Source organism: Salvelinus fontinalis, chromosome 28 (assembly GCF_029448725.1).
Source record: "Salvelinus fontinalis isolate EN_2023a chromosome 28, ASM2944872v1, whole genome shotgun sequence".
In the NCBI taxonomy this organism is placed as follows: Eukaryota; Metazoa; Chordata; class Actinopteri; order Salmoniformes; family Salmonidae; genus Salvelinus; species Salvelinus fontinalis.
The window spans coordinates 9,425,678-9,690,646 of NC_074692.1; the positions used below are offsets into that span (position 1 = coordinate 9,425,678).

General features: G+C 41.9%; 13 protein-coding genes, 2 long non-coding RNA genes and 3 pseudogenes across 31 annotated transcripts in view; 13 read left to right on the plus strand and 5 right to left on the minus strand.

The window, feature by feature from the left end:
* Positions 1-10,158, minus strand: part of LOC129826069 (cAMP-specific 3',5'-cyclic phosphodiesterase 4D-like) — a 375,111-nt gene extending 364,953 nt beyond the window's left edge. Inside the window, exon 1 of the mRNA XM_055886372.1 lies at positions 10,003-10,158. The gene's annotated coding sequence lies outside the window, so the exon portion shown is untranslated. The remainder of the gene's footprint in view (positions 1-10,002) is intronic.
* Positions 10,159-22,261: 12,103 nt separating this feature from the next.
* LOC129826071 (RING finger and CHY zinc finger domain-containing protein 1-like) lies at positions 22,262-27,675 on the plus strand. 3 transcript variants are annotated; one of them, XM_055886381.1, is made up of 10 exons: positions 22,335-22,370; positions 22,864-22,956; positions 23,224-23,343; positions 23,456-23,571; positions 25,341-25,419; positions 25,519-25,578; positions 25,759-25,817; positions 26,002-26,031; positions 26,187-26,307; positions 26,571-27,675. In XM_055886381.1, the coding sequence occupies exons 2-10, from the start codon at positions 22,945-22,947 to the stop codon at positions 26,745-26,747; spliced, it is 774 nt and encodes a 257-aa protein (XP_055742356.1). In that variant the 5' UTR covers positions 22,335-22,370; positions 22,864-22,944; the 3' UTR covers positions 26,748-27,675. The 3 variants fall into 3 exon arrangements, with proteins under 3 accessions (XP_055742354.1, XP_055742355.1, XP_055742356.1); XM_055886379.1 differs by lacking the exon at positions 22,864-22,956 and having other exon boundaries at positions 22,262-22,370; XM_055886380.1 differs by lacking the exon at positions 22,864-22,956 and having other exon boundaries at positions 22,262-22,370; positions 25,534-25,578.
* Positions 27,676-32,419: 4,744 nt separating this feature from the next.
* LOC129826072 (uncharacterized) lies at positions 32,420-37,097 on the plus strand. 2 transcript variants are annotated; one of them, XR_008754991.1, is made up of 6 exons: positions 32,421-32,562; positions 33,066-33,158; positions 33,390-33,574; positions 33,762-33,849; positions 33,963-34,037; positions 34,179-37,097. It is a non-coding gene; the product is annotated as an uncharacterized LOC129826072 (long non-coding RNA). The 2 variants fall into 2 exon arrangements; XR_008754990.1 differs by having other exon boundaries at positions 32,420-32,562; positions 33,390-33,849.
* Positions 37,098-37,491: 394 nt separating this feature from the next.
* LOC129826073 (low-density lipoprotein receptor-related protein 1B-like) lies at positions 37,492-46,233 on the minus strand. Its single transcript, XM_055886382.1, has 23 exons — positions 46,178-46,233; positions 45,541-45,699; positions 45,167-45,382; positions 44,792-45,022; positions 44,123-44,338; positions 43,773-44,009; positions 43,268-43,483; positions 42,903-43,132; positions 42,493-42,622; positions 42,146-42,336; positions 41,862-42,045; positions 41,484-41,696; positions 41,188-41,374; positions 40,720-40,921; positions 40,424-40,588; positions 40,071-40,271; positions 39,276-39,816; positions 39,072-39,191; positions 38,806-38,913; positions 38,487-38,720; positions 37,886-38,246; positions 37,646-37,748; positions 37,492-37,566 (listed from the first exon to the last, which is right to left on the minus strand). The coding sequence occupies exons 1-23, from the start codon at positions 46,221-46,223 to the stop codon at positions 37,543-37,545; spliced, it is 4,515 nt and encodes a 1,504-aa protein (XP_055742357.1). The 5' UTR covers positions 46,224-46,233; the 3' UTR covers positions 37,492-37,542.
* Positions 46,234-50,470: 4,237 nt separating this feature from the next.
* On the plus strand, positions 50,471-72,484 carry LOC129826075 (mothers against decapentaplegic homolog 2-like). 3 transcript variants are annotated; one of them, XM_055886383.1, is made up of 11 exons: positions 50,471-50,655; positions 60,121-60,529; positions 66,287-66,376; positions 66,660-66,853; positions 67,051-67,185; positions 67,282-67,356; positions 67,512-67,565; positions 67,755-67,967; positions 69,456-69,593; positions 69,818-69,962; positions 70,313-72,484. In XM_055886383.1, exons 2-11 carry the CDS (start codon positions 60,294-60,296, stop codon positions 70,434-70,436), a joined length of 1,404 nt encoding a protein of 467 aa, XP_055742358.1. In that variant the 5' UTR covers positions 50,471-50,655; positions 60,121-60,293; the 3' UTR covers positions 70,437-72,484. The 3 variants fall into 3 exon arrangements, with proteins under 3 accessions (XP_055742358.1, XP_055742359.1, XP_055742360.1); XM_055886384.1 differs by having other exon boundaries at positions 67,282-67,344; XM_055886385.1 differs by lacking the exon at positions 66,287-66,376.
* Positions 72,485-72,851: 367 nt separating this feature from the next.
* On the plus strand, positions 72,852-77,730 carry LOC129826076 (immediate early response 3-interacting protein 1-like). Its single transcript, XM_055886386.1, has 3 exons — positions 72,852-73,032; positions 73,193-73,294; positions 77,037-77,730. The coding sequence occupies exons 1-3, from the start codon at positions 72,942-72,944 to the stop codon at positions 77,090-77,092; spliced, it is 249 nt and encodes an 82-aa protein (XP_055742361.1). The 5' UTR covers positions 72,852-72,941; the 3' UTR covers positions 77,093-77,730.
* Positions 77,731-94,189: 16,459 nt separating this feature from the next.
* Positions 94,190-98,452, plus strand: LOC129826077 (paralemmin-2-like). Its single transcript, XM_055886388.1, has 3 exons — positions 94,190-94,461; positions 95,704-95,761; positions 95,857-98,452. The coding sequence occupies exons 2-3, from the start codon at positions 95,725-95,727 to the stop codon at positions 96,591-96,593; spliced, it is 774 nt and encodes a 257-aa protein (XP_055742363.1). The 5' UTR covers positions 94,190-94,461; positions 95,704-95,724; the 3' UTR covers positions 96,594-98,452.
* A 336-nt stretch (positions 98,453-98,788) lies between these two features.
* LOC129825808 (uncharacterized) lies at positions 98,789-103,195 on the plus strand. Of its 3 annotated transcripts, none has more exons than XR_008754947.1 (7): positions 98,789-98,869; positions 101,290-101,454; positions 101,576-101,669; positions 101,803-102,031; positions 102,341-102,767; positions 102,854-102,925; positions 103,035-103,195. It is a non-coding gene; the product is annotated as an uncharacterized LOC129825808 (long non-coding RNA). The 3 variants fall into 3 exon arrangements; XR_008754946.1 differs by having other exon boundaries at positions 102,341-102,567; positions 102,728-102,767; positions 102,854-103,195; XR_008754945.1 differs by having other exon boundaries at positions 102,854-103,195.
* A 398-nt stretch (positions 103,196-103,593) lies between these two features.
* Positions 103,594-128,054, plus strand: LOC129825884 (protein shortage in chiasmata 1 ortholog-like). Its single transcript, XM_055886007.1, has 31 exons — positions 103,594-103,622; positions 103,845-103,868; positions 108,798-108,876; positions 109,210-109,339; positions 109,562-109,652; positions 109,818-110,020; positions 110,279-110,441; positions 110,652-110,757; positions 111,620-111,761; positions 111,859-111,975; positions 112,244-112,373; positions 112,872-112,966; positions 113,176-113,439; positions 113,564-113,593; positions 113,753-114,280; positions 114,434-114,610; positions 115,111-115,287; positions 115,561-115,653; positions 115,781-115,962; positions 116,148-116,220; positions 116,469-116,538; positions 116,635-116,813; positions 117,097-117,202; positions 117,308-117,419; positions 117,740-117,855; positions 117,950-118,037; positions 118,123-118,254; positions 121,445-121,594; positions 121,853-122,672; positions 122,875-122,950; positions 127,991-128,054. The coding sequence occupies exons 1-31, from the start codon at positions 103,594-103,596 to the stop codon at positions 128,052-128,054; spliced, it is 4,746 nt and encodes a 1,581-aa protein (XP_055741982.1).
* Positions 128,055-128,152: 98 nt separating this feature from the next.
* LOC129826078 (T-cell acute lymphocytic leukemia protein 2-like) lies at positions 128,153-132,350 on the plus strand. 2 transcript variants are annotated; one of them, XM_055886390.1, is made up of 2 exons: positions 128,153-128,286; positions 129,075-132,350. In XM_055886390.1, the coding sequence occupies exon 2, from the start codon at positions 129,087-129,089 to the stop codon at positions 129,423-129,425; it is 339 nt and encodes a 112-aa protein (XP_055742365.1). In that variant the 5' UTR covers positions 128,153-128,286; positions 129,075-129,086; the 3' UTR covers positions 129,426-132,350. The 2 variants fall into 2 exon arrangements, with proteins under 2 accessions (XP_055742365.1, XP_055742364.1); XM_055886389.1 differs by having other exon boundaries at positions 128,154-128,339.
* A 4,905-nt stretch (positions 132,351-137,255) lies between these two features.
* Positions 137,256-139,960, plus strand: LOC129825885 (UDP-glucuronosyltransferase 2A3-like; annotated as a pseudogene).
* A 7,862-nt stretch (positions 139,961-147,822) lies between these two features.
* Positions 147,823-155,766, minus strand: LOC129825886 (uncharacterized; annotated as a pseudogene).
* A 612-nt stretch (positions 155,767-156,378) lies between these two features.
* On the plus strand, positions 156,379-160,311 carry LOC129825887 (DNA polymerase iota-like; annotated as a pseudogene).
* LOC129826079 (ras-related protein Rab-27B-like) lies at positions 159,910-165,236 on the plus strand. 2 transcript variants are annotated; one of them, XM_055886392.1, is made up of 6 exons: positions 159,910-160,401; positions 162,291-162,492; positions 162,708-162,793; positions 163,008-163,111; positions 163,365-163,488; positions 164,775-165,236. In XM_055886392.1, the coding sequence occupies exons 2-6, from the start codon at positions 162,337-162,339 to the stop codon at positions 164,959-164,961; spliced, it is 657 nt and encodes a 218-aa protein (XP_055742367.1). In that variant the 5' UTR covers positions 159,910-160,401; positions 162,291-162,336; the 3' UTR covers positions 164,962-165,236. The 2 variants fall into 2 exon arrangements, with proteins under 2 accessions (XP_055742367.1, XP_055742366.1); XM_055886391.1 differs by having other exon boundaries at positions 162,312-162,492.
* A 171-nt stretch (positions 165,237-165,407) lies between these two features.
* LOC129826080 (sia-alpha-2,3-Gal-beta-1,4-GlcNAc-R:alpha 2,8-sialyltransferase-like) lies at positions 165,408-172,970 on the minus strand. Its single transcript, XM_055886393.1, has 4 exons — positions 172,344-172,970; positions 171,631-171,753; positions 170,867-171,424; positions 165,408-168,941 (listed from the first exon to the last, which is right to left on the minus strand). Exons 1-4 carry the CDS (start codon positions 172,502-172,504, stop codon positions 168,659-168,661), a joined length of 1,125 nt encoding a protein of 374 aa, XP_055742368.1. The 5' UTR covers positions 172,505-172,970; the 3' UTR covers positions 165,408-168,658.
* A 2,154-nt stretch (positions 172,971-175,124) lies between these two features.
* LOC129826083 (cyclin-G2-like) lies at positions 175,125-183,445 on the minus strand. The gene is made up of 8 exons (XM_055886401.1): positions 183,237-183,445; positions 178,451-178,580; positions 178,203-178,340; positions 177,732-177,982; positions 177,513-177,591; positions 177,323-177,421; positions 176,854-177,056; positions 175,125-176,627 (listed from the first exon to the last, which is right to left on the minus strand). The coding sequence occupies exons 1-8, from the start codon at positions 183,272-183,274 to the stop codon at positions 176,513-176,515; spliced, it is 1,053 nt and encodes a 350-aa protein (XP_055742376.1). The 5' UTR covers positions 183,275-183,445; the 3' UTR covers positions 175,125-176,512.
* Positions 183,446-183,546: 101 nt separating this feature from the next.
* LOC129826081 (coiled-coil domain-containing protein 158-like) lies at positions 183,547-195,947 on the plus strand. 7 transcript variants are annotated; one of them, XM_055886398.1, is made up of 24 exons: positions 183,547-184,000; positions 184,540-184,594; positions 184,942-185,084; positions 185,289-185,485; positions 185,651-185,760; positions 185,897-186,203; positions 186,310-186,386; positions 186,555-186,665; positions 186,851-186,965; positions 187,290-187,409; positions 187,643-187,837; positions 187,951-188,403; positions 188,667-188,835; positions 189,304-189,447; positions 190,789-190,901; positions 191,118-191,294; positions 191,397-191,489; positions 191,611-191,730; positions 192,070-192,218; positions 192,445-192,504; positions 192,653-192,723; positions 192,932-193,102; positions 193,302-193,406; positions 195,810-195,947. In XM_055886398.1, the coding sequence occupies exons 1-24, from the start codon at positions 183,991-183,993 to the stop codon at positions 195,893-195,895; spliced, it is 3,351 nt and encodes a 1,116-aa protein (XP_055742373.1). In that variant the 5' UTR covers positions 183,547-183,990; the 3' UTR covers positions 195,896-195,947. The 7 variants fall into 7 exon arrangements, 6 of the variants coding, with proteins under 6 accessions (XP_055742373.1, XP_055742369.1, XP_055742374.1 ...); XM_055886394.1 differs by having other exon boundaries at positions 183,938-184,390; XM_055886395.1 differs by having other exon boundaries at positions 183,939-184,390; positions 191,614-191,730.
* A 21,968-nt stretch (positions 195,948-217,915) lies between these two features.
* Positions 217,916-241,748, plus strand: LOC129826084 (lysosome membrane protein 2-like). 2 transcript variants are annotated; one of them, XM_055886402.1, is made up of 13 exons: positions 217,917-218,995; positions 225,525-225,682; positions 226,042-226,189; positions 227,175-227,369; positions 228,638-228,729; positions 229,076-229,195; positions 229,489-229,667; positions 230,880-230,998; positions 233,475-233,548; positions 233,672-233,723; positions 233,943-234,095; positions 234,927-234,974; positions 237,710-241,748. In XM_055886402.1, the coding sequence occupies exons 1-13, from the start codon at positions 218,873-218,875 to the stop codon at positions 237,845-237,847; spliced, it is 1,599 nt and encodes a 532-aa protein (XP_055742377.1). In that variant the 5' UTR covers positions 217,917-218,872; the 3' UTR covers positions 237,848-241,748. The 2 variants fall into 2 exon arrangements, with proteins under 2 accessions (XP_055742378.1, XP_055742377.1); XM_055886403.1 differs by lacking the exon at positions 234,927-234,974 and having other exon boundaries at positions 217,916-218,995.
* The last annotated feature ends 23,221 nt before the right edge of the window (positions 241,749-264,969 follow it).

A 264,969-nucleotide genomic window follows, 5' to 3' on the forward strand; every position in this document is an offset into this window, starting at 1 on the left:
TTGAACATCTTGGCATAGTTCTGTTATAATCTCCACCCGGCACAGCCAGAAGAGGACTGGCCACCCCTCATAGCCTGGTTCCTCTCTAGGTTTCTTCCTAGGTTTTGGCCTTTCTAGGGAGTTTTTCCTAGCCACCGTGCTTCTACACCTGCATTCTAGCTGTTTGGGGTTTTAGGCTGGGTCTCTGTACAGCACTTCGAGACATTAGCTGATGTACGAAGGGCTATATAAAATAAACTTGATTGATTGATTGAAGTACTCATCTCAGAGTCAGTTGTTCTGATCTTCCGCTCTTTGCAGGCTCCAATGAAGTATGTGCCACTATCCGAGCAGAGTTGCTTTGCAGGTCTTCGGATAGAGAAGAATCTTCTCAAAGCATTCATGAATCTAGGGGTAGACATAGACTCTATCACTTTGATGTGTCCTGCTCTTGTACTCATGCAGGAGAACAGGACGACCCAGCATTTACTTTCAGCGCTGCCTCCTCTTGTTCGGGGAGAGGTAATGCTCCAGGGTCCAAAGATATCCAGTCCAACATGAGTGAATGGAGGATCAGAGGCAAGTCTGTCTGCAGGTAAGTCTGACATATTTTGCTCTTCCAGTTTTCTGCAGATCACACACTTATGGATTATGCTGGATACCAATCTTTTACTTCCAGTGATGCACAATCCAGCTGACCGGACTGCGCCTTCAGTGAAGTGTCAACCCTGATGTGCAACTTGCTTATGGTATTGCCTCACTAATAGTGGCGACATGGTGGTTCTTGGGCATGATGAGAGGGTGTTTCTCTTCCCATGAAATATCAGCTGCCATTGTGCGATCTCCTATTCTTATCAACCCGTCCTTATCAATGATAGAGTCCAGCTTCTTTAGAGGACTGTGTTTTGTGACCTCTTCTCTTTTGTTGAGGCATCTAATGGTGGTGGTTTTGGCTTGTTTAAGGTGGCTGCCCTTATCACTGTCTGAAGCCCTGAAGAATTGTTCACCTAACACGTTTTTTGCGCTATTGGTTAAAGCCTGTAAGTAAGCATTTCACTGTAAGGGCTACACCTGTTGTATTCGGCGCACGTGACAAATAAACTTTGATTTTTTATTTGGAGAAGGATTTGGCTATGTGGATTAGTTTTGCGATTGCTCAGGTGAGCGACTTCCAGCTGGAGAATCGTTCGAACCTTTGTGAGCCAAGTTGGTCTTCAGTAGCTTCGGTAGTGAATGTTGTGACTTGCGGCCCGGATCTCTGTGTAAGTATCTGATCCCACAAGTTCAAAGGTTTCTGACTGACTAGTCTCTTCTTTATCTATCTTTGTCAGGAAGAGGGGGCCTGAGAACCAGGTGGTGTATTTGAGGATGCTTGCTAGCACAGGCCTAGATCCATGATCTGCTGGATTTTTTACTTACTGACTTGGTGACACTGGTCTAGCTGTGTGGACTTCCTTATGTGTATCACTCTGTTTGACACATAGACATAGAATCTTCTTGAGGTGTTGTGAATATATCCTAGCACAATCTTGCTCTCTGTGTAGAACCTCACTGCATGAATCTAAATGTCCATCTCATCAATGATCAGGTCTGCCATCTCAACTGCTAAGACAGCGGCACAAAGCTCTAGGCGTGGAACAGTGTGAGCAGGACGTGGAGACAGTTTGTACTTTCCCATGATGAACCCAACATGACCTCTTCCTTCGACATCGACCACTCTGAGGTAGGCTACAGCTGATATGGCCATAGTAGATGCATCTGAGAAGACACACAGTTCTCTTTGCTGCGTGGAAGACAAGGAGACAGGGACATAATGCCTTCGAATAGTGAGCTGTTTGAGTTCCATCAGTGAGTCTTTCCACAGTTTCCACTGCATCTCTTTCTCTTCTGGTAGAGGGGTGCCCCATTCACATTGTTCATGTTCAGTAGAGATTTCTCTCATTAGAGCCTTGCTTTGCATAGTGATAGGTGCTACAACCCCAAGGGGGTCGAATAGGCTGTTCTTGTAAATGGTTTCTCTTCTAGGGATACACGAAAGGTGAAGCTGTCTGTTTCCAGATTCCAACTGATGCCTAGGCTTTGCTGACGAGGATCCAGATCTTTGAGATCTTTTGAGCAATCCTCTGGAAGAAATACATCCATGACTTGCTGCTGTTGGAGCCTAACTTGTGCAGCCACAGCTGGAGAGAGGCTGTTGTCGAACACATGTACTTTCATCCTGTATTCTGTGATATATTTGCTAAGGTTGTTATCACAGGAACCTCAGGTAATCTCGGTGGTCTGCTCTGACGAAGAAGCAGTAGAATATCTGTTGCACATCAGCTGTGACTGTAATACGTTCTTTTCGGAATCAGTTGAGGACTCAGAGGAGTGTGTTATTCACGTCTGGTCCACTGAGGAGGACATAGTTGAGGGAGACACCTTCATGCTTAGCACTGGAGTCAAACACTATTCATATCTGAACTGGTTTTGGGTATGATACACACCAGAGATGAGTGAGTCCCTACATTCTTATTTTCCCTTCAACAGTGGAGCTTTTTCAGCTTGGTCTTTGTCGAAGATCTTCTGCATGAAATCATGAAAGTGTTCTTTCATGTCCGGCTTTCTCTTCAGAGTACGTCGCAGAGAAGTGAGTCGTTTTAGTGCCTGTTCTGTGTTGTTAGGGAGTTGACGCCAGGATGAACGGAAAAGTAGAGGAGCTACCCAGCTTTTAGACTTGTCCACGAAGACTTCTCTGTCCATGAGCTCAAGGAAGATACTATCTTCAATTGTTGGGGCTGGCTTGTGTTCTTTCAAACTCTTTGCATTCGAAGTCATTCGTATCTCGTGCCGCGAAAATGCCCAACCCCCAGCCCGGTTCCGAAAGAGATACACAGAGAGCCAAGACCTTTTCACATAAATACATTCATGATTTCTTACACCAAGTGGGCGGCGGTTCATGTGCAAAGTATAGGAGAACTGTAAGTGAGAGTAGTTTCTAAATGTACTGTACCAACGTTAAGTGTCTCTGTCCCTCTCACCCTCTTCATGTCTTTTGTAACAAGCAGCCATATTGTTGTCAGTCCGCTAGGGACATGTTTTTAACGCATTAAGTGTATATGTTTATCCTGTGTTACAATTAAATTAGCTAGTAAATAAATAATTAAACCAATTTGTGTAGTACTGAATCATAAGTAAGGCTCGGGTTTTTGCAGATGCAAGGTTTCCACTTTTCAAAATGATGATATGATATGAGTTTATGATTAATAAGTTGACTGTTTATAGATGTGATGGGTAAAGACCTTTTAGAGTTTAATTCAGGAGATGGTAACTCTTTAACCTCTACAGAGTACCTAACCCGGATCCGGGAGCACCCCCCACACCCCCCACACTGATTAGCATCGCTAGCATAGCATCACAATTAAATAGTAGCATCTAAATATCATTAAATCACAAGTCCAAGACACCCAATGAAAGACACAGATCTTGTGAATAAAACCACCATTTCAGATTTTTTAAATGTTTTACAGGGAAGACACAATATGTAAATCTATTAGCTAAACACGTTAGCAAAATGACACCATTTTCTTACTCCAACAGTTTCTTACTCCATCAGGTGCTATCACCAATTCGGCTAAACTAAGATATTGATAGCCACTAACCAACAAAAAAATTCTTAAGATGACAGTCTGATAACATATTTATGGTATAGCATAGTTTTTTTTTTTTAAATGTGCATTTTTCAGGTATAAATCACAGTTCTACATTGCAGCTGCAATCTGATATAGTGCTGATGCAGCTAGAACAATTACAGAGACCAACGTTATATAACTAATTACTTGTCTTAAAACATTTCAGAAAAAATACACAGCGTACAGACATTGAAAGCCCAACATCTGGTGAATCCAAACAATATTTCAGATTTTTTAAATGTTTTATAGCGAAAACAAAATGTAGCGCTAAATTAGCATAACCAGGCCAGCCAGAACCAGCTGGACGCGCGCGACCAGTTCACATGCACGACAGATATATGAAATAACATCGTAAATTGGGTCTTACTATTGCTGGTCTTTCATCAGAATGTTGATCAAGGTGTCCTTAGTCCTGATGAGTCGTTCAATCCATTCACAATGGCAACTTCCCCTCTTCATTTAGCCTGGGTACTGGTCGACTAGCACGGCTCTGTCCAAAGTTAAAAAACTCAAAGAACGGAACACGGCAAAACTCCCGAAAAAATTCTAATAATCTGATTAAACTATATTGAAAAAACATACATTACGGTGATATGGTCACATGTATCAAACAAACTTTGACACGGAGATAGTTTTCATCCGTAACGTCAGCATAACAAAAGTCAATGGCTTCTCTAAACGCGCATCTCAGGAAACCGGAAGTTGTCGGTCACGCTAAAGAAATAGGTCTTATTTCACGTCAGTACAAGATAAACAAAAAATTTCTCCTCTGACGTCTTCCAGACACCCAGAGGAAGAAGAAGGAAGTGTGTTTCGGGTCATAGGTCGCGTGACCATATATAGGCAGAGCTTTGAAGCGAGCATACACATCTTGCAATCTTTTTCTGGCTCAGGGAAAGTGCTGTGAAATGACCTGTGTTTGACTCAGAGACAAAATTGGAACGGTTTTAGAAACCATAGCTTGTTTTCTATCCAATGGCATATGGTTATATGCATATAGTAACAGCAATAATTGAATAAGAGGCAGTTTTATCTGTAGAGGCAATTATGCTAATGTGAAAACAGCACCCCCTGTATTCTCAAGAAGTTAAAGAACCGCTCTCGTGGTGCCCCAAAGATCCACTTGCAGCCCAAGTTTCAGCCTCCTGGCAGATGCAACCAGGTTTTTGGCTAAAATGTCCTGGTACTGGGTAAAGTTCATGATGCCATTGACCTTAACCGAGACCAATGGAAGCAAAATAGCCTCATAACATCAGATCAACCACCATATTTTACAGTAGGAGTATGAGGCTATTTTCTCCTCATGCATTCTCATTCACCACCAGTGGTGTGAGTTGGCAAAGAGTTCTATTTTCATAATCTTATTCTTTTTTTTCTTTTTTAAAAACTTTTGATTAGAATCCCAGAAAATACCTACTCCTCCGCCCTCCTCCAAGAGTGCACTCATCTGACTTGCATGCAGTGGCCACTGGCTGCTGGCACCGGGCAGGTGACTTGAATACTGGTAGGAGGCAACTTTTGAGTTGAGTCTCACTGTTCGTGACAAAGAATGGGGCAATTCGACTGTTTGTTATTTAAGAGGCAGATGTCAGCAGCAGAACAAAACAAAAAAGTTTTAAATTAGTATGTTTCACTCTTTTCCAATGTCAATAATCTCTCGTTTTCTCTAGGCCTAGGAGTCACTAGCTTGCAAACAATTTATGATAAGTGAGTGTGTTGTTGCAGTAATGAAATAGGCATGTATATTGACCTATAAATGTTTATTACGAAATAGAAATGCTAATATATATAAAAAGGCCTATAAATGTTATGAATTATGAAAGTCACCTTTTGGGAGGAGGGGGAGCTTTGTTATTGGGCACAGAGGGTTAGTTTTAGGTGCTTCAGTACAGTCAGGGAGAGATAGTAACATGTTACTAGAGAGCATCAAGTCGTAGTATGAATAACTTTGTCCCAGAGCTAGCTATTGTTTTTAAGAACAACCTACTGTGACCCAGTGTAAACATAGAACATGTCAACAATTGTTTACGGAAAGTTTCTACAGTTCAAGAAAACAAAGTGCATTGTGTTTATTCAACAGAGAGAACAAGGCTAGGGAGGGAAATAGGGGATGACCAGAGAATGCCATACAGCACTCTCAAGACATCACAGATACAAGCAACACTCTGATCCTTTGTATTGAAGCTACAGGACACTTGACAGGACTTCCACTGTGGAGGAAAGGGAAGTGAAGCACCAGCTGTGTTTCTCATGTCCCTCAGAGGTCATTCTTCCTGCCTGACATCATGGCAGCTCCTCTCACACTGTCATCACACAGATGCTCCTTTAACCAATTGACTCTCAACAACCAATATGTTATTAATTATCAATAAAGCATAACATCCCAGTTTATTTCTTCATACTAAACAATTAAAGGTGTAGTCAATAGCATCCATGTTGCTTTATTGTAATAATATGTAATAAGTTGTTCCCATGATAGTGTTAATCTGTGCTGAAGGTCACAGTGTGTTAAAGGATCGGACCCCTTTCCCCCCAATTTTTGCCTAAAATGACATACCCAAATCTAACTGCCTGTAGCTCAGGCCCTGAAGCAAGGATATGCATTTTCTTGGTACCATTTGAAAGGAAACACTTTGAAGTTTGTGGAAATGTGAAAGGAATGTTGGAGAATATAACACATTAGATCTGGTAAAAGATAATACAAAGAAAAAACTAACATTTTTTTGTATTTTTTTGTACCATCATCTTTGAAATGCAATAGAAAGGCGATAATGTATCATTCCAGCCAAGGTGGAATTTAGATATTGGCCACTAGATGGCAGCAGTGTATGTGCATATTGTTAGTCTGATCCAATGAACCATTGCATTTCTGTTCAAAATGTTGTATCAAGACTGCCCTAATGTGCCTAATTTGTTTATTAATAACTTTTCATGTTCAAAACTGTGCACTCTCCTCAAACAATAGCATGGTATTATTTCACTATGATAGCTACTGTAAATTGGACAGTGCAGTTATATTAACAAGAATTTGAGGAATGTTCTTCTCAGTACAGAACGGGTCTTTGAAGTCCTATGCATTTCCACTGCATCCGGCCTGCGGCATGTGTGTGTTTGTGGATGTTATGTGTCATCATGGGATAGTTTACCCTTTAGGGGAAGTGCTCCTCAACAACAGCCTTTTATGGATGCAGAAAGACAAATAGGTCCCCATGCAGCTTCAGAAGTCACATCTGTCTGATCAACTCCAACAGGAAAGCTATGTTCTTCAGGGTGGGACACTTCCTACAAAGGGCTTTATGTATGAATTGCATAACATCCTCAGAAATGACTACCCTTACGTCAACCAGTACTGGTTGACGTGGCTTTTTAGTGACCCTACCTGCTCAGACTAAACCTGCTACAACGATAATAACTTATCAGTAAGTCAACAACCAATGTTTAGTGATTCGTCCTTTTGTTATAGCTGTAGCTAAGTCACCCTCTGCTCTTTCCCTCTGAGCTCTAGTGTTATTAATCCTCCCAGTGGATCTGTATTTGTCCAATTAACAGACTGATAAAACATCAGCTGAGAAAGGCTACACTGAGAGATGAATACTAGTTAAATAATACACTACACCTAGGAGAATAACAGGGTTTTACCTCCATGCCTAAGAAGTTCTTGAAGTTTTCCGGATTGACTGACTTTCATGTCTTAAAGTAATTATGGACTGTTGTTTATCTTTGCTTATTTGAGCTGCTCTTGCCATAATATGGACTTGGTATTTTACCAAATAGGGCTATCTTCTGTATACCACCCTTAACCTGTCACAACACAACTGATTGGCTGAAACGCATTAAGGAAATAAATTCCACAAATTTACTTTTAACAAGGCACACCTGTTAATTGAGATGCATTCCAGGTGACTACCTCATGAAGCTGGTTGAGAGAATGTCCAGAGTGTGCAAAGCTGTCATCAAGGCAAAGGGTGACTACTTGAAGAATCTCAAATGTTACATATATTTTGATTTGTTTAACACTTTTTGGTTACTACATGATTCCATATGTGTTATTTCATATTTGGGATGTCTTTATTTTTTCTATTTTCTACAATGTAGAATAATAGTAAAGAAATCCTGGAATGAGTAGGTGTGACCAAACTTTAGACTGGTACTGTATATTTTGAATCAATGGTTGTGTCGTGAGAGACGTTTACAATCCAAATGAATGCATAGCAGTTTGTATAGCACTTTGTGACATTGGCTGATGTAAAAAGGGCTTTATAAATACATTTCATTAATTGATTGATTGCACATTGACAGGTTTTTAATTAAAAAAAATGCATTACAAGTCTGACCAGTTTGGAGTTTTGTACAGAGAGTTGTGAAAATGTACCACATACTTGTGAAAATAGTCAACACAGACATTCATTATGTATGCTATCTGGCTTGCTTTGCTGTCATAGCATTAGGTTTCAGTGTGTATTAAAAATACTACCAGTGCGTCATAAGATGTGTTAACCAGTAAAACAGGGGAGAAAGGACATCCCTATTCAAGGGAAAAGGACAGAACGTGATATGTGGAGTAATGGGTAAGTCTTGATTCTGTCGACCCTGTGAGTTGGTCCTCCGGTGAGACAAACTCTGTGTGCTCTCACCTGCCATGTGTGTAATGTGAGTGGGTTCTAGAAGGCTGGGGGACATTTGCATGCTAGAGGTCAGTACCACACCAGACTGTCTGTGTTCCACACAACAATGGGGTCGGAGAGCGTATGACAGGTGGATATTAAAAATGATACCGGGCCAGGATTGATTCAATTCATGGTCAATGTCATTAGACCTGGACTTGCTAGACCCTAGGACTACAGGGCATGAACGATGATACACAATCTCCAGTACAATCAATCATATTGAAGAGGTAGACGTATGGAAAATCCTCTCGTCTCTAACCTACTGAATTCAACCCTTCAATTGGAGTCATAATCTGTGCTGTGGCCCATATGCCCAGACAACCCAATAGACAGAGGAACCGAGGGGATAGAGAGGGACAGAAAGGGACAGAGAGGGGAGAGAACCACAGATGGGTCCACATTCTTCAAACTTTCCGAAGGCTTGTGCAGTAATATCTTCACCGCTGTGGGTCTATGTCAGTTGATATACTATTTTATAGACTGTGCAAGAAAGGAAGGGACCGGATAACGGCTGAAGGAAACATGGAATCATTCCATCACTGAAGTGACTGCACAGTAAAAAACTCCTCCATGGATTCTACATCTATAGATAGACTGCCAATTCATACAAAGTCTCTTTCTGTTCTTTTTGGATAATATGACTTCTAAAGCAAACAATGCTTTTCCATGTTAACAAACTGCTCTCACCAACAGTAAAACCAATGCAAGACAAGCAAGGCAATGATTGATTACGTAATCATAATCAATTCTATAAGCATGACTATGGAAATCCAGGGAGTAATTCCAGAACAGAGCTGCTGAGCTGTTGTCCCTGCGATGGAGGGAGGGTGGGTTCTGGGCATTGCTCTGCTCCACATTGCTGAGTTTAATATGGAAAACTCTGACACACAAACATACACACTGAGGAAACATTACAGCACACCAGCTCTTTCCTAAAACCCCTATAAGTCTGTGACCTGAAGTTAACACAGGAATGAAGACCAAAGTCATTAATAGACCAAAAGCTTTATTTATTTTTAACGTACTGTAAATGGTGGTAATGTTTGCTTTAAAGAAATTCCATCTCTGGAAGAGATCAGTGTTTTGGGGATAAAAGTATGACTGCAGCACACTTGGAGCAGGCCTATTAATAGCCTATTAATACCCTGATGAAGACAGCTTGTCTGTCGAAACATTGGTAATGAAATTATTGCATCTGAGCTCCTAGAGTGTGAGGCTCTCCTTTTCTTTTTCGAGTGTTCTACTCCACTAGCCATCGCCTCAGCTAAAAAGGTGTGTGTTTTTTTCTCCTCCCTATTAATAGCGTGTGCCACCCTGCAGCCTGAAAGTCACACCAGGAGATTTTGGGAGGGAGACCTTGAGCTACTCCGTCAATGAGATTTGATGCAGTGACAAGTTCGCTGATGAGCTTGGTCATTGTAAAGTCGCAGTGCGCCTTTCCCTCATAAATGCAATCTATATGTCCTCTCTACACACCTACACATGCATATGCAAACACATACACGTACAACCTCACACACAATCACAGATGCCACGTCAATATTGATAGGAAGTGCACATGATTGTGTAGGGTTTCCAAATCACTAGCTCTCCCTCACAGCATGTGCCACATGTAACTTTACACACATCCAGCGTCTTTGTGGGGAGGAGGAATAGGAAAGTAAAAAGGCAAAATAGCAACTTACTTTTTTCCTTTGGAGAGGAAGAGAGAGGTTGCAGCACAGTGTTTTTTCCTCACTGTGAAATTGCCAATCTAAAAACCCAAAACAAACAGAAAAGTATCCGCTCTCTGTGTATCGGTTATCTAGAGCAGTCCCACACTGCTGATGCTCCCTGGGACAAGGATGGAACTCAACTCAGAGTTCTCAGGCTCTAAGGCAAGGAGCTGAGAGAGGTCCCCGCCTCTCAGCCAATCCCACAGCTCCTCCAGTCCACTCCATTCCACCAGCCCCGCCTCCCTCTTGAAGTTCCCATGGTGGTGGACAGGGAAGGAACAGATGATGAGATAAGAGGAGGATGTCACAGTGACAAAAGAGAGAGTAGGATAGGACAGGGAAGGGAAGAGAGTGGGATAGAGGTGTAAGCTGAGAGAATGGAAAGTATTTCTGTAGAATATACAGGATAAAAAAAAGGAGAGGAGGAGAAGAGAGGGTATATTGCACTGTAGGACTCTATCTCTCTCTCTTTATTTTGTAAACTCCCTAGAAAGGCCAGAACCTAGGAAGAAACCTAAAGAGGAACCAGGCTTGAGGGGTGGCCAGTCCTCTTCTGGCTGTGCCGGGTGGAGATTATAACAGTACATGGCCAAGATGTTAAAACGTTCATAGATGACCAGCAGGGTCAGATAATAATAATCACAGGGTTGTAGAGGGTGCAACAGGTCAGCACCTCAGGAGTAAATGTCAGTTTGTTTTTCATAGCTGATCATTCAGAGTTAGAGACAGCAGGTGCGGTAGAGAGAGAGTCCAAAACAGCATGTCTGGGACAAGGTAGCACGTCCGGTGAACAGGTCAGGGTTCCATAGCCGCAGGCAGAACAGTTAAAACCGGAGCAGCAGCATGACCAGACTGGGGACATCAGGCCAGGTAGTCCTGAGGCATGGTCCTAGGGCTTAGGTCCTCTGAGAGAAAGAGAGAAAGAAGGAGAAAGAGAGAGAATTAGAGGGAGCAAACTTAAATTAACACAGGACACCAGATAAGGAGAAATACTCCAGATATAACAGACTGACCTTAGCCCCCCGACACAAACTATTGCAGCATAAATACTGGAGACTGAGACAGGAGGGGTTGGGAGACACTGTGGCCCCGTCCAACGATACCCCCGGACAGGGCCAAGCAGGTGACAGTAACAGGTGTTCACTGTTTTTCATACCAGGTTCAGTAAATCAGATGAACAACTGTCTTTATATTTCACCTCAGTTGGCTTTAGTGTACAAGGGTCCACACATACACAATGTTTCATGGATCAGAAAACATATAGCAAGAGTGAACCGTGTACATATAGTCTTGGGTTGTGCGTTTACTTTAGTAACACTGAGTTGAATTCTGCTACATCCCTCTGACACACAAACACACATATATGCACACACACACAACCATATAATCAGCAAGACAACTAACTCTCCCATTCGAATAACTTCTGTATCTTCAGCTGCTGTCGTGAATTTAGACCATCCACATAGCACATATACATGAACTAAATAACAAGGCCATTCATGCTGATTTTTCTATTCTCATCATTATACAATAAGATGAAGGCAGGAGTGACATACTCAGCATGTTCTGCAGTGCCACGGAGACAGCCACAGAGTTGCTTCATTTGCATAATGCTGAGGCATTGCCTGTCATCTTCACTCAGGCTTTCTGTGTCCTAGCGAGTGCACTCGGGCTGACCGCAATTAGTCGACTAGTCGATTGTTTGGTCGTTAGGTTGTTGTTCGTAACAAATATATATATATATATATACACTGCTCAAAAAAATAAAGGGAACACTTAAACAACACAATGTAACTCCAAGTCAATCACACTTCTGTGAAATCAAACTGTCCACTTAGGAAGCAACACTGATTGACAATAAATTTCACATGCTGTTGTGCAAATGGAATAGACAAAAGGTGGAAATTATAGGCAATTAGCAAGACACCCCCCAAAACAGAAGTGATTCTGCAGGTGGTGACCACAGACCACTTCTCAGTTCCTATGCTTCCTGGCTGATGTTTTGGTCACTTTTGAATGCTGGCGGTGCTCTCACTCTAGTGGTAGCATGAGACGGAGTCTACAACCCACACAAGTGGCTCAGGTAGTGCAGTTCATCCAGGATGGCACATCAATGCGAACTGTGGCAAAAAGGTTTCCTGTGTCTGTCAGCGTAGTGTCCAGAGCATGCAATCGCTACCAGGAGACAGGCCAGTACATCAGGAGACGTGGAGGAGGCCGTAGGAGGGCAACAACCCAGCAGCAGGACCGCTACCTCCGCCTTTGTGCAAGGAGGTGCACTGCCAGCGCCCTGCAAAATGACCTCCAGCAGGCCACTAATGTGCATGTGTCTGCTCAAACGGTCAGAAACAGACTCCATGAGGGTGGTATGAGGGCCCGACGTCCACAGGTGGGGGTTGTGCTTACAGCCCAACACCGTGCAGGACGTTTGGCATTTGCCAGAGAACACCAAGATTGGCAAATTCACCACTGGCGCCCTGTGCTCTTCACAAATGAAAGCAGGTTCACACTGAGCACATGAGCACATGTGACAGACGTGACAGAGTCTGGAGACGCCGTGGAGAACGTTCTGCTGCCTGCAACATCCTCCAGCATGACTGGTTTGGCGATGGGTCAGTCATGGTGTGGGGTGGCATTTCTTTGTGGGGCCGCACAGCCCTCCATGTGCTCGCCAGAGGTAGCCTGACTGCCATTAGGTACTGAGATGAGATCCTCAGACCCCTTGTGAGACCATATGCTGACACATGCACATTTGTGGCCTGCTGGAGGTCATTTTGCAGGGCGCTGGCAGTGCACCTCCTTGCACAAAGGCGGAGGTAGCGGTCCTGCTGCTGGGTTGTTGCCCTCCTACGGCCTCCTCCACGTCTCCTGATGTACTGGCCTGTCTCCTGGTAGCGATTGCATGCTCTGGACACTACGCTGACAGACACAGGAAACCTTTTTGCCACAGTTCGCATTGATGTGCCATCCTGGATGAACTGCACTACCTGAGCCACTTGTGTGGGTTGTAGACTCCGTCTCATGCTACCACTAGAGTGAGAGCACCGCCAGCATTCAAAAGTGACCAAAACATCAGCCAGGAAGCATAGGAACTGAGAAGTGGTCTGTGGTCACCACCTGCAGAATCACTTCTGTTTTGGGGGGTGTCTTGCTAATTGCCTATAATTTCCACCTTTTGTCTATTCCATTTGCACAACAGCATGTGAAATTTATTGTCAATCAGTGTTGCTTCCTAAGTGGACAGTTTGATTTCACAGAAGTGTGATTGACTTGGAGTTACATTGTGTTGTTTAAGTGTTCCCTTTATTTTTTTGAGCAGTGTATATGCGCCCATCTGACTGAACTAATCCATTGTGGAGGCCTAGACTTAAAGTCCATTTATGCTTGATTAGAAAATATGGTAGGAGGCTCCATATGGAGGGTGTGAGGCATGTAAATTGAGCTCTGTACTGCATCATCATGCACCTTCCAAATGTTGTAACAATGTGGAGGGCTCTGTATAGCTCCACATTGACATGATTGGTTGACGATAGGTGGGGGTACATTCTGTATTATCACAAAGTCACGTCATTGACAACAGCTCTGCACTGCTCTGCGAAGCGTAAAAAGTAAGAATGCCCTGACTTCTGATGAGGCCATTCTTGCCCTGACTTCTGCTGAGGCCATTTCACTGTAAATGCTGCATGGCCAATGCAGACATAGGATTGACCATGTGCCCAGATGCACAATGCACTTCTCTCTCCAGAATGCGTTCTCCCGCCAATTTGTGCCCATTCATTGTTTCATAACTTCCTTGTGTGAATTGTTTGTGTTTGATTGTTAGTGTACTACAATGTTTGTTACTTTGGTTACGGTCATTTATTTTAATGCATTCAATATTATTATTCCGTCTTCCTGTTCTCATTTTCGGAGTGCACAACCTATGCTACACTTGTGAGAAACACGTTTTGGTTTATTTAATTCCATTTATGAGTCCTGTCAATTTAGTCATTGTCTTTTGCTAGGAGCTGTCACAGTCGTGTGTATAGGTGGCAGGGAAGTCAGGCGCAGTAGAATCAAAACTTGGTGGAAGGGAGTAGTTTAATAACTTAAAACACATAACTCCAAAACCATAAAAATACAATGAAACAAAATGGGTACGAGGACCCGTCACGCACCAAATAAAAACCACGAATACTGAACATAAAACAATCTCTGACAAAGACATGAGGGGGAAACAGAGGGTTAAATACACAACAGGTAATGAATGGGATTGAAACCAGGTGTGTAGGAAGACAAGACAAAACCAATGGAAAATGAAAAATGGATCAATGATGGCTAGAAGACCGGTGACGTTGACCTCCGAGCACCGCCGGAACAAGGAGAGGCTTCAATTTAGGCAGAAGTCGTGACAGGAGCGCTCATGCCAATGTTGAGTAAGGATGCGCACACATAGAAGTAGGCTTATGGGCTACCTGGCCTGCGTGCAAATGTAGGCATATAAATGTGCCCATTTGGGGATCTGATAGTATTTCTGATTGGTTTAACGCACTAGTCAACAATGGGGGAGTGGTTGCTTCCAACAAGAACACAAAATGTGTGCATTTTTCTAGCCATCTTTGAAAAGCAAATAAAATTTTATTTGTCACGTGTCGAATACAACAGGTCTCAGCCTCCTGTCAGCTTCCTCAGCCTCCTGAACCGTGAAATGTTTACAAGCCCTCGTTGGTTGCCCTCAATGCAGTTCAAGAAATAGAGTTAAGAAAATATTTACTAAATAAACTAAAGTAAAAAAATAAATAACATTACCGAGGCTAAATACAGGGTGTACCAGTACTGAGTCAATGTGCAGGGATACAGGTTAGTCGAGGTAATCTGTACATATAGTTAAGGGTAAAGTGATTATGCATAGATAACAAACAGCAAGCAGCTGCACTGTTAATTCAAAAAGGGGGGTGGGGGTGTCAATGTAAATAGTTTGGGTGGTCATTTGATTAAATCAGGTGTTGTCAGGTAAAGAGATTTTGTTATGTCTTAAAGGGGCAGTGTTGTATTTTGAGACATCTTGATTAAGCTAAGTAGCCAATAGGCAGAGCGTAGGATAATATGTCTGATTCTCTGTAATAATGGTATGGGAATAATAATGGATTTTATTTTGTAAAGTGGTTTCTTGCGTCAATCACAACATTTTCAGTCACCTCCTTGTCTGAAAGACAAATGGATAAAGAGGTTAATGTCAAGCCCTGTATGTTTTTTCTTCTTCAAAAGTCTCTTGGAATGTAGGCCTACATTGAACACCACACATTGGCTGCTAATGTAGGCTGAATGGAACAACTATTTCCATGTTAAAATGTTATGGGATGCATTTTCTCCATTTTCTGCCACTCTGGTAGGCCTACATTATGATCCAATAGCCACAGTAACCTACTGACTTAAAGCGGGTACAGCCTCAGTGTTCACAGTTAACACGCACTGGAAGTTGCACCGAATTTTCACAATGTTCATGTTTGCGCTCAGCAGACCTGAAATTTGCTCAGTGCTCAAAAAATGAGAGGGAACATTGACTGGGGCCCTTTCCATCCACAACATGAAAACACTAAGCTAATAGCAAGGGAGGGGAAATCCGGCTGTAAGTAACAAAATGTGGAAACAGTCAAGGGGTTTGATTACTTTCCGAATGCACTGTACATAAGAATTGATATTAGTCTGTGGCTTTTTGAGTCTGAGCACAAAGGCAGGTACAGTTATTGATCTGGCACCTCTCAAATTTGACTTTCTTTGTTCCGCCACCTATTTTCCTGGATCCGGTATCTCTTGCAACATGATTTATTTAAAAAAAATCCCTGCTTGCACTGTAAACATTCTAATAAAAGCGATCAGAGTTAAATCAAGTTGCCTCCTCACTATTTCTCACTCCCCCTAGAAAAACCAATCACATAAAAGCGTGGTGATACTTCTGCGTAATCATCCTATCCACACTGAATTCAGACCTGATGTCTTATTTGTACATACAGGTTAAGGGACGGCCCGGCGGGGTAAGTAACTGTTCTTAAAACAGGTCTTACTGGTGGTCAGCTAGTGAAGAGGTCTGACAATTACATTCACTACAACAGTGAATGATGATGTTGATGTGTACAGTTGAAGTCGGAAGTTGACATACACCTTAGCCAAATACATTTAAAATCAGTTTTTCACATTTCCTGACATTTAATTCTAGTAAAAATTCCCTGTCTTAAGTCAGTTAGGATCACCACTTTACTTTAAGAATGTGAAATGTCAGAATAATAGGAAAGAATGTTTTATTTCAGCTTTTATTTCTTTCGTCACATTCCCAATGGGTCAGAAGTTTACATACACTCAATTAGTATTTGGTAGCATTGCCTTTAAATTGTTTAACTTGGGTCAATCGGTCCGGGTAGCCTTCCACAAGCTTCCCACAATAAGTTGGGCAATTCTTTCTTGCTGAGCAGCCTTTCAGGTTATGTCGATATAGGACTCGTTTTACTGTGGATAAAGATGCTTTTGTACCTGTTTCGTCTACTGTCCTTTACTGTCCTTTACTGTCCTTAATCTACACACAATACCTCATAATGACAAATCAAAAACTGTTTTTTAGACATTTTTGCAAATGCATTAAATATAAAAACTGAAGTATCACATTTACATAAGTATTCAGTCCCTTTACTCAGTACTTTGTTGAAGCACCTTTGGCAGCGATTACAGCCTCGAGTATGACGCTACAAGCTTGGCACACCTGTATTTGGGGAGTTTCTTCCATTCTTCTCTGCAGATCCTCTCAAGCTCTGTCAGGTTGGATGGGGAGCGTTGCTGCACAGCTATTTTCAGGTCTCTCCAGAGATGTTTGATCGGGAACAAGTCCAGGCTTTGTCTGGGCCACTCAAGGACATTCAGAGACTGGTCCCGAAGCCACTCCTGCATTGTCTTGGCTGTGTGCTTAGAGTTGTTGTCCTGTTGGAATGTGAACCTTCGCCCCTAGTCTGATGTAATGAGAGTTCTGGAGCAGGTTTTCATCAAGGATCTCTATGTACTTTGCTCCGTTCATCTTTACCTCGATCCTGACTAGTCTCCCTGAAAAACATCCCCACAGCATGATGTTTCCACCACCATGCTTCACAGTAGGGATGGTTCCAGGTTTCCTCCAGACATGGTGCTTGGCATTCAGGCCAAAGAGTTGAATCTTGGTTTCAGCAGACCAGAGAATCTTGTTTTTCATGGTCAGAGAGTCTTTAGGTGCCTTTTGGCAAACTCCAAGAGGGCTGTCATGTGCCTTTTACTGAGGAGTGGCTTCTGTCTGGCCACTCTAACATAAAGGTCTGATTGGCGGACTGCTGCAGAGATGGTTGTCCTTCTGGAACGTTCTCCCATCTTAACAGAGGAACTCTGGAGCTCTGTCAGAGTGACCATTGGGTTCTTGGTCACCTCCCTGACCAAGGCCCTTCTCCTCCGATTGCTCAGTTTGGCCGGGTGGCCAGCTCTAGGAAGAGTCTTGGTGTTTCCAAACTTTTTCCATTCCAAAAATGATTGAGGCCACCGTGTTCTTGGGGACCTTCGATGCTGCAAAAATATTTTCCTACTCTTCTCCAGATCTGTGCCTCGACACAATCCTGTCTCTGAGCTCTACGGACAATTCCTTCAAACTCATGGCTTGGTTTTTGCTCTGACATGCACTGTAAACTGTAGGACCTTATATTGACAGGTGTGTACCTTTCCAAATCATGTCCAATCAATTTAATTTACCACAGGTGGACTCCAATTAAGTTGTAGAAACAGCTCAAGTATGATAAATAGAAACAGGATGAACCTGAGCTCAATTTCGAGTCTCATAGTATGTAAATAAGTTATATACTGTAAACCTGTTTTCGCTTTGTCATTTTGGGGTATTGTTTGTAGATTGCTAAGGATTTGTATTTATTTAATCCATTTTAGTATAAGGCTGTAACGCAACAAATGTGGAAAAATCAAAGGGTCCAAAGGCACTGTATGTGATTTCATGTGCATGTGGTATGTAATGTTTTCCACACTTTTTTCACAAAAGAGGTAGGCCTACATAAAAAGGCACCTGATTTTCAGGATGATTAAGTGTATGTATGACTAATAAACGTCACACATTCTTGACATCCGTAGCACACTGAATGTAGCAGATAGACATTTCATGTCATTAGAGTTAAAGGACTGTAATACATTCTGTGCTCCAACAGCCTTGGCTCTGCCCAACTCCTGGCTTGTTCTGCCCACTATGCTTCATTTGCTCCCATTGAAAATGACACAGATGAACAATCAGGGTTAGTTATAAATACTGTATATTTGGTAAATCATTGGTTGCGTGCCGCTAGTTGCATCATGGGTGCCCCTCCAGGACACTAGGTGGCAGTAATGTGCTCACAAGCTACTCACAAGACAAATGAAGAAGACATAGTCCTGCTCTCCTGATTGCAGAAGGAGGGGTGACGTTTTTGAGGTTTGAAAGATGGTGGAAGCGGAAACACTGTTTGATTTGGATGGAGCGTTGCGTAAAGTTAATGGAAATGAGTGGAAAAATGGAGCATTGACGAATGGAGCAAAACGGGCTAAAGTTGTTAATGAAGATAGGCCTCGGTCTAACAATGCAACATTCCTTGTTGAAGTGTTTTTGGGAGATCCAGTTGCTGTCAAAGAGATAGTGGAGGTCACACTGGGAAAGGTGGAGTCAATCAAAGTGACCAGGAGTGGTATAGTACTGATTTATTGTACACTGAAAAATATAAACGCAACATACAACAATTTCAAAGATTTGACTTAGTTACAGTTCATATATGGAAATCAGTCAATTTAAATAAATTCAGTAGGACCTAATCTATGGATTCCACATAGCTGGGAATAATATACCTTGGTCACACCTACCTTAAAAAAAGGTAGGGGAATGGTTCAGAAAACTAGTCAGTATCTGGTGTGACCACCATTTGCCTCATGCAGCGCGACACATCTCCTTCTCATAGAGTTGATCAGTCTGTTGATTGTGGCCTGTGGAATGTTGTCTCACTCCTCTTCAATGGCTATGCGAAGTTGCTGGATAATGGCGGAAACTGGAACAGGCTGTTGTACACGTCAATCCAGGGCATCCCAAACATGATCAATTGATGACATGTTTGGTGAGTATGCAGGCCATGGAAGAACTGGGACATTTTCAACTTCCAGGAATTTTGTACAGATCCTTGCACCATGGGGCCGTGCATCATCATACTAAAACATGAGGTGATGGCTACAGATAAATGGCATGACAATAGATCTCAGGATCGATAAAAATCGAATTATGTTTATTGTCCGTAGCTTATGCCTGCCCATACCATAACCCCATCGCCAACATGGGGAACTCTGGTCACAATGTTGACATCAGCAAACCGCTCACCCACACGATGTCATACATGCTGTCTGCCATCTGCCCGGTACAGTTGAAACTGGGATTCATCCGTGAAGAGCACACTTCTCCAGCATGCCAGTGGCTATCGAAGGTGAGCATTTGCCCACTGAAGTTGGTTACGACGCCGAACTGCAGTCAGGTCAAGATTCTGGTGAGGATGACGAGCACGCAGGTGAGCTTCCTGAAAGCTGAAAGTTTGTGCAGAAATTATTTGGTTGTGCAAACCGACAGTTTCATCAGCTGTCTGGGTGGCTGGTCTCAGACGATCCCGCAGGTGAATAAGCCTGATCTGGAGGTCCTGGGCTGGCGTGGTCACACGTGGTCCACATTTGTGAGGCCGGTTGGACATACTGCCAAGTCATCTAATACGACGTTGGAGGGCGGCGTATGGTAGAATAATTAACTTTCAGTTCTATGGAAACAGGACTGGTGGACATTCCTGCAGTCAGCATGGTAATTGCATGCTCCCTGAAAACTTGAGACATCTGTGGCATTGTGTTATGTGACAAAACTGCACATTTTAGAGTGACCTTGTATTGTTCCCAGTACAAGGTGCACCTGTGTAATGATAATTCTGTTTAATTAACTTCTTGACACACCTGTCAGGTGGATGGACTATCTTGGCAAAGGAGAAATGCTCACTAACAGGGATGTAAACAAATTTGTGCACAAAATTTTAGGTAAATGAGGTTTCTGTGGCTATGGTACATTTCTTGGATCTTTATTTCAGCTCATGAAACATTTGACCAACACTTTACATGTTGCGTTCAGATTTTTGTTCAGATTTTATTTGAAGAACAAAAAGAAAGTGCATTGTGTCTCTGGGTATTAAAGGAGTATGAAGAAATCTTTGATTTTCTGAACAGGGCACCAGTGAAAGGTGTCATCTCTGGCGACATGGTGGAATTTGAGACGGAAAATCTAAAGCACCAAGTACCAGGAGTAGGGGATGCACGTCGATTGAACCGTATGGTGAATGGAAGGAAAGAGGAAAGGCTATCGGTGCTATTGCTATTTGATCAAGCTGGGGTAAATGAGATACGCGGTGAGAGCTTATGTGAACAGACTGTTGCAGTGTCTTAAATGTAAAATGTTTGGCCACATGGCAAGTGCGTGCAGAAGGAATAAATATGTTGTGGAAGAGTCAGTGGACACAATGCTGCTAATGTGGTGGGAACCGCGTTCTCGAGTTTCAGGAATGCCCTATAATGGTGAAGGAGGTCAAAGTAGCAAGAATCCGGGCCGTCCATCAGGTCTCCTATGCAGAGGCAGTGCAAATAGCGGAAGGAATGGTAAGGGATGTCTCACAACCTGCAGAAAGTGTTGTTCATCAGTTGAGGGATTCTGCAGTACTGATCGTGAAGAATGTGGATTTTGGTGATAAATTGTACAAGTCAAACTAACAAGAAATTGAAGAAACTTGGCATAATTGTGAATGCAGCGAAAAGGTTTTTGGATCTCCAGGTGCCTCGTTTATCAATTATGCACAAATCTGTGTGTAAACCATGCGTGGAATCATTTCAGTGCAATGTGTGAGATTTATCAATATGAACGTTTGCTTGTGTTCATAAATTTATGCACAGCCATAACCGATGTGTACACACAATGCCAACTGTCAGAATAAGGAACTGCTTGCCAATCATAGAATGGGGAAAATGTGTGAAATTGTGAGTAAAAATTACATTATTTTTCAATTTCATTGTATTTCCATTGTGAATTCATGAAATATATATTGCCAGGCTAACTATACTGTATCATAATTTGACCACCAGTGCATTTGTTACGATAATAATCCATAAAAAGCACAGTCATTTGTTAAATTAGATGCATGTTTGTCAAATCATGACACCAGTGATCTTCAGGTCGGAAAAGTCGGAGCTCTAGAAAGAGGCCCGAGTTCCTGAGTTGGAATTCCGTGTTGGATGACCATTCAAACCGATTTTTCCAAGTTTGAGCTTCCAAGTTAAGCGAGTTCCAAGTTGTCTTGAACGCACTAAAGTCGGAAGTCGGAGATTTTCGAGTTCCGAGCTCCGAGTTGTCGTGAACGCAATATTATCAAACAATCTTACGAGCATCATACACACACCGGTAGGAGATAACCATTGATAAATACCAATTGTTCTTAGCCTGAGAGCTTGTGCACGACCTTGTTTATTTGCATTTCAAAACGCCCCAAAATCATCCCTTTAAACCCTGTGAAGAATATACAATGCTGTAGCATGAAATAAAATGGCACAACCAAAAAAAGCTAAGAAAACTAAATATTTTCCAAGACTGAAATAAAGGATGCTAGTGTCAGAGATTGAGTACAACAAAAAGGTTTTATTTGGCTCGCTCAGTTGTGGCTACAAAAAATTGTAATTACTTGCTACTATGGCCTATTTATTGCCTTACCTCCTTACTCCATTTGCACACACTGTATATAGATTTTCTTTTTTTTCTATTGTGTTATTGACTGTAAGCTTGTTTATTCCATGTGTAACTCTGTGTTGTTGTTTCTGTCGCACTGCTTTGCTTTATCTTGGCCAGGTCGCAGTTGTAAATGACAACTTGTTCTCAACTGGCTTACCTGGTTAAATAAAGGTGAAATTAAAAAAAATAAAAGGTACTACTCAAGTCGTTTTTTAGGGTATCTGTTCTTTACCTAAAAAAATGTTTGGCTACTTTTACTTTTACTTCACTACATTCCTAAAGAATGGGGGGGGGGGGGGGGGGGGGGGTAATATCAGTACCTTTTAACTTTTTTTTTTTTTTTTTTGACGTTGTCTCTATTTTTCCGTTTTCTTCTGCCTGAAGTTCCCAAGTTTTCACCCCACACAGTAGGGACCGACATGCAACTTTAACGTATGTTTGCGGACCGCCAAAATACCATAGAAGAAGACGAAGAAGAATGGCTTCTCTGGTTGGATGCGAACACTACGTGCGCAGCTGTTTGTTGAAAGTGAGAAATAGTTTTTATGAGCATGTGTTAATTCTACCAGATTTTAGGACACATATGTTATTGATTGACTTATTTATGTTCACGTATGCTGCTTTGTGTAGCTAACTTGTTTTGCTCATAAAATACCTGTTATTAATTTAGCCAACTAATGCGTTAGCTTGCTGGCAATCTTAATTTACAATCTGAACGGGAGATGGATTTTCATATGTCAGGTCAAATGAAAAACCTTGTTTGGCACCCATCAGGAAATGTATTTAACCAAGAAATTGGTGTAGTTGGAAATGTTGTATCTATATTTTACATTAATGTAGGAGTGGTTTGCTTTTTGTCATTCCTATATTATACTAGCTAGCTATCGCGGCTTGTCACCGGCGTTTTATTGTTTGTCAGCTAAAGTTAGCTACCTAAATTCATATTGAATATATATTTTACATTCATCTAGCAGTTGTTCGCTTGGTGTCATTCGTATATTAATCCATTGATATCTGAGTAGCAATCGGCTTGTCACCGTCGAAAATGGTTGTCAGCTAGCTAGCGAGCTAAGGAAGTTCATGTCAGACTTCATTCTTTCATCATGAATAGAGAGGTAAGCCCAAGCCTGGTTACCCTTGCAAAGTTATTAAGGTTCTTAGAATAAAAAAACATGAACTGGCGCACACCCAGAAAAAATATTGTGTGTGGAGGTGCTGACTAACGGCGAAGAAACTATAAAAATAGAGTCGTAAACTCCCAGTTATTTATTTGGTAAATTGCCGTTTTGTCATCACTGTGCCTTCCATCAAGGTTCTTGACACCAACAAATGAATGTGTTTTGTTTAATTAAGTCCGTTCCAAACTTGGTTATATCCCCCAGGCTCCGTGTTGTGGTAAAGCATATGTTTGTCGCCTGTGCCATGACGCTGAAGAGGACCATCAAATGGACCGCTTCCTGGTCAAAGAAGTGCAGTGCTCAGTCTGCACAACAGTACAACAGGTAATTATGTTAAAGGGGAACCGTTGTCTGTCACTGAGTCCCATCTATACTGTTCATTCAATATATCAATATGGTCCCATTATTTGTTTATTTTATCTGTTTTGTCTTTCAGGCACAACAAACTTGCGTGGAGTGTAATGTGACCTTTGGGGAATATTACTGTGATATCTGTCACCTGTTTGATAAAGACAAGAAGCAGTATCACTGTCAGCCCTGTGGAATTTGCAGGTGAGTAACTCTGCCCTGTTTGACTTTGTGTTACAACTAACATTCTCATATATAGCTCACCCATATTCATCAGCTGATATGTTTGACCAGCTGCTGGCCACCAGCATGTTTTAGATGTTAATTTTATTTGCATATTGGTGTCTTAAAACACTTCAATAGCGTAGCCACTATGTACAGTCGTGGCCAAAAGTTTTGAGAATGACACAAATATACATTTTCACAAAGGTTACTGCCTCAGTTTGTATGATGGCAATTTCATTATACTCCAGAATGTTATGAAGAGTGATAAGATGAATTGCAATTAATTGCAAAGTCCCTCTTAGCCATGCAAATGAACTGAATCCTCAAAAACCATTTCCACTGCATTTCGGCCCTGCCACAAAAGGCCCAGCTGACATCATGTCAGTGAATCTCTCGTTAACACAGGTGTGAGTGTTTGACGAGGACATGGCTGGAGATCACTCTGTCATGCTGATTGAGTTAGAATAACAGACTGGAAGCTTCAAAAGGAGGGTGGTGCTTGGAATCATTGTTCTTCCTCTGTCAAACATGGTTACCTGCAAGGAAACACGTGCCGTCATCATTGCTTTGCACAAAAAGGGCTTCACAGGCAAGGATATTGCTGCCAGTAAGATTGCACCTAAATCAACCATTTATCGGATCACCAAGAATTTCAAGGAGAGCGGTTCAATTGTTGTGAAGAAGGCTTCAGGGCGCCCAAAAAAGTCCAGCAAGCGCCAGGACCATCTCCTAAAGTTGATTCAGCTGCGGGATCGGGGCAGCACCAGTACAGAGCTTGCTCAGGAATGGCAGCAGGCAGGTGTGAGGGCATCTGCACGCACAGTGAGGCGAAGACTTTTGGAGGATGGCCTGGTGTCAAGAAGGGCAGCAAAGAAGCCACTTCTCTCCAGGAAAAACATCAGGGACAGAATGATATTCTGCAAAAGGTACAGGGATTGGACTGCTGAGGACTGGGGTAAAGTCATTTTCTCTGATGAATCCCCTTTCCGATTGTTTGGGGTATCCGGAAAAAAAGCTTGTCCGGAGAAGACAAGGTGAGTGCTACCATCAGTCCTGTGTCATGCCAACAGTAAAGCATCATGAGACCATTCATGTGTGGGGTTGCTTCTCAGCCAAGGGAGTGGGCTCACTCACAATTTTGCCTAAAAACACAGCCATGAATAAAGAATGGTATCAACACATCCTCCGAGAGCAACTTCTCCCATCCATCCAGGAACAGTTTGGTGACGAACAATGCCTTTTCCAGCATGATGGAGCACCTTGCCATAAGGCAAAAGGGATAACTACGTGGCTCGGGGAACAAAACAGTGATATTTTGGGTCCATGGCCAGGAAACTCCCCAGACCTTAATCCCATTGAGAACTTGTGGTCAATCCTCAAGAGGTGGGTGGACAAACAAAACCCCACAAATTCTAACAAACTCCAAGCATTGATTATGCAAGAATGGGCTGCCATCAGTCAGGATGTGGCACGGAAGTTAATTGACAGCATGCCAGGGGAGATTGCAGAGATCTTGAAAAAGAAGGGTCAACACTGAAAATATTGACTCTTTGCATCAACTTCATGTAATTGTCAATAAAAGCCTTTGACACTTATGAAATGCTTGTAATTATACTTCAGTATTCCATAGTAACATCTGACAAAAATATCTAAAGACACTGAGGCAGCAGACTTTGTGGAAATTAATATTTGTGTCATTCTGAAAACTTTTGGCCACGACTGTACAGTTATGTTTTGTACTCCTGCAGGATCGGACCAAGGGAGAAATACTTCCACTGTGAGAAGTGCAATCTCTGTTTAGCCGGAGATCTAAGAGGAAATCACAAGGTGATTGGCCCTTATTATATCTGTTGCTTGTGTGTGAATTGTCAATGCAATACTGCTAATCCCATGGCTCTTGTCTTTTACTTGATTTATCGGTAATAGACTGTTTTGTTTCAGTGTGTTGAAAATGTTTCAAGACAGAACTGCCCAGTGTGTATGGAGGTAAGTTAGTGAATAGTAAGATCAGTAACACAATTGCTGTGCATTTCACTTTGTTAATGTAATTTAGTATACAATTGTGTAATATAGAAATTCACACAGCCTGTATTTGACAATTTCACCAGTACTTCTCCTTTAATGGTTTCATAGATATATAATGTTTGTGTCTTCTCTCTAACTAAGGATATCCACACATCCAGAATAGGAGCCCAAATTCTTCCATGTGGCCATCTTCTACACAAGTATGACCTTTTCCTTATGATAAATACTCTCACAACCTTTGTAGGTCTTATAGGCTAATGACAAGTTTGTATTGATGCCACTGTTAATCTGATGGATGATACAGAAGGTGCAATACTGGAGTCTTACTCTTGTCTTCTGGTAGAAGAAACCATTTTTAGAATGTTCACTGGTTTTGTTTTTCAGAACATGCTTTGATGACATGGTCCAAACTGGGTAAGGTCCATTGTCCTTTTTTCAAATATTGTGCTAGTTATGATATATTTATCCTAATTACTGTCATTAACTTATCTATCATATCATCTGCATGACATTCATATAAGCAATGACGATCTGCGTGACCAGGAATATGTCCTCTATGTCCCCTTCAGTGCGTATCGATGCCCACTCTGTATGCACTCTGCTTGGAATATGGAGCACAACTGGGAGCAGATGGACAAGGAGATAACTCAGTCACCCATGCCCACTGAATACCAGGATGCCACTGTGAAGGTATGACACAAATGTATTCACTTTGCATGTGAAATGGAACTTTAAAAAGCAAAACACGATGACCTTAATTCGTGTGATCCCTTGCGTTTTGGGGTAGTGTATTTACACTGATCTGGTATAGATTTACTTTGGCTTTATTTTATGACTCACTTCAGGCTTATATGTTCAAGGCATATTTAAACTTATTTTGAAGTTTCAGTATTGAGCACTACTTCTGCCTCACGACATGGTTTGGTCGGTCTTTCCTTCTCCCTGACCTGTAGATCATATGTAATGACTGCCAAACCCACTGTACGGTGCCTTTCCATGTTCTGGGAATGAAGTGCACTGGCTGTGGGTCCTACAACACAGCACAGAATGGTGGGCTGATACGGCAGTCCCAGGAACCACAGCCCCAGGAGCCAGAGCAGCAGCCCCAGTCTCCAGTGCCAGAACCATAGAATTAGAATATGTATCATTTTAATTCCATTGGGACTCCACCCCCTAGTTCTCTATGCTCCACATTACTTCCCCAGTCTACGCAAGACTTAACTACACTATCCACCTCTTTCCCAACATTGATCTGCCAAGAGTACAGGTAGTCATGCCTGGGTTCCAGAACCTGGTGCCAGGACCTCAGGGCACCAAACTTGGATCCCTCTCCTAGTGTGTTGTACAGCAATTTTGGGATTGAATTTCTGTTATTACATGGCTATTGATCCATTTGTTTCTCAGATAAAAGCCAGCATAAGAGAATTGTGAATGAGGAATTAAATATAGTCAGCCACACATCATTTATTTCCCATTTTGTCCCAAGTTGGAATGGATTCATGTGTGTCAGTAATGCTTTCACCAAATTATTTAGATTTTTGTTGGGGTGAAGAATGCTGTTATGTGAGGAGTTTGTAAAGCACTACAATGTTTGACTGGCTTTGCGTTTCTATAAACCTATGTAAATGCTTCAGACTGACATTTTTACAATGGTAATGTATTCCAATGTCTTTGCAAAACTCAGGTATTTGAAATAGTTTAGATACAGTTCAACATCAAATTGTGTTCATTCCATGTTTGAGTTATATGAATTTCTGATTAGATGAGTGAATTATCTTGAGTAACACGTATGTAAATTATTGAATAATTACTACAGTTAGTCAATGGCTGTTGGCAACTATCTCACTCCATGCTTAGCTCATATTGTCAGTATTGTCGCTCAAACATGAGAGAAATAGAGTGAAAATATTGCATCTGTATTGCCTTTGGTGTCATTCATTGATGCAGGTTTTGGGATTTGGTGACATTTACTGTAACGACTAATACATACCATGATTGTGCTGAATGTTATTTAAGATTTGCATCACAGTAATTCCGAAATAAATATATAAAATAATAGTAGCTGTATAGTGTTCTTTACAAAAACTGCAATGAACAGTCTGAAAAATATACAGTTGAAGTCAGAAGTTTACATACACTCAATTAGTATTTGGTAGCATTGCCTTAAACATTTGACCCAAGTTTAAATTGTTTTGGGTAGCCTTCCACAAGCTTACCACAATAAGTTGGGTGAATTTTGGCCCATTCCTCCTGACAGAGCTGGTGTAACTGAGTCAGGTTTGTAGGCCTCCTTGCTCGCACAAGCTTTTTCAGTTCTGCCCACAAATTTTCCATAGGATTGAGGTCAGGGGCTTTGTGATGGCCATTCCAATACCTTGACTTTGTTGTCCTTAAGCCATTTTGCCACAATTTTGGAAGTATGCTTGGGGTCATTGTCCATTTGGAAGACCCATTTGCGACCAAGCTTTAACTTCCTGACTGATGTCTTGAGCTGTTGCTTCAATATATCGACATAATTTTCCTCCCTCATGATGCAATCTATTTTGTGAAGTGCACCAGTCCCTCCTGCAGCAAATCACCCCCACAACATGATGCTGCCACTCCGTGCTTCACGGTTGGGATGGTGTTCTTCGGCTTGCAAGCATCCCCCTTTTTCCTCCTAACATAACTATGGTCATTATGGCCAAACAGTTCTATTTTTGTTTCATCAGACCAGAGGACATTTCTCAAAAAAGTACGATATTTGTCCTCATGTGCAGTTGCAAACCGTAGTCTGGCTTTTTTATGGTGGTTTTGGAGCAGTGGCTTCTTCCTTGCTGAGCGGCCTTTCAGGTTATGTCGATATAGAACTCATTCTACTGTGGATATAGATACTTTTGTACCCGTTTCCTCCAGCATCTCCACAAGGTCCTTTGCTGCTGTTCTGGGATTGATTTGCACTTTTCACACAAGTATGTTCATCTGTAGGAGACAGAACGCATCTCCTTCCTGAGCGGTATGATGGCTGCTTGGTCCCATGGTGTAAATACTTGCGTACTATTGTTTGTACAGATGAATGTGGTACCTTCAGGCGTTTGGAAATTGCTCCCAAGTAAGAACCAGACTTGTTGTTTTTTCTTTTTCTGAGGTCTTGGCTGATTTCTTTTGATTTTCCCATGATGTCAAACAAAGATGCACTGAGTTTTAAGGCAGGCCTTTAAATACATCCACAGGTACACTGCCAATTGATTCAAATGACATGACTTGAATTTGAGAATGATGAATAGAAATTATCTAGCCAGGTTTTGTAACGTTTTATCACTCATTTTGTGGCACAGAAGACAGTAGCCTCGCCCTAGCAAAAACGTGCAACAGATTGGCTAGTGAAACGCACTCTTTCCTCTGATTGGACCAACAAACTGTCTATCAACACGTCGGGTGAGCTATTCAACAGATTGCTGATTTAATGTACAGACAGTGTTGATTCGTCATTCAGAGCCCCACCTGTTTAGCTATAAATAAAACTTTAAGTGTTTAACCTGATTTGCATGTTATTTTGGCATTTGTTTCGCACATCAGTTTGCAAACAATGTAAAAAAAGTTAATAAAGCCGCATACAAACATGGTCTCTCTTTTTCTTAAGGCAGCTCCAAAATGCAGGCGTTCCGGCCTACCTCAATGCTTTCTGCAGAAAATACATAGCGTAGGGGTAGGTAATGTTCTCTAGTTGTGCCGTGATTGGCTCAGTGTCCTGTCACTCATAGGGACACTACGTCACTGCAAAATCTACGGGTAGAGCTCGAAAATGAAAGCCCCTTGGGTGCTGCAATAGAGTTACATTAGAAGTGCCCATCCAAGAAGGCTCAAGGTCATTGGCCACAGATAAAAGATACTATTCAGTGGAGTGTGTGTGTGTGGTCCAAGTCTGCGTTTAAGGGTCTCTTTTCCGAGCTTAAAAGGTTAAACACATAGGCCATGCTATAAATCCAGCATGACTTCTGCTGTGTTCAAAACAACTGGAAACTTGTAACTGGGAAATCTCAGACTTCAGTGAGTTCAAGACAACTGGGAACTCTGGGGGGGACGGTCATCCAAATCTGAATTCTAAGTCGGGAACTCGGGCCTCTTTCTAGTCCTCCAACTTTCTGATTTGCAGATCACTGACGCATTGATTTGACCAAATTTTTTCCCTGAGATCCCAGTTGTCTTGAAAGCGCCATGTGTCCTGTCCCTGTCATTCTGGTTGTGCATAATAAGACGTCGGCCGCCCCCCAGTGCGCATAGAAATACGGTCGTGGCCAAAAGTTGAGAATGACACATTAATTAACAAAGTCTGCTGCCTCAGTGTCATTAGATATTTTTGTCAGATGTTACTATGGAATACTGAAGTATAATTACAAGCATTTCATAAGTGTCAAAGGATTTTATTGACAATTACATGAAGTTGATGCAAAGAGTCAATATTTTCAGTGTTGACCCTTCTTTTTCAAGACCTCTGCAATCTCCCCTGGCATGCTGTCAATTAACTTCTGGGCCACATCCTAACTGATGGCAGCCCGTTCTTGCATAATCAATGCTTGGAGTTTGTCAGAATTTGTGGGTTTTTGTTTGTCCACCCGCCTCTTGAGGATTGATCACAAGTTGTCAATGGTATTAAGGTCTGGGGAGTTTCCTGGCCATGGACCCAAAATATCACTGTTTTGTTCCCCGAGGCACTTAGTTATCACTTTTGCCTTATGGCAAGGTGCTCCATCATGCTGGAAAAGGCATTGTTTGTCACCAAACTGTTCCTGGATGGTTGGGAGAAGTTCCTCTCGGAGGATGTGTTGGTACCATTTCTTTATTCATGTCTGTTCTTAGGCAAAATTGTGAGTGAGCCCACTTCCTTGGCTGAGAAGCAACCCCACACATGAATGATCTCAGGATGCTTTACTGTTGGCATGACACAGGACTGATGGTAGCGCTCACGGTCTTCTCTAGACAAGCTTTTTTCCGGATGCCCCAAACAATCGGAAAGGGGATTCATCAGAGAAAATTACTTTACCCCAGTCCTCAGCCGTTCAATCCCTGTACCTTTTGCAGAATATCCATCTGTCCCTAACGTTTTTCCTGGAGAGAAGTGGCTTCTTTGCTGCCCTTCTTGACACCAGGCCATCCTCCAAAAGTCTTCGCCTCACTGTGCGTGCAGATGCACTCACACCTGCCTGCTGCCATTCCTGAGCAAGCACTGTACTGGTGGTGCCCTGATCCTGCAGCTGAATCAACTTTAGGAGACAGTCCTGGCGCTTGCTGGAATTTCTTGGGCGCCCTGAAGCCTTCTTCACAACAATTGAACCGCTCTCCTTGAAGTTCTTGGTGATCTGAGAAATGGTTGATTTAGGTGCAATCTTACTGGCAACAATATCCTTGCCTGTGAAGCCCTTTTTGTGCAAAGCAATGATGATGGGATGTGTTTCCTTGCAGGTAAGCATGTTTGACAGAGGAAGAACAATGATTCCAAGCACCACCCTCCTTTTGAAGCTTCCAGTCTGTTATTCTAACTCAATCAGCATGACAGAGTGATCTCCAGCCTTGTCCTCGTCAACACTCACACCTGTGTTAACGAGAGAATCACTGACATGATGTCAGCTGGGCCTTTTGTGGCAGGGCCGAAATGCAGCGGATTTTTTTTGGGGGGGGGATTCAGTTCATTTGCACGGCTAAGAGGGACTTTGCAATAAATTGCAATTCATCTGATCACTCTTCATAACATTCTGGTGTATATGCAAATTGCCATCATACAAACTAAGGCAGCAGACTGAAAATATATAGTTGTGTCATTCTCAAAACTTTTGGCCACAAATGTAGGCTACATGGCCTGTAAGAGAAAATTATTGCTCAATGTATTAAGAGTGGTGGAAAAAGTACTCAATTGTCATATTTGAGTAAAAGATACCTTAAAAGAAAATGACTCAAGTGAAAGTTACCCAATAAAATACTACTTGAGTAAAAGTCTAAAAGTATCTAGTTTTAAATGTAGTGGTTAAAGTACAAAGTAACAAATCAAATTACTTATATTAAGCAAACCAGATGGAACGATTTGACCACACTCAGACATAATTTACAAACACAGTAGTTGTGTTTCGTGAGTCCGCCAGATCAGAGGTAGTAGGGGTTACGTTATATTGATAGGTGCCATAATTCTGTCCTGCCTGAGCATTCTAGATGTAATGAGTACTTTCAGGTGTCAGGGAAAATGCATGCAGTAAAAATAACATTTTATTATTTAGGAATGTAGTGGAGTAAAAGTAAAAGTTGTCAAAAATATAAAGTACATATACCCCAAAAAACGACTTAAGTAAAAATACTTTTAAGTACTACTTAAGTAATTTACACCACTGTGTATTAATGTTGATGAAATATTAATAATCATTAAGTCTTATTAAGAAAAATCTACCAATGTAGGGGGGGGGGGGGGGGATATCAGAATTAGTCTACCTGTGTACGCAGCTTTAGACAGAAACGATTTCTCAACGGGGGGGAGGCTGTGCAGTTTTGCTCTCTACCTGTGTCCCTCAGATAGAACAGGTTAAGCCAGATGCAATGTCTTTTGGGCTATTTCCCATGCATATTTGGTCAATCTTCTTGGATGATATGGCACTTTCACCATTGGACATCCAAGACTTGTAAATAAATCTACACTCTAAAAATAAAAGGTTCGCTGCAGGATCCTTCAGGTTAATTTAAGCACCTTTCAGGTTAATTTAAGCACCTATACTCTGCCATCAGTTCGTTTCTGAACCTTTGTCGATTTAAGGGGTGCTTTGAAGAACACTTTTCAGAAGAGAAGTTCGTTTTGGAACCAGCAGTGGACTCGTGCATATAATTAAAATTGAGAACGTTGCTCAAAAGAGGAAGCCTGAAGCGCGCGGTTGGTTGGAGAGACCGGACAGATAAAATATGACTTGCAACAGATCGACGTGAAAGGTGGGTGAACCTTATAAGATAATAATTAATCAAACTACTATCAAATAATTAAAAGCAATACATGTAATATTTATTTTCATCAGCTAGCCAAGCTACATTGCCTGTAATGTTAGCTGGTAATTGTAGAACGTCAAGTGTTGGTACGTTTTAGCTAACGTTAGCTAGCTAGATTCAATATTGACAAATGTTAGTCCTCATTTAAACCCATGATACTCTCACCATCTCATCATTGTGTGTGTGAGAGCCTGAGCCTGTCTCCATACTCTCCTTCTCAATGTGTGCAAAGCTCTTATTCAAAAGTACCCCTTGTTGAGAGGGCTATGTAAGGTCTATGTAAGAATTCTTCAGTGTTCTTACTTATTAATTTACACTAATAACCTTTTACCACCATTGTGCCTACCCAGACCATAATGTGCTAGCTTGAATTTTTTTCTTCTCACTGCTCCTCTGACCTCGGTCCCAATAATGTCATGACATTTCTTCTCTCTACATTTTATTTTAAGGAGGCAAGGCATGATAGAGAATAAATACAAAAAAGAACGTCAGCCGCTTGCTCACGTTGCAAAAGTACAGGAAATGCAGAAGAGGTTTGGGAGGTAAGGGGGAAAAAATAAGCCCAGATGAAACTGAAAATGAAGTCCCAAGGAATTGCATATAAATAATTGCCAATATTTAGTGTGTCAAAGTCGAACTGCTGATCCCAGATCAGTTTTTAAGAGCATAAATAAGATTGTATGAACAGGTGGAGACATGATATGGGACATTTAGCCTTTTTCTATAGACTTTGTTTGATGCTGTATGTATCAATATTTATATTTGATTTTCAGATTGAGACTGGTGAGGATTCATTCAGTCAGAAGTTACATGTTGAAAAGATGCAGGTGGAGTGCCAAAAGAGACCTAAGTTCCCTTCAAGGCAAAAATGAAAAGGACTGAAAAATATACATTTTTCTGAAACAAGGCACCAAGGATTTCTTAAAACAGTAACCCGTACTCTATTTTTTTAGCCATTGTAAGTAGCCAAAAAGTCTTGACAGAAATAAATGGTCAAAACTAATGTAACATAGCCAAGTACTGTCATCTGAATCCAAGATATGATGCATTATAAACAAATTGACTTAAGATTCTCAGATGAGAATCAAACCCGGTATGGATGTGGACTGAAAGATTATGTTTGGATTCTGCACAATGGCTGACAGAATCATTGCAGAAACTGAAAAGAGGGGTGTGGCTATGGAGTTGCTGAATCTCTACAAGAAGACACTTCTCACACGGAGGCTCACAATGGTAATTTTTTTAAATCAATGTTACTGCATGTAAAAAGTACCCTTAACAGTATGCAGCCGTTTATTTCTATTGATTGTAATCCAGCCTTTTTATTACACACCCTCTAATTTAAGGTTTGAAGTTCACTGCAGCCATTTTGTGCCTCTTACCTCTTCAAAGAAGATCCAAGTGGCTGTACGTCAGACAGGGTATGTATTTCCCAGCAGACAAATAAATGCAAAGTTAGTGCTGTGCTCAATTAAGTTACTGTTTGAAATATGACTTGAGTAACCTTTGACTTTTTATTTTTACTTCTTGCAATTAATGTAAAATGTCCTATCACTTACCAGAACAATAGAGGGGAATCCCTGTTCAGATGAAAGCCACATCAAGCTCTTCAAGATGGAGAAAGGCCAGAGGACATCTCCATGGGATTGGGAGTGGCAATGGGGGTCATTTCCTTCATATTGAGTATGCAGCATCAGTAAAAAGCATTAAGCTGTTAATTCAGAAATGTGTTCTGGGAATTGATGAGGGGTTAAATTACCAACAATTGTTGTATGAATGGCAAACTTTTTGCTGTAGAAGGATAAGGGAAATCTGAGATCTCTGCAAGTGAATGTGACTTTAGTCAAAATTAATTGATTAAGTTTGCCACTCAATGTAATTTGTATTTTGTTACAATTCATAATAGATTACATTAGGTTCCTACAGGAACCTTAACACCCTAAAAAGGTGCTTTGAGGAAACTTTAAAAGGTTCCTCTGTGAAAAGGTTCCTGGAAGCACCATAAGTGGATCTGCTGGTATTGCAATCTGAGGAACCTTTTTTTTTTAGAATGTACACTAAGCACATCAACCTGCCTTCTGATTTCATGCCCTATTTTACATCAGTGTTGTAGACCAAATATTGAAAAGAGCGGTCTGGTTGCCTCAGACATTTGTAGTTGAACAAGTCATTACAATTCTTTTACTTGAATTGACTTGTGCTTAGAATAGCCGACTTGCTTGTGACTGTCCCACCTTCGCACGGCTGTAACAAGACTCAGAATGTATTGGTCGGATTTGAGGGTGAGGTATTCCAGATCGGGAGAAAAGGACTCGTTCCTGTATGTTGCGACAATCACACCATGAGTTATAATGAAACACCCCTCACATTTTCCTAGAGTTATTTCTTCCTACCCGTACGATGGATGAGAACCCTGGCGGGTGGGTTGGCTAGACAAATTGAACCACATTTCTGTACATATTGTCGCAGTTCCTTATGTCCCTCTTAAAAAAGGTCCTCGCACACCTTATTTTAGAGAATTTACATTAGCAAGTAATAGAAGCAGAACGCCTTAGTCCTTTAAAATCACGGACACCTGTGCTAATGTCATGCATGGTCACTGACACTAACAAATAATGGCCATTCCCATGGATGCGTTACATATCTTTTGTACCCGATATTCTATAATTTATTGATGTCTGTTTCTGCTGTGTTGTGAATTGTTCTATTGGCTTATGTCCCTATCCTTCTGGGATGTGATTGCCATGTCACTGGTCCGGCCATCAAATAAATACAAATGTTTATCCAGGCGAGCAGATTTAAGGTTAAACAAAACTAAGATCTCACATAAAAACAAAAAAAAAGCTCCAGTGCAGCTGTTTATTTCAATTGAGCATGTTACTGTGAATAATGGTCAATGAAAAACAATTGCTTCTTAGCAAAGTGCCATTTTTCAAACAGAATTAGTTAAGACTGAGGGGTCTAATTGGAGGTATATGTCACCGGAAAACCAGCTGTTATTGGCAGAAGTCATTGGTCTAGTGATGTCAACTGGCTGTCCAAAAACCCCACCCAGCCAGACAAGCTGAAATTTCAGTGGATCTTTAAGCAGCTTACACTAAAGTGCATTCAGAATTTTAGTATGAAAATCAGGAATACCCTGCCCCTTTAAATTTAGCTTAACTGTTTACTCATGGGATTTGGCAAAATTGAAATGTTCCTTAAACAGTTCACCTGCCAGGCCAAACATTACATTCTCTACTTTGTATTTGTTACTGAATGTATCGTATTAAAAAAGTGGGTTAGGTACAAGAAACAAAAATTACACGTGTGTGAGAGACTATAGTCAGTGGCACCACAACGCCAAAGTGTGCCGCGTTAATGTCAATGCTCTTTGACAACTATAACCACATTACTCTAACTGGATGGAATAGTCCATTTAACAGGAAGTGTCTTTATAAAAGCCAACTGAACGTCGTTTTGACATGGTGGGATCTTTGTAAATGGCAGTGGAAACACGTGAGAAGGTTGTTTCATGAACTGAAATAAAACTTCCCAGAAATGGCCATATGCACAAAAAGCATCTCAAATTGTGCATACATGTTAGTGAGAATTTTGTCCTTTGCCAAGATAATCAGCAATCTGACATGTGGCATAGCAAAGAAGCTGAATAAACCAGTGCACCTTGTCAAAACAATGTCACAGGTGTCTCAAGTTTAGGGAGTGCGCAATAGGCATGCTGATTACTGGAATGTTCACCATGCCACCTCCAGTTTGAGAATTTGGCAGTATATCCAAATCGGCCTCAACTGCAAACCTATGTCATGTGGGTGAGTGGAATGCTGATGTCAAAGTTAATTGCCCCATGGGGTTGTTACGGGCAGGTAAAAGCTATTGACAAAAATGGCATTTTGTCAATAGCAATTTGAATGCACAGAAATACCATGAGCCTGAGACCCATTTGAAATCTTATTCCTAGTCATGTGAATTCTAGATTATGGCCTAATGAAAAACCTTAAAATCCTTAGTGTCATCTTTCAAGTCCTTAATTTACAGCATTACCCTTAGGCAGATTTTTTTTTTTGCCCCATCCCTCCTGCTAATTGGGCAACTTGTCAAGTTCAGAACAGCTGTCAGTCAAAATCAATACAGCGCAGAGCCCTGAAGTCATAGCACACTGCGTTCCAATTTAGGGACTGGTCAGTGCCTGAATCTGCCATTTTCAACCTGTATATGGTAGGAGTACAAAGGGCTACATATCAAATGTAGCAACCCGTGGTGTAAAGTACTAAGGACAAACTTACAATTTTACCCATTACATTCCTAAAGACAGTCATTTTTACATCATACATTTTCCCTGACACCCAAAAGTACTCGTTACATTGACAAGACGATGGGCCTAGACAGCTGTCATCCCTACTGTCTCCGATTTGGCGGACTCACTAAACACAAATGCTTAATTTGTAAATTCTGAGTGTTGGTGCCCCTTGCTGTGAACAAAATTGTGCCATCTGGTTTGCTTAATAAAAACTATGAAATTAATGTACATTTGATTAAGTGCATTTCCATTTTTTGCTAATGTATATTTAAAACCAAACACTTCCTCAAGTAGAATTTTACTGGGTGACTTTCTATTAAGGCATCTTTACTTTTACTCAAGTATGAAAATTGGAGTACTTTCCACCACTGCATATAACTTGAGAATCTTAAAAGCTTTTGTTTTATCATTTAAATACTGTTCAAGGGCAAAGTCATTATAAAATGTGGTCAGAACCAAATTAGTTATTTTCATTGCCTAAAGGTCAAAAATCAAGTCCACTGTTTACTTGTGTAGAGCTACTCAAAAGGCAATCCCTATGGACCAAAATTGGAAATGTGTATAAAAACAAGCCCATAGAAAATGCAACATCCTTTATTGATTAGGCATAAAATATGCAGTTTAATTAGTTACGCCACAGATGACACCACTTCCTGTGAAATACAAAAAAATTGTTTGGCAAAACTTATAACTTATTTGCTTTTAAATACAATTTAAAACAGCCTACTGTACCTCTGAAAAGTTAGTTTCGTCAGGTGAAGGTTGTGTAGAGGGAGAATCTCCAAGTTTCTCCAAGTCAGTCATACTGGTCTGCTTTACCACAGGGCCAGCTCGCCTAGGAATGGAAAAGGAGAATAGATTCAATCTGTTGCCAAACAGCTCACATTAGAAAGCATTCTAAACGCAAGAAACCTAGTAGATTGATATGTTCAACTAAATGGCAAAGCCATACAAGCAGTTGGGATGGCTTACCTTGTGTTTGCAATCTTCCTCCTGACCACAGCAACAAGGACACTGATAACTACAATCCCAGCACAGAGACCAACAGCCCCATAGATTAGTGGGCCTTGCATGGTATTGGCGAGCTGGTCTTGGCAGGAGTCTCCACTGTAGCCTAGACCACAGGCACAGGAGGTGCCCCCATTGGTCTCCACACACTCCCCATTCCCATTACAGCGCTTCTCGCTACACTGCTGCTTGACATCCAGGTTTCTCACCAGCCCACTGTTGTCCAGAGTGGTAGAGCCAGGATCTGCAGACATGGGAATGCTGGGGCTTGGCAGCAGGGTTGGAGCTTTAGACTGGACTTCAGACTGCCCTTTGAGATGGACACCTGGTGAAGAATATCAGACTAGTTTTGTATTCAATAGAGGTTAGGTTATGACAGCGAATCATGGTCCTGGGAACCCTAAGAGCTGCATATTTGTTTGCCTTACTACACAACTGAATTAAATAAAAGCTTGTGTTAACCACTTGAGGTGTGTAGCGCTAAGGATCCTCTAGGACCAGGTGTGGGAAATGCTGAGTTACAGCTAAGATTGTTAATTTCAGGCATTGCTAATAGAAATCTCACAATTCTCATCCGAGGTGTCGTGGCAGTCAGGATGCCCATCACAGAACTTCTCCAGGGGGAGGCATGTGTGCCCGTCCAGACAGGGTCTACTACCAGCTGGGCAGTGCTGGTCTAGGGCACAGTGTGTGGCATTGACTGGTCGATGGCCATGGGCACACGTACATGTCCTACCACCAGGGACAGCCAGACACAAGTGACTGCAGTCTCCATTCCCATCTGAGCAGAAGTTGAAACCTAGAAATAGATGTGTATGAGGAAGAGTAAAATGTGAATAGTCTCAGTAAATAGAGTTGTGTGCAAATGTTGTGGCCTTTCTTACCCATCTGGCTGGACTTGCTGTAGGCCTTCAAACTGACAACTTCAGTGTTGACCTCAAACCAAAGTGTCTTGATCAGTTGGTCATCTCTATACCAAACTTGGGTCGTGTCTGAAACATTTGATATGTTAACCAGCAATGATAATCCAAAACCATGGTGAAAGAACCATTATCCTTAGTAATACTTTCATTAATGTCACAGCCATCTGGCTACAGTAATGTGGCACTGAGTACTGGTAGCTGTGTTAATAAAGAATAATCTACATTACCATGGTCTGTCACCCAGAGGAGCATGCCGTTGCTGAGCGCAAATGCAGTAAGGCCATCCCCAGTTGTAAACTCATTGTATCCAGAACCATCAACTTTGACAGAGCCGATCACCCCAGCACCTGGAACATAAAATAAAGTATTCCATCACCACCTATAGATTGACTTAAAGTGAGGGTTTGTATTGTATAACAATGGTTCCTCACCGATGTCAGCCCAGTAAATCTCCCCGCCATCATTGGTGAAAGTCAGGGAGGTGGGCTGCACAGCATCCTTCCAAACCGGAACTCGCTTCCCCCCGTCCATGTGAGCACACTCCACATGAGCACCTTCCCCCTGCTTGGCCAGGTTGGTAAAACAGAGTCTTCCACTAAGTGGGTGAAGAGCTATGGACGCCAGACTTCCCATATCATGAATTAACACAGCAGTGTGTTCCCCATTGGAAGAGGTGACCTGCAGGCGTGGCTGTTTGGTGCTACTCCAGTATACGTTGAGGGTTATCCAGTCTAGAGCCAGGGCTGTGACAGTGTCCCCTTTAAGTTGCAGGAACAGACCGCGAGGCACCAAGCTGGTCTCCTTCAGCTTGAAAAGGCCTACAGAAGACTGGTCAGAGTCAGCCAGGTACAGGATCTTGTCTCGTAGGGTGTAATCCAACATGGCTGCCTCATTGACATTGGCAAGAGGTAGGGAGAGGTGCTCAGGCCAGGTCTTCAGGCCCACAGCACTGAGCATGGTCTGCAGGTATATCTAGAGACATATACATACATCTAAGTGCATGGTGGTGGAGAAGTTTGTCGTTTACTCCTGAATAACTGCACACAAGTAGCACGCAAAGCCAATCGGGCTTCCAGACTCAAAGTACAGGTTACTACTGAGAGCTTACATGTTACCAGGCATTCCTAAGAGCTTTTCATTTGAGAGGACAGGGACTATAATTCATTAATAGTCAATGTAGCATTGAATATAGTGCAGTGGGTAAACCTGAGTGGGCAGAGTCCTACCTGTGTCACAACAGTTGGAGACAACACCAAGAGGAAGGCAGAGTTGACCAGGTTGGAGCAGTTGAGGCCATCATCCGCTAGGAGCAGACCAGAGGGACACTTGCAAACCCCTTTGGGGCCAGGGGCCAACACACACAGGTGAGAGCAACGAAGTTTCTCACAGGGACTATCGGTGCTTGTTTGCAGCAGTGGATGAATGACCTGCACCCCCAGATACATGCAAATCATTAAGCACACTTGAATACAAACATGTTCTTTGTGCAATTACAGCAAACCCATGAGATTGCCATCTTATTTAGGTGAAAAGAAATTGCTTACAATTCACACATTGAAATTGGGGAAAAGATACTTGCTTTGAGTCCAAAGGGTTGTGCAGGTCGTTTTAGTATAACTTGGCGGTTCTTTCCAGTGATTTTATTAGCCCCTTGAATAGTTCCCCTCTTGGTGTCTGACCAGTAGAGCAGGTCATTGAAAACTGTGACCGAGAACGGGTTGGTGGTCTCCGTCAACTGCAGAATCTTCAGGAGGGAAAGGAACAGATAGCCATATTTCAATGTCCGCTATCCAACTCAGGTAGGATTTCATTTTAAGCACCATTACACTACAAGTCTGATCAAGTCCTATGCAAACAACCATCCATTTGTAGTACCTTGATGTCCCCGCCATCCAGGGTGGCTGAGCCAATGCACCCAAGCTTCTTGTCTGTCCAGTAGAGCCGCTCCCCTATTGGGTCCACAGCCAGACTGCCTGGCCAGCTGAGGCTGTGACTGACCACCACTCTCCTCTCAGACCCATCCATTCCTGCCCGCTCAATCTTTGCCTCGTTACTAAACTCTGACCAGAACATGAGCCTGCAATTAAATCCAAATCAATGTTTTTTGTTGATTACCGAAAAGGTCTGTCTCCTGAAAACACAATACATATTTATTAAATAACATGAGCCTACAATAGGACAGCGGTTAGGTTGACACCAATTCAATAAGACCCTGTCCCTGATCAAGATTGTTACGCAGCATGTATTAATTTAGTCAAAATCACCCTTCTCCAAACAAATACAAAAGCACTAGAATGTTTGGGTGGGTGCTATTCATCAGTCACAACTACAAAATATACTTGCCCCTTCTGTGGCAGGAGTGCCAGAGAGAGAGGTTGTTCAAAGTCCTTGTCAAGAATGACCGTGAGATCCAGAGCCCTCGTAATGGTTGAGTTTAATCCAATAGCAATAATCCGACCACCTCCAATGCCATCAATCCAGTACAGGTTTCTCCCTACCCAGTCAACAGCAATGCAGTCAGATTTGATGCCTGTAGAGATCAAAATGTGTAACAATAAGTAAGCAAATAACTTCACCCTGTTGTTTTCAGTGGCATTTACAGCCTCAATTGTTATGCTTAATTTAACCATAATACTAACCTTTGAAAAGGGTTCCTCGTTTTTTTTGGTCTAGAGAGGACCACTTTATGCTCTCTGAATCCAGGCTGACCCAGAACACCCTCTGATCCCTCCAGTCATAGTCCACAGACAGGATGGCTTTCTTAGCAGAGGACACCAGGACATCCAGACTACTGCTTCTCAGCCCAACAAGGAACAGGTCTGTCTGCACAGAGGCCAGAAGATACGGCTCACCTGTGGGAAAGAATGTGGGTTGGTATAGACCGACTGTGACGTTGGCTGAAGTAAACATACCCTGCACTCCAAAAGTCAGTTCACTGTCTACACATTCACCCCCAATTTTTTTTTTTTTAATCAAGCAGAGGGAATTTCCATTGTCACTAAGCCTTGATATTTTACCCATGATCTTGCAGCGGCGGCCATCAGATTCCAGCAGGTAACCAGGGTTGCAGTGACAGTGGAAGGAGCCCTGAGTGTTTACGCATGAGTGGCTGCAAACTTGTCTACCACCTTCACACTCATCAATATCACCACAGGACACTGCATCCTTGTCGAGCTGGTAACCAGCCTTACACCCACACCTCTTTATGGGAGAGAAACAGAATGGGTAGAGGTGGTCAAAGACAATGCAGATAAATAAAAACAAAGCGGTCTCAAGTTGAGACCATTTCCCCATTACTCACTGTTCCCTGTGGTGTGCTGTAGCAGTTTTGGACACATAGGGCTTTGTCTGGACACTTGGTTTCGCAGTCGCCACCCTCATCAGAACCATCAGCACAGTTTCTGACCAAGTTACACACCAGGGCTGTGTCCAAACACTCCGACATACTAGCACACTGGAACTGGTGAGAGGGGCATGTTTCCACCTGACCACCTATTAACAGATGTACAAAAAACCCAAACTTAGTCGATTTTTACTAATGTCTGAATAATTGAAAGGCTTATTAATTTACTATTACAAATTCAGTTTCAACATAACAATCAAATAATTAACAAATCATCCATAGCTAGAATAAGTATCTTTACGTACATCCTGCCTCGTCACTTTCGTCAGCACAGTCCTTTGTTCCATCACATCTCCATGCTTTGGGAACACATTGGCTCTTTGATGTACAGGCCCACTGGAACTCCCCACACTTCAATTGGAACATCTTGCAATCCTGAAAGAATTCAATATACTGTATTCTATCCAAGTTGAACTACTAGCCTCGTCAATACCACAGCGCTATCGTATAGCGAACAGCCGTGCAAGCTCGTGAGATCAGGTGGCTTGAGGATATACTAAATCAATTAAGAGTAATAAATGAGGCTGTAACCCATTGAACTCAATTCTACAAATCTCTAACATTACCCATCCTGCCTGCCAGTTTCTGCCCCCTTGACAACTCCTTATGGAATTGTCATGTGAAACAGACTTGCACCCAGGCCAAATGTTCCCACCTTTTCATCAGAGCCATCTTTACAGTCCTGCTCCCCATCACAGACCCACTCCTCCAGCAGACACTCCTGGCTGTGTGGGCAGCGGTGGTTGGTGGTGCACTGGGGGGGCTTGGTGCAGCTCTCCTCGTCAGAGTGGTCCCAACAGTCAGGATGCCCGTCGCAGCGCATGCTTATAGATGTACACTGACCACTGGTGCAACGGAACTCCCCACTGCTGCAGCTCTCATCAGCTATGGGTAAAGGGGACCAAACGACAATTTCTTAAATTGAACTTCCTCTAAAATCGAGCAGTTTGGACAAGATTTGACAGTTTCAACATGGCCCCAGTTCTGCTTAAGTTGTGGTTCCTTGGAAATGAAACTAACCGCAGTTGGCCTCGTCGGTGCCGTCCAGGCAGTCCCTCTCGCCATCACAGAGGAAGGTGTCAGGGAGGCAGCGGGTCTTGTCGTCACAGTGGTGACCACAGCCCTCCATGGGCTTCAGGCAGTGCATCTCATCAGAACGGTCCTGACACTGGGCCACCCCGTCACACACCTGCCTCTGGTCAATGCACTTCATCCCATGGGCACACTGAAACTGGCCTGAACATACAATACAGTTTAAGAACAGTCAATGACAATGGTGACCTGTGAGGAATATTTTCTAAGACGGAACTCTAAACATGCACACCATGCAGTGGTCTATGCAACTGTTCCGTGTGTACATGTTCAATGGGTTTGAGTGAATTCCAGGTAGTTAAAGGTTACACTGAACATGTATTATTAGAGAGCAGTACTGTCATGTACAGAATAAAAGCGCGGGGAGGAATATGCTTTTCAAAATATCAAACTACTATCCATGTTTATTTTTTTTATGTTGACTGATTCTTACCACGTCCACATTCTAATGAACACCCTTCCTCATCGGAGCCATCTTTACAATCTGCCTCTCCATCACACACATGGCTGTAAAGCACACACTCAATATTGCTCTGGCATGGTTTAGTGCCAAAAGTACACTTGAGGGGTGCTGGTGCCGACATTGAGGTGGCATTCCCTTCGTTGTTGCCGTCATAATCTTCAGCAACAAAATAGCGATGATTTTTATGATCATCAGTGGAGTCCGAATCTAAGGGTGAAATACTGACTTTAGTATCAAAGGACAAGAGGCAATAAATTTATAGATAAATAAGGACCATGTTTAACAAAACTCAAGCAAGTGCCAGTGAGGGGGGGCATTACCACAGTTGGCCTCGTCGGTGCCGTCCAGGCAGTCCCTCTCTCCATCACAGAGGAAGGTGTCAGGGAGGCAGCGGGTCTTGTCGTCACAGTGGTGAGCACAGCCCTCCATGGGCTTCAGACAGTGCGTCTCATCAGAACGGTCCTGACACTGGGCCACCCCGTCACACACCTGCCTCTGGTCAATGCACTTCATCCCATGGGCACACTGAAACTCGCCTGAACATACAGTACAGTTTAAGAGCAGTCAATGACAATGGTGACCTGTGAGGAATATTTCTAAGAGGAATTCTAAACATGCAGTGGTCTATGCAACTATGTTCTGTGTGTATGTTCAATTGGTATTTGAGTGAATGCAAATAAGCTAGATAGTTCAAAATGTTGCTACAGTGAGCATGTATTACACAAGAAGCACTGGTCCCCACCTTCTGCAGTTACTGTACCACCAACTGAATTTCTCTGCCTGAAGTACCCCCTCAAGTGCATTTTACCAGTAGGCCTATGGTCTCATTAGCCTTGAAGTACCCCCTGTGGATAGGCCATGTAAAACCGAGGGAGCCTAGTAGCCCTGGTTGGGAACAACTGCACTAGAGCAGTATTGTCTTATACAATAAACCAGGGGGAGGAATATGCTTTTCAAAATGTCATACATTTCTATGCACCGGTTCTTACCATTTTCACATTCTAATGAACAGGTTTGCTCATCTGAGCCATCTTTACAATCTGCATCTCCATCACACACATGGCTGTAAAGAACACACTCAGTCTTGTCCTGACATGGTTTAGTGCCAAAAGGACACTTGAGGGGTGCTGGTGCAGACATGGTGGTAGACCCTTTGTAGTTGCTCGATTCATTTTCAGAAACTTCAACATCATGATTTTTATGACCATCAGAGTCTGAATCTGGGGGGGTGGGGGTGAAACTGACTTTAGTGTCAAAGGACAAGATGCAATAAATCGACATGCATTTACATAAGTTGAAAGATGTAATAGGGACCATGTTTAATCAAAACTCAAGCAATAGTGACAGTGAGGGGGGGGCATTACCACAGTTGGCCTCGTCGGTGCCGTCCAGGCAGTCGTTCTCGCCATCACAGAGGAAGGTTTTAGGGAGGCAGCGGGTTGTGTTGTCACAGTGGTGAGCACAGCCCTCCATGTCCTTTAGGCAGTCCACCTCATCAGAACGGTCCTGACACTGGGCCACCCCGTCACACACCTGCTTCTGGTCAATGCACTTCTTCCCATGGGTACACAGAAACTGGCCTAAATGAATGGATGAAACACTACTTCAAATGTTGGGGGGACAGAGATTTAACTGAAACTGATGATTTTATTTATGTAAAAATCCTGGGGCCCATCCTTCCTTGAGGAAATCACTGATAACACTAGATTGGTGAAAGCAATGGAAATCGAGTGGAAACCTTTAGTGCATGTGACAGTGCAGTCCTCCTCATCAGAGCCATCCCTACAGTCGACTTCTCCGTCACACACATGCTGGTAGAGAATACACTCAGAGCCATCCTTGCAGGGTTTAGTGCCCAGGTTGCATTTCAATGGAGTCCGCACAGCTGCACGCAAAACTATTTGGAAGTAAAAAATAAATTATTAATTCTCTAAATATGAGATGTCTGAACAATGACAAAGGAATTAAAGGTAATCATTTCAGTGAATAACAATGTGGATTGTAGAGGGCGGTCTAGTCACAAGTTTTGGTACAATTATTGGGCATTCACGTACTGTTAGACATATCGGAAGTTGAGTTACAACTGGAAAGTTTCACTTGAATGACTAAATCATAATTACAAGTGGGAAACAGATTTTTTTTTTTTTTTTAAACCAAAGTTGAGAACTGACCTTTCACCTCAACCAAAGACAAAGCTATTGGCAATTCCAAACATCAGTGTTGATAACGTAGTTAGCCAAATGTATTATTAGCAACATTGGCTACTTTATGAAGCTAGCTAAATTCTTACTGGTGGCAGATATAGTCCAACGCCAAAAACACAAGCTTAACGGATTGGTGAAAGCCGTCAACCACAAGCATGCCCCATTACTCACCTGAGATCTCCAAAATTGCTATACACAGAAGCAGATAGAAAGCCATGCCTGATGAATGCAAGATGACCAAGTAATGCATGTGCTCAGGTCAAGGATTTTTATAATGATGCCAGGTGATACTAATTGAACATTGAACCAATCAGTGAGGGTGAAGGAGCTCTATGAGGCTAATCTCACATGGACAGATGACAATTTTTGTACATTTTACTACTAAAAAACAAGATTACAATGTCTTTGTTCAATGTCCGATTACTATGGCCTCCGACTAACTGATCTACAAATTACCTTGCATCATAAATAACAACTCATTATTATTTGTAGAGCAGTCAGTCATTCACAATTTACCCATGGATACATTGAGGTTTTGATCCTCTCGAACACGGCCTATGAGGACGACTTATGGAGTGTGGGAGAATCTCAATTGCATTTCCTTGATTCCTTGCATCCTCTCTCCTCACCTCCTTCTAATGGGGTTTGAGAAGGAGGTGAGGAGAGAGAACGCGAGGAGGGAACATGAGGAGGAATCATGGCTTCCTCTCTTTGGCAGTGTTCGAAAGGATCAAAACTAATGTATAATGGATAAATTGTGACTGACTGATCTTGAAATTAATAATAAGTAGTTAGTGATTGATGTAAGGTTCTTTGTAGATCAGTCAGTCGGCAGTTGCCTGCACTGTTGGCTGCAATATTGAACGCCCAGGGCGTGCCTACTTTAAAGGCGATTCTTTTGACATTGCAGCTGACTTTAAAGGTTAGTCGAGACTGACTGACTGATCTACAAATCACCTTACATCCTAAATAACTACTCAATATTATGTGTTGATCAGTCAGTCAGTCTAAATTTACTCATCATGGTTTTGATGCTCTCTACATTTTGCTTCCGCCCATCCTGGTTTTCGACATCCATGCAGATGAATGGAAGGAAATGAGGAAAGGAAGCCACTTAGACTATTAAGATGATACCATGGTGGTAAATCCGTGGCCGTGTTTGAATACTTTTAAAATTGCTTCTTTCATGGTCACGGACATATACTAGTGGTGTGGGGGCTGGGCTTTGGCAAAGTGGGTGGGGTTATGTTTGGCCCTGTCCGGGGGTATCGTCGGATGTGGCCACAGTGTCTCCCGACCCCTCCTGTCTCAGCCTCCAGTATTTATGCTGCAGTAGTTTATGTATCCGGGGGCCAGGGTCAGTCTGTTATATCTGGAGTATTTCTCCTGTCTTATCCGGTGTCCTGTGTGAATTTAAGTATGCTCTCTCTAATTCTCTCTCTCTTTCTCTCCTTTCTTTCTTTCTTTCTTTCTCTCTCTCTCTCTTGGAGGACCTGAGCCCTAGGACCATGCCTCAGGACTACCTGGCATGATGACTCCTTGCTGTTCCCAGTCCATCTGGCCATGCTGCTGCTCCAGTTACAACTGTTCTGCCTGCGGCTATGGAACCCTGACCTGTTCACCGGACGTGCTACCTGTCCCAGACCTGCTGTTTTCAACTCTCTAGAGTCAGCAGGCGCGGTAGAGATACTCTGAATGTGATCGGCTACGAAAAGCCAACTGACATTTACTCCTGAGGTGCTGACCTGTTGCACCCTCGACAACCACTGTGATTATTATTATTTGACCCTGTTGGTCATCTATGAAAATTTGAACATCTAGGCCATGTTCTGTTATAATCTCCACCCGGCACAGCCAGAAGAGGACTGTCCACCCCTCATAGCCTGGTTCCTCTCTAGATTTATTCCTAGGTTCTGGCCTTTCTAGGGAGTTTTTCCTAGCCACTGTGCTTCTACACCTGCATTGCTTGCTGTTTGGGGTTTTAGGCTGGGTTTCTGTACAGCACTTTGAGACATCAGCTGATGTAAGAAGGGCTTTATAAATCAATTTGATTTGATACTGTAATAGCGTGCTCAGCCCGTTCCTGTACTCCCTGTTCACCCATGACTGTTCACGTCTCCAACTCAATCATCAAGTTTTCTGACAAACAAGTGTTAGGCCTGATTACCAACAATGACCAGACAGCCTACAGGGAGAAGACCCTAGCAGAGTGGTGCCAGGACAATAACCTCTTCCTCAACGTCAACAAAACTAAGGAGCCAATCGTGGACTTCAGGAACCAGCAGAGAGTACGCCCCATCCACATCGACAGGTCGCAGTGGAGAGGGTGAAAAGATTCAAGTTCCTCGGTGTGCACGGACAACCTGAAATGGCCCATCCACACAGACAGTGTGACGAAGAAGATCCTCATGAACTTCTACAATGCACAACTGAGAGTGCCCTGTCGGGCTGTATCGTCTCCAGAGGATGGTGCGGTCAGCCCAACGCACCACCAGGGGCACACTCAGTGGTGTAGTGGAAGGTATATGCAGGTATGCACACTTATTTTTCAGTGAACATTGCGTATACTCACATCTTAATCCCCACGATGCATATCAAAGTAGTGTAGTGGAGGTATATGATGTTTCAATTAATAAGGCTTGATTTGATTTATTAGGTTACCCATTAGCCGATGCCAAAACCAACAGCTAGTCTTACTGCGGTCCGACACATAATGAAAATTACATTACAAACAGAAGAAAAGATGACAAACTGATGGAACAGACTAGAATGTTTAGCTTAAAATGTTGATAAACTATTTCTTCACATTTTAGGCACAGCAATGTGCAAGCACAAGGTGGTAAGCCTACGCACCAATGTTCCAAAATGCAATTTGTGGAAAACACCTTACTAAAATGTGCACCGCACATGCGAGCGGTTTCATTGACAGAGATGAAAATATCCATTTGAAAATTAGAAAGAGGTGAGATTAAAGATGCAACAACTATCATGGTTACTAATATGAATAGGATAATGCCTTTCCCAGCTAAACAATGAAAGGAAGAAAACCAACAGAACAGGAAAATAATTAATCAGAAACCTGTGAATTTCTGATTCAGTTGACAGCCTCATTTATCTGTTCAATAGTAGGCCTACCAATAGCTTACCTGCACAGTACGGCTTGGGTTGGCCTGACTGTGAAAGACCAATACGGGATTGATCATTTTGAGTCATTCAGTGTCACTGTTTCTCACAACATTTTCACACAGGGTGCCTTTTCTTCAAGTGGTGGCCATTTGGAAATGTTTTGTCAAAATTTGAGTGTACCCACTTCTCCAGAAACCACAAGGCACACTGCCTGCCCTCCAGGACGTCTACAGTACCCATGTGTCACAGGAAGGTCAAGAAGATCATCAAAGACCTCAGCCACCCAAGTCACAACCTGTTTACCCCACTACCATATAGTAGGAGGAGACAGTACATGTGCATCAAAGCTGGGACTAAGAGATTGAAAAACAGCTTCTATGTCCAGGCCATTAGACTGTTAAATAGTCACCACTAGCCCCTCTGCCCAGTATCCTGCCCTGAACTTAGTCACTGTTACTAGCCGGCTATCATACAGGGTACTCTAACCTGCACCTTAGAGACTGCTGCCCTATGTACATAGTGATAGAACACTGGTCACTTTAATAATGTTACATACCCACTTCATCTGTAAATCCCATATAACTACTGTTGTACACACCTTTCATATTTATATACTGTCCATACACACCATTATATACATATGTATTTTATATCCGGACTCCGACATTGTTTGTTCTGATTTCTTAAGTTGTTTCTTTTATTTTGGGGATTTGTGTATTAATGTTTTGTACTGTTAGGTATGGTGCGTTGTTGGAGTTAGAAACATAAGCATCGATGCACCTGTGGGGGGGTACAGGTTAGTCGAGGTATGTGTAGAACTATGCGACCAATACAATTTGATTTGATTTAGGAAGAGCTTTGAAACCTGCCACTCAGATGTGTTAGATCAATGATTTCAACGGAGGAATGAGAAATACACAAGGCGTGGTTGCTACTTTCAAACAGAAACATCATATAAAGTTGTTTCATCAACCTGTTATCTAAAGTAGCCTGGATTTATTTTTCGCATGAAATCTTATCTTTGAGTAACCAATTGTGCATCATTTCAAATTAGGGGATGCCGCTACATGCAATATTTCTTTCCTCAGCTCTATTCTTTATGTAATATGAGAAAGGTTTATCAGTTATATCAATTCATATAAAAGTATGTATCGCAAGCTAGTTCCTCACTGACAATGTCAACGACAGATTCGAAAAATAACCATGCTGTCAAATAAACAAAAAAGATTGACATTGCTGTAGGCCAATCCGATATGCTAAAATAATATGATTGTCTTGTTTGATCCAATCAGGAGGGATTAAGATTCTGAATTCAGCTAGCCTACTAGGGTGTCTTTCTTGTTCAAGTCTAACTAACTTGTGAGGCTAAGCTGCTAGCCAGGTATCAGACTTGAGAAAATACAGCAATCTTCTCGTCGAGATAGCGGCTGCATTTATAGTTGGGTTTAAAGGAAAGGTTTCCCCCTTTGTCTACTGCATATATCGTTACACGGAGAAGAGCTCGAGATTCTCATCATCAAGGGGTAATGCAATGCTTTTCATTTTCCCTCGACTTTTGTTTTGTGTGATGTTAGCTGCTCGGGTTTTTTACATTTGGTCTACCTATCTTATGTATCACTTCAAGTGTTAATATAACATGTGATTGTTATTCTAACTGGCAATGGTGGTGGTGTATCATGTCGCCATCAAATCATTGTTTCATTATAGCATACGTTAGCAAACTAGCTAGCTCGTCATTTAGCTAACGTTAGCTGCATTGAGTAAGCCTGGGTTAGCTAACATTGGCTAGCTAGCTAATTGTTGCGCTGAGTCTTGTTGTAGCACAACAATAGGAATTGGCGATAATGTACTCCAACCATACAAGTTACGTACTCAATAATTTCCTTAGCTTTTCATAGCTACATTATCTATGAATAATCAATTGTTAACTTGGCTATCTAATTTGACTAGCTATATAATAACGTTAGTTGATTTACTGCTGATAAAATGGCCATCAACCAACCGGCCTGGAAGTGCTAGCTAGCTAACGTTAGCTATGGCCCGGATAACTAGCTAGCCCCTTAGCCGAGATAGCTAGCTTGCTACTACTTGTACCTACAATAAATAATCTAACCAGCATTGGAGTTTATGAATTAAACAGTTAATCACTGTAGCTAGCTAACCACCCGGTAAATGAAGATGTGGTATTATATAGAATCCACCCGCACTGTTAGTATTTAAATATTATTTTTGTACATGTGTATATTCGCAAACAATGGTAGCTATGATGTTAACTTGTTGCCATAGCCAGCAGATCCGACCCACTTGCTTACAGATGCACTAGGGTTGGACAGCATTCCTGTGTATATTAAAGGGGAATGGAAACACTAGGCTTTAGAACACCAGTTAACTAACTGTAAATCGCCATAGTGGCATTGTTGCATCACTGGCAGGTTTTCCAAAACTGTCTGAAAGACCATGAACTCTGCGTGCATCACAGAACAAAATTGCTATTATCAAACAGTATATGAAAACATGATACATATTTTGAAAGCTGAGAAACAGCCCTTTCAAATGATATGACGTACAATAGCACCACATAAATCAAATGGTAATCGGTCAAGACAAAACATGTGAACATCTATCTTATACGAACATCTACGCTTTTCCCCCAAACTGCCATTTACACAACATCCTAATGAAGATAGAGGAAACACTTGAGAATATTGAGTCTAACTTATTTTGTAAGGATTGAAACTCAGAATAGTAATACACTACATGGCCAAAAGTACACTACTGTTCAAAAGTTTATGGCCACTTAGAAATGTCTTGTTTCAGCGTCAACAGTGAAGAGGCAACTCCGGAATGCTGGCTTTCTAGGCAGAGTTCCTCTGTCCAGTGTCTGTTCATTTGCCCATCTTAATCTTTTATTTTTATTAGCCAGTCTGAGATATGGCTTTTTCTTTGCAACTCTGCCTAGAAGGCTAGCATCCCGGAGTCGCCTCTTCACTGCGAGTTGAGGACTTGTGAGGCGTCTGTTTTTCAAACCAGACACTCTAATGTACTTGTCCTCTTGCTCAGTTGTGCACCGGGGCCTCCCACTCCTCTTTCTGTTCTGATTAGAGCAAGTTTGCACTGTTCTGTGAAGGGAGTAGTAAACAGCGTTGTACGAGATCTTCAGTTTCTTGGCAATTTCTCGCATGGAATAGCCTTCCTTTCTCAGAGCAAGAATAGACTGACGAGTTTCAGAAGAAAGTCCTTTGTTTCTGGCCCTTTTGAGCATGTAATCGAACCCACCAATGCTGATGCTCCAGATACTCAACTAGTCTAAAGAAGTCCAGAATTATTGCTTCTTTAATCAGGACAACAATTTTCAGCTGTGCTAACATAATTGCAAGAGGGTTTTCTAATGATCAATTTGCCTTTTAAAATGATAAACTTGGTTTAGCTAACACAATGTGCCATTGGAACACAGGAGTGATGGTGGCTGATAATGGACCTCGGTACGCCTATGAAGATATTTCATAAAAAAATCTGCTGTTTCCAGCTACAATAGTCATTTACAACATTAACAATGTCTACACTGTATTTCTGATCAATTTGATGTTATTTTAATGGACGGAAAATATGGAGGACAAAAAAAGCCGAGACCGATTAATCGGCCGATTTATAAAAATAAAAAAACTTGTTTTAAATATATATATATATCATACACACACATTTTTGTAATAATGACAATTGCAACAATACTGAATGAACAATGAACACTTTTATTTTAACTTAATATAATACATAAATACACACACAAGCACACAGCTCTGAAGTGACAATGATACTGAGAGTCTGCTTAGGAGACAAATACTCTCAACTGTTTGAATAAAAATAGATTTTAAGTTACCTGTGATGAATGTTGAAAACAAAAACTTAAATTTCTATATGCAGGAAATCCTATTTTAATAATGGGCATGGTAAGAATTGACAACCAAAGTGCGAGTCATAATTCCCATGACACCTTCTAGCAAAATCTGAAAAGCGGTTCCTTCATTTATTCCATAGGATATTTTTAGATTCACTTAAACTAAGGTCTGTGTTTCGTGTAGGCTTACATCACCGTGCCAATTTTATAACTGTGTAGATATTCATAGGACAAGGTAACTCTGATCAATATTGGCTAAATATAAGCGAAGATAAAAAAATTGTAGAGTGGATTTATGAAAATATGTTGACAAACGTTACCTTATCCTAGTGAGATTTACACGGGTATCAAAACGTTGATGCGGTTTAAGCCTGCACGAAACACAGACCTTATTTGAAGTAGATCAAGACATTCTCAATGGAAGACATGAACGGTAAAATAACGAAGGAACCCCTTTCAAATTCAGCCGCAAGTTATTACAGGAATTATAACGCGTCGACTATTTCTCTCTAAACCATATACCTTTGACTAATCCGGAAACTATCACCTCGAAAACAAAACGTTTATTCCGTTCCGTATTTTATCTAACGGGTGGCATCCATGAGTCTAAATATTCCTGTTACATTGCACAACCTTCAATGTTGTCATAATTACGTAAAATTCTGGCAACTTAGTTCGCAAAGAGCCAGGCGGCCCAAACTGTTGCATATACCCTGACTCTGCGTGCAATGAACGCAAGAGAAATGACACCATTTCACCTGGTTAATATTGCCTGCTAACCTGGATTTCTTTTAGTTAAATATGCAGGTTTAAAAATATATACTTGTGTATTGATTTTAAGATAACCATAAACATCAATGCCTAAGTACACATTGGAGCAATGACAGTCATTGATTGATTGTTTTTTTATAAGATAAGTTTAATGCTAGCTAGCAACTTACCTTGGCTTACTGCATTCGCTAACAGGCAGGCTCCTCGTGGAGTGCAATGTAGTCAGGTGTTAGAGCATTGGACTAGATAACTGTAAGGTTGCAAGATTGGATCCCCCGAGCTGACAAGGTTAAAAATCTGTCGTTCTGCCCCTGAACGAGGCAGAATGTTCCTAGGTCGTCATTGAAAATAAGAATGTGTTCTTAACTGACTTGCCTAGTTAAATAAAGATTAAATAATGGTGGGAAAAAAAATATCGGCAAATCGGCGCCCCAAAATACCGATTTCCGATTGTTATGAAAACTTGAAATCGGCCCCGATTAATCGGTCGACCTCTAATATATATATATATGAGGGAGAGATGTAAATATTTGTCAAATGCATTAAGGAACTATTGTCGTTCTCAATGGATTCTGAAAAAGGTTACTTGCTGTTTTGAGGTGAAACATTTTGAGAAGCTCCACAGCTCACTGGCAGTGGTGAGTTAACCTGTTGAGGATGGGGGCGCTGTTGTAACTATTCATGCTAATCGTGTAATTTTTGAAACGGCTTCCCACAAAATTCTTGATCGTACAATATGCATATTATTATTATTATTATTATTGGATAGAAAACAGTCTATAGTTTCTATAGGAGTTGAAATTTTGTCTCTAAGTGGAACAGAACCCATTCTACAGCAATTTCCCTGACATGGAGTCAGATTTCAGAAATGTTGGCCCCTGATCTGGAGTCAGTTAAAAGGTCACAGTTATTGCTATGAGTATACGGACACTGCTTACGTCTTCCCCTGGATGCCTTTACGTGATGACGATTTGAATGGGGTCGATTGCGCGTTCACAGGCACTATAAATTAAAAAACCCTGTAGCTAGGAACTCTTTTCTTGCTGCGTAATGCGCCTGGAGGACATCGACCCGCACTTGTTCCAAGCATTAGTGGAGGGAGTAATATTACTCTGGTCATGTTTCTACTCGTTATGGGAGTTAAAAACATCATACGGTAGTTAATTTAAAGCGTTTTATAGCAATTTATATCCATTTAGTGCGATTTTGGGACATTTATTTCTGAAACGCTGTGAATTGCTGGGCACGCTTCCAGTTCATCCCGAACGCAGTTGGCATTTCCACATGGCAAGAGGACAGCTTTCCACCAAAAGACGATTAGACCCAAGAAAGGATCCTTTGCCCAAGATACTGATGGAAGAACAGCTCAAAGTAGGACATTTTTATTATGATAAATCGTGTTTCTGTCGAAAAATGTTAGTGGCTTAGGACGCCATGTTTTTTGACGTAGCTTCGCTTGGCGCAAACTGTATTGAAAAGTAAGGATAATTTAAAAAATGTAATTCCGCGATTGTATTAAGAATTAAATTGTCTATCAATCCCTGTCCACCCTATATTTTTTAGTCACGTTTATGAGTATTTATGTATAAGAGTAGATCACTGTCTAATATGGCGCACGGACATTTTCTCACCAGCTGGGCTACATTTCACATTGTCTAACCATGATTTTGGTGGCTAAATATAAACATTTTCGATCAAACTCTATATGGATTGTGTAATATGATGTTACAGGAGTGTCATCTGAAGAATTCTGAGAAGGTTAGTGAAAAAATTAAAATATTTTGGCGATGTTGACATTATCGCTCACTTTGGCTAGAATCAATGCTGGGCTGCTATGTGCTATGTGCTACGCTAATATAACGATTTATTGTGTTTTCGCTGTAAGACACTTAGAAAATCTGAAATATTGTCTGTATTCACAGGATCTGTGTCTTTCGATTAGTGTATGCTGTGTATTTTTACGAAATGTTTGATGATTAGTAAGTAGGTAAACACGTTGCTCTATGTAGTTATTCTAGTCCATTTGTGACGGTGGGTGCAATTGTAACCTATGCCATCTACCTGAAATATGCACTTTTTTCTAACAAAACCTATCCCATACCATAAATATGTTATCAGACTGTCATCTGATGAGTTTTTTTCTTGGTTAGGGGCTATAAATATCTTAGTTTAGCCGAATTGGTGATAGCTACTGGTGTTGGTGGACAAATAAAAGATGGTGGATTATGCTAATGTGTTTTTAGGTAATAGATGTACATCTTTACATATTGTGTCTTCCCTGTAAAACATTTTAAAAATCGGACATGTTGGCTGGATTCACAAGATCTGTGTCTTTCATTAGCTGTATTGGACTTTAATGTGTGAAAAAAATATTTTTTTTGAATTTCGCGGCACTGGTTTTTCAGTGGGGGTGGGGGGGGAGTGCCGCTAGCGGCACCCTCATCCTAGACAGGTTAATTAGATCAGAAATACTATCAGAGCTCCCCAAATGGGCCAGGTAGGCTAGGCCACTTCTGTATGTGTAATCAGGTGCTTACTCAACATTGACATAAGCGCACCAAATAAAAGACAGTGAGTAAATTGACAACTCTTAAATGGAATTAAATAAACCAAAACTTGTTTCTCCAATGTAGCATAGGTTGTGAGCTCTGCAAACAATGTGTCCACCCTGGCAATGGGAACAGTACATGACTAACAATATATGGAATGCATTAAGAGAAATTACCTTAGCCAAACAAACATTGTAAATTTACAACAGTAAATGTACTACTGGTGTGCAGCCCCACGGCCTCCGCACTGAGACATGCGTGAATCAGGCATGAATGTATTAACAGAAATATCCATAACCAAAGAAACATTGTAGATTACAAATTATGGGAATTAAAATGTAGGCTACTACTGATATGTGTAATGGGGATAGACATTAAAAATCAAAGGGCGAACTATTCACACAATTTATGTTCTGAAATGCTGAATGAGCACGAAATGGCGGGAAAGAGTGCATTTTGGAGAGAGATGTGCCTTGTGCATCTTAACCACACTCCCCTTCTTCTGGGACCGTGGTTTCCCTGCAGCCTCAATCAATTAGTCCACTGAGAAAAAAACATCAATGTTGCTACTTCTTGACCCCAAAAAATGTAGTCTTGGCTGACCAACAGCATATCAACCAAACAATCGACCAGTGGACTAATTGGGGTCAGCCCTTGAACCCCTATTATTTCATAGTCAATGTAACTTATGTGATTTGTTAAGACATTTTACTCCAGAACTAATTTGGCTTGCCTGAACAAAGGAGCTGTGACTACATTTGAGTAATTACTTTGTATTCATATTTTTTAATTAAATGCATTTTTATTTCACTTTGACAAAGTATTTTGAGTAGATTGTTGACACAAAAAAAGTACAATTTAAATACATTTTCATCCCACTTTGTAACACAATACAATTTGAAGAAATCCAAGGGGTCGGAATACTTTTGCAAGGTAATAGTACACAACAATAATACATCATTGACCGTTACCAGCTAGACCAGGATGATTTAGTTGCAACACTGACTACCAGCCTGAGCTTTCAAATGTCATAGCTATTAGCTAGTTTTCATCATAAGGGTTAGGCTACATTCATTCTTGCAATCAACAGCCAGCAGGTTTACTATTCTTAGAAATCATATCACATATAAACAGACATCTTATGATCTAGCTAGCTATTAATTATGTGTATTATACATTTTACTGGTAAAATAGCAATCTTGCAGCCCTCTTAGTTGTGGCTGGTAAGCTATCTGCTGTAGCTAGTTAGCTACAAATCGAGTCAGACATGAGCCAGTTAATTTTAGCTCTTAGCTAGCTAATACTAATGACGACAAATGTTCTTCAAATTGTCAATATGAGCATTTTATTTTGTACAGTTATCAATGTCTACATTAACATAAAGACAAAATGAGCTATATCAAGTAGACTGGCTAACTAGCTACCTTGTTTTTGGCTGACTGTCAAAAGTTAATTTCACAGACTCATCTTATTAATCAGAAAGATATATATGTACATATTATAATTACTAACATAAAAACAAATTGTTGTCCTGATCTCAAAGTTGTGAGAACCCTTTCAGGTCCAGTGGAGGCGAGGGCCCTCCTGGTAGCAGCATTCATTCACTTTCAGTCCCCGTACCAAAACTCACAATTTGCTCAAACCTGCCAATAACGCAATTGGCGTCAATCATTACTATGGCAATTCAAGATGGCGCTACCCACACATCAAATAAACGTTCAATATAAAAATACTAAAAAGAAACATGAAAAGTGTTGGTTTTATGAGCTGAAGTAAAAGATCCCTGACTGCAGTTCGGTGTCGTAATGGACTTTAGTGGACAAATGCTCACCTTCGGTAGACACTGGCATGCTAGAGAAGTGTGCTCTTCATGGGTGAATCCTGGTTTGAATTGTACCCGACATCCAGCCAACTTGACACAACTGTTGGAAAGCTTTCGGCACCTTGTAGAGTCCATGCCCGACAAATTGAAGCTGTTCTGAGGGCAAAAAGGTGGGGTGCAACTCTCCATCGATAGACACTGGCACGCTAGAGAAGTGTGCTCTTCACGGGTGAATCCTGGTTTCAACTTAACTGGGCAGACGGTGTGGTGTGGGTGAGTGGTTTGAGGATGTCAGCATTGTGAGCAGAGTGCCCCACGGTGGGGTTGTGGTACGGGCCAGTGTAAAATTGCATTTTATCGATGGCAATTTCAATGCAAAGGGATACTGTGACGAGATTGAGGGCCATTCTCGTACCATTCATCCGCTGCCATCACCTCATATTTTAGCATGATGATGATGAGGATGCATGGCCCCATGTCACAAGGATCTGTACACAATTCCTGGAAGCTGAAAATCAAACAGCCTAAGCAACTCTTATGTAAAGATGTGTCGCCCAGCATGAGGCAAATGGTGATCCACAACCCTACTTTTTTAAAGGTATCTGTGACATACAGATGCATATCTGTATTCCCGTTCATATGACATCCATAGACTGATTTTCTTATATGAACTGTAACTGTTTTTGAAATTGTTTTTTGTTCAGAGTATGTTAGTATATGCACATGTTTAGTATTAGTGGATGGAATATTTCTATTTGCTTGGCTTTACTTCCTACGGTGTTTCCATTGCCCTTTTAAGACACCACAGAGCCAGCGCGAGATATGGCTCGGAAAAAGTACCTCAATCCAGGGATGTACTCCGAATTGTCCCATTATCCCAACTGTTATACCGAGAAGATTAAACAACTGTTTTCCGAGCCATATCTTGTGCCGGTTCCGCAGTGTCTTGATATACACTGTGCCAAACATTAAAAACAGATACTTTTTTCCATGACATAGACTGACCAGGTGTAAGCTATGATCCCTTATTGATGTCACTTGTTAAATCCACTTCAATCAGTGTAGATGAAGGGGAGGAGACGGGTTAAAGAAGGATTTTTAAGCCTCGTGACAGTTGAGACAAGGAATGTGTATTGTTGCCACTCAGACGGTGAATGGGCAAGACAAAATATTTAAGTGCCTTTTGAACGGGGTATGGTAGTAGGTGCCAGGCGCACTGGTTTGTGTCAAGAACTGCAACGCTGCTGGGTTTTTCACGATACACAAGGGGTAACTGTTGAGCAAGAATGGTCCACCACCCAAAGGACATTCATCCAACTTGACACGCGGACATCCAGCCAACTGTGGGGACGCGTGCAGCGCCTTGTAGAGCCCATGCCCGACGTATTGAAGCTGTTCTGAGGGCAAAAAGGGAGGGTGCATCTCAATATTAGGAAGGTGTTCCTAATGTTTGGTATACCCAATGTACACAGGAAGGCTGTCTGAGCCTAGTGCAGCTGTATGCAAGTGGGTTGGATCTGCTGCCTAATGTAACTGCAGTTGTTGCTGATAAAAGGATGTGATGGTGGGATTAGCTGACTAAGCTCAACTCTGATTTTATGGGTGGTCTTGAAAACTAGTTGGATAAATCTCTCATCCACCATAGCCGATTAGTGTGGGCGGACTGGAGCTCCGATGTCGTATTTTTACATTTATTTCAGCACACAAAGAATAGCCCGCTATTACACTAAACTTCAGAGCTCCAGTTCACCCACACTAGTCGCTGCTCAACTCCATCATAAATTGTGGGGTAGAGTTTAATCGGCTATGGTGGAAAAGGGATTTAACTCGTTTTTCAAGACCATCCATTCACTTTGAAAAGGACCCCACACACAATTGAATGCATTATCACACATCACAATCTCTTTAATCAGACATTCATTGCTGAATTCCTGTTTGATTTTCCCCTCAGGTGTTATCTCTTCTGCACATATCTAGCTCATCCTCACACCAGCCCTGTGATTCCTCACGAAACAGAGGGACCACACCAGAGAAAGGGCCAAACTGTGCCTCCCTTCCTCCAGGTCCCCTCTGCCTCCCGAGTGTGTTTGAGTTCTCTCAAGAATCCTCCTCGCTACACCCAAAATGTCCTCCATCTTGCCTTTCACCCCTCCGGTCGTGAAGAGGCTCCTGGGGTGGAAGAAGTCCGCCAGCGGCCCCGGGGGAGCAGGGGGTGGAGAACAGAATGGCCAGGAGGAGAAGTGGTGTGAGAAGGCTGTCAAGAGCCTGGTTAAGAAGCTGAAGAAGACTGGACAGCTGGACGAGCTGGAGAAGGCCATCACCACACAGAACTGCAACACCAAGTGTGTCACCATCCCCAGGTACGTAACCCTATGCCAGGTAACAACACAGAGCTCTGCTTACAGTTGTTGTATGGTTCTTTGGAGTGAACAGTTGACCATGCATCAGAAACCTTTGTATGGAGATGATTATATACGGTGTATTTTACCTGTGTATTTACTATCAGCTAACCGTCTAGTGGCCTCCTCTTTCTTTAAACAGCCTCTCTAACATACAAGGTCCTTAAACATAGAGGTCTTAACTCCCAAATTATTTTTTATCTTTCTGTCCTCCATTGAATCTCAGAAATAGTCCTACAGTTAGTTTTGTAAATGCTGACTCAGCACCCCACCATGTACTTATGCCATACTTTCAAAGTATTCATACCCCTTGATGTAATTCCACATGTTGTGTTATAGCCTGAATTGAAAATCGATTAAATCTATTATTTTTTTCTCCTCATCATAGCATGCCACCACCATGCTTCAAGGTAGGTATGGTGTTAGACAGGTGATGAGCTGTGCCTGGTTTTCTCCAGACATAGAGCTTTGCATTCAGGCCAAAGAGTTCCATTTTTGTTTCATCAGATCACAGAATCTTTTTCCTTATGCTCTGTCTTTCACATGCCTATTTGCAAACTACAGGTATGCTGTGCTGTCATGTGCTTCTGTCTAGCCAGTCTCCAATAAAGACCAGATTGGTGAATTACTGTCGACTCTTGTTCTGGCAGGTTCTCCCATCTCAGCCAAGGAACTCTGTAGTTCTGTCAGTGGTCATTGAGTTCTTTGTCACCTCCCTGACCAAGGTCCTTATTGCCCTGTAGTTCCATATTTTTTCCATTTCCCAATGGAGACCACTGTGCTCTTGGAAACTTTCAACACTTTAGAAATTGTTTTATACCCTTCCCCAGATATATGCCTCATCACAGTTCTATCTCAGGGATGTACAGACAGTTCCTTGGACTTCATGGTATAGTTTCTGCTCTGACATGCACTGTCAACTGTGGGACCTTTTATATAGACAGGTGTGTTTATTTCTAAATCCTGCCCAAACAATTGAATTGCCCACAGGTGAATTCCATTCAAGTTGTAGTGACATCTCAAGGAGGAGCAAAGGAAATTGGATGCACCTAAGCGCAATTTGGAGTGTCATAGCAAAGGGTGTGAATACTTATGTAAATGAGATATTTCTGTATTTCATTTTCAATAAGTTTGCAAAAATGTCTAAACATGTTTTCACTTTTGTCATTGTGTGTAGATGGGTGAGAAAATACATTTTCAATTCAGGCTGTAACAACAAAATGTGGAATAAGTCAAGGGGTATACTTTCTGAAGGCATTGTATGACATTTGTCTGAGAATGTAAGGTAATCAGCCAGTTAACCTTGATGTCCTAGTAGAACATGTTCTCTGGTTGTTGTAAAATACCCTTTTTATTTGTTGATGACCTGCTTAGAACAGTTCAGATGTTTGTATGTTTATTAGATACTGAGTAAATTTGTATAGATCTTGTTGACAGGTGGAGTCAATATTGTGTAAACCAATAGATGGTCTTGCAAAATGTATTGCAACCAGGGCTCGGAAGTTCGACCATTTTGTTCACAAATGCTCCTAAATGTTTTGCTGTGCGACCAGACATTCTATTTTGGGAGCACCAGTGCGGAGGGGAAAAAATCTCCCAGATAGTAGTTGCAATGATTCAGCTTCGCTGTACCATTATTTCCGAGTGCCCTAGAGAAAAAAAGACCGCCAATTCGTACCTGTCATTACTACAGTGAAAATGGCTTGTTTCTAGCTGAAACAATATATGACCGGTGCAATGTTTTTTTTAAATTCCTATCGTGCATTGGCGGGCTGCATTTTACATTCATTAACCATGTCGTGGGCCGTACCAAAACCACTCGTGGGCATTTGTTTGCACCTTGTTCAATCATGTTACTTCATTAGGTAGCTAGATAGCGAACAGCCTGGTTACTTTACCAGTATATCCAAATATTTGGGGGAACAAATAAAGGGATAGTTTCTTCAGGAGATCGATGAATGAATGACTGATCTCTTGCATGTCGTCACTCACCAACCTGGCGCTCGTTATACCCTCTAAGATCGATGTCTGCGCCCGTGCGGAAATCGGCGACGTCATCACCTTATTAAATACAACCCTGTGTTTACGCTACACATTTCCAGGTTTTTGCTTGGGCCGCGTCTCAATCTTTGGAACCAGCGATGGTGTCAGGCTTCTGAATCTGCGGTAGTTTGGCGCGGTGTTTGTCAGACATGAGACGATGCCAAAAAAGTTACTGTTCACTAAAACATCCGTAAAGTCGTCTGAGTGGTTTGAGCTAGGATTCCGCTATCGAAAACTGAGATTCTCACGAACACAGACATGTTGCCTGTTTTGCTATACGACGCCCACAAGCTTCACAGGACAAGTGTGACGTCAGTCCCTTCGGTGTGCTAACTTTTTGATTTCTTCTCACTAATGTCTGTAAAGTCAATGGTTTGAGCTCACTAGGGTTGGGCGATTATTACAATTGCATTGTCTATCGATGATGTTTGACCGCTATCATTGATGGTGACGACATTGTGATGATACAAACGATCGTTTAGCATATTTGAGCTTGACTGCACGCAGTTGGGCAGCGCAGCGAGAACACAGCAGGCCGCCATGCCAAGTGGCCAATTCCCTAATTGCCATAGCCTACATTTTCAATACTCAAGCTAGACTTGCTAGACTACTAACATAATGCAAGAGAACAATGTAGAAAGAGCGAAGAGCACCAGAGCAGCGCAAATGGTCAGATGAGGCCTAACGTGTGTTTTTTCTCTCTCCAAAGTCGGATGATCGTGGGCCTTTTGCAGCAGACACGTCGTTGTCTGGCTTATCGTTTTAAAATCTTAATTTTCTCCCCGTTTTGATTTGAACGTGACTTGTTGGCCTAGGCATAGCCAACTCTTTCATGATCAACCATCGACTGAATCTATAGGCCTAACAGAGTTGCACCCCAAAGTTCTTTGCTAATAGCCTAAATAAGAACATAGTATAGTAACAAGGAGCGAGAGAGAACAAACAATTGCAAGATGAAGTAATCGAATGGGAAGTTTAAACAGACCTGATACGTTTCTGCTTTGCTTGACCAACGTGTAGGCAAAATAAATTGTGCCGTCGGAAAATCCCTCCTTGCAAACCAAACAGCCAATAATATAGGCCTACCACAGGCTACTGTCAATAACAATTTCAGTAAAGGTTACTTTGACAGTGTTTATTCATATTCTTGAATTGCACAACGTGCTTGTAAAAACTCTTGCAGCAGCACTTTCATTAAGTGTGAACAATTTTTTTTATTGGATTTGTCTCACAAACAACTTTCATTTGAATGGCTTACAAATGGTGCATTTATATAAAAGTCAACAACAATCAGATAAAATCAATTATTATTTAGCCTATTACATTCTTTAACAATTGAATGAACATTGGGCTAAAAACGAATAGTCCTATTATCCTTTTTGCTTATCAAACTGTAAAAATCCTAAATATACAATCGGATAAAACAAATAATTTGTAACATTCTTTATAACAAGGATCACCAGCATGTTCTCCCCCATAGTAACTAACTCTGCAGGATGATGGAGGTTTGTAGTCCTTTGCCCTGATAATCTTTTTGCAAATTCTGCAAGTGACTTGGGTCAGGTCTGCTGGCTCACCTTCCTCATTCAGCCTGAAACTGAAGAACTGCTGAAAAGGTGAACGCGTAGTTTTCTTTCCAACCAAGTCAGCCATCGTGCGAAGGCAGCCTATACTAAAGTTAGAGAGTGAAATCCTGTCACTTATTTTTGTTTTAAGTTATTATTATTTTTAAATGTCAACTGTCAACTGAATGTCGCAAATGCGCTAACCCAGATGACCAAGATGAAATGACAATAGCCTACACTTGATACAGCTTTAATATTCGTTTTTTAAAGGTAGGCTAATATATCTGAGAAACATGGCCCTACCAATTAGAAAATAATTCAGCAATTTTGTTTTGAACAATGATTTAATGACGTTGTGTGGCTTTTGTAACAATTTTAAATACGATTTTAAATTATGCACCAAATCACAGTTCTAATATAACCAATGTATCCTTTTCTATTGCCTTCTTCCCGCCCCCAACAAATTAGATAAATAAATTGTATCGTTTAGATATCTATCAACGATGTTTGGACCGGACGATGTGTCATTGCAGACACTGTCCAATCCCGGAGCTCACACCCACAAGCTTCACGAGACTTTTCTGAAGGTAACCCGGTACCGGCTGGTAAAAAGGACTAAAAGTTAATAGAATTAGAATATGCCCAAACGCGATCCAGATTTTCATATCGTTTCTGTACCATACCAGGCTATACGGTATTACTGAATGTGCACACAAGGGGTGCTATTTCAAACGACACACAAAACAAATTGGGCAACGGATCTTGATCCATGAGGAGATTGAATGCATCTGCTGTAACCAAGGAACTTGATCTCTGGACATCTAGCCACTTAGATAGCAAGCTAGCAAACCAAATGCAAAACTGGAGCCCTCAGCCGGACATCATTTATTTGACGCTAGTTATAAGCACTGGCGTAGCACGGTTTTGAAAATCATACCGGTATTCGATATATCGCACAAGCGGCATATTTCTCAGATATAGGGCAGACACTTCAAAACATACTTCCTTTTGATAAAAAAAATATACATATGTTTTGGCATGCATGAAAGTTATTCAATGTGTTTCTATGGGCTAATAGTAGTAAGGCCAAATTCAATGTTTCATCAAATAATTGTTTTTATATATCAGTTTATTTTTTTATATACCTACAGGGTTTCTACCGATTTTTAATTTTTTTATTTCGAGCCCTGATTGGCGAGTTGCAATCTCCATGTGTCATGCTTATCATGTATTAGAGGGAAGTTTAGAACCTATTTCAGAGCCCTTTTAGGAACACAACATATAGGCTTAGCCTATAGTTTAGATTCAGTCCCACTTCTGAGGTAGGCTAGATCAGCTCTGAATTCTGATTCTGGATATTGTATCAGAAGCAAATATCACATCATATTTCGCCATTCCATTTTTATTTAATTTCTAGAGTTAATTTTCTGATCATTCCTTTCTACGTGTCCATTAGAATCACAAAGTGAATTGTAGAGGGTGGTTAAATGGAAATGTACTTTTTTTCCAAGGTTGCGCCCTCCTTTTCTTTTAGTCCCATTGTGTGTCTTCTGTGTTTACTTGAATGTCCCAAGATAAGTTAAGTGCTTCCAACCTACACGGCTGTGGTGGAAAAGTTTCACAGTTTTTCAGAATATTTGGTACAATGCCACAGTAACATTAATGTTTTTTTGTCTTGCATACTGTTTCTTTGTATATACTACTATACTCCAGAGGCGGCTGGTGGGAGGAGCTGTAAGGGGACGTGCTCATTTTAATGCCTGGAATGGAATTAATGGAACAGTATCAAACATATGGAAACCACGTGTTTGACTCTGTTACATTAATTCCATTCCAGACATTACAATGAACCCCTACTGCTATAGCTCCTCCCACCAGCCTCCACTGCTGTATTCCCATCTTATGCCGTTTTTCTTTATTCCGTCAAAAGGCTTCTCTTATTTGGCGTGTCTTTTTTCAGTTCCTGACTGAAAGAATGAAATACCTAATTGAAAATTACTCTAATAAAAGAGGCCTTTTAATGTTTACATTACCCATACTGGTATTTCTGAATGACTCATGCCCCATGTTTATCATTTGTTTTTGTTTTGTTTGGTTTTTCTGTGCACAGCAATTGCTCTGAAATATGGGGACTGAGTACACCAAATACGATAGAACAGTGGGATACCTCAGGCCTATACAGCTACCCTGACCAAACCAGGTGACTATCTATCCTCAACTGTCCTGTGCTACATACTGTTGTACAACCTTGATGTGGGAAGTAATCATTCCAGGGGGGTGAGAGACATTGAGAACACAAATTCCATTCATGCCTCTATCATTCATACCTCATCACTCCCCTCTTCCCCTCTCCACACCCCCACCTTTTGTCTTCCTGGCCACATGCATCTCCATCTTCTTTTCCTATCGTTTCCTCCCCCCTTTCTTCCTTCCCTTACACTTTCAATTCTCACATCTATTTCCTCCATTGTCCATCCTGTCAGATCCCTGGATGGGCGCCTGCAGGTCTCCCACAGAAAGGGTCTTCCTCATGTCATCTACTGCCGCTTGTGGCGATGGCCCGACCTGCACAGCCACCATGAACTGCGTGCCATCGAGGCCTGCGAGTACGCCTTCCACCTCAAGAAGGATGAGGTCTGCATCAACCCCTACCACTACCAGAGGGTGGAGACCCCAGGTAGGTTGTCTTTTGAACCAGTGGTGTGTGTGCTGACTTGTAGGTGCCATAAAAGCCTATGTTAACAGCTAGTTATGCGATTCTTTCTGCTGGCCTGAGACATGAAAAAGGATGGGATAAGTGGGAATAGTCTTCATTGATATTTTGTAAAGAACTTTGAACTTTGTTTGACATTTGAATAATCTTCTCTCCTCTAGTTCTGCCTCCTGTACTTGTGCCAAGACACTCAGAAATTCTAACAGAACTGCCCCCATTGGATGACTACACTCATTCCATACCTGAGAACACAAGCTTTCCTGCAGGGATCGAGCCTCCAAATAACTACATACCAGGTTTGTGCATCTACCATGAGTTGATATCCAAATGGCCTTCATGATAACGATGTATCAGGTTCAGCTCATCAGTATTTCCCCCCTCTGTTACTATAGAAACACCACCACCTGGATACATAAGTGAGGATGGGGAAGCCAGCGATCAACCGATGAATCAAAGTATGGACACAGGTATATTCCACTTACCTCAAATAGGAAGTTCTAACATAAAATAAGAAAGAAAACAGTTGTCAAGTTTTGATTTGTTGATTAAATATCTTAGTGGATTCTTTGCAACAACCATGCGACTTTACAATTACATTTTTACTTTGTATTTTTCATATCAGGTTCTCCTGCTGAATTGTCCCCTGGCACCCTCTCACCTGTCAATCATAGCATGGGTAAGAATAACTGTCTCTCCACGTCTGTCTAAAGCATCAGTCATTTATCAGTCACTTGTAATCTGACCAAATTTGACAACATTCATTGAGTACTATTTAGACAGCCCAGTGCCTACTCTGGAGATCATTGGTCTCCTCCCGTCAACATGTGTAGTTGTTTTTTATAATGACATCCCCCGTGTTTTTCAGACCTGCAGCCGGTGACTTACTCTGAGCCTGCGTTCTGGTGCTCTATAGCCTACTATGAGCTGAACCAGCGTGTTGGAGAGACATTCCACGCTTCGCAGCCCTCTCTGACCGTGGATGGTTTCACCGACCCCTCCAACTCAGAGCGTTTCTGTCTGGGCCTGCTCTCTAACGTCAACAGGAATGCCACTGTAGAGATGACCAGGAGGCACATAGGTACAACGGGCTACTCCACAAGAGGCACACTATTCCTTATGTGGTGCACTACTTTTGAAGGCTCTGGCCAAAAGGAATATGGTGCCAATTCAGATTTTCACAGGATTTGTTCTGTAATTTAACACACATGTTTTGTTAGTGCTGAGAGATTAGTGCTTTTTGAGTTCAGTTCTATTATTTTTTTTAAATTATCTTCGGTTTCGATAATTTAAAAAAACAACATTAAATGTATTGTGAAATAATGATTTTGAGCTTTTTAATGGAAATGCCAAAGCCCAAAATAGTGAACTTCAATTTCCAAAACATTGAAAATATTCCATTGTCTCTGTCAGGTCCACATTGGGTAGACGTCAATAGAAAAATATGAAATAATATATTTGTTTTTCGTGATATCCAATTACGATCTTGTCTCATCGCTGCAACTCGCTGACCCCACAAAAACTGGCGCAATGGATTATGGTCATTGTAGTTAATTACCACATTTCTGCACTGAACTAGGTTGAATATTTGCGTAATGAAAACTATAGCTTCCTTCATCCCAGCGTAGTTCTTGACTTGATTTCTCTCGTGAATTATTTGATTTCTCTAAAGAAACGACGTGTTGGACTCACAAAAAAACCTAGAACTAAATAGAATTAAAGTAATTGAACAGCACTATGTTTTGTAGCTGAAATACTCATGCTTATTTACACTGAACAAAAAATAAAAAAATGCCACGGATGACTGCTGTTTTAAGGGAGTGCGCAATTGGCATGCTGACTGCAGGAATGTCCACCAGCGCTGTTACCAGAGAATTTAATGTTAATTTCTCTACCATAAGCAACCTCCAATGTCGTTTTGGAGAATTTGGCAGTTTATCCAACCGGCCTCACAACCACAGACCACGTGTATGGCGTTGTGTGGAAAACAAACACAATGGCATTTTATCGAAGGCCATTTGAATGCACAGAGATACATTTTCGTGCCATTCATCTGCTGCCATCACCTCATGTATCAGCGTGATAATGCACGGCCCCATGTTGCAAGGATCTGTACACAATTCCTAGAAGCGGAAAATGTCCCAGTTCTTCCATGGCCTGCATACACACCATACATGTCACCCATTGAGCATGTTTGGGATGCTCTGGATCGACGTGTACAACAGCATGTCCCAGTTCTCGCCAATATCCAACAAGTTCGCACAGCCGTTGAAGAGGAGTGGGACAACAATCAACAGCCTGATCAACTCTTATGAGAAGATGTTGTGCTGCATGAGGCAAATGGTGGACACCAGATTTCTGATCCACACCCCTTTAAAAAAAAAATATATATACACGGTATCTGTGACCAACGGATGCATATCCGTATTCCCAGTCATGTGAAATCCATAGATTAGGGCCTAATGCATTTATTTCAATTGACTGTTTTCCTTATATGAACTCTAACTCAGTAAAATCTTGGAAATTGTTGCATTTATTTTTGTTCAGTATATTTTGCATTATTCCACAGGAAGAGGAGTCCGGCTGTACTATATTGGCGGTGAGGTGTTTGCTGAGTGTCTCAGTGATAGCGCCATCTTTGTTCAGAGTCCAAACTGCAACCAGCGGTATGGGTGGCACCCAGCAACCGTTTGCAAAATTCCTCCAGGTAACTTAGACAAACACCATCTCTTAGATTTCCGATGTGCTCACTCCTATAATCATTTCATAGTATTACTAATATGTTTTCTGTTACTTATTATGTTTAGTTCCTACTTGTTTCCACAGAAAATATAATATTGATAGCAGGGAGGTTCTGCAGGCTTTACTTATGTTCTAAACAAAGTCCATACATGATTCCCAGCTGACCCTCTCCTCCCCTCGCTCCCTCAGGTTGTAACCTGAAGATCTTCAACAACCAGGAGTTTGCAGCACTCCTGGCACAGTCCGTAAACCAGGGCTTTGAGGCTGTGTACCAGCTCACCAGGATGTGCACCATACGCATGAGCTTTGTCAAAGGCTGGGGGGCTGAATACAGGCAAGCATGATGACTGACTATTACAAGAATACTTTTATTCTTGCAGTTGTACACATCTAAGTAGTTAGTAGACGATGGATAGTCGGAGGAAGACGGTAATATTAATGTACTCATTGGCATATATTAAAAAAATAACATTGTAGCTTGTTAATGGTCCGCTTTTCTGGATTTATAGGAAGTTTGGAATGTTTAAGGAGCTGGAGGGGTATTCAAACGTTACTTGTCCCTCTTCAACAATACCTCTGTTACAGGGCAAGAAGTAAAAAAAGTTCAGGCTAACCTTGGGTTTTGGGTGATGTTCCTGTGCTTGCATGCTGAGTGATTACACTAATTTTTTTTTTGTTTCTCAGACGGCAGACTGTCACAAGCACTCCCTGCTGGATTGAGCTGCATTTGAATGGACCCCTGCAATGGCTGGACAAAGTGTTGACTCAGATGGGTTCCCCTTCTGTACGTTGCTCCAGTATGTCATAATCCTAGAAAACGACCCAAATAGTCGCCCACTCAAAGATCATAAAATTCGAACTCGAGTCCCATCGTGAAAAAAGCTGCAGAATACATTTCTGCTGTAACATACTTCATAGTATTTGTGGCCTAGTGCCATGTCCCTGTCTAAACGCACACATGCCGTGAGACAGACTTTTCAGAATATAATTTGGCACTTTGTTACCCATCTTTGTGTTGCACCTTGTTAAATTGCTTTTCCCCAAATCCTTAATATTAGATCTATTTGTGGTACAAATAAAGTGTATATTGGTTTTAAAGTCCAGGGATGAATTGTTGTAGGCAGGGGAAATACCAAAAAATATTCTACACATAGTTTCTCAGTAAGAGAATGCTTGTATAAGTAACACAAGCGTAAATGCTAAATATATTCATCCATCTTTTTGACCATGAGGTAACTTTTCTCTGGGAAACATGGATACATATTTTTTTTGTCAGGGGGAGTTAGCTTGGTTAAGAAATTATGATGGCCTTTGTTGCTTTCTCCTTTAAGGGAAATGCTAAATTATGTTTTTAAATGTAATTGCTTAATTGACGTAATTAACTCTTTTACTCTTTTGTCAAAATATTATTATTATTATTTTTTTTAGATGTGTGTCGTTGTAAGACACACATCTTAATGGACATATAGGAATGTTTAGCAAAAAAACTAAACAAGCTGCAAAATCAATCTGGCTATAGTTGACATTAATTTGAGCTCATTGTCATTATATGGCATCCTCAATGTTATTATAGGTAGCCTATGTTTCATTTCCACCACACACAGCCTCAGAATGCAGGCTAGTAAGTCCTGAACTTGCTTAAGTTTGGATGCACAAAGCAGGGACCAGAGAATATCAGTTCTAAAAGCTTTTTCTCATGTTTCACTGGGTGTCTAAGTCTCACGAGGTGAATTATTGAAAGTTATTTCACTTGGAGAATTAAAGGTATCAGTGAATTTCATTCTATATTGTGTTTAGCCTATATCCCCTTTCTTTTGCTACTTTTTTGTATTCTCATGTATTTTTATATATAAATATACTTAAATGTTCTTCTGTCATTCACTTTTTATTAGAGTTAATATTTTCAAGACTGCCTGTTTTTAAGTGACATGGCTCACAATCTATGGAGAGCATGGATCATTCCAGTTTATTTTTTTTAAATGTTAGACTTTAATCTAATTCCAAAAAAATACTGCCCCACGTAATGTCAACAGGTATTTTTTCAACAACAACAAAAAAGTACACAAATCAAAGCTTAAATGCCTGTAACCTGATATCTGTTTTCCTGCAATGTATGGTTAGGTTATGTGACTCAGAGGCATGTTGTATGAACTTTTCTTTGACTCATTCATCTCTTCACTCTTGGAAGCCATTTGGTGCTCAATAAAGGATAAAAGGTCAACCATAAAACAGTGATTTTATTTTTCATATTTTTTTTTAATTTTTAGCTAAATGTTACAGAAACTTGGCAGTATTCCATGTTCTTACATGAGAAATTAAACTGCACACTGGGACATAGATTCTGTATTTGTGTATGTATTTGTTCTTGTCTATAAAATACAGTATGTACAACAAGACTGAGCTTGCAGTATGCCATTGTCATTTTGTGGCTGTTGCAAGATTTTTTTAACATCTGTTTTCTCCCTTCTCCTTTATTGATGTTATTAATCTGTTAACCTTACGGCACTAGTGATTGTACTTTGTAAGTGCAACTACTGTAGTGAGTTTGAATTTGGGGAACTGAACCATGTGTTAGGGTCCAGTGTTGAAGCCTTGTACCATTGGCCTACAAGATATGAATGTGAAGAGTACATAACAAATCTGAAGTGGACCAGACGTACATAACAGTAGAACAGTAATATGTGTATTTAACAGTAAACTATTTGCAAAGCAGTCAGTATAGTAGTTGTCACAGTTGTTTTACCAGTAGAGGGCGTTATTGATAGAGCAGGGTTTTTTTCTGACCATAAGCTTCTCAGGCGTGTGGCATATTATGCAGACTTCATAAAACACTAATAAAGATTTTTATTCTCATGATTACCATGTTTCTGTCATCTTTATTAACACGAATGTTTTCCACTGATCTCAGTCTACAGTGGCGTCCTCAAGTTTACCTTTTCTCATCTATAGAAATTACATTGGACCGTTATAGTAAATTAGTTGCAAATTGAGTCTTTGATCATATTAAATGAGAGCCATTCAATTATATGTCTATGTTTACATCCCTAGCCTCCCAGGAATATTCGTTTTTGGACAACGTTTTCAAGCACACAATCAAATCAATAGCTACCCCTTTGGCCATGAGTATGGATTATTATTATACATTATTGGTATTACATTGGCCGTTTACTGTGTCACTCACTTTTCAGGAAGTCACGCTTTCGAACTGCTCGTTCAATTCGTCCTTCTCATGCTGCCATAGATGCATTTAGGCAACGTCACAAGAAATACGTGGAGCTGCTAAAGTTAGCTAGCTAATACTTTACAGATATCAATGGCGTTTACATTATATTCCCTTATTCAAGCGGTGATTTTGTGTGTTAATGCGGTCGCCGTATTGCACGAAGATAGATTTTTAAGTAAAAGTAAGTGGCTGTGCATATTATTGTTTAACATTACTTTCAACAGTGTTTTGCTAACGTTAGCTAGTTCCACCAGTAATACGTGGAAAAGCTTGTTTATTGATACAATGATATCTCTTATGGCCTAGTGTTTGCATATAATATAGCATTTTCCCCCCTCTAGTTGGCTGGGGTGTGGACCAAAGTGTTGGTGGATTTGGTGATGAACCAGGCATCAAAGTGCAGCTAATGAACCTTGTCCGCTCTGTGAGGACAGTGATGAGAGGTATGACCATATAGATGGATAGAGGACTTTAGCAAAGATATGTGTGCGTGTGTGTATATATTATAACTAACCCAAGATTCACTACGTGATCAAACTATGTGGACATCTGCTCACCTGCCCCCCCTCCTGGTATAACAGCCTCCACTCTTCTGGGAAGGCTTTAAACTAGATGTTGGGGACTTGCTTCCATTCAGCAACAAGATGTTGGGGGATTAGTCCTGGCTTGCAGTCGGCATTTCAATTCATCCTAAAGGTGTTCGATGGGGTTGACGTCAGGGCTCTGTGCAGTCCAGTCAAGTTCTTCCACACCTATCTCGACAAACCATTTCTGTATGGACCTCGTTATGTGCACAGGGGCATTGTCATGCTGAAACAGGAAAGGGCCTTCCCCAAACTTTTGCCACAAAGTTAGAAGCACAGAATCATCTAGAATGTCATTGTATGCTGTAGCCTTAAGATTTCCCTTCACAGGAACTAAGGGTCTAGCCCAAATTATGATAAAAAGGTCCCAGACCATTAGTCCTCCTCCACCAAACTTTACTGTTGTCACTATGCATTGGGGAAGGTAGCGTTCTCCTGGCATCCGCCAAACCCAGATTCGTCCGTCAGACTGCCAGATGGTGGAGCGTGATACATCACTCCAGAGAACACGTTTTCACTGCTGCAGAGTCCAATGGTGCAGAGTTTTACACCACTCCAGTCGACGCTTGGCATTGAGAATGGGAATCTTAGGCTTGTGTGCTGCTGCTCAGCCATGGAAACCTATTTCAGGAAGCTCCCCACTAATAGTTCTTGTGCTGACGTTGCTTCCAGAGGCAGTTTGGAACTTGGTAGTGAGTGTTACAACAGAGGACAGACGATTTTTATGCGCTTCAGCACTCGGCGGGCCTATTCTGTGAGCTTGTGTGGCCTACCACTTCACGGCTGAGCCGTTGTTACTCGTAGACGTTTCCACTTCACAATAACAGCACTTACAGTTGACCGGGGCAGCTCTAGCAGGGCAGAAATTTGACGAACTGACTTCGGAAAGGTGGCATCCTATCAGGGGTGAAAAATCCTTCCGGATGCTTCAGATTTATACATCCGGTGAAACATCTGGCTCCTTGTTCTATCTGTGACTTTAGTGCCCAAAAGCTTGTTTTAGACTGAGCAGCGCCATTGATTACTTTCACAATTTTGAAGTAGTCAACTGGGTGGGACTTCATATGGGTTGTAGTGATGTGCATTTGGTGAATGATTTATGCTTTTTGTACTGACTCGAGAGTCATAATTAGTTTTTCTGAGTGACCTGTCATTTTAGTTGTTCGTTTGATCTGCTGGCCATAATATCAAATCAAATCAAATGTATTTATATAGCCCTTCTTACATCAGCTGATATCTCAAAGTGCTGTACAGAAACCCAGCCTAAAACCCCAAACAGCAAGCAATGCAGGTGTAGAAGCACGTTGGCTAGGAAAAACTCCCTAGAAAGGCCAAAACCTAGAAAGGAACCAGGCTATGAGGGGTGGCCAGTTCTCTTCTGGCTGTGCCGGGTGGAGATTATAACAGAACATGGCCAAGATGTTCAAATGTTCATAAATGACCAGCATGGTCAAATAATAATAATCACAGTAGTTGTCGAGGATGCAACAAGTCAGCACCTCAGGAGTAAATGTCAGTTGGCTTTTCATAGCCGATCATTAAGAGTATCTCTACCGCTCCTGCTGTCTCTAGAGAGTTGAAAACAGCAGGTCTGGGACAGGTAGCACGTCCGGTGAATAGGTACGGGTTCCATAGCCGCAGGCAGAACAGTCGAAACTGGAACAGCAGCAGGGCCAGGTGGACTGGGGACAGCAAGGAGTCATCATGGCAGGTAGTCCTGAGGCATGGTCCTAGGGCTCAGGTCCTCCGAGAGAGAGAAAGAGAGAATTAGAGAGAGCATACTTAAATTCACATAGGACACCGGATAAGACAGGAGAAGTACTCCAGATATAACAGACTGAGCCTAGCCCCCCGACACATAAACTACTGCAGCATAAATAATGGAGGCTGAGACAAGAGGGGTCAGGAGACACTGTGGCCCCATCCGATAATGGGCCACACTGTGGCCCCATAATAAGTCCCACAGCATGATTGATACACACTCAGTGGCTCCAGAGACGTTCTCCGACCAACAACTGTCTGTCATATATGAGCGCAGGAAAATAGATCATGCTGAAGGCAGCATAGATAAGAAAAACTGATAATTAATCGCATGGTGCAATAATTATTTAATTAAAGCTGCAATATGCGGAAATCGCTCCGCCATTTCCTGGTTGCAAAAGTTCTAATAGTTTTCCTACTTTCAGTTTATGTGACAAAACAAGCAATAGTGCAGAGAATCATTGTACCGTCTAAACCGCTATGAAATATATTTTCAATAACCAAAAATATTGTAATTTCAGCTGTTTGAAGCTGGTGTACAAAACCGAAAGTAAGATGCAAAAATGAAACTTAAGGACAGGAAGCATAGAAATAGAGTACATAGAACATATGTTCTGCTTCTTAGACTGGCTTTCAATGAGAATGACGGATTTATAACTCACATTTCTATGTGAATTTGATCGGGTTGCGGAAAAAGTTATGATGGACACAGCTTTATAAACAAACTTGAACTCGAGAACGAGTCGTTTGAGGTGCTGCAGTTCGCTAACGATATTGTGCACAACAGTCAAGGAAGGCGGAGTTTGCATAGAATCAAAGGATTGTTCACAAGATGTAAACTATATTTCCTTTCCTAATCTTTATTGAAAACAGAAATAAATCTGTACAATGAGCACTTGTCTTTTAAGTTCATCGTAGTTGTTGGTTAATTTTGTTTAACTAGCTAGCGACATTTAGCCATATTGGCATAGGCGTGACAAGTCAAAACACCTCAACTAGACATGTTATCAATAGCAAGATACAACAAGCTGAAACGAGCCACCTGCAATTCCCCACATTGCAACTTGTTTTAATTTTTAATAGTTATCTGATCATCCAGAATCATACCACACAGAATTTCGCCCCATTGATGCCCGGGCATCATTTTCGTGAAGTTGTAACCTAACCCATCTATGGGTTAAGGAAGGATCACATAATTCCATCAGGTTGCCAGGAGGGATCAGGCAATGAATTATACTAGTCAGAAAACATTCCATAACTGCGGGTGGCAGTAAATGACCAACCTTTACTTTATACCTGTTCAAACCACACATTCTACGTGGCACTGTGCACCCTCTCCGTTTGTTTGACAGCACAAAGTAGTAGTAGAAAAATATAATTGTTGTCGATAGTTAACACAACCACAAAGTCATAAACTCTTCCTCTTTCTACAATTTATCTTCTTAAAATCTGACTTTAACCTAACCACACTGCTAACATTGTCTAACCCCTAACCTTAAATTAAAACCAAAAAGCACATATTTGTTTTCATAATCTTTTTTCCCGATATAGACAATTTTGACTTTGGCTATGTCATCTAGTGGAAGCCCTTCAAAATGGAGATGGCTTCAGTGGCGCTGCACATGCTCTCACAGACCCCATAATGGGAGAGATATAATGCGATGTCCATCTAAAAATCAATACCATATTCAAATATTTAAAAAAATATATATATTCTGCATTCATACTGTTGTTTTCTTAAATAGATTATTCTTGTTTTCCTCTAACAATTTGATGTTGACTGAACTGAGACTGGTCTGACTTTGGCATTATTCATAATCTTTACTCTCTCATCTTGCAGTGCCCTTGATTGCTGTCAATTCTGTCTGCATTGTGTTGTTGCTGCTTTTTGGCTGAAGAGAAGACTGGACTGAATTTGGACGCTGAACTAAGAGAAGACACTTTTAGGGGTCAGGGGGATGTCACCCTGGCACCTGGAGGAGGGACCCTACATGCACCAGGAAGAAGAGTACACCCACACGTTTATGTATCTCAGAGATTCAGCATTACATTTGATTTCCTTTATTATTATTATTCCTTACCTCATTTGTCAAACCTGTTGGTCTTAGGTCAGGCTAAGTGACAGTTCAGATGCAAGAACAATCTGGGTTTACTACATTCGCAGTTTCTTTTACAGACACCTGTTAGTCAATGTTATAGCACAAGGCAGTTCAAAAGTGCCTACGGTTGCTTTTGGAAGATTTCTTCATTGTAAAAGGATAATTTACTTTGATCTCATGATTCAACTTTCTCCTTATTTGAAATTGTGGTTCGTCGCAGTTCTGATGGTATATTCTATGTCTGTTGCTTTTAACATATTCCTGGATAAAAAGTTAAGTGTACGTAATTTGAACAGACCGACTCAAACACCATTAGTCGGGAAATGTCATATTTTGTGTAAAATGCAGACATTTTTTTATGTATAAATTTTTCCAAGTAACTTTCTATGAATTACTTGAAAATAATAAAGATTATTATTTTGTTTTTTTAATCTACCACTTTTGAGATTGTTCATAACCCAACATTAGCTAAAAAAAATGCAGAAACACTCATCCAGAGTTATTTAGTAGTGCATTACATTATTTTTTGTCCAAGAACACACTCCCTACTTACACAACTTTTCTTTGATCATGGCTGTGTCAAAAGCACATTACGAAGACCAAGGAGACCTTGCTCAAAATATATATTTGCTAAATGGCTATTTGTTTGCATGTAAACGAAATGAATCCTTCCTATGGCAAATCTGTAAAAAAAAATGTTAGCAGTACCCTGTATGAGTGGCATCAATCAGTGCACCTTGAACTAGCTGCAAACTTGAGCACAAGGGCGACCAAATAAGGTGGGTGCTTCTCACTAGGTGCTTTTAGCAACACGGGTGTATTTACATACACTAGTGTTGCTTTCAATTGTATAACTGTCGGTGGGCAGGCCGGTTGGTCATGACGACGGGGGAATAGAGTTCCACGTTGGAGGTGTCATAATACCTGTCAAACAGGGAAATGGTTCCAATCATTCATTTTTCCCATAGGGCCTTTTAGAAACACTTCCAATAAGGGCTGTGTTTCGTGTAGGCTTACCCTGGTGTGACGTTTTGATAACCGTGCAAATCTCTCGGACAAGGTGACTTTTACCAATATAAACTTGGAGTCACACGATGATTTGTTGTGTGGTCCACTCCGACTCGGGAAAGCCTGCAGTTTATTAGGCTACAGATTAAATAAATTATGAGCTTGATGCTCCTTTCCAATTAACATTCAGGGTCTTATTCTGGTGACATGATGATTGATGCTTGGCTGCCCTTTGACAAATAAAAATAATCATGCTCTTTTGACCATAATAATCTCATCACACAGTACCTGGGAGCTGTTGGCTAGAGCACATGTGCCAAGACTGGAGTGGGCACATTCGCTATATAACATGTTTTTTTGGTGACAAAACCATCAGTAGATTTGAAAACAAGATGGAAACCCATTGTAACTCGGTACAGTGGAATTTAACTGCAAAATATTTTTTTATGTGCGTGACGTCATCACGCACATCCTTTCCACTGGTCACAGACGTCAATTCAACGTCTATTCCACATTGTTTCAACGTAATTTCATTGAAAGGACGTGGAAACAACGTTAATTCAACTAATGTGTGCCCAGTGGGTTTTAACTGCAACAAATCAATTTGATGGAAGCACATGTTTTTATTCATGTTTGACTGACAGACCTCAAGCTAGATTCCATGCTACATGTAAACTGAGCAGACTAGCTAATGAATTAGATAGGATTACGAGTAGATTTACAGGTTTTCAGATACAAAAACTACAGTCATGCTGATGGACTAGATCTCCCTCCCTCTCTCTCTCCCTCTCTCTCTCTCTCTCAATTCAATGGGCTTTATTGGCATGGGAAACACATGTTTACATTGCCAAAGCAAGTGAAATGGATAAACAAAAGTGAAATAAACACTAAAAAGTGAACAGTAAATCTTACACCCACTCAAATTCCAAAAGAATAAAGACATTTCAAATGTCTATATACAGTGTTGTAGCAATGTGCAATCAGTTAAAGTACAACAGGGAAAATAATAAATATGGGTTGTATTTACAATGGTGTTTGTTCTTCACTGGTTGCACTTTTCTTGTGGCAACAGGTTACAAATCTTGCTGCTGTGATTGCACACTGTTTTATTTCACCCAAAAGATATGGGAGTTTATCAAAATTAGATTCGTTTTTTTTTTCAAAATCTTTGTGGGTCTGTGTAATCTGCAGGAAATATGTGTCTCTAATATGGTCATACATTTGGCAGGAGGTTAGGAAGTGCAGCTCAGTTTCCACCTCATTTTGTGGGAAGTGTGCACATAGCCTGCCTTCCCTTGAGAGCTAGGTCTGCCTACAGCGGTCTTTCTCAAAAGCAAGGCTATGCTCACTGAGTCTGTACATAGTCAAAGCTTTTCCTAAATTTGGGTCAGTGTACTGTCTGTTTAGGGCCAAATAGCATTCTAGTTTGCTCTGTTTTTTTGTTATTTCTTTCCAATGTGTCAAGTAATTTTCTTTTTGTTCGCTCTCTCTCTCGCTCCCTCCCCACTTTCAGTCTTTAGGCATATTTGTATTGGGTTCTGCTGCCATGTCCCCCAAGGCAAGGGGTTGATAACAAATCAAATTGCATTTGTCACTTGCGCCAAATTAAAGAGTTGTAAACCTTACAGTGAAATGCTTACTACCAAGCCCTTAACCAACTATGCCACATTTTTTTAAAGATTTTTTAAAATAAATAATTAAGGAGCAACAATAAAATAACAGTAGCGAGGCTATATACATTTTGTTAAGTTACAGCCTCATGCTAAAATGGAATAAATATTTTTTTCCTCATCAATCTGCACACAACACCCCATAATGACAAAGCAAAAACAGGTTTGTATACATTTTTGCAAATTTATAGTAAAAATGTTTCATTTACATAAATATTCAGACCCTTTACTCTGTACTTTCTTGAAGCACCTTTGGCAGCGATTACAGCCTTGAGTATTCTTGGGTATGATGCTACAAGCTTGGCACACCTGTATTTGGGGAGGTTCTCCCATTCTTCTCTGCAGATCCTCTCAAGCTCAGGTTGGATGGGGAGCAATGCTGCACAGATATTTTCAGGTCTCTGAAGAGATGTTCGATTGGGTTCAAGTCCGGACTCTGGCTGGGTCACTCAAGGTCATTCAGAGACTTGTCCCGAAGCCACTCCTGCGCTGTCTTGGCTGTGTGCTTAGGGTCGTTGTCCTGTTGGAAGGTGAACCTTCTCCCCAGTCTGAGGTCCTGAGCACTCTGGATCAGGTTTTCATCAAGGATCTCTCTGTACTTTGCTCCGTTCATCTTTTTCTCAATCCTGACTAGTCACTCAGTCCCTGCCGTTGAAGAACATCCCCACAGCATGATGCTGCCACCATCATGCTTCAACGTAGGGAATGTGCCAGGTTTCCTCCAGATGTGACGCTTGACATTCAGGCCAAAGAGTTCAATCTTGATTTCATCAGACCAGATAATCTTGTTTCTCATGGTCTGAGAGTCCTTTAGTTGCCTTTTGGCAAACTCCAAGCAGGCTGTCATGTGCCTTTCACTGAGGAGTGGCTTCAGTCTGGCCTCTCTACCATAAAGGCCTGATTGGTAGAGTGCTGCAGAGATGGTTGTCCTTCTGGAAGGTTTTCCCATCTTCACTGAGGAACTCTGGAGTTCTGTCAGAGTGACCATCGGGTTCTTGGTCACCTCCCTGACCAAGGCCCTTCTCCATCGTTTGTTCAGTTTGGCCGGGCGGCGGCCAGCTCTAGGAAGAGTCTTGGTGGTTCCAAACTTCTTCCCAGATCTGTGCCTCGACACAATCCTGTCTCGGAGCTCTACGGACAATTTCTTCGACCTCATGGCTTGGTTTTTGTTCTGACATGCACTGTCAACTGTGGGACCTTATATAGACAGGTGTGTGCCTTTCCAAATAACTTCCAATCAAATGAATTTACCACAGGTGGACTCCAATCAAGTTGTAGAAACATCTCAAGGATGATCAATTGAAACAGGATGCACAAGCTCAATTTCGAGTCTCATAGCAAAGGTTCTGAATACTTGTGTAAATAAGGCATTTCTGTTTCTTATTTTTAATACATTTGCAAACATTTCTAAAAACCTGTTTTTGATTTGTCATAATGGGGTATTGTGTGTAGATTGATGAGGGGGGGGGGGAGGGGGGTGGCATCAATTTTAGAATAAGGTTGTAATGTAACAAAATGTGGAAAAGTCAAGGGGGGTCTGAATACTTTCCGAATGCACTGTATATAATGGAAAATATTACAATAGCTTTTTGGTTGATAGACAAGTCTGAGAACATTCACTTTGAGGTATCTTACATCACTTTTCCAGCCTGAGGTAATTCAACTCAGAGAGAGTGCTCTCAGTCAGGCCAACTTGTAGGGGGGCCTTAACGATTTGGGGGCAATGCTATTGAAGGCCCCACTAACCCCAAATTGGACATTGAATCAGTTAATAGTGGCCCCCTATGTTTAATTTTAAACATCTATATATAGATTAGTCTCAATGCCTACCGTTAACTTTGTGCCCTGTTATACAGTGAGTGTAGAAAACATTAAGAACACCTTCCTAATATTGAGTTGCACCCCTTTTGCCTTCAGAACAGCCTCAATTCGTTGGGGCATGGACTCTACAAGGTGGCGAAAGCATTCCATAAGGACACTGGCCCATGTTGACTCCAATGCTTCCCACAGTTGTGTCAAATTGGCTGGATGTCCTTTGGGTGGTGGACCATTCTTGATACACAAGGGAAACTGTTGATCGGGAAGAACCCAGCAGTGTTGCAGTTCTTGACACAAACCAGTGTGCCTGGCACCTACTACCCTGTTCAAAGGCACTTAAATATTTTGTCTTGCACATTCACCCCCTGAATGACACATCATCTTTGTCTCAATTGTCAAAAGGCTTAAAATTCCTTCTTTAACCTGTCTCCTCCCCTTCATCTACACTGATTGAAGTGGATTTAACAAGTGACATCAATAAGGGATCATAGCTTTCACCTGGATTCACCTGGTCAGTGTGAATCCAGGTGAAAGCTACACTCGGTGTTTATATGCTACATTCGTTCATACCTCATAATGCTCTCTACTAACCCAGGGCACTGTGTTTCTAACATGACATACCTGTTTTTAAAATGCTTTAAATCAAGAAATTTGAATGACACTAAAAATAAAAACAACAATCTGAGGATTGTACTGGACCCTTTAGCCCCAAAAAAGAAAGAAAAGGGAACAGTTTGATGAAAAAGCTTGAAATAAAAGTTTCAGTCCAGGTATATGACATGATCATAACATCCCTGTAAAACATGAATATTGCAATGAATAAAAAGCCAACCAAAGATAGAAATTATAATGAGAGGTACGTATATGTTTTGTATTATTTAACAGAAGTCTTCATAAATCATATAAGGGAGAGAGACAGAAAGAAGAGCCAGGGAGCAGAAGTGGAGGGGTTACGACCTTTGAAGATTTCATACAGAAGAGTCTAGGCGAAATAGAGGAAGCATATATCTGCACCAAACACAGACAAAAGTCTCTTCACTACCACTGTGAAAGGCATGACTGTAATGCGTCTGTGTGTCGCTGGTGCAGATGAGGCAGGCGCAAGACAGCAGATATGACTAATGAAAGCAATTTACTCAACAATAAAACAATGCACGTCAAATAAACCAAGGCCACTATAACGGACCTCACTAGAACAAACAATGACTCACAAGCAAACATGGGGGAACAGAGGGTTAAATAATGAACAGGTAATTGGGGAACTGAAACCAGGTGTGTAAGACAAAGACAAAACAAATGTAAAATGAAAAGTGGATCGGCGATGGCTAGAAGGCCGGTGACGTTGACCGCCGAACGCCGCCCGAACAAGGAGAGGGACCGACTTCGGCGGAAGTCGTGACAATGACAACCCCAAAGAGAAGTCATCTGGGCAGCCTGATGAGACTAGGGCAAACAGCTGTAAGGCCTATGTGTCCTTTGACCTAATGAATGGACCCACCATCATAAGAAAGATGTTCCACACTGGACACAGTAACACGACCGAAGAGCAGAAAAACAACAGGATCCACCCAGACCTGACGTCCCACATTTCATTCCTCGCTGTTGAAGGGAAGGCGTGCCATGAGATTGCCATGAGTGTATCTAATGGAGTGGTCTAAGGCTAGAGGCTTCATGGACATGCAAGATAGGTGCTATGTCAAGAATGTCAAGAACAGGATGAGTCGCTAGAGAGGCATCACAACAGCGATTCTCTGAGTGTGGATTCTCAAGCGAAGACGGACCTGAAAAAACGAGTGTCACGCCCTGGCCATAGAGAGGCTTTTATTCTCTATTTTGGTTAGGCCAGGGTGTGACTAGCATGGGCATTCTAGTTTCTTTATTTCTATGTTTTCTATTTCTTTGTGTTTGGCCGGGTGTGGTTCTCAATCAGAGGCAGCTGTCTATCGTTGTCTCTGATTGAGAACCATACTTAGGTAGCCCTTTTTCCCACCTGTCTTTGTGGGAAGTTATCTTTGTTAGCGACATTATAGCCGAGTTAAGCTTCACGGTCGTCTCTGTATGTTTATTGTTTTGTTGGCGACATCATTAAAATAAAAGTATGTACGCTCACCACGCTGCATCTTGGTCCTCTTCTTTTAACGGCCGTGACAGAACTTCCCACCACCAAAGGACCAAGCAGCGTGGCCTCGGGTTGATGTCACCTGAGTCAGCTCTCCATACTCGTCCTGAGGGGCGTGCTAGCCGTCTGGTGAAGACTGTGTCAGCCCCACGCACCAGACCTCCAGTGCGCCTCCACAGCCCGGTGAGTCCTGCGCCGGCTCTACGCACGGTTTCCCCAGTTCGCCAGGAGAACCCAGTGCAGCCTGTTCCAGCTCCCCGCACGTGCCGGGCTAAAGTGGGCATGCAGCCAAGAGGAGCGGTGCAAGTGCTAAGCACCAGAGCTCCAGTGCTCCCCCACAGCCCGGTTCGACCTGTGCCTGCGCTCTGCAGGTGCCGGGCTAAAGTGGGCATTCAGCCGGGAAGAGTGGTGCCAGGGATACGCACTAGATCTCCAGTGCTCCCCCACAGCCCGGTCCATCCAGTGCCTCCTCTAAGTACCAGGCCTCCTGTATGTCTCCCCAGCCTGCTGGGCCCTGTGGCAGCCCCATGTACCAGGCTGTCTATACGTCTCCTCCCACCAGCGACAATCCCCAGTCCGGAGCCTCCAGCGACGGTCTCCAGTCCGGAGCCTCCAGCGACGTTTTCCAGTCATGAGCCTCCAGCGACGTTCTCCAGTCCGGAGCCTCCAGCGACGGTCTCCAGTCCGGGGCCTCCAGCGACGGTCTCCAGTCCAGGGCCCGCAACAAGGGTGCCCAGTCCGGGGTCGGCGACGAGGGTCCCCGTACCAGATGCGCCACCAGAGTGGGGGGAGCCAGAGGCGGAGGGGGGTCTACGTCCCACACCAGAGCCGCCGCCGTAATGGAAGCCCACCCTGACCCTCCCCTTTAGAGTCAGGTTTTGCGGCCGGAGTCCGCACCTTTGGGGGGGGGGGGGGGGGGGGGTACTGTCACTCCCTGGCCTGAGAGGCTTTTATTCTCTATTTTGGTTAGGCCAGGGTGTGAATAGGGTGGCCATTCTAGTTTCTTTATTTCTATGTTTTCTATTTATTTGTGTTTGGCCGGGTGTGGTTCTCAATCAGAGGCAGCTGTCTATCGTTGTCTCTGATTGAGAACCATACTTAGGTAGCCCTTTTTCCCACCTGTCTTTGTGGGAAGTTATCTTTGTTAGCGGCATTATAGCCGAGTTAAGCTTCACGGTCGTTTCTGTATGTTTATTGTTTTGTTGGCGACATCATTAAAATAAAAGTATGTACGCTCACCACGCTGCACCATGGTCCTCTTCTTCAGACGTCCGTGCCAACGAGACATTGAGCATCGACTGCTCCTCATTCTGCTCCTCTTTCTTCAAAATCAAGAGCAGAGGCAGAAGATGGTGAAATGTGGTAAAAACCTGTTGTTCGTGGATGCGTCCTATTCTGGTGTATAAACAAAATGGTAACACTTTACAAGAACAACATTCATATTCATTCAACATCAGTGAAGAGACGTTTTCAAGATGCGCACATAGAGGGTCGAACGAAAATGAAAGCCTGTGTGACAGCCTGTGTGGCAGAGGCACAATGTGTTACGGAGCCACTACTTTCTGGGTTAACTTGCTTAGACCTGCATTTCTTTTGCAGGCCACACTGCATATGGCTATGCCATCTACGCACTAGTTGTCAGGGATGAGGGTGGGAACGGCTTTCCTGTGGCAACTTTCATAACGAGCCACGGAAAATGTCGCATTCTGCTTGAGGAAGATCGGGAATGCTGCGCAGGAATTTGAGACCAGGTATTTGTTCTGCATTACGATGAATGACTGTAGATCTACAGCACATGTAGGCTAACTACAGTGCCTAGAAAATCTGTAGACAGTGTGTACGTGTGCAATGTGAGTGATTTATTATTATCTTTAGGACCTTTATGGTGGACAAGGACATGAAGGAAGTGGGGGCTATAAAATAAGTGTTCCCAAATGCCCACATCCTTCTGTGCCGGTATCACGTCTAGCAGGTAATTATTATTGTAAGATTTTTTTTAAAGAACACTTTTGACATTAAACATGTTCACTTTTAGGCTAGGGTAAAAGAATACACTGAATGATAGCGTTATCTTTCTGCAGGCTGTAAACCGGTGGATTACAACAAAATAACCTGGCATTACAGGAATGGACCGTCTGGATGACTGCATCACATACTGGAAATACTGTAATGCTTTTCTGTCAATACACTTTACAGGATAAAGACTTTGAAGACACTTCAACAACACTGGAGGAAGTGCTTCTGTATCCCTTTGTCCTGGCCTACCTGAGGAAGTACTGGCCTACCTGAGAAAGCACTGGCCTACCTGAGGAAGCACTGGCCTACCTGAGGAAGTACTGGCCTACCTGAGGAAGTACTGGCCTACCTGAGGAAGTACTGGCCTACCTGAGGAAGTACTGGCCTACCTGAGGAAGTACTGGCTTACCTGAGGAAGTACTGGCCTACCTGAGGAAGTACTGGCCTACCTGAGGAAGTACTGGCCTACCTGAGGAAGTACTGGCCTACCCGAGGAAGTACTGGCCTACCTGAGGAAGTACTGGCTTACCTGAGGAAGTACTGGCCTACCTGAGGAAGTACTGGCCTACCCGAGGAAGTACTGGCCTACCTGAGGAAGTACTGGCCTACCTGAGGAAGTACTGGCCTACCTGAGGCAGTACTGGCCTACCTGAGGAAGTACTGGCTTACCTGAGGAAGTACTGGCCTACCTGAGGAAGTACTGGCCTACCTGAGGAAGTACTGGCCTACCTGAGGAAGTACTGGTCTACCTGGGGAAGTACTGGCTTCCTTGTGCCATGAGAATAGCAACACCAAAAATCTCAGGCTATTAAAAGGCACTACTGTCTATTCCATGGCCATTTTAATTCATGTTGAAAAGCTATCCATTGATTGTGGACAAACAACAAACCAGTCAGGATCATATACTGCACCTGTCCCCCCAAGCAAAACCCCAAATATAAGGAATTATTCCTCCATTGTTAGGAATTTCTGTTGTCATTCAAGTCTTGTTATTTAAACAAATGATTTAACACTAACATGCTGATCCCTGTCAGTCCTTGTCTTTGAATTATTGCTTTGTGTATCATCACAGTCTTGGAATACCATGATGTAGATTCTTCCTGCGACTAAAATATCAGATCCTGAAAGACACAGCCAGCCGGAGATTTGACGATTTCCTGAAACTTCTAACGCGTCAAGTCAATGGAGGATGGACATTACTGCCTCAATTCTGTTTGACTGCCAGAATGTGCATTGCAGTACTCAGTGCTCAGCTATTCACTCTCTTATTAGTTGGCCCCGTCTGCAGTGCAGACATTCATCTTTCATCAATTTTAATCCTTTCAATCTCATCATTTGATTATTGTTAACATTTTGTCAAATGATCACAATAAGTGGATTGTTTGGTTACGTCAAGCAAAGTATTTACACCAGGTAGTTTGGGTCCTGGATGCTGATTGTCTGAAAGCTGACAATATACCACGGGTATGATGCAAAAATACTCTATTTATGTTGGTAACCGGTTTATAATACCAATAAGGCACCTTAGGGGTTTGTGGTATATGGCCGATATAGTCGGAAGTCTGAGATTTCCGAGTTCCCAGTTGTTTTGAATGCAGCATTCCTCCATACAATTGAAAGCAACGCTAGTGTATATAAATACACCCGCATTGCTAAAAGCACCGAGCTTCTCATAAAGTTTCTGAAAATTGGAAATATTCTGATACATTTTTTCATTGCGGGGCTTCCAGCATGTGCCATATATTTTCTTTATACAAACATTTAATGCTTTTATAAACTACTCAAAGCTAATGTCGTGTTTGACAGTCATCAAATAATTTTTTGTTTCCCCACCTTTTTCGCTCTTCTTAAAAAACAGGGCCATTTATGCTCCTGCGATGGTGATGTCAAAGGCAGTCTCTTGACAGTGTAGCAGTCAAATTTGTTCTAGGGATATGATTTCATTTCATTATAATCATAATTTCAAACAGCACGCTGCCTACTAAGATGGTTGTTTATTTGTTCACGTTTGGAACAATTATCTTCAATGTGCTGATATTGTTTCTCATATACACTACCGTTCAAAAGTTTGGGGTCACTTAGAAATGTCCTTGTTTTTGAAAAAAAAATATATGCATTGTCCATTAAAATAACATCAAATTGATCAGAAATAAAGTGTAGACATTGTTAATGGTGTAACTGACTATTGTAGCTGGAAATGGCAGATTTTCTATGTAATATCTACAGTTGAAGTCGGTAGTTTACATTCAAAGTGCCTGTTCCATCTCCTCCTGATCTATCTCAGATAAGAAATAACAACAAGACAATCACTGAACCCATGAGACCCTGCATCACTTAGTGGCACGCTGCATCTCTTAGTGGCACGCTGTATCACTTAGTGGCACGCTGCATCACTTAGTGGCACGCTGCATCACTCAGTGGCACGTTTACAGAGCCATATATAGAGATATGATGTACTGTGTATAGGGTGCAGCACACTTAGTGATGGAATCTCAGAACAAACAACATTGCAGGTTGCTATATCCTGTATCCTGATATAAGCAGCCACATATGCAGTTGTAGAACACGCCAAGGAATGTACCCCAGCTATGAAAAATACATGGTATTATCTTTATAGTCTTACCCTCACACTGGTGATAGGTCAAGAGGTGACTTACTATCTGTAGAGTGGAGAGATCTGCTCAGCTGGGAGTTGGGAGGAGGCCAGACAGAGCTGGGTCAGGTTAGGCTTGGGGGAGGGGGTGAGGGGTAGGTCCATCTCCATCTGAGTAGGAAACACCAAGTGATATGATAGGAGGGGGGTGGAAATTCTAATAATTCACACATTGATTTGGTTATACCATATGTCGATTATACATTGTACAGTGTATGTAGCCATTCTGTTGATTTATTGACTATTGACACAATGAGAATATACAGTAAAGTGAGATATACAGTAAAGTAAGATCTATAGTAAAGTGAGATCTACAGTAAAGTGAGATCTACAGTAAAGTAAGATCTACAGTAAAGCGATAGTTTTGTACCTGATGACTTGAAATCCAGCAGGATTTCATTAATCTCACAGTGAGAGTCATTGACTGGCAGCCTTGGCACTTCAAACTGGGATATGTCCACTGACTCCAGTGCATCTGAGGGAGTTGCTGAAAGAAAGAACATAAAACAGGTTGTTATTGGTAAGGAATATTTCTTCTCAATGACTTAACTGGCTAAAGGTTAAATAAACAGATGATACAGGACGTTGCGATTAGCCTCAATCACAGTCATTCAACACGGTAAATGCTGTTCCTAGATATACAGTACATAGGTGTACAGAGGCCCATTATCAGCAACCATCACTCCAGTGTTCCAATGGCACGTTGTGTTAGCTAATCCAAGTTTATAATTTTAAAAGGCTAATTGATCATTTGAAAACCGTTTTGTAATTTTATTAGCACAGCTGAAAACTGTTGTTCTGATTAAAGAAGCAATAAAACTGTCCTTCTTTAGACTATGTCAGGATTTGGCCAGGATTGTTCAGGTTTTGGTCACTAGATGCCCCCATTGTGCTTTTTTGACCCTTTAGTTTTTTCCCTTGTTCCAGTTATTATTTGCATCTGTGCCTCATTTCCCTTGAATGTATTTAAACCCTTAGTGTTCCTCAGTTCTTTGCTCTGTGTTTGAATGTTAGCACCCAGCCCCAGCCATGCTGTGAACATTTGTTTCTCCAGTTGGATTTTCTTGAGGTACTCTGGTTTTGTTCTTGTTTATTTTTGATTATTCTTTTGAGGTTTGTTTTTTCCCTGCTGTTCTTACCACTTTGTGGATTTTCCTTGTGTCTTGGAGGATATACATTTTTTCTCTTGGAATTACTTTTGACGTTGTGGATTTATATTTTTGCCTGAAGATCTTTTCCTTTTTCCTTTATTAAATCACCGTCTCAAGTACTGCTGTGTCTGCCTCATCTTCTGGGTTCTGCCGACTATTAATGGCTCAGTTTACTAAGTGACTGTTTCTCACACCGGAGACCCGAGTTCGTAACCGGGTCCTGACAGACTAATTGAATATCTGGAACATCAGCATTTGTGGGTTTGATTACAGGCTCAAAATGTCCAGAAACAAAGAACTTTCTTGTGAAACTCATCAGGCTATTCTTGTTCTGATTAATGAAGGCTATTCCATGCGAGAAATTGCCAAGAAACTGAAGATCTCGTACAATGCTGTGTATTACTCCCTTCACAGAACAGCGCAAACTGGCTCTAACCAGAATAGAAAGAGTATGGCGGATACCAGGAGAATGCTACCTGCCTGAATGCATAGTGCCAACTGTAAAGTTTGTTGGAGGAGGAATAATGGTCTCTGGGTGTTATTCATGGTTCAGGCTAGGCCACTGTAGTTAACGCTACAGCATACAATGACATTCTAGACGATGCTGTGCTTCTAACTTTGTGGCAACAGTTTGGGGAAGGCCTTTCCTGTTTCAGCATGAAAATGCCCCCGTGCAGAAAGTGAGGTCCATACAGAAATGGTTTGTCAAGATCGGTGTGGAAGAACTTGACTGGCCTGCACAGAGCCCTGACCTCAACCCCATCGAACACCTTTGGGATTAATTGGAACGCCGACTGCGAGCCAAGCCTAATCGCCCAAAATGGACACATCAGAGCCAGATGAAGTGAAGACACTAGATATCAATGTTCCCTGGACTACAGGGCTGAAGTTTTTGTGGGCTTTCCCTACTACTCTCCACATTTTCTCCCCCTAACTTCCTGCCAAACTCTCTGGCTACAGATATCCCCATCTCTGTCACCACCCAGTTCAAGAAGCCGTTGTTAGTACCAGGAATAGTGACCATTTTGTTTTGGGAGAGTGCACGAGTGTAATCCTCTCCAGTGTGTCAGCTTCCAAATGGAGCAGTACGGGAGGAAGATACCTCACATTGTGGTTCAAATCTGCAGGACTACAGTAGAGAAAGTGAATTAAAATGATTAGTTATGACTTTGTATAAACATCATATAGATGAAAGTCGTAATAATAAGGGTATGAATTTGTATGAATCGCATCTTTGGCAATATGTGGCATCATGTGGCATAGGCTTTATGGTCCAGCAGGTGTTTTACACAAATGCATCTTCGATCCAAAGTACCCCAATACTGCTACCCTGTACAATAAATATTTGCATCAAACATTAACTGAGGTGTAAACGCATTTTCTGTGTCCTCCTCTACAACTCCAATGCTGCTATGTTCACAGAAGCGGCATAGGCTACAGGGAATGGAGACGTTTGAATATTTTATATCCTTGTTCGTTGCCTTCGTGTATGTGAAAGTATTTCCTCTTGTATTATTCATTGTAAAACATTTGGTTATAGGGGACGAAGAGAAGGAATTGTCATGCTTCCCTGCACTAGTGTGATGTTTCTTAGAGGGGGAGACTGTTCCTAACGTGTTCTCCCTGAGGTGTAGACAGGGTAGATATGTAGAGGAACATCAACAGTATTGTATAATGGAAATGCTTTGTAGAGATCCATTAATTAAACTATACTAATGTTTAATGTTAGTGTCTCTACTCAAACATATTTTCTGAGTGGAGATTAGATTCTGGATTGTATGTAAATGTTCAATAAATATAAATACAATTAATTGCAGTTTCAGCTAATGTGGTAAAGAAATCATCTTTATTGTGAGTGGATTAGGGGGCGTAAAACCATTATATTGTCTGCACGCCCATAGAGATGTAATTCTGCTGTTGTAGAGTTGGAAATACCATCTTTAAATGATGTGATCAGAAGCTCACATCTCTTCCGCCTTACTGTATGTGGTAGTCGTGTGAGTGTAATCAGTGGAGCATCCCATGACTGCCTATCCTTGCACAGAGAGTAAATGTATTTTCTGAGTGCATGAGATGAGGGAAGGAGAGGGGGGGAGGTTGTGAAGAAAGGCATCTCTGTTTGTAGACCTTCATATCATGGGAAAAGTGAACCGCGCCTGACAATATTTACTGTCTGACTGCCCACTGATCAAATCCTGACAATATGTCCTACATGTGATGTGACGTGATTTACATTAACCCCCTGACATCTTGAAGAAGAAGCTTGAAGGAGGTTTACTGCTCAATGGAGGACTACACAACTTTTGGTAAAATAAAATTATAATCACTTTGTCTGTAGCTCTTGTACATTCTGGAAACATTGCTCAGTTATTGTTGTTGAATGGGATTGACGAAACAGTAAATCATACTGTACCTATAGCTTGATTGTAGGTAACATAATGGCATGTTTGGTCTTACTACAGCTTATTAGGCTGTGTAGCAAAGCTTTGAACGAATCATACTTGTGTTTTTTGTTGCGATGAAAATACACCTAATTCCCCATTTTCTTATTCCCCACTCAGTGACCACAAAGCAGCATTTGCACTTCATGTATCATGCAGAGACAGATGGCTGGATTCTGGAACTATTCAAGGACATATGAACATGACTATCCACTATTTTAATAAAAGTAAGTCCAAAAATGAAAATGTGTTTAAAATCCATGATTGTGAAACCAAGCAAATTAGCTTTGATTTCGTTATACACAATCAGACTTTGTGCAACTGTTTCTGACTTGAAATGCAAGCCAAAAAGCACACTGATGCTTTACCAAATGGGTGTTCACTGGGAATTTATTGGGACCCCATTTTCCTTCCACAATTGTCTTCACAGTCAGATGTACCATGCCGGTGTGAAAGTACACTGAACACAAATATAAACGTAAAGTGTTGTAAAGTGTAAATGTAAAGTGTTGGTCCCATGTTTCATGAGCTGAAATAAGAGATCGCAGAAATGTTCCATATGTACAACAAGCTTATTGCTCTCAAGTGTTGTGCACAAAGTGTAAATGTAAAGTGTTGGTCCCATGTTTCATGAGCTGAAATAAGAGATCGCAGAAATGTTCCATATGTACAACAAGCTTATTGCTCTCAAGTGTTGTGCACAATTTTTTTTACATCCCTTTTAGTGACCATTTCTCATTTGCCAAGACAATCCATCCACCTGACAGGTGTGGCATATCAAGAAGCTGATTAAACAGCATATATCATTACAAAGGTGCAGCTTGTAATGGGGACAGTAAAAGGCACTCTACAATGTGCAGTTTTGGCACACAACACAATGCCATACAGATGTCTCACGTTTTGAGGGAGCTGCAATTCTCATGCTAACTGCAGGAATGTCCACCAGAGCTGTTGCCAGATAATTTAATGTTCATTTCTCTAAATTAAGCCTCCTCCAATGTCTTTTAGAGGATTTGGCAGTACCTCCAACTAGTCTCACAACTGCAGACCACATGAATGGTGTCATGTGGGGGAGCAGTTTGCTGATGTCAACGTTGTGAACAGAGTGCCCTATAGTGGCAGTGGGGTTATGGTAAGGGAAGGCATAAGCTACGGACAACGATCACGATTGCATTTTATCGATGGCAATTTGAAGCACAAAAATACCTTGACCAGATCCTGAGGCCCATTGTGAGGCGGATTTTTTAAAGGTGTCTGTGACCAACAGTTGCATTCAGTCATGTGAAAACCATAGATTAGGCACTAATACATTTATTTCAGTTGACTTATTTCCTCATTCGAACTGTAACTCAGTATAATCAATGAAATTGTTCCATGTTAAGTTAATATTTTTGTTCAGTATAGATTTATTTAATTACAGATATGGGACACAAGTGGCACACGCAGTTTTTTTACACTACTAAAAATTACATAGTAGCCTCTCACGGACGATATGGCTGATGTTCTCCGCAGGTGCCAACAAGATAGGCCACTGTTCGCTCAATTAAGTTACACATTTTGATAGGCTAACTAAAATACTTATTGGAGTCTTTTCATTGTCATCTCTTTACAACTATAGCCAATTACTTTCCAAACAGTTTTTCCACGATTGTATTTTTAAATATTGCGATATGCCTGGCTGGGTCTCTCTGATTTTCACTGAAAATTGTAATTTAACAATCATCTAGTCGCACGCTTCCCAAATTGCGGCCCTTCCGAATGTAGGTTATGCCATTTCAACCATAAAAAAAAAAAAAAAAAGCTAATCCTCTGTGGCCAAATCATGCTTGCTGGTGTAGTAGCCAATTTTTTAATGATTTGTATTTATTTACGTATAGACAGGAGTAAGCAAATTAGACTATATACTTTTGGCAATTCATTTTATTTAGCTTCCCCAGCCGTATGGACACGGTGCCTATGCCTTTTGATGTGACATAAACAACCAGTCATGATGTTTTCATCTGATTGTCAAACGATCACTTAACAAAGGCGCGCCCGCGCACATTCGTTCACTCACAAAATAATTTCAGTATCCAACCCCCAACAGTGCACTGTGCACCCGCAATTTGATGAATGGAAAGGGACATCAGTTACAAAACACCTACGTGTAGTGTAATGGAATTCTGCGATTGTCATTAGGGCTACACTTGTAGCCTTAATTGATGCATCACTGTTGTTAACGCTCGCCTCGGTCTCGGCCACTCATCTTCACCTTGTCCGCGATGTTTCTGCCTCTGCACCTTGACAAAATGTAAGTGTTCTCCTCAAACCACAAAGCAATTTGGAGCGTAATACCATCCGGTTTCCAGTAAATTGTCACAGTTATCATGCGGCTGACATGCAGTAATGTTAAATAATGGTGTAATCGCCTCTAGTTTTTTGGGCATGTTGTATTAATTGTGATAGGCTCACGTTTTACCAGTATGGCGTACCCCCACTATGTATTTTACCCGGGACGCCATACCGGACCATACCGCCTTACTTTCATCCTTGCTTAATAGTCTCTTCTGTGGATAGCAGAACCTATTGTTAAACTACTGTACTGTATGTGCAATGTCACAGCATACCCCCTTACAATATAATGCAATAATTGTGTAATTTCAAATCAGATTTTCATTATTGATCCATTTTCCCTCGACCACTAAGCCTTTTTTAAGTGTTGTATTATTAATTCATGGAGTCCCCATTCTGTAATGCTTAGAATTCAGTCATGTGTAACAGGGCCAATCCTTTAAACTATGGAATGCATTCCAGTTAGTGTGTCTGGAATGGCAGAGCCCTGCTGATGACTAAAAGCCTGGGCTATGTCTGGTTGGATGATAGTGTGGTTTAATGCCCCATCATGCCCTGCCCACTGGGAACACACTGGCTGAATCAACATTGTTTCCAATTTTCAATGAAATGAGTTGAACCAACATGGGATAGAAGTTGCATTGAAGTCTGTGCCCAGTGGCTAGTACCATTCTCCCTCAATTTAGATTATGTAAGGCGTTTAGGGGCCAACGGTAGAAGGAGCAAAGTTTGCATCATCCCATTACAACAATTTCAATAACATCTATAAATAAATTGTTAGACTAACAAATTCATATCCTGAATAGATACTTTGCCGAGACATGTTCTTACTAACAACTGCTCACTGTGTGTGTGTGGCAAGGTAGTGTCTTATGGAGCTGCTACTTTTAGCAACTGTCCCTCAGTTACTCACACTGTCCTCTCCTGAAAGGGTTTAGATCCTATGGGAATTTCAGTTATTTTTGCCTCTTTTAAAGTACTCACTTTATTAATTTATCTTAAAAGGCCTATACCAAATGGAAGCACGTTCCCTCTTTGTACCACTCAGTTTGTTATCATAATTACAATTTCACACGCTCCTGAATGGACGGTTTTGTTTGATACAGTATTGTGTGCTAAACTAATTTAAAGGTTTTAACCAGTCCACACTGGATAAATCAGAAAAAAAGTAATTGAATAAGAGTTTTATTGTCTTTCACAGGTGTTCACATAATCGCTAAGCATGGTCTCTGAGGACAACTATCACAACGTTACAACTGGTAAGCCTGGAGCTCTTTCAGCTCAAGTGAAATAAAGATGTCTAAGTTATGTTATGACAAAAGGGTGGTGATGATAATTCCCTTTTCTATTTCAGTGCAGCGCACCTCAGAGAAGTGCATGAAGAAACAAAGGAAAAGCGAGACTAGCGCCATCCACCTCTCCTCTCTAGTGGTGGAGGGCGAAAGGAAGCTTGATGCAAGCAGTTTGACAGTTTATGATGACGGCCAGAAGGTGAAGGTGGTGTATGAGGTATACCCTGGTGATGTCCGCATCATGGAGAATGATGCCCACTCCCAAAGACTGTTCCAGGTCACCAGCAGAGATGGTGGAGGAAGGGTGCCCTCTCCATCGGACGTAGTCACCAACGGCACGGGACAGAACGACCTACAGGACCAGAATGCTCCTAAGGTCTGTAACGTAATGTTGATTTGTGATGCCTCCAGCAGCCAGCCCTGCTCTGGGCCTGAGGACAACTCAACAGACACACACGAGACTCTAACAGAGACTTCAACTATGACCTTTGTGGATGCACACACCATTGATGAGTCGGGGGAGACACACAGCCTTCTCTGTGTAATAGAGGTACACATTAATAAGGAGTTTGTCCTCATTGATGATGATGATGACGGTGACATGTCCCTAAGAGAGAAGACTGTCACTAACATGTCCATCATGGATGGTAATGCTGCAGACCTGGTCTGTGGCAGACGGCTGTCCATCTCTACTGACACTTTCTCTGAGTGTAAAGAGGAGAGTGTGGCCCCGGAACCCACTTCACAAGCAGACACACACACTAAAAAGCAGGCCTGTTGCTTCTGTTCCATTCTATGATCATTCTATCTGTTCCTTTTTATGACCATTTCATCCGTTCACACTGTATCAGAGGCAGAGCACATACTGTAGTAAATTTTAGTTTTTGTAATTTTGTATGAATTTTCTATCAATCAATCCCTATTGTCTTCAAAAGCTACACACTACTCTGCACAAAATGTGTGGTAATGTTACAATTATGGTTATTTGTCATGTCATGTCACTGCACTGTATTTGCATCGATTTTGCGTTCTTATTTACAGTGTTGGGTAATACGAAATAAAGGTGCATAGTGAAATAATCAGCATTTCTCTTAGCTACTTAGGACCACTTTGAATGCCTCTTGAATCAAACACTGATCTGAATAATAGGTTCTCTACAGAAAGCCTTTGAGTGTGTCAAGACTTCCGCCGAAGTCGGTTCCTCTCCTTGTTTGGGCGGCGTCACCGGTCTTCTAGCCATCGCCGATCCACCTTTCATTTTCCATTTGTTTTGTTTTTTCCATTTGTTTTGTCGGGGTGGTCGCGAGAGTGCTCGGGGAGGTGTTAAGGGGTTTCCGTTGGTGCTACTACGGTGGAACGTCCAGACCAGGTCTCCACCATGCGCATTCCCCCCGAATATTCCGTTTTGGCTCTCTTTTTGAGTCAATTACCACCCCATCGTCGGGGGGATTGTGCGATAAATCTCCTGGTAGACGCCGCACTTCCCCGGAGTCACGTGTATCCCCTGTCACAGGCGGAGACAGCGGCTATGGAAACATATGTCTCCGAATCCCTGCGTCAGGGGTACATTCGGTCCTCTACTTCACCCGCCTCCTCGAGTTTCTTTTTTGTGAAGAAGAAGGAGGGAGGTCTGCGCCCATGTATTGACTATCGAGCTCTTAACCAGATCACTGTGAAGTACAGTTACCCGCTACCTCTCATAGCCACAGCAATTGAGTCAATGCACAGGGTGCGCTTCTTCACTAAACTAGATCTCAGGAGCGTTTACATTCTGGTGTGAATCCGGGAGGGAGACGAGTGGAAGACAGCATTCAGTACCACCTCAGGGCATTATGAGTACCTTGTCATGCCGTACGAGTTGATGAATGTTCCGTCAGTCTTCCAAGCCTTTGTGGACGAGATTTTCAGGGACCTGCACAGGCAGGGTGTAGTGGTGTATATCGATAACATTCTGATATACTCCGCTGCACGTGCCGAGCATGTGTCCATGGTGCGCAGGGTGCTTGGTCGACTGTTTGAGCATGACCTGTATGTCAAGGCTGAGAAATGCTTGTTCTTCCAGCAGTCCGTCTTCTTCCTAGGATACCGCATTTCCACCTCAGGGGTGGAGATGGAGAGTGACCGCATTTCAGCCGTGCGTAGTTACTGTCACGACTTCCGCCGAAGTCGGTTCCTCTCCTTGTTCGGGCGGCGTTCGGCGGTCCTCGTCATCTGTCTTCTAGCCATCGCCGGTCCACCTTTCATTTTCCATTTGTTTTGTCTTGTTTTCCCGCACACCTGGTTTACATTCCCTCATTACTTGACGTGCATATAACCCTCTTCTCCCCATGTCTGTGTGTGGAATTGTTTGTTGTAAAGTTATGTGCACTTCAGACTGGTTTGCGACGGGTTATTTCAACACGTATTTTGTTGTTCTGGGTGCAGTTTGTTTTGCCTCATTGAAGTGCTCCGGTTGTTACCTATTTCTGCTCTCCTGCACCTGACTTCCCTGCAGCCAGTTACGCACCGCTTACAGAGTGATCATGTGTTGATTTCCATTTATGTTCTGCTTGCTCTTCTTTACTTTAGATACACTTTGAGTACTTGTACTTTTTGTACTAATATGTGTCCTTTGTTTACCGTACATTCAATAAACTTCACATTTTTTGCATTCCTAAATATTGTAATCAAATGTCTTGAGAAAAGTCCTCTGAAGTAGAGGTCCATGCCTGCTCTGTACATTCTACGCCTATCTAGTTACAATGTTGTGTTCTCACACATTGAATCCTCCTCTGTACAGTATATGTGGAGAGACCCTAGTGGAGTGTTTGTTTGGTGGTTTTGAGGGACAGGCTGGTGCTTAATCAGGCCTCTCCAGCAGGCGCAGTGTGACATGGGCTCACTGGAGGAGTGATAGAGGGAGACCAGGACCACCTCTGAGTCCTGGTGGGCTGGGTGATGATAGCAGCATGGTGGACTTATCTCCCCCTCCCACACTACTGTATACTAGACTAACTAACTCCCCCAAAAACCAACTGGAAACACAGCTCAATGGTGAATGGGTGTTCTCACTGTGTTGACCCTATTGTTGCGATGGTGAGCCAGTTTTACTCCATTTCACACCTTGTTTTTTTAGCATCAGGGGACAGGGTTTTCCTTAAATACATGTGACAGAGCACCTAGTGTGGGTTGAAGTTATGATGGGTCTCACAAACACTGTGGATTCAGGAAAAGGTAGGCTGTTTAAACAAGTAGGCCTGCATACACTTTGAAGATTAATTTACTTTAATTAATTGTATATCACCAATTGTTCATGTCACTCCCATATCTATGTTTATCATTTATACATTGGACTGTTTATTTACCTAGTTTTAAACTTCTCTAATTCATAATGTTATGTTCAAGATGAAGCCCAGGCGGGTTTGCTATGTCATATATAGTAGCTCTTATTGGCGTACACAGCATAACTGTGGAATTTGCTAACGTGTTTTATGTCTCCCAAAGTGTGGAGTACATAATCATATATATGAATATGTCAAAAATGCTGATGATGACAGACATGTCCCCAAACCACCATTGCCAACATCACCATTGAGCAGAGACAGAGCGGTGGTTGGATTTCATTGTGACCTCAGCTAACTCTGATACCCATCTCTCAAGTCTGGTTATCAAATCCGCTCAGCACCGTGGGGTCTGCAAAACGGAAATAAATACAGATGCGGATAAGAGGATGTGTAGAGGAGGTTCGTAAACGAGTCAGAGTCAGACAGGTACAGAACGGCAGGCAGGCTCGTGGTCAGGGCAGACTGAATGGTCAGAACCGGGGAAACAGAACTTGAGAAAGCAGAGAGATGGGAAAATATGCTGGTAAGACCTGACAAGACCAGACGAACCTGCAACAGACAAACAGAACACATCTATAAATACACTGGGGAAGATGGGCGACACCTGAAGGGGGGTGGAGACAAGCACAAAGACAGGCGAAACAGATCAGGGTGTGACAAGACAGACAAGATTAATAGGAGATGAAATGTTGAATTCCTAACAAGTTCAGAAAGCCAAATGCTAGAGTTCTGTGAGACATTCACAGCGATGGGGGCAGACGTTTTGATCAAGAGAGACCTTTAGAAAATAAACATACAAATATGTATTTTACAGTTATAAGGAATCTTATAGTTAGTCATTTTCTAATTTGATTATACTATATTTAGAAAGCATTATTTCAAGCCTTATTCAAACAGTTTTGTTGAATAGGAAATACATCATTTAAACATTTTCATATTTTCACATTTGTATCGTCTTTGTACTGTGCACTTCAGCTTGGAATCTCAAAAGTGACTTCACCTCAGCAATTTATAACTATTTTTACCAGAAAGGTGACATTTTAACCTTTATTGGAGTATGCAGCATTACTAGTTATTGTTTATGGCCCTTTCATGATAAAGTATTACTTTTGGGGATTACTTAGATTACATTTTAAATTACTCTTAGCTTAATTTAACTGGTTAAATTCTAGAGATTGGCTGTGGGGAGACAGTGTTTATATCCCATGCTAAGATGCTATGGAACCGGACATCGTTGATTGGTAGTGTGGTTTATTACCAATGTGTTGAAGGATATTACACCACGAGTTGGAGACATTATACTGAGTGTGGAGATATGCACTTTGGGAGGATATAGAACTTCATGAATTAATGTATTTTAAAGACATCTATTTAAATGTACAGTATATTCAAATGCAAAATTGCTTTGTTGTTGTACTGTATGAGTCAGGAAAGGCAAACTTGTAGTGCATTTGAATTTTAAAAAGGCTTCTAAAATTGGTCATTTCCACTTTGAAATTTCAAACCCTATAGAAGGTCTATTAATTACAATCCACATAACAATTCACATTTCCTTTTGCTGCCACCCATATGGCCACTAGAGGGTGATTTGGTCATTTGACTGTAGGAAAGGGCTACCAAAAACAAATTGATTTCAATGAGAAGAGGTAAACTGTGGGGCTCCACTAACCCTTCCCCATACTAACATGTTGTGGGTCAATACAACTGGCCTGGGGAGAGTTATTGAGTTTGTATGTAAGGATGGATTATACCAGGAGGGTGGACATAGTCTCTCAACTTGTACACCGTCAGGGTAGTGGGGAATTGTTTCAATAATATGCAAAGTTATATTAACAATATAACCGTGAACTCATTATATTGTGTTAAATCGCTCACATTCAAATTGATGCTGTGTTGTTTGTCATGTTTGCACCTACCAATGGAAGAGAGACGTTCATCACCTAGCACTCTGTACCAGAAGGGGGTGATGTTGTATTGGGAAATTGGTTGTATTGAGAGTGTGCGTCTGTGTTGTAAATTCATGTTTAATCATGATCCTGATTATGTTACAACAAAATAATCAAAACTAGTATTTCTATATACTGTATATTGTGATCTAACATTTTATGGTAATCGTCACAGGATCTCCTTTGTATAATTCAATTGATCTGACTTCTACCATGTTTTTTACAGCTAAATGCGGGCTAGCCCCTGCTCTGGCCTACTCAGAGGAGATGTGGCAGAACACACGTGTTGTGTTCCATCACTGTCTGGAGGGATTCCACAGCTGGAGAGGAAGGAACACCTCTGTGTGTAACATCACCGGGAAGTGGCAGGCTTCCACACTGCAATGCCAAGGTATGCCATTCATGAATCTGTAAACCATAGTTCACTTGAAAAACCTTTCAGTATATGGAAGGAATTTGCAAATCAGTAACCTTTTTTAAAAATGTTGTTTCTCATCTCTTGTGAATACCAGAAATCAAGCCTGCCATCAGCGACTTGGTTGTTTTAATGAAAAATGTTTGCGTTGGAATGCAGACAAGTATGAAGAAGACACAGAACATTACAGAGTAAGTTTATCTGAACAAGGACCATAAACTATACAAAATTGTTGATTAGAAAATGTGCTCTCTGAACTGCATACACCTACAGTATGCATACACCTTGACATAGTTATTTGATCTGTCTACCTGTCTATTACAGGTAGCATTTGCAGGATTCAGGGACAATCAAAGGTCATTCCATGACAAGAGGAATGCTCCACAGCTCCACTTCAGACCTTCCTGATATCCACCTGAACCTGCTGCCTGTTACCAGCTATACCATCAGCATCACTGCACTGTGCAGGTTCACTTCCACGGTCACAGCTAACACCAGCCTACAACAAACAACCTCAACTAACAATAACAGTTTGATGATTAAATATTTTAAGGTATTATGAGAAATATGAAGCAGAAATATTGCTTTTAATTTTGACTTTGACTTGATATTTAAATGTGTCAATAACTTACTTCTTCTCTTATAGTGCCTCAAATCAAATACATTTCTATAGAGAAGTTGAGGCTCCATTGCCATTTTGGCTACACAGATCAGCTAACACTGTGGACCCAGTTAGATAATTACTATCCCTCTACCTCACTAAATGCTGATTTAGTATCTTGAAATGGGCCCAGTGACGTCTGCCACTCTTGACTGGCTATTATGACACAAACACTTTTCTCTTTTGTTCCTGGGTTTACAGTTTCTTCCAGGTGCCACTGGAGGGGACCCGTGTGTTTGACTGCAGCTCTCCTAAGAATCCAGTCTCCTCCAGTCAGAGGAAGTCCCATGGACAGTACGTCACTGCCCAGGTCCATCTGAGGGATGAGGGGAAAGAGATTACCCTACTATGATTTCTTCTACAACGCTCCACTACAGAATGGCAGAGACTATTACATCATATTACAAGCTGTCAGTCAATGGGGAGGGGTAAGACCAACTGCTATGCATTAAAAATAAATTATATGTGGAGTTTATTCATCAAAAAGGAATGACAGTTTTGAAGGTCTTTAACAAAGTTATATTGATTTTTGATCTTATTGATCTCCTGTGCTATTAGTCATACTGTGCCATTTGAACTATTTTCTAGGATTTCAAGCACACTTGTGTTATTTGGGCAAAAGGGAGAGGTACGGTTACCGTTCCTCATCTTTATCCCTTTGGCTTTGTTGTAGTTTAATCAGATTGTTGTAAGATGTTTTCTCTCGTTTGGTAGGTACATCCTACATGATGAAGGTTTCATCACTTTTTGCTGGAGGATCAATTGGAGTCTTTGCTTTGGTCATTTGTGTGTATGCCTAATTATGACATGTTCTATATGTGCAATTCTTTTTCAGTATATTGATCAAATCTGACTTAATACATCGCCTACTAAACATTTTGTATCCCTTTGTCAGGTTTTGTAAGAAGACATGACAGTCATCGTGGTAACTGACTTTTTCAGATGGGTCACACTTGGTAATATCAGCATAATGTTCAACGACATCTATCTGTAAAATTGTGACTGTGTAAAAAATGTTTTGTATTATTATTTGTGATAAAATACAAGTGAACATGTTTTTAGTTTTTTAATTGTTCATATAGTTTTATTATCAGCAATATCATAAATAATATGTTCTTAAAATAGCCTACATGCAATACAATACACACTCTTTACTCTGTAGGTAGCAAAACCTTTTATATTTACATGCATTAATAACAAGTTCAGAATGAAATAGATGTACTATGTTATAATAGATGATAAAAACTGAAGGTGAACATTTATATTATACACAAAATTACAATATTTCATGAAGGAAAGATCAATACAATTTTCCTCATGAATGTCAACTCTGTGTTCAATGTCGAATAATCAGATCATTGAGCTCAAGGAAGCATACAAATATAATTCTGCGTGATGGATGGGAGCAGAGATCCTGGGTCGTCACTATTTAACACAGCCACAAAGTCATCATTATGGCTAAACCCCCGGCCATTTCTACAATGTATCTTCTTACAATCAATCTAACCCTAACTGTAACCTTAATCGTAACCACACTGCGAACCCTACGCCTAACTATAACCTTAAATTAAGACCAAAAAGCAAATGTATGTAGACAATTTTGACTGTGGCTGTGAATCTGACTTTGTGGCTGTATTGTCTAGTGGAAACCGAGATCCTGGGAGAAAGGTCGACTCGTGACGTCATGATTATCTGTCAAGTGAAGGTCACGAGGGCATCGAAAGGTGAGGTAAGACAGAAGTAAAGAAGAGGTTGTTATTTCATTTGTTTTTAGATGAAGGGAGGTCATTGGCGCCGCCATGTAAGTGTCATATAACGTAGCTAGCTAGCTATAAGTATTGAACAAAAATGTATGGTTGGTCATATACAACTAACTTACTTTTTATTGTTTTTTTTTAGAGAGCTTGAGTCCATGTCCAGAGCTTGATAGCTAGCTCAGCTAAACCACATTTGATTTATTTTGGCAGTGAAGATAGCTAACGTTAGCTAGCTTGGTTAGTTAGCCTCTGTGGCCTGGTTGGCTCTAGCTATCCAACATCATACTAGAGAACGAATGTCAATTTAAAAAGTGTTAGCTAACAGAATCCTTGTAATACCTCGCTTAATGTACTTCATGAGAATAGAAAATAGAAGAACTAAATTAGGCATAATTTCTATTACAACGAAGACATTGGTTTTGTATAACACTATAACGTTACTCATTATAATATAGTTAATATCTCTTTAGCAACAAAAAGCAACATACAGTAAGCTCATTTAGGCCCTGGGTAATGTATTGTACAAAATACAGTACAGTATCGGCCAAGTGCTCCCTACTAAGGCCTATATCAGAGGAGTTGTATCTTCAACAGGGTGTACTAACTAATTAAAATGAATCACAAGCTACAGCTACAATAAACTATTAGCTACCAGAAGAACATTTAAAAATATATATTTTACCATTATTTAACTAGGCTGGTCAGTTAAGAACAAATTCTTGTTTTCAATGACGGTCTAGGAACAGTGGGTTAACTTCTTTGTTCAGGGGCAGAACGACAGATTTGCACTTTGTCAGCTCGGGGATTCGAACTTGCAACCTTTCAGTTACTAGCCCAACACTCTAACCACTAGGCTACCCTGCCTCCCCTATAGCCTAGTCCAGGGGTTCTCAATTTTTTGGGGGTAAGGGATCCCATTTTGTGATAGCAAATTCATCAGGGACCCCCTCATAATCATAACACAACTGGAGTGCGATAAAAAATAATCTACAAGGAGTTTTAATATGACATCTGCAGTGCATGGCTGGATGAACCACGTCTCGGCCTGGAGAGGAAATTTTGCAGTTTTCAAGCAAATTTTCTACAAGTCTAAATATTTTTCCATGGGGCAGAGATTTTGAGTTGTTGCCGCTTTAACGCTAATATACTGCAATTCTACACATTTAGCCACGAGGCAGAGAGAAAACTTTAAAGTTTTAAACCTTAAATTACAGTGCATTGATGTGAAAATAAATACATGTTTTGAGTTAAGAAATGTATAAGTGGTGGAGTACTGTGCCTACCAATATCCCTGTGAGCCTCCCAGGCCCATGTTGCCCAGGGTTAAGAACATAATATTACATTGTATTACACACTTTAAACTTATTTCACAGATCCTTTGGCCAAAAGTTGTTTAATCTGTTAGTAATATTCATTATTCATGTATTTTCCTTTTGAGGTCTGCCTGCGGACCCCCTGCAGACCCCACTTTGAAAACCCTTGGCTTAGCCTAATATCAGGATTTTAAAGCTACAGTCTGGGAATATGTTTAGTTGTTTAATTCGCAAAGAATATAGGCTAACATAGCTACATTTGAGCTATAGTGTCCACCTCAATGTACATCTTTTGGACCCCTAAAACTGCATTGTTGGTTAAGTGCTTGTAAGTAAGCATTTCACTGTAAGGTCTACCTACACCTGTTATATTTGGCGCATGTGACAAATAAAATTTGATTTAATACAGGGCAGTTTCCCAGCCCTGTGGAGGTAGAGAAGGGGCTGCACTAACCCAAAGAACACAGCCACGGTGATGCAAACACCGGGAACAATTCCGCTATATTTGATTGATCAAACAGGATGAAAACAACTAGTAACGGGACATAGTTTACCGCCACATATGGAAGTCATGAGAGTCAAAATGATCCTAAAGACCTTCATGTTATTTCCTGCCTTCCCCAGGCCCGGGCTGTTTAAGAGCCCTGAGAACTGAGAGACAGCAAAACAACATCACCAAAAGGAATCAGGAACAAGACCTAGATCGCATAATATGGTACATGAGGATAGAAGATCCAAAGACCACATAATTAACCACAACTACAAACCAAACTAAACCACTACATTACACCCTGTATCTAAGGGGTCTGAACTTTAAGAAAACCACAGTGTGGACCACCACCAGGTAGCGCTCTGCACAGACACAGCACTGGAACAGGGGACAACCAATCCAGATAAAATCCCACATGAAGGCTGCCACTTTGCCAAGAGCCGCCTCAGGGATGTTAACCTCCATTACGGTTGTATACGTTATCTATGCAGTGGAGGATCTCAGTCATGCTCAACTTGAGGAAGAGGATTTCTGCAGCCAACCCAGTCAGTAAAAATCAGCCACGTCACCCAACCGTTAACAGGAAGGCCAACTACAAAGTAGGAGACTTGGCAAACAGTATACAGTGCATTCGGAAAGTATTCAGACCCTTTGACTTTTTCCACATTGTTACATTACAGCCATATTCTAAAATGGATTACATTTGTTTTTTTCCCTCATCAATCTAAACACAATTCACCATAATGGCAAAGTAAAAATAGGTTTGTAGAAATGTTTGCAAATTCTTTAAAAAAAACAAACATATTACAAATATTACATTTACATAAGTATTCAGACCCTTTACTCAGTACTTTGTTAACACCTTTGGCAGCGATTACAGCCTCAAGTCCTATTGGGTATGAAGCTACAAGCTTGGCACACCTGTATTTGGGGAGTTTCTCCTATTATTTTCTGCAGATCCTCTCAAGATGTGTCAGGTTGAATGGGGAGCGTCGCTGCATAGCTATTTTCAGGTCTCTCCAGAGATGTTTGATTGGGTTCATGTCCGGGCTCTGGCTGGGCCACTCAAGGACATTGAGACTTGTCCCGAAGCCACTCCAGCATTGTCTTGGCTGTGTGCTTAGGGTCGTTGTCCTGTTGGAAGGTGAACCTAAGCCCCAGTTTGAGGTCCCGAGTGCTCTGGAGAGGGTTTTCATCAAGGATCTCTCTGTACTTTGCTCCGTTCATCTTTCCCTCGATCCTGACTAGTCTCCCAGTCCCTGCCGCTGAAGAACATCCCACCCAGCATGATGCTGCCACCACCATGCTTCACCGTAGGGATGGTGCCAGGTTTCTTCCAGACGTGACTTGGCATTCAGGCCAAAGAGTTCAAGCTTGGTTTCATCAGACCAGAGCATCTTGTTTTGAATGGTCTGAGAGTATTTAGGTGCCTTTTGGCAAACTCCAAGTGGGCTGTCATGTGCCTTTTTACTGAGAAGTGGCTTCCGTCTGGCCACTACCATAAAGGCCTGATTGGTGGAGTGCTGCAGAGATGGTTGTCCTTCTGGAAGATTCTCTCATCTCCGCAGAGGAACTCTGGAGCTCTGTCTGAGTGACCATCAGGTTCTTGGTCTCCTCCCTGACCAAGGTCCTTCTACCCCAATTGCTCAGTTTGGCCGGGCGGCCAGCTCTAGGAAGAGTCTTGGTGGTGCCACTGTGTTCTTGGAGACCTTCATTGCTGCAGACATTTGTTGGTACCCTGCCCCAGATTTGTGCCTCGACACAATCCTGTCTCGGGGGTCTACGGACATTTCCTTCGACCTCACGGCTTGGTTTTTGCTCTGGCATGCCCTGCCATCTGTGGGACCTTATATAGACAGGTGTGTGCCTTTGCAAATCATGTCCAATCAATTTAATTTACCACAGGTGGACCCCAATCAAGTTGTAGTAACATCTCAAGGATGATTAATGTAAACAGGATGCACCTGAGCTCAATTCCGAGTCTCATAGCAAAGGATCTGAATACTTATGTGTAAATGTAATGTAAATAATGTAAATAAGATATTTCTGTTTTTGATTTTTTATAAATTTGCCTACATTAAAAAAAAAAATCCGTTTTGTCGTTATGGTGTATTGTGTGTAGATTGATGAGGGAAACAGTTGAATCAATTTTAGAATAAGGCTGTAATGTAACAAATTTTGAAACAGTCAAGGTGTCTGAATACCCTCCGAATGCACTGTAATATTAATTGAAGAGTAGTCCGGTTATGTTGCTGTAGGAGAGGTTAGAGACTGCAGGGTGTTAATTATCAGTGGTGTTCATCTCCTCTTTGGTTGTAGTCTGGCTCGTCTGAAAAATACACCTGGTAGTATCTGTGGACATGAAATCAAAATAGTGGTCAGGAATTTCCAGTCTCTGAAATGTGATTTAAATCACATTATATTGTAGGTGTAAAACTCATTACAGCCGGCACACCACCCACGTTGCTTCCTACTGTGTGATCTAACTGAGTTCTCAAGGATTGCCATCAGACATTTTCATTGGATATTGACGACATGAAGCCAAGTACATTCTTAAAACATACGGATGTACTCATTGTGTACCTTTTTAAATAAAATATCTGTCAAAAGTACATTCATCTTAATCTCTAAGTTGGAGTGCATTTCACAAGTCAAACAAATGCAAATGTTTTCAGACAAAATATGATGAGGAGCCATGATACAAAATACTCTATCTTGCTCGAATTAATCATTTATTATTTGAAAATATTTGAAACTCGATCAAACCTGGGCTGATGGAATGCTCTTCTCTTTAGTAGTGATACATTGTTGTTGTTTTTCTTTCTTAGTTTTTTGGTTTACAATCTGTTGCATCTGACACAGTCCAAATACCTGTGTTTGTGTGTTTATGTTCATGCAGCCACTGGCTCACATGTCACACAATACTATAGGCTAGTAAGTCATGCAAATACAGTATGTTAGTGTTACGGGCCCAATATCCATAATTTAAGTCTGTTTCTCTAATATGATCAATCTATTACAGTTTTAACAATTCTGCACAAGTGCTACTCAGATCTTGACTCTCCATTCTTGCTCTACTTTTGTTTGTCCCCCTCCAGGTCTGAAGATGGGTGCTCTTTCAAGTCAAGTCCTATTTTCTCAGCAGTCAAATATAGAGCTCTCGACTATTCTTCTGAGGTGAGTTGACCACTTAGGCCTTTCCCCTCTATCTGAAGCCTGTGTGTTAGCCAATGATTTATCCCCTGTTTATTATTTCTAGTAAACATAAGTTAGTGTTGTATATTGTTACCAAACATTTTTTTTTTTTATTGCTTCCATTGCAACAGGCAAACTCAATCGAGTACAGCTAAAGTATTTGAAATTATTTATTCAAGGTATTATTTTCGGCTTTGCCTCATACCTATAACTGCAGCCATGCTGAAATAAGTAGTTTACTATGCCGTCTCGTATAAAATTGCTTTATTTGAACCTTGGTCTGATGTTAGATTGCATCGTTGTCTCAATCTATAGGCTTCTACTAGTCTCAAATTGACCATGAACTGGCTGGCCCTGCCGATGCCCTACCATCTGGGTAGCAGTGACCTCTACCCCCACACTGGTAACCCCCCTGAGGTCACCTACAGGAAACCATGGAGCAGAGGTATGTTGAGTTACTCTTTTTAATGACTTATCTACCCGACTACCCAGCAGTTGGCCCTATTCCAAGGTTTTTCAATGTAAATGCTTCAATTATATATGGGCCAACATAGATTTGTATGATTATGATTATCTATAGGAATTAGTCTAAACATTTACATTATTGCATCAGCAGTGGTTAGATAAGAACTCATAGACAAGTTTTTCCTATTCCTTGTTTTGACAGGGAATGTGATTTCCAACTGCAAACTGTTTGTCAGTGGATCTGTACTAGATGACTTGGGCATTAAAGGACAACCAACATGCTCTCTTGAGAAGTAAACACTTCATTTGAAAACATGTATATAGTCTACTGTACACCTACAGTATGTGTGTTTAAAGACAATCCAAATGCTTAAAGTTCAGTTTACACCTGAGAAGTTACTGAAGGATTGTATGCGCTACATTTGACAGGGTTTTCTCATCATTATGTAATTTTTCAGGCTGAGTGTTAGTCTGACCCAGGTGAGAGTGGATCTTCTGGAGGTGATACCGAGCTCCAACCCTAACTCGCAGCTTGATTTAGATAGAGATGAAGCAGCGTGGCTCCTGAGAGAGGCTAGGAAGGACAAGGGACACTTTGTCTGTAATGAATCCTTTAGCAAGAGCACAGGAGAGAAAATGAGCCCAAGACATCAGCGTGACGGTCAGTTCATAACATAATGCCTCAATGCAAATATTCCTACACTGTGTATCAGACAATGTTATTTTCCTATTACTGGATGAATAACGATGAAGAGGGAAATCCCTTGAATTATTTTGAATTACATATCCAGAGATATCCTGTCCTAAGGTATCTGCTATAAGCTGTGTCTATGTCAGTAGAGGTAAGTTAAAAGAAACAAGTCGCAAAATAACTATGTGGACATGTACTGATATAACCAAACTTGTATTTTCCTCTCAGATCTTGTCATGCCAGAGGAGGTTCTGTTTGCTGATCACTTGCCACAGTTCAGGAAACATCTGCCCTCCATGAAAGCCAAGTTGTCCAGACTCAGGAACCTGCCCGTGTCAGATCCTCTTCTCAGCTCCACTGGAGGCACCCTGTCAGAGGAAGCTATTTTCAGGTAGGCAACAGTATTGGGGTCATTTCAGTGAACTCAGTAAGGGAATTGGAATTAAATTAATGAATCATCCTTATAGAAAACCATGGACAATTTTCAATTCATTAAGGATATTTTCATTCATGGTGGTAATATACAGTTGTCTTTGTTGTGTAGTATACTTAATGATCCGTTTTTGTTTTGTAAACTATTTAATGTCATTTGGGCTTTCAGGCACTGTGTGGCCTATGAGGTACCCCTTGATGCAGAGACGGAACGCTCCGAAACCTGTTCAAACACTGACGAGGACTTTAGCAAAGAGTCGTTGTTGAATGAAGAGGTCATTTATTTGTATTATTATTATTTTAATGTTTTATTAACAACAAAAAACAAAATACAGTCATACTTTGCAACACAGTATGCAAAATAAAGACAATCTTTATACACAGGGTATACACATTTAAAGCTTTTCTGGCGACCTGACTAAATTCACATAGAAATGTGAGTTATAGGTCTAAAGAAGCGGTAGATCTGTTCTTTGTGCGCTATTTTTATGCTTCCCGTTCTTAAGTTTCATTTTTTTTGTCTTTTCCATAACCATAAATATTGTAGTTTCAGCTGTTTGAAGCTGGTGTACAAAGCTGAAAGTAAAATATGTTTCGCAATGGTTTAGATGGTACAATGATACTCTACACTATGACTGCTCGTTTTGTCACATGAACTGAAATTAAGCGAACTATTAGAATTTTAGCAACCAGGAAATGGTGGAGCGATTTCTGCGTAGTGCATCTTTAAACAAAAATATATAAGGCTTCACAGGCATTTAGGGTTCGCTTTGCATTACCATTTTTAAAATGTATTCATGCAGCATTTTAAAGTAATTTTCTTGACTTTTCTTTAGCACTTGCATTTATGTATAAAATATTTACAATACATAAAAGAGATTCATTATGTATACTTTGTTCTGATCCAAATCCTGAGGATGAAATCAAAGTAATGCATCCTTACCGTCAAGCTGAACCCCAGCACCAGTTGATCTAATAAAGAAAGGATCAAGGTTTGTCCCAAAAAAACCTTAGTACAATCATAGAGAATGAAGAGATGATCATACAGGACACTGAGGAGGAAGATTATATAACAAATCTGTTTAGCAAATAGTTACCAGATTGTATAAATTATTCAATGTTTTTCCTTTCTTATAGTCTCTGATGTTACCTGTTGAAATGGACACCTGCACACCCAAGAGGGAAGATTGCCTCCCTTTTTCAAATATTCCTAAACTATTGAATGTTCTACCCGAATTGATAGAGGAGCGAACCTCTTGCCTGGATATGCTCACTAAAGGTGGGGGTGTAACTATATCTAGGAACAGCATTTACCGTGTTGAATGACTGTGATTGAAGCTTACCAATAACAACCTGTTTTATGTTCTTTCTTTCAGCAACTCCCTCAGATGCACTGGAGTCAGTGGACACATCCCAGTTTGAAGTGCCAAGGCTGCCAGTCAATGACTCTCACTGTGAGATTAATGAAATCCTGCTGGATCTCAAGTCATCAGGTACAAAACTATCGCTTTACTGTAGATCTTACTTTAGTGTATATCTTACTTTACTGTATATTCTCATTATGTGTCAATAGTCAATAAATCAACAGAATGGCTACATAGATCTTACTTTACTGTAGATCTCACTTTACTGTATATTCTCATTGTGTCAATAGTCAATAAATCAACAGAATGGCTACATACACTGTACAATGTATAATCGACATATGGTATAACCAAATCAATGTGTGAATTATTAGAATTTCCACCCCCCTCCTATCAGATCACTTGGTGTTGCCTACTCAGATGGAGATGGACCTACCCCTTACCCCCACTCCCAAGCCCAACCTGACCCAGCTCTGTCTGGCCTCCTCGCAACTCCCAGCTGAGCAGATCTCTCCACTCTACAGAGAGTAAGTCACCTCTTGACCTATCACCAGTTTGAGGGTAAGACTATAAAGATAATACCATGTATTTTTCAGAGCTGGGGTACATTCCTTGGCGTGTTCTACCACTGCATATGTGGCTGCTTATATCAGGATACAGGATATAGCAACCTGCAATGTTGTTTGTTCTGGGATTCCATCACTAAGTGTGCTGCACCCTATACACAGTACATCATATATATATGGCTCTGTAAACGTGCCACTGAGTGATGCAGCGTGCCACTGAGTGATGCAGCGTGCCACTGAGTGATGCAGCGTGCCACTAAGTGATGCAGCGTGCCACTAAGTGATGCAGCGTGCCACTAAGTGATGCAGCGTGCCACTAAGTGATGCAGCGTGCCACTAAGTGATGCAGCGTGCCACTAAGTGATGCAGCGTGCCACTAAGTGATGCAGCGTGCCACTAAGTGATGCAGCGTGCCACTAAGTGTTGCAGGGTCTCATGGGGCCGGTGATTGTCTTGTAGTTATTTTGTGTCTGAGAAAGATCAGGAGGAGATGGAAGAGGCACTTTGGAGGGCAGAGAAGCACCTTGACTTGGTATTGGGCTTTCTTTTGACAGGTAAGAGCATAGTACTGTAGTTGGATGAGGTGTGTGACATAACAAGACTTATCACAACTTACAATATGCACTGTTACCAGTTCAGAGTTACCTAAGTTCCCTCTGTCACACTTCCTTTGCCTGCATTCATGCTGCATTTTGCACATTGCGTTGTTAGCAGCAGTGCATTACTAAGAATACATTTTATTCTCTTTGCTAAATGCTAACAGAGCCTCAGAAGTCAGAATCCGTTGTGCAGCTCCAGCCTTTGACCGAAGTCTTATTAGGGATTGGTTGGGACAACTCTGTGAGACTCGATGAAGGAATGGAACTATCATGTCTGGGAACAAACTCACCAGGACTGACAGGGATGTATGGGAATGGTTCCTCTGACTTCACTGAGAGTATGATGATCTCAGACCAACCCCACCTTATGGAGACTTTGAGCAGTATGATAGAGGACTTCACACTACTATCACCCTGCCAGATGGACAGTAAGTTTGACTCATCTATAAAACTGTTGACCCACTGCTGTATTGCTAGCTACCTGTCTAGGTAACTGTAAATTCTTTCAAAGCGTGAAACTTATTGAGGATGTTGTGTTATCTTGTTTTACAGATATATTGAGTGAATCTGTAGATGACTCTGGTAAGTTTAATATCAGGCCGATATATGAATCAGTTTATTACCATATAATATAATAAGCACCTTGCTGCCGCTATCTTCCGCAGTGCCTCAAAAAAACATTGAAAAGGTGTATAATATGGCTGCAGCAAAGTTCTGGATCTCACTCCTCTCTGTCCCTAGAGTTGTCAGGCCCACCAAGTGAGATCAAAGGCAGGTCTATCCTGAAGAATGCAACGCCCATGGTTGTGCCATATCATCAGGTGAGAGAGAGAGCTGGGAACACAGTCATTTCAGCACCAGCTGTTGCCACTTCCCAGGAGAGAGAGAGAACCGGGAATGTGGCCCTCACAGCCCAAGCATCTACTTCTTCCCAAGAGAAAGAGAGATCTGGGACTGTGGTCTTTTCAACGCAGGCTGTTTCAACGTCTCGTGAGAAAGAGAGAGCTGGGAGTATGGCCATCTCAGCAGCACAGGCTACCACCACTACTTACCTGGAGAAGTTCAACCATGCCGTTAGACCTCAGAAGAAGGAGGGTTTACCTGACCAGAGAGCTAATGTATCCAAACCCGGTGTGAGAGACCGTCACATGAGTCTCCCAGTGGCTAAACCTCAGAAGGACTTAGACCCTCTGTCCACTTTCATGATGTTAAGGGCCCAACAGAGAACCTACGTCTCGGTGTCGCCTCAGAACCATACAAGCACCCCAGGTAAAGTATGAAGTAGATACATATGATATTTTACTGTCCATGTTCAGGGCAATTCACCATGACAAGCAGTATTCACAGCAACATGGGTTTGTGAGATTATTTTAGGCCCTCTAAGCATTTAACTTATTTAATAAGTAAGTGAATGATTTTCAGTGGCACAGGTGGAGCAGCAGACACCACAGCCACCTACGACAGAAATGAGGCCTGGCTTCGATGTAAAGCCTGTTGCCTATGCAGTCACAGGAAATGACATCAGAGCCCCTGAGGAAATAATTCAGCCTGTCCCTGAGGACAGACATAACAGCAAAGTCATACAAATCCAAGCCACAGGTACAGTGTGATACTGTGGTACACATTGAACTAAATAATCCTACTAAATATGTTCACCTATATTAACAGCTAAATACTGTTACTAAACATGTATATAGCTACAGTATATTGATAACCAAATGCAGACGATTCTGTGAAAACTGATTCCATCGTCCCCTAACCTTGAGCAGGTTGGCAATCATTGTGATGACTCATGTACTGGAGGCAGCTTTGCAAGGTAGTCACTAGCTGGCACAGCCACAATGTCCTAAAATATATTTTTAAACCTAACCTTAACCACACTGCTAACCTTACGCCTAACCCTAACCTTAAATTAAGACCATTTCATGAATTATTACGATATATAGTCAATTTGGACTTTGCAGCTGGCCAATCTAGAGGATATCACTCAGCTCTGCCTCCAGGACAAGATTCATCCCAATAAACATCAAGCTGCTAACCATGACACATGTCCAATTCTGAGCACAGTTACAGCCGCCTCCCCTCCCTCTGTGCTGCAGAGAGTCAGTTCTGGGCGTACAGAGAGCTGCAGGCATTTGCTCTGCCCTGCCTGTCCAGAGCCAGGGAGCTGGGGCTGACTAACACAGCCTGTGGAGACTTCAGCACCCTGTACCCGGACCATACACGTTTCCTACTGAAACAGCAGGAGAAGGAGCTCAGCATTCGACAGGGCCAGGGTGAGACACACACACATTTACCAAACACAACCAGTCAGGCACCCATCATGCTTGGACACTGGTGTATATATGTGTTGGCTTATTCTGGCGTGTGCTTCCTTGACTTTCCATTTGTTTAGTAGATTTCTGATCTGATAAACTGTGTTTAAGCCACGATTGAAAGGATTAAAGTAATACAAATTAAGGTAATAATATACTGCAGCCTAGTTATTGAATCTGAACATCTCATTTTATGGCCTGACATTGAAGAAGTTGTTTGATGTTGTGTTGCAGACCCAGAGGCTTTGTTTAACTATGTGGCACTGATACATGTCCTTGTGACAGTGAAGGACCTGCTCTTCAAGTGTGACCTCAGCACTGCAGTGGGTCAGTATACAGGAGTTGAAAATGTCAACTCCAGCACACTGCTATTCAACAATGCTTTTAATTGATCGCAAACCACGGTTTTGTCCTCTATATATATGGAATTCCCCTCTTTTTGGTCCTGTAACAGAGTACCTATCCAAGGCCACAGAGGCCTGTGCGGGGCAGAGTCTGGACAAGCTGGTGAGAAAGCTGGAGATTGTTCTGTATCTCAGTCAGAAAAATCAAGAGCCCAACCCTAAGATACTGGAACTGCAGGAACAGCTTACCACATGGGTGCAGAGCAAGAGCAATGGGGTCCAAAACTCCAATGTGAGTTTTCTTTCCTATCAAAATGCATATGTATATGAAAAGTATTGCAATTCATTCAACATGACAGCTAAAAGGCACGATAGGATCTACAGTATGTGAACTTCACCACAAACCCGACTACGTTGTGAAAGTCACCACAATTGATGACCGTAGTATTTCAGAGGTAAATACGTTTTATATTGTAGGTTCTGGTGATAATAACAATGGACTTGGACTGTGCCAGAGCTATGCTCATTAAAGCCCTGAGCCTAGTCACAGGTAAGGAAACTTTCTCGCTTCTCTCAGACTTGACCTAATATTGTCTAGTTTGTATTACTCAGTAATGCCAATTCAAGCAGACATGGCCTGTTGCGGTGGATTTATCTTACACTTGCTCACGGTTTTTATTTAATAGTCTTATGCAAGATTACTTTAGTAATCAGCCCCACCGTGTGTGTGTGTGTGTGTGTGTGTGTGTGTGTGTGTGTGTGTGTGTGTGTGTGTGTGTGTGTGTGTGTGTGTCCCAGGTGAGGCTGTAGCTGCAGTGTATCCTGAGGAGAGTCGAAGTAAGCTGGAGGGTTCGAAAATTCTAGATAGGTGATTATCTTCCAAAACTCTATTTATACATACTTCTTTTGTTTATTGGAACTCCTATTGAGAAATTATACTGTCATGCCTTCTCCCTTCTCCCAGCCTGCAGCATAGCTGCTGTGTGGTGGTGTGTAGTCAGCACATGGGAGCAGACTTCCCCTGGGACTGTTTCTCCCTGGTGGTGGAGTACAGCAACACAGAACACTCGCCCTGGGCTGCCATCTGCACAGAGAGGAACATTACACACATCACCTTCCAGACCAGGATACCTAATTCCTCTGGTTTGTATTGAACTCGGCAGGAAGATGATTCTTTAAAATTGTGTTAATTGCTTCTTGGCCATTTCTCATGAAATTCTGAAATGATCGATCAATTATGATAATCGAATGTATTTATAGAGCCCTTTTTACAACAGCAGTTGTCACAAAGTGCTTATACAGAAACCGAGCCTTAAACCCAACAGAGCAAGCAATGCAGATGTAGAGGCACTATGATAATCAATACTCCTTTCACCAATTACCATTTGTGTGTGCTTGCGTGTCTGTGTTTGTATTAATCCACCAGTGAGTGACCCTGAGTCTTGGTCCCTGGAGCAGAGTGTCCCCTTCGTGTTGTTTGTGACCGAGGGTCTGCTCAGCTGTCCTCTGTTGCTTCAGATACTGGAGTCAACGTGGGTCTTCTTTCCACTGAATCATTTGAAGTCACTTCTGAAATCTGTTGACTTTATTGGCCTTATTTTTTGGAGTAGGTTTGAGGGTGTGTCTCTTTGTTGCAGGTGTAATATGACTGTATTGGAGAGGAGCCACTCTCAGTCCTTACAGATGCTTGGAGGGACTCACCACTATGCTGTGATTACAGTAGACGAAAGCACGGCAGTCATCATTCAAGTAGGTCCTCCTGGCCAGTCCCAGTGAGGAGAGGGCCTTGCTCTGTCTGTCTTTAGAAGGATCTTATCCATTGTTTAGTTGTGTCCCAATAAATGTTCTTCAGAAGAATGTCTCTCCATCAAAATGTACTGTATGCCCATGGCCTTTTCCCTTCATACACTCCCCTCCCTATCCTATTATTACATTGTTGAATAACACATTTCCCCAGTTGATAACACTTTTCTATCTGTTTCTGTCTCATACCTAGAAGAACTGTAGGTTAAGACATTATTCTAAAACTGTGCATATGTGTTCTTTGCTCTGGTCTCCCCCATCACCAGGAGCAGGAGGAGCTGTGTCAGGAGCGGGCCTGTGAGAGTCTAGTGATTCGACTGACTGCTCTGTCTCTGCAGTACAGCTGCTGCTGGCTCATCCTTCACTGCCAGCAGGACTCTGGGTTAGTACTCAACACCAACGCGCACACATTTCCCACAGATTACATTTTTGAATTGTCTTTGTGGTCGTCTTTGTGGTCGTCTCTGTGGGTGTAGGTTGACCAGCGAGGGCTTCAACAACCTGGTGTTGGTTTACTCCGCTCTGGTGCTGTTTGGCCTCAAGACTGAGGACCTGGATGTCAAGGTAAAATACATTCAGCTCTCATCAAAATCAACCATGCAAGTCTGATACAACATTTCTATGAATATTTTTTTTCTCTCAATACCAGGTGCTGATTGTATCAGAAGTGGTGGACATTGCCAAATGGATCTGCCAGATAGCCTTCCATACACTGCTGTCCAGTGACAGAGATCCTCTCAGCTACCTGGACAGAGAATGGCTTTCTGTGATTTCCTCAGAGGTGATTAGTAACTACTGTAGTCTAACCAAACTGCCTTTTTATCTCTCGGTAGCATGTGGTATTTTCATCCTTTCCACTGCTATTATTATCATTTGGTTCAGGTTATTAATCAACCTACTGGGGTGTTTACAAACACAACAGGAACAAGATTATCCACATGTATTGATTCCATTTTTCCTAATACTGTAGAACTTTGTTCTAAAGCTGTATCCGTACCCATTGGATGCAGTGATCACAATATAGTGGCTATATCCAGGAATGACAAAGAAAGCCGAAAGCTGGGCCTAAAATAGTGTATAAGAGATCATACAAAATATTTAGCTGTGACTCTTATGTGGATGATGTTAAAAAAATGTTGTTGGTCTGTTGTTATTAATAAGGTGCATCCAGACACTGCACTTGATGAATTTATGAAATGGCTTCTTTCAATTATTGATAAACATGCACCTTGAATGTTAGAACTGTGAGGGCTCCGTGGATTGATGAGGATATTGAAAAACTGTATGGTTGAAAGAGATGGGGCAAAAGGAGTGGCTAATACATCTGACTGCACATCTGACTGGCTGACTTACTGCAAATTGAGAAATTATGTGACTAAACTCAACAAAAGAAGGAGAAACTGTATTATGAAGCCAAGATTAATTGTATAAAAAACTTGAAATTAAAGTATGGGCAGAAAGACAAATTCAACTCCATCTTTCATCTAATCAGATGGCTTATTCATCACAACCATTTGATGTTGCCAATTATTTTAATGACTACTTCATTGGCAAAGTGGGCAAACTTAGGCAGGAAATGCCAACAACAAACAGTGAGCCATCATACTCATGCATAAAAATACAAATAATGAAAGAAAAGCAGTGCAAGTTAGAATTTTGGTGGATTCTTTTTTATCAATCAATCAATAATGACAAATCTCCTGGCATTGGCAACTTAGATGGAAAGCTACTGAGGATGGTAGCTGACTCTTTAGCCACTCCTATCCGTCATATATTTAATCTGAGCCTAGAGGAAAGTCTTTGTCCTCAGCCTGGAGGGAAGCCAAAGTCATTCCGCTACCCAAGAGTGGTAAAGCGGCCTTTACTAGTTCTAACAGCAGACCTATCAGCTTGCTGCCAGCTCTTAGCAAACTGTTGGGAAAAATTGTGTTTGACCAAATACAATGCTATTTCTCTGTAAACAAATGAACAGACTGTCAGCATGCTTATAGAGAAGGGCACTCAACATGTACTGCACTGACACAAATGTCTGATGATTGGTTGAAAGAAATTGATAAGAAGATTGTGGGAGCTGTACTGTTAGATTTCATTACAGCCATTGATATTATTGACCATTAACTGTTGTTGAGAAAACGTATGTGCTATGGCTTTTCAACCTCTGCCATATTGTGGATACAGAGCTATCTATCTAATAGAACTCAGAGGGTTTTCTTTAATGGAAGCTTCAATAATGTCAAACACGTAAAGTGTGGTCTACAGCAGTCAGCTCTCTAGGCCCTCTACGTTCTTCTATTTTTACCAATGACCTGCCACTGGCATTAAACAAAGCATGTGTGTCCATGTATGCTGATGATTCAACCATATACGCATAGCTAATGAAGTCACTGAAACCCTTAACAGAGTTGCAGTCTGTTTTCGAATGGGTGGTAAACTTGTCCTGAACATCTCTAAAACTAAGAGCATTGTATTTGGTACAAATCATTCCCTACGTTCTAGTCCTCAGCTGAATCTGGTAATGAAGGGTGCGACCCAGAACAAGTGGAGGAGACTAAATGACTTTGTGTTACCTTAGATTGTAAACTGTCATGGTCAAAACATATAGATTCAACATATAGATTAAATTGTGAAAATGGGGAGAGGTCTGTCTGTAAAAAAGAGAAGCTCTGCTTTTATAACACTGCACTCCAAAAAGCAAGTCCTGCAGGCTCTAGTTTTGTCTTATCTTGAATATTGGCCAGTTGTGTGGTTGAGTGCTGCAAGGAAGACCTAGTTAAGCTGCAGCTGGCCCAGAACAGAGTGGCACGTCTTGCTCTTCATTGTAATCAGAGGGCTAATATAAATACTATTCATGCCAGTCTCTCTTGGCTAAGAGTTGAGTAGAGACTGACTGCATCACTTCTTCTTTTTTTATGAGAGACATTGTGTTGAAAATTCCAAATTGTTTGCATAGTCAACTTAAACTCATCTCTGACACACACACTTACTCCACCAGACATGCCACCAGGGGTCTTTTCACAGTCTCTAAATCCAGAACAAATTCAACAAAGCGTACAGTATTATATAGAGCCATTGCAAAAACAGATAAAGCAACACCACACGGCACAACACCTCTCCCCTATTTGACCTGGATAGTTTGTGTGTATGTATTGAAATGTAGGTTACATGTGCCATTTTTAAATGTATGTAATTCTGTCCTTGAGCTGTTCTTGTCTATTAATGTTTGGTATTATGTCATATTTTGTGTGGACCCCAGGAAGAGTAGATGCTGCTTTTGCAACAGCTAATGGGGATCCTAATGAAATACCAAATTCATGTAGTTAATTTCAGAGTGCTGTAATAGTGCCGATGTCATCATTTAGTTAATTAATGACGGAAGCATACAGTTTACACAGAGGGAATTAGTTGTCCCAGTGGACGGTCTGTGTGTGCGAATGTGTGCGAATGTGTTTGTATGTGTATTTGCTCTTGTGTATTTGGATGTACAGTACCAGTCAAAAGTTTGGACACACCTACTAATTCAAGGGTTTTTCTTTATTTTTACTAGTTTCTACATTGTATAATAATAGTGAGGACATCAACACTATGAAATAACACATGGAATCATGTAGTAACCAAAAAAGTGTTAAACAAATCAAAATATATTTTATATTTGAGATTCTTCAAATAGCCACCCTTTGCCTTGATGACAGCTTTGCACACTCTTGGCATTCTCTCAACCAGCTACATGAGGTAGTCACCTGGAATGCGTTTCAATTAACAGGTGTGCCTTTGTGGAATTTCTTTCCTTCTTAATGCTTTTGAGCCAATCAGTTGTGTTGTGACAAGGTAGAAAATAGTAAAAATAAAGAAAACCCTTGAATGAGTAGGTGTGTCCAAACGTTTGACTGGTACCGTGTGTGTCTTTTTGCGTGTATGTATGTGTTTGTTTATTTGGTCTCACCGGCTGCTCTTCCCTTATGTCTTCCCCCCAGGAGGAGAGGTGCCTCTTAGGTTTCCCCTGTGTGAACCCTTTGGTGGCCCAGCTGATGTTGAGTAGGGGCCCCTCTCTCCACTGGCTCCTGGGGGCCTCCCTCTCCCAGCTGCAGGAGCTGCTCCCTGAGGTCCCTCACAAAGTCATCAAGGTGACCTGGCCAGCCATCTCCTCTCACGAGTTTCCTAGTCTTGTCATACACCTTGCCTTCATTGGGAAGTAAATATGGGGTTGTATCTTACTTTTTTGTATATTACCATGTAGATGTATGCGTTTTCCATATGCTATGGAACATATGCATCGTCATCGTTACGAACTTTGTCTTCGGTTATGTTTTATCAGCCAAACTCTGTGATGGTGCTATATTGATAATACAAACTTGAAATAATGACCTTCCTTCTTATTTCAGCTCTTCAGTGACACCACGTCTCTGTACAAACTGACTGCGGCTGCCTCCTCCACAGAGTCTCACACTGACTTCACTCATCAGAAAGACCACAATAGCCTCACTGAGCCTTGGGCCACAAGCAGAGACAATAAATACACACACACCGACCCTAATACAAGCCGCGACCCACACGCCGACTGCAACCGTCACACACACCGCGACCCAGAACCATTCAACTCCAACTGCTTCCTTGCTGGCTCCCCCAGTGCTGAGAGTGTAGCGGGGAGCTTCTATGAAGAAAGCTCTGTCATGACCAAGGAAGGCGGTGACTTCCAGGTGGACTTGAGTCCCTCCTTCGGCTCCCAGCAGGCCCCTTTTCAGCACACCTGGAGCCACAACCCATGGGAGGTTGAGGAGAGCGATGAGCTGAAGTTTGTAGGCTGGAATAGAGGAGGAGAGGAGTGGACGGGCAGCGCACCCCTACACCAGGAGTCCTGTGGCTCCCCCAGAGACTACGCACCAGAAAATCAATTTCCGACGGGCCTCTCATCCTCATTCAGCTACAGCACCAACACACAGAGACCAGCGTACTCCGACAACCAGATGTACTCGTTCTCTACAGTAGGGTACAGTGACCGGCTGCACTACCCTAATGTCAGCCACTACCCCAGCCTGGCCTCGCCTAGAGGATCTCTGTCATGGGGGGGCAGTAGCAGTGGCAGCCCCTACAACACTGCCCAGGGGAGGGGAGACATGAGTGTGTCACCTGACTATGGGACCAGTTACAGAACGGGGATGGAGAGGAAGAGGAGAGCAGAAGGCCCAGAGATGGCTGGCACAGGTGAAGACTGAGAGTAACATGTTTAGAGTGCTGAGAAATCAAGTTTACATTTAAATAGGTTTTCAGAGAACTCCTTTAGTCGTTTGGAAAAGTTCCAATATAGCCTGAAGTGTGAAAAGAACATAATTATTAATGTAAATGTGAGCAATTATGAGATTATTTTGTCCTGTTCATGTATTTTACTCTTCTTATTTCCCCACAGTTTTAACGCCATTGAAGAGGGGAAAGCTCAGTTATGAGAAGGTGCCAGGCCGAAGTGATGGACAGACAAGACTAAGGTTTTTCTAAAATGTCTCATATTTATGAAGTGGCAAAATAGTAAGATCGACCTGAAAAATGACCAGAAAACTCTTAAAACATACAAGGATAGAATCCTGTCACTCCCTTGCCCTGTCTACAACTAGTGATATTCAGTATGTAAGAAATACAGGTACAGTGCCTTCCAGAAAGTATTCATACCCCTTGACTTATTCCACATTTTGTTGTGTTACTGCCTGCATTCAAAATGGAATACTTTTATTTTGTTTTGTCACCCATCTACACACAATACCCCATAATGACAAAATGAAAACATATTTTTAGAAATCTTGGGAAATGTATTGAAAATGAAATACAGAAATATCTTATTTACATAAGTATTCACACCCCTGAGTCAATACTTTGTAGAAGCACCTTTGGCAGCGATTACAGCTGAGTCTTTCTGGGTAAGTCTCTAAGACCTTTCCACATCTGGATTGTGCAACATTTGCCCATTGAATTTTTTTCAAAATTCTTCCAGATCTGTCAAATTGGTTGTTGGTCATTGCTAGACAACCATTTTCAGGTCTTGCCGTATATTTAAATCAGAAGTATAACTTGGCCACTCAAGAACATTCAGTTTCTTCTTGGTAAGCAACTCCAGTTTATATTTGACCTTGTGTTTTAGGTTATTGTGCTGCTGAAAGGTGAATTAATCTCTCAGTGTCTGGTGGAAAGCAGACTGAACCAGGTTTTCCTCTAGGATTTTGCCTGTGCTTTGCTCTATTCCGTTTCTTTTTTATTCTGAAAAAAACCCCAGTCCTTAACCATTACAAGCATACACATAACATGATGCAGCCACCACTATGCTTGGAAATATTGAGAGGGCTATTCAGTAATGTGTTTTATTGGATTTTCCCCAAACATAAGACTTTGTATTTAGGACAAAAAGTGAATTGCTTTGCCACATTTTTTTGCAGTATTACTTTAATCACTTGTTGCCTACAGGTTGCATATTGTTGAATATTTGTATTCTGTACAGACTTCCTTCTTTTCACTCTGTCAATTAGGTTAGTATTGTGTAGTAACTACAATGTTGTTGAACCATCCTCAGTTTTCTCCTGTCATAGCCATTAAACTCTGTAACTGTTTTTGGCCTTGGTGAAATCCCTGAGCTGTTTCCTTCCACTCCGGCAACTGTGTTAGGAAAGACGCCTGTATCTTTGTAGTGACTAGGTGGAGTGACTAGGGATATTCAATGTCTTGCTTTCTTTTCTTTTTTTTAATCATTTAACAATAGGTGCCCTTCTTTGCGAAAACCCCCCTGGTCTTTGTGGTTGAATCTGTGGTTGAAATTCACTACTCGACTGAAGAACCAATTTATCTGTATGTGTTGGGTTCAGAGATGAGGTAGTCATTCAAAAATCATGTTAAACACTATTATTGCACACAGAGTGAGTCCATACAACTTATTTAGGCTTGCCACAACAAATCGGGTTGAACACTTCTTGACTCAAGACATTTCAGCTTTTCATTTTAAATGTTTAATTCCACTTTGACATTATGGTGTATTGTGTGTAGGCCAGTGACACAAAATCTCAATTTAATCCATTTAAAATTCAGGCTGTAACATAAAATTTCTAAAAAGTCAAGGGGTATGAATACTTTCTGAAGGCTCTGTAATATACCATAGGTTCTTGAGTGTTTTATAGGACACTATTAAATGTTCAACTGTTGTTAGGAAAATAATCATACATTTTTGTGTAAGTTGTTTTTTTAATAAAAATGTTGTGAATCTTTTTATAAGAAGAATGCGTGTAGACAGATTTGTGTAATTTTGACTTTTACAAATTCATATAAAAATTACGTTAAAGATACTTTTTAAATAAAAGCAATCTGAAATGTTGTCCTCTATCTTTCTTTGCTTTTGCCAGAACATGTTAAGCATTGTATCAGGACCATGAACAAGACCGGATTAATATTTATGAACTCAATTGAATGTATGTCAGTAATTTCCATAAATTCAAATGTTCGCTTAGTGCATTTCTAAACATCTTCTGTCTAGTCTAATGCTTTCGTCCTGTGACCTTTCCGTAGCAGTCCACTGTCTCCATGGTTGGTGTTTTTAGCTGTGCCGCAGTGAGAAACAGCAGGTGGACTGGACATCAGGACTGCAATAAAAGCTCCGTTCACAAGCATAGCCACTGTATTTACCGACAATAAGGGACTAAGACTATACTGGTCCCAAATACCTCAGTTACAACTTGTAAAAATGCTTTATGTAGTCAGATAGACACTGCATTTCCACTGCAATGTGAATAGTTGCTGAGAGAAACATTTTGCAGGGTTCGAGAGAATTCCAAAAGGAATACTACAAATATTCTATTTGGGAGATGTGTGTGAAATAACCATTGGGAAAGTAAAACGTGCTTTGTATTCGTTTTTGCTGGGGATTCAGGTTTATATGGATTGTCCCTGCACTGAAAATAAGGATACTTTTTGCTCTGTAATTGACCTGCAATTTAGTCTTTGCCATTCCGACTTGATACATGAATAATTTTAGACTCTAAAATTAGTCAGTTTACGTTAGATTAAATACCAAGATACATTATTATTACGAATACTACTTTTACATAGAATAATATTTCATAATCAGAACATTTTATGAAGGTTCTATTTTTCCAGCTAAAACTGATAGTCTCCCCCCCCCCACTTCATTTCAGAGCTCAAAAGGTAGTTTTTCATTTAGCACAGAAATCCTCTTATCACTGTCTCTCAGAGTGTGGAGAGAGTGCTTATCTCCACCAGCCAGCAGACTGAAGCCTGCTCCCGCAGGAATGAGCCTCAGACAAAGAGCCCCCGAGGGCATTGATTCCTGCCAGCAGCAAACCTCCTCTGTCCATAAGCTACACACACACACACACACACAGACACATACACACCATAAATAACCACCAAGCTAGCCTTTCGTTTCGGTTATATGTCTCTGGCCACATTGCCTTAACAACAAGCCCAACAAAAAGACCAAAAGGGGGTGTTTTTAACGGCAAGCAAAACAAAAGCTGAGGGAGAAAATGATTAAAGAAGTCCAACACGTGGAGGCTAAATCAACATCAGTGTAATGGTCCAGTAATTGGTCCTGCCTGCCACACTTTGGCCCTGGATTGAATAGGTGACATATTGTGAGAATTAACAGGCTGTTCAAATCTAACCTTCAATGCAGAATTCTTTCCTAACCACCTTAAAGGTCAGGCTACTACTGTGATTGTTTTATAACACTATGTTCTTCTAGATAAAGTACTTTGATTGGACAGGCTCTCGATGTGGACGTCAGTTGAAAGGAGACGGTAACATTTACTTTTGTAATTGTAGTCTCTGCATAGTTGTTTCTTTAGCTACACTGATGTTTCTTTTTATTCTGATGACACCACTACAGCATGGCTGTCTTACTGCATTTGATGTTTATACAGTTCAATAAGATCTACAATTGAACAAAACTGACTAATGTATTTTTTTCTCACTTCTCCATAGGAGCTTTATGTTGTTTTCTTCAGGGTCGTCAAGCCGATTGGTTCTTTACCCCCACACACTACCCTCTGTGACAGGAAAACCAAAGCTAAAGCCGAGCTACAGTCCACAGCTCTTCAGATAAAAGTCCTTTGCTGAGCTAAATTTTATGATCATGGTCATGGTGGGGTAAATGCTCTGGGAGAGTGCTGGGCAGCGTTCAGCAGGAAATTGTTGTGGAAGATTGTAGATAGAAATGTCATGAATAAATCTGACAATGTGATTCCTTATTCTACATGTCAGAGAGGCATGTTTATTCTACATAATACATTTCTATCTTAACATTCCACAAAGTTGTGCCCTGGCCCTGCTGAATGCGGCCCTGGGGTGTATTCATTAAGTCTTGCAACGTAAACCGTTTACCGCTTAAGAACCAAATGGAAGCAAACAGAGCAAACGGAACGAAACTGGGAGGGATCGACCTGAATTTGTCCAATAGAAACTCAAGTTTTTGTTGCAAAACAGTTTCCGTTTGGAGTTAACGATTTCGTTGCTAAATGTTTTGCAACAGAATCGGCGTAATGAATACACCCCTGGTGTGAGGATGAGAACGTAGGGACTGGCTGGCTGGCTGAAGGGGCCTACTGCCTGCTGTGAGTGTGTCTGCAGACCTGAGGCCGAGTAGAGTGGAGAGAGCAGGGGAGAGGGGGACCCACCACTGCAGGTGCAGCCCCTTGGAAGTGCAGCAAGGCCCATGAATGGCAGCAATTCAAGGCCGGCCCCATTGGGCCTGTTCTCTAGGCCCCAGCGCTAATCCCAGGCCCTAATCGGATTATGTAAATTCCTACTCCACACAGAGAGACTTTTATGGAAGGCTGCGTCTTTGAAACAACACTTGAAGGGTGTAAAAAAGAACATTAACAATTGGTTAAACTAGACGTCGTTTTTAAAAATCTGAAACGGAGGTTGAAAGTGGGAGGCAGAGAGAGAGGGTGTAGGAGAGGTGGGCCGAGGAGGAGGGGTTGTAGAGAGATGGCTTGACTTGCGCTCATGCTTGTGGCTCAGGGAAGGACCAGCCCGCTCGCTCCCCATGCTCCCCCTGTAATTTATGTGTGGCCCCTGGAATGGCTCAACAAGATTACCATAGTCATAACAAAACGCACATTGTTAAACTGTCAATCTGGATATGGTATTTTTACCTTTTGTGGCCCAATCAGGGTGAATTCAGTGGTAGCAGGACTGGTGATATCAAAGTTTTACTGAATGGGTTACCCATGGTTGATGTTTGCGCATAGAAGGGAACAAATGTCCGGAATTGTAAGGGAAGGATCAGGAAGGGAAACGTCTCAGTTTCAGCTCAATAGGAATTTATTTGTAAGCGTAATGTTACCTTGTAAAAGTCACATCGTTGCGTATTAAAATTCATGAATCATTTAGTGAAATGACTCAACAAAAAGGAGTGGATGATATGAAAGTAAAAGTTTTCCAATATTCTCTGAAATTGTTAAACGTATGATATTACATCAGTATTCATATGTTTACCGCTAACCTATTGGTAATTTCTTTGTTTACAGACAGAAGAGAACACCCAACGGGAAACACAGTGGTCTGCGGCTGGAAACATCACTCTTGAGTTGAACACCACAATGCAGCAGACTGGAGGAGAGGCTCAACGACCGCACACGTCACACAATAGGGGCTCACCCAGCTATAAAAATGTGAGATGTATGCGCCAGCCTTCCCTCTCTCCATCCCTCCCTCTCACACACAGTCATCAGAGTATGAGAAGGCTGTGACTGACTGGACCTACTATACACAGGACTGGACTACTACATCGGGCTACTGCAGCAGCCAACACTGATGACCTGAGGTACACACTTCTGCTACCTGATACCTCTGTCTGCACGCTACAGCACTTAACAGGTGAGATCAGGGACAATAAGTGGATTTTTGTTTTTTCCTCTGAGGTTTTCCTTTATTGAATTGTAAAATTGTTAGAGTAAAAAATAGTTGTAATGAAAATGTTAAGGAATCTCATGAAAGATGGAACACATTTTCCGTTTGTATTTTTTAGTGTACCATTCAGGAATAAATAGTTCAACACAACAGAAGTGTATTTTTTTGTATGTACGCTAATCGTGACGAACTCACTAGCATCCTCTGTATGCATTGACTGAAGGTCAGACCTTTTCCATAAACATGTATTTTCATGATGGTATTTCTCATCTTCTGAAGATGAAACTGAATTTCAATATCAAATACATTACATTAGTCATACTTAAACTATATTATACATCTATTTCTTACAATTACGGTGTTAATGCACCCTATTTCAGTCATCGTGGAGATTTAGGTGCAATTAAAATGTTATGTGACACCACCATACAGCATTTCTGCCTGGGGTCTGCGCCAGAAATGGCACCCTATTCCCTATACAGTGCACTACTTCTGATTAGACAAAGTAGTGCACTATAGTGCTGTTTCAGACTAAACTCCAGAGAAAAACATGTCACATAACATTCAAAGAACATTTACTTTTGCCATGGGCTAAGTAGTGCACTATATAGGGAATAGGGTGTAATTCCAGTAGAACAACACCGTGGTAGTTTTGAGTCTGTGTAGATTTCTCTCTAAAACGCTCCCCTCTCCTCCCTCCAGGAGAGCAGCACAATGACCAAGAAGGTGTTCACCAACACACGGGAGCGATGGCGGCAGCACAACGTCAACACTGCTTTCACTGAGCTCCGCAAGCTCATCCCCACCCACCCGCCAGAGAAGAAGCTGAGCAAGAACGAGATCCTGCGGCTGGCCATGCGCTACATCAACTTCCTGGTGCAGCTGCTGGAGAGCCAGAGTGGTGAGCCTGCCTCGCACTCCCCAACCGCCCTGCTCACCTTCCTCAGGGGCAATGTAGAACGTCTTCACTCCTCCTCCAGGACCTGGGGCCTGGCCAGCGACACTGACGCCCCCTCCCCTGGATCAAGCTGTGACAGTACCGAGGCCTGGTAGTGTGCCTGCTGCAGTTTCCTCTGATGGGTGATCATCATCTACCACTCCCTGGGGTAAAACTGTCTGTCACCATACCCACATCCATAGACTCCATTTTAGCTCTGCAACACTTGAGGGGGACAGTGTTGGTGGTGATGGCAAGCAGAGGATGTTTGTGTGGTGTTTGTGGGTGATGCCGTCCCTGCTGAATTAAAGAGATGGAGATGGATTTATTTAGCCACACTTTTATGTTGAAATTATGACAGGAGCCTTGTGAAATGTAATCTGTTATCTGCATGGATGTACCGGTAGCTTGGATGTATTCCCATCTTCATGTCTGACATGTATGTTCATCCTGTCGGTGGTGAAAGATGTCTGCATCAAAAATGTTTCGTTTTGAAATGAGGATGCATTAAGGCCATGAAGGACAATTTAAAGGATTAAGAAATAGAAAATGTCAAGGAATTTTTTTGGGGGGGGAATTCATTTCAGGAAAGATAAAGTCTTGTCCAATTCACCAAGGACTACAATCCAATTACAAAAGTCTATGGAGATTTTTTGTTGTGTGCTGAATCTCTGATTCTGACCTTGCTTATTTGCAAGCACTATTTATTATCAAATCCTGCAATATGACCACATTCCTTGAGTGACACATTGATCTTATATGTATTGATTACGTACAGTATTGATTGATTATTTATTTGGACGACAGGGAATGAGCTGTAGGATATCAACTGACAATTCTCTTTGAAATATGTTTCAATTGTAGGACTGTGTTGTATGAACACATAACAGGAATAGTTGTCTGTCCGTTCAAGTATTTATTCGTCTTGCTCTTTTTGAACAATAGGCATGTCATGTAGCCAAAGATTTTTATTTTACCATCTTTTCTCAAGGCTATTGTGATTAATATGCTTTTTGTAAAATGTTGGTTAATATTGTTAATGTTATTTATTGGAACTATTTATTTAATAAATTATTTGTAAATTTAAAAAAATACTTTGAATTTATCAAAAGTAATTAAGTACCATCCTCTTATCATTAAAAGACACCATGCAACCATTTTTACTAATGTAACAGAAAGTGCTGATCCAGTAAGTCAAGAGTACAGCTGCTCCCTGTGTGTTTGTACTGGTCGATTCTGGATCCCCTAGTCTAGTAAAGCCCTTGTTCCATCTCAATGGGCCAGTAATGGCCATCCCTCTGATTGTCCACTACAAACACCCTGACCGCCGTGTGGACACAGAGACCACCCCTGACCTCTGAACCCTTATCTAGTGTCCGAGGGCAGAGAGAGGGGAAGAGTAAAAGGACAGCTTAACTTGTGCCCTGCAGTCACACAGGTCACCATGCAGTCAAACCCTGACCACTGACCCAACAAGCAGATGTAATACTGCTCGTCCTGAGGGTCTCCCATGGGCTCTTGGAGTGTTTTTCACATCACAAATCTTTGTAAACAAAGTGAAACGCTTACTTACGGCCCTTCCCAACAACGCAGAGAGAAAAAAAGAAATAGAAAAACAACACGGGGAATAAATACACAATGAGTACCGAGTCGATATGCAGGGGTACGAGGTTATTGAGGTAGATGCACTACATGACCAAAAGTATGTAAAGTAAAGTAAACCTGCTTGCGAACATCTCATTCCAAAAGCATGAGAATTAATATGGAGTTGGTCCCCCCTTTGCTGCTATAATAGCCTCCACTCTTCTGGGAAGGCTTTCCACTAGATGTAGGAATATTGCTGCGGGGACAAGAGCATTATTGAGGTCAGGCACTGATGTTGGGCGATTAGGCTTGGCTCGCAGTCGGCGTTCCAATTCATCCCAAAGGTGTTTGATGGGTTTGAGGTCAGGGCTCTGCAGGCCAGTCAAGTTCTTCCACACCGATCTCGACAAACCATTTCTGTATGGACCTCACTTTGTGCACGGGGGCATTGTCATACTGAAACAGGAAAGGGCCTTCTCCAAACTGTTACCACAAAGTTAGAAGCACAGAATCATCTAGAATGTCATTGTATGCTGTAGCCTTAAGATTTCCCTTCACAGGAACTAAGGGTCTAGCCCAAATTATGATAAAAAGGTACAATAGACAATAACGAGGACAGGTGAAACAGATCAGGGTGTGACAACACACAATACCCCATAATGGCAAAGTGAAAACATGTTTTTAGTAATGTTTGCAAATGTATTGAAAACGCAATACAAAAATATCTAATTTACGTAAGTATTCACACCCCTGCGTTAATACTTTATAGAAGCACGTTTGGCAGCGATAACAGCTGTGAGTCTTTCCACACCTGGATTTTGCAACATTTGCCCATTATTCCTTTCAACATTTTTCAAGCTCAGTCAAACTGGTTGTTGATCATTGCTAGACAACCATTTTTAGGTCTTGCCATAGATTTTCAAGTAGATTTAAGTAAAAACTGTCTTCTTGGTTAGCAACTCCAGTGTAGATTTGAACTTGTGTTTTAGGTTATTGTGCTGCTGAAAGGGGAATTCATCTCCCAGTGTCTGTTGTAAAGCAGTCTGAACCAGGTTTTCCTCTAGAATTTTGCCTGTGTATACATTTTGTTTCTTTTTTTATCCCAAAATACCCCCCAGTCCTTAATGATTACAAGCCTACCCATAACATGATGCAGCCAGCACTATGGTTGAAAACATGGAGAGTGGTACTAAGTAATGTGTTTTATTGGATTTGCCCCAAAAATAAGACTTTCTATTCAGGACAAAATGTGAATTGCTTTGCCACATTTTTTGCAGTATTCCTTTAGTGCTTTGTTGCAAACAGGATGCATGTTTTGGAATATTTTTATTCTGTACAGGCTTCCTTCATTTCACTCTGTCAAATAGGTTAGTATTGTGTAGTAACTGCAATGTTGTTGATTCATCCTCAGTTTTATCCCATCACAGCCATTAAACTCTGTAACTGTTTTAAAGTCATCATTGGCCTCATGGTGAAATCCCTGAGTGGTTTCCTTCCTCTCCGGCAACTGATTTAGTAAGGACCAGTGGTGTGTATTCATAGATGACAAGGGAAGCCAGGCTTACTCAAATTCTTAACTGATAAAAACAAAATCGAATGATAAAATAATGTAGCTTTTGTCTCTCTCTGTTTTCGCAATTTTCCGTCAAATTTGCAAGTGGATGAATCTCACAATAGCCCATGTATCTGAAGCTGTCTGGACCTAAATAGTATAACATTTTTCTGCCGTAGCATTTAATTAATTGATGCCAGCAAGCCTTTGGCCTCCCTTGATAAAAAAACCTGTATAGAATAATGAGCGAATCAGCGTTGAGCTGAGCTCAACTGTGGGTTGTTCTGGTGCAGCAAAACACCCCCGAAGGGAAGCCAGCTTGGATTTGGCTTCCCACTAATCAAATCACTTCCTAAGCATAACGTAATTTTCATTTTTTCTGTTCTGTTTATGCTGATGTTTTGCAGTAGCTATATGAACAAAAATATAAACGCAACATGCAACAATTTAAAAGATTTACAGTTACAGTTCATATAAGAAAATTAATTAATTTTAATGAATTAATTTTGCGGTAATCTATGGATTTCACATGACTTGGCAGGGGTGCAGCCATGGGTGGGCCTTGGAGGGCATAGGCCCACCCACGTGGCAGCCAGGCCCAACCACAGGGAAGCCAGGCCCAGCCAATCATTTTGAGTTTTCCCCACAAAGGGGCTTTATTACAGACAGAAATACTCCTCAGAACCCCCCCAACCCTCACCAGACGATCCCACAGGTGAAGAAGCCGGATATGGAGGTCCTGGGCTGGCGGGATTACTCGTGGTCTGACAACGTTCAATTCTCTGGCAACAGCTCTGGTGGACATTCCTGCAGTCAGCATGCCAATTACACTTTCCCTCAAAACTTGAGACATCAGTGGCATTGTGCTACATGACGAAACTGCTCATTTTAAAGTGGCCTTTTATTGTCCCCAGCACAAGGTGCACCTGTGTAATGATCATGCTGTTTAATCAGCTTATTGATATGCCACACGTCAGGTGGATGGATTATCTTGGCAAAGGAGAAATTCTCAATAACAAGGATGTAAACAAATTTGTGCACAAAATTGGAGAGAAATATGCTTTTTGTGTATATGGAAAATTTCAGGGATTTTTCTTTAGCTCATGAAACATGGGACCAACACTTTAAATGTTGCGTTTAGATTTTTGCTCAGTGTAGCTTGCTAATTCTCTGTACAGACAGACCAATGACTATGACAGCAATTCAGTTCTAACCATATATTCATATTTTGTGGCACTGGCCTGAGACGACTGAAGTTCAATATGTAGCCTAGATGTAGCCTAGTAGGCTCACGTTAACTAGCTAGCTAACTTCGTTTGTTCATTGTTGCCCATGCAAGAAAGTTAGGCTAGCAAGCATTTTAGCTAGGTAGCCTATGACAACAAAAACTAAAAGTGTACTGTATGACAGAGTCATAGACCGTTTAGCCAACATGAATGAGAGGAGGATGACATTGGCATTCAACTAGTCTACATGTAGGTCACATTTTTTTTATTTTACTTGCGCACACACACATAAATCAGTACCATGGACAGCAACTTGATATTTAGCAACAATGATTGAACTAAATTGTTTTTTGATATCTAAATTTGTTTTCGGTGTATTAAACTAACATATATAGCCTTGTTGATGTGTAAATGTTTAAGTTGAAATGGTGCTGGAAAGCGGAGGCAGTGCTCCTGTTGTCTTTGTGCTGACTTGTGGTAACTCCTTGGTTCTAAATCAGTAGTTAAGTAAATTGTCAAAAATATTCCATTGGGTCAATGCGGGTAGTTATTTGGTTAAGTATTTAACTAACTATTTAGCAGTGTTATGGCTTGGTGGTAGAAGCTATTCAGGGTCCTGTTGGTTCCAGACTTGGTGCACTGGTACCACTTGCTGTGCGGCAGCAGAGAGCACAGTCTATGACTTGGGTGGCTGGAGTCTTTGACAATTTTTGGGCCTTCCTCTGACACTGCCTGGCATAGAGGTCCTGGATAGCAGGGAGCTTGGCCTCAGTGATGTAAGCACAACCCTGTAGCGCCTTGCAGTTGGATGCCAAGCAGTGACGCAGCCAGTCAAGATGATCTCAATGGTGCAGCTGTTGCAATGGCCCATGAAGAGGCGAAGTTGTGCCCTCTTAACAATTGTGTTGGTGTGTGGACCATGATAATTCCTTAGTGATGTGGACACAGAGGAACCTGAAGCACTCGACCCTCTCCACTACAGCCCCGTTAATGTGGATGGGGCATGATCGGCCCTGTTTCCTGTAGTCCACAATCAGCTCCTTTGCCTTGCTGATGTTGAAGGATAGATTGTTGTCCTGGCACCACACTACCAGGTCAGTGACCTCCTCCCTATAGGGACTCTCATTGTCGTCGGTGATCAGGCCAACCACCTTTGTGTCGTCACCAAACTTAATAATGGTGTTGGATTCGTGTGCGGCCACACAGTCGTGGGCGAACAGGGAGTACAGTAGCGGACTAAGCACCCACCCCTGAGGGCCCGGCATGTTGAGGCTCAGAGTGTTGTTGCCTACCCTCACCACCTGGGGGCAACCCATCAGGAAGTCCAGGATCAGGTTGCAGAGGGAGGTGTTCAGTCCCAGAGTCTTGAGCTTAGTGATGAGCTTGGAGGGCACTATGGTGTTGAACGCTGAGCTTTAGTCAATGAACAGCATTCTCACGTAGGTGTTCCTCTTGTCCAGGTGGGAGAGGGCAGTGCAGAGGGAAATAGAGAATGCATCATCTGTGGATCTGTTGGGGCGGTATGCGAATTGGAATGGGTCTAGGGTGTCTGGGATGATGGTGTTGATGTGAGTGATGACCAGCCTTTCAAAGCACTTCATGGCTACAGATGTGAGTGCTATGGGGCACTAGTCTATTAGACAGGTTAACTTAGTGTGCTTGGGTACAGAGACAATAGTGGTCTGCTTGAAACATGTAGTTATTACCAACTTGTTTGAACATGTCAGTGAAGACACCTGCCAGCTGGTCAGTGCATGCTCTAAGTACGAATCCTGGTAATCTGTCTGTGAATGTTGACCTGTTTAAAGGTCTTACTCACATTGGCTACGGAGAGAGAGATCACACAGTCATCTGGAACAGCTAGTGCTCTCATGCATGGTTCAGTGTTGCTTGCCTTGAAGCGAGCGTAGAAGGAATTGACCTTGTCTGGTAAGCTCGTGTCACTTGGCAGCTCGCGGATGGGTTTCCCTTTGTTGTCTGTGATAGTTTGCAAGCCCTGCCACATCCGACGAGCATCAGAGCTAGCGTAATAGGATTCGATCTTATTCCTGGTTGACGTTTTGACTATTTGATGACTTGGAGGTCACAGCGGAATTTTCCGCTTACTGAGGCAAATTGTCACTGAAGTCAGATGCCAGTGTAGGTTACACAGGCTTGGCCATTTCTCTGTCCAATGGTTTAATTTTAGTATTTTCCCTTGATATAGATACGCACATATTAGATTTAATAGACTTGAATTCCTGAATTTCCCTGTAGGCTCTCTATCATGGATTACTATATAATAACTGTGAAATTTGATTTAGAAAAATACATAACCTTACAGCACAATAAAAGGAATGTATTGAGAACAAAGGCCTATTTTGTCAAGTAAGTACCAAAAAGTACCCATTGTTACCCCCACTTATGGGTTCCCAAATGGCGCAGCGGTTTAAACTGCATCTCAGTGCAAGAGTCGTCACTACAGTCCCTGGTTCAAATCCACGCTGAATCACATCTGGCCATGATTGGGAGTCCCATAGGGTGGTGCACAATTGGCCCAGGTTTGGCTGTCATAAATAAGAATTTTAAATAAAGGCTAGATTTTTTTTAAAGAATAATGTTCTATTAAATACAAAGAAAATACCAGTGGAAAAAGTCATGTAAAATAAAGTGCTACCGTAAACAGAAAGAAAAGTTTCCTTGTTCCATTGTGTTGTCATCAGCTAAGACGACGATTACACCCCAAGGTCACAAGTCTACAGCTCTAGTCACCTAGCCTGGTTAAACCAGCCTAAACATGGAGCTCACCATTGTTAAACATTTAACCAGCCTACTAATCACCTATTGACACTGTTTAAATCTGCCCCATGTCCTGACTGTGCCAACATGCTGCAACTACTGAGCTGAAGAGTCAACTGTGAGTTGGTGTGAGGCTTTTGGCCTTTTCTCCACCACCATTAAACCTGCTAATGGTGTGTAAACGGAGCAATGTGCAGCTGCTGGACACAGGCATACAGCCTGTGGGAATGGACAGGCGACTACTCTTAATCCATTGGGGATACACTAGACTAGAATCATACTTTATTAGGATGATAGAACTACAGTACCAACAAGTTCTCTATGCAGTTATATCCCCCATAATCCATCCTCAGTTACACAGCATTCCGGTTGTTTACAATGTATATATACAATATTACTATGTATATACGTCTGTGTCTTTTTGCTGTGCTAGTATTGATATATGGTAGAGAAATTGCACACATTATGCAGTACATGGATTTATTGTTGCTCAGCAAACTATGGAACTCTTTTAAGGCCAAACAAATTTGACATTTTCAACACAACACATAGGCCTTCAGTGTAATCATATTGAATCAAAGTATCATTTACTGTGTATTTATGCCCGTTATTTGCAGAAAACATCCAAACACAGTAGATGCTTCAATGCTAACTCACTAGCTACTGAAAATCAAATCTGTATTCTGCTCATCTCATTCAAGTATATTTGCCTGATTGACTATTCTCTCCCAAGTACAGGGGTAATGGTCTATTGACAGCACATTTCCTTATCTGCGTCTAGCACACTGTCTGAATCTGTTATCACAATGGACCAGATCAGTGCAGGCAAGCCCTCTCACTCCCGGCTGAGGCGCCATGAAAAAGAATTTCTGGAGCTGGGTGCCAACCGATAGGCCCTGAGCTCTTTATCCCCTTAAACCAATTCACACTCTGCATGTTTAAATATTTCAGCCCCCCCCCCCCTTCCCTATCCCCTCCTTTCCTCCCCCTCTTTTCTTCCTACCCATTGCTCTGGTCTTCCCCCAGCAGCGTCGGCAGGGAGAGGAGGGCAGCCCAATGAAGGATGGATGCAGGTGCAGGCTCATCGGCGGAAGGGGGACCCCATTGTTGGCTGGACAGCACCCTCTCCTCTGGAGCACTTTCTTACAGGGTCTGACACAAACAAACCCACATTCTAATCAGATTATGCAAATGTATACTTCAAAAAGCAACACGCTGTAACCCACACCCAGGCGCTGAGAGGGAGGGAGAGAGAGAGAGGGGTTGGTGGGAGGGAGAGAGAGAGAGAGAGAGAGAGGGAGAGAGAGAGGGAGAGAGAGAGAGAGAGAGAGAGAGAGAGAGAGGGGTGGAAGGGAGAGAGAGAGGGGTGGGAGAGAGAGAGAGAGAGAGAGAGAGAGAGAGAGAGGGGTGGAAGGGAGAGAGAGAGAGAGAGAGAGAGAGAGAGAGAGAGAGAGAGAGAGAGAGAGAGAGAGAGAGAGAGAGAGAGAGAGAGAGAGAGAGAGAGAGAGAGAGAGAGAGAGAGAGAGAGATATTACTAAGGATGGTTAGAAAGAGGAAGGAGAGCAGAGGCAGCCGTTTAGAGAACAACAACTTATAGTGTATACTGAACGCTCCACGCCAAAAGTTCACCTTATTAATATAATACCCACGTCCTTCATCATAAAAGTAGCATCGAACTATAAAAGGAAGGCTGACTTTCTTACAGCCAGGCAAATTAAGCATTCAAATCCTTATTGTTTTCACAGACACTCCTGGATCCAATGTCAAAAGGAATCTACAATGATAATGAGGGGGCCAGAGTGCCATGTAGGAGATGACATTATTTCCCAGAGAAAAACAGTCAGTCACAATACCACAGCTTCCTAAAGGACCCTGACCCTGGAAGAACTCTGTGGCCCCACACTCAAACCAGCTGCCTCATTCACCTGATCACTATACTAGTACTACATTTCACATTAAAAACAGAGATTGGGTCATCTAAAATAAACTATACTATACTTAGTGAGAAAGTTTACTTAGTTTAGAAATGTCTATTCCCAATTATAATAATTGTTTTTCACACACATAATAGTAACACAAACATTTACAATAATGTTTGTATTTGTTCTACTCTGTTGACTTTCTGTTTTTTTTTTAACCCTGTTCAGATTTACAATGTAGGCTTTTACTTTTCACCCACAAAGACCAGCTGTTGGCGCTTTACTCTGGTGACGTGCGATACATTGAGTGCAACTATGATTCAGAGTTAAAGTTATTCTGTTAATGTTTGCTTTACTTGAACGACTAGTTTAAAAAGGGATTGATTACAGCTGAAAGAGTGCATACCTGTTTGAATAATCATACAGTGATATGTGTCATAAGGCACATAGACTGTTGGAAGCATATTAGTTTGGCCCACTGAAGCCAGTCACTGGATCACCTTCAAGCATGTATTGGACACTGATAGAGGACACAATGTTACCGTGCTGGTGCACTGTGCTTCTCTATACACGGACCCCACGGAATGCTGTTGTTTCAGCTATGAACTTTTTCATTGCTCGGTCTCTGTGGAAGCCTTGGAGGATTTCCTTGGGGAGTTCTTACACTTCTCTGTGAACGAGATGGACTACCTGTACTACTAGCAGATCAACTTGAGACTTCATGAACTTATACAAAAATAAATTCAGTTTAACATGCAGATTTTGAACTTTTTGGACTGTTAAGGTAGGAGAGAGTCATGGGGAGACTGAAAGAGGTCAAGTACAACCAACTGTTAGTTGACCCCATTTTGCCCGGGGGTGAGCTGATGACTGAGATTCTGGCCATTCCTCTCGTTTAGAACCTGCGTTTCTCTATCGCCCACCTGGGAGAGGCTCTGTGAGCAGCTTCCCACCCCACGGTCCTACGTCCCCGGTGCCATGGTGAAATGAATGGGCAAAATAAGCTTCCTGTTCTGAATGTTCTGTTCTCTGCGTCCCAGGACATGACAATACAGTCTGTGGCCATGATACTGATACTACAGTGAGGCTATGGGTGAGCTCATTTACAATATCATTGGATGAGGTCAATTTAATGATCACACCACAAAACAGAGTATAGTGTATTTTTTAAAGTTTAAATGGATGTTCTAATGCCAATACTACTCATGTTCTACTGATTTGTAGTAATTTGTAATGTCTAATTTTATTGGAGAAATGACTTTATTACTGACCCGGAGCATGGTGTGACAGGCAGGCAGCTGCAGCTGCACTCAATGTGTGTATGGGGTGCATTCCAATACTCTAGCAATGATACCAATAGGTACTCAAGGGCTACGCCCCCTGGTGGCGTGTATGTGTATTATGGTTAATACCACATTCCTCCCCTCTTAAATAAGTCCTTTATTAGGATATACAATATAATACATTCCCTATGCTCTTCTATTGCGTTAATGAACTCATTATGAAATAAAGTTCCTCTAACTGAAACGTTCTTTATAACTTGTTATGTACTCTACTGATCCAAACAATAAACATGACATTTCACATGTTCACAATAATTGAATTTTCTTTTCACATGCATTAGGTAACTGTTATGTATTTAATTCTTGAGTCTCATTTACTGTGAGTCTTTTAGTTGTCTTTTAAAAAACAATTTATATCAGTTCTTTTTTTTCTTGTTCAGAGTTAAAGGTTTTTTAAGCAGCTTGGAAGCTCTGCATGCCTCTGTGAATGACGAACACTGGAGGTAGTATTTATTCTCAACGGTGGAAAAGCCACCCGCTGTTTCTGAGCCAGGCTCAGAGTATTTGACTGAAATTGGGTTTTTCTCTTGGTGAACTGTTTTCTCTGTTACAGTCTCTGTCTGTGGCACGTGCACCACAGACGCACTTGGATAGCTAGAGAACAGCCTGTCCTCTGCCATCACAACTGGTAACTCACTTGTTGTTCCTTCTCATCTGGAAATAATCGGATCAACATGTCTGCAAACCACTTTACCATCTCCCAACATTACCTTGTAGGAGACAGGACCAGTCACTGAGTCTATGAATCCAGAAATCCATTTTGACCCCTGACTGAAATTTATGGTAAGGACAGGGTCCCCTTCTCCAAAACTTCGGCCCTTGGTGAATTTGTCATGGTTCTCTTTCTGTCTGTTTTTTTTGCGTTCAACTTTCCTTTTCAGGTCTGGATAGACTAGGTCCAGTGTGGACCATTGTCTACGACCTCGTAACATCTCAGCAGGAGAACGTCCTGTTGTGGGTTGAGGTGTTAGTCTGCAGCTGAACAGAACACGTGACACTTTTGCTGCTACGCTCCCTTCTGCACTTTTCTTCCTCATTTCTTTGAATGTCTGTACTGCGCATTCCACCAGTCCATTTGAAGATGGATGATATGGAGCAGATGGCACATGCACAATACCGTTGTTTCTGAAGAACTCTTGTGTTTCTGTACTCATGAAACAGGTTGCATTGTCGCTCACCACCCTCTCAGGTATCCCTTGATTACTAAAACTCTGTCTTAGGCCATGAATGGCCCTGCGTAGTCTATATGAAATCTTCTCCAAGGTTTCTCTGGGAAGTCCCAAGGGTGGAGGGAAGCTGTTGCTTTTGCCGGTGTTCCTGACATGTGTTACATGTCTTGACTAGATTCTCTATCTCCTTATCTAGTTTAGGCCACCATAAGTAACTCCTAGCCAACCCCAGGGTGACTCTGATGTAGCTGCTGTAGGATAGCCTGGCATGCTGATAGTGGAATAATCACTCGTGCTCCCCACAAAACGCAACCATCCTGTACACAAAAATCTGTTTTCCTGACTCTGAAATTCAATCCCTTCTGTTTGTTGTGGTCATCCCCTTACCATATATTGTCTAACTCTAGACAGTACTGTATCTTTACCTGTCCAGGTTCTCACTTGCTCTGCAGTCACGAGTGCCGTGTCTGTCCACCAACATCAGCACTCTGTCCTCTTGAGCTGTTATGATGGCGTTGAAGATGGCTCAAGGCATCTACATTCCCATGGTACTTTCCTGCCTTGGAAACGATGACATACTCATACGCCCTCAACGTCACTGCCCACCTCTGAATTCTCAGAGACACCATCTGTGGAACTGCCTTCATTTCTTTGAAAAGAGACAGTAAAGGTTTATGATCTGTACATATGGTAAACTTCCTGCCATATACAGTGCATTCGGAAAGTATTCAGACCCCTTGACTTTTTTTTTTCTTCAAAAATGTATAAAAATGTTCCTCATCAATCTACACACAATACCCCAAAATGACAAAGCAAAAGCAGGCTTGTAGAAATGTTTGCAAATGTATTCAATATAAAAAAAATGAAATATCACATTTACATAAGTTTTCAGACCCTTTACTCAGTACTTTGTTGAAGCCCCTTTGCCCTCTTCTTGGGTATGACGCTACAAGTTTGGCACACTTGTATTTGGGGAGTTTCTCCCATTCTTCTCTGCAGATCCTCTCAAGCTCTGTCAGGTTGGATGGGGAGCGTCGCTGCACAGCTATTTTCAGGTCTCTCCAGAGATGTTAGATCGGGTTCAAGTCCGAGCCCTTGCTGGGCCACTTAAGGACATTCAGACTTGTCCTGAAGTCACTCCGGAGCTGTCTTGGCTGTGTGCTTAGGGTCGTTGTCCTGTTGGAAGGTGAAACTTCGCCCCAGTCTGAGGTCCTGAGCGCTCTGGAGCAGGTTTTCATCAGATATCTCTCTGTACTTTACTCCGTTCATCTTTGCCTCGATCCTAACTAGTCTCCCAGTCCCTGCCGTTGAAGAACATCCCCACAGCATGATGCTGCCACCACCATGCTTCCTCGTAGGAATGGTGCCTGGTTTCCTCCAGACATGACGCTTAGCATTTAGGCCAAAGAGTTCAATCTTTGTGTCATCAGACCAGAGAATCTTGTTTCTCAGGTGTCGCTTATTATCCCCGGTGTATATATCCCTGTGTTTCCTGTCTCTCTGTGCCAGTTCGTCTTGTTTGCCAAGTCAACCAGCGGTTTTCCTTGCTCCTATTTTTTCCCTATTTTTGGGGGTTCTAGTCCTCCTGGTTTCGACCCTTGCCTGTCCTGACTCCGAACCCGCCTTCCTGACCACTCTTCCTGTTCTGTCTTCAAGCCTGCCTATCCCCTTGTACTGTTTGGACTCTGACCTGGTTACTGAACCCCTGCCTGGCCTGACCGAGACTGCACTTCGTCTGGTACTGTTTTGGACTCTGACCCGGTTTATGAATTCTCGCCTGTCCCCGACCTACATTTGCCTACCCCTTGGATTAATAAATATTGGAGCTCAACCATCTGCATTTGTGTCTCGCCTTGTGTCCTTATAGTCTGAATACTTTCCGAATGTGCCCCAAACTGTACTGCTAACCCCTCTTTGTCTAGTTTGGAATAGTTATTTTCTGCCGGGTTAAGAAGCCTCCTGCTCTTTCCCCTACTGCCACTTTGTCTCTTTACGCAGTAGTGTGTGAAGAGGTGCAGAAACCTGTTATAATAGTTTAGCAGTCCCAGGTAAACTCAGTCACATTTGTAGGAGCAGGTGCATTCTGGATTGCTTGTACCTTGTCATTGAGTGGATGGATACCCGTGGCGTCCAATCTGTGTCCTAGGAACACCGCCTCGTTCCCTATGAAGGTACACTTACTCCGCTTGAGACGTAAGGACGCACTCTCCTCCCCGTCACCAGGACGTCATCTCTCCTCCCCCTCACCAGGACGTCATCTCTCCTCCCCGTCACCAGGACGTCATCTCTCCTCCCCCTCACCAGGACGTCATCTCTCCTCCCCGTCACCAGGACGTCATCTCTCCTCCCCGTCACCAGGACGTCATCTCTCCTCCCCGTCACCAGGACGTCATCTCTCCTCCCCGTCACCAGGACGTCATCTCTCCTCCCCGTCACCGGGACGTCATCTCTCCTCCCCCTCACCAGGACGTCATCTCTCCTCGCCGTCACCAGGACGTCATCCAAGTAAATGGTGACATGTGGAATCCCCTGACGTACACCCTTGATGGTCCTCTGAAAAATAGCAGGACTGCTGGAGACACCAGAAGGTAAAAGTTTATACAACCCCTTGTGTGTGTTTACTGTACAATACTTCTTAGATTCGTCATCCTGTTGCTATGCATGGCTCATATCTAACTTTGTGAACTTCTGTCCACCAGACAGACTTGCAAATAGATCCTGTTTTTGGAATAGGATACTGCTCTAATTTGGATACTCTTAACAGTCCATTTGTAATTCCCACAGTATTGTCAGGTTTCAAAACAGGCACTATGGGAGCTGCCAATTCCAAGAATTTGACTGGTTCCATAATGTCCTCTCTCAAGAGACGGTCAATCTCTGCCTCTACCTTTGACTTCATGTTATAAGGCACAGGTCTTGGTTTGTAAAACCTTGGTGTGTCCTACTCGTCTACATAGATTTTAGCTGGGGAACCTTTCAATGTTCCTCTTTGAACACATTCTCATGCTTTGTAAACACCTCTTCCAATGTGCACCGTTGACCCTCATCAATCTGATTTAATGTTCCCCATTCTAACTTCAGTTCTTTTATCCTGCAGGTTGTGATACGACTCCTTCGGGTAGCTGAGTCACTGTGTCTGTGCTGCACAGTTACATTAGCTGCACCTAATGTGTCTCTCACCTGTGTACGTTTTGAGATGCAGAGAACAAGTCAAGCTTGGAAATGTTGCACTGTCCTACAACTTTGAGTACTCTGATCTGTTCATTATGTTTACACTGCACCCTGTATCCACTTCAAACTTCACATCTGATTCAATGACTTTCAATTTCAATGTGATAGGATCCACTTTTGGAATGTCATCTGACATGTTGTACATTGTAAACATATCCTCTTCTTCCTCTTTGTTTTTTGTTCAGCTTCCCCACTGATGTAATGTGTCCCATACTTTTGTACAAATGTTTCTTAGTTTTGCTTTCCTCACACTTTTGGATTGGAACTCTCTGCAGGGGATTCAGCCCTGCATGCGCGTTTTATAGATCCTTGTTCACCACAATTATGGCACTTCCTCCTGAAAATGGCACTCACTTCCCATGTGATCACCTTCGCATCTGTAACGTACTTTCACGTGCTCACCTAGCTCGTGCTGGTTCGTCTTCCTGAGGCATTCTTAGCTTGTGCACACTTCCCTGGTATGTCCCTTGTTTCCAAGTCACATTAGCACTGTCCACACATTTTCCCTGGATTTCTTTTACACCCTTGTTGGCAGGAACAATGCTATAATCAAATGTAAGTCCAGTCTCGGATAATAACTTCAGTTGGATCCAGTCATTATTTATGCTGCAAACTAGCCTCTCAGAATTTCCTTCAGATTGTCCCCATAATTGCAATCTTGTGCCAGTATACGCAAGACAGCTACACAGTCCACAACACTCTCATCTGCATTTCTGTTGCTTGAATTGAACTTAAACCATTGCACAATCTCACTCGGCTTCCGGTTTAAATGTGCTTTTCGCAAACTCCACTATATCCTCAAAGTGTTTATCCCCAGGCTTACCAGGACCATGCAGATTTCTCATAAGATTGTAGGTTTAGCTCAACAGAATGGCTCTTTTCTTGACATAATCTAAAATTTCATTTGCCTTGAAAAAATGACCAAGTACTTCACAGTATTCCTCCCACAATTGTGTCTGATGATAAAAGGGAGATACCTACACAGATAGAACAATGAAACAGATATTTCACTAGATGTATAAATGTGAAGCATCTGATTGGCGTTTCCACTCACTACCAAATATGACATTCTGCTAATTTTCTCATCAATGAAACATTTGATCTCACTACAGTTTTCTGCTCCCAAAACTACACTCTGTTACGAACAGAGTGTACTAAGTTTTGTAGACTTTACCCTTTGTCAAAGTAAAAAAAGTTGCACTGTTTAGAAGGAGTGCAAAAGCGAACTGAGTTATTGCACACGTGCACTTCACACACACACAAGGCGTTCCTTAACGGAAATACGCAAATGTCGCTAGAAGGTGCATTCCAATACACTTAACAATGATACCAATAGGCACTCAAGTGCTAAATCCCCTGGTAGTGAGTATGTGTAATGACGTTAATACCACATTACCACACTATCCCTATTTTTCTGGGAGGGTTGCCTGTTTTGCATGTTATTTTGGTATTAATACGTGTCACATGTCACTTTGCAAACAATGTAAAAAAAATTATAAAAATCATTGAGTTAATAAAGTCGCATTCAAGCATGGTCTCTTCGTTTTCTTGAGTAAGGCAGCTCCAAAATGCAGGTGTTTCAGTCTAGCTCAGTGCTTTCTGTGGTGGTGGGGCAGCCAGCGGAAAATACCGAGCGTAGGGGTTGGTAATGTTCTCTAGTTGCGCCGTGATTGTCTCAGTGTTCTGTCACCAATGGGAACACTACGTCACTGACAAATCTAAGGGTAGAGCTTGAAAATTCTAGCCCCTTAAGTGCTGCCATGCAGTTACATTAGAAGTGCCCATCCAAGAAGGCTCAAGGTCATTGGCCACAGATAAAATTGTCAAATCACGTTATATCGGCCTCCCGGGTGGCGCAGTGGTCTAGGGCACTGCATCGCAGCGCTAGCTGTGACACCAGAGTCTCTGGGTTCGCGCCCAGGCTCTGTCGCAGCCGGCCGCGACCGGGAGGTCCGTGGGGCGACGCACAATTGGCCTAGCATCTTCCGGGTTAGGGAGGGTTTGGCCGGTAGGGATACCATTGTCTCATCGCGCTCCAGCGACTCCTGTGGTGGGCCGGCGCAGTGCGCGCTAACCAAGGGGGCCAGGTGCACGGTGTTTCCTCCGATACATTGGTGCGGCTGGCTTCCGGGTTGGAGGCACGCTGTGTTAAGAAGCAGTGCGGCTTGGTTGCGTTGTGCTTCGGAGGACGCATGGCTTTCGACCTTCGTCTCTCCCGAGCCCGTACGGGAGTTGTAGCGATGAGACAAGATAGTAATTACTAGCGATTGGATAGCACGAAAATTGGGGAGAAAAGGGGGTAAAATTTAAAATAAATACATTTAAAAAATATATGTATATAAAAAAAATCACGTTATGTCTACAGTAACTTTGACTCATGTCAACATCATACTTAATCTTAGCTAGCAGTCATCATTATGAATCAAGTCGACAATCTGCTGGCAAAGCCTTTTTAATCCTTGTCATATGAAGAGAAGAACTTATAGATAAAACGTATCGGAGCTCATCGGCCATTGGACTTAAACATTACACAACAAGTTGGAAATTGCAAATTCAACAATGAGTGGTTTGGAAGGAATCAGTGGTTAACTGCATGCATTGCAAAGCCATCACTAGCCTGCTATTCAGTGGAGTGGGTGTGTGGTTCCAAGTCTGGGATTAAGGGTCTCTTTTCAAACTTAAAATTATAAACATTCAACATTGACCATGCTGTCAATCCAGCATGATTTCTGCCGCGCTCAAAACAACTGTTAACTAGAAACTGGGAAATCTGACTTCCGTGAGTACAAGACAACTGGGAACTCCGGAAAAAAAAGCAACTGGTATCGATAGACTTTCCATATCGGTGCGCATTCAGTAATAAATATTTACTATTAATAACTAATGCAGCTTAACTCACCTTAAGTGCACAGAGGTCAGTTTCTAAGCGTTGGCCAATCAGTATAGTCGCTGCACTGACAAAGCTCAGAAGAGTCTCCTGAACATCTCGTATGGACGAGCTTGTTCCTTTCACATTAACTTCACTGATGCCTGAAAACCTGAGCAGGAGAGAGCATTAGTGACTGCGATGCCATTTTTGTTTAAAATGCTGGATAAAATAAAGCAGTCTGTCAAGATTCTATATTAATTCTGGAGTGTTATGTGGCCCTTCCTGGTGTTGTAGTCAATGACTTCATAATCAGCTTTCACAAAACGTGTCATAGGTTACCTGCAAACTGGAGTTGACAAAAGTCACTCTAGCCAGCTCCAGACCATGAGTGGTATAGCACTGAAGGAAGAAAGACTAAATCTATTAGTCATACAGTAAACAAAATAACTTTACCAGATCACTACTATGGCAATGTGGACATTGATGTTCAAAACACACTGACCTAACTTTAATTGGCATGTCATGCAAAAGGTTGCCTATGATTTCCATAATCAGACTGTTGAATCTCATCGTTTCACAGTCGACTGAGAACACCTCCAGGCAGCCCTAATCAGAGGCAGGTCTAGGAAGGGTACTGACAAAGCCATCCAGGCTAACTGTGTCGTGGACATGCAGCTGAGGGGGAGACGTATGTGGGGGATACGAAATGTTTCATGACATCTTTGAAAAGTCTTATGGATAACAGGTGCTATGCCCTGTTTGTCTTCTTATTACCTTGAAAACGTGGCATCCAGGACATCCAATGACACCCTCTCAGCGGCTATGGCGTGTTTCCACTCCACCTGGAACTGTACAGTAGTAACAAGTTACTCAAACAGGATTACATTTCTAAATTCAGAAATGTGGAACATACCGTGATGTCCTCTCACCCTTCTTCTCAACTCCCTTCCCATTGTGGTAGTTACACTCCTCCTTGCGAGTGTGCTTTCCCACTTGGTTCATAGAGTAAGTGGCCCCACACCGACAGAAAACCCTCTTTAAAGCTTCCTTACCCAGAAACAAAAAACACACAAGTTGCCAATTAGGAGTAAAACAGGACTAGCCCTGAATGCAAATACATCATAAAGCTGAAGTATGCCCTATTCTGGCATGATGGTCAATGAACAGAGCACAAAGAACAGGCCCATGTTGACTACAATACCCAAAGTAGGCCAGTCCTAGGGAAATGAATCATACCACAGCCTATAGGACATATTGCCTACACCAAGCATGTAAAAGGCATGCTTATGACTAAATCTGTCACATTTCAAGAGGTGCATTTTTACACTTGGTCAGCCCTCAGCAATATACAACTGAACAATGCTTTGCTTCATACTGTACTCACGGTCAGTGAACATCACTGAAGCCATTTTAGTCCACCTCTACATCTTTAAGTTTGCACTCACCTTAGCAGGGATGAAGGCATTAGGGAACAGGGGAAATGGGTGAAACTGGTTTGACTGGGTATGGACTGGAGTGACTGGAGAAACTGGAGTGACTGGAGAACTAACTGAAGTGATGGGCAGAGCATAGCTTCCCTCTGGGAGGATGAAGTGCAGGTTGTTGCCCACCTGGATGGTTGTTCCCACAGGTATGATGTTCACACAGGCTAGCAGGGAAAAAACACAAGCAATGACTTTGTACACACAATATCAACATGTTCCCATATCCAACTGTCCAAGTATCCTACCCAATGTGTGAGAGTGTGGGTGTACCAGCCTGGTCTGTTGATCCCTCTTCAGCTTGTTGGCTTCCTCCAAGAAGATACGGTAGCATTCCTCCACAAAATCACTATCAGATAACTCAATACTCAAGCTCCTCAGAACTCAATAACTTGTTCATTCACTTCTTCTATGGTAAGTGGTTCAAAAGGAGCAGATTCTAATTCTATTCCATTAGTTAGCCAATATAACAGCTGGCATTTTGTGATACCCGCGGAAGTGGCTGCTTGCTCTACAAAGTTTGTTGCCGGAACTGGACTAGGCAAGGCAAAATCATGCCCTGGAGTTTGGCCTGGTATTTTCTGAAGACATGGCACTGATGATACGCTTTGTACAAGTGACCAGAAGCTCTGTGTTGCTGTCTGCTTATCTCTCTGGGTCTCAATGGGGAGTTTATGGGGGGAGGAGATCGAGGGAGGGACTAAAACCTTGTGAGGTAGTGAAGATACATGTCCATATAAGACTTCATTGGGTTGAAGAGGGTTACTGTTCTCAACACAGTTGGAGGCAAGCTCACTTTCAAGCAATTCAGGCTCTGCCATCAGTAAGTCGACATCCGCATAACCAACTGGATCATTATGGTGACGTGTCTGTAAAGATGAAGCATCCATTTTGGGACATTCAAGTTCTGTCTCAGTTACTTTCCGCAGTGGCCTCAGCCTCTTAGTAACAAACTATTCTCTCACTTTAACTCCTCAGCTTTTCCAAGCATTTTGAGAGGTCATCGAACACACTCTCAGCACTGGGTTTACCTTCAATTTCCTGACTAGCAGAAACAGTAGATATGACAACACTTGTAACCTCATCTTTCACAATCTTAGACACTGCAGGTGGGGATATGACTTTGAATAGTTCAGGACTAGGAGTGGACACAGGAAGTGGAATAGCAAGTGGAGCATCAGCCACAGCAGGAACAGCAACAGGGTGGACTTCCGCTTTGACTTCCTGTGGAAGGTTTGTGGTGGTCTTACAGGGCTTCTGAGCTCGACTCTTCTTCCTGTCGCTCTCCAGAGGTGGAATATCAATGATGAGGACCCCTTCTTCATCAGTCATCAACTAGCTTGTGAGGGAGTGAGCTCTTGAGAAGTTTAGTTTGGTTCCCCTTACAAACATTCTCTCTCGTCCTATTCACACTTTGTTTTAAGTACAGGGATAAGTGGGCAATGACTAGATCACAAAGAAGCTGAGACGTTGGACAAGGGCTATTATTCCAAATCAGTCTTCTGTTTGGAGTTGTCAAACACGTACTTCCTCCTAGAAGGAGAATAGACTGTAGTGGACTGCCTGTGTGAAGATTTGGTGCTATTTCCATTCAAATCGTCACCTGCCGTTTCAGATTTGGGAATCGAGACTTTCTTGGACTCTATGCCTTTACTGTTAATCTGCACAGTTTGGTAAAGGGATAATCTCCTCTGCTCCTTCTCTACCTCATTCTCTATTTCCTTGTTAATCCTCTCCAACTCCAAAAGGCAAGGGTCTTTGTCCTCATTGACCTGTGGGGCTCCATTGATGGAAGTGGAACGGGTTTTCCCATACACCTGTTAATGGAGAAAAAGTCAATTTTAAACAGATTTGTCATTAAGAATATTAAACGATGTAATAAAGTCCATTGCTACACATCACATTACACTTTTTCCAAAGTGAAAGAAAGCAGCCAAATGATATTGCCTTCCATCATTCCTTACAAAGGCAGGTTAATGCAATAAGGTTATAGGCCGACTTGAAAACAAGTAATCAGATCGCAAATTGATTAAATAAATGTGCTCCTGCCCATTACCATTTGAGAATGGCATGTTGGAATTAACTAATAGGCCTATTTTGAAAAGTATGGCGAAACGAAAGGCAAGCTGAAGAGAGATACTTTGGGAAATTTGCATGTAAATACATTACAATAAAACTAGACTAACCTGCCACTTCTGTTACCAGTGATTCATACAGGTGTCATGATGTCAGTGTTAGCTGGGGTTTTATAGCTTCCGTCATGGCGGGACATTCTGCCAGAAAGGAAAATGCAAAGCAAGACGGATTACTGGGAGCCCAACAAGCAAGGAGTTTTTGAATAGAGGTCAATGAGAGTGTCGAATTTGGTTAACATTTATGGGATATTTGATTTAAAGTTTCGTAATGATTAGGTTACGAATATACATATATAAGTAGGACACACAACTTTGAGAAAAAAACCTTTATATTGGAGTTGTGCCTGGTCGTCATTAGTTACCACAGCCACAAAGTTATGGGATTTGCTCCATTGGTTTTGTTGGTAGACCTACATTATGCTGAAATAGCCACAATAGCCTGTTGGCTACTGTTTTAAACTGTAAGGGTACAGCCTTAGTGTTCCCTGTAAACGTGTGCTGGAAGTTGCACAAAATTCTCAGAATGTTTACATTTTTGCACACAAGACCAAAAATTTGCTCAGTGCCCCAAAAAATGTGAGGGAACATTGGCCCCCTCCTGTACTCCCTGTTCACCCATGACTGCATGGCCACGCACGCCTCCAACTCAATCATCAAGTTTGCAGACAACACAAGTGGTATGCCTGATTGCCAACAATGACAAGACAGCCTACAGGGAGGAGGTGAGGGCCCTGGCGGAGTGGTGCCAGGAAAATAACCTCTCCCTCAACGTCAACGAACGGAGCTGATTGTGGACTTCAGTAGACACCAGAGGGAGCATGCCCCCATCCACATCGGCCGCAGTGGAGAAGATGAAAAGCTTCACGTTCCTTGGCGTACACATCACTGACAGTGTGTTGAAGTAGTTCTTCAACATCAGGAGGTTAAAGAAATTCAGCTTGGCCCCTAAGACCCTCACAAACCTTTACAGATGCACCATTGAGAGCATCCTGTCGAACTGTATCACCGCCTGGTACGGCAACTGCAATGTCGAGAAGCGCAGGGCTTTCCAAAGGCTGGTGCGGTCTGCCCAGCGGATCACCGGGGACACACTGCCTGCCCTCCTGGACATCTACAGCACCCGGTGTCACAGGAAGGAAAAAAGATCATCAAGGACCTCAGCCACCCGAACCACGGCCTGTTCACCCTGCAGAAGGCGAGGTCTGTACAGGTGCATCAAAGCTGGGACAGTGAGACTGAAAAACAGCTTCTAACTCAAGGCCATCAGACTGTTAAATAATTAAGGCAGTTATACATTTTTAAAAACATTACAGTACATTCACAACAGATTTCACAACATATTAAGTGTGTAGAGTAGAGCTTATTGATGCTCAATGTAACCCATAGCTGTTGTCAAGCCATTCAGGTCTTTACCTTAACCCATTCTGGCCCATTTCAGGAGTTCGTTTAGTTTATTTGGATAGGAACAAATACAAACACATTGAACAAACAATTGTCCTATAGTGTTTCCTAACTCACGCTCATTTTCAACACCTATCCCTAGTTGGACTTTAATGGAAACCAAAGCGAAGAAATAAGTGCATAATCAATGTTTAAAATAATAATAATCACATATCTGTACATTATCATAATTATATCACTAAGCAGATGTCAGTCAACAATTAGACGCACAAAGCAAGTCTCAAACATCCAGTATATACCCCTAATATTTACAACTTGGATGTACAGCGCTCTTAATGGAAGCACTTCATACAGTTAATACATGATTGCAATATTGGAGCTGTAGCAACCAGTTGTTGGGGTTTCTTTTGAAACATGTTCCAGCAGTTTATGTTCTTCTGATAAAGTGTTCCATGCATGTGTCTCCTCGGTAAGAGGACTGACCTATAGAAGTTTTATATAGAGGGACCTTGCAGTTTCCCCTGGTGCACCCCCTGGTGGACATTCCAGGCCACTGCAGCTTCTGCATGTGTTTGGTCAGGGATTTTGTGGCAATACCATTGAGACACTAAAACACAAGCTTCACATTTGCAAATCTGATTAAGTTTTTAAACGCTCAGTACATTGTACTATTTCAGGATGTAACAGTGATGGTACCGTACAATGGCTACCCGGACTATTTGCATTGGGTTGCTGCTACTCTCCGTTTGTCATATATGCATAGTCACTTTAACTATACATTCATGTACACACTACCTCAATTGGGCCGACCAACCGGTGCTCCCGCACATTGGCTAACCGGGCTATCTGCATTGTGTCCCGCCACCCACCACCCGCCAACCCCTCTTTTACGCTACTGCTACTCTCTGTTCATCATATATGCATAGTCACTTTAACCATATCTACATGTACATACTACCTCAATCAGCCTGACTAACCGGTGTCTGTATGTAGCCTCGCTACTTTTATAGCCTCGTTACTGTATATAGCCTGTCTCTTTACTGTTTTATTTCTTTACTTACCTATTGTTCACCTAATACCTTTTTGCACTATTGGTTAGAGCCTGTAAGTAAGCATTTCCCTGTAAAGTCTACACCTGTTTTATTTGGCGCACGTGACAAATACACTTTGATTTTATATGCTTTTGGACCAGTATTTTCAGCACACACTTATACGGTGACTCTGAGGATCTCAGCACTGTCTGACTGGCCTGGAACCAGGATGTTATACAGTGTGACATGTGAGAGAACACCATTGCATGTAAGAATAAAAAGGCACTGTCAAGACACAGACGAGGTCTTATTAGTCTGAAACAGTAGAAGCTTGCTTTGATAGTTCTGATCTTTTTTGCGTGTTTGTCAAATTTGACCTCTGTGACTTGTTAAATTGTCTCTTTGATGCGGACAGAGAGCGAATGTCACTGGCAGCTTCCTTGTTCAGAAACAGATTGAGACTGTTTTCTTTACATTCAGTCAGACAAGTCAGACAGAGTCCAACCAGGTGGCCACTGAGTCCAGGTATTCTGTCAAATGTTTAGCGACATCAGCACGTTTTATCAGACACATAGACAAGTGTCATCAGCGTACATTTGAAGGCCCGGAACTTGGGCAGGTCTCTGGTAGATCATTAATGTATAATGAAACGAGAATTGAGCCAAGCACCGGACCCTGTGGAAGTCCCATTTTTGGGGTTTTGGAAATGTGGATTAGGTGCTATTGATGACCACACATTGTCCACGGTTTTCCAAATACGAACCAAACCAGCTTATTGCTTTGACTGAGAAATTGAATGTGTGGAGTTTGGGGAGCAGTACACTGTGTCAAAGGTCAAGGAAGACTGATCCGACCACAATTCCCTCATTCAGTGATTTCTTGATGTTCTCCAGTTGGAAACAGTTTGCTCTTTCAGTGGAGTATTGTTGTCTGAATTCAAATGGTTCCCAGTGCAAGTACTGATGCCCTTCCAGATGTGACATTAGCTGTTCTGCTAGGACTTTCTCCAACACATTACTTACATCATTGCCACTGGTGGTATTTGGAGGATGAGCAAACGTCATGGCAAGCTCCGTCACCTATTGTATAAAAAAGTTGTTAAATTCATTTCCAGTCTGTCCTTGATCAGACAACACTCTACCCCAACACTCTAGTCACTTTTTGTTTTACTTGTGGATTTATCAGGCTATTTATTTGTTTGCATTTTATTGTACTATTTCCTTTGGCCTCTGTTAAAACGTTCACATAATGTTTCGCTTTTGCAGCACGTAGTCCTTTTACCACAAGGTTTCTTAGTCACTTGTATATTTGCATGTCAGTACTCCTGCGACTTTTCAGGAACGTTTATAATGCAGCATCGAGTTGTTTCATGAGTTGAAAAAGAGAATTGTCTAGCCATGGTAACTGCATTTTTCATTGATTAGTGCTTTGAGAAACTTGTCCACAACTTGTCCAAGAGTGGATATCATTTCATCCCAACATTGATTTGTCTTATGTTGTCGGTCAGTAATTCTTTCAGGTCAGTAATTCTCTTTTTCTAACTTTTCCGTATCCTTTCTGGGGATAGCCAGAGGGTTTTCTGATATTTGAATACCCAAGGAGATGTTTTTTGTTGAGTTTTCTAACAATAAGGGTAATGTTGTGATCTGAGATATCTGTTATCGGATGGTGGATTTTATTGACCAGTTCCTTTGTTTGATTGTTGCCAGGCAGGCTCAGCGCAGGCAGAATGGTCAAAACCGGGAAACCAGAAACTAGAAAAAGACAGGCGCAAGGGGAAAACCACTGGTAGGCTTGACGAACAAAACGAACTGGCAACAGACAAACAGAGAACACAGGTATAAATACACTGGAGATAATGGGGAAGATGGGCGACACCTGGAGGGGGGTGGAGACAAGCACAAAGACAGGTGAAACAGATCAGGGTGTGACAGGTGCAGGGTATTGTGCCGGGCCGGCATGACGGTGTTCATTGCCCTGTCCATAGTAAAATATTTTTGACCCAGTGTGGATCGATCTTTGCAGAGCGGGGTATGGGCTTGCTTCAATGTAAACAAAGCAGTCTCCATTGGAACAGTTAATTAGTTGGTTCTTGTATAGAATCATGCGTTTCATCACTTTCCCCACAGTTTTGCAGCCTGCTTTAGTTAGAAACTAATTCAGGCAGCTCTTTGGTTGTCTTAGGTCTCTCTTTATGTAGTGCTGTGGTGTCTCTTGTCGTGATGTGTGTTTTGTACTATATTTAAAAATTTTAATCCCAGCCCACGTCCACGCAGGAGGCCTTTTGCCTTCTGGTAGGCCGTCATTGTAAATAAGAATTTGTTCTTAACTGACTTGAATAGTTAAATAAATAAAGGTAACTTGGACTGAGTTCTGATTGGCCATGCATGACTTCAACCTGAAAGGGTTGTTTTCCTTGAACACTGCATGCTTTCCACAGACTGATATTCCTCTAATTGGAGTTTTGCCCTTGTTTCCTTTTATGTAGATGAATACGCCAGTGCTCTAACTCTCTATACTGACCTAAGGTGGCTTGGGTGGATTTCCTGGATGAGGCTATGGTAGAGCTCTTCTTCTTTCAGAGGGTTAGCTATGGCCTCCTCCCTTGTAAAGATTTCTCTCTCCAAAATGAAGATAGGAAGAACAGTTTCCTTTGACGTGTTGCGCCTGGCAGCCTCCTTTTCTAAACCATTTTCCTTGATGCTGCTTGATGTGTCAGCCTCCATGTACTCGGCCATGTTGACTGGTTCTGATTTCCCTATATTATGTCAATAATCACAAAAAATGCTTCTATCATCACAAAAATACTTATCCAACATTCTCGCGAGTAATGTAGTGAATATAATTCCTGCTGTATAAACATTGGATGGTTGATTTTGTACTATATATTCACTAGGCCACCAGACTGCTAAGAGATTTCAGGCCTTGGGATTGATTAGTGTGCAGGACTTGCAGCTCTTCCCATTGGTTGACCTGGTGAGGGAGTTCGGAGCCTCCAACGCTCATCGTCTCCAGAATCTAGCCTTGGGCATAGATGACACTCCAGTCACCCCACTGAAAATGAAAACTGATAAATGAAATGACCTTGTGATTTAAACAGTTTTCAGCTAACACTGTTACAGTGCACATATTGATATGTCTTTCTGTCTTTTGTATACATATCGTCATAATATCCCAGTCTATTAGCGATGAAGACTCCCTTCATGAAAAAGTCCTCAACCAAACATTTGTTGAGTAGCCTTCTAGACAGTTATTCATAAGGTTTGAACTGCAAGGTGCAGAAACGGTTAAGTCTGTAAGTAGTGTTTCTGCTTTTAAGTTTAACTACAGAATGCTGTCTTGGTTTTAGGATGCATAAAGATGGCAGGCAGCCTCTGACATTTCAACTGACCATCAGGCGCTACTCAGCAACCAACAAATGGTTCAGCCGGGAGAGCAGGCAGTGACCATCCCCAACCACATTGAGCAGAAGATCACCTCTGGTATTGGTAAATAATTCTCACACAAATAAGGAGTATATTTCGTCTGTAAGTCATTACGATTTGAAAATGGACTACCAATGGCTTTGGCAAATATGGAGTAGCTATTGATTAGAACCTACTGTACTGTAAATCTACATTTTAACAGTACATTCATTTCTAAGGCTATATTTCACAGATCTTAAATGGTAGATCAGTTACTATACATTTAGCAACTAACCTCACTTAAATCTGCCGTGTTGTTCATCAGGCAGCAGTGATGCCTTGGCACAACTGGTCACCATGGCCATGAAGCTCTACCACAAGATGGTGCACACCAGCACAGGCTTCCACCTCACTCTCCTCAACATGTGCTTCAGTAACATGCAGGCCAGGTGTGCTGCTGTCAGCAAGGCATACATCTGTGCCTTCTTCACACACAGATCTCTTGAGAAAACCCAGGCCTCCTCTGTGTCGGGTAAGACATCTGGATTTCACCCATAAGATATCAACTAATATCTCTGTCTCAGGCCTTACCCCTGCAATGTGCACTCCCTATGTGTCATCTTCGGAATTCTAAACATGTGCATAATTTCTCTCTCTCTCCGTCCGCTATAGGATGATCCGTCTCAAAGTGTGCTTGGTAACCTCACAGTGCAGGCTGGATCTGATGTTGAAGGTAGGACAGAGTGGTTGACTGGTCAGGATGCATCACAGGGGATACCAGACACACCTTCCAACCTTAGCATAGCCCTGAGGCCTCCCAGCAGCAGCCAAGGTTGGGTGAGTGCTGCATAGGTGGAACAGTAGATGATAAAAGGACCAACAGTCCTGGGATGACAGATTTTCCTTGATTGCCCCCAAACATTGACCCTGAGGTGTTCAGACTCCTGCCTGGTGACATCCAGAAGGAATTGTTATCACCTGCCTACCTGAGACCGTCCAGGGCCACCTCAGCCGGAGCCAGCAGACAGCCCACTCATCTCACAACAATCTTTCAGAACAGCCTGTCTCTCTCTCTCTCAGCCTGTTCCATGCAAACTTAATGACTAATTTCACAGCACTCCCAGAGACCATAAATAAACTGCCAAGGGCTTTGACAGACAGCCCAACGCACCAACAACCAACAAACACAAGGAACTCACCGTCACCTCCCCGCAGTCTTCACTCACAGACCGTTTGGAGGAGGGAAACTCCTCTACAGGCCTTGTGTCACAAAGGCAGTCGGCTGACTGGGGAGTTCCAGGAAACGTGGAGATTCATACAGATACACTATACAGTTCATTCGGAACGTATTCAGACCCCTTGAATTTTTCCACAATTTGTTAATGTTCAGCCTTATTCTAAAATTGATTAAATAGTTTTTTCCCCCTCATCAATCTACACACAATACTCCATAACGACAAAGCAAATGTATAAAATTAAAATAAAAAAAAATAGCACATTTACATAAGTATTCAAACCCTTTACTCAATACTCTGTTGAAGCACCTTTGGCAGCAATAACAGCCATGAGTCTTCTTGGGTATGACGTTACAAGCTCGGCTGTGTGCTTGGGGTCGTTGTCTTGTTGGAAGGTGAACCTTTGCCCCAGTCTGGGGACCTGAGCGCTCTGGATCAGGTTTTCATCAAGGATCTCTGTACTTTTCTCCGTTCATATATTCCCTCAATCCTGACTAGTTTCACAGTCCCTGCCACTGAAAAACATCCCCACAACATGATGCTGCCACGTCATAGGATGCCACCTTTCCAACAAGTCAGTTTGTCAAATCTTTGCCCTGCTAGAGCTGCCCCGGTCATCTGTAAGTGCTGTTATTGTGAAGTGGAAACATCTAGGTGCAACAACGGCTGAGCCGTGAGGTGGTAGGCCACACAAGCTCACAGAACCAGACCGCCAAGGGCTGAAGCGTGTAAAAATCATCTGTCCTCGGTTCCAACACTCAGTTCCAAACTGCCTCTGGAAGTAACGTTAGCACAATAACTTTTCGTCAGGAGATTGATGGGTTTCCATGTCCGAGCAGCCACACACACACAAGCCTAAGATCACCATGCGCAATGCCACGCATCGGCTGGAGTGATGTAAAGCTTGCCTCCATTGGACTCTGGAGCAGTGGAAACGCCTTCTTCCCCTCTCTCTGCCCTCGGACACTAGATAAGGGTTCAGAGGTCAGGGATGGTCTCTGTGTCCACACAACGGTCAGGGTGTTTGTTGTGGACAATCAGAGGGATGGCCATTACTGGCCCATTGAGAGGGAACAAGGGCTTTACTAGACTAGGGGATCCAAAATGGACCAGCTGTACTCTTGACTTACTGGATCGGCACTTTCTGTTACATTAGTAAAAATGGCTGCATGGTGTCAATGGAATCCTCTTTTAAGAGGATGGCACTTAATTACTTTTCATAAATTCCAAAAAGTATTTTTTTATTAATTTACAAATAATTTATTAAATAAATAGTTCCTATAAATAACATACTAACAACACAATATTAACCAACATTTTACAAAAAGCATATTAATCACAATTGCCTTGAGAAAAGATGGTAAAATAAAAATCTTTGGCTACATGACATGCCTATTGTACAAGAAGAGCAAGACGAATAAATACTTGAACGGACAGACAACTATTCCTGTTATGTGTTCATACAACACAGTCCTACAATTGAAACATATTTCAAAGAGAATTGTCAGTTGATATCCTACAGCTCATTCCCTGTCGTCCAAATAAATAATCAATCAATACTGTACGTAATCAATACATATAAGATCAATGTGTCACTCAAGGAATGTGGTCATATTGCAGGATTTGAAACGTGTTCTCTGGAGTGATAAATCCTGCTTCACCATCTGTTAGTCGGACGGACAAATCTGTGTTTGGTGGATGGCAGGAGAACGTTACCTGCCCGAATGTATAGTGCCAACTGTAAAGTTTGGTGGAGGAGGAATAAGGGTCTGGGGCTGTTTTTCAGGGTTCGTGCTAGGCCACTTAGTTCCAGTGAAGAGAGATCTTAATGCTACAATGACATTCTAGACGATTCGGTGCTTCCAAATTTGTGGCAACAGTTTGGGGAAGGCCCTTTCCTGTTTCAGCATGACAATGCCCCCGTGCACAAAGCGAGGTCCATACAGAAATGGTTTGTCGAGATCAGCGTGGAAGAATTTGACTGGCGTGCACAGAGCCTTGATCTCAACCCCATCGGACACCTTTGGGATGAATTGGAACGCCGACTGAGAGCCAGGCCTCATCGCCCAACATCAGTGCCCGACCTCACTAATGCTCTTGTGGCTGAATGGAAGCAAGTCCCCACAGAAATGCTCCGACATCTAGTGGAAAGCTTTCCCAGAAGAGTGGAGGCTGTTATAGCAGTAGAGGGGGGACCAGCTCCATATTAATGCCCATGATTTTGGAATGAGATGTTCGACGAACAGGTGTCCACTGACTTTTGGTACGTAGTCTAGACCTGGTATAAAAATGATGTACAAACGGTGGGTGACACAATACAAGTTACCCCCACATGCCTACCCACAAGTTGATCTCAAGATGATGTCCTAATGCATTAGAAAGGGAAAAACTCAGTTTAGAGTATTAGCCAACTTGTTGAGATTCCAGAAGAATAAGAGGGAGAAATGACCTTTAGGGGGTTTACAAAGCTCCCAGTTGGCTGAGTTCCACGGAAATCCACATAAGCACACATTATTTGTAGACAGGGCCGCAATCCAGTTATTAAAGAGCTTTTTCCTCCTGAGAAATACCAGAAAACACAAGGTCTGTGAACACCGCACTCCGTTCTTTTTTTAGCTGGAAACTCCTCCCTTATAGCATGTGAGAGGGGGAAAGGTTCAGGCAATAGCTATGTGTTTGCCAAGGACTGGTTGAGCTCCCTGAATGGAAGTTGGCAGTACCTCTGGCTAAATCGGTAAGATTGAATTTATTTAATCTTTATTTATTTATCGTTTTTCTCCAATCTTGGTAGAGTGAAGTTCATGCATTTTGTAGCAGCATCATTGAGTGGCATATTGGTTTACTCATCTCCAGGCATTTCATCAGGCATTGTATTGTCTGTCACACTGTATTGTTGGGGGCATTATAGTTGGCATACATTTTCTGAAAAGGCATTTTGAGACGTTCCTTACAGTGAGGGGAAAAAGTATTTGATCCCCTGCTGATTTTGTGTTTCTTCCATTTGCGAATAATCACACCAACTGTTGTCACCTTCTCACCAAGCTGCTTGGCGATGGTCTTGTAGCACATTCCAGCCTTGTGTAGGTCTACAATCTTGTCCCTGACATCCTTGCTCTTTGGTCTTGGCCATGGTGGAGAGTTTGGAATCTGATTGATTGATTGCTTCTATGGACAGGTGTCTTTTATACAGGTAACAAACTGAGATTAGGAGCACTCCCTTTAAGAGTGTGCTCCTAATCTCAGCCCGTTACCTGTATAAAAGACACCTGGGAGCCAGAAATCTTTCTGATTGAGAGGGGGTCAAATACTTATTTCCCTCATTAAAATGCAAATCATTTTTGACATGTGTTTTTCTGGATTTTTTTTGTTTTTATTCTGTCTGTTCAAATAAACCTACCATTAAAATTATAGACTGATCATTTCTTTGTCAGTGGGCAAACGTACAAAATCAGCAGGGGATCAAATACTTTTTTCCTTCACTGTATGTGCATAATGGCCATTTATCTTCAAAAGAATCTGCTCCAGATTCATTTGTTCTATGGATAATTTGCACATTCTCTGCATACAAAATAAATATTATCCAATGTCTTAAATATGTTGGGCATCACAGACATATGCCATTGAAAGAATTTCCTCCAGCCTACTTTTTCTCATCTTTCAATAAAGACAACAGACAACTGAGCAGAAATATCATATTGATAATCCACACTGGAAATGAGTCAGCATTTCATATTGGCATCTCATTCCTTTTTCAGTGCCTAAGGAATCTGAGTCGTATGACAGGCCATTTCCAAGTATGAAGCAGATTTGGAAATAAAACATTTTAAATGAACAATAAGGTTGTGCTTTTAGACTGTTCCCAACACAATAACGGATCAATTGATGTCCATGGTGGTAATGATGTAAAAATGTCAACGTCCCTTTTGATATTTTCTTCCACTTGATCTTCATCCACATACTACAAGATGCTTTGTCATGCTATTACTCAAATAAAGAGTTACCAGTGGAACTGAATAAGTTACAGGAGCCCAAGGTCGTTTTGCACTCTTTGTATTCTGTCTCTGTACTATTTGAGAGTGTACTGTATGTAGACAATGAATAGAAGCCACAGTTTAGAGTTTTCCTGCAGCTCACACAGGACAGCCACTTGACCGCTCATGTGGAAGCTGGGTCGAGTCATGTGCTAGCTCTGCTCTGATCAGCTTTTAATGACTCGAAGTTGTGACGGCCTACTAAGCCCCTGTGATCATGAACCCACTGACTGGGAATTTCAGCTATGTGTTAGGCCAATGTTTGCCTATTTGTTCAATCCTTTTAGGGCACTTTGTAGTATATTGGCTATATTTACAGTACTTACAATGAAATTACAATAGCCTATATACAGTATATGCATGACAGTTTCAAAGTAAATTAGTTAAGGGCACGAATCAAGCCAGCAATGTCTTCTGGGAGACCTGTATTGAATTTTCTGAAGTCCTGGCAATGTAATAGTAATTAATAGTAATGTATTCATTGTTGCTGTATTAATTGTAAATGTGGTGAATGTACCACTATTCACAGTAACGTCTGTAATATCAGTTATGGCTATATTTACGAGTAAGATATGACTATAATAGCCTACAGTACTTTGGTTTCATATTTTAGGGCAGGTTTGGCACGAGGCTGCACAATGACGACTGATTGGGATTATGACTACCTGATCAAGCTCTTGTCGTTAGGGGACTCTGGAGTGGGGAAGACCACTTTCCTCTACAGGTACACCGACAACAAGTTCAACCGCAAGTTCACCACCACAGTGGGAATAGACTTCAGGGAAAAGAGAGTGGTGAGTTGTGATTCTTTACTTGTGTGCAGCCCATGACATTCCTTTCAAACATATCATTCATGTTCAGTCATCCTTGCTCCACACCAGCTTCCAATGATAATGTGGTTATACAAATTCAAATGTTGAAAAAACAAACATATTCCAGAGCAGAAGAGCATGCCTTTGGTCCCAGCTCTTGAGATGACACTTATTCTACAACTTTCTTGTGTCTTCAGACGTATTTGGGGACTGGCTCTAATGGAACGACAGAGAAGACTTTTAAAGTGCACCTACAGCTCTGGGACACAGCAGGGCAAGAGAGGTAGGCCACAACAAGCTGACAGTACATGTGATATCTGAACTGTCCTGTTCTGCAAGTCTGTCACATTTCACGGTATTTGCCGTTTTTCTAGGACTATATTGTATTTAGAAATTCAAAGGCAATTTTGTATCATTGTTAGATTAGCATTTTCAATGGTATAATCCACATCCATAACGTTACCAGTGTTCGAACGTTGTAATTGTATAAATTCCAGGTTCAGAAGTCTCACTACAGCCTTCTTCAGAGACGCAATGGGCTTCCTTCTTATGTTTGATCTGACCAATCAGCAGAGTTTTCTGAATGTCAGGAACTGGATGAGTATGTCTCAGCACACATATCGGCTAAAGCACTTAGATCAATGTCAGCCTATAGTCAGTTTGAATCATCCATTTAGTAGAGCCTGTAAGTACAATACCACATTGATAGTGTATTTGACGTTGAATTTGGTATTATAGTAAATTATAGTAAATTATCTCAATCTAGCAGGGTAGGTTACTGTTTGTGATTCAAATACTAACTTACACATCCATCAATAACTGGAATTTGATTACCTCTTGTTGTGATTGTTCAGGTCAGCTACAGGCAAATGCCTATTGTGACAGTCCAGACATAGTCTTAGTTGGCACCAAAGCAGACCTCAAAGACCTGAGAGATGTACAAGGAACACAAGCCAGGGACCTGGCGGACAGATATTGGTGAGTTGGATACCTGCTTGCTCAGGACAAAGTTCTGCTATCTCCACAAAATGTGATCTGACCATTGGCACGGTTCTCTTCTCCAGCGAACCTCCATGAACTGAGGGTGTTTGAGTTCATACTTTTAGCACAACTGTAAAGCATTCGTACCGATCTAGAGCAAATGCTCCAAACAGAAGTAGTACTATTGTACTACTTCTGTTAATTCACCAGGAGGTTGAGTCAGTTAGCTACTACCACCCACTCTATGGAGCCTCTTCAGCATCTTTAAAGGACCAGTTGTAACGGCGTTCCTCTCTCTCTTCATAAGAAGAGGAGGTGTAGTGATCGAGCCAAGGCGCAGCGGGTTGTGAAAACATGATGAGTTTATAAATAAACAAAACAGACAAAGACGAAAAACGAACTATACTTGATATAACTAACAAAATAACAAAACGATGTAGACAGACCTGAACAAACGAACTTACAAATACACGAAGCACGCTGACACAGGAACAGACTACATAAACGCACGAACAAACCGAAACAATCCCGTATGGTGTAACTTCGACACAGACACAGGAGACAATCACCCACAAACAAACAGTGAGAACACCCTACCTAAATATGACTCTTAATTAGAGGAGAACGCAAAACACCTGCCTCTAATTAAGAGCCATACCAGGCAACCAAAACCAACATAGAAACAGATAACATAGACTGCCCACCCAAAACACATGCCCTGACCTAAACACATACAAAAACAACATAAAACAGGTCAGGACCGTTACACCAGTGCAATCAAAAATGTGATTTCCTGTGTTTGATATATATTTCCACACTGAGGTTAGAATAATACTGTGAAATTGTGAAAATTATTATAATGACCTTTAAGTGTAAAAGCTGTTTGAAAATACTGGCTGAAATTTCAGCCTGTTTAGGTGGGATGGAGATTTGTCCTGCCTTTTTAATTCACCAGGTGGTAAATTAGTTATTAGACCAATAAGAAAGAGTTCCTAACCTCTCTGCCAATAACGGCTAGTGAAATTTCCCCCCCCTCCCCACTCAGACAACTCCCAGACAGTCTGAGGAATTCCTCAGAAAACAATCACAGTAAGGTACTTAATTGTTACCCAGATTTGATTTGATATTAAGATACAAACGGCTGCATTAGACCTTTAAAATAAAAATGACCCTATTAGAAATAAACCACAACTCAACTGAACGTTGTGGCCTTTATCCATTCATTAATAATCACTATAATCAGTATAGTGTTCAGGTTAATAAGTCCTTCCCTTTCTCCCTAGTGTCCCCTACTTTGAGACGAGTAGTGCCACAGGGGATGAGGTAGACCAGGCAGTGACCACTCTGCTGGACCTGGTGATGAGGCGCATGGAGCAGAACACAGAGGGGCCTGTGTCAGAGGCTGCCAATGGGAGCGCAGTCATTAACAAAGTGGCCGAAACCTCCACCAGCAGGAAGTGTGCCTGTTAGGATGTAAGCCACATTTCATGGACATGTGGTTGGCTGCATTCAGAATGAAGGACCATCCATTCAAATGTGTAACTATTGCATCATAGGAGTTTTATTATATTGGAAAGTTCAATTATCCCATACAGTATTTTAAGGATGTGTATTATCCTCTTATGCAATAATGTGTGTTTATTTTTGGATTGATAACTGCTGCACTGGCTAATTATTCCCAACCTGGTTAGTATTATTTTCAGAGTCTGTACTTGTGCTGTATGTTAATGACCCAGATACAAGTAATATAATTGTCTAAGTTTTAATGTATAAGTTTTATAACATTTGTAAAATGATTAAAAAGTACATGAAAGCACCATGTGTAGATCTCAAGCCAATATTTGTAATATGACTAGGCTTTGTGTGATTCTAAATTGATAAATACTAATCAAAAGTGTTTGAAGAAGAGTCATATGTAAAAAGTATGTTTTTTTTTATTTGACACATTGAGGCATCGATGGAAGGAAAATGCAGCCACATACATTTATAATTGACAATATATAATCCAAAACTGATTATGCAACAACTCATTCACAGTCATGGTTACATTTCTTATATATGAATGAGAAAATCTATTATTGTGTTACACAAACATTACAGGATCCATGAGTTCTACTGTATACGACAAGGAGCACATTTGGTACTAAGCTTGATTATTACTGGAACAAAATTATCATGCACATTTAAGAAAGTATAGAAAATGTTTAGAGGTCATAAGTACTGACAGACAAAATTTGAAATAGGTTTTAATACAAAGTCTTAAGAATAAATGCTGTCATTTTAAACACAATTAAAGCCAGTTTTACCAATGATTGCCTTTTGACATAAAAATGTCTGGCTGCTTTGATGACTTATCAGTTTGTTCTTATCAAATAAATACATGCAAGCACAAACTTGGGGTGATTTGCAATCCGGGGTTCTGTTAGTACCATTCCTTTTGAACACAACGCGTCTGCACACACATTACTACACACACATTGGACATTTTGCTCTAAGGAAATGTGGGGGAGAATACATTATCTTCATTTATGTGAGTAGTACTGTAGTTTTCTTTGGAGATGATCAGTACATGGAAGCATTTAAAGGAGGACATTCATAGAGGCATTATAATTCAACAACAGAACCCATTAGACAAGACATAAAAGGAAAATATACCACACAACTACCCAAGTGTTTTCTATGTCAGGAAATCATTTGACAACACATCAAATAAAAAACATAAATTGAATGAAATATATTGTTGTACATTGGTTGCCATACTTAAGCCAACATTTTAAACCACATTACATTCAGATAAATAAGTATCTCTTGTTTAATGGCTTTCTTTGGTGTATTTACTTTTAAGAAATAAACATGAGTGAAAATATAAATGTAATTTAATCTAAAAACGAATCTACACGACCAGGGTATGGACCAAGAATAAACTACTACCTAACAAATTAATGGCACATTCGTATCATATATTTGTGTCATAATAATGATGACAGACAGTACTATGATGGGAAAACAAACCGGCCTGTTCTAAAATACTTCTGTGAGGATGACACCCATGGTCGATCTATTACTGAGTAACTTGTCTTTTAAAAGTACCAATAATCTGGTTCATGAGCATAGTAAATCTGAACTCATAAGCAAAATATGTTAAAGTAAATTCCTAAGATTTTCTACCCCTGCTCATAAGGGCAATCCCATATCTTGTGCATGACATGTACACTATGACGCAACCCTCTGTCTAATAAATACAGCCAACTTGTGGTGTTTTTCACCAACCTCACGTCCTTCCCAATGTGAGCATGTGCTGTGAGTCATCATGTGGCTATCATATGGTACCGCTTGAGCAAAGTCAATGTACAGACATCAATGGTTAAATCCTGAAAGCTACAGTACCAATCCATACCCAATCCTCTAACATAGTGGAGCTTGACTTGATACAGTATATGTTTCATGTAACATTTTGTTGAGGAGAGTAAATATAATCTAGAGATATAAAAATAAAGTTACATTAGTTCTTTAATTGTCAGAAAGGTAAAACAAAGAATTTTGGTCCCAGTGGTTTGATAGGAATTTCTGCCTTGAAACAGCTTTCATACAAAGTTTCAATTAGAATATCAGCACAAATAATTTGTTAGTTTCTTACATGCAGTGTCATTCAATAGTGTATCATGCTCTTTGTACAAGATGCTACAAGTATTCAACAAAACGTAATTTCTCTGGTTTATGTCTCAAAAGTCAAAGTAATGTATACACTGAGTGTACAAAACATTATGAATACCTTCTCTTTCCATGACATAGACTGAACAGGTGAACGCTATGATCCTTTATGGATTTCACTTGTTAAATCCACTTCAATCAGATCAGTGTAGATGAAGGGGACAAGACAGGTTAAAGAAGGATTTGTAAGCCTTGAGACAATATTAGGAAAGTGTTCTTAAAGTTTTGTACACACAGTGGATGTGGTGGGAAGCAAAATGTTTCCCTGCGTTGATACATGGGGTCATAACATGAGTTATGTGTTCAGCGTTTGACTAAAACAAAAAATGCTGTTACGGTATGCATCCCACAATGTAAAGACTGGTTGGTGAAATTCCTTTTACCTTTAGCACCATGGTGTTCAATGGTATTTTGAAAATAGATAGAGTTGAAGTCGTATGAAACTAAAACAGAATTCTGACACTTTTTTCTGAATGTTTTGTTCAATTACTCAAGAACAATTCTTAATCGGGATGATAACAACAATATATATACTTTAAAGTGTACTGTAACTAAGCTCAGTCTATGGCTTGGTGTTGGAATGTAGATTACTAATTGGCAAATTTTAATATTACCAGAGCTATCACCAGAATCTCAGTAAAATAGTGGGACTATGGCTATTGCAACAGTATCTTTATCTATATAGGGCAGCAATTATATACATTAAGGGGCATTGTAAACAAATCTCACTGCTACAGTAGTTAGCAGTGCAGTGTGCTGGCTGGGCCCATTGTCTGTCTGCTGGCACCTATGGTACTTCACTGTATGCTAAAAAGGGATGGAAAATAGACAGTGTGTCTGTTTGCACCTCAGTGGGAGCATTTGAATCTGATAAAAAAAATAACAACATTCCTTCTCTTAACTCCTTCCCTGAGACTAAGCAGTGATATCAAAAGAACAATCAAATCCCTTTGAAATAAGGCTATAGCCTAATAATAATTATGCCCCTCACCTCACCCCTACATTCTGGAAAAAACTTTTGTTTGGAAATAGTGATTATTTTTCATAAAATGTCTGTGTGTTTTATTGATCTATTTATCCACACAATTATGATAGCAATGCAAATAATGTGATGTGAAATATTGTATGATAAGTACTATGATAGTGTGACATAATATATTCAGCATAATATACATCATAATGACATCATCAACCAGTAATCTAAATTTGAAATACTGTGCCATGTTCCTCGCAACCTAAAGTGTGAATTACATACCCTATGACGAAGCTGAAAGGCAAGATGCAGTGGTGGTATGATGGTGTGTTTCTGGAGTGAAAGAGTAATACGTCTTACTACTAAATCATGCATTGTCTGCTTCCAGTCGCAAAATATATATTACGTGAGCGCAAGGTCAGCTGCTGTGTTGGAGCTCTACCAAATTAAATTCTTGACGTCCTGTCACCCAGGCTGGAATGTCTAAGAACAGTGTGAAAGGCTCAGCTTGGTCACACCTTCTCCATGCATCTTGTAAAGCAGCTTAAACTCACTGGGCAGCTGGTGGGTCTCCTGCCACTTGGTGGTGAACTTGGTTCCTTTCTTGTCATAGTAGTGGTAGGGCAGCTCCTTGCCTGTGTTGGGATCCCAGCCGAAGGGCCAGAAGCCATACAGATGAATCTCCTCACACATGGCCGATGCCAGAGTGTACATGAGGATACCAGTGCTGAGTCGCTTCGGGGACAGGTTCTTGGTCTTCCAATATCTATGGGAAAAAAGTAAACACTTTTTTGGACACTGAAGTGTTCGACAGATGACAAAAACAGTTAAAAATAAATCATAAGGAATAAGGTTTTGAAGTGTCTGTCCTATATCTAAGAGATATAAGAAAGCTTAGGAAATATTTGAGCTTTTTTGGCACAAAACTACCTCCATACTTCCATTCGTGTTACCTTCAGACAAGTCCTGTGACACCTGTGTGGGTCATAGAGCAAAACAGAAAGTCGCACCTTTCCATAGTGGGGTCCTATTTGTTTTGTAAGCCAAACTCTTTGGACGCTACAGACGTTTTCATGAAAATATCGATTTTCGGTATGTCTCATGGGCTGACAAACACAGCTGTAGCTCGGCCACTTTCCGGATATGTCTAGCTTAAACTGATGGATTTTGATGGATTTTTTAATTATGTTACTTAGATAGACACTTAAAAATAACCCAATTTGTTTTTTTGGTTAACTCAGCACTGGGTAAATATTGGACAGAACCCACGGTGGGTTATTTTGACCCAGCCAGTTGGGTTGCGTATATAACCCAACATGTTGGGTTGTTAGGATTACCCAAACATGGGTTAATTTAACCATCAGTTGGGTTTTATTCACTTTCATGCTGGGTTGACCCAGCAGCAGGTCTTTTTTAATGTAATCCTTATTATTTTCAGGAGGTATGGCTTATTAAGGGTGTGGCTTTGAGATAGTTATTTTTGGTCACCCATGAGAGTAAATGTCATGCCTGTTCATTTGTTCTGTTCTATTGTATCACATGTTAAGATTGTACAGTGTAATTTTAAATGTTCCTTAAATATTTTTGGATATTAACATTATTAATTACATATTGTAATAAAGTGGTAGCTATCCCAACACTGGAACTTGCATAGGTGCTTCAAGATGGAATCCGCAGTAGAGGGAAACAGCGCCAGTGGCCACCCCACCACCAATGTTTTTTTGTTGTTGTTGTTTTTTAGAGCGGAGGAGCGTTGCACAGAATGATAAAAACAACAACAATTGGAGTACATATTGTGCTCTTCTATCTCGCATCCCCCCCAAAAATGTGACTGTTTCACCATTAAGGACTCCAGCTTTATAGGTCCAATGCAGACATTTGTATCTCAATATCAAATCATTTCTAGGTGTCAGTTAAGTACCTGACTGTGATTGTTTTCAATAAAAAATATAATACAAATAAAAGCTTCCTAGCAAAGACTCTAGCAAGAATTGTGCTAGGACTGTCTGGGAGTGGTCTGAGTTGGGAGGATAAAACACAAAACTAGCTGTTATTGGCAGAAAGGTTTGTAACTCTCTTTCTTATTGGTCTATTAACTAATTTGCTGCCTGGTGATGTGACCGGGCAGGCCAAAACTCCATCCCACCAGGCGGTCTTTGCAAAGTGCTCTTACACAAAAAGGAAATTATCATATTTTTCAACATTTTCACAGTATTATTCCTAACTCATAGTGTGGAAATATATATAAAATACAGGAAATCACATTTTTGATTGCACTGGGACATTAAGGAACACAAAACCTCTGTAAGCCTTCTGTAAGCCTCATAAAAGCTTCAAAACTGCCAGTGTTCAACCTTAACATGCGGTAACAATACAACAGAACAGTTTAACAGGAATGGCATTTACTTTCACAGGTGGCCAAAAATAACTATCTGAAAGCCACGCCCCTACTAAACCACGCCTGCAGTCAATTTCAATAATCCAGCATCAATAACCCAGCATTAAAACCCAACCTTGCTCTTTTAAAAGAAAACAACCTAAGTGACCCAATGCCTACAACCCAGCAGTTGGGTCATTTTTTGTGTGTACAGTTTGTAGTAACAATGGTGTCTGAAAGTGAGAACAAAACCACCAATGACAGTTCTGATTCCCAGAACTCTGGCACAATAAACTCAGTCTCTCCATACTCACTTGTTGACATCCTGCATGATGTTTCCCGGCCAGGCCAGCTCGATTTTCAGCTGCCCCTTGTGCTCAACAAAGAAGTCTACCAGGGTCCGTGTGACGGTGGCCGAGGTGTGGAGGAAAAACGCAGGGATCCACAAAATGGCCCCCTCTAGCTTCTTCAGGTTGAGGAAGAAGTTGTTGCGGTCCTGGATGGTCAAAAGGTTGTTGTAGTACCTCTCCAGGATGCTGGGGTTAAAGGTGGTGAGGTTGGTCTTCCGGCCCACATCCTTGTAGTAGGAGTCGGTAGGGGCGAAGTTGCAGCGGAAGATAAAGTCGGCACTGTCGATCTCTGGCCCACAATGACTACCAGTCAGGATCCCACTGTTACCCACCACGGCACACACGTTGTAGTGCTTGTTCTGGATGGGTGAAGCATCAGGAAGCAGTGACTTCAGGTTGTTGCTTATAGAGAAGACATACTTGTGACTGGAGTAGTCGAAGTGCATCAGCTGGCCGACGCGCACACCATTCTTGGTGAGGGAGAAGTTGTTGGCCACATCAATGTAATGGAAGATCTCTTTCCTGAAAAGTTGTAAACAGATCAAAATATCAGCTCAGAGCTGCTGTTTCAACAAAATGCAATGTTATGTAACCAACTGCAAACGACAAATAAACTGAAATGTTCTACTAAACACATAAACAGTATTCTGTTTAAACCGAACACTCTATTAAAAACAAAATAAAATATTTCTACAGATTATCACAGATAACCCACATAATAACAATACCTTTGCTGATAAAAAGCTGTCCTATTGAATTTCCATTTGGAGGGTTTCCCTTGCAGCTCCTCGTTCAGAGCATTGGTTAATGGGATGAAGGATGGGTCCAGGAAATTCATGGCAAACTGTGACCTGAGAAGAAAACGGTTTTCCTTAGTAAAGACGCTATTCATATTGTCAGCATGTCCAAGCCCACTCATAGCATGCATTCATGTATGGGCTTGTAACAGTATAGGCACAATAACAGCTAGCAGCACCTTGGACAGTTCTCTTGATTAAAATTGGGCTACTGATGGAACAACGATATTTTGTGAAATATGTATATATACATATATATATATAAATATATACAATTTTATTTTGGGGGCAAAAACCTACTGTCGATGATTCTACAGTTGAAATGTCATTAAAAATTAAATGTAAGGCTAATTGACGCAGGGGTTTGCATTAAATTAGGCTACTTCCGCTTGCAGAGGAATTATTATTTATTTTGATTATTTATTCAGGCCCTGATTCCTCTAATACAGTTGCCCATATAATGCCATAGCCTACAGAACAATGTAGACATAATCAATCATTAAGATTACATTGGAAAAAATTGTAACGCGTGCGCCTTGTCAGAGTGAAATAAATCACATATTATCGGACAATATCAGGAATTTTACCTGCGTCATATAAAAATAAAAATGATGAGCTTCCAAATCTTGGTTTAGCCTACTCACCGAAATCCTGCATGGAACATTATCCGTGGTCCTCCCATATTGTCATTTTTTGTGGAAGAGAAGATGCTGTCCTTTCTAATGGACACATAACTTATTAAGGATAAAATGAGAAGAGCAACCATCAATATGACCAGACCCAGGGCGTTTGCGATGCGGACCATCTTGGAGCGTTTTCATTCCTTGAAGAACAGCGATGGAAATGTGCCAGCCTTCATCACCTCGATTCTAGATGTTGATTTTGGCTATACATATTGTTTTTATGATACAAAATAAACATGCTTTTCAATGTAAAATGGACGGCAAATATGCAATGTGGTTGAAATGGTAGTTAGCGATTTGTCTTCGTGCACTCACATCATCCCTGCTGCCTTGCCTTCGCGCTGAACTACAAATTCTCTCAAGGCAGGCAGATGAATACCATTAGGGCGATGCATCTGAAATTCACGTCAATGTATCAATCCAGCAAAATTCTCACCGGTCTCGGCTACGCAACCTCTCCCCATTAAATCATTTCACATATTCCGGTGCAAATGGAGAAGTGTTTGTTGAGCCCAGATGAAAATACGACTAAAAGTGTCATGACTGTATTACAGCTCCGTGGTTTAGAGATGGGAGCAATAAACTTAGTGTGTTATGCATACCAACGAATATTACTTGCTGACTGTACAAAATATTGTATCACATAATATTTTGCAAATGTGGAAGCCTGATCAGCATCTGAATAAGGGATTTCCCTACAAATACTAAAGTACATCTCATTAATAGTAGCATATCAGTGTAAAGGTCCAATGGAGCCGTTTTTTTCACGATAACAAATAATTTCTCTGTAGAAATTAAGTACTTTACTGTGATTGTTTTCAATTGAAATGGTCAAAAAGAAGCAAAAATAGTTTCTCAGGAAAGAGCAATTTCAAAAGCAATAATTTCCTACGACTGTCTGGGCATGGTCTGAGAGGGAAGGGGGAAAATAGCTGTTATTGGCAGAGAGGTTTGGAACTAATTTCTTATTGGTCGTTAACTAATTTACTGCAGGCAGGCCAAAACACCATGCACCAAAACAGACTGACATTTTCAAACAGCTCTTACACTGAAAGGGCATTATCATGTTCACAGTATTTTTCCAACCTCATGCTGTGGAAATATATACAGTGCATTCAGAAAGTATTCAGACCCCTTGACTTTTTCAAAATTTTATTACAATACAGCCTTATTGTAAAAAAAAATATATTTTTTAATTGTCCTCATCAATCTACACACAATACCCCATAACGACAAAGCAAAAACAGGTTTTAATATTTTTTTGCAAATATATACAAAATTAAAAACAGAAATACCTTATTTACGTAAGTATTCAGACCCTTTGCTATGAATTTCAAAATTGAGCTCAGGTAAATCCTGTTTCCAATCATCATCCTTGAGATGTTTGTACAACTTGATTTGAGTCCACCGGTGGTAAATTCAATTGTTTGGACATGATTTGGAAAGGCACACACCTGTCTATATAAGGTCCCACAGTTGACAGTGCATGTGTAACAGTATAACTTTAAACCGTCAAAGGAATTGGCCCTAGAACTCCGAGACAAAGATCTATAGAAGGGTACCAAAACATTTCTGCCGCATTGAAGGTCCCCAAGAACACAGTGGCCTTCATCATTCTTAACTGGAAGTATTTTGGAATCACCAAAACTCTAACTAGAACTGGCCGCCCGGCCAAACTGAGCAATCGGTAGAGAAGGGCCTTGGTCAGGGAGGTGACCAAGAACCCAATGGTCACTCTGACAGAGCTCCAGAGTTCCTCTGTGGAGATGGGAGAAACATCCAGGACAACCATCTCTGCAGCACTCCACCGATCAGGCCTTTATGGTAGAGTGGCCAGATGGAAGCCACTCCTCAGTAAAAGGCACATGACAGCCTGCTTGGAGTTTGCCAAAATGCACCTAAAGGAATCTCAGAGCATGAGAAACACAATTCTCTGGTCTGATGAAACCAAGATTGAACTCTTTGGCCTGAATGTCAAGCGTCACGTCTGTAGGAAACCTGTCACCATCCCTACGGTGAAGCATGTTGGTGGCAACATCATGCTGGGGGGATGTTTTTCAGTGGCACGGACTGGAAGACTAGTCAGGATAGAGGGAAAGATGAACGGAGCAAAGGACAGAAAGATCCTGGATGAAAACCTGCTCCAGAGCGCTCTGGACCTCAGACGGGAGGCGAAGGTTCACCTTCCAACAGGACAACGACACTAAGCACACAACCAAGACAACGCAGGAGTGGCTTCAGGACAAGTCTCTGAATGTCCTTGAGTGGCCCAGCCAAATCCCAGACTAGAACCCGAGCGAACATCTCTGGAGGGACCTGAAAATAGCTGTGGAGTGACGCTCCCCATCCAACCTGACAGAGCATGAGAGGATCTGCAGAGAAGAATGGGAGAAACTCCCCAAATACAGGTGTCCAAGAAGACTCAAATCTGTAATCGCTGCAAAAGGTGCTTCAACAAAGTACTAAGTACAGGGTCTAAATACTTACGTAAATGTGATATTTCATTCTTTTTTTGTATTTATAAATGTGCAAAAAAAAAAAAAAAACTTTGTCATAATGGGGTATTGTGTCTAGATTGATAAGGGGGGAAAACTATTTAATCCATTTTAGAATAAGGCTGTAACGTAACAAAATGTGGAAAAGGTCAAGGGGTCTGAATACTTTTCCGAATGCACTGTATAAAGTACAGGAAAAACATTGACTGCACTGGGCCTTAACAATAATAGGGAATACACAACAGGGTTTAAAAATTGTAATCCTTTTATTTGCAGGGTTCTTTTTTCCAAGCAAACATGGTTTGTTTATAACAACATGTTGATATACAGTAACATAAAATGGCTTATTCACAAAGAATGATAAAACATTCACTTTTTTTTTATTATTTCTTATACAAGTTATGCAAATGTGTTATTCATTTACATATAAATATTTTGCACGTGTACTGAATCAACATCATTCTCTAACAGAATCCAATTGACATACTTCCATACAAGCCACCATTAATAGAATAAGGTATCATCCTGCATATAATCTCACGAAGACATTACAAAAACATGGTGAATTGGCAACTATTACATTAATACTATTCTATAAAACCGGTAAAACTTGCACAATGTACCGATGTTGGGTATTTCCCATTGATTGAACAGTTAGTGTGCGGGACGAACATCCTAGGTAGAAAATAATTTTGTCATTGTGCTTAAAGGGATAGTACACCCAAATGACATACTCTATTGGTTTCATTACCCTGTCTATGGACAAGGAATGACAGCAATCCATGGTTTGGTTTAGCATTCCTAGCACTGTTTCCACATGCTAAAGTTTTAGTATTTGTGGAACAAATCTAATGTTGTATTTTTCATGCAAAATGTTTCAAACATCTAGAAGTGACTTTGTTGAGCTTCATAATCAATTTGAGATACTTTTGTATGATTTGGTGTAGGTGCGCAAAAACAGCTAATTCCAATGACTTGAATGGGATTTGTGCCACAAATGCTAAAATGTTAGCATGTGGAAGCAGTGCCAGGGAAACTAAACCAAAGCATGGATTGCTGTCATACCTTGTGCATAGACTGCTTATAACACGGGTAAGGAAACTAATGTGTCATTTTATAATTTGGGTGAACTATCCCTTTAATGACAACTGGAATGTGTCAAGTTTTGACATAGATTGACACCAGGAACATATTTAAAAAGGCATTTTAAAATCTTATTGCCAGTCAGCTGCCAAGATATTGCAATTCCACTAAGATCTTATCTAAAATCACAACAAAAGTTTAAAAACTGCACATGGATTAACACAGGCACTTGGTAGGGCCTGTCGTTCAGTATTTCCAGAATAGATACGTATGTAGCAGAGGTGGTTTGTTGAATATGCTCCGGTGATCAGTAACCTTACTTTGGACCGGAAGATTTGTTAGCTTCCACACCTAGGCTTTAGCTCACAGGTCTAACAAGTCGCGCAGGCAACTTGAGTTAGATACCCATCTGTCACACATACTGTATAGTAATTAACATAAATGTTTTACGAACGACAAGGAAAGTTACATTTAGGGAAAAGTTACAGTTAGCACCCTGGTTACACATACAATCTCTATCGAGAATTTAAGCTCATCAAAAAGAGAGGAGTATCAGTTTCTGCCCTGGTTGCAAAACTCTGAGGGGAAGAAGGCTCCCTCTGCGTCACTGCCAGGAGAGCCGCACAGGCTGTCCTCTTCACAGCTCATATCCTCACAGGAATCATCACTAAATATATGCAGGGGAGAACAGCTGTAATCATTACTATCTTCAGATTAGTGAGTTAACTTTTCTTTCTTCCCTGAAACATCATAGCAATGTAGAAGTGATGTGGTGCATTACGTTGCAGTTCAATTCAATAATTAGCCTTTATGCTCACACAGTAACTCTAATGTAATCAAATGTTATTATATTATTAAACAGTGAAGTGCATTAAAAGGGGCTGTTTGTTTACCTCTCACTTTCATCCCAGCTGCCCTCTGGAATAGTCGGCAGTTCAGGGACACTGAAGTGATTAGCGTGCAAATTTTGGGCGGTTCGTCTGGACACGATCCACACCAGTTTTTTGTTGTCTGGTTTGTTACATTCACTTGAGCTGTACTCAGTCATGCATTTGGCCACGAGTCCCCTCCAGTAGAGTAACTCACTGTCAACAATCTGTGAAGGGAACAGGAAACATTTGAGAGGCTGGTGGAAGACATAAATATAATAAATAAATATAAATAAATAGAGTAGTCATCCAAGCCAGAAGGTGGTAGTTTCCATGTAGCATGTTGTCAGATGAATTCACTTGTTCAGTGCCAGGGTAAAGTATAATGTCAGTGTCAGCCTCAGTGGGTCTTTATTATAACAATATAATAACTCTCATTGGTCACAACACCGTCATATCAAACTGAGGGCTCTGTAAGTAAACTGTATAATACCTTTAGGTGCCTTTTGAGTTCTTGGACAATTTCCAACATGGCAAGAGACTGGAGGGCATCAAATTCCTGAGTAATGACAGACAGTGCCAGCACCGATGGCTGAATAAAAAAATAAAAAAACGTATCAGTCCTAACACAAAGTTAACATTCTTGTCATTTAAAAGTGTATTGGCCTGAGAATAATTCTTACTTTTGCTTTAGAGAAAATAAGCTGGCATAAGCAGGCTTTTAGCTGGGCTTCCAGTCTCCCAATGCTTGGGATCTCCCCCCTTAAAATAAAGGGAACTCTCATGTGATCCTCATGTCAACTGATCATTAGGATAGCAACTTTACAGCTTCTAGCCATTGGAAAAATACATCACTGATGACATAACGCGAAAAGTGATCAATTCAGAAACAAAGTGCTCACCTTTCTGATGTAAGTGATACAATGACAGCATGGTATAAGTGTAAAAAAGTTAAGGCTGTGATGGCTTTGAGCTCCAAGTTGAGTTTTTCAGAGATGATCTTCTCCATTCGGCTGACGTCAGAAACAGTGAACTTGCTTTGGCTGATGCGGATGAGTTCATGGGTGGGTGAGATGTTGCACTCATCCTCAACCATTTTGGCAGCAATATGGAGACAGGAGACTCCAATGCAGGGCAGGTGCTTAGGTTGGACCTGTGAACATACCATTATAGTGATACACTAGTCAGCATTAATGGGCTACTTCTGCAGAGTTCTATTAAAATAAAAAAAGAAATAAAAGGCATGCAAATGTACATAACGTAAACAACAACAGTGGTATCAAACAATTATTTAAAAAATGCATACAATATGCCAATTTTGTAGAATATTCAGTATGACCACATCACAAAACAAATATCTTTAAAATACACACCTTCATAATGGCTAAGAACCTATCCAGTAGATTGACAGCTAGGACAAATGTCTGGGTGCTGAAACCAAAGAAACTGGTCAGGCTCCACAGGTCTTCAACTTTGGCATTTCTGCATTTTGCTGAGACTCCGTTGTGATTCTGAAAATGAATGTTAAATACAACAACAAAACATCAAAATAGCACATCAAAACACTACTGAAAGGTAAGTACAGTATATAGAACTGAGTCACTGGGTTAGCAATACCTACCTCTGCTGCAGACTCCATTATATTGAGGCCAGTTTCCCTCGGTAAAAAGTCTGCTTCTTGAGCAATGTATGACTTTAGCTCTTTGACAAGCCAACATGTTTCATTGTCAAGGTCTTGAAGATCCTGCATCCTGAAAAAACATTTAGTTTTATGTGATTAGATCCAAAACAAATAAACTGTGACATTTCCCTCAGAGAAAGGGGGACTGTTTTACCCCACCCACAGGGTGTCAAAATGTCAATGGCAGCCACCCATAATAATAGCTAGCTAGATATGAGGGACATTTAAGGGGAAAGACTGGGTTTTTGGGATAAACGCCAAAAATAAGGTCTGAGGTTAACACAGGTTTAGAAGATCTTATACGTTTTATTCTATGAGATAACATCAGTCACATGTTAACATCAGTTAACATGACCTTTATGAATTATGAAGCCTTATTTTGATTACATAAATGCTTCAAAATTCACAAAAAGTTACATTAGATGATCACGTAGAACAAAACGTATAAAATCTCCGAAGCCTGTGTTTACCAGACCTTATTTTGGGCTTTTATCCAAAAACCCTATTACATTGTGTGTCAAATCGGAGGGTCTGTTGTCCGGACCTCTGGCAGTCTCTATGGGGGTGCCACAGGGTTCAATTCTTGGACCGACTCTCTTCTCTGTATACATCAATGATGTCGCTCTTGCTGCTGGTGAGTCTCTGATCCACCTCTACGCAGACGACACTATTCTGTATACTTCTGGCCCTTCTCTTGACACTGTGTTAACAACCCTCCAGGCGAGCTTCAATGCCATACAACTCTCCTTCCGTGGCCTCCAATTGCTCTTAAATACAAGTAAAACTAAATGCATGCTCTTCAACCGATCGCTGCCTGCACCTGCCCGCCTGTCCAGCATCACTACTCTGGACGGCTCTGACTTAGAATATGTGGACAACTACAAATACCTAGGTGTCTGGTTAGACTGTAAACTCTCCTTCCAGACTCACATCAAGCATCTCCAATCCAAAGTTAAATCTAGAATTGGCTTCCTATTCCGCAACAAAGCATCCTTCACTCATGCTGCCAAACATACCCTTGTAAAACTGACCATCCTACCAATCCTCGACTTCGGTGATGTCATTTACAAAATAGCCTCCAAAACCCTACTCAATAAATTGGATGCAGTCTATCACAGTGCCATCCGTTTTGTCACCAAAGCCCCATATACTACCCACCACTGCGACCTGTACGCTCTCGTTGGCTGGCCCTCGCTTCACACTCGTCGCCAAACCCACTGGCTCCAGGTCATCTACAAGACCCTGCTAGGTAAAGTCCCCCCTTATCTCAGCTCGCTGGTCACCATAGCAACGCCCACCCGTAGCACGCGCTCCAGCAGGTATATCTCTCTGGTCACCCCCAAAACCAATTCTTCCTTTGGCCGCCTCTCCTTCCAGTTCTCTGCTGCCAATGACTGGAACGAACTACAAAAATCTCTGAAACTGGAAACACTTATCTCCCTCACTAGCTTTAAGCACCAGCTGTCAGAGCAGCTCATAGATTACTGCACCTGTACATAGCCCATCTATAATTTAGCCCAAACAACTACCTCTTTACCTACTGTATTTATTTATTTTGCTCCTTTGCACCCCATTATTTATATCTCTACTTTGCACCATCTTCCACTGCAAACCAACCATTCCAGTGTTATTTTTTTTACTTGCTATATTGTATTCACTTCGCCACCATGGCCTTTTTATATATTTTTATTTATTTTTTATTTATTTATTTATATATATATTTTGTTTGCCTTCACCTCCCTTATCTCACCTCACTTGCTCATATTGTATATAGACTTATTTTCACTGTATTATTGACTGTATGTTTGTTTTACTCCATGTGTAACTATGTGTTGTTGTATGTGTCGAACTGCTTTGCTTTATCTTGGCCAGGTCGCAATTGTAAATGAGAACGTGTTCTCAATTTGCCTACCTGGTTAAATAAAGGTGAAATAAAATAAAATAAAAAAAATTCACATAGTCTTTAACAAACGAGCGATGGAGCAGTTAAGTCTGTTGCATGTTTCCCAGTCAAAACTGTTTTTTCCGCCTGTTCGAGCACACACATTTTTTTCTTAAGGTAAGTCGAAGTTCGGCAATAGTGTGTAACTGCAACTGTCTACCAGTCGCCCCCCGCTAGCACAGCGGGCGAGAGGCTTGGACAACACTGTGTGCTAGCTAACTTGCTAGTTTAGCGACACCGGGGGCGGAAGACGCCATCTGCCCGTGTGTACATTGTCGGCCGCGTCTCTTCTGTGGGTTTTATAGGCGGTTGGAATCCAACGTCATAGTGCATTACTGCCACCTACTGTGTCCTTGCCCCTCCCCGTCTATGTACAGGAGACGCGGGAATGTCCCGAATTGCAGTTGCATCCTTCTCATATTCTGTAGCCGAAACCTGCACCCCTTCGTCGGTGATTGGTCAACAGTACTACTCCTAGTAGGTGTGGGCACACGAAGAATTTGTTGTCATTCAACGAGAGACGGCTCGTTTTCATGCACCAAACATCTTAGCTAGATGTAAAATTGCGCGACTAAGACCTCTTCGGAAAAAACTTCCAAATTAATGACAGATTTCTTGATTTATCTTAGATTAATTCTTACTATTTGAGGAAGTGTTTCTGGCTATGTTGTTGCTACTGTGGTTCAAGAGGAACAAACAGTAATATTGATGCTATTTCAAATTTGTCAAGTGAAGGTCTTTAGGAATTATGCGACACAGACGGCTGCTGTTAACAAAAAATGACAAAACGATTAGGTTCCAGTTTAACAACGTTTAATTAATCGTATTTCTACAGTACATAGTTGCCATTGCACTCAGGCCAGGTCCATCTCCAGTGAGACTCTTGCGCAGGCGTACTAAAAATAGAGTGATAGAACCATAATGACAGAAATATAGATACTTAAAACATGAACTTAAACAGTTGCTTCGCCTTGCCGAGTTCTGATAGGAGCGAACGGAAACTATGTATGCGCACGCCTTAAGCCCCCGTTAGTGCCTACAAAAAGACGCAATTACTATTGCTCTCAATGTTTTTCATTTAACTAGCTAACAGTAATAGAATCACTTCAAACTTCACTGCTGTTAACAATTATCTTTATTTAGGAACAGTGCTACAGTGGTGAGAGTATTTGAGATTGAGAAAAAGATTTAACTGAATTTTGCCAGGAGGTCACATGGATATCCTTGGTTAGCTAGCTTAGACACAATAGGGCTAGCGAATGTTTGCTAGGTAAACGTTTGTTCAGAGTACATATTATTTATTTTTCAGAGTACATTTAGCAGAAAGGGTCTAGCTATAGGGCAATATTTGATCAGAAATACAATAGCTATATTATTTTCATGTAGTTAGCCACGTTTTGGTGGTTAGTTAATGTTAGTTGGCTAGCTGACTGCAGGCAGCACCAATGGCTGTCTAGCTAGCTTGGTAGTTTACTTATTGGGAAACAAATATTTCTGCTAGATAAGTTGATTAGCTAGCTAACAATCATTTACATGTGTTGTGCCATCCAACAATTTCTTATCAACTCAAAAATGTTGCTAGCTAGTATTAGCTGTTTAAAATGCTATCTAGTATTAGCTGTTTAAAATGGCAGCCTCATCAAGTTGATAGGGAATTCACTGACTGGCTGGCTAACTAACAACTACATCATATCTCATTATCTGGATACGAGGGATCATTATTGACAAACGTTTATTCCCCACATATTCTCACGTCAGTATCATTAGTTTTCATTTCTGATCCAGAAAAGGACTCACAAATCCTAGCAGACTAAACTCAACTCCTCAATTTATAATGGAGTTGAGCAGTGTCTGGGGTGGGTGGACTGGAGCTCCAATGTCACATAAAATGTAATTTTAAAAAAGTTCATTATTTTTTATTTTTTTTTAAATACTGATTTCAGCAACCAAAGAATAGCACACAATTACACAGAACAATCTTGTGTGTAATTGTGGGCTGTTCTTTGGGTGCTGAAATCAGTAACTAGTTAAAAAAAAAAATTGAAGTCACCGCTCAACTCTATTGTAAACGCTGGAGTTAATCAGCTAACAAAAGACAAATCTGTAACTTGTGTTGCTTGCAGTATTGTTCTTTTCATTTTGACCTGAAATTATGTCCTCAAATGATGTTATGGACAGAAATTACATATTCACCAAAATGTAGAAATAACAGCCAAATGTAATGATAGACAAAATTGCGGTTGAGGCTTATTTAATTAAACCTAAATTAACATTATTGTTTTATGGTTTACATGGAGACCTTTGCCTGTCATCTTTAACATTATTTCTTGAAAAGGATCCACCAAAATCTTATTGATAGTAGAATGTATGGATTGAAAAGCAAGGCCGTCTAGTCTCATAGGCGGGGCACAATTGGCCCAGCGTCGTCTGGGTTAGGGTTTGGCCGTGATTGTCAATAATAATTTGTTCTGACTTGCCTAGTTAAATAAAGGTTCAATAAAAAACATCGAATTATTACTATATTACATTACTATATTACTTAGCTTGCTGCTAACGTTAGCTGAAAAAAACGGTCGTATATAGGTCACGTATCAAGCTCATATTGGGACATTATTTTTGACGCAATTAATTAACGTTAATCATTTCTTAATGAAAAACGATCCCATGTATCTCAAAATTACATGCTAAGAGTATACAGTATACCTGCTGCAAAGCAAAAAGGGTCAACAAGCTAGGCTAGCTAATGTGAGCTAAGTTAGCTAACAAGACAGAGCCATTTCGTACCTTGCCAAACGCTTGGAACAAGACGAATCTGTGCACATATCAAATCAGTATTCACATTTCCATTTCGATTATGTTAGCTATAACGTAAATTAACACTATGTTTCCTAAATGGTCATCTAATGTAATGTTGGTGTTGATAATGTCCGTCTTGAACTCAATACAACAACGCTTGAACTACAGATAGAACAATGACAGATATTTCGACGAATGTATAAATGTGAAGCTTCCGCTTGGCGTTTCCAATCACTACCAAATATGATAGTGGGAAGAAGCCCAGTGGCCGGCAGTGGGAGAAGATGGACCGAGATAGATTTTGTCCGACATTCTGCACATTTTCTCATCGATGAAACATTTGATCTCAAAAAGGTTTTCTATTCTTAAAATTATAATATGTTATGAGCAGAGTGGACGAAGTTTTGTAGACGTTATCCTTTGCCAAATAAAAATAAATCGCGTTGTTTAGAAGGAGTGCAAAGGCGAATTTAGGTATTGCACACGCGCACTGCACGGAGTAGGCGTTCCCGAACAAAACATGAAAATACTTGCTAGAACGCGCCAATAGGATCTCGCTAGCTCGGGCGTGGCTCTGCCCACCTCCTTGCTTGTTCTGCCCACTATGACTCATTTGTCCCCATTGAAAACTACCGGCTGTGGTCCGTCTTGGATTAGTTATAAAATCTTTGCATGAACTGCGGATTCAACGACTGTCGTCTCGTAAACTTCGAGAACTACAACATCCATCGGGCACCGGTGGATGACAACAGGTTCTACTACCCTTTAATATTTTCTATTTAACAGTAAAGTAAATATATTTCTGTTAGTTCTTGAGATAGTATCTATAAAGACAGGAACATGTTTCAGGAACAAGTTTGTGGAGTTAGCTAGCTAACGTTTCTAAAATCCACCAACTCTGAAGAAAGCACGAAATCAACGGTTTCCATGGCGAGCGATTAAGCTTCCCTAACGTTATAGTAGTTACTTGTAGCTTGCAGGCGTTTATGGATTTGCATATGCTATCCCACAAGGATAGATAGCTAACCAACGGATAATGTCATCTGTATCTCAAAATTCCATACATAAAGATAGTGATTTATCTATCCATAAATCGTCTGAATTGTTTGATGGATTATTGCACGAGATTCCAACAACAACAAGTAAGTCAATTAACCCGACTAACTAGTTATAACCTCGTTAGCTAGGGACGCTTATTTGTCATAGTGCTGATCCCTAGCGCCATCAGCAGTGGCAGCACTGAGCCACCCCCTTTGGATATCTAATTAAGATAACTACCCCTACCTTGCAGGTACAAATGACACCAGTACTGTCCCTAAAAGGTACAAGAATCTGGATGAGTTGAGGTAATTTTTCCACTTTAAGTTTCTCTAGCTAGATAACACGTTAACGTTACCTGTTAACTGCCCTACCTCCTTTTTCAAAACCCTAACATTTACATTACATTTAAGTCATTTAGCAGACGCTCTTATCCAGAGCGACTTACAAATTGGTGCATTCACCTTAAGATATCCAGTGGAACAGCCACTTTACAATAGTGCATCTAAATCTTTTAAGGGGGGGGGGGGTCAGAAGGATTACTTTATCCGTAGCTAACGTTAGCTACCTACCTGTATTTGAAAAGAGTCTGCCTTTTGCACCATGAACCATCATCCATTTGGAAGCAAATTTGTTAGGTTGGCTTTCTTTACAGTGAGGAGCTCAACAGACGAACCAAGGAGACCCAAATGCTGCAAGAAGAGGTGGAACATGCAACTAAAATTGCCATGGAGCAAATGGGATGCACATTTCCCAGCAGCTCACCCTCACAAATAAATTACTTTCCCATTTTTATGGGTGAGTATGAGGTTTTCTTGTATCAGTAATAAAAATATAGCCATTGCAAAGCGTATACACTAGCTAGTTAGTACTAGCTCTATACAGTAACACATCAGAATATGACACTAACCTATTTTGAATTCTGGAACTACCAGTAGTACTTTGCTGTGATACGTTTTCCCTATTGCTCCCTTTTTTTTTTTTTTTTTTTTTTTTTAACAGATGGTTCATCGGAGGAGAACTCAGAAGTGCTGTCTCCATACCGACCGTCTTTGATCCAGCCTCTTACATATGACGGAGATGGCCTGGATCTGAAGGTGGTCAGAAGTGGCGTAACCTTCCCTGGGAAAGATGTTTTGGAAAATGTAATAGAGGACTATTCTCAGCAGGTGTCGGAGCTCCAAAAGCAGCTGAGTGAGGTTAGTCTGAGATGGAGGACTATTTATTTTCCTTTCCTGCTGAGAGTTGTTGATATAATCTGGTTGAAGGAGGCCTCCTGAACTAAATTATTCAAATCAAAAGCCATGCAATTCTGTGCCACAGAGTTGCCATTGATTGCAGCACATTTGCTAATACTTTTTCAGATGTGTGCTTTTCATGAACAGCAGAAGTTCAAATTGCGTCAGTCCATCATCAAGCTACAGACAAAGTTGCATGAGGTCCAGATTGAGAAAGATGCCCTGACTGATCTAAGGTATTTCATGCTAAAACCCTTGCAATGTAGGCCATTTGTACTGTATACCTTTGGACAGATCTCAGCTCATTTTAACTGTAAAAGTAAGGAAGTAAAAGATATAAGTTGCGTCAATGTTAATTGTTTTGCCCCTCAGAATGAAAGAGAGCAGAAAACAGGCAGATGTAATGGGGAAAATGCATGCAATAATCAGAGCGCTGCAAATCAATAAACAGACAGGGGACCAGAGGCTACTGGAGGCTGAGGAGGAAGCAAAGTCACAAAGCAGGAAAGCAGAGTCAATGGAGCGTACACTACAGGAGGTTCACTCCACACTGTTGGCTTATGAGAAACGGTGTAGAAACGATTTGTACACCAGCCATGGCGCACTGGGAGTTGCGGTGGAGAAAGTATTACAGGACTTGGAGCATGAGAATCACAATCTGAGAGAAAGATACCGGCTGGTAATACAGTCAGTCTTATGTATTATGCCACTCGAAACACTTTTATCAAAGGTTTGACATGTTGTTCTTGATATTGTATCTTTCTATTCCAAACTCATTGTGCCAGGTGGAAGAGCAGATGGAGACTCAAGAACAGAAATGCCAAGATAAAGCAGAGATACGGTTGAAGGAGCAAAGGGAAAAGTACTTTTTCATTAACTTTTGACAATTCTTGCCTCAGTCACTTGGGTTACCTGGGATTAGTCATTCATTCACTTCTCTGATTTTTTAAAAACTAAGTATGTTTATGACATAAGTTCCTTGAGGCGACATGTCAAGTTGCCTTGCTTGGCTTGCTTTGCTCTCTTCCAGACTGGAGCAGCTTATTACTCGTCATGACCAGGAGGTGGCGATATTGACTGAGAAATTGAGCAGCTCCCGAAGCCGTGCCTCATGTTTGTGTGTCCAGGTGGAATTGTTACAGTGAGAGACGTGAATTAACTAGCAATACAATATCTACACATTTCCTGAGTTGAGTTGAATTCAATTCAAAGCTCTCTCTTTCCCCCCCAAATGAATTATATCACCTATATTTTAATTTAGTTGTAAGACATCAGTCTTATCTTTCAGAAAATGTCCAAAAACATGTATTATTTCCTTCTGATCAGAAAACAAGGTGAGAGTCAGGCTTCGGTGCACCAGTGTCAGGTCAAGGACTTGGAGTCAGCTTTCTCCATCCTGCGCTCCGATCTACTGGATGGCCAGCGGGTCCATGAAGACAAGGTAATGGCTACATATCCCTATTGTGTTTTAAATTATTAGAATAATGAAAGTGGCCCTGGCCTATTCAAACAGAAGTTTAGGAGGTAGACATTGTAACACAGGAGGTTGGTGGCACCTTAATTGGGGTGGATGGGCTCGTGGTAATGGCTGGAGCGGAATCAGTGGAGTGGTATCAAACACATGGTTTCTATGTGTTTGATGCCATTCCATTAGTGCCGTTCCAGCCATTATTATGAGCTGTCCTCCCCTCAGCAGCCTCCACTGCATTGCAATATTCTATGTGAAGGTTCCGAAGGTTTGGGTTGTCATGATGTTGTGTGCCAGGTGAGTGCTCTGGAGAAGCAGTTGGCTGAGGCCCAGTCTCAGGTGGAGGAGGCCCAGAGAGGGAGAGACGGATCTCTCCAGCAGGCAGAGGAGCTGGACTCTCAGCTCTGCCAGCTCACGGTAAGACAGCCCAGCCTCAGACATAAACAGGGAGGATACAGCCATAGTGTGCTCCCTGTTGCTGTGGAAAAAGCACACTGCACATTTTTTCAATTCCAGAAAGCCTACATCTATCAATGTATTTGATATATATAAATGGTAATGTGGCTTTGATAAAATAAAATGTTTTGAATAAATCCAAACATATGAACACAAACAGCGATGAGTGGGTACTGTGTTATGTGTGGAGTTAGTCAGCGCTCCGGCAGGCTCGTGAGGAGTTGGCCCACGAGAAGGAGACCAAACAGCTGTGGGAGCGGGACACGGGCCACAATGTGACCAGCGACGGGCTGCGCAGGGAGCTGGAGGAGCGACGCCTGGGGGTGCAGCAGCTGGAAGTTCTGGTGGGATCTCTCAAAGACGACTGCCAGGCACAGATGGAGGCTCAGGTGAGAATGAAATTAAAAGCCTTGAGCTGTTTGTTTAAATGTATTTTTTTTTATAAAAATGACACCAAGGCTTTAGTTGTCAAACACTGATAATTTTGTATCTCCTCTGCCAGGTGTTGGGCGAGAAGCATCAATGGGAGCAGCAGGAGGAGCTGGCTGTGCTGCGAGGGGAGCTGAAACTGACCACAGACCAGCTGAACAGGGCCAGGGACGAGGAGCTGAGACTGCAGGCCCTACAGGGGGACCGGGACCAGGCGCTAAAGAGGGTCCAGGCGCTGCTGGAGGAGAGGGACAGGGAGCTGCAGCTGAGGCAACAGGAGGCGCAGCAGGGCCGGGCCAGGCTGGAGGAGGCCCAGGGCCACTGCCAGGCCCTCAGGGCAGAGACTGAGGTGCTGAGGCTCAAGCTGGAGGACCGGGAGAAGATGGTGGACCTGCTGCGGCTGCAGATGGAGAGCACCACCCAGATGACGGTACAGCATGGACGTAGCATTGACTCCCTGCACGACGAGAAGAGGCGCCTCAGCAACCAGCTCAGTGAGCACAAGCTGGAGATCCAACAGCTAAGGGTTGGTTTGTTAGTTAGCTAGAGTTAGTTGACTACTTAGTTTTGATCATAGTTTATTTGCATCATCCTACTTTAATTTCATGGTTGGTTGTTTCCTCCACCTCTGGCCCAGAGATCATACAGGCTGCTAAATGGAATCCTCAGTTAACACCAATAATTGTTCCTGGTCTTGGATTATAATACTCCAATGTTTTCTTTTTGGGTGTGTTTTCAAAGCTATCCTACCAATAATGTTCAAACCCTGCTGTGTCCCACCCTGTACAGACAGACTTGGAGCAGCGTGAGGAGCGTTTGGCAGTGCTGGAGAAGGAGAGGCGAGTGCAGCAGGCTGGCCTGTCTGAACAGAGCCACTGTGACAAGGAGCTAAAGCTGGAGAAAGAGAAGCTCACCGCTGACCTAGAGATGCAACGCATGCAACTGGTCACCCTCACAGGTACACTAGCTGCCATTCTAGATGGCTTTCATATGACAATATTCCCCGTGCACAGATAAAATGAGAGGCACCCACTCTGTCAGTTCTTTCATCAGCAGCATAGTGTTGTGGTTATCCGTCTTGCGGCTGGCTCCCTAATCAACATAAACGATTGTGTTGACGTCGTGTCCTTGATTTATCCAATGAAATGTTTTACTCCTGTGACCAAACCGTTATTTGTTAACGTTTCTCTATGAATTATGATCTTTATTAATTCTGTAATATTGAAGACCTTTCAATGATTAGATATAACGGCCTCCATTTCTCCAGTCTTTGGGGTAATACAGGTCTTTAGTGGCAAAAGGCAAGAATAATGATGACGTTTCTACGCTGTGTTGGAAAAACACTTCAGCATGTACTGTATGTTTTTCATGTTCACCAAGCTCTCATTGTGCTTTGTGTGTGTGTGTCCATCTGTCTGTTGTCCAGAGGAGCATGAGGAGTTGAAGAGGCTCCACAGCAGTAAGAGTGAGGAGCAGGAGGGTGTGGTGGTGAGTCTCAAAGCCCAGCTGAAGACCACCCGGGCTGAGATGGACCAGGCCAGGAGGACCCTAGAGGAGGCGGACAGACATGGTCAGCACTGCACATCTGACAAACATCACGGAGAACATTTATAATATAGCAGAGAATTTTGTGTTTGTATGATTATGGGAAATATACACTGTTTAGGCATGAGGTTTTTAGTTGAGAGAACTGACTATTACAACGGATGAGTAAATGGCTCTGGAAGAAATACATTTTTCCAACCAACATATTTCCAGACTAACCCATCTTTCCCAGTACACTACCATTTTACTGTTTGATTTGCAATATATACATCTGTTTTACTGTGGTGTCTTACGAGGGTCTAAACCTCTCTTTGTACCATTTCTATCGAGATTGCCCCCCAAAATAAATTGTTTACCTAAGAGTATAACCATATTTCCAATTGTTTGATCGTGGTTCATCAGATCCCCATAACAGTAGTTTGTAGGTCCATCTGAACATAGACATTATGACTTAACAACCAGTCCTGGACCTGACACCAAAAGTGAGCCACCGAAGGACAGACCCAAAAGAGATGATCTATTGGTTGTGTTTCCTAGTGGCAGAGTCTGCACAGGGATGCCTGTTCAATGCCCCATATATTGAGCCGCCTTTTTCTGGCGAGAATTTTATATAATAGTTATAATTGAAAACAACGGATTGATGTGTCGCTTGTTGTTTTGTCTATCAGTTCATAAACCCGATGCCTTGGCATAGTTGTCAAACCTCTCGACCTTAAGTAAAACTGATACATTTTACAATTTATACTAGTCATTTTAAGCCATGCATGGATTTTCTTTGGAGGCAGACCAACCAATTCATTCCTTTCTCTTTTGAGCAATTGCCTCTTCCATTTTTGTGGCAGAGCTGTGACGAGTTTGTTATACTTTTGTATTGAGCCTACACCTTTGTTAATAGCTTGTGTGACAATTTTACTGTCTTTATTTACAATGTCATTCATAAACATGATACCTTCCTTATACATTTTTATTTTCCAAGAAAATTGGTATTTTCTCTATCAGTACATTGGAGTTTTAACCATATTATTTGCTGTAATACTCGTTCTGCCTCTTCTGGAGGATGAAATTGGAATTGTAACCAACTCTATCGCTTCATTTAAAAAACAGGATACTTTTAACAGGAATCCATTGTCAATCCACCAGAAATGGTTGGTTTTAATCTGTATAACGTTAAAAAAATAACTTTTTTTAACATTGGATGCCTCTTAGTAGCATCCTGGAAAACAAGTTTGGATGTAAATGTAATTTCAGTTTAATAGAGGCTTTAATTAATTCCCCCCCCCCCTCCATTGATTAGACAGAAAGAGATGAGAGTAGATGAACCTTGACTGATTTGTCCCCTCTGCCCTGCCTCCCCTTTTCTGTCCAGGCCTGAAGGTTGCCTTGGGAATGCAGAAGCAGATAAAAACTAAGCGAGACCAGGTCCACTCTCTCCAGGGCCGAATCCAACTACTGGAGGAAACCATGGACAAAATGAGCCAGGTAGGAACACCTGACGGTCTGCTTTAGGGCTCCATGATGCAAAACTCCAAATTCTGAGTTAGTCCCCATTCTCTTACTATTACACATGCCCTGGCTTCCACACAGAAAAAAATGACTGTGTCCTTAATTATGTAAGGATTTTAAACAACAATGGATTCTAGTGTTTACTTAAATGTATAATAATCTACCATTTCAATATGGTCTCTCTCTTCCCAGGAAAAGCATTACCAGAGTCTGGAGAGTAAGCGGCAGGTCCAGGAGCTGGCCTCAGTCACAGAGGAGAAGAGACAGATGGCAGCTGAGTTGGAGACCGTCCGTTCCCTAGAGAGACGGCTCAGGGAGAAAGTGGCCAAACTGGAGGCAACCCTACACAAGGTGGTGTGGCTCTACCTTGTATGTAAACTCACTTTATCACACAGTATGGAGATATATATATATATATATATATATACGCTTTGACTGACCCCCTTTTTTTACACTTGCTACGTTCCTCAGATGTCTGGGAGCGTTATTGACTGTCAACACTTCATCCAGTTGCAAGAGCAGGCGTTTGTGCGACTGAAGCTGCAGCATGCTCAGGATGTGAAGGTACAGTTCAGTAAGACGGGTGTCCATTTGCCTCTATAGAGGTCTAATGCATATGATGTTTTGTTGTTTCTGTCTCTACCTTTTCTACTGTGTGCTTTTTCCAAGTGCTGTGTCTTTTCAGCAGGAGGTGCAGGGTCAAAACCTGCGAGTTACAGGGAATGCTCAGCGTTCTTCCCCTACAAGCCCAACAGCCCGGAATGCACTACCCTCAACCCAGCACCGCTCTAACCTCCTGCTAGAGGTAAATCAATACAGAAATCTCCTACAAAATGGCTCCAATCCTCCCAGGGCCTGGCTTTATTGCTGTTTATTCAGCTGTGGAAAACAAAGATACAAGCTCAGCACATCTGACTTCCCCAAAATTAAAAACACACCCTGATTGCATTCCTGTGGTAGCACGACAGACTCGCTCATCAACCGTTTGACTTGACTCTGGAACGGCCGGATTTAAGCCAATTTATTCAAAGCATGGAGGGATTCCAGATAGTAAACAACATATTTCTGTGTAGAATATACTGTAGTCCTTATTGGTATTGGCCATAATGGTATTTTACACAGCACCTCTTCACCCCTCTTGCAGTTGAAGTCTCAGCGGCTGCTTGAAAGCCCCACTATGGAGCTGCGTTCTCTAGTCAAAGAGCTGCGACGTGTGATTTCTGAGAACCCCGGACCACACACCAGCATTATCAAAAGGACGTCTGCTCAAGAGAGAGCGCACAGGACCACCCTGTAAGTCATCTATTAGAGATCATGTGACCATTAGAGGTCACGGTGTTATTGGTGTTCACCCCACATTTTATAGTGCGCACCAATCTGTTTATTTCACAACCACTAGTGACCTTTTACTCAAATGTTTACAAAGATTGTGTTCTATTTGGTTCTCAATCAACCCATGAACTAAAATAATGTGGAGCCTCTTATTTAAATGTAATACAATCAAATATTTATCTTACAGCAATGAAGTCACCAATTTTTTTACAAACAATGCCAAAACGACAAAGGGGCCCTACAGCAGGTAAGAGCCTCTGTGTCTGACTACCTGAGCATGGCAGTTGGCAACCGGGCCCATACCCGTGTCTTGGCTTTTCTACTCCTCAGGCCACATGCATGTGCAGTGTCTGTTGCATCGTTCTAATGCATGTTTGTGTATGCAATATGTGTAGTGGTGTGCCTCACCTCCTTAGGACAACTGATCTGGATGAGCGGAATTTAAACAGCACCTTCTCAAGCGAGAGTGAGTTTGTCTTTGTTGGTACGACCAACCACTTAAACACAGTTAACAAAGCATGTGCTTCATTTCCCTTATTTCACACGTTTCGTATCACTCTTCTAGTCTCCTTTATCATCCCTGTGGTCCCCTCAAACGTAATATGATTAAGGAATACACTATTTCGATCAGTTAATCTTTCCTCCACTTTAGACATGGTTTGCTATTTCTACAGGCCAGGACTTCTCTTTTGTTTCATCTCTGCCTTGCTACACATCGTCACCTCGAGCCATGGCACTGGGCCGCACGTCCCCTGTACACTCACTCCTGACTACTGACCACAGCCCCACGGATCTACAACCGAGCAGGCCTCAGGCAGGAAGCCCTCTTGCAGACATGTGCACCTGTAAGTCCTACTGCCTTCGGTATTATTACACCTCTGTTGTGTAACCAATGTGGGAGATGACTGAGGCCTTTGCACCAGTTAAATGGGCTTGGAGTTCCTCTGTTACTACAGTTTGTTCGTCGTAATAATGTTTGCATTTCTGAACTCTAATCTGTTGACCTCTGAGTGAGTTGTGGTTTCACTTGACATGTTTGTCCAGTGGCCAATCCGCAGGCTGAGTTGACAGGACACACATGCAAGCACTTGCAAGGAAAACTGGACAGCCTTCAAAACATGGTGGATGACTTGCAGATGAAGAACCAAGGTTTGTTGAGCAAAGACACCATTTTTTGAGTTCATATGACTGTTGTGCAGTGGTCGGGGACTGACATCAGTGCTAAAGAACTGAATCTGTATTTAGAGTTGAATTAGCCTAGATACCAATGTTGTCTACACTCTACAGTTGTGAGAATCCAGACTTATGTCTGTCCTTCCCTGCCTCGTGTAGCAGACACATCTTTAATAGGAATGTAATCAGGAAAAAGAGGATATTGGCTTGCGGCTTGGTCAATTTCATGATGTACAATGGGGCAAAAAAGTATTTAGTCAACCACCAATTGTGCAAGTTCTCCCAATTAAAAAGATGAGAGGCCTATAATTTTCATCATAGGTACACTTCAACTATGACAGGCAAAATTAGAAAAATAAATCCAGAAAATCACATTGTAGGAATTTTAATGATTTATTTGCAAATTATGGTGGAAAATAAGTATTTGGTCAATAACAAAAGTTTCTCAATACTTTGTAATATACCATTTGTTGGCAATGACAGAGGTCAAACGTCTTCTGTAAGTCTTCACAAGGTTTTCACACACTGTTGCTGGTATTTTGGCCCATTCCTCCATGCAGATCTCCTCTAGAGCAGTGATGTCTTGGGGCTGTTGCTGGGCAACACGGACTTTCAACTCCCTCCAAAGATTTTCTATGGGGTTGAGATCTGGAGACTGGCTAGGCCACTCCAGGACCTTGAAATGCTTCTTACGAAGCCACTCCTTCGTTACCCGGGCGGTGTGTTTGGGATCATTGTCATGCTGAAAGACCCAGCCACGTTTTATCTTCAATGCCCTTGCTGATGGAAGGAGGTTTTCACTCCAAAATCTCACGATACATGGCCCGATTCATTCTGTCCTTTACTCGGATCAGTCGTCCTGGTCCCTTTGCAGAAAAACAGCACCAAAGCATGATGTTTCCACCCCCATGCTTCACAGTAGGTATGGTGTTCTTTGGATGCAACTCAGCATTCTTTGTCCTCCAAACACGACGAGTTGAGTTTTTACCAAAAAGTTCTATTTTGGTTTCATCTGACCATATGACATTCTCCCAATCTTCTTCTGGATCATCCAAATGCTCTCTAGCAAACTTCAGACGGGCCTGGACATGTACTGGCTTAAGCAGGGGGACACGTCTGGCACTGCAGGATTTGAGTCCCTCGCGGCGTAGTGTGTTACTGATGGTAGGCTTTGGTCCCAGCTCTCTGCAGGTCATTCACTAGGTCCCCCGTGTGGTTCTGGGATTTTTGCTCACCATTCTTGTGATCATTTTGACCCCACGGGGGTGAGAAGTTGCATGGACCCCCAGATCGAGGGAGATTATCAGTGGTCTTGTATGTCTTCCATTTCCTAATAATTGCTCCCACAGTTGATTTCTTCAAACCAAGCTGCTTACCTATTGCAGATTCAGTTTTCCCAGCCTGGTGCAGGTCTACAATTTTGTTTCTGGTGTCCTTTGACAGCTCTTTGGTCTTGGCCATAGTGGAGTTTGGAGTGTGACTGTTTGAGGTTGTGGACAGGTGTCTTTTATACTGATAACAAGTTCAAACCGGTGCCATTAATACAGGTAACGAGTGGAGGACAGAGGAGCCTCTTAAAGAAGAAGTTACAGGTCTGTGAGAGCCAGAAATCTTGCTTGTTTGTAGGTGACCAAATACTTATTTTCCACCATAATTTGCAAATAAATTCATAAAAAATCCTACAATGTGATTTTCTGGATTTTTTTTCTTCTCATTTTGTATGTCGTAGTTGAAGTGTACCTATGATGAAAATTACAGGCCTCATCTTTTTAAGTGGGAGAACTTGCACAATTGGTGGCTGACTAAATACTTTTTTGCCCCACTGTATAAATAGATGGTTTAGCTGACAACGTCACAAACGGTGCACACGCTTCAATGGGGCAGAAGTCCATGACTTGTTGTGATTCTGGATGGCCAGATAGCTACCAACAATGACAAACTGCCATGTGGGGAATCACAATTGACTCGTTTCATCTTATTCTTGATACCATGTCTTGTTTTGACTGATTTCATGTCAATGCTAATATGGATAAAATTCACAAGCTAGCTAACCAACAACTGTATCAATGTATTTGTGAGACAATAAGTGCTCATTGTGCAAATGTATTTGTTTTTAAATTAACATTGGAGACAAAGTATAGTTTACATGTTGTCTAAGTCAACCCGTCTGTTTTGCCCCATTGTTGAGCATGCATCGGTTTTGTTGCTAAACAACCAACCCGTCTGTTTTTATTTAAATGTCAGAAAACATGAATTCCTGATTTAATCCGGTGAAATTCCATTTGCTGTTTGTGTCCGATAAACAGGATTGTCCTAAAGGTGGAATTTGACAAACTCACTTTCTGTGAGGCTTTCTTTTTTTTCTTTCTTTTTTTACAGATATGTCCTCTATGATAAAGGGTCAGGAGAGGAGGTTGATGTTCAAAGACAAAGGGAGGCTTTATAACAAGCAAGGCTCTGGGTGAATGTCTACATGTGTAACAAAAATAAACTTGTATTTAAATGAAGGCACTCTGATTATTGTGAATTGTCTTTTTATTATTCATTCAAATTGCTAATGTCCATGGCATGTTACGTTCAACACAGCAAGATTGGCACCAAATATGATGACAGAAGGATAAACAGGCTAGCATCTCTTGTTGTTCATAAAATATGTCATTTATTCAAGGTAACAGGATTTTTTTTTATTTAACCAGGTAGGCTAGTTGAGAACAAGTTCTCATTTGCAACTGCGACCTGGCCAAGATAAAGCATAGCAGTGTGAACAGACAACAACACAGAGTTACACATGGAGTAAACAATAAACAAGTCAATAACATGGTAGAAAAAAAAGAATCTATAGACAATGTGTGCAAAAGGCATGAGGTAGGCAATAAATCGAATAATTACAATTTAGCAGATTAACACTGGAGTGATAAATCATCAGATGATCATGTGCAAGAAGAGATACTGGTGTGCAGAAAAGTAAATAAATAAAAGCAGTATGGGGGTGAGGTAGGTAAATTGGGTGGGTAGTTTACAGATGGACTATGTACAGCTGCAGCGATCAGTTAGCTGCTCGGATAGCAGATTTTTAAAGTTGTTGAGGGAGATAAAAGTCTCCAACTTCAGAGATTTTTGCAATTCGTTCCAGTCGCAGGCAGCAGAGAACTGGAAGGAAAGGCGTCCAAATGAGGTTTTGGCTTTAGGGATGATCAGTGAGATACACCTGCTGGAGCGCGTGCTACGGGTGGGTGTAGCCATCGTGACCAGTGAACTGAGATAAGGCGGCACTTTACCTAGCATAGCCTTGTAGATGACCTGGAGCCAGTGGGTCTGACGACGAACATGTAGCGAGGGCCAGCCGACTAGAGCATACAGGTCGCAGTGGTGGGTCGTATAAGGTGCTTTAGTAACAAAACGGATGGCACTGTGATAAACTGCATCCAGTTTGCTGAGTAGAGTATTGGAAGCTATTTTGTAGATGACATCGCCGAAGTCGAGGATCGGTAGGATAGTCAGTTTTACTAGGGTAAGTTTGGCGGCGTGAGTGAAGGAGGCTTTGTTCCGGAATAGAAAGCCGACTCTAGATTTGATTTTGGATTGGAGATGTTTGATATGAGTCTGGAAGGAGAGTTTGCAGTCTAGCCAGACACCTAGGTATTTATAGATGTCCACATATTCTAGGTCGGAACCGTCCAGGGTGGTGATGCTGGTCGGGCGTGCGGGTGCAGGCAGCGAACGATTGAAAAGCATGCATTTGGTTTTACTAGCGTTTAAGAGCAGTTGGAGGCCACGGAAGGAGTGTTGTATGGCATTGAAGCTCGTTTGGAGGTTAGATAGCACAGTGTCCAGGGAAGGGCCGGAAGTATACAGAATGGTGTCGTCTGCGTAGAGGTGGATCAGGGAATCGCCCGCAGCAAGAGCAACATCATTGATGTATACAGAGAAAAGAGTCGGCCCGAGAATTGAACCCTGTGGTACCCCCATAGAGACTGCCAGAGGACCGGACAACATGCCCTCCGATTTGACACACTGAACTCTGTCTGCAAAGTAGTTGGTGAACCAGGCAAGGCAGTCATTAGAAAAACCGAGGCTATTGAGTCTGCCGATAAGAATATGGTGATTGACAGAGTCGAAAGCCTTGGCCAGGTCGATGAAGACGGCTGCACAGTAATGTCTTTTATCGATGGCGGTTATGATATCGTTTAGTACCTTGAGCGTGGCTGAGGTGCACCCGTGACCGGCTCGGAAACCGGATTGCACAGCGGAGAAGGTACGGTGGGATTCGAGATGGTCAGTGATCTGTTTGTTGACTTGGCTTTCGAAGACCTTAGCTAGGCAGGGCAGGATGGATATAGGTCTGTAACAGTTTGGGTCCAGGGTGTCTCCCCCTTTGAAGAGGGGGATGACAGCGGCAGCTTTCCAATCCTTGGGGATCTCAGATGATACAAAGGAGAGGTTGAACAGGCTGGTAATAGGGGGTGCGACAATGGCGGCGGACAGTTTCAGAAATAGGGGGTCCAGATTGTCAAGCCCAGCTGATTTGTATGGGTCCAGGTTTTCCAGCTCTTTCAGAACATCTGCTATCTGGATATGGGTAAAGGAGAAGCTGGGGAGGCTTGGGCGAGTAGCAGCGGGGGGGGGCGGGGCTGTTGGCCAAGGTTGGAGTCGCCAGGTGGAATGCATGGCCAGCCATTGAGAAATGTTTGTTGAAGTTTTCGATTATCACGGACTTATCAGTGGTGACCGTGTTATCTAGCCTCAGTGCAGTGGGCAGCTGGGAGGAGGTGCTCTTGTTTTCCATGGACTTTACAGTATCCCAGAACTTTTTGGAGTTAGAGCTACAGGATGCAAATTTCTGCTTGAAAAAGCTGGCCTTTGCTTTCCTGACTGACTGCGTGTATTGGTTCCTGACTTCCCTGAACAGTTGCATATCGCGGGGGCTCTTCGATGCTATTGCAGTTCGCCACAGGATGTTTTTGTGCTGGTCGAGGGCAGTCAGGTCTGGAGTGAACCAAGGGCTATATCTGTTCTTGGTTCTGCATTTTTTGAACGGAGCATGCTTGTCTAATATGGTGAGGAAGTAACTTTTAAAGAATGACCAGGCATCCTCAACTGACGGGATGAGGTCAATATCCTTCCAGGGTACCCGGGCCAGGTCGATTAGAAAGGCCTGCTCGCAGAAGTGTTTTAGGGAGCGTTTGACAGTGATGAGGGGTGGTCGTTTGACCGTGGACCCGTGGCGGATACGGGCAATAAGGCAGTGATCGCTGAGATCTTGATTGAAGACAGCAGAGGTGTATTTGGAGGGCAAGTTGGTCAGGATAATGTCTATTAGGGTGCCCATGTTTACGGATTTAGGGTTGTACCTGGTGGGTTCCTTGATGATTTGTGTGAGATTGAGGGCATCAAGCTTAGATTGTAGGACTGCCGGGGTGTTAAGCATATCCCAGTTTAGGTCACCTAACAGAACAAACTCTGAAGCTAGATGGGGAGCGATCAATTCACAGATGGTGTCCAGGGCACAGCTGGGAGCTGAGGGGGGTCGGTAGCAGGCAGCAACAGTGAGAGACTTATTTCTGGAGAGATTATTTTTTTTTAATTAGAAGTTCGAACTGTTTGGGCATAGACTTGGAAAGTATGACAGAACTTTGCAGGCTATCTCTGCAGTAGATTGCAACTCCTCCCCCTTTGGCAGTTCTATCTTGACGGAAAGTGTTATAGTTGGGTATGGAAATCTCAGAGTTTTTGGTGGCCTTCCTAAGCCAGGATTCAGACACGGCAAGGACATCAGGGTTGGCAGAGTGTGCTAAAGCGGTGAGTAAGGCAAACTTAGGGAGGAGGCTTCTGATGTTGACATGCATGAGGCCAGGGCTTTTTCGATCACAGAAGTCAACAAATGAGGGTGACTGGGGACATGCAGGGCCTGGGTTTACCTCCACATCACCCGAGGAACAGAGGAGTAGTAGGATGAGGGTGCGGCTAAAGGCTATCAAAACTGGTCGCCTAGAGCGTTGGGGACAAGGAATAAAAGGAGCAGATTCATGGGCGTGGTAGAATAGATTCTGGGCATAATGTGCAGACCAGGGTATGGTGGGGCACGAGTACAGCGGAGGCAAGCCCAGGCACTGGGTGATGAAAAGAGAGGTTGTATCTCTGGACATGCTGGTCTCAATGGGTGAGGTCACCGCATGTGTGGGGGGTGGGACAAAGGAGGTATCAGAGGTACGGAGAGTGGAACTACGGGGTCCATTGCAAACCAAAACAATGATAACTAGCCTGAACAACAGTATGCAAGGCATATTGATATTTGAGAGAGACATACAATAAGGCATAAAGTGATTGCAGGTCATGATTGGGAGAGCTAGCTAAAACAACAGGTGAGATAACAGCAGCTAGTCAGCTAACACAGCAACAGAAGGTAAAAATGGCGACGACTGGGCAGAGAGGGTCGGATTAACTACACACAGATCCTGAGTTAAGGCACAGAGCCGACAGATAAAACACAAATAAACAGAATGGAGTACCATGAATTAATGGACAGTCAAGCAGGCATCAGCTATGTAGCCAAGTGATCATAGTGTCCAGGGGGCAGCCGTAGATGGAGCAGTGAGGCCTCCGCTAAGCTAGCACGCGTTTAAAGTTAGTAGCCCGGGGGGGTGGTCTGCTCAGACGGAGGGGGTCTGCTCAGACGGAGGCCGGTTGAGGGCACCGGTTGAGGGCACGTCTGCAGACCAGACGTGGTCGTGTCGACAGAGAATCCAAGCCGGATAGCGATGGCGAAAGAGAGGTTGTGAATTGTAGAATTGTGTTTGCTAACTGGTGCTAGCTTCCTGGCTGCGCTAGCTGCAAGATAAGCTAGCAGTTAGCAGACCGGGGCAGGCAAGTTAGCCTTTGGGGGACGTCGCGATGGGGGGGGAGTCTGTTTTTGCCTCTTCGTGCGGTGACGTCGATAGACCAGTCGTGGAATTAGTAGGGTTCCAGGTAGCTCTAGGTAGCTAACAGGCCTAGTAGGTTAGCAGAATGGGCCTTCAGCGGGCGTCACGCCTGAGGGGCCTGTTGGAGTCCTCGGGCAGATTATGTCGGTATTCCAGTCGTAGAGGATCGGCGGGGTTCCGTGCTCCGTACCGGCAGTAAAGGGGTCCGGATATTGTAGCCCAGGAGTGGGCTTCAGTGGTAGCACAGGAGCCCTAGCCGGGCTAGCTTCAGGCTAATTGGTGCTTGCTCCGGGATGGAAACGCTAGCCAGGAGTGGTCACCCAGGATTGTGGTTAGCTAGTTGCGAAGATCCAGATGAAAATGTTCAGAGTTTGCGGTAGGAATCCGGGGATATGGAGAGAAATAGGTCCGTTATGCTCTGGTTTTAGTCACGTTGTTCGAACTAGCGAGAGCTTTCCGAGCTAAAGGTTAGCTGATGACCGCTAGCAATGGTTTGCTAACTGATAGCTGGTAGGCAGTTAGCTGGCTATCTTCAGTAGATGGATTCCAGATCAGAAGTAAATAGAAATACTTTAGAAAAAAGCAGATCCACGCCACATTGGGTGAGGCGGGTTGCAGGAGAGTATTTAGAAGTTGAGGTTAAAGAAAGTATTTTTAAAAGATATGCGAAGAAAAAGATGTAAAAAGATATATACAAGGGACACGGGACACGACAGGACAAAGACGTCTACACTGCTACGCCATCTTGGATGATCTGTGATGTACATGCATTGACAGACAGTCAATGTTTTCTAAACATGATCTGGAAACTCATGAAAAACTGGATCTTAATGGATCTTAATTTTTCTTTTTTACCAGCATAGTGTCTTATTCCTGTGTACTATTGTGAAACTGACCTACATAATGCCTATTGAAACATGCCTGAATGACCAATTTCCCTTTCCGTGTTGAAGCAGTGCCTGCTGCATCTGGCCTTGATCAATTGTCTCGCTCCTCTTCTGCAAAGACAAGACTCAGAAACTGAAAAATAGAAGAAAAGTCCAAGTTAAAAAGCCAACTAATCTGTATATAATTAGATTAAAAAATATATATATATTAACGCCTGTGCTGGGAAGCAGTCATTACGTAAACGTGAAGCAATGTTGTCATACCCTACCCGCAGCCCCGTGCGGATGATGAACACGAGTCCCATGCATCTAATAGAATTTCAGATCATTTGAACTGAAATGTCAAGGGGGATTGATGGTCTCTCAAAATCATTTGTCTCATAAATACCCACAAAGAACAAGGACGAGTTAGATCAAAGACCCACCATTTCAATTGGTTCTGGTGGAAACTCAATGTCCTCAGGGATGATATTGGGGTCTCGTAATGGGTCATCAGCATCTCTTTACTTCCATGTTTTAGCATCTAGGAACCATGCTCCATATTTGGGGCTTTTAGTTCCTGGTTTGCTCTGTTGAACATTTTATTTTTATTTCACCTTTATTTAACCAGGTAGGCAAGTTGAGAACAAGTTCTCATTTACAATTGCGACCTGGCCAAGATAAAGCAAAGCAGTTTGACACATACAACAACACAGAGCTACACATGGAGTAAAACAAACATACAGTCAATACAGTAGAAAAATAAGTCTATATACAATGTGAGCAAATGAGGTGAGATAAGGGAGGTAAAGGCAAAAAAAAGCCATGGTAGCGACGTAAATACAATATAGCAAGTAAAACACTGGAATGGTAGATTTGCAGTAGAAGAATGTAGAAAGTAGAAATAATGGGGTGCAAAGGAGCAAAATAAATAGATACAGTAGGGGAAGAGGTAGTTGTTTGGGCTAAATTATAGATGGGCTATGTACAGGTGCAGTAATCTGTGAGCTGCTCTGACAGCTGGTGCTTAAAGCTAGTGAGGGAGAAGTGTTTCCAGTTTCAGAGATTTTTATAGTTCGTTCCAGTCATTGGCAGCAGAGAACTGGAAGGAGAGGCGGCCAAAGGAGGAACTGGCTTTGGGGGTGACCAGAGAGCTATACCTACTGGAGTGTGTGCTGCTATGGTGACCAGCGAGCTGAGATAAGGGGGGACTTTACCTAGCAGGGTCTTGTAGATGACCTGGAGCCAGTGGGTTTGGCGACGAGTATGTAGCGAGGGCCAGCCAACGAGAGCATACAGGTCGCAGTGGTGGGTAGTATATGGGGCTTTGGTGACAAAACGGATGGCACTGTGATAGACTGCATCCAATTTATTGAGTAGGGTATTGGAGGTTATTTTGTAAATGACATCACCGAAGTCGAGGATCGGTGGGATGGTCAGTTTTACGAGGGTATGTTTGGCAGCGTGAATGAAGGATGCTTTGTTGCGAAATATAAAGCCAATTCTAGATTTAACTTTGGATTGGAGACGTTTGATGTGAGTCTGGAAGGAAAGTTTACAGTCTAACCAGACACTTAGGTATTTGTAGTTGTCCACATATTCTAAGTCAGAACTGTCCAGAGTAGTGATGCTGGACATGCGGGCAGGTGCAGGCAGCGATCGGTTGAAGAGCATGCATTTAGTTTTACTGTATTTAAGAGCAGTTGGAGGCCACAGAAGGAGAGTTGTATGACATTGAAGCTCGTCTGGAGGGTTGTTAACACAGTGTCCAAAGAAGGGCCAGAAGTATAGAGAATGGTGTCGTCTGCGTAGAGGTGGATCAGAGACTCACCAGCAGCAAGAGCGACATCATTGATGTACACAGAAAAGAGAGTCAGCCCAAGAATTGAACCCTGTGGCACCCCCATAGAGACTGCCAGAGACCCGGACAACAGGCCCTCCGATTTGACACACTGAACTCTATCAGAGAAGTAGTTGGTGAACCAGGCGAGGCAATCATTTGAGAAACCAAGGCTATCGAGTCTGCCGATGAGGATGTGGTGATTGACAGAGGCCAGGTCAATCTCCTTGGCCAGGTCAATGAATATGGCTGCACAGTATTGTTTCTTATTGATGGCGGGTAAGATATCATTTAGGACCTTGAGCGTGGCTGAGGTGCACCCATGACTAGCTCTGAAACCAGATTGCATAGCGGAGAAGGTGCGGTGGGATTTGAAATGGTCGGTAATCTGTTTGTTGACTTAGCTTTCGAAGACCTTAGAAAGGCAGGGTAGGATAGATATAGGTCTGTAGCAGTTTGGGTCAAGAGTGTCCCCACCCCTTTGAAGAGGAGGATGACCGCAGCTGCTTTCCAATCTTTGGGAATCTCAGACGACACGAAAGAGAGGTTGAACAGGCTAGTAATAGGGGTTGCAACAATTTCGGCAGATAATTTTAGAAAGTAAGGGTCCAGATTGTCTAGCCCGGCTGATTTGTAGGGGTCCAGATTTTGCAACTCTTTCAGAACATCAGGAGAAGGAGAAATGGGGAAGGTTTGGGCAAGTTGCTGTTGGGGGTGCAGTGCTGTTGACCGGGGTAGGGGTAACCAGGTGGAAAGCATGGCCAGCCGTAGAAAAATGCTTATTGAAATTCTCAATTATAGGGGATTTATTGGTGGTGACTGTTTCCTATCCTCAGTGCATGAGCATTATATATATTTATATATATATTTTATTTTTTACGTAGGCAGGAAACAAGAAGAAAATACAGACTGCTATATCGGTCTGCTAATACAGGACTAGTAAAGGCCCAGTGCACTACTTCAGTGAAGAAAATAGAGTTTTCAGGGGGTGCTGCCACACCCTCAGAACCCCTACTTCCTGTGTTTATGTACGCAGTCCTCCTCACCTTCTTTATGGTCATGGCCGGTTTGTGTTCACTGTGCCTACCAATGAGGCGACCCAGTCACAGAAAAGCTTGACTTTCTTGATGTCCTCCTCTTGAGATGTGGAGCACAGTCGTTTGACATAAATTATCTGGTCTTCCTTGGCACTGCTCTGCTTTGCTTGCAGCTCTTTGGGCAGGAATCGTACATCCTTTAGAAAAAAAAGAAAAGGGTTAACAACAGCACAGACTGTTGGCTATATATAATACATCACTGGTACTTATACCAGTTGATCAGGGTCGGCTCTAGCCTTTTGGGGGCCTGTCATGCCAAATAGTGTCCCCCTCTGCGGGACATTATTTGGCATGACAGGCTCTAAGTGAGATTTGGTTGAGGGGGCCCCCACCTCACGGCAAAACATTTTCATGGCCCCTCTCTTGACGGTGGAGAGAGGATTTTTACTGCAATTCTACACATTTTGCAATGACTTATGCCATGTTGATATGATATCTGAGTGAGAATGTCTAACAAGTAAGAATGACTTAAGGTCAGGGCACATGCCCTGCATGTCCGGTTGATATTCGGCAATGATTACTACACATTAAGATAGATGGCAAGACTATTCTTACTCTCAATAGTAAGTCGAGATCCCGACTGAGTTATTTTTGTTCAGGGGTCTGTCATGCTAAATAATACCTGCCAAGGAGTGTCCCCCACTGCATTACAATGGGATTCCCACCTGTGACGCAGGGGGGATGCTTTTTGGCAGGTGGACACTATTTGGCATGACAGGTCCCCTTGTGGCCTGGCGCCCTAAGCAAGCGCTTATGTCTTACCATCTACCTGCCACTCACCTCTGGGGGCATGCCATGCTCTTAATGTGGGTACAGAGTCACAGGATGCTGTTTGAGTTTGTGCTCCACTGCAGCCACATGCTCCCTGTGTGCCTGCTGCAGAGCATTCTGCTTAGAGAAGCAAGCCTGCTCTTTTGAGAAGCACTTCCTTTGTGTTTTATCAGAGAGAGACCTAGGACATCCCAACTACCGAACCATACAATGATGGGATTTATAAATGAATTACGACGCTGGGCCAACTAAGTCAATTAAACATATGACAAAATATGTCAGCCAGATATTAAAGTATGACTATTATCACTATAACAAATGCAACCCAGTGCTGTCGTTAACGTTAGCTAGCTAAGGTGGGAGTGACTAAGGACTTAATAAATGGAACACTAGTCACTTTAATAATGTTTACATATCTTGCATTACTCATCTCATATGTATAGGTATTCTATACTATCTATTGCATCTTAGCCTATGCCGCTCTGACATTGCTCATCCATATATTTATATATTTTTATTCCATTCCTTTACTTAGATTTGTGTGTATTAGGTATTTGTTGTGGAATTGTTAGATATTACTTGTTAGATATTGCTGCACTGTCGGAACTAGAAGTACAAGCACAAGCATTTCGCTACACTCACAATAACATTTGCTAACCTTGTGTATGTGACCAATACAATTTGATTTTATTTGACATCTTTGAACTTCTTTGGCAAATATGTCCTCTTGGCTCTAGGACCATCTCTCAAGGAGTTATTGTACCATCTTCCATCTTCATGTTACTGTCTTCTGATAAATGTGGTATGTGGTTCAGAACACTTGATAATAAATAGACCTTACCAAGACTGTACTGTATACAGTATATGAAAGAAGAAGTATTAACGTATTCAAAATATGAAAATGAGTTTGAAATGGGCTTGTTTGCATCCTAAGATTGTTAACCGTCACTGTAAGATTTTAAGGTTTTGAAGAGGTGTAAATTCTCCATATGTTGTAATCTCAAGCATTTCTAGTTGGGAAACAATTTCATCACTTGTGTCATGGATTTATATTGACTGAAATATGACACGTTTGGAAGTTGTGATCACCTGGATGATGCCTCCAAATAGTTGCGTTGACCATGGTCCAACTCTCCTTGGAGCCTTGCCATTTGGCAGATCCATAAGAGAAGTAAATATTTGGATCGAAAAGGATCTCAGGATTATTTGTCCAACATACTCCCAAAAAACAAACACTATTTACATGTACAAACTTTGGCACTGTGACGCGTGACATACTTGAACTTCAAAGTCTGATTGTAAAGGTGGAGTTGTCAGTGTACTTTAACATTAGTACTCCTTGCATGATGTAAACTTTCTAACTAACTTAAGTGGGTGTGTGTGGAACTATTATTCTATAGCTAATCATATTTTGTAATATATTCCATTGTAGATCTTGTTCCATTTGATGTTGGGGGTTGACAATCGAGTACGCATTTCCAAAAATGTCCCAACAACTTGGGAACCAAAGCAACAGGACAACATTAGTGTTTTTTTATAATCATCTGCAATTCGTAGATTTCAGAAATCTGCAGACAAATAAAACAATAAAAAAGGTGAGGCACTGTCAGGCTTTTCCTCAAATTGTGTGCAATAAGATGAAGATATAAGACATTTATGTTTTGTATTGTAGTCTGGTTCATCCTTGGGACCAATTTCCAAATGCCTGAAGGTACTACGTTCATCTGTACAAACAACAGCATGCAAGTATAAACACCATGGGACCACGCAGCCATCATACCGCTCAGGAAGAAGACGCGTTCTGTCTCCTAGAGATGAAAGTACTTTGGTGCGAAAAGTGCAAATCAATCCCAGAACAACAGCAAAGGACATTGTGAAGATGCTGGAGGAAACAGGTACAAAAGTATCTACATCCACAATAAAACCAGTCCTATATCGACATAACCTGAAAGGCCGCTCAGCAAGGAAGAAGCCACTGTTCCAAAACCGCCATAAAAAAGCCAGACTACAGTTTGCAACTGCACAGGGGGACAAAGATTGTACTTTCTGGAGAAATGTCCTCTCGTCTGATGAAACAAAAATAGAACTGTTTGGCCATAATGACCATCGTTATAGTTGGAGGAAAAAGGGGGAGGCTTGCAAGTCAAAGAACACCATCCCAACCGTGATGCACGGGGGTGGCAGCATCATGTTGTGGTGGTGCTTTGCTGCACGAGGGACTGGTGCACTTCATAAAATAGATGGCATCATGAGGGCAGAAAATTATGCGGATATATTGAAGCAACATCTCAAGACATCAGTCAGGAAGTTTAAAGCTTGGTCGCAAATGGGTCTTCCAAATGGACAATGACCTCAAGCATACTTCCAAAGTTGTGGCAAAATGGCTCAAGGACAACAAAGTCAAGGTATTGGAGTGACCATCACAAATGTGTGGGCAGAACTGAAAAAGCGTGTGCGAGCAAGGAGGCCTACAAACCTGTCACATTTACGCCAGCTCTGTCAGGAGGAATGGGCCAAAATTCACCCAACTTATTGTGGGAAGCTTGTGGAAGGCTCCCTGAAACGTTTGACCCAAGTTAAACAATTTAAAGGCAATGCTACCAAATACTAATTGAGTGTAAACTTCTGACCCACTGGGAATGTGATGAAATAAATAAAGGCTGAAATAAATCATTCTCTCAACTATTATTCTGACATTTCACATTCTTAAAATAAAGTGGTGATCCTATCTGACCTAAGACAGGGAATTTTTACTCTGATTAAATGTCAGGAATTGTGAAAAACTGAGTTTAAATGTATTTGGCTAAGGTGTATGTAAACTTCCGACTTCAACTGTAGAAGTGCTGGGACATTATCATTCAATTGCATTTGACATCTCATGTTTTGTCTGAGAAATGCTTCACTGTTGTGCTACAGGTACTGCCTCCAAAGTGCAAACCAAGCGCTATGGGCACACTTTCTTGCTTCTAGGACAGGAACTTGTGAGAAAACAATGAATGATATGTGGGGAAAACAGATACCCAGACGGGTTAGATTAGAAGAATTTATTCAAAATGATTTACCTTCTAATTAAAAGTCTCCTTGTCCTGGTATGTATGAATGGTTGCCTTTTTTGCACACTGGACTGTTTTAGAGTGCACAAAGGATATGCCCCTTGCACCCAAAAGTTTTTGTTCCCAATATGATCAAATAGTGTTGTGCGTATGGGTCGTCAATTTTTATTTATTTAACTAGGCAAGTCAGCTAAGAACAAATTCTTATTTACAATTGACGGCCTACCCCGGCCAAACCCTAATCCGGACGACGCTGGGCCAATTGTGCGACTCCCAATCACGGCCGGTTGTGATACAGCCAGGAATCAAACCAGGGTCTGTAGTTACGCCTCTAGCACTGAGGTCCAGTGCCTTAGACCGCTGCGCTACTCGGGAGCCTCTCTTAGGAGCAACTACAAATAAAATCAGTTTTCGCTTCACTAACCAAACCGTTTTCCCCCCCCAGAAACGATGTTGCTGCATTACTTGCCTATTATCATTCTTCCCTGATGATTTGCTTCAGTATTTTTCGCTTCTCTTGTTTGAACAGATGCCACCCCCCTCCAGCATGGCCCGACCCCCGGGATTGTTACAGTACTTATTAGTACATTGAAGTAACACGCAATTATATTCATTTTAGAGTACACCCAAGTAAGTTCCCTTTTGTTAAACAAGCAACATCTATTAATATGATGTATAACTTTTCCTACGGATTATAATCAATGGGCATCTTTTGTCTGAATACAGGGAATGGCATGCAATAGGTTGTCGGAGGTAAAGGTTGTTGCATGACTGCACTCAACAGCTCAGTCTGTAGCCTCCAATACTGTTCAAACAGCATTTTAGCAGGATGTAACCTATTGGCAAACCAAATTACAATAAAGTCATGGTGATAGTGAAAAGTTGGGTTCCTGAGTGGCGCAGCGGTCTAAGGCACAGCATATCAGTGCTAGAGGTGTCACTACAGATCCCGGTTCAATTACAGGCTGTATAACAACCGGCCGTGACTGGGAGTCCCACAGGACGGTGCACAATTGGCACAGGTTTGGCCTGAATTTGTTGTTAACTGATTTGCCGAGTTATATATATATTTTAAAATAGTCAATGGGAAACAGATTACATTTTAGGAGCCGGTCTACTTGTGAAACTTATATTAGTTTGGTGCTGGATTTATACCTCATTGTAAAATAAGAGTGGCTGACTGTTGCCAACAATAATTTCAGGGCGGATATGCAAGGTGTTGGCAGTCTTTAGGGCCAACACCCAATGACTGTTCTTTATAAATATTTGCCTAATTATCCATGTCAAGAAAATAAGAGACGTTATTGGCTGACTTATCCATTTCCCTATGCCTAACCTGTTATCTGACCGCTAATTCACTCCATAGAAGTTCTGTGTAAATACATGTCCTTGAGCCAAGCAGCAGGTGTTATCTGTAAATAAGGATGGTTGCTCACAATGTGCTCTAAAAGCACCCCCGTGTCCTATTACACCCAACTGTCCATCTCAAGTTGTGAATGACACATAATCCAAAAGGTCGTTTGAAAAATGTCCCTGAAACCACATATGGTGGCAATGAGCTTGAGCTATGACACCCTGGCATCCAGTCTCAATATGGCGTGATCCGTTTCTGAAGGTTAACTTGTGTGACTGTGAAACAAATTAACCTAAAAACTTGATAACTGTCCCCTACAGAATACTGGTTCTCTGCTATGCAAGGCCCTCCTATGCAAGGGTTCCAAAATTGGGGAGCATTTTCAAACTTTTTTTTGTTGCTTTGGGGAGGGTTGTATGTTTTTTTGGGGGGGGGGGGCACAGGGGAGGGTAGTGCGTTTTTCCCCCTGGTTTTTAATTCACTCCGCAGGTACTATATAATTGCTTCCATCCTAGCCAAATTTCCTCATCTGCTTGCTTGCCCCTCCCCTATATCAAGGTGTTTTGGTTCTTTCCTTATGCACTACGCTTTTATCCACACTAAATTTTACTATACCACAAGTCAATATAGTCTACAAGTCTAACTGTCTATCCTTCCATCTCATTTGTCCAGATCTGCAATGGGTTAACTAGCAATCATATCACACATAAAAGCATTCAAAGCTGCATACATTTTCAATATGAATCCACAAGAACAAATAGCAATAGCTGAGAGGCAGCGGAGAGGCCAGATGCATTCTTACAGTGGTGCCAGAGGGGACGGCTGCCGTTTTATGGGCTCCTAACCAACTGTGCTATTTTGTGTGTTTTTTCACATTGTTCTTAACTTATTTTGTACATAATGTTGCTGCTACCGTCTCTTATGACCGAAAAGAGCTTCTGGATATAAAAACAGCGATTACTCACCTCGAACTGGACAAAGTTTTTTTCTTTAATGAGTCCGACGCGAAGGATATAAAAACCGATGCCGGCACTAAGACCGTACTCAACGAGCTGTATAGGGCCATAAGCAAGCAAGAAAATGCTCATCCAGAAGTGGCGCCCCTAGTGGCCGGGTCACTTTAATGCAGGCAAACCTTTTACCATTTTACCTCATTTCTACCAGCATGTCACATGTGCAACCAGAGAAAAAAAAACTTGAGACCACCTTTACTCCACACACAGAGACACATATAAAGCTCTCCCTCGCCCTCCATTTGGCAAATCTGACCATAATTATATCCTCCTGATTCCTGCTTACAAGCAAAAACTAAAGCAGGAAGTACCAGTGACTCGCTCAATACGGAAGTGGTCAGTCAAAGCGGATGCTACGCTACAGGACTGTTTTGCTAGCACAAACTGGAATATGTTCCAATCACTGGCTACATCAATAAGTGCATCAACGACGTCGTCCCCACAGTGAATGTACATAAATATGCCAACCAGAAGCCATGGATTACAGGCAACATCTGCACCGAGCTAAAGGCTAAAGCTGCCACTTTCAAGGAGCAAGACACTAATCCAGACGCTTATAAGAAATCCTGCTATACCATCAGATGAACCATCAAACAGGCAAAGCATCAATACAGGACTAAGATTGAACCCTACTACACCGGCTCCGACGCTCGTTGGGTGCGGCAGGCTTTGCAAACTATTACAGACTACAAAGGGAAACCCATCCACGAGCTGCACAGTGACGTGAGACTACCAGACGTGCTAAATGCCTTTTAGGCTTGCTTCGAGTCAATCAACACTGAAGCATGCATGAGAGCACCAGCTGTTCCGGACGACTGTGTGATCACACTATCCGTGGCCGATGTGAGAAAGACCTTTAAACAGGTCAACATTCACAAGGCCGCGGGGCCAGACGGATTACCAGGACATGTTCTCAGAGCATGTGCGGACCAACTGGCAAGTGTCTTCACTGACATTTTCAACCTCTCCCTGACTGAGTCTGTAATACCTACATGTTTCAAGCAGACAACCATAGTCCCTGTGCCCAAGAAAGCGAAGGTAACCTGCCTAAATGACTACCGCCCCGTAGCACTCACGTCGGTAGCCATGAAGTGCTTTAAAAGGCTGGTCATGGCTCACATCAACACCATCATCCCAGAAACCCTAGACCCACTCCAATTCGCATACCGCCCCAACAGATCCACAGATGACGAAATCTCAATCGGACTCCACACTGCCCCTTTCCCACTTGGACAAAAGGAACACCTATGTGGGAATGCTGTTCATTGACTCCAGCTCAGCGTTCAACACCATAGTGCCCACAAAGCTCATCACTAAGCTTAGGACCCTGGGACTAAACACCTCCCTCTGCAACTAGATCCTGGACTTCCTGACGGGCCACCACCCAGGTGGTAAGGGTAGGCAACAACACGTCTGCCACGCTGATCCTCAACACGGGGGCCCTTCAGGGGTGCGTGCTTAGCCCCCTGCTGTACTCCCTGTTCACCCACGACTGCGTGGCCAAGCATGACTCCATCATCGTCATTAAGTTTGCTGACGACACAACAGTGGTAGGCCTGATCACCGACAACAATGAGACAGCCAATACGGAGGAGGTCAGACACGTGGCAGTGTGGTGCCAGGACAACAACCTCTCCCTCAATGTGAGCAAGAAAAAGGAGCTTATCGTGGACTACAGGAAAAGTAGGGCCAAACACGCCTCCATTAACATCGACAGGGCTGTAATGGAGCGGGTTGAGAGTTTCAAGTTCCTTGGTGCTCACGTCATCAACAAACTATAATGGACCAAACACACCAAGACAGTCGGCATCCGGCATCTGTTCGGCATCCGACCGTAAGGCGCTATAGAGGGTAGTGCGTACGGCCCAGTACATCACTGGGGCCAAGCTTCCTGCCATCCAGGACCTATATACTAGTTGGTGTCAGAGAAAGACCTTAAAAATTGTCAAAGACTCCAGTCACCCAAGTCATAAACGGTCCTCTCTGCTACCGGATGGCAAGCGGTACCAGGGCGCCAAGTGTAGATCCAAAAGGCTAATTAACAGCTTCTACCCCCAAGCCATAAGACTGCTGAACAATTAATCAAATGGCCACCCGGACTATGTACACCCCCCCCCCCTCCCCCTTTACCTACATGTACAAATTACTTAAACTAACCTGTACCCTGCAAATTGACTCGGTACCTGGTACCCCTGGTAGATAGCCTAGTTATTGTTATTTTATTGTTTTACTTTGAATTTTATTTTGTACGTTCTTTTATTTAGTAAATATATTCTTAACTCTATTTCTTGAGCTGAATAGTTGGTTAAGGGCTCGTAAGTAAGCATTTCACAGTAAGGTCTACACCTGTTGGATTCGGTGCACGTGACAAATACAATTTGATTTGATTTGATCACTGCACATGAAAGAACAGTAAAGACTTGAGACACGCAGCTCAAAAAAGCTCCCCTATTGATCTTGTTTAGGGACAATACAATTATCCGACCTAGACTAGCCTACAACACTAAAATGCAATGAATAATTGCATTATTGTTTTCAAGTGAGTACAAAATTCTACTCTAGGTGAAAATGGAATTTGAATAATGGCGCAACGGCCCTATGATTTAAATGTTTCATTCCATTTGGAACCGTTGTGGGTCTACTCTCGACAGTTTATAAGGTATAGAATGGCACAGTAGCAGGCCAGTCTGGCTGTATTTCTACTTCTGATACTGGGATGCGCTGTCTGCTGCAGATCATCATTCTCCCAAGTCGTCCTATAATAATGTGGCGACATATGCTCCCGGCAGGCCCAGTTATTCAGGAAAGTTTAACGAACGCTCTGCCTCCTCTCCAATCAGAGAGGCTGTTCCTCATGCCCCCTTGAACCTTGTGCTTCAATATAGCCTAAATATTTATCATTTAACTTTTGAAATGTATTATCTTTTATATGTGACTTAAACACAACCAGTCACAATGTTTTCATCTGATTAGGCTACTTCAAAAGTATTCTGTAGGCATGAGCACGTTTGTCCAAAATATAATTCCAGCAGTCTCAAAATGGCTTGACATTAACCAGGTTTACGTCCAACCTTTTGGTACATGTCGGATTAAAAATGTCACGACATCATGGGAAAGCATGCGGTTTATTAGGCTACAAATTAAATAAATGAAGATAAACTTCACAGTGTGGTGAAAATGCATGGTGATGAGCTTGATGCTCCTTTCAATAAACACCAAGGTCTTATTCTGCTGACATGATGATCAATGCTTGGCTGCCATTTGACAAATATAAATAATCTTGCACTTTTGTCCATAATAATATCATTGTGTATTGTAGGCTATACCCGCACTGTATCTACAAACTGTTGGCTAGAGCGCACGTGCCAATACCCGAGTGGGCACATTTGCTATACCTATACAACATTTTTTGTGACAAAATCAATTGTAGGCCTAGAGATGAAAAAAGTAAATTCGAGGGAAACAAAACTCTTATGGGGAAATGTGCATGTTGTTTTTAATGCAGATTTGAGAATATTCACATGAAAATCTGTAGCTAATGGGATGGAAACCTATCTATAGACACCCTAAAGACTCTGGCAAGTGCGTTAGTCCAGTGTCACTGTGATTATACCTGCACATCATGGTTCACCAGCAGCCCCAAACATCTAATGAATAAGCTACCAGCCAAACAAGCTTGTAAGAATTGTGTTAAAACTCCCCACTCACACTCATCTGGAGGTCAAGCATGTGTTGTCTCTATCTCTGTAATGTGTCTGTATCTATCTACAGTTGAAGTCGGAAGTTTACATACACTTAGGTTGGAGTCATTAAAACTTGTTTTTCAACTACTCCACAAATTTCTTGTTAACAAACAAGAGTTTTGGGAAGTCGGTTAGGACATCTACTTTGTGCATGACACAAGTAATTTTTCCAACAATTGTTTACAGACAGATTATATCACTTAGAATTCATTGTATCACAATTCCAGTGGGTCAGAAGTTTACATACACTAAGTTGACTTTGCCTTTAAACAGCTTGAAAAATTCCAGAAAATTATGTCATGGCTTTAGAAGCTTCTGATAGGCAAATTGACATCATTTGAGTCAATTGGAGGTGCACCTGTGGATGTATTTCAAGGCCTGCCTTCAAACTCAGTGCCTCTTTGCTTGACATCATGGGAAAATCAAAAGAAATCAGCCAAGACCCCAGAAAAAATTGTAGACCTCCACATGTCTGGTTCATCCTTGGGAGAAATTTCCAAACGCTTGAAGGTACCACGTTCATCTGTACAAACAATAGTACACAAGTATAAACACCATGGGTCCACGCAGCCATCATACCGCGCAAGTATCTATATTCACAGTAAAACGAGTCCTATATCGACATAACCTGAAAGGCCGCTCAGCAAGGAAGAAGCCACTGCTCCAAAACTGCCATAAAAAAGCCAGACTACGGTTTGCAACTGCACAGGGGGACAAAGATCGTACTTTTTGGAGAAATGTCCTCTGGTCTGATGAAACAAAAATAGAATTGTTTGGCCATAATGACCATCGTTATGTTTGCAGGAAAAAGGGGGAGGCTTGCAAGCCGAAGAACACCATCCCAACTGTGAAGCACGGGGGTGGCAACATCATGTTGTGGGGGTGCTTTACTGCAGGAGGGACTGGTGCACTTAACAAAATAGATGGCATCATGAGGACAGAAAATTATGTGGATATATTGAAGCAACATCTCAAGACATCAGTCAGGAAGTTAAAGCTTTGTCGCAAATGGGTCTTCCAAATGGACAATGACCCCAAGCATACTACCAAATTTGTGGCAAAATGGCTTAAGGACAACAATGTCAAGGTTGTGGAGTAGCCATCACAAAGCCCTGACCTCAATCCCATCGAAAATGTCTGGGCAGAACTGAAAAAGCGCCTGCGAGCAAGGAGGCCTACAAACCTGACTCAGTTACACCAGCTCTGTCAGGAGGAATGGGCCAAACTTCACCCAACTTATTGTGGGAAGCTTGTGGAAGGCTACCCGAAACGTTTGACCCAAGTTAAACAATTTAAAGGCAATGCTTCTAAATACTCATTGAGTGTATGTAATCACCACTTTATTTTAACTGACCTAAGACAGGGAATTTTTACTCTGATTAAATGTCAGGAATTGTGAAAAAATGAGTTTAAATATGTTTGGCTGAGGTGTATGTAAACTTCTGACTTCAACTGTATGTAATTGTATATGTATTTATGTAGAAAAATAGGGACCACAATGCAATCCGACAAATAAAATCAATGAATCAATCCAGACTGTGCAGAAGGCCATTTGATGAATGGAAGGACACATCATTGCAAAACACCAAACAGTTGAATGACATCCAGACATTGTCATGCCAAGCCTTTGATGCTGGGTAGGCCTACAAGGTAGGTAGGGATGCATTTTCTGTTTGTCTCGAATGACACAGTCTTTTTATAGTGGTGTTGAAAACGCAAACCATGATATTGAAGTGCCTGAAGTGGTTATGCTTTGTTCATTGGTTGTGCGATGCATTGGCACAGAAAGCTGTTGGTGGAAAATGTGTTGCATGTTTTTTTATATATTCATAAATAAGGAATCAAAATTTTGAAAATCTGATTTCCCCCCCTAGCGAATCATTGTCTGCAGCCGGCTCTGACCGTAGTGTAATGAAACAGGCAGGGAGAGTGAGCTCATCCATGGTGGTCCGTGAACCCTCAACCTTCTGGCTCGTAGCCCTGCGTGGCATTGACTTTGCCACAAAAACATGCTGAAGTGGCAAAGTCGATATCCCCATTTATAAACACAGGGCTTCTACAGTTACTGTTATTTTTTGTCGTAAACAGTATTTTGATATAATTCTATGAGGGGAGAGGGTGTGCAATTTATTTTACAGAACAAGGGAAGGGTCATGTGAAAATATTGTTTACATTGGGGAGGGGTGCACTACACAGTATAGACATACACTACCGTTCAAAAGTTCGGGGTTACTTAGAAATGTCCTTGTTTTTGAAAGAAAAGCATATTTTTCGTCCATTAAAATGAGAAAATATTGATCCGAAATACAGTGTAGACATTGTTAATGTTGTAAATGACTATTGTAGCTGGAAACAGACACCTCACAAGTCCTCAACTGGCAGCTTTATTAAATAGTACTTGCAAAACACCAGTCTCAACGTCAACAGTGAAGGTGCAACTCCGGGATGCTGGCCTTCTAGGCAGAGTTGAAAAGAAAAAGCCATATCTCAGACTGGCCAATAAAAATAAAAGACTAAGATGGGCAAAAGAACACAGACACTGGACAAAGGAACTCTGCCTAGACGGCCAGCATCTCAGAGTCGCCTCTTCACTGTTGACGTTGAGGCTGCTGTTTTGCGTGTACTATTTAACATAGCTGTCGGTTGAGAACTTGTGAGGTGTTCTCAAACTAGACACTAATGTACTTGTCCTCTTCCTCAGTTGTGCACCGGGACCTCCCAATCCTCTTTCTATTCTGGTTCAAGCAAGTTTGCACTGTTCTGTGAAGGGAGTAGTACACAGCATTGTATGAGATCTTCAGTTTCTTGGCAATTTCTTACATGGAATAGCCTTCATTTCCCAGAACAAGAATAGACTGACGAGTTTCAGAAAAAAAGTATTTGTTTCTGGCCATTTTGAGCCTGTAATTGAACCCACAAATGCTGACGCTCCAGACACTCAACTAGTCTAAAGAAGGCCAGTTTTATTGCTTCTTTAATAAACACAACAGTTTTCAGCTGTGCTAACATGATTGCAAAAGGGTTTTCTAATGATCAATTAGCCTTTTAAAATGATAAACTTGAATTAGCTAACACAACGTGCCTTTGGAACACAAGAGTGATAGGCTACAGAGGCCAATTATCAGCAACTATGTGAATATTCCATTTTAAAAAATCAACGGTTTCCAGCTACAATAGTCATTTACAACATTAAGAATGTCTACATTGTATTTCAAATACATTTTATTTTATTTTAATGGGCAAAAAAAATGTGCTTTTCTTTCAAAAACAATGACATTTCTAAGTGACCCCAAACTTCTGAACGGTAGTGTACATGTATCTGCATTTAGTCATTAGTGCAGAGGCAATAATCAATGGTAAGCATAGTACAGATGGGGAAAATTGTATAACATTTAACAAGGGAGAACCAGAGGATAACTATTTGCTGAAGGTAGGAATTATTGCAAGATATGTGTCTGTACCTATTTAGCATTTTCTCTTTTCCCCTCGACATTAGCTTGACTGAGTAGACTGGAGATTGCCAGTCAGCTCTCTGAACACATCTGATTCACTTTGCCATTCCCCCTTTAAACGAGCCCCGCCCCGAAATCAGTCGATCAAATTCTGCAAAACGCTCAACCTCGTCTGTCCAATCATAATCCACTGGGGGTGGTCTTAGGATGGTGGTCCGGGAGGCTGTTAGCCAATAAGATGCACTGCTCAGTGAACTAACGGTTCACGTCAACTATCGTTGGTTCTCCGAACAAGACATTATTCATGTTCATGTTGTAGTTATTTAAAGAGACATGATGAGGTGATATAGCGGAATTTCATTTTGAGAAGTAACAGTCGGTTACTCCTAAACATGTATGAAGGCAGTATCATGTATACATTCATTTAGCTAACTCCTCAATTCAGATGCACTGTTTTTTAAAATGTTTTATAGTTTCGCAATAGTATATGCCACCCTGCTAAGCAGTGGCAGCAGTAGGCCTAGGTTACACTCACTCAGTTTATAAAGTTAGCTAGCAGCAATCCTAGGGTGATATGTGAATGAGCATGCGATGCCAATTCATCCACAAGCTCCATTTAGCACATTCACGTTGTTAGCCTCACTACTTCATAATGTTACTTGCAGTTTCATATGAAAGTGAATTGGAATAAAATTGTCAGAAACTTAAGTTTACTTTCAAATCGTTGCTTGGTTGAACGTATCCAAATACAAATCATTAGCTAACTATGTAGAGTAAATCAACGGCAAACATCGAACGTGTTTTAGTTTGTGCCGTCTTATTATGGTGCGTTAAAGTAAAACCCTGACCTCAGCCACACGGAAAGCACGCTACATTTTAACATCATATACAGTCATTGATTTTAACACACCCACCAGAGACCAAAACGACGCCTTGTTCGAGTTAATTTGAATCTGCTAAGGAGGGAGTGGAGGTCTTCCGCCCGTCCTCTGCACTGCGAGCTGCTATTTCTCCCGCTGCCTCAGAACAACACAGTCGATTTCCGTTAGGCACCGACTGTATGGGCAGAATAACAGTATTTTTTGACAGCACTAAGTACCAGTATTTCTTATTATCGAAGACAGTTTGCGAGTAGATAGCTACATATCAACGATACATTTTATATTCGTTTCAAGTGTTGTCTGTAGTGAGTATGAGGCAAAGTGAGAAGTAGCAGCTATCTTTGAGGAAAGAAAGTCAAAATAAAGATCAGAACCTACAGTCAGTATTATCGTTAGTGTTATAAGTAATTTCAAATTTGCCAAATTAGCTAGTTTGATAGCTGGCCAGCATCATGACTCGGAGATCATGTGCAATTTACGCTACTGGGATTCTCTGCGCCCATCTACTGATAGTGGGCATCGCATTGGTCGTGGCTCAAGTCTTCCAAACAATGATTTACAATCGGCTTAAAAAGGTGAGTTTTAACTTTTTCCCACTTCAAACATGCATTTTATGTTGTTTTTTTTGTTGTCTGGTGGCTTTAACTAGTTAACGTCTGTTGTCTTTGAACGGAACAGCAGACGGTGAGTCACATTTCCCATCCCTTGTCGTTACTAGTTTTCAACCTGGACCCAGGAGTAGACGTAACATAGACTCCCATAAATGCAGGTTTACTAACATTATTTCGTGTGATATGTTATGAATTACAATTTGTATAATATGTTACGGGTTGCAATTCGTACAATATGTTAGATTGCAATTCGTACATGTTGCGAATTTGCAAAAATGTGTATGTTACAAATTCTAATTTGTTGTACTAATGTTAGCTAGGTGGCAAGGTGGTTAACTAGGTTAGGGTTTAGGAGTTAGGTTAAAGGGTTAGGGGATGGGTTAGCTCCCATGCCAAGTAGTTGCAAAGTAGCTAAAAAGTAGTAAGTAGTAGCAAAGTTGTTCGTGATAAGATGCGAACACGCAACCTTTGGGTTGCTAGACATTGACGTTATACCTTCTGTTTTATGTAACCATACCAAATGTAACACAGCATACTAATTTCAATGTCCCGGTTTACTATGTTACGTCTAGTCTGAGACCAGACTGGAGCTTTAAATGTGATGTTTGCTAGCTAGCTACAGCATTGAGTTCACTCAATCCGCATCTCCAGTCATTTGCCCACCCAACATGGGTCAGTGCAACATACCATGCATTCCAAGGTCGCCAATTTGTGCTGCATTTTTTTACCACCAACCAGTGATGTTTTTTTTGTGGTAGGACCGCAACATTGTATCATTCATAAATCCGCAACATTGATTCTAACCTCTTGAACAGCTCTGCATGTTAACTCAGTGTATTGTAGTAGCCTATGGATGGAATCTCTGTCAGATTTACAATGCGGGATATGCTCATGTCACAGTGCGTGGTGGTAAAACCATCACCATGGATGGGTGCTCTCAGAGCAAGCAACCTGCTTTATTCCATCAGTACAATAAACCCAATATAAATAATTTTAAAAAATCATACTCAGTCAAGTTATTATACACGATACAGATGATTTTAATTAGAACTGCTGCACCTTCAACTGCAGTGTATTCATCTTATTTACGTGTGTCTCACAATATAATTGATTAGGGATTTAAAGTTATATGAGGTTTCCAAGTGGTTTATTGGGTTTATCAGTCAGGGGTTGTAGTAGGGTAGGAATCTCGTCAGAGGAGGGTAGGCAGGTGTGTGCGTGCGCATGGGTGGGGGGAAGGGAGAGAGATCGTGAAGGATCGGAGTCCAGCTCCCTTTTGGAATACTTTGCATTTCATTCTTCCCCGTCTTTGCTGACAAGGTTGAATACCACACTATAAAAGAATCCCCCCCAAAAGTGTCCTAGAGATCTGAACAGGTTCAATTTCTTTTCCTGAAACTGCGAACCTCAGCAGAAATGTCAAACTGACAGTGAGAGTATGCAGACACAAACAGCCCAAGGTTCCCTGCCACAGTTTAATTGCTGCTGTTAAATTCGCGTCTGGGTTTATTTTGGATATGGTAGTGTCATCCTAGACCTAGAATACATAACATCATGAAATGAAACAAGCAAAAAATTAACAAATATCAGCCTCCCGGTCGCTTTACGTTCAATAAAGTGCCGAATCTTATGTGGACATTGCCGGTGACTGAGAAGATAAATGATAAATAAAGAATTTATGTCCATCCGCAACTGTACCACTTCTAAAACTGATCTGATGTTTCATGTCATGGTGCACTTTTAGAACAACTTTCCAGTATCCTACCTAGAGGACTTCTGGTGAAAGGGCGTGGATGAGAGGAGTGTTACATTCATGTAAGGAATCTGACGGACTCCTTTGGCCTGGAGGCAGGATATTTTTTGGTCAGACAGCAGTCATCTGTAAGCTTTTTGTTTCAGCCCTGGCCTGATCTAGGTCTAGAGGACTGCTCTTCCAGGAAGAAACCCTCTGCCCCTCCTCAAACTATATTTTGGAGGGTAGAGTAAAAAACCTTCACAACAAATTAATGGGTGACAAACCTGTTTACTTTAATTCAAACAGGTTTCTTTCATAATTCATAGATGGGAAAACCAGAGAAAATTATGGCACTGAATGTAATTTCTTATTATCTTGAGAACAGTTATCAAACCACAGTATATTTTGGCATAAGTTTATTCATTTATTTTTGAGCGACCCTAACAGTTGTTATGCTTTCATGTCCTCACCACTCATCACGTGACCCACCCACCAGCTACATGCACATAGTGAGTTTGATTTATGATAAGATTGATAAACCACAACCCTCTGTCCCTGCTTGCTTGTGAGATCAAGGTTTTAAGCATTTCTAAGAGATAAATGATGTAGATGATGTCTGTGGAAGCCTTTAGGTGCCCTTCCTTTTTCAAGGTTGGTAAACACAGGAAATCTTCTAATCTAGACCTTGGTTTTAGTTCAAATGTTGTATACACAGAAACTCTCTTGATTTGTATCTGTTTGAAAGGTATTCAATTTAATGTAGAAAACAGAACAAACTTCACTGATTGCGAAATTTGGAAACTTGGTAGAACAATGCTGATGACTCTGAATCACGTGTTGGTGTTTCCCTCACTCTCTCATATCCTGTATGCAAACAGTGTTTGGCTTTAAACACATTCAATCCAACACACAGCATTGGAATAGCTAGCTTACTTTGGCTTTCCTTTTAAATTCACACCATTCAGGTGACTCAAATGATCTTGTAAAATAAAAGGAAATATCTTAAGTATCAAATAGGCTTTTTGTTGCTTGTTCCAAAATAACTCTGATATTTTTTCTTTAATGAGAAGCGATATTTGACTCTATAGCATTCATAATTTGCTGTACAGCATTGATTATTTCATTTGAGTTGATTCACATTCAAGGCTCTAAAGTGCGACCATGTTGGTTGCATATGCTCCCAGATGTTTTATTTTGTGAGTACCAGTGCGACCAGGGAAAAAATCCCCCAGATAATAATTTTTGTAATGATAAGCTTCACTGTTTAGTTGTTTCCGAGAGCCCTAGAGAAAAAAAAAACGTGAGTGCAGATTTGTTCAGTCAAAAGCCTAGATTTTAAAGAATGCATTAGTGATTTTGTAATTCTTGTAACTTTCTGATGACATGGCGTGGGAATGCCTCTGTCAACCACTTTGTGTAGCCAGTCAGCAATGCTGAAACAGTCCTTTCTAAAGGCTTTCTCATAAAACATAACAAATGAAATGTTAATTTCAAAGTAGGCTTAGCCTTTTTGAATGATATGATATCATAAATATTTGTATCAATCGGGTCGTCTTTTGTTTTGCAAACTCTGCTATTGCGCATGCAGTACAGAAACACTGCCAGCCAAACACCAGTCTCTTGAGGTGTGCAATTGAAATTTATAGGGAAACAATACCCTCCAAAATATGTTTTTTTTTTAAATTGTCTTCCCTAGACCTCAAAAGGTATCTTCAAAACCACTCACGGGCATTTGTTTACACCTTGTTCGGTAATGTTACCTCATTGGCTAGCTTTTGTAGCTAACAACCTGGTTACTTTACCAGTATATCTCGACATTTGGGGGCACAGAAAGAAAGCAAAAGTGATAGTTTCTTTAGAAGATTAATGACAATACCAATGAATGAATGACTGAGCTCATGTCGTCACTAACTTTACACTCTTAACGTCAAAGTGTAGAATTGTCAATGTAATGCATCTCAATAGGGTGCTCTTTTACAGTGTAGAAACGTGATATTCCACAAATGACTTTAATTTCAATGACCTGTTTTTGTATCAACATTTTAGCTTTTTATAATAAACAAATGTCATTACAGGGTTAAATATTAGTTTCTAGAGTACAACGTTTGCTTAAAAAGTAGCTAATTTATATAGACCAAATATGCAGTGCATTCATGAAGTATTCAGACTCCTTGACCTTTTACACATTTTGTTACGTTACAGCCTTATACTAAAATGGGTTAAATCGTTTTTTCCCCTCATCAGTCTACACACAATACCCCACAATGACTAAGCGAAAACCGATTTTAAGATTTTTTTGCAAATACTTATTTACGTATGTATTCAGACTCTTCGCTATGAGATTTGAAATTGAGCTTAGGTGCAACCTGTTTGCATGGATCATCTTTGAGATGTTTATACAACTTCATTGGAGTCCACCTGTGGTAAATTCAATTGATTGGACATGATTTAGAAAGGCACACACCTGTCTATATAAGGTCCCACAGTTGACAGTGCATGTCAGAGGAAAAACCAAGCCATGAGTTCGAAGGAATTGTCCGTAGAGCTCCGAGACAGGATTGTGTCGAGGCACAGATCTGGGGAAGGGTACCAAAAAAATTCTCCAGCATTGAAGGTCACCAGAACACAGTGGCCTCCATCATTCTTCAATGGAAGAAGTTTGGAACCACCAAGACTTCCTAGAGCTGGCCGCCCAGCCAAACTGAGCAATCGGGGGGGAGAAGAGCCTTGGTCAGGGAGGTGACCAAGAACCAGATGGTCCAGAGTTCCTCTGTGGAAATGGGAGAACCTTCCGGAAGGACAACCAGCTCCGCAGCACACCACCAATCAGGCATATATGGCACAGTGGCCATGCGGGAAACCACTCCTCAGTAAAAGGCACATGACAGCCCGCTTGGAGTTCGCCAAAAGGCACCCAAAGGACTCTCAGACCACGAGAAACAAGATTCTCTGGTCTGATGAAACCAAGATTGAACTCGTTGGTTTAAATCTCAAGCATCACTTCTGGGCAACAGGGCAACAGCTGAAAAATAGCGCACTTGGTAGTGTGTACCGGTGCGTGACCAGTCGGCAAAAGCCAACATCACCCATGACAGAGAACGGTTGATTGTCAAGGGCAATGAATTCCATTATCTTGGCATTAATGGATTTCGCCTTTGAGTTGTCTCGCTGAAATTTTCTTACTCTTTCAAATGATTGCTCGTTTGGATGATCAACACAGCAGACATTGTGGGCTCGGTTAAGAATGCTGTGTTGCACGTGTAGCGCAACATTTTACGCGACGTCATTACGTCATGTACCTACGTTATATAGGAATGCACGGTTGCTTTGACATCGGTTTTTAACATCGGCGTTAAACTAGACGTCGGGCCGATACCAATGTTGGCATTTTTAGCTAATATCAGCCGATTCCGATATGTTCACCGATATATCGTGCATCCCTCGTTGTGCTCCTAACTTTTTATTAGAACCCTGTTTACATGACTTGTGCTGGAAACTAGCCTATTTCACTGCCGCAATATGCCCGCTCGAAGTTATGATCATGTTTTAAAACTGACTGGAATCTAAGTGACACAATAGGCTTCTGTTTTGCCCCTGAGGAGTAAGCCCCCCAGTTCAATGCTCTAGCTAGGGAGTTCTGACCTTTGGCCCAGTTGTATAGAGTGTTTCTCTCAGAATGTGTGTGAATGAGCCAAAATACTGTCCTATCATTTAAGACTCCATAGGGAGTATGCACCTCCATTGTTGGTTGCACTAAAGTCTTGACAGGAAACAAGAGTTTGTGCACCCCTGTTGGGCCGCACCTTAAAATAAACATCCTCTTTCAATCACGAGCTTCGCTGAGCTTCTCTGAGACTTCAGCTGAGTGAGCTGTGCGAATGGTAAAGGCCTTTCTCAAGTACATCCTCGCTTTACTCAGAGGACAGAGAAAGCAATCAGGAACCCCTTACGTAAAGGACGGGGGAAGTGAGACATTTCTCACTTGAAGTTAGTAATACCGATTTCTCATATACGGTAGGCCCTATTGGCGTCGAGTACTTACCAGTATTTTATGGATCAACAGACGGCTTAACAGTAATTTGCTCTTTAGATTTGACAACCATGTTTCAACATGCTTCATTCATTCAAAGTGTTGAATGTCACTGCGTCAGTTTTAATTACAGTTGAATTACCTTGTTGAAGCTACTGTCTTTTCTAGTCCAGGCATGATGGCTAACTTTAACCACTTTCCTGTATTCAGATGATGAATAATAGGACAGTGATGCTAGTCCATATTGTTTATTCAAACTGTCATGCTGCCACTATGGTTGGTGTTAATTTAGGCTTTTTGAAGATTGTCCTGAGCAAAATGCGAATATCTTTCTCATCCTGCTGAAGTCGACAGAGACTCCCCCTGGGCAGTTTTCACTCAGGTTTTCTGCTTGTACTGACAGTTATTCAGCTGTGAAGGACCTTTCCCCCTTACCCTGTTTTGGTGTGCTGGAATAGAGTGTACACTACATTAATTGCAGTGTGTGTTCTCTCCTGGCATAACCTGAAAAGGATTGTTGGTGGATGATGCTGCCGCAATCAAAAATGTAATTGCTTGAAATATCCTTAGTTTAGAAATGAATGAAATGGTTTTAAATAGCCTTTTAGGCTAAATAGCTTTCTATCCCTCCGGAATGTACTACCGTAAACAAATTATGCTTGGAGATATCATTGTTGTTTTGGTCTGTCCTCCATCATTAACTGTATTTTGCTCTCTTTTTTTTGTAGGAATTGACCTTGACTGAGGCGAGCCGAGTATTTGAGTCGTGGAAGAACCCGCCTCCTCCAGTCTACATGGAGTATTACTTCTTCAACGTGACCAACCCTGAGGTGTTCTTAGCAGGGGGCAAGGCAGCTGTCACCCAGATTGGACCTTACACTTACAGGTAGGTTGACAACACACTAACTGCTCTCCTTTCAAATGAGATGGCCTCAGTTCACAAAGGGCTTGAGATCAACACTCGTAATTCAGACGTCAGCGGAACTCCTATATCGATGCCAATGAAAGGTTTTTGAAAATATTAGTGTTTCGTGTGTATATCTCAAGTTAAGATTCGGGCCACTATGTATTTGTTTTAGGATCTGTTTGTTTGATCATGGGAAGCTGGTGATGCAGGTCTTGGGAAAGTCCTATGGACTGAATGTTAGTCCATGCTGCTGATCCTGCTCATGGACTTTTTTGACATGGGGGGGGGGGGTATTTGTTTGGAATGACAACCTTTCTACCCACACCTTTCCATAACAGGGAATACAGACCCAGGGAAAATGTAACTTTCCTCGAAAACGGAACCAAGGTGTATGCCCTGAACCCCAAAACCTTTGTCTTCGTCCCAGAGAAGTCCCGGGGTAATCCAGAGGTCGACATTCTGAGGACAGTCAACATCCCAGCTGTGGTGAGTTAGTGTGTGTGTGTCTCTCGTTCTCTGCTTGTTACCTCTACATACTTGTAGTCTTCACATATGCACTTTATCTTAGCTGACATGGGATATCCGCAATACAGTGTGTTGGGCTGCAGATGGACTAGCGGTTAGGAGCATTGGGTCAGTAACTGAAAGGTCGCTGGTTCGAATCCCAAGCCAACTTGGTAAAACAAATCTGCCGTTGTGCCATTGAGCAAGGCTCCGGGGACGCATTCAATAATGGCTGATCCCTGGCCGTGACCCCACTCTCCGAGAGGGTCTTCAAGGAGGGAGTGGGATATGCAAAAAACACTTTTTCAATTCACACGTGTATAATTCACACTTGTACGTATGTGAAATAGGACAAATGTAAGCACCCACCTAATCATTATTATAAACTATGGTGCAGCGCCTTTCTAAGAATACATAGAAACATGGGGGTGGGAATCATTCCACAACTGTTCTGTTTTGGTCAACTTTAACCTTTCAAGAGTTTCAATATAACAATGTACTGACATTCCTTTACTGCAGAAGTATCAAACTCATTCCACTGAGGGCGGAGTGCTTGCGGGTTTTACTCTCCTCCCCTGTACTTAATTGGTTAATTAAGGTCACTAATTAGAAAGGAACTCCCCTCACCAGGATGTGTAGGGCTTAATTTAAAGGAAAAAACAAAAACCAGCAGACACTCGGCCCTCCATGAAATATGTTTGATAACCCTGCTTTGCTGAATTATTCCAGTAGACTTTCCAAGCGTTTTGCTAAACGCCGTATTATGACATCTTGGTGACTTGTTCCTATAAGCTTGTTACTTCATCACAGACACTTTTGTGGACTTAATGCAATTTCCAATGACAAGGACCAGACCAGATGGCAACAAAAGCTATGGACTTAGAAATGTTGCTGATGATTGTGTTGCATAGTGCCTATGATCTCTAACCCCCTCTCGCTCTCTGTTTCCTCCCCTCTCCCTGGACAGGCGGTGATGAACGAGCTGAACTCCTACTCTTTCCTGCTGCGCACCTTCGTCTCCATGTGGATGAACTCCATCGGTGTGGAAATCTTCATGACCCGCACCGTTCACGAGGTGCTATGGGGCTTCAAGGACCCCCTGCTCTCCAAAATCCACGCCATGAAGCCAGAGGTGGACGAGATGTTTGGACTGATGTGGAAGGTAAGCACTGTTTGTATTCAGTAAAAACCTTGAAATACTGTAATAAACCATATGCTCACTCAGATTACACTTCAGAGCTGGTCCTTGTTAATAGTCATTCACTAAAGTTATAGCCTTAGCTAATGGCCGGTCTTGAAATTGTGATTTTAATAGAAGTTGTGACATTGCTCGAAAAAACCTTTAGTCATCGGACCAGGCGGAGGTTGGTAGGGATTGAGAGACGGGGATGAGGTATTGTGATGTCATCACATGATGAGAGTGAAAATGACAATATGCTGAGGAAGCTTGCTTAGTTCCTCTTTTTCTGGGAGACTCATGTCTGCTTTGGAGACTTGTGTCTGCTATTCTGCCTCACGCAATAAAAAGCAAACAGTCTGATTTAATAAACAAGTTCAGTGCATTATTTGGAAAATCCCAGAAAGAAGTAGACAGTGGGAAGAATTTTACCTGTACCTAAACTTTCAAATCTCAACTGTCAAAGCGTTTATCTGGAAGGGACTTTTTATTGTTCGTTTTGGCACTCTTACGGAGTCTTAATGTTGCCCATTAGGGTTGGGCGCTATCCATATTTTCATACTGTCATATCGTTTCTGTACCATACCGGGGTATTACTGGAAGTGCACACAAAACAATTTTAGCAATGGGGATCTTGATCCAGGACGGGATTGAATGCCTCTGCTGTAACCAAGAAGCTTGATCTTGACATCTAGCCACTTAGCAAGCAAGTTAGCAAACCAAATGCAAAACTGGAGCCCTGAGCTGGATATATTTTATTTGACACATCTTAGATTTCTTATAGTTATAATTCTAGTTATAAGCAGTTGCGTAGCACACAACCCCGTAGCAACCCCCCCCGCCCCCCTTTTTTACAATGGTATTGAAAAGCATATTTAGAAATACCCCAGTATACAGTATAAACGGTATATCGCCCGACCCTACTCCCTATAAAACTGTATTATGAGAAAGAGAAAACTGAACTGGATAGGCAGGCTACAGTAATACAGTGGCATTTTTATTTGAGCCTCTAGAGCACAATATTCCCCGTCAGTACATTTCCAACAACGACAACCAGCCACTTTAAACACAGAAATGACTTCCCAATTCACTTAACGTCAATAAAGGAAGATGTTCTAAATTTAACTCTGCTTATTAAAGCTTGTTTGTCTGTTTCTAATTCTGTACCTGTCCGCTGTTCCCCTGTTTGTTGGATGTATTTGTTTTGATATGACACTCTCACTGAACTATTGTTCCTCTCTCTGTCCTCCCAGAAAAATGGAACTGACGAAGGAGAGTTTGTGTTCCTGACTGGCGAACGGGACTACATGGAATATGGCAGAATAGACACATGGAACGGGCTGACGTAGGGACCCTTTTCCTCTGCTTTTCTACCGTCATGTTCTTGTGATTAATGGATAACAAGAAAGTTTCTCATGTCATAGTTTTGCTTTTTGTTCCTTGCCCCGGCCATTGGGTTTACTCATTGAACGGGGATGACTTGGTATCTGTCCAATTCAAGTATTCAAAGTCCAAGGTTATTCCCAGTTGCTCCCTGTCATGACAGAGCAGATTGCAAAATGTTATGTTTAATGGCTTCCAGGCAGTTTAAATGGAATCAATATTTGGTTCCGTTATGTTAGAATAACCTTATGTAGACGAATGCGTCCTCTTGATGTCTAACATTTCCCCTACCTATCCCCTATCAACAGTGAAATGTCGTGGTGGTCCTCTAACCAGAGCAACATGATAAACGGCACGGATGGCAGTGTGTTCCACCCTCTGTTGTCCAGGAAAGAGCTGCTGTACATCTTCGCTGCTGACCTCTGCAGGTACGTCACAGTCATATCTCCAAATCTTGTATTATCGGTAGTCTATGATTTGTTTACAGTCAAAGTAGCAAGTACAAAGCGGGGCAGTGGTTTAGGTGACAGCCAGGAATTCCTGGAAAACAACGCACTCTTACCCCTATCAGACTGATAAACCGCGACCTCACACTCTTCTCTGGAAATGACATGGAGAACTGAATGAAGAGTTTCAAAATCCTGCCATAATTTCGATATGAGAAAGTCCTACTACACGTCGTGTCCCCATATCCTTATTCTCACTTCTCCCTGTGTTCTAGGTCTATCCATCTGGGTTATGTTGAGGACGTGGAAGTGAAGGGCATCCCAGCCTACCGCTTCGCCCCTCCACGAGATGTCCTGCAGAGTCCTAAGGAGAACCCTACCAATGCCGGCTTCTGTGTGCCAGCTGGGGACTGCCTTGGCACCGGGGTGCTTAAAGTCAGTGTTTGCCGAGAAGGTACGTGACGGTTCGTCACCCTGTTGCAACCCTGGTTTGCATAACAAAGCATGCGCCCCACTTACCCACTGTTTGATTTGACTAACAACATAACCTATTGTTTAGATAACCCTAGTCAGTCCAGTTCTAGCTGCGCTTCCAGCTGCAGTAAACATCAGAAATTCCCATGTTTGACTATCCAGATTTTACAATGGTGTAGATGGTGAATGATTAACTCTGGGTGAGGGCTATAAAACACTTGAATTGCCTGCATAGCTGTGGACTTGAGGGCTAGGATAAGGCTTATCTCTAAATGGTTTCCTCTCGTAAAACAATCCATGTACAAACGCATGGCATATAAATGCACTACTGTAACCCTTCATTCTCGTGGGGGGAGTAGATGTATTTTTAAGTCCTGTACTGTGTGTGTGTTAAGAAACATGCGTAGTCACGGTGTGGTGCAGCAGAGAAAGTTCAACAGTCTGGATGCTGTTATGGCTGTCCGGTATGGGCTGCCTTTCCAATGGCAAGGAGGAACTCTACACACATTTTTGCTATCTGTTCCGCTGTCTCTGTGCGTGGGTTATAATACCAGATAGCACACATTAGAAATCTCTCACATCTGTCCATGATATTTCCTTTTTTTAGACCATCAATATTCAAACATTTGACTTTGTGTTGCTTGATCCTCCCTGATGGCAGTCCAGGATAAGGATATAGGTTAGTTGATCATATTGGTTGCTTGTGTTTTATTTTTGTCTCTTTAAGGTCCAATGCAGCCATTTCTCAATATCAAATCATTTCTGGGTAACAATTAAGTACCTAACTGTGATTTGTTTTAAATTAAAATGGTAAAAAAGAAACACACAGCTTCTTGGAAAAGAGCATTTTCTCAAGCAAGAATTTTGCTAGGACCGTCTGGTAGTGGTCTGAGTGGAGAGAAGAAAAAAAGTGCTGTTATTGGTAGAGAGGTTTGGAACTCTCTTTCTTATTGGTCTGTTAACAAATTTAGCACCTGGTGATGTCACCAGGCAACTCCATCCAACAAAAACAGGCTGAAATTTCAGGTGCTCTTTTCAAACAGCTCTTACACTAAAGGGCATTATCATAATTTTCACAATTTCATAGTATTATTCCAACCTCAGAGTGTATGTATATAAAACACAGAAAATGTTTGACTGCACTGGGCCTTTAAATCATGTTTCACCCCCATCTCCTTCCTCTTGTCCATAGGTGCCCCTATCGTGGTGTCATTTCCTCACTTCTATCAGGCCGATGCCATGTACATTAATGCTGTTGAAGGACTGAGCCCCAACAAGGAGGAGCATGAGACCTACCTTGATCTTAATCCGGTAGGAACAAACATTTTATCTAACATGTATCCATGTATGTGTACGTACGTACATGTATGTCATAAGGCCAATATGTGGGATTTGTTATGGGCCCTGAACTCGGTGGCCAGTTTATTAGGTACACCATCTAGTATCAGGTCGGACCCCTCTTTAGCCATGAAGGGATGCACCTGGTCAGCAACAATGTTCAGATGCACTGTGGCGTTCAAACTTTGCTCAATTGGTATCAAGGGACCGAACATGTGCCAGGAAAACACTCCCCACACCAACTCCAGCAGCCTGTACCGTTGACACTAGGCAGGATGGGGCCATGGACGCACGCAGTTTACGCCAAATCTGACTCTGCCATCAACATAACACAACAGGAACTGGGATTTGTGTTCCTGTTTGACCGGCCTGTTAGTTTACACGATTCTTGCCATTCTCCTTCGACCTCGCTCATCAACAAGCTGTTTTCGCTAGAGGTCGACCGATTAATCGGAATGGCCGATTTCAAGTTTTCATAACAATCGGAAATCTGTATTTTTGGACACCGATTTGGTGTCGGGCAGAACGACAGATTTTTACCTTGTCAGCTCGGGGGATTCAATCTTGCAACCTTACAGTTAACTAGTCCAACGCTTTAACCACCTGATTACATTGCACTCCACGAGGAGCCTGCCCGTTACGCGAATGCAGAAAGCTAAGGTAAGTTGCTAACTAGCATTAAACTTATCTTATAAAAAACAATCAATCAATCAATCAATCATAATCACTAGTTAACTACACATGGTTGATGATATTACTAGTTTATCTAGCGTGTCCTGCGTGGCATATAATCGATGCGGTGCGTATTGTTGCTCCAATGTGTACCTAACCATAAACATCAAGCCTTTCTTCAAATCAATACACAGAAGTATATATTTTTTTACCTGCTTGGGCCGCCTAATTTGCCAGAATTTTACGTAATTATGACATAACATTGAAGGTTGTGCAATGTAACAGGAATATTTAGACTTATGGATGCCACCCGTTAGATAAAATACGGAACGGTTCCGTACTTCACTGAAAGAAAAAACGTCTTGTTTTCGAGATGATAGTTTCCGGATTCGACCATAATAATGACCCAAGGCTCGTATTTCTGTGTGTTATTATGTTATAATTAAGTCTATGATTTGATAGATCAGTCTGCCTGAGGTGATAGTAGGCACCAGCAGGCTCGTAAGCATTCATTTGAACAGCACTTTCGTGCGTTTTGCCAGCAGCTTTGCTGTTTATGACTTCAAGCCTATCAACTCCCGAGATGAGGCTGGTGTAACCGATGTGAAATGGCTAGCTAGGTAGCGGTGTGCGCGCTAATAGCGTTTCAAACGTCACTCGCTCTGAGACTTGGAGTAGTTGTTCCCCTTGCTCTGCAAGGGCTGCGGCTTTTGTGGAGCGATGGGTAACTCTGCTTCGAGGGTGGCTGTTGTCGTTGTGTTCCTGGTTCGAGCCCAGGTAGGAGCGAGGAGAGGGACGGAAGCTATACTGTAACACTGGCAATACTAAAGTTAATAAGGTTAATGAAATACAAATGGTAGAGAGAGAAATAGTCCTATAATTCCTATAATAACTATAACCTAAAACTTCTTACCCGGGATTATTGAAGACTCATGTTAAAAGGAACCACCAGCTTTCATATGTTCTCATGTTCTGAGCAAGGTACTTAAACGTTAGCTTTCTTACATGCAATATGTGTCACTTTCTTCTCCAACACTTTGTTTTTGCATTATTTAAACCAAATTGAACATGTTTCATTATTTATTTGAGGCTAAATTGATTTTATTGATGTATTATATTAAGTTAAAATAAGTGTTCATTCAGTATTGTTGTAATTGTCATTATTACAAATAAAAATAAAAAATCGTCTGATTAATCGGTATCGGCTTTTTTTGGTCCTCCAATAACCGGTATCGGCGTTGAAAAATCAGAATCGGTCGACCTCTAGTTTTCGCCCACAGCACTGCTGCTGACTGGATGTGTTTTGCTTGTTTCACCATTCTCGGTAAACCCTAGACACTGTCGTGTGTGAAAATCCCCAGAGGCCGTCCGTTTCTGAGATACTGGAATTGGCGCACCTGGCACCGACGATCATACCACGCTCAAAGTCGCTTAGGTTACTCGTTTTGCCCATTCTAACGTTCAATCGAAACAGTAACTGAATGCCTGTTTGCCTGCTTTATATAGCAAACCATGGCCGTATGACTCACTGTGTAGGAGCGAACCATTTTCATGAACGGGGTGGTGTACCTAATAAACTGCCCACTGAGTGTATACTGTTTACATAGTCTCAATCTGATTATAAATAGACCGTATTTAATAGCTTTGTGACATTTAGCTTTGTAACATTTTGTGTGTTTTATGAAGTACCAGTGGATTATTAAAATTAGTCTCCATATCGGAAAGGACAAGATTTAACTGCATTTTAAAAAATATTTTATTTTATTTGTATTTCTAGACCACTGGGGTCCCCATCCGTGCCTGCAAGAGAGCCCAGCTCAATATAATTTTGAACAGAGTTCCAGGCTTTCCGTAAGTAAACACCAGAACAGTTTTACACACTTTGAAGCTTGATCTTTTCAAACTCAATTCGTATGAAGGATGAGAAGGCCCCTTGTTGAACCTTGAGTCCTCATTACATTTTCTCTTCCTCAGCAAAACCAAACATCTAAACGTTACAATTTTCCCTATCATGTTTGTCAATGAGGTAAGACATATCTCCTCCCTCCCTCTCTCCATTATTTTGTGAAATTCAGTCAGCCTCACGTGCAGCCTAGAAATGTCAAATGAAGTTTCTAAATTTTGCCAGAGAAAATCCTTTATTACTGGTATATTATTAAGACTAGTTAATAACTGGTTTACAGTTAAATAACACCAGTTAATGAAATGGTAAAGAGGGGTTGATAACCTTAGTGACCTCCCCCAGACGGCCACTATCGACGATGACTCTGCTACCCAGATGAGGACCCTGCTGCTCATCGTGACCCTGGTGTCCAACTTCCCTCTGCTCATTGTGGGCATGGGCGTCATCCTGCTCGTAGTCTTCGTCCTCCTGGTCTGCAGGTCTCGCCAGAAGAAGGTAAGACCTCCCCTCTACCCCTGCACTTACTCCCAGGACACCCCAAACAAGAATATTCATTAGCTTCTCTGAAATATAGTGTAAATTGTACATTTAATTTACAATTGGGCACTTCACTCACAATGTCAGTTGTGGTGAAGGATTTCATAAGTGGTTATTAGTCTATAGTGGTGCAATGTCACAACAAAGGTTTTATGTTAGCTTTGACTGTATTCAATGTTTATCTGTTTATAGACCATTTATACTTCTTTATTAACATCACTGGTCTGGTGACTAAGGGTAACCTCCAAGTACTTACATGATAAAACTCACATGGTCATCAAGTCCTACCTCCTGTAATGTCTGTATGAAATGTTATTCCGGCTGGCCTTTCTAACAATCGAAACCACTGAGGTCAGAACAGGAAGTATATATCTGAATTGAGCAATTCCTCGTTGGCAGACAGTCTACAGTGACGTACAGGCACTGAACTCTAGTAATCCTGTAGGTTAGCCAGTGTACTTTCAACACTTATCTGTATTTGTCTTGGTTAGTTGTTCTGACCCCTTGTGCATGACCCCATTCCCCACCCATCAGTCATGACTCAGTTAGATAAGAGTTAGCTTAGTATCTTCCCCACATGGTTCAACAAAACAGATATAGGCCTGCCGGCATGTTCATGTTGAGAAACAAAGTAGGAGTTCACATCACAGACAGAGAATTGGTATTTTAAAGTGTTCAGATAAAGCCTGTTTTATCAAATACAGCTATTGTAAAGAACTGTATAGTTAACATATTATGATAAAGCATTTCTGTACCCCCCCCCCCCCCTTTTTTTCCTTTCTGTTTTAGAATGAAGTAAAACGTATTGATTTTACTGAAGCTTTTCATTCTTTTACTGTAAGTCTTCATTTTGCTTCGTTTGCTATTTCCTTTGAGCTGTTAGCAATTCTTGCTTGTTGCTTATAATTTTCAATTATCTTTAGGAATTATATATACACGGCCAAAAGTATGTGGACACCTGCTCGTCAAACATCTCATTACAAAATCATGGGCATTAATATGGAGTCGGTCCCCCCCCTTTGCTGACATAAAACAGCCTCCATTCTTCTGGGAGGTCTTTCCACTAGATGTTGGAACATTGCTGTGGACACTTGCTTCCATTCAGCCACGAGAGCATTAGTGAGGTCGGGCACTGATTTTGGGTGATTAGGCCTGGCTCACAGTCGGCGTTCCAATTCATCCCAAAGGTGTTCAATGGGGTTGAGGTCAGGGCTCTGCAGGCCAGTCAAGTTATTCCACACCGATCTCGACAAACCATTTCTGTATGGACCTCGCTTTGTTCACGGTGGCAATGTCATGCTGAAACAGGAAAGGGCCTTCCCCAAACTGTTACCACAAAGTTGTAAGCACAGAATTGTCTAGAATGTCATAGTAGCATCAAGATTTCCCTTCACTGGTACTAAGGGGCCTAGCCCGAACCCTGAAAAACAGCCCCAGACCATTATTCCTCCTCCATCAAACTTTACAGTTGGCACTATGCAATGGGGCAGCTAGTGTTTTCCTGGCATCTGCCGAACCCAGATTCGTCCGTTGGACGGCCAGATGGTGAAGCGTGATTCATCACTCCAGAGAGCGTGTTTCCTCTGCTCCAGAGTCCAATGGCGGCGAGCTTTACACCTCTCCAGGCGACGCTTGGCATTGCTCATGGTGATCTTAGGCTTGTGTGCGGCTGCTCGGCCATGGAAACTAATTTCATGAAGCTCCCGACTAACAGTTATTGTGCTGATGTTGCTTCCAGAGGCAGTTTGAAACTCTGTAGTGAGTGTTGCAATCGAGGACAGACTATTTTTGTGCGCTACGTTTCCACTTCACAATAACAGCACTTACAGTTGACCGGGGCAGCTCTAGCAGGGCAGAAATTTGACGAACTGACTTGTTGGAAAGGTGGCATCCTATGACGGTGCCACATTGAAAGTCACTGAGCTCTTCAGTTAGCCCATTCTAGTGCTAATGTTTGCCTATGGAGGTTTGCATGGCTGTGTGCTCAATTTTATACACCTGTCAGCAACGGGTGTGGCTGACTTAGCTGAATCCACAAATTTGAGGGGGTGTCCACATACTTGTGTGTATATATTTATGTGTATGTACTGAACAAAAATATAAACGCAACATGTAAAGTGTTGGTCCCATTTTTCATGAGCTGAAAAAAATATCCCAGAAATGTTTTTTTTTTTTTTGCATTTATATTTTTGTTAAGTATATATATGCATACACTGAACAAAAATATAAATGCAACATGCAACAATTTCAAAGATTTTACTTTCTACTTTTAATTTTAAAGAGTTACAGTTCATATAAGGAAATCAGTCAATTGAAATAAATTCATAAGTCCCTAATATGGATTTCACATGATTGGGAATACAGATGTATCTGTTGATCAGAGTACTTAAAAAATAATAAAAGTTAGGGGCGTGGATCAGAAAACCAGTCAGTGTCTGGTGTGACCACCATTTTGTTTCATGCAGCGCGACACATCTCTTTGGCATAGAGTTGCTCAGGCTGTTAATTGAGGCCTGTGGAATGTTGTCCCACTCCTCTTCAATGGCTGTGCCAAGTTGACATGTATGGTGGTCATGGAAGGACTGTGACCGTTTTAGTTTCCAGGAATTGTGTACAGATCTTTGCGACATGGGGCCGTGCATTATCATGCTGAAATTTGAGGTGATGGAGACGGCTGAATGGCACCACACTGGGCCTCAGGATCTCATCATGGTATCGCTGTGCATTCAAATTGCCATCGATTACATGAAGTTGTGTTCGTTGTCCATAGCTTATGCTTGCCTGTACCATAACCCCACTATGGGCCACTCTGTTCACAACGTTGACATCAGCAAACCGCTCACCCACACAACGTCATACACATGGTCTGCGCTTGTGAGGCTGGTTGGACATACTGCCAAATTCTCTGAAATGACGGAGGCGGTTTATGATAGAAAATGTACATTCATTTCTATGGCAACAGCTCTGGTGGACATTCCTGCAGTCAGCATGCCAATTGCACGCTCCCTCAACTTCAGACATCTGTGGCATTGTGTTGTGCGACAAAACTGCACATTTTAGAGTAGCCTTTTATTGTCCCCAGCACAAGCTGCACCTGTGTAATGATGATGCTGTTTAATCAGCTTCTTGATATGCCACACCTGTCAGGTGGATGGATTATCTTGGCAAAGGAGAAATGCTCACTTACAGGGATGTAAACAAATTTGAGCACAAAATTTGAGAGAAGTAAGCTTTTTGTGCGTATGGAACATTTCTGGGATATTTTATTTCAGCTCATGAAACATGGGACCAACACTTTACATGTTGCATTTATATTTTGGTTCAGTGTACATCTATCTCATTCCTGCTTCATATTATATTTGTTCTTTAAGTTGAAAAGTATTTTGGGTTTGGTGGTTTTGTACAGTGACATTAATTCATTATATAGCCACAATTAGTTTATTCTATAACATTGCATTAAACATTTAATTTTCATGTGTACAATATTTCCAATTTAGTTATAAGTATATAACTGGTTGTTGTTTTCATGATGGGATTCTTTTGACCTTTACAAAATGTTTTTCCCTCTTCAGACGGCAAAAGACGAAACTGCCTACACTCAAGTCAGCGACAAACCAGAGGTTGAACCATCAGAAAACAACCACACCAACCAGCCAATGAGGAACGGCTCCTACATCGCCATGTCTCCTGTGGAGGCTCAGAAGTGTTGATGGAGGCTGCAGTGTGCGGAGGGGAGGGGCAGGCGGAGCAGCCTGGGCGTGGTATTATAATCAAGGCAGGGTTTTGCAGTGCGGACAGGGGTTTTCACTTTTGGAGACTGTCCTACTCTCCTGCTGAGCATGGCCTTTCTTCCTGCCATAGTGCAAAACAACATCTCCGGTCTACTACTAATGTCACTTGTCTTTTTTCTGTCGCGCTCACCGCTGGGTTCATGACGAAAACACTAGTTATCTCAGCCAGGACAATAGGTTTTGTGAGTATTTTCTGCACTTTGAAGTAGAATATTAGTCAATGATTAACAACCACTGAGCAACCACTATCAGCCTTCCAACAGGGCTCAAAGAGCACTGACTGACTGTAGTATTTACCTGAACAATGAAGACCAGAAGGTCCTTTAACATTTCTTTGTAACGGTGTTTGTGAGGTTACCTCCAAAACAACCCAACAGTTTAAAACCTTTGCTCCTTAAGTGAAATAGTATGACTAGTAGTATTCCCTCCATCCTTGTAACTGAGTTTTCAGCGACTCAGAATGTGGGTTTGCTAACGAAATTGTTCTTACTTACCATATCCTTTTGGACTGAGCCAAACTATTCCTATTATGTTGAGCATTTTCCTGAGATAAATCAGTCAGTTCACATACCCAAGTTGTCATCAGAATTTGTGACTGTGTGTGCATGTCTTACACTGTAGTGTCCTGTTTTGATGACTATGGGTTACTTTTTCTTGATGCAGGCACTGTGTAGTATGACAACTGAGAGATTTTGCATTTTTTTTGTTTACATATTGGAATATTTTGAAACATTTTGAAGACATGGCAAAGTCCTCAGAAGATAAGGCATTAGTAGATAGCTGCTTTTCCCATTATGTGGTGTTAGGGGATTGTACCTATAGCCGAAGTAGATATACCATAAACTTTCATCTAATATTCCAAATGGAAGAAAAACCTACATTACAAGGGAGACTTGAACCTACTTTCTGCCTTACAATTGTTCAGTGTGTTGATTCTTCATGTGGATACGGTAAAAAGCTGGATATCTTAGTTGTACATACGTAATGGGGAAATTATAGGCTACCTCTGACCTAATCCAGCAAGTAGTCAAAGGTGTGCCTAAAACACTTTTTCATTTTAACAACAGTGTCGACCCAAATTGTGTGTCTGCACTGATACTTAGAATAAGCACAATTTGGATTGCTAATACAGTCCTCCTAAGGTAACAGGTCTTCGCATAGACTGTAATATTATACGTATTATATTTACCATTTTGTTTTGTAACACTGCGTTGTTGGGAAAGGGCTCGTAAGTAGGCATTTCACTGTAATACAATATTTGTTGTATTATGCGCCAAATGGGCTTGTATACGATTTGATTTGAAGACGATGGGTGCCCTATAAAGAAAACATTTTTAAATTCTAGAATTAAGTCAGGCCCTGCTTCTGCTGTGCATGTTATGTCGAACATAGTCAACTGGCTAGCCAAGGAGCTTCAGGTATTCAGACAAACATGACACTTGAATCACTATTTGTCTTACTGTATGTTTTGATGTGTTGTGTTTTTTGTTGCTGTTGTTGGTCTGTGTCGTGTCAAGGCTTTTGGCAGTCGCTTCTGGAAAAAATATACTAAGTCCATAATACGGTCAACTTCAAAATGTGATTCCTGCACTTTCCAAAAAAAGAAAACTTGCCCTGTATTTTTTGGGGTTATGTAAAATGCAATGGTCCTTCGGTGTATTTCAGTGATTTGACCCAGGGTTGTTTTTCATTGGTTCCCGAGGTGTAATTCTAGATGGACACTTTGCCTTTGTTACTTGCTTTTCGGTAGATAAAATTAATTCTTTCTTCATCTATTATTGCTGCAATTAATTACCATAACCTATGGGCTTGTATTTTTCAGTGGAGAAACCATCCATGCTCATATTCTGTTTAGGGTTGTTCCAACAGAAACTGGTATCAACTCTTCTGAATTGTTAAGTCTGGTCTGTGACCTCCTTAAATGTTTAAGAATATTTGAGCATAGGATACAATGCCCAAAGCTTGCTGTCATTTACTGGAATTAGCAGATAACTATAGATAGCAAAATTGTAACATCAATTATCTTGGTTTTTAACCCCACTTCGGTTAACTGATGAGGACTTGATCTCAGTTGTCATTGTGGCAGACCTTAGTGGCTGAAGAATTGTCCATATTGAGAATGTTTCTGTGGGGGATGATGGTTTGGGTTGTTAAAACGGGAAACTATTTCTGGAGGTCTCGATGGATACTCTAGTAAACAAATGAAGGAGAGTATTAGTTTGTTTAGTATTAGTTTGTTTGGTTGTGCCAGTAAGAACGTCTGTCAGACATGGCTTTGGGGATGTACTATGATAAACTGGTCCTGATTTTATATATCATGATTATATATCAAGAACCAATTCACAATAGGCCTTCTTTTCAGTTTGAAACCTACTGTACTTGCAGGCAATTATTGCATTGATCAAGTATGGCTGTATCATCACAGTATATCATACTATCCTTTTTTGACTTGAACATATAAGACCTCAAACCAGAGCCATGTGTGTGTTGTATGCTTAACAGTGCACATGCGCACACACACACACCTGAGACACTGTCTGACTGACTAGTCCCATTCACCTTTGTACCCAATCATTCATGTCCATTCGCTCCTCTGTGCGTGACCAAAGATAACCTATATGGATCTGTTCTAGCTTGTGTCTACTCTCCTCCGAGATAACGGTTGTGCCACCGCCTACCTAATAGTAATTGCCCCATATACCTTTTCAACAGTGCACTATTCTAGACCAGGGCCCAAAGGGCTCTGGTCAAAAGCACTGCACGGTTTAGGGAATAGGGTGCCATTTCAGATGCAAGCCATCTAAAACAGTGCCAGGATCCAATTGCAGTGTATTTACAACAGTGTTTGAGTTGTCTTTTCCCAACAAGACAAAAAAAAAAAGGTTTTTAGAATTCCATAACTATTGTTAATATCAAGAGACTGGGGCGATATGTATTGCTTGTTATGCACAAATGCCGCTCTAATGTGCGGGAGAAAAAAATACGTTTTATGTATTGACACAACAATATAATGTTATGTAAAAAAATACATTTTATTAAATGTTTTTTTAATCTGACACAATTTATGTATCCATATGTTCAATGTTGTCTTTGTTTTTCTGAATTTGTATGTTGTTTTTTTTTGTGGTCCCGTTTCATTTCCGTTATTTTTTTTTCTGTTTAGTAATATTCAACTGGGGGACATCGAGCACATTTCAGTTGATCATTGAATTTTTATGTCTCACAAATGTTCTTAGAGAGAATTCCTAGATGGTCGTGTGTGTGTGGGATGATAAGCTTATGTAGACATTTTTGTACGGCCAATGTACTGTTTTGTCAAACGGGAGTGATTTAATTGGAAGGCTGATAATGTGTATGCATGTGGAGGGAGATTGCCTTAGTGCCTGGATGGGTACAAGCAGATTGCCTTAGTGCCTGGATGGGTACAAGGGTCGTGTACAAGCAATCTAACCCATAGATGAATGAAGCCCTCCTTCATGGAAATTAACGGTAATGCCATACCATCCTTTATTTCCTTAATTTGCTTTCAAGTAACCAATTTAGTTAAGCAGTGTAGCAACTGTATTTTTTTCACATTTCATTTTGTGTACGTTTCTAGAGGTCTCAGTCACCATCTAACAGACATTTTAATGTTACTTCCTGAGTTAAATGTTTTTTTGCTGCTGAAAATGACAATCGTCTCATGTTGGGTGAAAAACGATTTCACATGTAATATACATTAGTTTTAGTTTTGATAATTTACACTGCACAAATGTTTATACAATGCTTTTGTAAACATTTTTAGTGTATTTGCCAAAAAAATAAAGTAGCAAAGAATACAGTTGATGGCTGTGTTTTGCTTTTAACACGATACCAACATTACCATTAAATACTGTTTTTACTTTTAATTAAGACTGTACAGTCATGGCCAAAAGTTGAGAATGACACAAATATTAATTTCCACAAAGTTTGCTGCTTCAGTGTCTTTAGATATTTTTGTCAGATGTTACTATGGAGTACTGAAGTATAATTACACGCATTTCATAAGTGACAAAGGCTTGTATTGACAATTACATGAAGTTGATGCAAAGAGTCAATATTTACAGTGTTCACCCTTCTTTTTCAAGACCTCTGCAATCCGCCCTGGCATGCTGTCAACTCACTTCTGGGCCACATCCTGACTGATGGCAGCCCATTCTTGCATAATCAATGCTTGGAGTTGGTGAGAATTTGTGGGGTTTTGGTTGTCCACCCGCCTCTTGAGGATTGACCACAAGTTCTCAATGGGATTAAGGTCTGAGGAGTTTCCTGGCCATGGACCCAAAATATCGATGTTTTGTTCCCCGTTCCACTTAGTTATCCCTTTTGCCTTATGGCAAGGTGCTCCATCATGCTGGAAAAGGCATTGTTCGTCACCAAACTGTTCCTGGATGGTTGGGAGAAGTTGCTCTCGGAGGATGTGTTGGTACCATTTTTTAAATTCATGGCTGTGTTCTTAGGCAAAATTGTGAGTGAGCCCACTCCCTTGGCTGAGAAGCAACCCCACGTATGAATGGTCTCAGGATGCTTTACTGTTGGCATGACACAGGACTGATGGTAGCGCTCACCTTGTCTTCTCCGGACAAGCTTTTTTCCGGATGCCCCAAACAATCGGGAAGAGGATTCATCAGAGATAATGACTTTAGCAGTCCTGCTGACTGTCCTCAGCAGTCCAATCCCTGTACCTTTTGTAGAATATCATTCTGTCCCTGATGTTTTTCCTGGAGAGAAGTGGCTTCTTTGCTGCCCTTGACACCAGGCCACCCTCCAAAAGTCTTCGCCTCACTGTGCGTGCAGATGCACTCACACCTGCCTGCTGCCATTCCTGAGCAAGCTCTGAACTGGTGGTGCCCCAATCCCGCAGCTGAATCAACTTTAGGAGACGCTCCTGGCACTTGCTGGACTTTCTTGGGCGCCCTGAAGCCGCCTTCACAACAATTGAACCGCTCTCCTTGAAGTTCTTGATGATCCGATAAATGGTTGATTTAGGTGCTATCTTACTGGCAGCAATATCGTTGCCTGTGAAGCCCTTTTTGTGCAAAGCAATGATGACGGCATGTGTTTCCTTGCAGGTAACCATGGTTGACAGAGAGGGAACAATGATTCCAAGCACCACCCTCCTTTTGAAGCTTCCATTCTGTTATTCTAACTCAATCAGCATGACAGAGTGATCTCCAGCCTTGTCCTCGTCAAAACTCACACCTGTGTTAACGAGAGAATCACTGACATGATGTCAGCTGGTCTTTTTGTGGCAGGGCTGAAATGCAGTGGAAATGTTTTTGGGGGATTCAGTTCATCTGCATGGCAAAGAGGAACTTTGCAATTAATTGCAATTCATCTGATCACTCTTCATAACTTTCTGGTCTGGAGTATATGCAAATTGCCATCATACAAACTGAGGCAGCAAACTTTGTGAAAATGTATATTTGTGTCAATCTCAACTTTTGGCCACGACTGTAGTAGTTTAACAACTTTTTTCTGCTCATGGTATTTATTAGTGCCTTCACATAGTATGTTTAGAATCTCTGCTTTCAGTTATTGAGGATTTTGGATAAGCTGCACAAAGCTCTCCTAACTATAAGAAATGGTCACAAACTATAGCGTTAACTTATCAAAATAGTAATGTTTTCCTCCTTAGTAACACCTCTAGCTTGGGTTGCAAAACTCCTCTAGCTTTTCCACCAATTTCAGGTTTTCCAGAAATCCCAGTTAATAGATTCCTGGAATCTGGAGGAAATAAGCAGGAAGTCTGATATCCTTTAACCAGGATATCTGGAAAACCATGGAATTTAGAGAAAGTGAACAGAATTCTGGGGTGTTGTGACTGAGAAGAGGGTCAGAGGGCAGGATGTGCCATGTGTGTTACCTCTGTAGTAGGCGGTGACCTTATTGGCCAGCCAAAGGAACACAGTAGTTTCAAAACATAACAAACCTTGCCTTGCTTCCAGCATAGAATAATGCTGTTTGTCCCTCTTCTAACATGACCTCAGGCTCAGAATTCCTATAGGCCATCCTATTCTTCCCACAGACATTGAAAATGGACACTTATGGCATGGTTTTCCACCTCCATATCCTCTACCATAGTTGTTTTGAAAATGGACATGCCACCGTGCTGAATTTCAGGCATGTTTGGGCACTGTCGGCAATGCCTGGGTGTAAGCTGAACTTTTTTTTAGTGTTCTCAGGTCCTTTTCTTCCTGTTCAGTTTAGTAATTCCAATGTAGGCATTCAATGAACATCAAATAACATATTTTTTTTCTCTTCAGAAATCACATCATACATGCAAGCAATAAAACAATATTGATTCATCACGAAAGGCTCATGCAGGAGGAGTGTAGGGCAAATTGTGCACCTTTCCTTCCTGACGGCTGATCTGAATGAACATGACAGGTGAAAGAGATGTGGCCTATCAGTAATAATTAAGGAAAGGAAGTAATAGAGTACTGAAACTGTCTTCTGTCTGATTGGATATTTCTGTCTGATTGGATATATCTGCGTGAACAACAAGTAGTGTATGTGCGCCTTCTGGTGGTTACTAGTAAAGAGCTCAGTATTCACATCCTCTTTAAAAAAAAAAAAAAAAAAAAAATGCATTGACCTGCTTGCAGTGTTTCTTATTGACTAATACCAATGATTTTCTTTGGTTGTTTCAGACGTTTTTATTTGAATGGATTGTTATATGATATTATGATCTAATAATTGCCACTATTGATCTCCAGTAACTGTATTCTGTTGTACCTCTAAAAAGAAACTCATTGTTTCTTCAAACAGACTTTTTTTTTAATGAGTTCCAGAACTTCCATTTGTTACATTACCAAGTTTGCTATCATGTCATCAAGAGTTTGTGTGTGAAACACACACACAAATAAAATACAGAAACATTCTATCGGATATTCTTGGATTCATTACCCATACGTACACAAGCTACGCATATTTGGTTAAAAAGATTCATTCAAATGTATTGTCACTTGTTTACATCCAATGCATTCCAAATGTTACCTTCCGACATGTCAAATAACATTCCTGCATCGACAGCAACTTACAGTAATTACAAGTGAATCAAACATCTGGCAAAGTTAAAGGTTGCCCAACAATTGCATTTTTAAAAATGTTTTATTTATGATGGAAGGAATTATGGTGCTTAGTAAAAGTTAAGACAATTACAGTGATGGGTCCAAGACAAACCAAAAAAGCATTTGGAGAGGTAGGTTCTGCTTCCTTCTCCTGTAGTTGTGTTTATACAGTAAACCAGAGGGTGACACTGAGCTTGAGTTCTGCTCTTGTGAGAAAGGACCGATGTCCCCATGGAGATATAATCCTACTGCAACATCCAGTGAGCCGGTGTCCGTTGGTAATGACAGTACAGTCAGTACACTAATAAGAGTTTCACTAAATTGATGGCTTTCCCCACTTTATCACTAAGGCACCAATAACAGTTAGTCTGCTGCAGTAATTTGTGTCAGGGGGCTATAGGGTCAGTCTGTTTATATCTGGAGTATTTCTCCTGTCTTATCTGGTGTCCTGTGTGAATTTAAGTATGCTCTCTAATTCTCTTTCTCTCTCGGAGGAGGACCTGAGCCCTAGGACCATGTCTCAGGACTACCTGGCATGATGACTCCTTGTTGTCCCCAGTCCACCTGGCCGTGCTGCTGCTCCAGTTTCAACTGTTCTGCCTGCGGTTATGAAACCCTGACCTGTTCACTGTGATTACTATTATTTGACCATGCTGGTCATTTATGAACATTTGAAGATCTTGGCCATGTTCTGTTATCTCCACCTGGCACAGCCAGAAGAGGACTGGCCACCCCTCATAGCCTGGTTCCTCTCTAGGTTTCTTCCTAGGTTTTGGCCTTTCTAGGGAGTTTATCCTAGCCACCGTGCTTCTACACCTGCATTGCTTGCTGTTTGGGGTTTTAGGCTGGGTTTCTGTACAGCACTTTGAGACATCAGCTGATGTAAGAAGAGCTATATAAATTTGATTTGATTTAGTCCAGAATCAATTGAATCTGTGCAAGTTACTCTGCTTGGAATGATGACGTTGTGTATATTTCTCATTGGCCTCTGCATATGCGTATGGACTAAATTAATCCAAACCACATCCCTCTGTGGTTTCTTCTTGAACTTCAACCTATGATGAAAATTATATCCATCCATCTCTCTAATCACCAAGGAGATAAATTGGCTTCTATTCACCTTCTAGCCTGTAACACTCCATAGTCTCAATCTGTGTCAATGATCAAGCAGCTTGTTGGTTGATTTGTTTGTTCTCGATTCCTAGTCCCTGAGGTAATGAACAAGCAGTCTCTTCCATCCTCTCTCTCCATACTGAACTACTCCCACTAGTAGTAGTTCCTGTTCTTGGGTGTATTGGGTCTTGAGTGTTTACTTTTTTTCACTTATTCCCACTACTCCCTCATATTGGTGCACCCCTCCAGCCACACTACTCCCTCATATATTGGGGTCCCCCTCCAGTTTTGTCAGGTCAGTGGCTGTCCCCATGAAGCTCCCCTATCCAGCCGGCTCTTATTGTAGTCAGCAGGAAGGCCTCCTTGAACTCGTCAATGTTGCCTTCCTGGTTGGTGTCTATGGTGATTGACAGGTCTGAGATGGCCTTGTCAGTGATCTCCATCTTTAAGTAGGCACTCAGCAGCTCCCACATCTGACGGAAGCTCTCCATCGTGATAAACCCTGGAGGGAAGAGGGGCAGAGAGCCAGTGGGAGGAGGGGAGAGATGGGTAGCAGGAATGGCTTCAGTTACCTGGATGTGACACTAGGAGATCAGTGTGTTAATACTCAACTTGGAGAGTCAGCCACCACCTGCTGCTGACATTAGCTTTAACACCTCAGACGGATTACAGGGTGATTGGCTTCTAACTACGGCGTCTGAGTGTACGCATGCAAACCACGCATCCCAAACAAATAACCGAGTCAACACAGGTAACAATTTGTAAGTCGCTCTGGATAAGAGCGTCTGCTAAATGACTTAAATGTAAAATGTAAATGTAACAGGTGGTTGACGTCACATCTTGTGGGATCAAAACATTCACCTGAAGAAACAATACATGGACTGAAACAGTATTGTTACCTGAGTTGTCTAAGTCCACTATTCTGAAGGTCTCCAGCAAACCCTGCTTGACGTGCTGAATGGGCAGACAAGGGGAGAGTTGTCTGACACAATGTTTTCTATGGCATCAGGTTTTTGAAACAGAGGTGTGTCATGACATAATAGGTGGGTTCCCTCAATGCTATATAACCACAGTATGCTTGGACAGGACACACTAACACAATTAGCCTGTTGGGATTGGAGTATGTACATTCATTAGGATTTAATCCAATCAAATTTTATTTGTCACATGCGCCGAATACAACAGCGAAATGCTTACTTACAAGCCCTTAACCAACAATGCAGTTTTAAGAAAATACCTCCCCAAAAAGTAAGAATAACAAATAATTAAAGAGCAGCAGTAAATAACAATAGCGGGGCTATATACAGGGGGTACCAGTAGAGTCAATGTGCAGGGGCACCAGTGTCGAGGTAATTGAGGTAACATGTAGAGTTATTAAAGTGACTATGCATAGATAATAACAGAGTAGCAGCAGCGTAGAAGAGGTGGGAGGGGGGCAATCTGGGTAACCAGCTGTTAAGGAGTCTTATGGCTTGGGGGTAGAAGCTGTTTAGAACTCTCTTGGACCTAGACTTGGCGCTCTGGTACCGGTTGCCGTGCGGTAGCAGAGAAAACAGTCTATGCCTAGTGTGGCTGGAGTCTTTGACAATTTTTAGGGCCTTCCTCTGACACAGCCTGGTATAGAAGTCCTGGATGGCAGGAAGCTTGGCCCTGGTGATGTACTGGGCCGTATGCACTACCCTCTGTAGTGCCATCGGTCGGAGGCCAAGCAGTTGCCATACCAGGCAGTGATGCAACCAGTCAGGATGCGCTCGATGGTGCAGCTGTACAATCTTTTGAGGATCTGAAGACCCCTGCCAAATCTTCTCAGTCTCCTGCGGGGGAATAGGTTTTATCGTGCCCTCTTCACGACTGTCTTGGTGTGCTTGGACCAGGTTAGTTTGTTGGTGATGTGGACTCCAAGGAACGTGAAGCTCTCAACCTGCTCCACTACATCCCAGTTGATGAGAATGGAGGTGTGCTCGGTCCACCTTTTCCTGTAGTCCACAATCATCTCCTTTGTCTTGATCACGTTGAGGGAGAGGTTTTTGTCTTTGCACCACACGGTCAGGTCTCTGACCTCCTCCTTATAGACCGTCTCATCATTGTCGATGATCAGGCCTACCACTGTTGTGCCATCAGCAAACTTAAAATAAATTTCACCTTTATTTAACCAGGTAAGCTAATTGAGAACAAATTCTCGTTTACAACTGCGACCTGGCCAAGATAAAGCAAAGCAGTGCGACACAAACAACAACAGAGTTACACATGGAATAAACAAGCGTACAGTCAATAACACAATAGAAAAAAAATTAAGTCTATATACAGTGTGTGCAAATGGTGTGAGGTAGGCAATAAATAGGCCATAGTTGCGAAGTAATTACAATTTAGCAGATTAACACTGGAGTGATAAATGAGCAGATGATGAGCAGATGCAAGTAGAGACACTGGTGTGCAAAAGAGCAGAAAAGTTAATAAAAACAATATGGGGATGAGGTAGGTAGGTAACTTAATGATGGTTGTGGAGTCGTGCCTGGCCGTGCAGTCATGAGTGAACAGGGAATACAGGAGGGGACTGAGCACGCACCCCTGAGGGGCCCCCGTGTTGAGGATCAGCGTGGCAGATGTGTTGTTACCTACCCTTACCACCTGGGAGTGGCCCGTTAGGAAGTCCAGGATCCAGTTGCAGAGGGAGGTGTTTAGTTCCTGGGTCCTTAGCTTAGTAATGAGCTTTGAGGGCACTATGGTGTTGAATGCTGAGCTGCAGTCAATGAATAGCATTCTCACATAGGTGTTCCTTTTGTCCAGGTGTGAAGGGGCAGTGTGGAGTGCAAAAGAAATTGCATCATCTGTTGGTTCGGTATGGAAATTGGAATGGGTCTAGGGTTTCTGGGATAATGGTGTTGATGTGAGCCATGACCAGCCTTTCAAAGCATTTCATGGCTACAGATGTGAGTGCTACGGGTCGGTAGTCATTTAGGCAGGTTACCTTAGTGTTCTTGGGCACAGGGGATATGGTGGTCTGCTTGAAACATGTTGGTATTACAGACTCAGACAGGGAGAGGTTGAAAATGTCAGTGAAGACACTTGTCAGTTGGTCAGCGCGTGCTCGGAGTACACGTCCTGGTAATCCGTCTGGCACTGCGGCCTTGTGAATGTTGACCTGTTTAAAGGTCTTACTCACATCGGCTGCGGATAGTGTGATCACACAGTCATCCGGAACAGCTGATGCTCTCATGCAGTGTTGTTTGCCTTGAAGTGAGCATTGAAGTTATTTAGCTCGACTGGTAGGCTCGTGTCACTGGGCAGCTCTCGGATGTGTTTCCCTTTGTAGTCTCTAATAGTTTGCAAGGCCTGCCACATCTGACGAGGGTCAGAGCCGGTGTAGTACGATTCGATCTTAGTCCTGTATTGAAGCTTTGCTTGTTTGATGGTTCGTCGGAGGTGTCATGACGTTGCCTGCGTGGGTATAGCAAACCCCATCCCCCTCTCCCTGCCTCCCCCTTTGCTCCTTCAACCCATGCTGTGATCACAGAGAGACGTTGTAAATTCCTGAGGATCTCCTCATGGCTAAACAGTATTAAGAGAGAGGGTAAACTTTCAGGACACAGGAATTCTCTTCCACCTCACAGAACTTAAGGTACGAACAGATTTCATGTTCCGGAAAAAGAATTAAAGGCCGGCGAGGAGTCCAGCTATTAACAAGTCCATTTGTCCTCATGTGAGAAACTCAGGAGAGACTGTGGGCCCACATTACCATACCGCTGTTTATATAATAACCTCAGATATGAAGTTTACATCTGTGTGTTGTATAAAATGAATGAGTGAGTATGATACTGTTTGTATAATTGTGTAATATGATGTTGAACTGTTTAATGAAGGAAATACAACTCCCGGTTGTATTTGAACTAAATCCAAGGACCGCCCCTGAGCCAGTTGGGTCAGAGACCATGGGACCACCCCTCTCTGCTATCTGAATAAAAGCCAACTTTTAGGAAATTACCATTAGACCATGTTATCCTCCAAGGAGGAGAACGAAGGTTGAGTAGAATTACTTTCTATACCACGTGGTTAAAACTCTTATACGAATCATAACAGGTTTTGATATTGATTACTAGTCTGCAGCTAGGAATTCTGTATCATTGAACGCGAAGAAAGACAACCGCCGAAACAATCATTCTTTAACGAATGTCCCTCTGAACAATCCACAACCGAGACAGAACTTCACTCCAACCAAAACGAACTTTTCTCCAACGACCAAGGACACACACACTGGACGTAACTATATATATATTGATTGCAATTGTTCCCGAATGAGTGAGCGTTCATTTGTAAGGATTAGCATGTCAATTGTTATAATTATGGACTCTGTAGTGAATTCTTAGTCGAACGCAACTTTCCCTTTGTCTAACAGCCGCCATGCCGGTTTAGCCCACTAGGGCATATTCCTTCCACCATTTCATGTAACTATTTTAAGTTTGTTTGTTTATGCATTTCTGTGAATTAATTAGTTAGTAATAAATAAATGATTTAAGACAATTGATGTATGGATGACTCATAGTGAAGACTGGGTTCGTGCAGATCAGCGATTTACGACGTTTGGAATGAGACTGACGTAAGGTAGAGTAAATACAAATTGAATTAGAAGACCATTGATCAGATAGGAAAATATCTGAAAGGTTATATTGGGAAATAATAACCTTGTAATCTAATAACTTTCCCTGGTGCCCTCGAATTCATAGTTAATTAGTTACGTTATTACTCAAGTGATGCGTAATCCCTAATTATAGGAATCTATGATAAAAACTAGTAAGTCTTCAATTTAACGATAGCAAAGACACGACAGAGGGCATAGAGGGATTTATTATAAGCGTCCGGGTTAGAGTCCTGCTCCTTGAAAGCAGCAGCTCTACCCTTTAGCTCAGTGCGAATGTTGCTTGTAATCCATGGCTTCTGGTTGGGGTATGTACATACAGTCACTCTGAGGATAGAATTATGGGCAGATTTGCCAAATGGAGGGTGAGGGAGAGCTTTGTATGCGTCTCTGTGTGTGGAGTAAAGGTGGTCTAGAATGTTTCCCTCTGGTTGCACATTTAACATGCTGATAGAAATTAGGTAAAACTGATTTAAGTTTCCCTGCATTAAAGTCCCCGGCCACTAGGAGAGCCGCCTCTGGATGAGCGTTTTCCTGTTTGCTTATGGCGGTATACAGCTCATTGAGTGCTGTTTTGGTGGTATGTAGACAGCTACGAAAAATACATATGAAGGTAGATAGTGTGGTCTACAGCTTATCATGAGATACTCTACCTCAGGCGAGCAGCAAAACCTCAAGACTTCCTTAGATATCGTGCACCAGTTTTGTTTACAAATATGCATAGTCCCCCGCCCTGTGTCTTACCAGAGGTTGCTGTTCTATCCTGCCAATAGAGTGTATAACCCGCAAGCTGTATGTTTTTAATGTCGTCGTTCAGCCATGACTCAGTGAAACATTAGATATTAACATTTTTAATGTCCCATTGGTAGGATATACATGCTTTCAGTTCATCCCATTTATTTTCCAGCGATTGAACGATAGCTAGCAGGACGGAAGGCAAAGGCAGATTAGCCACTCGTCACCTGATCCTCACAAGGCACCCTGATCTTTTTCCGCAAAATCTCCTTTTCCTTCTCCAGCGAATGACAGGGATCTGGGCCTGGTCGGGTGTCTGTAGTATATCCCTCCCGTCCGATTCATTGAAGAAAAACTCTTAGTCTAATCTGAGGTGAGTAATCGCAATTCTGATGTCCATAAGCTCTTTTCGGTCAGAGATGGGAGCAGTAACTTGAACAAAACAAGTTACCAACGACGCCGCTAGCGGCACACCTTTCCTATTTGGCTTTTTATGGAGAGTTCCCAGAACTACTCCTGGTAGTCCAACATGCCCCCCGTGGTCTCAGCTGACCAGCCCGGAGAGCAGCATCCTCCAGGACAGGCCTAGACGCAGCACATTTTCTACCGCCGTGGCAGAGTCCTTCAGAGACACCTGCCCTGTGTTGGGAGGAGGGAATTGCTTAATGTTTTAGTCTTTATTTCTTATGAAATATGAGCACAAACAAGTGAAAGGGGTGTTGGTTGGATCAACCCACATGAACTCATAATCCTTTGGAATAATATTTGATCATGGCTATACTGAGGTTATGACACCTGTTTTGTCTTTGTCAAACTCTCGAAAGGCACGGACAAGGTCCGACTTGTGTGAAAACAACTGTTCCAGCAGTGGCAGAACTTGTAGCCATCCTGCTTGCACTCATGGGAGCGGCTGATGAGCTGCATGTTGTGTCTGTTGAGGAAGCCCTGGGTGACATCTGGTCCCCAGGAGCAGCCTCCTCCCCACACCTCGCTGGGCACACAGGCATTCTGAGGCATTGGGTCACTCCACAGCAGGTCCAGGATCATAGATATAATACAGCATTTTTTTAGTAGCATTTTTTTCATTTCCAAAGACTTTACAATAGGGAATTATAAGAAATACAAAAACAACAGTAAACAAATAACTGGTAAATGGATATAAGGGGATATAGAGAAGACCATGTCTGCATCTCAAATGACACTCTATTCCCTAAATAGTACACTACTTTTAGCCAATGCTTATACGCTATCCACGTCGACGGGACAGTAGTGGAGAAGGTGGAACGTTTTAAGTTCCTCGGCGTACACATCACGGACAAACTGAAATGGTCCACCCACACAGACAGTGTGGTGAAGAAGGCGCAACAGCACCTCTTCAACCTCAGGAGGCTGAAGAACTTCAGCTTGTCATCAAAAACAAACTTTTACAGATGCACAATCAAGAACATCCTGTCGGGCTGTATAACCGTATCAACTGCTCCGCCCACAACCGTAAGGCTCTCCAGAGGGTAGTGCGGTCTGCACAACGCATCACCGGGGGTAAACTACCTTCCCTCCAGGACACCTACACCACCCGATGTCACAGGAAGGCCAAAAAGATCCTCAAGGACAACAACCACCCAAGCCACTGCCTGTTCACCCCACTATCATCCAGAAGGCGAGGTCAGTACAGGTGCATCAAAGCTGGGACCGAGAGACTGAAAAGCAGCTTCTATCTCAAGGCCATCAGACTGTTAAACAGCCATCACTAGCGCAGAGGCTGCTGCCTACGTACAGACTTGAAATCATTGGCCACTTTAATAAATGGAACACTAGTCACTTTAATGTTTGCATATCTTGCATTACTCATCTCATATGTATATGTATTCTATACTATCTATTGCATCTTAGCCTATGCCGCTCTGACATTGCTCATCCATATATTTATATATTTTTATTCCATTCCTTTACTTAGATTTGTGTGTTAGGTATTTGTTGTGGAATTGTTAGATATTACTTGTTAGATATTGCTGCACTGTCGGAACTAGAAGCACAAGCATTTTGCTACACTCACAATAACATTTGCTAACCGTGTGTATGTGACCAATACAATTTGATTTGATTTGACATATTTGAACTTTTTTGGCAAATATGTCCTCTTGGCTCCAGCCACTTTAAACAATACCACTTTATATAATGTTTACATACCCTACATTGCTCATCTCATATGTATATACTGTATTCTATACCATCAACTGCATCTTGCCTATGCCGCACGGCCATCGCTCATCCATATATTCTTATGTACATATTCTTATTCAGTCCTTTTACACTTGTGTGTATAAGGTAGTTGTTGTGAAATTGTTAGGTTACTTGTTAGATATTACTCCACGGTCGGAATTAGAGGCACAAGCATTTTGCTACACTTGCATTAACATCTACTAACCATGTGTATGTGACAAATAAAATTTGATTTCGTTTATCATATGAGAATATACTTAACTCTGGCGGATTCAGTTGACTAACTCTTGTACTGTAAAATCCCTTTCATACACAGACCAAGATCCCATGAAATGCACCATGCCTGCTTCTTGGTATATCTGAAAGAGGTAGGGGTAACAGCAAATTCCTCCAACAGGAAAAAAAGGATGTTTTTAGGTTATCAGCTTGCCATTCTTGTAAATCATTTGTAAATTATTAACTTGTAATGTGTTAATTTTCTAGTTGGCAGATATGTTCTGGTAATTATATGAGCTGGCTAGCCAGCCACACTGAACAAAAATATAAACGCAACATGCAACAATTTCAAAGATTTTACTGAGTTACAGTTCATATAAGGAAATCAGTCAATTGAAATCAATTCATTAGGTTCTAATCTATGGATTTCACATGACTGGGAATACAGATATGTATATGTTGGTAACAGATACCTTAAATAAAAGGTAGGGGCGTGGATCAGAAAACCAGTCAGTATCTGGTTTGACCACAATTTTCCTCATGCAGCGTTACATCTCCTTCACATCTTAAACATGCTCAATAGGTGACATGTCTGGTGAGTATGCAGACAATGGAAAACTGGGACCTTTTCAGTTTCCAGGAATTGTGTACAGATCCTTGCAACATGGGGCTGTGCATTATCATGCTGAAACATGAGGTGATGGTGGCGGATGAATGGCACGACAATGGGCCCCAGGATCTCGTCACGGTATCTCTGTGCATTCAAATTGCCATCGAGGAAATGCAATTGTGTTCATTGTCCTTAGCTTATGCCTGCTCATACCAATACCCCACCACCACCATGGGGCACTCTGTTCACAACATTGACATCAGCAAACCGCCATCTGCTCAGTACAGTTGAAAGAAGGATTCCTCCATGAAGAGCACTCTTCTCCACGGTGCCAGTGGCCTTCAAAGGTGAGCATTACACAGTGAAGTCAGTTTCGATGCCAAACTACAGTCAGGTCAAGACCCTGGTGAGGATGACGAGCACGCAGATGATCTTCCCTGACAGTTTTTGCAGAAATTCTTTGGTTGTGCAAACCCACAGTTTCATCAGCTGTCCGGGTGGCTGGTCTCAGACGAACCCGCAGGTGAAGATACTGGATGTAGAGGTTCTGGGCTGCCATGGTTACACGTGGTCTGCGGTTGTGAGGCCGTTTGGACGTACTGCCAAATTCTCTAAAATGACATTAGAGGTGGCTTATGGTAGAGAAATGAACATTCAATTCTGGCAACAGCTCTGGTGGACATTCCTGCAGTCAGGATGCTAATTGCACGGCTCCTTCAAAACTTGAGACATCTGTCGCATAAAACTGCACATTTTAGAGTGGCCTTTTATTGTCCCCAGCACAAAGTGCACCTGTGTAATAAGTTTTGGCAGGTAAATTAATGAACACTTCCATTGTTTAACACCTCCCAAATTTGAAATTCAAACAGCCCCCATGGTTTAACACCCCCCACCCAGTTAAGCTGTCCGCATGCTTCCCTTCTGAAACAGTTCGGAACAGTTCGTGCATACAGTACCAGTCGAAAGTTGACACTTTAGTAACCAAAAAAGTGTTAAACAAATCAAAATATATATATAGCCACCCTTTGCCTTGATTAAAGCTTTGCACACTCTGGCATTCTCTCAACCAGCTCCATGCGGAATGCTTTTCCAACAGTCTTGAAGGAGTTCCCACATATCCTGAGCATTTGTTGGCTGCTTTTCCGTCACACTGCGGTCTAACTCATCCCAAACCATCTCAAATGGGTTGAGGTCGGGTGATTGTGGAGGCCAGGTCATCTGATGCAGCACTCCATCACTCTGCTTCTTTGTCAAATAGCCCTTACACAGCCTGGAGGTGTGTTTTGGCTCGTTGTCCTTTTGAAAAACAAATGATAGTCCCACTAAGCGCAAACCAGATGGGATGGCGTATCGCTGCAGAATTCTGTGGTAGCCATGCTGGTTAAGTGTGCCTTGAATTCTAAATAAATCACTCACAGTGTCACCAGCAAAGCACCCCCACACCATCACACCTCCTCCTCCATGTTTCACGGTGGGAACCACACATGCGTAGATCCTCCGTTCACCTACTCTGCGTCTCACAAAGACACAGCGGTTGAAACCAAAAATTTCAAATTTGGACTCAAGGACAGATTTCCACCGGTCTAATGTCCATTGCTCGTGTTTCTTGGCCCAAGCAAGTCTCTTCTTCTTATTGGTGTCCTTTAGTAGTGGTTTCTTTGTGGCAATTTGACTGTGAACGCCTGATTCACGCAGTCTCATCTGAACAGTTGATGTTGAGATGTATATGTTACTTGAACTCTGCGAAGCATTTATTTGGGCTGCAATCTGAGGTGCAGTTAACTCTAATGAACTTATCCTTTCAAAGTTCTTGAAATGTTCCAGATTGACTGACCTTCATGTCTTAAAGTAATAATGGACTGTCGTTTCTCTTTGCTTATTTCAGTGGTTCTTGCCATAATATGGCCTTGGTCTTTTACCAAATAGGGATATCATCTGTATACCACCCCCACCTTGTCACAACACAACTGATTGGCTCAAACGCATCGTGAAGGAAAGACATTCCACAAATTAACTTTTAACAAGGCACACTTGTTAATTGAAATGCATTCCATGTGACTACCTCATGAAGCTGGTTGAGAGAATACCAAGAGTGTGCAAAGCTGTCATCAAGGCAAAGTGTGGCTACTTTGATAAATCTCAAATATATTTTGATTTGTTGAACACTTTTTGGTTACTACATGATTCCATATGTGTTGTTTCATAGTTTTTATGTTTTAACTATTATTCTACAATGTAGAAAATAATAAAAATAAAGAAAAACCCTTGAATTAGTACCGTAGGTGTGTCCAAACTTTTGACTGGTACTGTATAGGCCTAAGACCGAGACAATAAGAAGATAGTGGCAGAATAAATTCAGAAAACTGAAGAGGATCATCTGCCCGGTGAAGTCCACAAAGCATATCTCATGTAACAAACAGTTAAATGACCTACAGAATAGTCAAGCAAGTTAATGTTTCCAACATTTTCGTAATACTAAACAACTATTGATTTAGAACCACGGAGAGTTACCGCAATACCCAAAGAAACAGGAGCTGCCTCCACTATTCCAGCACCCTTTCAACTTCAACAACATCAAGTCAACTATGTTTAGTCTAATAGAATGACAAGTAATAGATACCAAAAACAATTTAGTCAATCAATGTAAGTTAAATATGATGTGGCTGTCCATGGTACTGATTTCCCTGTGTGTGTGTTTGTGTGTGTGTGTGCAAGTAAAAAATACATATTGACTCACCCTACTTTTAGAGAAATGCCAATGCCATCCTCCCCTCTTTCATGTTGCCGAAACAGTCTATGACTGTCATGCTGACTGTCATACAGTACTCACTTTTAGTTGTTGTCCTAGGCTACCTGGCTAAAATGCTTGCTCACTAGCCTAACTTCCTTTCATGGGCAACGATGAGCCAGCCAGTTAACATTAGCCTACTAGCCTAGATCTAGCTACATATTGAACTTCCATCCTCTCAGGCCAGGGGCACCATGTGTGAATTTATGGTTGGTTCAGAATCGCCATTATAATCATTGGCCAGTACGGAGAAGTCCAAATCCCTATCTCCATCCATGGCTAATTTAGAAAACTGACAATTTTTGCTAGCTAATCGTAGCCAACGGAGAATAACGACACAACGAGCTGCAGCAATCAAAACAAATTTTGTCAATGATGTTTGGCTTTTGATGTTAAACTGGTTTCCTTGACACTTTTTTTTGGTGCGCCAGGACCATTCACAGTTGACCTCACTCAGTTTAGCGCAATGTTGATTGGCTATTATTTTAAACTTTTTTTTTTTTTATCAAGGGAGGTCAAGCGCTCACTCGCTTTCCTTGCATCCAATGCTAAGGGCGGCAACAATGCCATACTCTTTTTGACCAGACAGCATCAGATAGGTGGGCTACACATAGAGAGACAGAGGGGCAGTGTTTCGCTCAAATGCTTTCTCCTGTGAGATACATTCAGTCTTGTGAATTGAAGGAAAATTATGAAACACAGAGAGACGAAAGATATATTTTATATGTTTTTTTCTTGCTAAATGTTTTGGGGGAAGCCTGGCTTTCATTGGCATCCATGAATACATGCCACTGACAGGCTTATATGTTGTTCTGGACTGTTTAAGATATTTGATGTTATTGTTGCAAACAATTATTTTGACAGTCTGGGAGTAAAAGTATAACTGGTTACCTTATAAAGTGGTGGAATTGTCTTTGTAATATGTTTTATTTCTAACACTTGACTTCAGAACCCAAATAGCGTGGTGGTATTGTGTGTGGTATTGTATTTTTAGGCTTGTGTTCCACACAATCAAAACCAGTTTAGCTTAATTTACAAAGATTATGACTGGGCCTTTTTTTATTGCTAATTTGAAGGCTACTGAGTCAATATTTCTTTCAAAATAAACACTAATTATACATTTCTTCAATGTGATGCTTAGAGTATTCATTATTATGTATAGTCTATTGAAAGCAATTAGCTATGCTTGTATGATTTGTTGATGTTACAAAGTGTGAATTGACAGGTCTGGCTAGGTTCACTAAGTGTCCAGTAGAGGGTGCAGCTACTCCAGGAATCCACTGAGGTAAAGCCTAGCCTCCCGTCTTCACTACTCATGAAACCAATGCAGTAAAAAATACTCATCTGATCAAGCTTTCCTGTCAATTCAATTCTGGTCTATATTAGCAAGTATCCCCTGCAAAAAGACATACACATGTGAAGCTATACAATCAAAACAGTGATGAACTTGTGATTGTTGCAAAATGTGTTGTTTACTCAGCTGATGTTGCTAGATAGTAGTAATTGTTTTGCTGGCGCTAGCCACCATAGTAACTGATCTTGTTATTTGGGCTAGCTAGCCCAATAATATATATCAGAACTGCAGTAACTACGTACACGCTGTGCCCATCAGCATTACAACATGCACACTAACTAGCTAGTACAACACTAGCTAGTACACTTATCTGCTGGAGCCAGACCCTAAGGAACCCAACTCTCGTGTGGCACTACTTGGTAGTCAGCTGGCTTTTTTGCTATGTTAAGTGTTATTTGTTCTGATGAATGTCTCCAATTCATGAATGTTGAATGTCAAAACGTAGTCTGCTAAATCACTGATGGGGAAAAGGTCACTCATCATCCACACAATTCATAATGATCTGACCATCGAGCATCACTTCACTCAAACAAATCTCAAAACAGTCAACCGACCCGTTGCTTCTCTGAATAGGACTACAAGAACCACACCAAATATTTGATTGGATTCTGACTTGGACGTCAATCTGTCCACAGAGAAAGATGATTATCTTGCGACATTGAATGGGTGTGCTCTCTAGCTGTTCCCTGGGAGAAACTTTTTCATTCTGAAATCCTCAGAGTAGAAACCCCAAGCAATTCCAACAGGCTCTTCTCCGGTCATCATTCTGAACCAGTGAGACACACCTGGAATAGATACTCTCAATAAGTCATAATCAAAGATATGATTATAGAAAATGAGGCTAGTCATTCTTAGCAGGTTGTTGGACAAATGTTGTGTAACTACCATTTTTTTTGTATCATTTGTTACTGTGCAGGCAATAAATGGTGGTACATAACAGAACATTAGCAGTCAATGTCACCTCAAATTACCAATGAATGCATGCTATGCTTTTGATTAATGAAATGATCTGGAGTTATGTTTCAAATATAAATATGCAAATAACCTACTTTAAAGATGCAGATGTTATAGTTAGACTTAGGTTGATTTGTTGCTCCCATTGCAATGTACTTTAATTACATGCTGATTTAATCATCAGTCAATGCTGTTTTGAGCAGAGAAAATAAATCAAAATCAAGTTTATTTTATATAACCCTTCGTACATCAGCTAATATCTCAAAGTGCTGTACAGAAACCCAGCCTAAAACCCCAAACAGCAAGCAATGCAGGTGTAGAAGCACGGTGGCTAGGAAAAACTCCCTAGAAAGCACGGTAGTCCTGACGCATGGTCCTAGGGCTCAGGTCCTCCGAGAGAAAGATAGAGAGAAGGAGAGAATTAGAGAGAGCATACTTAAATTCACACAGGACACCGGATAAGACAGGAGAAGTACTCCAGATATAACCAACTGACCCCAGCCCCCCGACACAAACTACTGCAGCATAAATACTGGAGGCTGAGACAGGAGGGGTCAGGAGACACTGTGGCCCCATCCGATGATACCCCCAGACAGGGCCAAACAGGAAGGATATAACCCCACCCACTTTGCCAAAGCACAGCCCCCGCACCACTAGAGGGATATCTTCAACCACCAACTTACAATCCTGAGACAAGGCCGAGTATAGCCCACAAAGATCTCCACCACAGCACAAACCAAGGGGGGGGGGGGGGGGGGGGGGGGGGGGGGGGCGCGTGTGTTATTGCAGCTGTAGAGACCAGATGTTTACCCATGCTAAAGACATCCATATCATCCTGTTCCACACACTCTGAACACAGAATACTGCTTTCAGATGTGTTTTTGTAAAAGCTTAGTTTATATTCATGGTTTTCAATGTCACAATAATATTAGATGCATATAGCTTCGGAGTAGTGGAAAGCATGGACAATTGTTGCCCTTTTTCCTCTGAACGAAATGCATTTGCTCACCTTTTCTGCACAGTGAAGTTGATCCACTGGGCACACTGGTTGAATCAACATTGATTCCACATCATTTCAATTAAATTACATTGAATCAATGGGGAATAGAGGTTGAATTGATGTCTGTGCCCAGTGGGGGATGTCATTTAGGCCACTGTGTAAAAATCTAAGGAATAATGGTCCCCTTATTCACTTGTTGCAGGTGCCAATGGGAACCCCTTTCAGACATAAAACAGTTCCTGTGGGGGGTCTGAACCTGCAGAGAGCCTCGGCTGGACTGGCCTCACAGAGAGAAGTGGAAAGCGGTGTTCGTAACCCAACACAGTGACTCTCAGACAACACTGGACAGCAACAGTAAAGCTGTGTAATGTAACTCAGAAGACCATCATTGACAATGAACATTTGGTCAAATCTAGATAATGAATCTGAGATTCCCACCATTTACTTGAGTAATGTATTGCTACACAAATTTGTTGAAGTTGCTCTCCATTTCAGTAGAAAACTCCAAGCCATAGTTCTCTGGAAACAGGGACACTGCTCTCATCTGGTATCTCAGATCTATATACAAGGTTTGTGTCACATGATCGTTTAACAATTTTACAGCACAAATAATTACAATCCTGGACAAATAAGTTGTTTATCAGATCTGACATCACTGAAAAACCTTACAAGCACAGTTTCCAACATTTGCAGTGACTCTGGTCTGTCGGTCTCTGCTAGACCTGGGCTGGGAGAACTGGATCTACCCATAGCGCTTCACCTTAACCCAGTGTGCAGCCTGCACCCTACAGGCCCACAGTGTGGTGCACACCTTTCCCCACAGGACTCCCCTCCAGAGGTAATGCATGGAACCCTGGCCCCTCAACCAAGAATGTCGAAGCTGCACTAAAAACATTGAAACTTCATCTCACTGCAAAAGTTGGCATATGATTACAGTCAAATTCAGTTACGCACACCTCTTGGAGGGAACGCAACACCTTGCTACACAACTCCCCATGGAGTGAAAGGTATGTGACTGTAGGTAAGGTAAGGATGACAGAGAATATTCGTTTACAGGGAATTTATTTCCTTAACACGGTAAAATGTGGGGAAAAGGGGCTGCACGGAACCAAAGCAAAGAAAGTTAGAGTACCCTCTCCTACCTTACCTGCCTACCCACTACTTCCCTAACATTAACGCCACCTGGCCCGCTAACCAAAATACAGGGGGTGGTCCGCCCAGGTCTTACCTAGTATGCATAGACATAGAACATACTACGGGTATATGTATGCCTGCAGGCCTCTTGCCTAAGCACTCCCAAGGTGCCTTCCCCCCTGGGAACAAATGAAACAGAATAATACAAACTTAAAGTGAACAATTTCAATAATCAAAAACAATGTCCTTTTGGCATACACGTACCTCAGCATGACCAGCTACAATTTTTTTTACAGAAATGTATACAGACCAACAACAAAATACAGGACAGAAAAAAGCTCTCTCCTAACAAAGGAACACTGGCTTTATCCAGCTGCAGAATGAGTTTGTAATTGCCAACAGCTGTATCCCCTAACGAGAGGGCGGGATCAGAGCTCCAATCTGCAATGGGGCCGACCAATCAGCTGCTTGGGGGAATCCAGGAAGTCATCCTGAAACACACACACACACTAACAAACCCAAAACAGCACAGAAACTGAGGAACGTAACATGCACATTTTGCAAACACAATGTATATGTGCGGCTATTCATCTGATTCCATAGAAGTGGCTACCTGTGCTTTGTCTGAACAAGTGATAAAATAGAATGTGTTATGCATCTCAGTACAAGGTCACAGGTTTAAGGGTTAGTACCTTGTTCATGTAATTGGTTCTCACATTTGTTCAGCCAGGAAATGGTAGACTCAAGCAGACAGCGCAGATGTCTTAACAACCAAATATGATTTAAGGGTAAAAAACACTATACACTATTGCGCCCAACCTGCCTCTTATTTTTTTACCACAACTCAGATATTGCGCTTTCCTTCATTTTTTTGTTTTCTTCTCCCTTTCTACTCCCTGAGCAAATCTGCTACTGGACAGATCATACCTGATTACTTCATTGTATTACTATAGTCTTTCATTTCAGATGATCAGCCTCTCTAAGAAGCATAATGGTATCAATATACTGTATGAGTTTATTGGTCGCATAGACAGATTTGCAGATGTTCTTGCAGGTGCAGCGAATTGCTTGAGTTTCTAGCTGCAACAGTGCAGTAATACCTAGCAATAATAATACGGGAAAAACAATACACACGTAATCCAGAAAAATTATAAAATTGAAATTAAGAAATATCAGAACGAGCAATGTCAGATATCGGAATATATATATATATATATACACACATGTATTGTCACGATCGTGTGGAGGATTGACGGACCAAAACGCAGCAGTAGGAAAATAAGCCATATTCTTTTTAATGAATACGAAGGCAAAAACGAAACAAAAACACTTACACACTAACAAAACAAGAAAACGATCGTGAAGCTATGAACGAAGTGCACATACATGCTACAAACGTATAACATAGACAATTACCCACAATCAAATGAAAGCCTATGGCTACCCTAAATATGGCTCCCAATCAGAGACAACAGAAATCAGCTGTCTCTAATTGGGAACTCATTCAGGCAACCATAGACTCTCCTAGACAACTAAACCAACATAGACACAGCTAGACACATGCACTCAACACAAACCCATACACTACACCCAACACCCCCTTTACCATATAATCACCCAAAACCGACAAAACACAAACAATCCCCATGTCACACCCTGACCTAACTAAAATAATAAAGAAAACAAAGAATACTAAGGCCAGGGCGTGACATGTATATAAATATTTACATACATATAATGGTGTGTAAAGACATTATGGACAGTATATGAATAGAAAAAGTGTTTACAGCAGTAGGTATATAGGATGAACCTTGACTAGAATACAGTATATACATATAAATTGGGTAAAACAGTATGTAATATAATTGAAGTGACCAGTGTTCAGTGACTCTGTACATAGGGCAGCAGTCTCAAAGGTAGAGTACCGGGTGGTATCCGGCTAGAACAGTGACTAAGGTTCAGGGCAGGGTACTGGGCGGAGGCCGGTTAGTGGTGACTGTTTAACAGCCTGATATGGCCTGGACATAGAAGCTGTTTCTCAGTATCTAGATTCCAGCTTTGATGCACCTGTACGGTCTCCACCGTCTAGATGGTAGCGGGGTGAACAGGCAGTGACTTGGGCTCACATAACTGATGTTGCAAATCAAAACATGGGGTTACTTTTAATGTCTGTTGTTGCTGATCAAGTTTTTGGGGATTTCTTATAACTATAATCACCATATTATTATTCAAGGAATAGACCTACTTTATTGTATAGTTATTGGGGCTGACATGCAAAGCATCATTGTGGTTGTGTCGAAATAGCTTCATTATATTGTGTATAAAGTATGTAATCCTATTTAAGGTTGGATCCTTCATGTACCTAAATCACTCATCAATCTACAAGCAATAATGAAAAAGCAAAAACAGGTTTAGACATTTTTGCAAATGTATTCCAAATATAAAAAAGGATATATCACATTTACATAAGAATTCAGGCCCTTTACTCAGTACTTTGTTGAAGCACGTTTGGCAGCGATTACAGCCTTGAGTCTTCTTGGGTATGAAGCTACAGGTTTGGCACACCTGTATTTGGGGAGTTTCTCCCATTCTTCTCTGCAATTCCTCTCAAGCTCTGTCAGGTTGGATAGGGAGCGTCGCTGCACAGCTATTTTCAGGTCTCTCCAGAGATGTTCCATCGGGTTCAAGTCCGAGTTCTGGCTGGGCCACTCAAGGACATTCATGACATTGTGTGCTTAGGGTCGTTGTCCTGTTGGGAGGTGGACCTTCACCCCCAGTCTGAGGTCATAAGCACTCTGGAGCAGGTTTTAATCAAGGATCACTCTCTACTTTGCTCCTTTAATCTTTCCCTTGATCCTGACTGGTGTCCCATTCCCTGCAGTTGAAAAACATCCCCACAGCATGATGCTGCCACCACCATGCTTCATAGTAGGTACAGTGTCAGGTTTCCTCCAGACGTGACGCTTGGCATTCAGGCCAAAGAGTTCAATCTTGGTTTCATCAGACCAGAGAATCTTGTTTCTCATGGTCGAAGAGTCCTTTAGGTGCCTTTTGGCAAATTCCTACCTTCTGGTTATAAATTAAGGCTACCCAGCAATGGGTTTACCATGCTGTTTCCTTTACTGCTAGCACGCAAGGTTCATCTGGCACCTGCACGGGTTTGGTAGCACTCAGTTTTTCATACATTTTTTAT

Coding starts and splice junctions, on each gene's coding strand:
- LOC129826071 (XM_055886379.1), top strand. CDS start 22,320: ATGGCTTCTCTGGTTGGATGCGAACACTACGTGCGCAGCTGTTTGTTG. Junction 25,420..25,518: donor ATCTAAGAGGAAATCACAAG/GTGATTGGCCCT, acceptor TATCGGTAATAG/ACTGTTTTGTTTCAGTGTGT. Junction 25,818..26,001: donor TGTGGCCATCTTCTACACAA/GTATGACCTTTT, acceptor TTTGTTTTTCAG/AACATGCTTTGATGACATGG.
- LOC129826077 (XM_055886388.1), top strand. CDS start 95,725: ATGGTCTCTGAGGACAACTATCACAACGTTACAACTG. Junction 95,762..95,856: donor CTATCACAACGTTACAACTG/GTAAGCCTGGAG, acceptor TTTCTATTTCAG/TGCAGCGCACCTCAGAGAAG.
- LOC129826079 (XM_055886392.1), top strand. CDS start 162,337: ATGACGACTGATTGGGATTATGACTACCTGATCAAGCTCTTGTCGTTA. Junction 163,112..163,364: donor GAATGTCAGGAACTGGATGA/GTATGTCTCAGC, acceptor GTGATTGTTCAG/GTCAGCTACAGGCAAATGCC. Junction 163,489..164,774: donor GACCTGGCGGACAGATATTG/GTGAGTTGGATA, acceptor CTTTCTCCCTAG/TGTCCCCTACTTTGAGACGA.
- LOC129826080 (XM_055886393.1), bottom strand. CDS start 172,504: ATGGTCCGCATCGCAAACGCCCTGGGTCTGGTCATATTGATGGTTGCT. Junction 171,425..171,630: donor ACAGCTTTTTATCAGCAAAG/GTATTGTTATTA, acceptor ACAACTTTTCAG/GAAAGAGATCTTCCATTACA. Junction 168,942..170,866: donor ATCATGCAGGATGTCAACAA/GTGAGTATGGAG, acceptor TTTTTCCCATAG/ATATTGGAAGACCAAGAACC.
- LOC129826076 (XM_055886386.1), top strand. CDS start 72,942: ATGGCGTTTACATTATATTCCCTTATTCAAGCGGTGATTTTGTGTGTT. Junction 73,033..73,192: donor AGATAGATTTTTAAGTAAAA/GTAAGTGGCTGT, acceptor TCCCCCCTCTAG/TTGGCTGGGGTGTGGACCAA. Junction 73,295..77,036: donor TGTGAGGACAGTGATGAGAG/GTATGACCATAT, acceptor CTCATCTTGCAG/TGCCCTTGATTGCTGTCAAT.
- LOC129826081 (XM_055886394.1), top strand. CDS start 184,285: ATGTCATCTGTATCTCAAAATTCCATACATAAAGATAGTGATTTATCT. Junction 192,219..192,444: donor AGAGCGCACAGGACCACCCT/GTAAGTCATCTA, acceptor TTTATCTTACAG/CAATGAAGTCACCAATTTTT. Junction 193,407..195,809: donor CTTGCAGATGAAGAACCAAG/GTTTGTTGAGCA, acceptor CTTTTTTTACAG/ATATGTCCTCTATGATAAAG.
- LOC129825884 (XM_055886007.1), top strand. CDS start 103,594: ATGGCTAAACCCCCGGCCATTTCTACAAT. Junction 111,976..112,243: donor GCTGGATCTCAAGTCATCAG/GTACAAAACTAT, acceptor CCCTCCTATCAG/ATCACTTGGTGTTGCCTACT. Junction 117,203..117,307: donor CTTCAGATACTGGAGTCAAC/GTGGGTCTTCTT, acceptor TCTTTGTTGCAG/GTGTAATATGACTGTATTGG.
- LOC129826084 (XM_055886402.1), top strand. CDS start 218,873: ATGACTCGGAGATCATGTGCAATTTACGCTACTGGGATTCTCTGCGCC. Junction 228,730..229,075: donor GACACATGGAACGGGCTGAC/GTAGGGACCCTT, acceptor CCCTATCAACAG/TGAAATGTCGTGGTGGTCCT. Junction 234,975..237,709: donor AAGCTTTTCATTCTTTTACT/GTAAGTCTTCAT, acceptor TTCCCTCTTCAG/ACGGCAAAAGACGAAACTGC.
- LOC129826083 (XM_055886401.1), bottom strand. CDS start 183,274: ATGTGCACAGATTCGTCTTGTTCCAAGCGTTTGGCAAG. Junction 177,592..177,731: donor GTATCACTTACATCAGAAAG/GTGAGCACTTTG, acceptor CTTTATTTTAAG/GGGGGAGATCCCAAGCATTG. Junction 176,628..176,853: donor AGCTGGGATGAAAGTGAGAG/GTAAACAAACAG, acceptor GCATATATTTAG/TGATGATTCCTGTGAGGATA.
- LOC129826075 (XM_055886383.1), top strand. CDS start 60,294: ATGTCCTCCATCTTGCCTTTCACCCCTCCGGTCGTGAAGAGGCTCCTG. Junction 66,854..67,050: donor CCAGAGGGTGGAGACCCCAG/GTAGGTTGTCTT, acceptor TCTCTCCTCTAG/TTCTGCCTCCTGTACTTGTG. Junction 67,968..69,455: donor GATGACCAGGAGGCACATAG/GTACAACGGGCT, acceptor ATTATTCCACAG/GAAGAGGAGTCCGGCTGTAC.
- LOC129826073 (XM_055886382.1), bottom strand. CDS start 46,223: ATGGCTTTCTATCTGCTTCTGTGTATAGCAATTTTGGAGATCTCAG. Junction 45,700..46,177: donor AGCAATTTTGGAGATCTCAG/GTGAGTAATGGG, acceptor ACTTCCAAATAG/TTTTGCGTGCAGCTGTGCGG. Junction 45,383..45,540: donor CACTGTCACATGCACTAAAG/GTTTCCACTCGA, acceptor CCATTCATTTAG/GCCAGTTTCTGTGTACCCAT.
- LOC129826078 (XM_055886390.1), top strand. CDS start 129,087: ATGACCAAGAAGGTGTTCACCAACACACGGGAGCGATGGCGGCAGCAC.